The 288,358-nt window shown below is 45.3% G+C and overlaps 5 protein-coding genes across 19 annotated transcripts in view; 3 read left to right on the forward strand and 2 right to left on the reverse strand.

The window, feature by feature from the left end:
• The window catches only part of LOC144479607 (unconventional myosin-IXb-like), a 44,189-nt gene extending 26,860 nt beyond the window's left edge, over positions 1 to 17,329 (forward strand). Inside the window, exons 11-18 of the mRNA XM_078198516.1 lie at positions 1,646 to 1,774; positions 2,900 to 3,005; positions 6,318 to 6,449; positions 7,386 to 7,500; positions 12,241 to 12,288; positions 13,112 to 13,254; positions 16,091 to 16,218; positions 16,414 to 17,329. Of these exons, the coding sequence (XP_078054642.1) occupies positions 1,646 to 1,774; positions 2,900 to 3,005; positions 6,318 to 6,449; positions 7,386 to 7,500; positions 12,241 to 12,288; positions 13,112 to 13,254; positions 16,091 to 16,218; positions 16,414 to 16,901 (1,289 nt within the window). The 3' untranslated portion in view covers positions 16,902 to 17,329. The remainder of the gene's footprint in view (positions 1 to 1,645; positions 1,775 to 2,899; positions 3,006 to 6,317; positions 6,450 to 7,385; positions 7,501 to 12,240; positions 12,289 to 13,111; positions 13,255 to 16,090; positions 16,219 to 16,413) is intronic.
• A 2,054-nt stretch (positions 17,330 to 19,383) lies between these two features.
• fkbp8 (FKBP prolyl isomerase 8) lies at positions 19,384 to 42,268 on the reverse strand. Of its 6 annotated transcripts, none has more exons than XM_078198520.1 (9): positions 42,103 to 42,268; positions 37,056 to 37,414; positions 36,066 to 36,235; positions 35,890 to 35,978; positions 34,938 to 35,158; positions 31,607 to 31,779; positions 24,919 to 24,996; positions 21,341 to 21,472; positions 19,384 to 19,782 (listed from the first exon to the last, which is right to left on the reverse strand). In XM_078198520.1, exons 2-9 carry the CDS (start codon positions 37,399 to 37,401, stop codon positions 19,696 to 19,698), a joined length of 1,296 nt encoding a protein of 431 aa, XP_078054646.1. In that variant the 5' UTR covers positions 37,402 to 37,414; positions 42,103 to 42,268; the 3' UTR covers positions 19,384 to 19,695. The 6 variants fall into 6 exon arrangements, with proteins under 6 accessions (XP_078054646.1, XP_078054645.1, XP_078054649.1 ...); XM_078198519.1 differs by having other exon boundaries at positions 41,936 to 42,179; XM_078198523.1 differs by lacking the exon at positions 42,103 to 42,268 and adding an exon at positions 41,842 to 41,861.
• Positions 42,269 to 59,106: 16,838 nt separating this feature from the next.
• ell (elongation factor RNA polymerase II) lies at positions 59,107 to 209,700 on the forward strand. 2 transcript variants are annotated; one of them, XM_078198524.1, is made up of 12 exons: positions 59,107 to 59,253; positions 109,323 to 109,370; positions 150,937 to 151,058; positions 158,230 to 158,393; positions 167,134 to 167,384; positions 180,751 to 180,875; positions 192,492 to 192,585; positions 194,855 to 195,350; positions 200,422 to 200,488; positions 204,047 to 204,218; positions 205,061 to 205,105; positions 206,911 to 209,700. In XM_078198524.1, the coding sequence occupies exons 1-12, from the start codon at positions 59,119 to 59,121 to the stop codon at positions 207,025 to 207,027; spliced, it is 1,836 nt and encodes a 611-aa protein (XP_078054650.1). In that variant the 5' UTR covers positions 59,107 to 59,118; the 3' UTR covers positions 207,028 to 209,700. The 2 variants fall into 2 exon arrangements, with proteins under 2 accessions (XP_078054650.1, XP_078054651.1); XM_078198525.1 differs by lacking the exon at positions 150,937 to 151,058 and having other exon boundaries at positions 206,911 to 209,690.
• Positions 209,701 to 260,839: 51,139 nt separating this feature from the next.
• LOC144479610 (inositol-3-phosphate synthase 1-B-like) lies at positions 260,840 to 283,805 on the forward strand. 9 transcript variants are annotated; one of them, XM_078198531.1, is made up of 12 exons: positions 261,171 to 261,379; positions 266,963 to 267,181; positions 268,333 to 268,470; positions 272,111 to 272,272; positions 275,165 to 275,294; positions 276,228 to 276,421; positions 277,934 to 278,083; positions 278,279 to 278,494; positions 279,376 to 279,540; positions 280,652 to 280,765; positions 282,220 to 282,437; positions 282,948 to 283,805. In XM_078198531.1, the coding sequence occupies exons 3-12, from the start codon at positions 268,357 to 268,359 to the stop codon at positions 283,120 to 283,122; spliced, it is 1,638 nt and encodes a 545-aa protein (XP_078054657.1). In that variant the 5' UTR covers positions 261,171 to 261,379; positions 266,963 to 267,181; positions 268,333 to 268,356; the 3' UTR covers positions 283,123 to 283,805. The 9 variants fall into 9 exon arrangements, with proteins under 9 accessions (XP_078054652.1, XP_078054656.1, XP_078054660.1 ...); XM_078198529.1 differs by having other exon boundaries at positions 261,175 to 261,379; positions 266,963 to 267,851; XM_078198533.1 differs by lacking the exon at positions 266,963 to 267,181 and adding an exon at positions 267,774 to 267,851 and having other exon boundaries at positions 261,175 to 261,379.
• A 1,659-nt stretch (positions 283,806 to 285,464) lies between these two features.
• The window catches only part of ssbp4 (single stranded DNA binding protein 4), a 153,161-nt gene continuing 150,267 nt past the window's right edge, over positions 285,465 to 288,358 (reverse strand). The window contains exon 17 of the mRNA XM_078198546.1: positions 285,465 to 288,358. This exon is cut by the window's right edge and continues 31 nt beyond it. The gene's annotated coding sequence lies outside the window, so the exon portion shown is untranslated.

Below are 288,358 nucleotides of genomic sequence, written 5' to 3' on the forward strand. Positions count from 1 at the left end.
GTCTGTGGAGAGAGAAAAAGAGTTAACATGTCGAGTCTGTGCGACTTCTTCAAAGCCAGATAAACACAATGGCTACAAGAGCAGGTTAGAGGCTGGGAATCCTGTGAGAGTAACTTACCTCCTGAATCCTCAAAGCCTGTCCACCATCTACAAGGCACAAGTCAGGAGTGTGATGGAATTCATGGAATTCTCTCCACTTGCCTGAGTGGAGGCTGCAACAACACTCCCGAAGCTCAACACCATCCCGGACCAAGCAGCCCACTTGATTGGCACCACAACTACCATCTTCAACATCCACTCCCTCCACAACCAACGCACAGTGCCAGTTATGTGTGTACCATCTACAAGATGCACTGCAGGAACTCACCAAGGTTCCTGAGGCAGCATCTTCCAAACATACCACCACGACCTAGAAGGAGACGGGCAGCAGATACCTGCGAACTCCACCACCCGGACATTCTCCACCGAGTCACTCACCATCCTGACTTGGAAATATATCACCGTTCCTTCACTGTCCCTGGGTCAAAATCCTAGAACACCCTCCCTAACAGCACTGTGTATGTACCTACACCTCAGGGACTGCAGCGGTTCAAGACGGCAATTACCACCACCTTTTCAAGGGCAGTTAGGAATGGGCAATAAATACTGGTCTAGCCAGCGACTCTCACATCCCTTAAATGAAAAGGAAAATCTAACTCTGTGCTGAACCTGTCCTGGGAGTGTTTGATGGGGACAGTGTGGAGGGAGCTTTACTCTGTATCTAACCCTGTGCTGAACCTGTCCTGGGAGTGTTTGATGGGGACAGTGTAGAGGGAGCTTTACTCTGTATCTAACCCCGTGCGGCACCTGTCCTGGGAGTGTTTGATGGGGACGTTGTAGAAGGAACTTTACTCTGTATCTAACCCCGTGCTGTACCTGTCCTGGGAGTGTTTGATGGGGACAGTGTAGAGGGTGCTTTACTCTATATCTAACCCCGTGCTGTACCTGTCCTGGGAGTGTTTGATGGGGACAGTGTAGAGGGAGCTTTACTCTGTATCTAACCCCGTGCTGTACCTGTCCTGGGAGTGTTTGATGGGGACAGTGTAGAGGGAGCTTTACTCTGTATCTAACCCCGTGCTGTACCTGTCCTGGGAGTGTTTGATGGGGACAGTGTAGAGGGAGCTTTACTCTGTATCTAACCCCGTGCTGTACCTGTCCTGGGAGTGTTTGATGGGGACAGTGTAGAGGGAGCTTTACTCTGTATCTAACCCCGTGCTGTACCTGTCCTGGGAGTGTTTGATTGGGACAGTGTAGAGGGAGCTTTACTCTGTATCTAACCCCGTGCTGTACCTGTCCTGGGAGTGTTTGATGGGGACAGTGTAGAGGGAGCTTTACTCTGTATCTAAACCGGTGCTGTACCTGTCCTGGGAGTGTTTGATGGGGACAGTGTAAGAGGGAGCTTTACTCTGTATCTAACCCCGTGCAGTACCTGTCCTGGGAGCGTTTGATGGGGACAGTGTAGAGGGAGCTTTACTCTGTATGTAACCCCGTGCTGCACCTGTCCTGGGAGTGTTTGATGGGGACAGTGTAGAGGGTGCTTTATTCTGTATTGAAGCGTGCACACTGTGATCATGTGTTTGAAAAAGTTTGTCTCTCTGTGTTTCAGACCCTACGTCCGTTGATTTGGAGAAGTACCACATTCACGCCATCACCGGAGTGCTTAAGCAATGGCTCCGTGAACTCCCAATCCCGTTAATGACCTTTGCCCTGTACAGTGACTTCCTGCATGCAATTGGTGAGTGGCTGCAGTTTGGATTAGCTTTGTGTATTTCACATTTCTACGGTCTCAATGTTAGAATTGACAGAACCGGAGTAGGCCTTTCAGCCCATCAAGCTTGTGTCAATTTTAGTAAATCTGTCAAATTAATCTCACTCCCTTGCAAAGTTTGCCCTCCAAGTATTTATATCTTTTAAAAGTTTCTATCGAATTTGCTTCCACCGCCCTTTCAGGCAACGCCTTCCAGATCACAGCAACTCGCTGGGTAAAACTTCTCCTGCTCTCCCCCTCTGGTTCTCTTCGCTCTGTGTCCCTCTGGTTCTCTTCGCTCTGTGTCCCTCTGGTTCTCTTCGCTCTGTGTCCCTCTGGTTCTCTTCGCTCTGTGTCCCTCTGGTTCTCTTCGCTCTGTGTCCCTCTGGTTCTCTTCGCTCTGTGTCCCTCTGGTTCTCTTCGCTCTGTGTCCCTCTGGTTCTCTTCGCTCTGTGTCCCTCTGGTTCTCTTCGCTCTGTGTCCCTCTGGTTCTCTTCGCTCTGTGTCCCTCTGGTTCTCTTCGCTCTGTGTCCCTCTGGTTCTCTTCGCTCTGTGTCCCTCTGGTTCTCTTCGCTCTGTGTCCCTCTGGTTCTCTTCGCTCTGTGTCCCTCTGGTTCTCTTCGCTCTGTGTCCCTCTGGTTCTCTTCGCTCTGTGTCCCTCTGGTTCTCTTCGCTCTGTGTCCCTCTGGTTCTCTTCGCTCTGTGTCCCTCTGGTTCTCTTCGCTCTGTGTCCCTCTGGTTCTCTTCGCTCTGTGTCCCTCTGGTTACGAACCCTCCTGCCGCTGGGAGCGCTTTCAAGTAAATTTCCTCTGTCCCCTCGCCAAGGCCTTGACACCTTTCTGAATCTGTGAGTTATAAAAGTTTAGCGTGATGTTTTACTTTTGTTTTCTTTGCCTCTATTTATAAAAATCAGGATCCCGTCTGCCTTTTCTTTTAAACAATTTTTAAAATTTGTTGTGCTACCGTCTGTGTCTGTACACTCTGGTCTCCCTGTTCCTAAGTTCTCTTTAAGATGATATTGTTAGTTGATGTGACCTCTTCCTCATCCTTGCTAGCAAAATGTATCACTTCCCATTTCTACGCTGTGAAACTTTTTTTCCCTCTGTCCATCAGAACACCCAGGGAGACAGGAGCAGCTACAAGCGGTTTACAGCGTCCTGGATCAGCTGCCGGGCCACATTTACTGCACGTTAGAACGCCTCATCTTCCACTTAGTCAAGTAAGAGGAGCGCTGGAAGTGGAGTAACCATGGCGATGGACACATAATCCTGACGAAAGCCACCATTCAAACCTTAACACTCAGACCAGGGGCATCATCTCCTTGTGCTCTCACAGTGGAAAGAGCTGATGTAGAGTATGGGGGGGGGGTCATACCCCCTCCGTTGAAAGGGTTTAGGGCCACACTCTCAGTGGGGAAGGTTGGGGGCTGGGTTGGGGGGTGAGGTGGGGGCTCACATTTGGTGAGGGGCTAAGGGGTGGGATGGCGGGTCAGATTTTCGATGGGTAAGGAGGAGGGAGAGTTGATGCAATAAGCTGAGATTTTCCAAATGATCAACTCTACATCCGAGAAACTACTAAGGATCTGTCAATGGGAACACAAGCTCCTCTCGTCAGCCCACGTGTAGAGAATGACCCCAGGCTGTTTGCTGTTCATCCTCACTGGGACCCTGACCCAGTCTGTGAAGAAACCAGAGAGTTGGCTCCCTGACATTGGGTACCAGCTGTGCCAGGCTGTTTGACGATGAGTGGGCAATCTACCATCTGGTTTGGCAGCGAATTCATTTATTTAAACTGTTGATCATTTCATAATAACGGAAATATTTATTCACTGAGTTTTGTGCTGCTTTAGACAATTCGGGAACACCATTTCCCTGCATTACAATAGTGACTACACTTCAAACCCACTTTGCTAGCTTTGAGTCACTTTGGAACATTGAGGTTGTGAAACTCATGTGGAAATATGAGATTGAGTCATGAGAAAATGGACAGTCTGTGTACACTGCCCCAATCAGCCCAAACCCTTCCCATTCCTCCTTATTGGATAGAATCCCACTGGGTCAAATGTGACTACTTCCCATTCATTCCTGCACTCAGAATTTGAATGGGATAAATCTCATCCCATTGGACAGAATCTCAATAGATTATAATCAAACTCCAAATATTCCCATGATCAAAACTTCAATGGACAGAACCTTTGCCCAATTATCCTAAAGGAAACTCTTTTCCAATCACCCCTCTGTACAGTGGGACTGATTTTGTTTGTTTCCACAGCTGGAGAATCTCCAATCAGTTCCAATCAGATCTAATGTCACTTGCACTGTTACATTAGAATCCCTCAAGGATGGACTCTTGGTCCCTTCCTCTTTATCCCCCCATGTGTTGCCAGTCGGTGACATTATCCACAGCTCTGGGAACAGGTTCCTCATGTCCGTTCATGATATCCAAGACTTGCTGTCTCTCCCCCCCCCCCCCCCCCCCCCTCACCCCTTAGTCAACCCCTCTGCATCCTCTGTGTTGTCTGATATCTAGCCTTGGACAAGTTGCAAATTCTTCAGGCTAAACATTGTCTTTGGACCCTGCCACAACTTCAATCTCTTGACATTGATTTCATCTTCCTCCCCCCAGGCCACTGAGTCATGTTGACTCATCTGAGCGTCTGACCAGGATTTCCTTCGGCTGCTTCCGTAGTCCCATTCCGTTTCAGCTCCTCCTTACACTCATCTGTTCTTGAACCCTCACCTGCTTTTTTGTAAACTCCCAACGTGTGAATATTCTGGCCCAGCCTCCTACTTTCCACCCTCTGAAAACTTGAGCTCATCTAAATCTCTGCTGCCTGAATGCTGCGTTCCTCTGCCTCTGACCTTTTCCATAAGAGCTAGGAGCAGGAGGAGGCCATTCAGCCCCTCGAGCTGCTCCGCTATTCAATACAATCACAGCTGATCTCATCTCGGCCTCAACTCCACTTTCCTGCCCGTTCACCATCGCCCTTCAACCCCATTACTCATTAAAAATCTGTCCACCTCTTCCCTAAATTTACTCAAAGTTCCGGCTTCCACCGCGCTCTGAGGGAGTGAATGCCACAGACTGGTGCCACTTTGAGGGAAGTAATTTCTCCTCATCTCGGTTTTAAATCTGCCCCCCCCTTATTCTAAAACTGTGACCTCTTGTTCGAGATTGTCCCACAAGAGGAAACATCCTCTCCACGTCTACTTTGTCAATCCCCCTTATCATCTTATCCACCTCAATTAGATCTCCGCTCATTCTTCTGAACTCCAGGGAGTATCGGCCTAAACTGCCCAATCTCTCTTCGTAAGACAAACCTCTCATCTCTGGAGTCAACCTAGTGAACCTCCTCTGAACCGCCTCCGATGCAACTCCATCCCTCCTCAAGTAAGGAGACCAAAACTGTACACAGTATTCTAAATGCGGTCTCACTAATGCTTTGTACGGCAGCAGCAACACTTCACTGCTTTTATATTCCATTTCTTTAGCAATAAATGCCAAGATTCTATTTGCCTTCCTTATTACCCGCTGTACCTGCACACGAGCTTTCTGTGATTCATGCACAAGGACACCCAGATCCCTCTGCACTGAAGCACTCTGAAGTTTCTCTCCATTTAGATAATTGCCTTTGTATTTTTCCTACCAAAATGGATAACTTCACACTTATTCACGTTAAACTCCATCTGCCACATTTTGCCCCATTCACTTCACCTATCCTTATCCAGTTGTAAATATCTTATTCCATTGTCACAGCTTACTATCCCACTCATTTTAGTGTCTTCTGCAAATTGGCTATGGTACCTACTAACTCTGCATCTAAATCATTCATATAGATTGTGATTAGTTGGGGCCCGAGGACTGAACCTTGTAGCCCCCCTCCCCCCCCCCCCCCCAGTTACATCTTGCCAACCCAAGAAAGACCCATTTATCCTGACTCTGTTTTCTGTTAGTTAGCCAATCCTCTATCCAAGCTAATAACCATTGGTGACCATATCTTCAGGTAGTCTAAGATCTGGAATTTCCTCATTATACCTTTCTGCCTCTCTACATAAAGTGGAGATGCCGGCGTTGGACTGGGGTAAGCACAGTAAGAAGTCTCACAACACCAGGTTAAAGTCCAACAGGTTTATTTGGTAGCACAAGCTTTCGGGGTGTCACTCCAAAAGCTTTTGCTACCAAATAAACCTGTTGGACTTCAACCTGGTGTTGTGAGACTTCTTACTGTCTCTACATAAAACCATCTCTGACCAAGCTTTTGGCCACTCCTTCTTGATCTTGGTATCCATCTTGTTCTGCGTAGCTTCTGTGAAGTGCTTTGAGAGAACTTGTTTGTTGGAAGCACAAAATAAATGCAAGTTGTTGTACAAAATGTCAATGAGCCAAACATTTACCTAATTAGTCGCAATGGAACCAACTACTTCCTGTCACTTTAAGGAGCTGGGAACATGATTGTGAGCTCTCTGTTCCGGCTGGTGTTGTTGTGAAGTTGGGGTCTCTCCCCTCACCATGATTGTACTGTTGGTTTCAGAGTGGCTGTTTTGGAAGAGATGAATCGTATGTCTCCCAACGCTTTGGCGATTGTCTTTGCACCGTGCATTCTCCGTTCACCAGACAACTCGGATCCACTGACAAGTATGAAAGATGTCTCCAAGACAACCATGTGGGTTTTCATCTGATCTTATTCCACTGTGAAACTAATACTGTATTCAGAGAGAGAGAGAGAGAGAGAGAATACTGAGGTTCCCGGCACTGGTGTGTGTGCGCGCGTGCATGTGCTCGAGTCTGACACAGTCTATGGCAGTACTGAGAGAATGCTGCACTGCCAGAGGTGCCACCTTTCTGATGAGACTTTAAATCAAGGCTCCATCTGTTCCATTGTTACACTCCTGATAGCCAATGGTGAAGTAGAATCCAAAGCCAGTCTTTACTTGGGATAGGTTTATTCACAGTGTAAAACAATACCGGTATATATCTCCTGACGCTACTCTCTCCCTCTCAGTACATGTCTCTTTATATGTGCTTGAGTAACTATCGAATCAGTGCCCTCCACCTGTATGCACTTAACCTCAATTGATACAATTAACACCATGGCACTATTCAGCGCATTAACGTTCCCTTAGTGCCCTGGCTGATTTCTATCCCTCAACCAACATCTCTCAAACTGATTACGTGGCCGTTATCAAATTCCATGTTTGTGGAATCTTGCTGTGCGCAAATTGGCTACTGAATTTTCCACATAACAGTGACTACACTTTGGCTGTGTAGATATACGAGGCAGTTTTTATACACAGAGGGTGGTGGGTGCCTGGAACTCGTTGCCAGGGGAGGTAGTGGAAGCGGATACGGTAGTGACTTTTAAGGGGCGATTTGACAAATACATGAATAGGATGGGAATAGAGGGATATGGTCCCCGGAAGGGTAGGGGGTTTTAGTTCAGTCGGGCAGCATGGTCGGTGCAGGCTTGGAGGGCCGAAGGGCCTGTTCCTGTGCTGTAATTTTCTTTGTTCTTTAAATGTAAGTCCTGGCTTTCTGACTGGTACTTTGTGGGTTGATATGATTTGCTGTATTTGATAGTTTGTGTGTGTTTTGGTTACAGGTGTGTTGAGCTCCTGATCACGGAACAGATGCAGAAATACAAAATCAAAATGGATGGAATTGCTCAGTTGGAGACGGAGGAACAGCTTGCAGTTCGCCGCCTCTCCCTCCTCCGCGTAAGGCAGCAAAATCACATTTAATTTTTAAAATTTGTTCGCGGATGTGAACGTTACTGGGCCAGCATTTGTTGTCCATCCCAAGTTGCCCCTGACCTGAGTGCCTCGCTGGGTCTTTTCAGAGGGAGTTAAGGTCAACCACATTGCTGTGGATCTGGAGTTACACCGGGTAAGGACGGCAGATTTCCTTCCCTAAAGGACATTAGTGACCCAGATGGGTTTTTACAAAAATCGACAATGATTTCATGGTCGTCATTATATCTTTAATTCCAGATTTCTATTGAATTCAGATTTCACCATCTGCCGTGGTGGGATTTGAACCCGGGTCACCAGAGCATTTCCCCCGAATCTCTGGATTACTAGTCCAGTGATAATACCACTACACCACCACCTTAGTATAGAGGAACAGGACGGGGCCCTTCAGTTCCCTTGAGCCTGATGTCTGTGAAGTAAAGGAGGCCATTGAGCCCCCTTCAACCTGTTGTACATGAACCTGAGGAGGCCATTCAGCCCCTTTGAATCTGTTGTACCAGATAGATACTGTTCACTGCAGCCAAGAGCGAGAGTCCCAAAGGTTGTATTACCTACCTGGTGGGAAAGAATCCAGGTGTTGGGGTTAATGTGGGTACCTACTACACAAGTAGGAACAAAAAAGAGGTTCAGAGTATGAGTAGCTAGGGATCAAATCAAAACGCTGACCTAAAAATGTAATAATCTCTGGATTACTACCTGAGCCTCCAGTAAACTGGCTCAGGATGAATCAGATCCAAGAGTCGATGGCTCTAAGATCGGTGTGGGGGAAAGGGCTTTGATTCCTGGGGCACTGGCTCCAGTACTGGGGAAAGAACGTACAAAAATAGCAGGAGTAGGCCATTCAGCCCTTCCAATCCATTCCACAATTCAATAGGATCATGGCTAATCTTGTACATCTGCACCATTTCCTGCACTATCCCCGTATTACCCGATGTTTTTAACACATAGAAACCTATAGATTTAGTCTTAAACTTGCTTGATGACTGAGCGACCACTGTCCTCTGGCGCAGAGAATTCCAGAGATTCACAACCCTCTGAGTGAAGAAATTCCTCCTCATTTCAATCTTAAATGGAGGTCCAGAACATTGGGAAAATTGAAGAAATTAGCAAAGGATGTCTAAAAGCAGAATAAAGAGGGAAAAATCGCAGGATAGGAAAACTAGCAAGATATATAAAAACAGACTGTATAAGCTTCTACAATATATCAAAAGGAAAAGAGTAGCTAAAGTGAGTGAGAGAGGATGAGGCAGGAGAAATGATAACGGGAAAGTAGGAAACGGTTGAGACTTTGTCCCAAGTATTTTGTGTCTGAGAAAATGCTGGAAAATCTCAGCAGGTCTGACGGCATCTGTAGGGAGAGAATAGAGCAAATGTTTCGCGCCGAGATGACCCTTCGTCAGAACATCCGCAGTATTTTGCTTTCATTTTGTGTCTGACTTGCGTTAGAGGCATCTCAAGATTAGAAGAAATCACAAAACCAAAGGAAGTAAAATAATCACAATCATTAGAGAGAAAGCACCTGGATAACTCATGGGATAAAGGTTGACAATCCTCCCCGGAACTCATGGCTTTCCTCCCAGGGTCTTCAGAACCACACAGCGCAGAAGAGGCCCTTCGGCCCATTGAGTCTGCACCAACACACGAGAAACACCTGACCTCCTACCTAATCCCACTTGCCAGCACTCGGCCCATAGCCCTGAATGTTATGATGTGCCAAGTGCTCATCCAGGTACTTTTTAAAGGATGTGAGGCATCCCGCCTCCACCACCCTCCCAGGCAGCGCATTCCAGACCGTCACCACCCTCTGGGTAAAAAGGTTTTTCCTCACATCCCCACCTAAACCTCCTGCCCCTCGCCTTGAACCTATCTCCCCTCGTGACTGACCTTTCAACTAAGGGGAACAGCTGCTCCCTATCCACCCTGTCCATGACCCTCATAATCTTGGACACCTCGATCAGGTCGGCCCCTCAGCCTTCTCTGCTCCAACAAAAACAACCCAAGCCTATCCAACCTCTCTTCATAATTTAAGTGTTCCATCCCAGGCAGCATCCTGGTGAATCTCCTCTGCACCCCCTCCAGTGCAATCACACCCTTCCTATAATGTGGCGACCAGAACTGTATCTGTGTTACAAAGCAAATTACTGTGGATGCTGGAATCTGAAACCAAAAGAGAAAATGCTGGAAAATCTCAGCAGGTCTGGCAGCACCTCCTCCTTACAGATGCTGCCAGATCTGCTGAGATTTTCCAGCATTTTCTCTTTTGGCACTTTATCTGTGGCCTCACCAAAGTTCTATCCAACTCCAACATGATTTCCCTGCTTTTGTAATCTATGCCTCGATTGATAAAGGCAAGTGTCCCATATGCAATTTTCACCACCCTACTAACATGCCCTTCTGTCTTCAGAGATCTGTGGACAAACATGCCAAGGTCCCTTTGTTCCTCAAAACTTGCTAATATCATGGCGTTCATTGGAGTCTCTGGCTCCACCTGTAAATGGCCCCCATCATCACTAATGGCCTTACCTGGTTATCCTCTACCCATTGGTGTATTTATAGAATATCATGGAACTTTCCCTTTTACCAGCCAGAGCTTTCTCGTATCCCCTCTTTACTCTCCTAATTGCCACCTTCCAGGATTCAATAAAGTGCCATTTCATAGGATAAAAGCTCATGGTGTTGGGGTGGTCAGATGATTGGGTAATCAACAGGAAACAGATATTGGAGATAAATGGATCATTTTCAGGTTGGCAAACTGTAACTAGTGGCGAGCCACAGGGATCAGCGCTGGGGAATCAACTATTTCCAATCTACGTTATTGACTTGGATGAAGAGATCCATTATTGCAACCAAATTGGCCAGTGATATAAAGATGGCTCAAAGCTGGTTGCGAGGAGGATAGAGTCTACACAGGAATATAGATGGACAAGGTGAGTGGGCAAAATTTGGCAGATGGATTATAATGTAGTGAGGTGTCCACTTTGGTGGGAATAATGGAAAAGCAGATTATTAATTAAATGGCAAATGCTGCGATACAGGGGATCTGGGTGTCATTTTACATAAATTCATAAGATATAGGAGCAGAATTAGGCCATTTGGCCCATCGAGTCCCCTTCGCCATTCAATCATGGCTGATATGCTCCTCATCCCCATTTTCCTGCCTTCTCCCCATAACCCTTCAACCCATTACCAATTAAAAATCTGTCAAACTCCTCCTTAAATTTACTCACTGTCCCAGCATCCACTGCACTTTGGGGCAGCGAATTCCACAGATTCACAACCCTTTGGGAGAAGTACACAAATCCCAAAATGTTAGTATGCAGATAGAGCAAGTAATTAAGAAAGCAGATGGCTTGTTGTCCTTTATGGCATGGGAGATGGAGTATAAAAGTAGAGGTGTCTTACTACAACTGTACAGAGCGTTGGTGAGACTGTCTCTAGAATATTGTGTGCAGTTTCCATCTCCTGCATCAGATACCGAGAAGGCTGATTCCTGGGATGAAGGAGGTTTATCTCAGAAGGAAAGGTTGAGCAGGGAGTGGCATGGTGGCACAGTGGTTAGCACTGCTGCCTTACAGCTCCAGGGACCCGGGTTAGATTCTAGTCTCAGGTCACTGTCTGTGGAATTTGCACGTTCTCCCTGTGTCTGCATGGGTTTCCTCCGGGTGCTCCGGTTTCCTCGCACAGTCCAAAGATGTGCGGGTTAGAACATAGAACATTGCAGCGCAGTACAGGCCCTTCGGCCCTCGATGTTGCGCCAACCTGGGTTAGGTGGATTGGTCATGCTAAATTGACCCAAGTGTCGGGGGGATTTGCAGGGTAAATACGTGGGGTCGTGGAAGTAGGGCCTGGGTGCTATTGTGGTTGGTGCAGACTCGATGGGCCGAATGGCCTCCTTCTGCACTGTAGGGATTCTATGATTCTAGGTTGGGCCTCCACTTGTTGGAGGTGAGAAGAATGAGAGACAATCTGATTGAAACATGTAAGGTTCTGAGGAGGCAAGACAGAGCGGATGCTGAAAGCATGCTGCTCCTCATGGAGGGATCTGGATCTGGAAGATCAAGTTAAAAATAAAGGTTCTCACATTTAAGGGTCAGTGAAGGAGAAGCTTCTTTTAGTGTTTTGGTTTATCTTCCACAGAGAGCAGTGGTCATTGAATACATTTAAGGTTGACCTAGATAGGTTTCTGATCAGCAACTGGACTAAGGGCTTGGGATTCAAGCAGGAAACTGGTGTTAAGGTTGCAAATCAAATCAACTATGATCTTATTGAATGTTGGAGCCAGCTCAATGGGCTGAATGGCTTCCTCTGGTTAATAAGATCACTCAGGAGTGGGAGGCCATTCAGCCCATTGAACCTGTATCTCTAACAGAAGGATCTAGTGCTAAACAATTATTGTTTTTTGGACCTGAAGGAGTTTTTCTCCCTGGGGTTTTGTCACTTTGTAATTTGAGTTTGATTGGCTGACTGTCCTGGTCTGAATGGCAGCTGAACAGAAGATGCCAGTAACCAATAGCTGTGGGGAGTCAGGGTCAGCTGACTGGGAGGGGGCAGTGTCTTCTCCTGTGTCAACCCTCCTTTTTGGTGTGGGGTCGATTGAAGAATTTGCTCTGTTGATGTTTCTGTTCTGATCTTGTATTTGACGGTGATCTGATTGGGACAATGTTTGGTGCCTTCTCTCTCTCTCACTGTCTCACTCTCACTCTCCAGCTCTGGCCTCTTGAAGTTGGGTTCTCTGCTCCATACGATGGGGTGCTGGTAGGTACTGGGCTGGTTCGTTTGACCCTTTCTCCGCATGTTCTCTTTTCATTCCTTAGTTATCGCATGAAACCAACCCCTCCCGCACTCAACTCCATCACTAGCAACCGCCTGTTCACATTGCATGTGTTGTTGTGTTTGTCCCCTGCCCCCTCATAATGCTCGCTTCATCTGCAAACTCTCCGATTGGATTTTTCACTCCATGCCCCCCCCCCCCCGCCAGCTGTCCCATTGGTCTGGTGTTGCCAAGGCAACCTTCTGTCCCTTTGGCGTGGAAGCAAGTGGATATGAGATGCATTATTAATCGCTGCAAATGCCTACAATCTCAGCCAACATTTGGTAGTGAGAGTTGACAAATTGACTCACTAAAAGATGCAGCAAATCTCATGGCTGATGGTCTGGCTGAAGACTGCTCTCCAGTGATCTCGCCCCTCCCCAAATCCACCCCTCTCACTCCCACCTTCACCCTCGCCAGCTAGGAGCTGGCTACCCCTGTGGAGAGACAGAGCCAAGCTGTGGCCTGTGGGTGAGATCGTATATATTGAAAGTTGTAATAGTCAGTTCTACAATTCAAGCCTTCCCCTCGATCCACTCCCGAAGCCTCCTCCTGGGGTCAGGTTTTACAGACACACCTTTCTCCTGCTGGCCGTCACCCTGTCCACATGCACACGGGTGTCACTGGGTCAGGATTAAGAGCTGGATCCGGGGCTGAGATGTATCCCTCAGTCCCTATTGTCCCAAGGACCCAGATATCAGCCTGCCCAACGGAAGCATGGATCACAGAGATCAGGAGCCTTGATCATTTTCCCCCATCTCCTTTCAGAACAAAGGACCTCGTAGTCCAAAAGCCATTGAGGAGAAGCCCCAAAAGTTGGGAAGCCTGGATGAGGAAGAGCCTTCAGACACTGACATGGAACATGAAGAGGAAAGTTTGATCGAGCGAATCCAATCGATAAAGGAAGAGAGGTGAGTTAAGAACTGCATCATTTTGCGAGGCATTGGCTCTCACTGGAGTACGGGTTCCACACACATTGGCTCTCACTGGGGTACGGGTTCCACACACACTGACTCTCACTGGGGTACGGGTTCCACACACGCTGACTCTCACTGGGGTACGGGTTCCACACACACTGGCTCTCACTGGGGTACGGGTTCCACACACGCTGACTCTCACTGGGGTACGGGTTCCACACACGCTGAATCTCACTGGGGTACGGGTTCCACACACACTGACTCTCACTGGGGTACGGGTTCCACACACATTGGCTCTCACTGGGGTACGGGTCCCACACACAATGACTCTCACTGGGGTACGGGTTCCACACACATTGGCTCTCACTGGGGTACGGGTTCCACACACACTGACTCTCACTGGGGTACGGGTTCCACACACACTGACTCTCACTGGGGTACGGGTCCCACACACACTGACTCTCACTGGGGTACGGGTCCCACACACGCTGACTCTCACTGGGGTACGGGTCCCACACACACTGACTCTCACTGGGGTACGGGTTCCACACACGCTGACTCTCACTGGGGTACGGTCCCACACACGCTGACTCTCACTGGGGTACGGGTCCCACACACACTGACTCTCACTGGGGTACGGGTCCCACACACACTGACTCTCACTGGGGTACGGGTCCCACACACACTGACTCTCACTGGGGTACGGGTCCCACACACACTGACTCTCTCTGGGGTACGGGTCCCACACACACTGACTCTCTCTGGGGTACGGGTCCCACACACACTGACTCTCTCTGGGGTACGGGTCCCACACACACTGACTCTCTCTGGGGTACGGGTCCCACACACACTGACTCTCTCTGGGGTACGGGTCCCACACACACTGACTCTCTCTGGGGTACGGGTCCCACACACACTGACTCTCTCTGGGGTACGGGTCCCACACACACTGACTCTCACTGGGGTACGGGTCCCACACACACTGACTCTCACTGGGGTACGGGTCCCACACACACTGACTCTCACTGGGGTCTGGGTCCCACACACACTGACTCTCACTGGGGTCTGGGTCCCACACACACTGACTCTCACTGGGGTACGGGTCCCACACACACTGACTCTCACTGGGGTACGGGTCCCACACACACTGACTCTCACTGGGGTACGGGTCCCACACACACTGATTCTCATTGGGGTACGGGTCCCACACACACTGACTCTCACTGGGGTACGGGTCCCACACACACTGACTCTCACTGGGGTACGGGTCCCACACACACTGACTCTCACTGGGGTACGGGTCCCACACACACTGACTCTCACTGGGGTACGGGTCCCACACACACTGACTCTCTCTGGGGTACGGGTCCCACACACACTGACTCTCTCTGGGGTACGGGTCCCACACACACTGACTCTCTCTGGGGTACGGGTCCCACACACACTGACTCTCACTGGGGTACGGGTTCCACACACACTGACGGGTTGGTTAATAGAATAGAATCCCTACAGTGCAGAAGTAGGCCATTCGGCCCATTGAGTCTGCACCGACCACAGTCCCACCCAGGCCCCACTCCTGCAACCCCATACATTCATCCCGCTAATCCCACTGACACTAAGGGCCAATTTGGCATGGCCAATCAATATAATCCACACATTTTTGGACGATGGGTGGAAACCAGAGCACCCGGAGGAAACCCGTCATAGATGCATCATAGAAAGCACCCTTTCCGGATGTATCACAGCTTGGTACGGCTCCTGCTCTGACCAAGACCGCAAGAAACTACAAAAGGTCGTGAATGTAACCCAGTCCATCACGCAAACCAGCCTCCCATCCGTTGATTCCATCTACATTTTTCCCACATCTCAGCAAAGCAGCCAGCATAATTAAGGATCCCTCATACCCTGGACACTCTCTCTTCCATCTTCTTCTTTGGGGCAAGAGATCCAAAGTCTGAGGTTACCTACCAACCAACTGAAGAACAGTTTCTTCTCTGCTGCATCAAACTTTTGACTGGATCTACCTTCTATTAAGTTGACCTTTCTCTACACCCTAGCTGTGACTGTAACACTACATTCTGCACCCTCTCCTTTCCTTCTCTATGAACGGTATGCTTTGTCTGCATAGCGCGCAAGAATCAATACTTCTCACTGTATACTAATACATGCGACAATAATAAATCAAATCAAAAGCAGGTGCAATGGTTTAGCTCCAAAATACAATCGATTATCAAGATGGAAGTGAAGCGATGAACAACTTTGGTCAAATATCCAAATTATCTTTGTTGCTGTTTCTGTTTTTAGTAGCCCTTCTTATCAACAAAGGGATTGTAGATGAACAATAATTTCACAGCAGGCAGGAAATTGCTGAGATATATGATCAATGTTGAAGAATAAGGGGCAACTCGGGTGAGGGGTTTATGGTGATTAAAATAGTTGATAAGCAGGGAGAAAGTATCTACTCTGCTGTGGACAACCCAGAACGTGGCTGAATTTAACCTTCAAATGAGAGTTCTGCCAGTCAGTGGCGAGGTTGGAATCATCGTCTAGGACCATAGAATCCCCACAGTGCACAAGCAGGCAATTTGGCTCATCGATTCGGCAGACACTCTGTCCAAAACCGCACTACCCCTCTCACCCCGCACATTTACCTCACTAATTTCCATAACCTACACACCTTTGGTCACTAAGGGGCAATTTAGCGTCGTCAATCCACCTAACCTGCACATCTTTGGACACCAAGGGGCAACCTATCATGGCCAATCCACACACACTGCCTCTCACTGGGGTACGGGTTCCACACACACTGACTCTCTGCTCTCTCTTACAGGGATCAGCTGACACTTGAACTCCCGGAGTTGGAACAGAGAGGTTCTGATGAGGAAAACATGGACTCGGAGGCCTCTCTCAGTATGGAGAGTCTACTCGACGATCGGCCAGTGCAAGGGGAGGCCGGAGGTCAGTAAAAAGTAGGTTGCAACCTTGTATACTTACAAATCTCCAAGGTTCTTTTAGCTGTGTGTGTGTGTATGGAGTAGTTCAGTGTGATTTGTACATTAGACAGCGCAACCCATATCTTTGTACAAGCTGTGGTGAGATGGGTGTCAAACTCATTGGTGTAAATAAATGCTCTTTCTCTCTGTCTCCCTCCAGGTGCGGCAGTGTTCAAGTTCACAGGAAAGCTCCGACCTTTGCCTCAGTCTGTGCCCTCGCTCCAGCCTCCACCTGGCCTCACTGAGCAGCGAACTCCCCTGAATGAACCCGAGGCTCCGCCAGCTCGCCCATCTCTTGTACAACGACGTGCCTTTTCCATGCTTTCGAGCATCAAGTTACCTCGGCGCAATGCTGCACTGCCCACGCGAAACATCAAACTGCCCCCCGGCATGGTCAGCACCGTTGGCCGTATCTCTGCGGAAGCAGGCACTGCGGATGGACAGCGCCAGTTGCAGGTGCTGACTGTACGGCGACGCGAGCTGCCATCGCGACGATCTGACAACATTCGCTCCATGTTTATTGCTGCACCTGAACTCCAACTCTTGGCTCAGACTGACGATGTCAAACCAACTCCAGCAAAGGTCCAGCGCCGCTTTTCTGACCCATTGTCGGAGCTTCCTCTTGATGCTGATGCATCCGGCCTGTAACATTCCCCTTGCCTGTGGGAGCAAGCACTGGACTTTCCCAGGTTCATAGGCACACCTCACTCTTGTCATTCCCATCTTGACCTGCTGCCCAGTGCCCGGGTCAAGAGTGGGCGATTACCCAGACCACAACTGAGTGTTTGAGAGAGAATGAGTGATTGCTGGGCTGAGTGTATGAATGAATGGCCATGGGGGAGAGAGTGACTGCCTGGGCTGAGAGAACCTCACTTTGAACATTGTGTGTAATGTATTTTACAGTAAAGCTCTCAGCTACATGAGGGACTATCAGATCAGTTAAGACTGTGGGGCTCCTTCCCTGGGTGTTGAGAAGGTTATTCTCCTGTCTCTCTCCCCATGCCAGTGTGTAACCATTTCTCCAGTGGCAAACTACATTTTTTTAATATAAATAAATGCAATTGTTGTTTGTGTTGGCCACGTCTATTGGCCTGAGTACAAAACCCTGCAGCTTTAAACTGCTCCAATCCATTGGCCACCTTGTCAATGAGAGGCTTGACTTTTTATTCAAATATATAATTTTACACAGTGCACCTCTCCTCCACAGATATGAGAGAGGAAGTTTACTATGTATAAGTAATTTTAAGGTAATTTATGAAGCAGAGACAGTTATTTGATGCAATAATTAATTAGGTTGAAAAAGGTATAGAACATAGAACATAGAAAGTCACAGCACAAACAGGCCCTTCGGCCCACAAGTTGCGCCGATCACATCCCCACCTCTAGGCCTATCTATAGCCCTCAATCCCATTAAATCCCATGTACTCATCCAGAAGTCTCTTAAAAGACCCCAACGAGTTCGCCTCCACCACCACCGACGTCAGCCGATTCCACTCACCCACCACCCTCTGAGTGAAAAACTTACCCCTGACATCCCCCCTGTACCTACCCCCCAGCACCTTAAACCTGTGTCCTCTCGTAGCAACCATTTCAGCCCTTGGAAATAGCCTCTGAGAGTCCACCCTATCCAGACCCCTCAACATCTTGTAAACCTCTATCAGGTCACCTCTCATCCTTCGTCTCTCCAGGGAGAAGAGACCAAGCTCCCTCAACCTATCCTCATAAGGCATGCCCCCCAATCCAGGCAACATCCTTGTAAATCTCCTCTGCACCCTTTCAATGGCTTCAACATCTTTCCTGTAATGAGGAATATACCAGTTGAGCAAGCCCAGTTTGTACAGAGTTGATGGCAGCTTGTGATAGCAGCATTCTGCTCTCACGCCCTGTGTTCAGGAACTTTTCCCTGGTTTCTGCCTCAGTGACATGCCCCCTGGCCTGGGATCATCTGTAACAAACCCTGCTGAAGGTCCAGATCCTGACCTCTTCTGAACCCTTGACACAAGGCACCATCCTTCCAATTTAGGAATGTCCGCATGGAGGCCTGAACCAGGTGACCCTGACTTTCCAGGGACTGGTAGAATGATTCTCTGTTTGGCTAATCTCAGGAGTTCTACACCATACAGAAAATATCAGTTTATTAAAAGACCCCCCATTCCTTAAGTTAGTGTTTAGCTTGGTCGACCAAGTTTGGGGTTTGGTGTGCAGTTTTATCTCTGGGAGGTGACTTTTCTGTTTATTTAGTGCAAATATAGTGAAGCAGCCTGAACTTGAAGACCTGCAGTGACCAAAAGCTTAGACTGGGTGGACTTTAAGCAGCATCTTATCAGGTGCAAAGATCGAGGCAGAGAGATTGGGAGGGGAAGTTCCAGAGCTTAGAGCCTAGTCTCCCTCAGCATCAGCCTAGATTATACACTCAAGGCTGAAAGTGGAGCAAAGATGTTACAAGTATATTTGTCTGCAAGGAAGAGGGAATTCACAGCAGGCAATGAATGACTTGACAAGTTAACAGTCACAGGCTGATCATTTTTAGAAACACAATGAGCTGAAACATCACTGTTCTTCAAGGAGCCCACAGACCAATTACAGGAAGACACTTCTCTGATTTGGTGACAATTGGCCAAAGCTTTTGAGAGACTGTGCTGACAGGTTAATGTTCACAGGTGGATGAGCCAGTATACTGAATGGTCAAAACTCTCTCAAGCTGTGCTTAGACAACAGTCCTCTTGATTTGAGATTAGATCACTGTCCTCTCTGTCCCTCCATATAGGGGAACCTTTTACCTTTGATCAGGGGACAAGAGACCTCACATCTGGCCAGATTGAACTTGTGCACTGGCTAACCATTCGGGGCAATTAGGAGATGGGGAAAGACAGGCTGCTGCTTATGACAGCTGATGGAGTTCTGCTGCATGCTTGCATGTTGCTTCACACGCCTCCTAGCACAAGACAATCAGAGCAGCAAAAAACACACACAAAACATTCAAAAAATGTCCAAGTGTATTAGCCTTTGGCACAGCTTTGTAAAGATTCAGGTGGGAACAGCAGTGCACAGTGTGGTGCTGACCCATGTAGACCAAAATAGTACCAGATGTGATCTGTCTACTGAGTTAGTTGCAACCTCAGACACAGAATTCAATAGAAATATTTTTATTATAATTCTATAAACATTTGAGATAAATTTATCTTCACAGCAAGCTCCATGCCCCCAAGAAATAAATTAACATCAAATCAAAACAGAGTTATATCAACCAATCAGCAGCCAATACATGCTCCAAATGACTCATTTTTAATGGAATAGATTGGCTTGGTTCCTTTAAATTTATTTACAATACCTGAATAGGAGGCTCAATGTTCTGGAATGGGGGAAGAGAACATGTTCAAAAATATTTAGCTTATAATTACGGCCTGTCTCTAAGAGTTTCAGTATGGCCGCTCACCCACTGTTAGGTTCTTGCAGCAACGATGACAGACACTGCCACACCTCCAATCGCTGCCACTGTTGCTCCAAACAGCCACTTCCATGGAATCTTCTGGAAAAGCAGAGATGAGGACAACAGGTCACTCGCACCGAGACACAGAAATGACCCTTTCCTGATGGTCAATGTGTTACTTTATCCTCTTTCCAACCCCGAGCAAGAGGGGCCAAGCTCGTGCAACAGATCAGCTCGGGATCCGAATCAGACGGGGGATTAAAACTGTGCAGCATTGTAGTAAAAACTGCAATTCTCCATTCGGAAAGAAATGTAAAACATTGTGTCTGTTCCTCAAAGTTATGAATGTCAGTGGTGGGTGCCAGCATGGGGTTAGATACAGAGTAAAGCTCCCTCTACACTGTCCCCATCAAACACTCCCAGGACAGGTACAGCATGGGGTTAGATACAGAGTAAAGCTCCCTCTACACTGTCCCCATCAAACACTCCCAGGACAGGTACAGCACGGGGTTAGATACAGAGTAGAGTCACAGAGGTTTACAGCATGGAAACAGGCCCTTCAGCCCAACTTGTCCATGCCGCCCTTTTTTTTTTAAAACCCCTAAGCTCATCCCAATTGCCCGCATTTGGCCCATATCCCTCTATACCCATGTAACTGTCTAAATGCTTTTTAAAAGATAAAATTGTACCCGCCTCTACTACCTCTGGCAGCTTGTTCCAGACACTCACCACCCTCTGTGTGAAACAATTGCCCCTCTGGACACTTTTGTAAGTCTCCCCTCTCACCTTAAACCTATGCCCTCTAGTTTTAGACTCCCCTACCTTTGGGAAAAGATATTGACTATCTACCTTGTCTATGCCCCTCATTATTTTATAGACCTCTACAAGGTCACCCCTCAGCCTCCTACGCTCCAGAGAGAAAAGTCCCAGTCTATTCAGCCTCTCCTTATAACTCAATCCATCAAGTCTCAGTAGCATCCTAGTAAATCATTTCTGCACTCTTTCTAGTTTAATAATATCCTTTCTATAATAGGGTGACCAGAATTGCACACAGTATTCCAAGTGTAACCTTACCAATGTCTTGTACGACTTCAACAAGACGTCCCAACTCCTGTATTCAATGTTCTGACCGATGAAACCAAGCATGCCTTCTTCACCACTCTGTCCACCTGTGACTCCACTTTCAAGGAGCTATGAACATGTACCCGTAGATCTCTTTGTTCTGTAACTCTCCCCAATGCCCTACCATTAACTGAGTAAGTCCTGCCCTGGTTCAATCTACCAAAATGCATCACCTCGCATTTGTCTAAATTAAACTCCATCTGCCATTCGTCAGAGGGAGTAAAGCTCCCTCTACACTGTCGCCATCAAACACTCCCAGGACAGGTACAGCACGGGGTTAGATACAGAGTAAAGCTCCCTCTACACTGTCCCCCATCAAACACTCCCAGGACAGGTACAGCACGGGGTTAGATACAGAGTAAAGCTCCCTCTACACTGTCCCCATCAAACACTCCCAGGACAGGTACAGCACGGGGTTAGATACAGAGTAAAACTCCCTCTCCATCTCAGGTGAGCATTCCTATTGTGTGAAGATTTTTATGGGGACGCTACCTGTAACCTGTATGATTGGACAATATGTTTGTAATTCACATACCCATGGTGGTGGTGATGTGGAGGAGCGAAGGGGCACAGCCATGTTTCCGAGCATCTTCCGACACATGGCCTGTTCCATGCTCCGCTGCTCCGACTGTTTCCTCAGCAACTGGGTCAGCTCAGCTTGAATCGCCTGCAGATCGGGAGCAACAGCGACTGTTTAAAAAAAATCACAGAAAATTCCAAACAAAGCACGTGGCCAACCACAGTCAGAATGAATTCAGAAAGGGCAGATCCTACGTGCAGGGAACTGGTGATCTAGAGGATTGCGGGATCTCCAATATGCAGATTTCCCAAAGACATTGGTTAATGTTCAGGTGAAAGGCGGTTAGTTTAACTCTGATATGTTGATGCAGAGTTAGAGAATGGCTAATAACTGGAGGAAGATTTATTACAGTGCAGGTTTGGATACAAAACCGGCTCGGTCAAAGAAGACAGAGGGTAGCAGTGGAAGGGTGTGTTTCTGAATGGAGGGCTGTGACAAGTGGTGTTCCTCAGAGATCAGCGCTGGGACCTTTGCTGTTTGTAATATATATATAAATGATTTGGAGGAAAATGTAACTGGATTGATTAGTAAGTTTGCGGACGACACCAAGGTTGATGAATTTGCGGATAGCGATAAGGACCATCAGAGGATACAGCAGGATATAGATCAGTTGGAGACTTGGGCGGAGAGATGGCAGATGGAGTTTAATCCGGACAAATGTGAGGTAATGCATTTTGGAAGGTCTAATACAGATGGGAAATATACAGTAAATGGCAGAACCCTTAAGAGTATTGATAGAGGGATCTGGGTGTACAGGTACACAGGTCACTGAAAGTGGCAATGCAGGTGGAGAAGGTGATGACAAAGGCATACGGCATGCTTGCCTTCATTGGCCGGGGTATCGAGTTTAAAAATTGGCAAGTCATGTTGCAGCTTCATAGAACCTTAGGCCGCACTTGGAATAGTGTGTTCAATTCTGGTCGCCACACGACCAGAAGGATGTGGAGGCTTTGGAGAGGGTACAGAAAAGATTTACCAGGATGTTGCCTGGTATGGAGGGCATTAGCTATAAGGAGAGGTTGGAGAAACTTGGTTTGTTCTCACTGGAACGACAGAGGTTGAGGGGCGACCTGATAGAAGTCTACAAGATTATGAGGGGCATGGACAGAGTGGATAGTCAGAAGTTTTTTCCCAGGGTGGAAGAGTCAATTACTAGGGGGCATAGGTTTAAGGTGCGAGAGGCAAGGTTTAAAGGAGATGTACAAGGCAGATTTTTTTTTTTTACACAGAGGGTAGTGGGTGCCTGGAACTCGTTGTCGGGGAAGGTAGTGGAAGCGGATACGGTAGTGACTTTTAAGGGGCGTCTTGACAAATACATGAATAGGATGGGAATAGAGGGATATGGTCCCTGGAAGGGTAGGGGGTTTAGTTAAGTCGGCAGCATAGTCGGTGCAGGCTTGGAGGGCCGAAGGGCCTGTTCCTGTGCTGTAATTTTCTTTGTTCTTTGTTATTAGAAAGGGGGATATACGACCGTGGGGATCCCCCAGAGATTAGCACTGGGACCATGGCCATCTCAAACTCTAATATGATCTGGATTCAGAAACTTGCTCCAACCAGGAGGGATCAGAAGAGGCAGTGTAATTACATGATGCAACAACAACTTGCATTTATGTAGCATCTTTCACATGGTAAACCATCCTAAGGTGCTTTTAAGGAGACTTATCAAACAAAAACTGACATCGGGTCACATGAGAAGATATTGGGACAGGTGACTGAAGGTTTGGTCAAAGTGCATCTTAAACAGAGGGGGAGGGAATGCCTTGGTTTCATGCTCCAGTACTGAAGCCACAGCCACCAATAGGGGGGGTGATGAAAATCAGAGGGTAGAATTGGAAGAGCTGAGATATCTCTGTTTTCTACGGCTCTGGAGGAGGTTACAGAGGAAGGAAGGGGATAAATGGATTGGTTAGTGCAGATCAGCAAGCATTTGGGGGGAGAGGAGGGGATTGAACAGAACTTGGTGCAAGTTGGCTCATGGTGGAAGAGCTTTGGGTGACCAAGAGTTCACAGTTGAACTTGGGAAAGCAGCCAGCAATGAATTAGAACAGTTGAGTCGAGGCTTTCAGAAAGGGTTTGCGCTGCAGTTGAGGTAAGGGAGAAGTCGGGCAATGGGATGGAGGTGAGGCGAGGCAGTTCATGATAGCATAGATAGAAAGAAGCTCATCTCGGAGTCAAACTGGACACCATGGTTCTAGATGGTCTGCTTCAGCTTCAGACAGTTGCCAAGGAGAGGGATGGAGTTGGTGATTCGAGAATAGGTTTCAGGCGTGGCCTGAAGACAATGACTTTGGTCTTTCCAATAATTAATTGGAGGAAATTTCTCCTCATCCCGTGTTGGATGAGAGATGCAGTCTGCTGATTGGGAGAGAGTAGAGAGGTTGAGTAGAGGTTGTGGAGAGCTGGCAGTGAGACTGACACTGTTTTGGATGATATCAGCAAGACATGAATGTGAGGGGAACAGTGTCAGTGTGGCTCAGTGCTGTCACGTTTTTTACATTACGACGGCGACTAAACTTTAAAAACACTCGACTGCTGTAATAGAATCCCTATAGTGCAGAAGGAGGCCATTCAGCCCATCGAGTCTGCACTGACTCTCCAAAAGAGCATCTTACCCAGGCCCTCTCTTCCATCCTATCCCTGTAACCCGATAGAAGTCCACAAGATTATGAGGGGCATGGACAGAGTGGATAGTCAGAAGCTTTTTCCCAGGGTGGAAGAGTCAATTACTAGGGGGCACAGGTTTAAGGTGCAAGGGGCAAGGTTTAAAGGAGATGTACGAGGCAGGTTTTTTAAAAAAAAAACAGGATGGTGCGTGCCTGGAGCTCGTTGCCGGGGGAGGTAGTGGAACCAGATACGATAGTGACTTTTAAGGGGCGGCTTGACAAATACATGAATAGGTTGGGAATGGAAGGATATGGTTCCCGGAAGGGTAGGGGTTTTAGTTAAGTTGGGCAGCATGGTCGGTGCAGGCTTGGAGGGCCTGTAATTTTCTATTGTTCTTTGTTCTATGTATTTATCATGTCCAATCCACCTAACCTACATGTCATGTGGGAGGAAACCGGAGCACTCAGAGGAAAACCCACGCAGACATGGGGATAACGTGCAAACTCCACGCAGGCAGTGACCCGTGGTCAGAATTGAACCCAGGTCCCTGGCACTGTGAGGCAGCAGAGCTAACCACTGTGCCACCCTTTGTGACGTCCTGAAATCATAAAACGAGTCCTTTCCCCCTGAATCTAGACAAGGAGCTGCTCGGTGTTGGGCAACTGACAGAACAACAAATCAACCACTGGTGCTGCTAAAACAGACAGTCTGCCTGAAAGATACCCAGATAAATCAAACAGTCAACAATTATTTCCTATGTCTGGATAGATGCAGTCCAATACAGATCCCACAAACACACAGAGATACAGGCCAATACACACACACACAAATGAACCTTTGCCCTGTCTGTCTCAAAGCTGAGGTTCCAACTCAGCGACATACAACAGGAATCACAGCTGCCAAGGCACCATCTGCAAGCCTCCACTCACCTTGTTTAACGGTTCCAGTCTTGAAGCTTTCCGTAGGACAGGTATGGCCTCTGCGTATTCACCCTGTAGGGCCAAGACCTGGGAACAGGAAACAAAGGGGATCAGGGTACAGTCTCAAAGATCAAAGAAAATTACAGCACAGGAGCAGACCCATCGACCCTCCAATCCTGCACCGACCATGCTGCCCGACTGAACTAAAACCCCCTACCCTTCCGGGGACCATATCCCTCTATTCCCTTCCTATTCATGTATTTGTCCAGACACCTCTTAAAAGTCACTATTGTATCTGCTTCCACTCCCTCCCCCGGCAGCAAGTTCCAGGCACCCACCACCCTCTGTGTAAAAAATCTGCCTCGTACATCTCCTTTAAACCTTGCCCCTCACACCTTAAACCTGTGCCCCCTAGTAATTGACTCTTCCACCCTGGGAAAAAGCTTCTGACTATCCACTCTGTCTATGCCCTCATAATCTTGTAGACTTCTATCAGGTTGCCCCTCAACCTCCATCGTTCCAGTGAGAACAAACCAAGTTTCTCCAACCTCTCCTCATAGCTAATGCCCTCCATACCAGGCAACATCCTGGTAAATCTTTTCTGTACCCTCTCCAAAGCCTCCACATCCTTCTGGTAGTGTGGCGACCAGAATTGAACACTATATTCCAAGTGCGACCGAACTAAGGTTCTATGAAGCTGCAACATGACTTGCCAATTTTTAAACTCAATGCCCCAGCCAATGAAGACAAGCATGCCGTATGCCTCCTTGACTACCTTCTCCACCTGTATTGCCACTTTCAGTGACCTGTGTACCTGTACACCCAGATCCCTTTGCCTATCAATACTCTTAAGGGTTCTGCCATTTACTGTATATTTCCTATCTGTATTAGACCTTCCAAAATGCATTACCTCACATTTGTCCGGATTAAACTCCATCTGCCATCTCTCTGCCCAAGTCTCCAACGATCTATATCCTGCTGTATCCTCTGATGGTCCTTATCGCTATCCGCAAATCCACCAACCTTTGTGTCGTCCTCAAACTTACTCATCAATCCAGTTACATTTTACTCCAAATCATTTATATATATATATTACAAACAGCAACGGTCCCAGCACTGATCCCTGAGGAATGCCACTTGTCACAGTCCTCCATTCAGAAACGCACCCTTCCACTGCTACCCTCTGTCTTCTTTGACCGAGCCAGTTCTGTATCTACCTTGCCAGCTCACCTCTGGTCCCGTACGACTTCACCTTCTGCACCAGTCTGCCATGGGGGAACCTTGTCAAAGGCCTTACCGAAGTCCATGTAGACAACATCCACTGCCTTACCCTCAGTCATCTTTGTCACTTCTTCGAAAAACTCGATCAGGTTCGTGAGACATGACCTCCCCTTCACAAAACTATGCTGCCTCTCACGAATACATCCACTTATTTCCAAGTGGGAGTAAATCCTGTCTCGAAGAAACCTCTCCAATAATTCTCCGACCACTGCCGTAAGGCTCACCGGCCTGTAATTACCTGGATTATCCTTGCTATCCTTCTTAAACAAAGGAACAACATTGGCTATTTTCCAATCCTCTGGGACCTCCCCTCAACCTGCCAATTAAACGGGCAGTTTTGGGTAGATGAATGTCCAGTTCACAGGTGTAAACCCCAACAGCAAGTGTGGACCCCAAGAGGAAGACTGTGTTACCTTTCCTGCTTGAATAGCTTCCCAGGACAAGTATCCGAGCTGATGTGGAAGCAGATTCAATTACACACAACAACTCCGTAACATAAAGGGAGAGGAATGGGAAAATATAGACTTTGGTTTCCATCCTTCAAGACACACAAATCCCTCACTCATGGTAGTGGCAACAAAGCAAGGTCGGGTTACAGGATCAAACAGTGACAGATCCTTCAGCTCATTCTGGGTTTGAATGTCTGCAGTAATGTCACTGGGGGAGTTGGAGTCCCAGCAACATGGAAACCTCCAGTCGTCCTGTTCAGCTTCAACAGCAGAGACTCAATAAAGGAGATGCATGGTGAAAGTATCCTGGATAATTTAACCAGAACGCAAGCAGTGAAAGACTAACACACACACACGCACAGACAGAAGCACACACACACAAACACATGTGCATACATACATGTGCACGCACACGCACAGACAGAAGCACACACACAAACACGTGCATACATACATGTGCACGCACACACACAGTCTGACCTTCAGCAATCCCTCCTCTGCTGATTACTGTCATAATCACACACACACACACACACAACTAATTACATTCTGCCCTTTTTTTGTTATTCCATTCTACTTTCCCGTCTTCATTATTATAACGGAGAGTTCCTATGTAAACCTGTCACACTAATTACTCTTCCATCGGTACTGGCACAGTTACAATCTATCAATTACAGACATTATAAACCTGAACACGATCATTTAAAATGGAAAGGCTGACAATTTGTTTTGTTCTTTCATGCGATGTGGGTGTCGCTGGCCAACATTCATTGCCCGTTCCTAACTGCCCCTTTAGAAGGTGATGGTGAGCCGCCTTCTTGACCTGTTGTGGTGTAGGTACACCCGCAGTGCTCTTAGGGAGTTTCAGGATTTTGATCCAGCGACAGTGTCAATATAGTCAGGATGAAGAACCTCCGGGTGGTGGTGTTCCCAGCCATCTGCTACCCTTGTCCTTCTAGATAGTAGTGGGCGTGGGTTTGGGAGGTGCTGCCTAAGGAGCCTTGGTGAGTTCCTGCAGTGCATCTTGTAGATGGTACACACTGCTACCAATGTGCAACAGTGGTGGAGGGTGTGGATGGGGTAGCAATCAAGTGGCTGCTTTGTCTTGGATGGTGTTGAGTTTCTTGAGTGTTGTTGGTGTTGCACTCATCCAGGCAAGTGGGGAGTATTCCATCACACTCCTGACTTGTGCCTTGTAGATGGTGGACAGGCTTTGGGGAGTCAGGAGATGAATTACTTGCCTCAGTATTCCTAACCTCTGACCTGCTCTTGTAGCCAAATTATTTGTATGGCTGGTCCAGTTGAGTTTCTGGTCAATGATAACCCCCAGGATGTTGATAGTGCGGGATTCAGCGATGGTAATGCCATTGAATGTCAAGGGGAGATGGTTAGATTGTCTTTTGTCGAAGATGGTCATTGTCTGCACTTGTGTGGCTCTGATAATTACTTGCCACCAAACCTGGATATTGTCCAGGTCTATCTGCATTTGGAAATGGACTGCTTCAGTATTCGAGTCGTTGCGAATGGTGCTGAACATTGTGCAATCAGCAAACATTCCCACTTCTGACCTTAAGATGGAGGGAAGGTCATTGATGAAGCAGCTGGAGATGGTTGGGTCGAGGACACTGACCCTGAGGGACTCCTGCAGTGATGTCCTGGAGCTGAGATGATTGACCTTCAACCACCACAACCATCTTCCTTTGTGCCGGGTATGACTCCAACCAGCGGAGAGTTTCCCCATTGTTTCCAGTTTTGCTCGGGCTCCTTGATGCCACGCTCGGTCGAATGCGGCCTTGATGTCAAGGGCTGTCTGTCTCACCTCACCTCTGGAGTTCAGCTCTTTTGTCCATGTTTGAGCCACGGCTGTAATGAGGTCAGGAACTGAGTGACCCTGGCGAAACCCAAACAGAACGTCAGGGGGCAGGTTAGTTGTGAGTAAGTGCTACCTGATAGCACTGTTGAAGACACCTTCCATCACTTTATTGATGACTGAGAGTAGACTGATAAGGCAGTGATTGGTCGGGTTTGATTTGTGTACAGGACATATCTGGGCAATTTTCCACATTGCCGAGTAGATGGCAGTGCTGTAGCTGTACTGGAACAGCTTGGCTAGGGGCACGGCAAGTTCTGGAGCACAGGTCGTTCGTACCATTGCCAGAATATTGTCAGGGCCCCAGAATCTTTGCAGTATCCAGGGTGTTCATCTGTTTCTTGATTTCACACGGAGTGAATCGAATTGGCTGAAAACTGACATCCGAGATGCTGGGAACCACTGGAGGAGGCTGAGATGGATCATCCACTCGGCACTTCTGGCGGAAGATGGCTGCAAATGCTTCTGCCTTATCTTCTGCACCGTGCTGGGAATCCCATCATTGAGGGTGAGGTTTTTGTGAAGTGTTCTCCTCCTGTTAGTTGTTAATTGTCCACCATGCATGTGGAGAACAACAGAGCTTCGATCTGATCCATTGGTTGTGCGATCAATTAGCTCTGCCTATCACATGCTGCTTTTGCACGCAAGTAGTCCTGTGTTGTAGCTTCACTGAAACATGTCCAATCCTGTTCCTGGCACCCGCTCCTGCATTCTTTATTGAATCAAGATTGATCGCTTAGCTTGATGGTAATGGAGTGTGATGCATATACCAGGCCATGAGGTTACACACTGTGGTTAAACACAGTTCTGCTGCTGATGGCCTACTGGGTGTCATGAATGCCCAGTTTTGAGTTCCCAGATCTGTCCTGAAACTCTCTCATTTAGCACAGTAGCAATGCCAAACAATATGATGGAGAGTATCCTCTGTGAAATTGGGACTTCATCCCCACAAGTACTTTGCAGTAGTCATTCCTATCAATGCATCTCTGATAGATAGATTGGTGAGGATGAGGTCAAGTAGGATTTTCCCTCTTGGTTTCCTCACCACCTGCTGTAAACCAAGTCCAGCATATTTGACCTTCAGAACTTGACCAGCTTGGTCAGTAGCGGTGCTACTGAGCTATTCTTGGTGATGGACATTGAAGTCCCCACCCTGAGTATATTCTGCACCCACCACCCTCAGTGCTTCCTCTAAGTGATGTTTAACAGACACTGCCAGACCTGCTGAGTTATTCCGCATTTTCTGTTTTTATTTCAGATTTCCAGCATCCACAGTATTTTGCTCTCAGGATAAAGAAGTTTTTTTTAATTTATTTGTGGGATTATGGGCATCGCTGGCTGACCAGCATTTATTGCCCATCCCTAGTTGCCCTTGAGAAGGTGGTGATGAGCTGCCATCTTGAATCGCTGCAGTCCACGTGCTGTGGGTTGACCCACAATGCCATTAGGGATTTTGACCCAGTGACAGTAAAGGAACGGCGATATATTTCCAAGTCAGGATGGTGAGTGGCTTGGAGGGGAACTTGCGGGTGGTGGTGTTCCCATGTATCTGCTGCCCTTGTCCTTCTAGATGGAAGTGGTCGTGGATTTGGAAGGTGCTGCCTAAGGATCTTTGGTGAGTTGCTGCAGTGTATCTTGTAGATAGTACACACTGCTGCTACTGAGCGTCGGTGGTGGAGGGAGTGAGTGTTTGTAGATGTGGTGCCAATCAAGCGGGGCTGCTTTGTCCTGGATGGTGTCGAGCTTCGAGTGTTGTTGGAGCCGCACCCATCCAGGCAAGTGGAGAATATTCCATCACACTCCTGACTTGTGCCTTGTAGATGGTGGATAGGATTTGGGGAGTCAGGAGGTGAGTTACTCACTGCAGTATTCCGAGCCTCTGACCTGCTCTTGTGGCCACTGTGTTTATGTGGTGAGTCCAGTTGAGTTTCTGGTCAATGGTAACCCCAAGGATGTTGACAGTGGGGGATTCAGTGATGGTAACACCATTGAATGTCAAGGGACGGTGGTTAGATTGTCTCTTATTGGTGATGGCGATTGCCTGGCATTTGTGTGGTGCGAATGTCATTTATTATTTAATTGGCGAGAGATTGCCGAGCTCGGAGGTTCAGGGGGATCTGGGTGTTTTGTGCATGAATGACAAAATGCAAGAACAGCAAGTAATTAGAAAAGCTAATAGAATGTTATCATTTATTACGAGGGGAATTGAATAGAAAAGTAGGGAGGTTATGCTTCAATTATACAGGATATTGTGAGACTGCATCTGGAGTATTGTGTACACTATTGGTTTCCTTATTTATGGAAAAATGTAAATGCGTTAGAAGCAGTTCAGAGAAGGTTCACTAGACTAATACCAGGAATGGGTGGGCTATGAGGAAAGGTTAGGATGGTATCCACTGGAAGTTAGAAGAGTAAGAGGTGACTTGATTCAAACAAAGAAGCTGATGAAGGGCATTAACAGGATGGATGTGGAAAGGATGTTTCCTCTGGTCAGGGAATCTAGAATGGGGTGGGGGGGGGGGTCACTGTTTCAAAAGAAGGGGGCGCTCAGTAAAGACAAAGATGAGGAGAATTTCTTATCTCTGAAGAGGAGGAGAAGTTTTTGGAACTTTCTTCCTCAATGGGAGCAGAATCTTTAAATATTTTGAAAGTATGGGGAGATAGATTTCTGATAAACAAGGCGGTGAAAGGTTATGGGGGTGAAAGGTTATCGGGGGTCGGCAGGATGTGGGATTGAGGTTACAATCAGATCAGCCATGGTCTTCTTGGACGGTGAAGCAGGGCTCGAAGGGCTGAGTGGCCTACTCCTGCTCCTAATTCCTACGTTCATATGTCAGGATGTTGCCGGACTGGTCTGTGGGATGGATGTCGAATTTTGCCACAAGTTCCCGGATGTTTCTAAGGACTTTGCAGTGTGACTGGGCTGGGTTTTCCGTTCCCTGTTTACAGTGATTCATTTGATGCCAGATGATCAGTCTGATCCTATTCCTTTTTGACTTTTCTGTAAATTCCTTTAGTTTACCCGAGTGTAATACAAAGATATCGTTTAAGCAGGTCTATAATATTGAGATTCGGCTTCATTGGGGCCTGGGCCTACCTTCCCTTTCCGGAAGAGTGCCTTGACGTTGTTTGGTTGGTGCTGGAGGGCAGCATCTGAGGATTTGAGAGCTGCCTCAAAGTGTTCGAGTTTTAACTGAGCTGCTGCCAGGTTATTCAGACATTTCACCTTCACTTCCATCAGCTCCTCTTCCTCCGCGTCCGCAAAGTCCACTGCAAAATTCACATCAAATATCAGAGAGGGAGGGAGGGAGAGAGGGGAAGGGACAGCGGACCCCAGGAAAGAACCCTCCCCTGAGTAACACCTGGGGAAACAATGTAGAGAACAGTTAAGAAAGCAAACCAAACACTGGGTCACATAGCGGGGAGACTGTCCTACACACAGATATATTGCTGTGTTTTGTAACTGTGAAATTCTATGCAACAATAGTTCATACAGGAAGACAGCAGCACTGAGTGTGAGCTTAGTTTAAAGCTCTCAATTGTACTCCGAGTTTGCGATTAGCAGTTTTCCAGCAGGGTCGCTCCTGGGAATTCCCCTATCACTGATTTAGATTATACAATTGAGATCCCAGCTTTACCACTGACACATAGATTGATGGTTTAGTAAGCATTGGAGATCTGACCATAAAATCACAAAGAGACATTGAACGATTAAATGGAGGGGGCAAACTGTGCGGGTCCGCAGACAAGCACTAAATTATCTATTTGGGACCAAAAAGGGATTGAAACAAAGAACAAAAGGAAAGTACAGCACCGGAACAGGTCCTTCGGCCTTCCAAACCTGTGCTGATCACGATGCCCTAGCTAAACTAAAAAAAAACCTTTTGCCCGTACTCAGTCCATATCCCTCTATTCCCTCCCTATTCATGCACCCAACCAGATGCCTCTTAAATGTTGCTAATGTGCCTACTTCCACCACCTCCTCTGGCAGCGCGTTCCAGGCACCCAACACTCTCTGCACATCTCCCTTAAATTTTCCCCCTCTCACCTTAAACCTGTGCCCCTTTGTAATTGACACTTCCACCCGAGGGAAAAAGCCTCTGACTATCCACCCTGTCTGTGCCTCTCATCATTTTGTAGACCTCTATCAGGTCTCCCCTCAGCCTCCGTCTTTCCAGTGAAAACAATCCTAGTTTATTCAACCTCTCCTCAATAGCCGACACCCTCGAGACCCGACAACATCCTAGTGAACCTTCTTTGCACCCTCTCCAAAGCTTCCATGTCCTTCTGGTAGTGTGGTGACCAGAACTGCACACAATACTCCAAATAATTGACCCCAGTATTATTTATATCGCAAAAAGCTAGAAACAGGGGAGTTCCCAGAGATTTGGGAACCTCTCTGTACAGATCATTAAAATGTAATGGATGCTAACAATAATCCAAAAAGCTGGAGGAACGTCAGCTTTTATAACTGAAGAGCTGGGATATAGAGGGAAGTTCTTCAGTTATGCAAAGTTAGACCACAGCTGGAAACAGAAAACCTTGCATCTGTGTTCCTTGGTTCACCTACAATCAGTAAATGGGAAGAGTTTTTCCTTGTCTACTTTATCTAAGTCTTCCATTATATTGCACACTTCGATTAAATCACCCCTCAATCTACTTTGCTCCAAGGAGCTCAACCCAACTTCTCCAAACTAACCTTGGAGCCAAAATTCCTCATCCCTGGAACCATTCTGGTAAATCTCCTCTGCACCCTCTCGAGAACCCTCACCTCCTTCCTAAAGTGTGTTGACCAGAACCGGATGCAATACTCTAATTGGGAGGAAGTTCTCCAGTTGCACAAAGTTAGATCACAACTGGAGTAATTGTGTACGGTGCCCCCTTTTGGCTAAGATCAAGTGTAGTATGGTCGGCAGCCCATGGTCGGCCGCACTTGGTTGAGGTCATTAGGTTACACTGAAGCTTCATATGTTTCATATGAAGCAATTTTTAAAAGCGGCATCTCGGCCTTTTGGCTAAGATGCAAATGAGCTCAAGTCTTGGAGGAGGATCCTCCCCCTTCTCCAATCAGCTTGGCTCATGTAGATCAGGCCCAGGACAGGGTGGTTTGGTCGCTCGCCCTGTCTTGTCAGCCTGGATCGGAAATGTCTCAACTTGTTGAGTCTCTGAATTGGATTTGATTTGATTGAATTGGAAAAGTATTTTTAAAAATTGTGTACGGTGCCGGGCATCACATTTCAGAACGAAAAGATAGGCCGGGGGAGGACAGCATCGCAGATTCACAAGCACCTGATGTTCGGAACATCGGCATGAGGAGCAAAAGTAAACAAATTCAGACCTTTGAGCTGCTCCGTCATTCAATCAGATCATGGCTGATTTCTCCCTGGTCTCAAATCCACCTCCCCATCTGTTCCCCTCATCCCTTTTGTAAAAATTAAAAATATGTCTATCTCCTTCTTAAAACCATTCAATGATTCAGACTCCACCGCGCGATGGGGCGGCGAGTTCCACAAATTCACCACCCTCTGCGAGTAATAGTTCCTCCTCATCTCAATCTTAAATCTACCACCTCTCAACGTAAACCCGTGACCTCTTGTTCGAGATTGCCCCATAAGAGGAAACATTTAGACCATAAAACCGTAACACATAGGAGCAGAATTAGGCCACTCGGCCCATCGAGTCTGCTCCGCCATTCAATCATGGCTGATATTTTTCTCATCCCCATTCTCCTGCCTTTTCCCCATAACCCCGACCCCCTTATTAATAAAGAACCTATCTATCTCTGTCTTAAAGACACTCAATGACCCCGGCCTCCACAGCCTTCTGCGGCAAAGAGTTTCACAGATTCACCACTCTCTGGCTGAAGAAATTCCTCCTCATCTCTGTTTTAAAGGATCGTCCCTTTAGCCTGAGGCTGTGCCTTTGGTCTACGTTTACTTTATCAATCCTTTTTAAACTGTTCTAAGGCAGGAACTAAATTTGAATTCTCGAGAATGTGGAAGGTGAACAGTCAATTTGATTCAGTTTTTATGATCATGAAAGGATTAAATCAGATAGACAGTGTTTTCCGGTGTGGGGCAGTAGAGGCAAAAGGACAACAACCTAAAATCAGAGCCAAACTGTTCAGGAGAAAAGTTAGGAAACATTTCTTCACCCACAGGATTGTAGAAATGTGGAAATCTCTCTTCCACAAAAAGCTAACTCAACCAGAATTTTAACTTAGATTGATCAACGTTTACTAGACAAGGGTATTAAGAGATAAAGAGCCCAAGTGGATGGATAGAGTTAAAATGCACATTAGCCATGATCTCACAGAACAGTTGAACAGACTGGAGGGGCTGAGTGGCCTCCTCCTGTTCGTCACAATGGCCAGCATCTTTCATTGAGTACCATTCAAACAATCCCTGATGCGGTGAGGCTGAGCCTACCTTTGGAAGTGGCGTTTACCACATTGAGGGCAATATCGTAGGAGCTGATTGCAAAGACATATTCATTCCGCAAAAAGTAAAAGTTCCCTCGCTCTCGTTTCTTATTGGCCAGCAGCAATCTCTCTTTCCCTGATAGGAGTTCGATATCTGGGCCGTCACTCACAGAGAGGAGCTGAACCTCCAAGTGGACAGCGCTGCCCGGAGGGACAACAGGCTGGGAGCTAGAAAGAGGTGAGAAACAGCATTTAAATAAACACCCTTACACAACTCTCACTACGACATTCGATTCAATTCACAAAGTGCCAGACAGCATGTTTACCTTCATACACAGAGTCCTGTGGGAGCAGCGAATGGATTGAGATTCTCACTGGGACCTGGGTACAACCCAGCTTAGAACAATGAGTTCAAACCCTGTGAGCTATAACACTCCAAACTCCCGTGAGATTCAACACAACACCTCAAAGAGGTGACAAAATGTCAGGAGAGAGACTGGTGACAGATCCACTACAGCATTATCGAAAAGCTTTACTCTGTATCTAACCCTGTGCTGTACCTGTCCTGCAAGTGTTTGATGGGGACAGTGTAGAGGGAGCTTTACTCTGTATCTAACCCTGTGCTGTACCTGTCCTGGGAGTGTTTGATGGGGACAGTGTAGAGGGAGCTTTACTCTGTATCTAACCCCGTGCTGTGCCTGTCCTGGGAGTGTTTGTTATGGTAGTTGCTACCAAATAAACCTGTTGGACTTTAACCTGGTGTTGTGAGACTTCTTACTGTGTTTGATGGGGACAGTGTAGAGGGAGATTTACTCTGGGCCCCATGAAAGTCAGTAGATGGTGGGGTGGTGGAGGGGGAATTGAAGTGAAGAAACAGACCAGTGAAATCTTCTCAGTTTAAGGTATGGGGTTTGCTGTTTCTGAAGGCTCAGTTTTAACAAGGAGTTCTCTACACTCACCTGCCCAGGCTGCCATAGGCATACTTCGCATCAGAAATAATTATCGCCACTTCATCCTGGTCCATCAGCTGGATACAGAGATCTAATGCCTGCGGGGAGAGATAGAGAGACCCTGAAATGATGCTCCCATACAACCTGGCTCTGAACCAGAACCCGGCAGCTATGCCCACACCAACCTGGATAACATCACCATCCCCCACGGTAAAACAAAGACTGGGATCTTCCTCTACCTCCGTCCCATCCTCCAGCGTCACCTTCAGGTGTACCGTTACTGTCTGACCCTTCTGCGGCCTTTGTTCCTCATCCTGACCAGCTACCAGAACCTTCTTCTTCAGAAGCCCGTTCCCTGCAGGAAAGACATAAAATCTCCTGTTGCATTTGTACTGATCATTGTAAAAAAATAGACTGGACTCAACTGTGATGCCCTCCAGAGTCAAATATCCTGTGAACACAGTGTCTGTGTTTACATATTAACAATGAGAAACAGCAAGGCTTTTGCCCAGGGAGAGAAGGGGAACATTCGAATTTCAGCTGCGGATCCTCCAAAGGAAGACAAGCAGCAATGGGATTCAGACACTGAGATGGGTTCACTGCCACAGGCCAGGGGCCCTCACTGTCACTCAGACGGTGAGAAAGAACTAACACTAATGGAAGCACTTTATTAAATCACAGCAAACACAAAAGAGATTCCATGTTGACCAGAAACAATATCAGCCTGGATGACAACACCCTCAGCTTAATGCCTGAACCAAAAGATTGCACCTCTGACAATGCAGCACTCCCTCGGCCCCGACCCTCTGACAGTGCGGCGCTCCCTCAGTACTGACCCTCTGACAGTGCGGCACTCCCTCAGTACTGACCCTCTGACAGTGCGGCACTCCCTCAGTACTGACCCTCTGACAGTGCGGCACTCCCTCAGTACTGACCCTCTGACAGTGCGGCACTCCTTCAGTACTGACCCTCTGACAGTGCAGCACTCCCTCGGCCCCGACCCTCTGACAGTGCGACGCTCCCTCAGCACTGACCCTCTGACAGTGCGGCACTCCCTCAGTACTGACCCTCTGACAGTGCGGCGCTCCCTCAGTACTGACCCTCTGACAGTGCAGCGCTCCCTCAGTACTGATGTATTGTTTGATCTGTTAGAGCATGAAGGTAGTTAGCCGTACCCAGCACCTGTAGCCACTCATCATCTGGTTCCTGCGAACTGTCCAAGTTTCCTTTCTTGCTTGCGGCCTCTCCATTCACCTCCAATGCACCAGCCTCCAAACTTTCCTCAGCTACTCTCTCCAGTTCTTTGGTGAATCCAACGCATTCCAGAGAAGGGAGATCACTTGCGTCATCCTCATCTGTGTCACCATTCGTCATCTCAACATCTTCTCCACTGTCCAGGAGAGAAGCTTTTGTGTTGATTAGTTTCTTCCCTGGGGTCACGATGACATCTTGCTTATTCCCCAGTGTCTGTGGCCCTGCATCTCCAGCTGCACCCTGATTACCCGATACCAGCTCCTCCATTTTGGCTCAGAAACTGTGACAGAGAAAAGTAAATAAATGTGAGTATTATAACCAGCACAGAATCAATCAGATTCCATTGTTCTGATGGAAAATGATCCAGGTGTTCACACTCCAAGCTGCTGTCCAGTTATCCATTGCAACAGGTGATGAGGGACACACTGAGGAGAGCATCAATGTAAAAGCTGATGCTCCCACAGTCAAACAGGAGACCTGGTTCTCAAAGCATTCTTTCTGGTTGTATCCCAGCTTGGTATGGGGCTCCTGCTCTGCCCAAGACCGCAAGAAACTACAAAAGGTCATAAATGTAGCCCAATCCATCACGCAAACCAGCCTCCCATCCATTGACTCTGTCTACACTTCCTGCTGCCTCAGAAAAGCAGCCAGCATAATCAAGGACCCCACGCACCCCGGACATTCTCTCTTCCGCCTTCTTCCGTCGGGAAAAAGATACCAAAGTCAGAGGACACGTTCCAACCAGCTCAAAAACAGCTTCTTCCCTGCTGCCATTAGATTTTTGAATGGACCTACCTCACACTAAGTTGATCTTTCTCTGCACCCTAGCTATGACTGTAACACTACATTCGGCACTCTCTTCTTTACTTCTCTATGAATGGTATGCTTTGTCTGTATAGCACGCAAGGAACAATAGTTTTCACTGTATGTTAACACGTGACAATAATAAATCAAATGTGGATACCAAACCATATCTAGCAAAGATTTTCAGGAGAGGGGAAACAGTCAGAGAGTGGCTGCTCAGCTACTGCCCGGCTGATCCACTACAGGAGGCTCCTTGTCAACACCTGAGGCCACTTTCCAACACTGGAGGCCCCAAGTCTGAGTTACCTGGACACAAATTGTAAATCAGACAGATTCACTGCCAAGGATAGAAACAGTAACCGGGACACCCAGTGAGCCCACAGCGGAATTCATCACCTTTAAAGCCCTCTCCCTCCCTCACTCTGTCCCTCCCTCTCCCTCACTCTGTCCCTCCCTCTCCCTCACTCTGTCCCTCCCTCTCCCTCACTCTGTCCCTCCCTCTCCCTCCCTCTCCCCCTCCCTCCCTCTCCCCCTCCCTCTCCCTCCCTCTCCCTCACTCTGTCCCTCCCTCTCCCTCACTCTGTCTGTCCCTCCCTCTCCCTCACTCTGTCTGTCCCTCCCTCTCCCTCACTCTGTCTGTCCCTCCCTCTCCCTCACTCTGTCTGTCCCTCCCTCTCCCTCACTCTGTCTGTCCCTCCCTCTCCCTCACTCTGTCTGTCCCTCCCTCTCCCTCACTCTGTCTGTCCCTCCCTCTCCCTCACTCTGTCTGTCCCTCCCTCTCCCTCACTCTGTCTGTCCCTCCCTCTCCCTCACTCTGTCTGTCCCTCCCTCTCCCTCACTCTGTCTGTCCCTCCCTCTCCCTCACTCTGTCTGTCCCTCCCTCTCCCTCACTCTGTCTGTCCCTCCCTCTCCCTCACTCTGTCTGTCCCTCCCTCTCCCTCACTCTGTCTGTCCCTCCCTCTCCCTCACTCTGTCTGTCCCTCCCTCTCCCTCACTCTGTCTGTCCCTCCCTCTCCCTCACTCTGTCTGTCCCTCCCTCTCCCTCACTCTGTCTGTCCCTCCCTCTCCCTCACTCTGTCTGTCCCTCCCTCTCCCTCACTCTGTCTGTCCCTCCCTCTCCCTCACTCTGTCTGTCCCTCCCTCTCCCTCACTCTGTCTGTCCCTCCCTCTCCCTCACTCTGTCTGTCCCTCCCTCTCCCTCACTCTGTCTGTCCCTCCCTCTCCCTCACTCTGTCTGTCCCTCCCTCTCCCTCACTCTGTCTGTCCCTCCCTCTCCCTCACTCTGTCTGTCCCTCCCTCTCCCTCACTCTGTCTGTCCCTCCCTCTCCCTCACTCTGTCTGTCCCTCCCTCTCCCTCACTCTGTCTGTCCCTCCCTCTCCCTCACTCTGTCCCTCCCTCTCCCTCACTCTGTCCCTCCCTCTCCCTCACTCTGTCCCTCCCTCTCCCTCACTCTGTCCCTCCCTCTCCCTCACTCTGTCCCTCCCTCTCCCTCACTCTGTCCCTCCCTCTCCCTCACTCTGTCCCTCCCTCTCCCTCACTCTGTCCCTCCCTCTCCCTCACTCTGTCCCTCCCTCACTCTGTCCCTCCCTCTCCCTCACTCTGTCCCTCCCTCTCCCTCACTCTGTCCCTCACTCTGTCCCTCACTCCCTCTGTCCCTCACTCTCTCTCTCTCCCTCACTTCCTCTGTCCGTCTCTGCCTCCCTCCCTCTCTCTGTCCGTCTCTGCCTCCCTCCCTCTCTCTCTCTCTGTCCCCCCTCTGTCTCTCCCTCACACTCACACTCTCACCTTCTTCCTGATTTCCGCTACTCACAGAGGTCCCGCTCCGGGTCACTTCATTGGCCGTTGGCATCGGACTCCATCTGCTGATTGGCTGCTGAGAACGCCAATCACAACCACTTCCGCTTCCTCCGACTCCGCCTCCAAAATGTTACATTCAAAGTGACATCAACCAAGTAACAGCACCCACCCAGCTGGAACAGCACCCACCCAGCTCGAACAGCACCCACCCAGCTCCAACAGCACCCACCCAGCTCCAACAGCACCCACCCAGCTCCAACAGCACCCACCCAGCTCCAACAGCACCCACCCAGCTCCAACAGCACTCACCCAGCACCCACTCAGCTCCAACAGCACCCACTCAACACCAACAGCACCCACCCAGCTCCAGCAGCACCCACTCAACACCAACAGCACCCACTCAGCTCCAACAGCACCCACTCAACACCAACAGCACCCACCCAGCTCCAACAGCACCCACCCAGCTCCAGCAGCACCCACTCAACACCAACAGCACCCACTCAGCTCCAACAGCACCCACCCAGCACCCACTCAGCTCCAACAGCACCCACTCAACTCCAACAGCACCCACCCAGCACCAACAGCACCCACTCAGCTCCAACAGCACCCACTCAGCTCCAACAGCACCCACTCAGCACCAACAGCCCCACCAGCACCCACTCAGCACCAACAGCACCCACCCAGCACCCACTCAACTCCAACAGCACCCACCCAGCTCCAACAGCACCCACCCAGCACCCACTCAGCCCCAACAGCACCCACTCAGCCCCAACAGGACCCACCCAGAACCCACTCAGCTCCAACAGCACCCATCCAGCACCCACTCAGCTCCAACAGCACCCACCCAGCACCCACTCAGCTCCAACAGCACCCACCCAGAACCTACTCAGCTCCAACAGCACCCACCCAGAACTCACTCAGCTGCAACAGCACCCACCCAGCACCCACTCAGCTCCAACAGCACCCACCCAACTCCAACAGCACCCACCCAGCTCCAACAGCACCCACCCAGCTCCAACAGCACCCACCCAGCACCCACCCAGCTCCAACAGCACCCACTCAGCTCCGACAGCACCCACCCAGCTCCAACAGCACCACCCAGCTCCAACAGCAACCACCCAGCTCCAACAGCACCCACCCAAACCCATCCAGCACCCACCCAGCTCCAACAGCACCCACCCAGTTCCAACAGCACCCACCCAGCACCCACCCAGCACCAACAGCACCCACCCAGCTCCAACAGCACCCACCCAGCTCCAACAGCACCCACCCAGCTCCAACAGCACCCACCCAGCTCCAACAGCACCCACCCAGCACCCACCCAGCTCCAACAGCACCCACCCAGCTCCAACAGCACCCACCCAGAACCCACTCAGATCCAACAGCACCCACTCAAATCCACTCAGCACCCACTCAAATCCAACAGCACCCACTCAAATCCAACAGCACCCACCCAGCACCCACTCAAATCCACTCAGCAGCCACTGAAATCCAACAGCACCCACTCAAATCCAACAGCACCCACCCAGCACCCACTCAAATCCAATATCACCCACTCAAATCCACTCAGCACCCACTGAAATTCGACAGCACCCACTCAGCACCCATTTAATATCCAACAGCACCCACTCAAAATCCAACAGCACCCACTCAGCACCCATTCAAATCCAACAGCACCCATCCAATTCCAACAGCACCCACTCAAATCCAACAGCACCCACTCAAATCCAACAGCACCCACCTAAATCCAACAGCACCCATCCAAATCCAACAGCACCCACTCAAATCCAACAGCACCCACTCAAATCCAACAGCACCCACCCAAATCCAACAGCACCCATCCAATTCCAACAGCACCCACTCAAATCCAACAGCACCCACTCAAATCCAACAGCACCCACTCAAATCCTACAGCACCCACCCAAGTCCAACAGCACACACTCAAATCCAACACCAACTATCCAAATCCAACAGCACCCATCCAATTCCAACAGCACCCACTCAGATCCTCTACCACCCACTCAGATCCACTAGCACCCGTTCAAATGCCCAATCAGCTATTAGGGTAACACAGATACAAACATATCCTTCTAAATATGCAATACCCAATAAGAACCTGCAGCAAGCATCTCACCGCAGACACTGCAATTTCAGGCTCTTTAAGTCCCTGGTGTCCCTATTCGAGTCTGAGTGCAGTACCTGAATGGACTGAATTCATCCTTTGCTCTCGAGGTCCTGTCCATCTGAACCTTATGTTTGCCACTGAGAAATATTTTAACTCACATTGCAGGCTAAAGGTTATTGAGCTATTTACTAGGCGAAGATTAACTGAAGTGGCTTCCCTTGGCCAGCTTTACAGATTCTACCTTTGGAGTATTGTAGATGTTCCCTGAAGCACTGTCAACAAGAACTTTCAACAAGGTAGTTCATGCACTAGCTCAGCAGCTGCTTAAGCACTTGTGCTCTACCCATGCTCCCAGGAATAGCTCCCAGGCTTCCGTCACATGTAGTCACATGTCCACTTTTGTAGTCACATGATCACTTTTGTAGTCACATGATCACATTCTCACTTGAGCACTCAGTCTACAGAGTACATTCTCCAAGGTGGCTATAAAGTGGGTAAACGCTCCCCATTCAACTGCTGCCATCTAGAAGGTCAGGAGCAGCAGACACATGGGATCATCACCACCTGGATGTTCCCCTCCAAGTCACTCACCATCCTGACTTCGAAATATATCACCGTTCCTTCACTGTCACTGGGTCCAAATCCTGGAATTCCCTTCCTAACAGCACAATGGGTGTACCTACACCACAGGAACTGCAGTGTTTCAAGAAGGTGGCTCACCATCACCTTCCCAAGGGGCAGTTAGGGATGGGCAATAAATGCTGGCCTAACCGACGATACCCACAATCTGCTGAATAAATAGAATTACTCATTACAATGCCGGGGACATGAAACACACTCACCCAGGGCACACACAAACCCCTCACTGATGTCAACTTAGTACTTAGAGACAATGGCCGTGATGCGCGATTAATTCACTCGGGAGGCTAGGACGTACCCGGGAATAAAGGCTTTTATTCACAACAAGAATAGAGCATACTGCTTAACAATACTATCCCAGACTAAGGGCCACTAGGAAGTAGCAGTGACCTTTATACCCCTATAAGAAGGCGGAGCCAAATGGAGTGTACCACAGAACAATGCTAACAGGTGGAACACCCCAACCGTAACCCCAACAGTAACAAGAGTAACATATATACAAGTACCCATAGTGGTAACCATCTATGGTTCACCACATTCACCCCTCCTTTAAAAACAAAGGCCGGTGGGGTAAGGAGACAATACGAACTGTCCACATGTTCACAAGTTCAGCCGTATCGGGGGTCCGCACCGTCTCTGTGACCTCCGCAGCACTGGCTCCAGTGCCGGTTCTGGTGACCGTGGTGACGACCCTCTCTCCGAGGTGGTGTCCAGTGACTCCTCCAGTTCCTCACACACCTGTGGACCTCGAGGTGGCGACAATCTCCTGGACTCAGGCAAGCTGTACACGGGAGTAAGAGGATTAAGTGGAGGTCCCGATGCTGCCCGCGCCGTGTCAGGAGGGGAGAGAATGGGCAAAGGAATCCTAACCAGGGGTGCGGGAGTGACAGGGGTTTCCAGGTCCCCTGCAGGCGCCAGATCTCTGATAGAGACCGTGTCCTCTCGCCCGTCAGGATATGCCACATAGGCATATTGAGGGTTGGCGTGGAGGAGATGGACCTGTTCAACCAAAGGGTCGGACTTGCGGGCCCTAACATGCCGCCGCAGGAGGACAGGTCCTGAGTACGTCAACCAAGATGGCAGTGAGGTCCCAGAGGAAGACTTCCTGGGGAAGGTAAACATCCGCTCATGTGGGGTAGCGTTGGTTGCCGTACACAGGAGGGACCGGATTGAATGGAGCGCATCAGAAAGTACCTCTTGCCAACGGGAGACTGGAAGGCCCCTAGACCTTAACGCCAGTAAAACAGCCTTCCAGACTGTAGCGTTTTCTCTCTCGACCTGTCCGTTACCCCTGGGGTTGTAACTCGTAGTCCTACTTGAGGCAATTCCTTTAGAGAGCAGGTATTGCCTCAAGTCGTCGCTCATAAACGACAAACCCCTATCACGGAACAGCCATGGGGACCAAATTCGCACCTCAATATGCCAACATCTTCATGCACAGGTTCAAACAAGACTTCTTCACCGCACGGGACCTTCAACCGATGCTATACACTAGATACATCGATGACATTTTCTTCCTTTGGACTCATGGTGAACAATCACTGAAACAACTCTATGATGACATCAACAAGTTCCATCCCACCATCAGACTCACCATAGACTACTCTCCGGAATCGGTTGCATTCTTGGACACACGCATCTCCATTAAGGACGGTCACCTCAGCACCTCACTGTACCGCAAGCCCACGGATAACCTCACGATGCTCCACTTCTCCAGCTTCCACCGTAAACACGTTAAAGAAGCCATCCCCTACGGACATGCCCTCCGTATACACAGGATCTGCTTGGATGAGGAGGATTGCAACAGACACCTCCAGACGCTGAAAGATGCCCTCATAAGAACAGGATATGGCGCTCGACTCATTGATCAACAGTTCCAACGCGCCACAGCGAAAAACCGCACCGACCTCCTCAGAAGACAAACACGGGACATAGTGGACAGAGTACCCTTCGTTGTCCAGTACTTCCCCGGAGCGGAGAAGCTACGGCATCTCCTCCGGAGCCTTCAACATGTCATTGATGAAGACGAACATCTCGCCAAGGCCATCCCCACACCCCCACTTCTTGCCTTCAAACAACCGCACAACCTCAAACAGACCATTGTCCGCTGCAAACTACCCAGCCTTCAGGAGAACAGTGACCATGACACCACACAACCCTGCCACAGCAACCTCTGCAAGACGTGCCGGATCATCGACACAGATGCCATCATCTCACGTGAGAACACCATCCACCAGGTACACGGTACATACTCTTGCAACTCGGCCAACCTGATACGCTGCAAGAAAGGATGTTCCGAGGCATGGTACATTGGGGAAACTATGCAGACGCTGCGACAACGGATGAATGAACACCGCTCGACAATCACCAGGCAAGACTGTTCTCTTCCTGTTGGGGAGCACTTCAGCGGTCACGGGCATTCGGCCTCTGATATTCGGGTAAGCGTTCTCCAAGGCGGCCTTCGCGACACACGACGGCGCAGAGTCGCTGAGCAGAAACTGATAGCCAAGTTCCGCACACACGAGGACGGCCTCAACCGGGATATTGGGTTCATGGCACACTATTTGTAACCCCCACAGAGTTTCACTGTCTGTCTTGTCTGGAGACAATAACACATCTTTTTAGCCTGTCTTGATGCTCTCTCCACTCACATTGTTTTGTTTCTTAAAGACTTGATTAGTTGTAAGTATTCTCATTCCAACCATTATTCATGTAAATTGAGTTTGTGTCTTTATATGCTCTGTTTGTGAACAGAATTCCCACTCACCTGAAGAAGGGGCTTGCAGCTCCGAAAGCTTGTGTGGCTTTTGCTACCAAATAAACCTGTTGGACTTTAACCTGGTGTTGTTAAACTTCTTACATGTTCCACGCGACAGGGCATCTGAGGGCTCATTGAGCTTCCCCGGACGGTACATGATATCATAGTTGTAGGTGGAGAGTTCGATTCTCCACCTCAAGATTTTATCATTCTTAATTTTTCCCCTTAACGTGTTGTTGAACATGAAGGCCACGGACCGCTGGTCCGTGAGCAGGGTAAATCGTTTGCCAGCCAAATAATGGCGCCAATGCCGTACGGCCTCCACAATGGCCTGGGCCTCTTTTTCCACAGAGGAGTGCCGAATTTCGGGGCCTTGGAGGGTGCGAGAGAAAAAGGCGACGGGCCTGCCCGCCTGGTTAAGTGTGGCGGCCAGGGCGAAATCAGATGCATCACTCTCCACCTGAAAGGGGATGGACTCATCGACAGCGTGCATCGTGGCTTTCGCAATGTTGGCTTTTATCCCTTCAAAGGCTAGGTGAGCCTCTGCTGTCAGGGGAAAGGAGGTAGACTTTATGAGCGGACGGGCTTTGTCCGCGTAATTGGGAACCCACTGTGCATAATACGAGAAGAAGCCTAAGCATCTTCTCAGTGCTTTGATGCTAGTGGGTGGGGGAAGTTCAAGGAGGGGATGCATACGGTCTGGATCGGGGCCGATGACCCCGTTTTCCACCACGTATCCGAGGATTGCTAGGCGGTGCTTGTTAAATACGCACTTCTCCCTGTTATAGGTCAGGCTCAGGAGAGTCGCAGTGCGTAAAAACTTCTGGAGGTTGGCGTCGTGGTCCTGCTGGTCATGGCCGCAGATAGTGACGTTGTCCAGATACGGAAGGTAGCCCGTAGCCCGTTTTGGTCCACCATTCGGTCCATCTCACGCTGGAAGACCGAGACCCCATTAGTGACGCCAAAAGGGACTCTTAAGAAGTGGTAGAGACGGCCATCCGCCTCAAAGGCCATGTATTTTCGGTCCTCTGGGCGAATGGGGAGCTGGTGGTAGGCTGACTTCAAGTCGATGGTGGAAAACACCCGGTACTGCGCAATCTGGTTGACCATGTCAGATATGCGCGGGAGAGGGTACGCGTCCAGCTGCGTGTACCTATTAATGGTCTGACTATAGTCTATGACCATCCGGGGCTTGTCTCCAGTCTTGACCACCACGACTTGTGCTCTCCATGGGCTAGTGCTAGGTTGAATGACCCCTTCCCTGAGGAGCCGCTGAACCTCAGATCGAATAAAGATCCGATCCTCAGCACTGTAACGCCTGCTCTTAGTCGTGATGGGCTTGCAGCCTGGCACGAGATTTTCAAATAAGGAAGGCAGGGTAATTTTGAGTGTCGAGAGACTGCATGTGGAGCGCGCTGGACAATTTGGAGGCTACTGTTCTCCCACTGAAAGTGGAGGGAGTGGCCCATCGTACTGCAGGGTCACACTCTTCAGGTGGACCATAAAGTCTAGCCCCAGGAGTACCGGAGCGCAAAGGTGCGGTAACACGAGGAGCCTGAAGTTCTCGTAAACTGTGCCCCGCACCGTTAAGGTTACCACACAGCTCCCAAGAACAATAACAGATCGGGACCTCGACGCCATGGAGATTGTCTGCCTGACAGTTTGCACGCAGAGAGCGCACCGTTTCACTGTATCCGGATGGATGAAACTCTCCATGCTCCTGCTGTCAAACAGGCAATGTGTCAGACGCCCATTTACCTCTATGTCCATCATGGACTTGTCGAGTCTGTGAGGCTTGGCCTGGTCCAGGATGATTGACGCCACTGTTGGATCCTGAGTGTAACTGCAGGCAGCTGAGATAGTCGACGACGAGGACCCCTGCTGGTCTTCTGCGGCCGGTGTCGACCAAAATGGCTGCGCCCACGACTTGCACGTGGTCGATGATGTTGAAAGCGGTGGCACTCGCAGGTCGCACGTGGCTTGCGTCGTCGTCATAGGAAATGGCGGCACCCGTGAATCGCACGTGGCTGAAGACATCGACGAGGCCGGAGACGAGGAGATGGATCCTGGGGAGTCACACGCAGCACTGCTGGGCTTGGAAGGGGTCTTTGCTTGGCACACTTTTGCATAGTGCCCTTTCTTTCCACCGGCGGAGCAAAACACCGTCCTGGCCGGACATCTCTGACGAGGGTGCTTCGTCAATCCGCAGAAATAGCACCGTGGGCCTCCAGGAGCTGCCGCAGCCGTCAGGTCTGAAGTTGAGAGCATTATCGCGCAGTTCCGAGGAGCCGCCGGGTACAGTTGAGGCGGTGGCTGTACTTGCCACGCTGTTCCCACGTGGTCGGTGGGGTAGGTTTCAAGACTTCTGGAGGCCGTTTCCATTGCATCGGCCAATTCTACCGTCTTAGCCAGGTCCAAGTTACCTTGCTCTAGCAGCCGCAGGCGAATATAGGATGAGCCGATTCCCGCCACGAACGCATCACAAATCAGATCGTTGGTGTATTGAGTAGCCGACACCTCCTTGCAATTGCAGGCTCTGGCTAGCTGTTGAAGTTCGCGCAGGTACTGTCCCGTAGTTTCGCCGGGCTGCTGCCGTCGAGTGGCTAGTAGGTGACGAGCATGAATTTCGTTTGGCGGTTTATGGTACAGCTTCTTGAGTAATTCGATGGCCTCTTTGTACTCTTGGGAATCATGGATTGTTGCATACACAGTGTCGCTCACCCTTGCATGGAGGACCCGCAATCTGTCGGCGTCGGTCTGGACTGCTGTCGAGGCGTCGATGTAATCCTGGAAACACTTCAACCAATGGTCGAAAGTGTTCGACGCTCCCGCGGCACGCGGATCCAAGGTTAGCCGATCGGGTTTCAGCATCTGCTCCATTTTTCTTCGAACAAAATTTTCGGTATTTTGTTGTGAATAAAATTGATGCGCGATTAATTCACACGGGAGGCTAGGACGTACCCGGGAATAAAGGCTTTTATTCACAACAAGAATAGAGCATACTGCTTAACAATACTATCCCAGACTAAGGGCCACTAGGAAGTAGCAGTGACCTTTATACCCCTATAAGAAGGCGGAGCCAAACGGAGTGTACCACAGAACAATGCTAACAGGTGGAACACCCCAACCGTAACCCCAACAGTAACAAGAGTAACATATGTACAAGTACCCATAGTGGTAACCATCTATGGTTCACCACAGGCCGGAATTCTCCGACCTCGCTGGCAGCCGAGGTTCTCCTGTCCTGCCGCAGTGAGCGGAAATTTGCCTGAGCGCCAATTCTCTGTCCTCCCTGGTAGCGGCAGCGGGGCGAGAACGGCTGGAGAATTGTGGCCAACGTTTTTCTTTCAATTCACCAGAATTGTGAGGACTTCATATATTACATAAAACACCAACAAATCATAACTTGAGTAGATGAAGCGAAAGGTGATGAAGGTGTTCAGTAGCAGGGTGAGCAGATATAATTCAAACTATTTTCTTGTGTAGAGATGAAACACCAACAGAGACTGGATAAACACAATGATCTCTTAAAAGTTAATTTATTAGTGTCACAAGCAGACTGACATTAACACAGCAATTAAGTTACTGTGAAAGTCTCCTAGTCGTCACACTCCAGCGCCTGTTCGGGTACACTGAGGGAGAATTTATCATGGCCAGTGCACCCAACCAGCACGTCTTTTGGACTGTGGGAGGAAACTGGAGCACCCGGAGGAAACCCACACAGACATGGGGAGAACGTGCAGACTCCGCACAGACAGTGACCCAAGCCGGGAATTGAACCCAGGTCCCTGGCGCTGTGAGGCAGCAGTGCTAACCCACTGTGTCGCCCATCTGTTACTCTGCTGTAAATTCAGTGGACTTAACACCATTAATTTTCTGCTGTTTCTTCTTTGCAGAAATCTAGGAACCTTGTACTTCATAAGAACAGAAACATAAGAACCAAGAGCAGGAGGAGGCCAATCAGCTCCTTGATCCTGCTCCACCATTCAAAATGATCATGGCTGATTTCATCCCTGCCTCATCTCCACTTTCCTGCCTGCTCCCTTAACCCTTCATCCCACTGCGAATTAAAACCTATCCAACTCCTCCTTAAATGTGTTTGGTGTCCGGCGTCCATTGCACTCAGGGGTAGGGGGTTTTAGTTAAGTCGGGCAGCATGGTCGACACAGGCTTGGAGGGCCGAAGGGCCTGTTCCTGTGCTGTAATTTTCTTTGTTCTTTGTTCTAGTTTAGGCCTATACTCCCTGAGTGAAGTCATTCCTCCTCATTTCTCTTATAAATATGCCACCCCTTCGTCTAAAACTATGGCCTCCTGTTCTAGAATGTCCAACAAGGGTGGTTGGTCTTTGGCTGGCATAGACTCGATGGGCTGAAGGACCTTTTTCTGTCATAGGGGAGTCATCTCCCCCTATGACTCTAAGGGGAGATATCCACTCTGCGTCTGCTCTTTCAATCCCCTTTAGCATTAATTAGATCTCCTCTCATTCTTCTGAACTCCAGGGAGTATAGGCCTAAACTAGAACAAAGAACAAAGAAAATTACAGCACAGGAACAGGCCCTTCGACCCTCCAAGCCTGCACCGACCATGCTGCCCGACTGAACTAAAACCCCCTACCCTTCCAGGGACCATATCCCTCTATTCCTATCCTATTTATGTATTTGTCAAGACGCCCTTTAAAAGTCACTATCGTATCTGCTTCCACTACCTCCCCTGGCAGCGAGTTCCAGGCACACACTACCCTCTGTGTAAAAACCTGCCTCGTACCTCTCCTTTAAACCTTGCCCCTCGCACCTTAAACCTGTGACTATCCATTCTGTCCAAGCCCCTCATAATCTTGTAGACTTCTATCAGGTCACCCCTCAACCTCCGTCGTTCCAGTGAGAACAAACCAAGTTTCTCCAACCTCTCCTCATAGTTGATGCCCTCCATACCAGGCAACATCTTGGTAAATCTTTTCTGTACCCTCTCCAAAGCCTCCACATCCTTCTGGTAGTGTGGTGACCAGAATTGAACACTATAATCCAAGTGCGGCTATAAAGCTGCAACATGACTTGCCAATTTTTTAACTCAATGCCCTGGCCGATGAAGGCAAGCATGCCGTATGCCTTCTTGACTACCTTCTCCACCTACATTGCCTCTTTCAGTGACCTGTGTACCTGTACACCCAGATCCCTCTGCCTATCAATACTCTTAAGCTGCTCAATCTCTTTTCATAAGGTAAGTCCTTCATTTCTGGAATCATAGAGTCACAGAGGTTTACAGCATGGAAACAGGCCCTTCGGCCCAACTTGTCCATGCCGTCTTTTTTTTAAACCCCTAAGCTAATCCCAATTGCCCGCATTTGGCCCATATCCCTCTATACCCACCTTACCCATGTAACTGTCTAAATGCTTTTTAAAAGACAAAATTGTACCCGCCTCTACTACTACCTCTGGTAGCTTGTTCCAGACACTCACCACCCTCTGTGTGAAAAAAATTGCCCCTCTGGACACTTTTGTATCTCTCCCCTCTCACCTTAAACCTATGCCCTCTAGTTTTAGACTCCCCTACCTTTGAGAAAAAATATTGACTATCAAGCTGATCTATGCCCCTCATTATTTTATAGACCTCTATAAGATCACCCCTCAGCCTCCTACGCTCCAGAAAAAAAAGTCCCAGTCTATCCAGCCTCTCCTTATAACTCAATCCATCAAGTCCCGGTCGCATCCTAGTAAATCTTTTCTGCACTCTTTCTAGTTTAATAATATCCTTTCTATAATAGGGTGACCAGAACTGTACACAGTATTCCAAGTGTGGCCTTACCAATGTCTTGTACAACTTCAACAAGACGTCCCAACTCCTGTATTCAATGTTCTGACCAATGAAAGCAAGCATGTCTTCTTCACCACTCTGTCCACCTGTGACTCCACTTTCAAGGAGCTATGAACATGTACCCCTAGATCTCTTTGTTCTATAACTCTCCCCAGCGCCCTACCATTAACTGAGTAAGTCCTGCCCTGGTTCAATCTACCAAAATGCATCACTTTTCATTTATCTAAATTAAACTCCATCTGCCATTCGTCAGCCCACTGGCCCAATTGATCAAGATCTTTTTGCAATTGGAAATAACTTTCTTCACTGTCCACTATGCCATCAATCAGGTGTCATCTGCAAACTTACTAACCATGCCTCCTATATTTTCATCCAAATCATTAATATAAATGGCAAATAACAGTGGACCCAGCACTGATCCCTGAGGCACACCGCTGGTCACAGGCCTCCAGTTTGAAAAACAATCGTGGTCACAAGTCGTGGTGCACATCGGTACCAACGACAAAGGTAAGAGAAGGGACGGGGATTTAAAACAGGAATTTAGGGAGCTAGGATGGAAGCTGAGAGCCAAGACAAACCATGTTGTCATCTCTGGTTTGTTGCTGGTGCCACGTTCTAGCGAGTTGAGGAACAGGGAGAGAGTGCAGATAAACACGTGGCTGCAGGGATGGTGTAGGAGGGAGGGTTTCAGTTACGTGGATAATTGGAGCACATTCTGGGGAAGGTGGGATCTGTACAAATGGACGGTTTGCACCTGAACCAGAGGGGCACCAATATCCTGGGAGGGAAATTTGCTACGGCTCTTTGGGGGGGTTTAAACTAATTTGTCAGGGGGATGGGAAAACGAGCTGTAGTCCAGAAGCCAGTGTTGAGTGTAGTGAGGTACTGAGGAGGGTATCAAGGTCACAGGGGTGTACTGGCAGACAGGAAGGTGGGTTGAAGTGTGTCTACTTCAATGCAAAGAGCATCCGGAATAAGGTAGGTGAACTTGGAGCGTGGATTGGTACTTGGGACTACGATGTTGTGGCCATTACGGAGACATGGTTAGAACAGGGACAGGAATGGTTGTTGGAAGTTCTGGGGTATAGATATTTCAGGAAGAGCAGGGAAGATGGTAAAAGAGGTGGAGGAGTAGCATTGTTAATCAAGGATAGTTTAACGGCTGCAGAAAGGCACTTCGAGGGGGATCTGCACACTGAGGTAATATGGGCTGAAGTTAGAAATAGGAAAGGAGCGGTCACGTTGTTAGGAGTTTTCTACAGGCCCCCAAATAGTAATAGAGATGTGGAGGAAGAAATTGCTAAGCAGATTATGGATAGGTGTGGAGGTCACAGGGTAGTTGTCATGGGTGACTTTAACTTTCTAAATATTGATTGGAACCTTTATAGGTTGAATAGTTTGGATGGGGCAGTTTTTGTACAGTGTGTGCAGGAGGGTTTCCTGACTCAATATGTGGATAGGCCGACAAGAGGTGGAGCCACATTGGACTTGGTACTGGGTAATGAACCGGGCCAAATGTTAGATTTGTTTGTGGGAGAGCACTATGGAGATAGTGACCACAATTTGGTGTCCTTCATTATTGCAATGGAGAGGGATAGGGCCATACGGCAGGGCAAGGTTTATAATTGGGGGAGGGGTAATTATGATGCGATTAGACAAGAATTAGGAAACATAAGATGGGAACAGAAACTGTCAGGGAAAGGCACAAATGAAAAGTGGAGCTTGTTCAAAGAACAAATACTGCGTGTCCTTGATAGGTATGTCCCTGTCAGGCAGGGAGGAAATGGCCGAGTGAGAGAACCATGGTTCACAAAAGAGGTTGACTGTCTTGTCAAGAGGAAAAAGGAAGCGTATGTAAGGATGAGAAAACAAGGTTCAGTTGGGTCACTTGAGTGTTACAAGGTAGCAAGGAATGAGCTAAAAAAAGGGCTTAGGAGAGCTAGGAGGGGGCATGAGAAGTCCTTGGCAGGTCGGATCAAGGAAAACCCCAAGGCTTTTTACTCTTATGTGAGGAATAAAAGAATGACCAGGGTGAGGTTGGGGCCGGTCAAGGATAGTAGTGGGAACTTGTGCATGGAGTCAGAAGAGATAGGAGAGGTGATGAATGAATACTTTTCTTCAGTGTTCACCAAGGAGAGGGGCCATGTTTTTGAGGATGAGAGTGTGATACAGGCTGATAGGCTGGAGGAGATGGATGTTCTGAGGGAAGATGTATTAACAATTTTGAAAAACCTGAGGTTCGATAAGTCCCCTGGGCCAGATGGGATATATCCTAGGATTCTTTGGGAGGCAAGGGAAGTGATTGCAGAGCCTTTGACTTTGATCTTTGGGTCCTCACTGTCCACGGGGATAGTCATGATGTGGAGATGCCGGCGTTGGACTGGGGTAAACACACCAGGTTAAAGTCCAACAAGTTTATTTGGTAGCAAATACCATTAGCTTTCGGAGTGCTGCTCCTTCATCAGATGGAGTGGAAATCTGCTCTCAAACAGGGCACAGAGACACAAAATCAAGTTACAGAATCCTGATTAGAATGCAAATCTCTACAGCCAACCAGGTCTTAAAGATACAGACAATGTGAGTGGAGGGAGCATTAAGCACAGGTTAAAGAGATGTGTATTGTCTCCAGACAGGACAGCCAGCATGTCCAGGAGGCAGGCTGTGGGGGTTACTGATAGTGTGACATAAATCCAACATCCCGGTTTAGGCTGTCCTCATGTGTGCGGAACCTCACTATCAGTTTCTGCTCAGCGACTCTGCGCTGTCGTGTGTCGTGAAGGCCGCCTTGGAGAACGCTTACCTGAAGATCAGAGGCTGAATGCCGGTGACTGCTGAAGTGCTCCCCCACAGGAAGAGACCAGTCTTGCCTGGTGATTGTTGAGCGGGATTCATTCATCCGTTGTCGTAGCGTCTGCAAGGTTTCCCCAATGTACCATGCCTCGGGACATCCTTTCCTGCAGCGTATCAGGTAGACAACATTGGCCGAGTTGCAAGAGTAGGTACCATGTACCTGGTAGATGGTGTTCTCACGTGAGATGATGGCGGATACGTTCTCCAAGGCGGCCTTCACGACACACGACAGCGCAGAGTCGCTGAGCAGAAACTGATAGCCAAGTTCCGCACACATGAGGACGGCCTAAACCGGGATGTTGGATTTATGTCACATTATCAGTAACCCCCACAGTTTACCTCCTGGACTTGCGGGCTATCCTGTCTGGAGGCAATACACATCTCTTTAACCTGTGCTTAATGCTCCCTCCACCCACATTGTCTGTATCTTTAAGATCTGGTTGGCTTTAGGGATTCGCATTCTAATCAGTATTCTGTAACTTGATTTTGTGTTTCTGTGCCCTGTTTGAGAGCACATTTCCACTCCATCTGACGAAGGAGCAGCACTCCGAAAGCTAATGGTATTTGCTACCAAATAAACCTGTTGGACTTTAACCTGGTGTTGTTAAACTCTTACTGTGCTCATCCTATATTAACAGAGCTACCCCATCTCCTTTTCTTTTCTTCCTGTTCTCTGAAGTGTGAAGCACCCTGAATACTAAATTCCAGCAATGCCTCTGTAATGAGTATCAGATCAAACCTGCTTACTTCTATTTGTGTCATCAATTCATCTAACTTGCTATGAATGATTGGAGGTTTTGTAAACTGTGAAGAGGACAGTGTAGAACTTCAAAAGGACATAAACAATTTGGTGGAATGAGCAGAAAGGTGGCAGATAAAACTCAATGTGGAAAAGTGTGAGGTGATGCAGTTTAGAACCATAGAATTCTTACAGTGCAGAAGGAGGCCATTTGGCCCTTCAGGTCTGCACCAAATCTCCACCCAACACAAGCCCCCGCACATCTACCTATCCTACGCATGTTTTTGACACTAGGGGCAATTGACTATGGCCAATCCACCTAACCTGCACATCTTGGGAGGAAACCAGAGCACCTGGAGGAAACCTACACAGACATGGAGAGAACATGCAAACTCCACACAGTTAGTCACCTGAGGCCGGAATTGAACACAGGTCCCTGGCACTGTGAGGCAGCAGTGCTAACCACTATGCCACCATGCCATTATGGTTGGGAGAACATGGAGAAATGCGGACAATATAATATAAGGGTTAAAATTTTAAATGCTAGCAGGAGCAGAGGGCCCTGGTATATTCGTGCATATATCATTGAAGGTGGAGAGAACAGTTAATAAAACATACAGTATTCTGGGCTTTATTGATAGGGACATAGAGTACGAGAATAAGGAGGTTATGTTGAACTTATAGAAGACACTAGTTAGACCTGAGTTGGAATATAGTGTATAGTTATGGCTGCCACACTACAGGAAAATGTGAACGCATTGGAGAGACTGCAGAAGAGGTTCACAAAAATGGTTCCAAGGATGAGAAGCTTCAGTTATGAGGAGAGGTTGGAGAGGTTGGGATTATTATCCTTGGAAAGAAGAAGGCACAGTAAGAAGTCTCACAACACCAGGGGTTAAAGTCCAACAGGTTTATTTGGTAGCACGAGCTTTCGGAGTGCTGCTCCTTCATCGGGTGAGAAGACGGCTAAGAGGAGATTTGATAGAGATGTTCAAAATCATGAGGGAGCTGGACAGAGTAGACAGGGAGATACTGTTCTATGTTCCTGCTCGTTCTATGTTCTATGTTCCTGCTTGTAAAAGAATTGAGGACGAGAGGACACAGATTTAAAGGGATTCACAAAAGAAGCAAATGTGGTGAGGAAAAACTTTTTATCTCTGGAATGCACTGCTTAGAAATTCAGTGGATGTAGGTTCAATCAAAGCAGTCGAGAAGTCATTTGATGATTATTTGGATAGAAACAATGGGCAGGAGTACAGGGAAGAGGCAGAGAAATGGCACTAAATCATATTGCTCATTTAGAGAGCCAGCGCAGATACAATGGGCCAAACCTATTGACTCTGTCTACACTTCACGCTGTCTCAGAAAAGCAGCCAGCATAATCAAGGACCCCTCACACCCCGGACATTCTCTCTTCCACCTTCTGCCACAGGAAAAAGATACAAAAGTCTGAGGTCATGTGCCAAACAACTCAAGAACAGCTTCTTCCCTGCTGTCATCAGACTTTTGAATGGACCTATCATATATTAAGCTGAACTTTGTCTTCATCCTACCTGTAACTGCGACACTATATTCTGCACCCTATCCTTTCCTTCACCCCTATGTACTCTATAAATGGTACATTCTGTCTGCAAAGCGCGCAAGAAGGGGTGCAGGTTCAAGGTGAGAGGGGGAAAGTTTAAGGGTGATGTGGGGGGGAAAGTTTTTCACGTAGAGAGTGGTGAGTGCCTGGAACGCGCTGCCAGAGGAGGTGGTGGAAGCAGGAACATTAGCAACATTTAAGAGGAATCTGGAGGGGCACCTGAATAGGGAGGGAATAAAAGAATACAGACCGTGTTAAGGCAGAAGGTTTTTGTTTAGTTTAGTCAGGGCATCATGATCGACACAGGCTTGGAGGGCCGAAGGGTCTGTTCCTGTGCTGTACTTTTCTTTGTTCTTTGTAAGGAACAATACTTTCCACTGTATCCCAGTATAAGTGCCAATAATAAATCAAATCAAAAATGGATTGCTTCTGTACCGTAACAATTCTGTGATTCTGCTGCATTAATTCAGATTTTGTCTCTTCCAATTACCCCGATGTTGACCCCATTCACGGATGCACCTTTAAGCTTTTAGGTTCTGAACCTTCCTGTAACAATCTGGTTATCATCATTGGTATGGAATACATTTGTCAAGTTTACATGGATAGTTTTGATTCTAAATAAGGATATAGGAATTGATAAGACATGTATGCATGTGTGGGCATCTGCATGGCAGATGCAGTGTAATGTGGATAAATGTGAGGTTATCTGCTTTGGTAGCAATAATAGGAAGACAGATTATTACTTGAGTGGGTGTAAATTGAGAGAGGTGGATACTCAGCGAGACCTTGGTGTCCTCGTGCAACAGTCGCTGAAAGTAAGTGCGCAGGTACAGCAGGCAGTAAAGAAGGCAAATGGTATGTTGGCTTTCATAGCGAGAGGATTTGAGTATAGGGATAGGGACGTTTTACTGCAATTGTATAGGGTGTTGGTGAGGCCACATCTGGAGTATTGTGTGCCATTCCTTATCTGAGGAAGGATGTCCTTGCTATAGAGGGAGTACAGCAAAGGTTTACCAGGCTGAATCCCGGGATGGCAGGTCTGTCATATGAGGACAGACTAAGTCGGTTAGGATTATATTCACTGGAGTTGAGAAGAGTGAGAGGGAATCTCATAGAAACTTATAAAACTCTAACAGGGTTAGACAGGATAGATTCAGAAAGAATGTTCCAATGGTAGGGGTGTCCAGAACTAAGGGTCATAGTTTTAGGGGTAAACCTTTTAGAACTGAAGTGAGGGGAAATTTCTTCACTGGGAGGGTGGTGAATGTGTGGAATTCACTCGCACAGAATGTAGTTGAAGCCAAAACATTGTCTGATTTCAAGAAGAAATTAGATATAGCTCTTGGGACTAAAGGGATCAAGGAATATGGGAGGGAAGGGAGGGATCAGGATATTGAATTTGATGATCAGCCATGATCAAGATGAACGGCGGGGCAGTCTCAAAGGGCCGAATGGCCTACACCTATGTTTCTATGTATGATGAGAGAAGATTTTTGATGTAACCGTCTACATTAATCAACTTGTTTAATTATTTAAAGGATCGTTTTCAAACTTAACTGCAATGAACATGAGCCACCTTTAGATGGTAGTGTAGTAACATTTTGTTTCTGTTACAGATTACTCTCCCGGAACAGATTAACCCTCTCCGCATCGATGAGTTATTTAGCCTCCAGATTTTGAAAGTTTTCCTGGCAGGAGTGAAGCAGGAAGGTTCAGTAAGCTGCACAGAGTCAGTGCAGTCATTCTGATCCTGCAGAGTACAATGGAGTAAGAGGTTTAACAACACCAGGTTAAAGTCCAACAGGTTTATTTGGTAGCAAAAGCCACAGAAGCTTTCGGAGCTCCAAGCCCCTTCTTCAGGTGAGTGGGAGTTCTGTTCACAAACAGAGCATATAAAGACACAAACTCAATTTACATGAATAATGGTTGGAATGCGAATACTTACAACTAATCAAGTCTTTAAGAAACAAAACAACGTGAGTGGAGAGAGCATCAAGACAGGCTAAAAAGATGTGTATTGTCTCCAGACAAGACAGGTTGTAAGTTGACAGGTTGACAGTTGTAAGTATTCGCATTCCAACCATTATTCATGTAAATTGAGTCTGTGTCTTTATATGCTCTGTTTGTGAACAGAATTCCCACTCACCTGAAGAAGGGGCTTGGAGCTCCGAAAGCTTGTGTGGCTTTTGCTACCAAATAAACCTGTTGGACTTTAACCTGCTGTTGTTAAACTTCTTACTGTGTTTACCCCAGTCCAACGCCGGCATCTCCACATCATGAGTACAATGGATGCAGGGCCAAAACTGCAGTCATGTTTATTCCTGTTTGATTCGGTCCCCTCGCAATCTCATTTGCCACTTTGGAGGAGTTTGTGTTAATGTAGTGTTGTACTGTTGATTACTTTTTGCACTTTTGCATAAAATGCAAATGATTATAGTTTGCATCTGTGATAACCACGACAACGCACTGTCGATTAGCCATCACCTTCCAATAGTTGCAAACAATCTTTCTGAATAACTTGTTTATAATTGATAAGTTATTCTGGTTAATAACTGACGGTCACTATCTTGCACATTGACAACGAGTTTGTGTTCCAACCCCAGTTCCCTGTCCCCATAGTTGTTATGGGCGACCCTTGCTGTTGACAAGCAAGTGGTGAGTGTTAATTGGCCGTCACCATCTTTGTAGCAGGCTTTCTTGACTGGCGCCATCTTTGTAACAGGCATGGCTGTGCTTGATTGGCCGGCGCCATCTTTGTGACGGGCGAAAGCGTGGTGCGGTGATTGGCTGAGCGCCATCTTTGTTGCTGGCTCTGTGTTGGGGGGAGGCCGCGGTGCCCGGCTGTGAGTTGGGGGAGGGGGAAGCAGCGCGAGGCAAAATGGCGGCGCTGAAGGAGGAGCAGAGCTATGGGCTCTCCTGTGGCAAACTCAGCTCGGGCAGCAATGTCTCGGTTCTTCATGTCAAACTCACCGACAGCGCGTTGCGGGCGCTCGAGGCTTACCAGAATTGCAAGGTAGGGAGTTTTTAAAAAGTCAGTGTGTGTTTTTGTGGTGTGAGGGAGGAGGAGGGGGGAAAAGCGGGCCCCAGACCCACTGAGGTAAAGCCCGGGCTCTCAGCCACACCACCCGGGACTGTTACCATGGCAGCACCGGTGTATACCCCCTCCAAAATGCCCCAACACCCCGCTGAGGGGGGAGAAGAGAGATCGGGGGTGGTGGGGGGTGGTCTGTTTACTCCAGCCACTTCCTTCATGTGCCAACTAGAAATCACCCAAAGTATTCATCAGAAGAGTTAATAACTCTGAGCAGAAAATGTTGGATAAACTCAGCAGGCCTGGCAGAATCTGTGGAGAGAGTAACAGAGTTAACATTTCAGGTCAATGACGTTTTCGTCAGCTCAAACTACAATCATTCCCCATTTCACACATCTCAGAACCTGCAGCATTTAAAGGGATCTGACTCCAGGTTTGGTCACACTCGCCACTGACTAATTCGTGTTTGAACTTGTTGCCAATACAATAATTTCCACTAAAGATATTTCTATAACAATTTATTTAATTGTGTATTTGGTGCATCTTTTGCTTAAAGTTTAAATAAAGGTTAAATAGGGGAATTTCACAGCTTCATTGCAGTGTTAATGTAAGCCTTACTTGTGACTAATAAGCTTTCTTTATTACCTCCCTTGAATTTGTGTGGGGCTAGAAATTGACTTGAGTAAAATCAATCTGATGTTTCAGCTACCTTGTGAAAGGGGAGAGGTGTAAATAGGTTTAAAGCCTACAATTAACTATCACCTCAGGTATTTGAACTTTGTAACATTGCTTTCAGTGTAGTTGGAATATGCCTTTAATGTCCAATGGGATCGCTGCAGCAATGGACAACCCGTGAAAACTCAGGAATTTGCTTCTTTGCGGTGATCTTTTATCTGCTGTTTGGTATTTTAAATTTGGCTGATCTAATCTATGTGGACGAAACCTGAGGAGTGACCAAATAAATCGCTTTGAACAATGAGGAATTTGATAGGTTGGACATAGAAAGATTTGTCCACTTTTGGCAGAGACCAAAACTAGAGGTGATAAGCAAAAGATAGTCCCTAATAAATCAAATTGGAAATTCTGGAGAAACGTGTTTACCCACAGTAGTCACAACCACATTTTCACTGAGGTGAATTGCATGGATGCGTTTAAGGGAAACTAGATAAATATAAGGAAAAAAGGTGAAATACAGCAGCTGCTGGAAATCTGAAATAAAAACTGAAAAAGATGGAAAACCCAGGTCTGGCAGCACCCGTGAAGAGGGAAACGGAGTTAATGTTTAGGGTCTGTATGGCTCCTCTTCAGAAAGGAATAGAATGGTATGCTGATAGATAAGCTAAGGTGGGAGGAGGCTCAGGTGGAGCATCAGAGCTACCATCGACTTATTGGGTCAAATTGCCTATTTGTGTGCTAAAATTACTAAATTTAACATGATTACATAAAATGTTTCAGCACAGAAGATGACTACTTGGTCCAGTTTGTCCAAGCGCCATACAAGCCTTTCATCCACTTGTTTCTGGACATTTGTTACTGAAGAAATAAAAAATGACATGCCTTTAGAAAGTTTTTGAAATGGATCTGTAACAACTCCTCAGTGACACTCCTGTGGGAATCTTAAGGCTGTTAAATCTTGTTCATAAATGTGCTAAAGTTTAGTAAGGTCAGAAATCTGTTAGTGTTCTCCTCTGAATATATTTTTTGGGGTTTGAGATTGGCTCTCTGATGTAAACGGCCTGAGTCTGGGCTCAGTGGAGTGTAGAACTCCTAATGCATTCCACTCATTCAGTAAAGTTCTCACTGCTATTTAATCTGAAAGGTTTGTAGCAAAACTTTGGGCAGTGCTTGAGGAGTATTTTTTGTATTTACTGTAGATCCTGAAATAGAGTTAGGTTTTGTTCCTCCCTTTAAGGAGAAAGCAGATAAATAGGTGAAGAGGAAGTATGGACAAGGTATGAACGAGATTTGATTTCTTCTTGTCATATGTATTAGTATACAGTGAAAATTATTGTTTCTTGCGCGCCATAGAGACAAAGCATACTCTACATAGGGAAGGAAAAGAGAGAGTGCAGAATGTAGTGCTACAGTCATAGCTAGGATGTAGAGAAAGATCAACTTAATAGGTCCATTCAAAAGTCTGGCAGCAGGGAAGAAGCTGTTTTTGAGTTGGTTGGTACTTGTCCTCAGACTTTTGTATAGTTTTCCCGATGGAAGAATGTATGTCCAGGGTGTGTGGGGTCCTTGATTATGCTGGCTGTTTTCCGAGGCAGTGGGAAGTGTAGACAGTGTCAATGGATGGGAGGTTTGAGTGATGGACTAGGCTTCGTTCACAACCCTTTGTAGTTTTTTGTAGTCTTGGACAGAGCAGGAGCCAGACCAAGCTGTGATACAACCGGAAAGAATGCTTTCTATGGTGCATCTGTAGAAGTTGGTGAGAGTTGTAGCAGACATGCCAAATTTCCTTAGTCCCCTAAGAAAGTAGAGGAGTTGGTGGGCTTTCTTAAGTATACACCGCCTGCATGGAGGGAGCAGGACAGGTTGTTGGAATCGGGACACCTTAAAAACCTGAAGGTCTTGACCAAGCCTCAGACCTGGACTTCAGGCTCTGACGAAGAGTCATCTAGAGTCGAAATGTTTGCTCTATTCTCTCTCCACAGATGCTGTCAGACCTGCTGAGCTTTTACAGCATTTTTCTGTTTTTGTTGTGTTGAGTCGATCTCCCTGTTCATCCATGGTTTCATCCATGGTTTTTGTTTGGGAAACACGTGGATTTGATTCTTTGGCACACAGAAGCAAATCTGCATGAGCTAGTGGGATTAGTTTTGGTTTGCTCCATTAAAGAGTTAGCACTGATACAATGGGTTGAATGAACACAAGGTTGCTGAAAACTGGTACTCTAGCATTTTCTTTATCCCCTCCCCCCCGTAACACTAATTGTTATTGCATTCAAATGTTTGACAGTCAGTATTATCTTGAGGTCTCTTCCCAATTACTGCTTTGTTTAAACAAGCACTTAGTGAGGAGCTACACTTAAAACTTATTTGATTAATTATCAGGCAGTGAGAATGTGGAAACAGTGACCAAGGTGCAGTACTTCACTAGTTAAAGCTCTGCTACAACACTAACCTTTGGATTCTAACTAAGTAAATTTCCACATTCAGTCTCAGAAATGGTTCAATTTTGGTAATCAGGTGCTGTTACTGTTTGCATGGCCTTGTACTCCTGGTCACTTTCCATATACATAGGACTTATAAGCACTCCTATTCACGTAATTAAATTGTCACATCAGCATCTATTAGGATGCTGACCAGACGATGAGTTTAGTCTGGGTATATGTTCTGGAAGAAGTAGGTGAGTATGTAGTAGAAATGCCTCAGGATTCCTGTACCATGGGGACTACTGCAGGGTTTAGAATGTTGAATATAGAGTGTATTTCCAAGTGAGATTCCCTCACCCCAGAACATTCCTGTAAAATATTCTATGAAAACAGATCTTACCGGAAGGAGAACTTTTAATAGCAGCCTCCGACAGGGTTCCTGCCTTCAGCAGTTTATACGCAATCTATTCAAAAATTTACTGAGTTAGTCAATGTCAACAGGATTGCTGAAACTGACCTCACCATCTCTGGGCCATGGACCACGTAACTGGTATTCAGTAACAATAGTCTTTAGCTGGTACTTGTGGCACAAATATTACCTGTCACTTGTCAGATAAGTCTGGGCAACATCCAGTGTCTATTGTAGATTGGCATGGACTTCCATTATTGAAAGAATTGTGAATATAAATAAGGACTGGAATTGTCAATCATCAGCTTCATTCCTGATCTGATAATGGAGAGAATGTTATTGATGAAGCAGCTGGAGTTAGCTGGGTAGATATCTTTCTGTGGAATCTCTGCAGGACTGACCTAGGGTTGTTGTAATTGACCTCCAATAGTCATAAGTATATTCTTTGCGTTAGGCATGACTCCAGTCACTGGAAGAGTTTCACATTGACCCCCATGTTGCTGGGGCTCCATGGTGCCATAGTTATTTGAATGTAGCTTTGGTGTCTAAGCCAGCTCTTGTGTTGCGCCAGCTCTTGTGATGAGGCCTGGAGCTAAGTATTTCTGGTTGAATCCAAACTGAATATTGATGGGTTGCCTCTTGATGACACTGTTGATTATTCTATCATTTTACTGATGGATGAGAAAGGCTGATATAGCTGTAATTGGGTGAGATAGATTTATCCTGTTGTGCGTAGGATATATTTGGACAAATGTCTGCATTGTCGGATGGATAGCTGACATATCCTCTGAGATCCTTCCATCTTGTCCTGCTGGAGCGGCACGGTGGTTAGCACTGCTGCCTCACAGTGCCAGGGACCCGGGTTTGATTCACAGTTTGGGTCACTGTCTGTTTGGAGTTTGCACATTCTCCCCGTGTCTGCGTGGGTTTCCTCCGAGTGCTCCGGTTTCCTCCCCAGTCCGAAAGACGTGTTGGTTAGGTGCATTGGCCATGTTAAACTCTCCCTTGGTGTACCCGAACAGGCATTGGTGTGTGGCGACTAGGGAATTTTCACAGTAACATCATTGCAGTGTGAATATAAGCCTATTTGTGACAAATAAATAAACTTTTTATCTTTTTAAACTGAATAAAGCAGCAGTTGATGATACTTGCTATGTCTGAATGCTGTGGGAATTAAACTTGATCATGTAACTGAGCTTGCAAACTTCATTGCAGTACTGAGTGTGTTTTGCCATAAGAGAGGCAAGGTCCTTTGGCGTAAATGAGGCACTCATTGTCAGTTTGGGTGCAAGCTCAAGATCCTTCAATGAGTCCTTGATAAGATTCCTCCCTAAGCCAATTCCCCTCCCCGCACCACCTAAGAAGGTAACCCATCATTAATTTCTCTGCCTGTGTGGCAGATTGCTGCAGTGATATGGCTGCCATTTTGCTCACATCAGTCACCACTTAAATGGTTGAAATGTGGCAATGTGTGCTGCTCATTATATATGCAAGACTAGAAGATTATCTCTATGTATTTCTTGTAAAAGATGATAAATTGCATCAAAATTAATCTATGTAGGCTGATGTGGAGTCAGCATTGTATCCACACTTTCTGATTCATCAGTTTGATTGTGTTTTGAAACTGCACTGCAATGTATTTGTCTGTGAAGATAATTCTCTATTTTTTTTAATGCTTTCTGAAATACTGGGATGTGATTTGAGTTTTTTCCAAAGAACAGTACAGCACAGGAAACAGGCCCTTCGGCCCTCAAAGCCTGTGCCGCTCCTTGGTCCAACTAGACCAATCGTTTATATCCCTCCATTCCCAGGCTGCTCATGTGACTATCCAGGTAAGTTTTAAACGATGTCAGCGTGCCTGCCTCCACCACCCTACTTGGCAGCGCATTCCAGGCCCCCACCACCCTCTGTGTAAAAAAACGTCCCTCTGATATCTGAGTTATACTTCGCCCCTCTCACCTTGAGCCCGTGACCCCTCGTGATCGTCACCTCCGACCTGGAAAAAAGCTTCCCACTGTTCACCCTATCTATGCCCTTCATAAACTTGTACACCTCTATTAGATCTCCCCTCATTCTCCGTCTTTCCAAGGAGAACAACCTCAGTCTACCCAATCTCTCCTCATAGCTAAGACCCTCCATACCAGGCAACATCCTGGTAAACCTTCTCTGCACTCTCTCTAATGCCTCCACGTCCTTCTGGTAGTGCGGCGACCAGAACTGGACGCAGTACTCCAAATGTGGCCTAACCAGCGTTCTATACAGCTGCATCATCAGACTCCAGCTTTTATACTCTATACCCCGTCCTATAAAGGCAAGCATACCATATGCCTTCTTCACCACCTTCTCCACCTGTGTTGCCACCTTCAAGGATTTGTGGACTTGCACACCTAGGTCCCTCTGTGTTTCTATACTCCTGATGACTCTGCCATTTATTGTATAACTCCTCCCTACATTATTTCTTCCAAAATGCATCACTTCGCATTTATCCGGATTAAACTCCATCTGCCACCTCTCCGCCCAATTTTCCAGCCTATCTATATCCTGCTGTATTGCCCGACAATGCTCTTCGCTATCCGCTAGTCCAGCCATCTTCGTGTCATCCGCAAACTTGCTGATTACACCAGTTACACCTTCTTCCAAATCATTTATATATATCACAAATAGCAGAGGTCCCAGTACAGAGCCCTGCGGAACACCACTGGTCACAGACCTCCAGCTGGAAAAAGACCCTTCGACCACTACCCTCTGTCTCCTATGACCAAGCCAGTTCTCCACCCATCTAGCCACTTCTCCTTGTATCCCATGAGCCTTAACCTTTTTAACCAACCTGCCACGTGGGACTTTGTCAAATGCCTTACTGAAATCCATATAGACGACATCCACGGCCCTTCCTTCATCAACCGTTTTTGTCACTTCCTCAAAAAACTCCACCAAATTTGTAAGGCACGACCTCCCTCTTACAAAACCATGCTGTCTGTCACTAATGAGATTGTTCCGTTCTAAATGCACATACATCCTGTCTCTAAGAATCCTCTCCAACAACTTCCCTACCACGGACGTCAAGCTCACCGGCCTATAACTCCAATGTTTCCAATATAAAACCAATACTATAATTAAAACAGAGAGCGCTGGAAAGACTCGGGTCTAACTTTTCTTCAGAATCATATTTAACTTAACATTAACTCTTTTTTTCTCTCCCAGAGACCTGCTGAGTTTTCCAGCATTTTCCATAGAATTCCCACAGTGCAGAAAGAGGCTGTTCAGCCCATTGAGTCTCTGAAAAAGCATCCCATCCAGGCCTCCCCTCTGCCCTTTTTCCAAGCGTGCACATCTTTGGACTGTGGGAGGAAACTGGAGGAATCCCTCACAGCTACTGGGAGAATGCAAACTCTGCACAGTTATCAAAGGCCAGAATCGAACCCGGGTCCCTGGTGCTGTGAAGCAGCAATGCTTGTCGCCACGCAGAAAAATCTTCTGTTTTTATTTCAGATTTTCAGCATCTGCAGTGTTTTGCTTTTATTTTGGAAACAAATATTATATATCCCAAGGGAGTAGTGGACATAGTGTAACCTGTACTAATGTTTCCAGGTATTTATAGTTAATTTACTTGTTAGTTGTCATCTCCTGCAGTATTGCACGTGGAGGGTCGCGAGTAAGTGTAGTGAGGTAGAGATAGACTGTGATAGATAACTGGATCAACTCACACAAATGGAACTCAATCTGTATTTCAAAATTATACTGTCCTTATTTTTATATTTGCATTGTAAATTAAGTTAAAGTTTTAAAGTTTATTTATTAGTCACAAGTAGGCTTGCATTAACACTGCAATGAAGTTACTGTGAAAATCCCCTAGTCGCCACACTCCAGCGTCTGCTCAGGTATACTGAGGGAGAATTTATCATGGCCAATGCACCTAACCAGCACGTCTTTTGGAACTGTGGGAGGAAACCCAGGCAGACATGGGGAGAACGTGCTGACTCCGCACAGACAGTGACCCAAACCGGGAATCGAACCCGGGTCCCTGGCACTGTGAGGCAACAGTGCTAACCACCGTGCCACCCCATTCAGCAAAACTGTTGATGTAAGCTAGTCACACTGGAATTATATTCTTCAGCCCCTGTTGACATAACATGGCCTTCGCTGGAGATGAGAGATGCTTGCAGCATGGCAATTTGTGTAGATAGTTTATGATGTTGAATGTTTATTGGAAGTGTATGCAGGGAGCAAGATTTTTGATATGTCATATAGATATCTATAGATCCATAATAACAATAGATATAGCCCATGGTCTTACATAGACACTTGTCCTTTATACATTACCAGCTGTGCTAACATTACTTGACTTCTGATGCTGTGGTTTTGATGATGGTGGTTGGCCATGTATTATCTGCTTGAGGTGGAGATGCTGGGGTGGGCACAGTAAGAAGTCTCACAACACCAGGTTACAGTCCAGCAGGTTTTTTTTTAGAATAATCCAAATTAACCTGGTGTTGTGAGGCTTCTTGCTTTATCTGCTTGAGGTTTTTTTGATGTCACAAGTTACGAGCAGAGATTTGTGAGCTCCTGCCATTGGTCAGCATTACGAATCTTCACAACAATAACATTTTTATCCAAAAGAGAAACGCTGGAAAATCTCAGCAGGTCTGACAACATCTGTAAGGAGAGAAAAGAGCTGACATTTCGAGTCCAGACGACCCTTTGTCAAAATAACATTTGTATGACGCCTTTAATATAGTAAAACCTTCCAAGATACTTCATAGCACTGTTCTCAAACAAAGACTGACACTGAGCTATTATAAAATGTGACCAAAAGCTTGATTAAAGAGTTAGGTTTTGAGAAGTGGTTTAAAGGAGGAGAGAGTAAAGAGGTTTAGGAATAGAATTCCAGAGATTAGAGCCCAGACACCTGAAGGCATGGCTATCAATGGTGGAGCATTGGAAATCAAGGATGCACAGGAGGCCAGAACTGGAGAACTTCAGAGATTTAGAACATAGAACATTACAGCGCAGTACAGGCCCTTCGGCCCTCAATGTTGCGCCGACCAGTGGAACCAATCTAAAGCCCCTCTAATCTACACTATTTCAATATCAATATTTGGAGGATTGAAGGTCAGATAATTCAACATAGGGAGGGGTGAGCCATGGAGAAATTTGAAAATAAAGATGAGCAGTTTTTAAAATCAAGGTGTTGCTGAAGCAGAAGCCAGTGTGGAGAACTGAGTCCATGGGTGATGAATGAATAGGAATTGATGTGTAAGTTAGAATATAGGCAGCAGAGTTTACAACCTTAAGCTTGCCGCCAAATTGGGACTGGTTAGTTCAGCCCAGCCCGGATGGATAGGAGTAAGCTATAAGAATCCTGTCCGAAAAAATAAAATCTTACAGCAACAAAAAGATGCCATTCAGCCTGTCATTGCCTATGTCTATGCCACTCTTTGAAAGACTGGTTCAATTAGTCTAATTCCTCTGCTCTTTTTTTTCCTAGCTTTGCATTGAATGTAGAAAGAGCTTAATCTAGATCCCAGTAGCTGCAGCATTAGTTTGTCAAGGCTCTCAAAATAGAGACATTTGTTCAGGTGCAGTAAGCCATATGAGGTTGAAGCCATGATATTGGGTACAGTAATCAAAGCTCTGTCCTGCATTTAACCACGCTAAAACTTGGACATGCTTGTGACTTGACTTTGTGCCATTTCCAAAGCAACTCTGAACAGAATAAATGATTGAAAGGATAAGTTTTAAAAAGATTGTTTTGAAACATAGTTTATTGTAATATTTTGCAGGTGGAATCATAGAATGGCTACAGGACAAAAAGAGGCCATTCGGCCCATCATATCCCTGGCAGCTTTCTGCAAGTGTTTCAAGTCCCACTCCCCATACCTTTCTCCATAGTCCAACATTTGTTTTCTCTTCACATGCTTATCTAATTCCATTTTCAAAGGCACGATTGAATCTGTCTCCATCACACGCTCGAGTAGTACGTTCCAGATCCTAACCAGTTGCTGTGTAAAGAGTTTCTCCTCATGGTGCCATTGAATTTTTTGCCATTCACCATAGGCCAAGGGACCTGCGGTTCTTGATCTTTCTGCCAATGGGAACAGTTTCTCTCTATCTGCACTGTCTAGATTCCTCATGACTTTAAACAGATCATAGAATCGTACAATGCAGAAGAGAGCCTTTGGCCCATCGAGTCTGGACTGACACGCGAGAAACTAATCCCAACTAATCACATTTACCAGCACTTGACCCATACCCTTGAATGTTATGATGTGCCAAGTGCTGTCCAAGTACTTTTTAAAGGATGTGAGGCAACTCGCCTCCATCACCCTCCCAGGCAGCGCATTCCAGACCATCACCACCCTCTGGGTAAAAAGGTTTTTCCTCACATCCCCCAAAACCTCCTGCCCCTCACTTTGAACCTATGTCCCCTCGTGACTGACCCTTCAACTAAGGAGAACAACTGCTCCCTATCCACCCTGTCCATGTCCCTCATAATCTTGTACACCTCAATCAGGTCACCTCTCAGCCTTCTCTGCTCCAACAAAAACAACCAAAGCCTATCCAATCTCTCTTCATAATTTAAATGTTCCATCCTGGCGAATCTCTCTGCACCTGCTCCATTGCAATCACATCCTTCCTATAATGTGGCGACCAGAACTGTGCACACTATTCTAGTTGTGGCCTCATCAAAGTTCTGTACAACTCCAAGATAATTCCCTGCTTTTGTAATGTGATTGATAAAGGCAAATATCCCATATGCCTTTTTCACCACCCCACTAACATGCCCTTCTGTCTTCAGACAAACACGCCAAAACTTCCTAGTGTTATGCCCTTCATTGAATATTTTCTTGTTAAATTACTGCTTCTGAAGAGTATAACCGCACACTTTTTAGGGTTAAATTCCATCTGCCACTTACCTGCCCTTTGACCATTCTGTCTATATCTTCTTGTAGCCCGAGACACTCCACCTCACTGTTAACCACCCGGCCAGTCATCTTGTCATCTGCAAACTTACTAATCCAAACCACACCCCAAAGCAGCCTTCTGTCATCACCCTCTGTCTCCTACAACTGAGCCAATTTTGAATCCACTTATCAAATTACCCTGTAGCCAATGTGCATTTGCCCTTACAAGTCTCCCATGTGGGACCTTGTCAATGGCTTTGCTGAAATCCATTTAAACTACATCAACTGCACTACCCTCATCTAAAAACCCCTCTCAAATCTCCTCTCAGCCTTCAGCCCAAGGAGAACAGCCCCAACTACCCATGTGGCTGAATCATAGAATCCCTACAGTGCAGAAAGAGGCCATTCGGCCCATCGAGTCTGTACTGACAACAATCCCACGTAGGCCCTATCCTCGTAACCCCATATATTTACCCCGCTAATCCTTCTAACCTACGCATCCTGGGACATTAAGGGGCAATTTAGTATGGCCAATCCACCTAATCCGCACATCTTTGGACTGAGGGAGGAAACCGGAGCATCCGGAGGAAACCCACGAAATCACGGGGAGAATGTGCAAACTCCACACAGACAGTGACCCAAGCCGGGAATCGAACCCAGGCCCCTGCAGCTGTGAGGCAGCAGTGCTAACCACTGTGCCACCGTGCCGCTGCTGTGTGGCTGAAGCCCCAGCTACCCATGTGGCTGAAGCCCCTCATTCCTGAAACCATTATCTTAAATCTTTTCTTTGCCCTCTCTAAATCCCATTGGATTTTTTTCTCTCTAATTTTCCTTTGCTCAGATATTTCCCCAAAGGCCTCATGACTTGTGCAGAGAGACTTTGTATGTGAGACTGAGCAAGGTTTGGGCGGTATGTACTCATTCTTCTCTGATCACACCACTGAGGTTATGGCTAAATAACCTTATTCTGCCCCGACCAGCCCCAGAGGGTCTATTATAGCCTGATACTGGATCCAATTTGTCACTTGGCACAGCTGACTGAATTGTGCAATGCAGGGTTTTTAACTCTCATGTTTGCAATGCTCCTCATGTTCAGAATGTCTCAGATGAATTTTATAGAGAAAAGTGGAGAAAGATAACCGAGAAACCAAAGTTTAAGGTTTGGAGTTTGGTGGAACGAGGTGAGATTTGAGGAGTGAGTTCCAGGCTGCTAGAGGCTACTTGTGGAGGGTAGGGAATGGGGAGCTAGGAATGAAATGGAAAAGATCTGGGGGTGCATGTTTGAAGGACTTTGTTGCAGTAGGTTAGAGTAAGACTGGGGTGGGATTTGAAAATGAAGGTAATTCACTAGGCCACTCCTGCGTACATATTTGAAGGAGGGGATTAGTAAATGGTGAAAAGCTATAATCTGTGTTTTGGTGAGATTCGTTCTATCTTCCCTCCTGTGAATTATATCATCTTAACACCAAGGTCAAAGCTCGTTCTCCACCAGCCTAATCCTATCGGCATCATACACTGTGCTTTCTATCTCCATTTTTCCCTTGTATTGGATTATCTTGTCTTTTTGCATCCATGATCGATTCATCTCAATTCCTACAATGTTGTCACAATACTCTTTTCTAATCCATCTGTTTAGTAAGGATTTCTAACTTTTACACAGGCTTACATTTATATAGCATTTTTAACGTTGGGAAACATCAAAAGGCATTTCATGGAAGTGATTATCCAACAAAACTTGACATGGAGTGACATGATATTTGGACAGATGATTAAAGGGGTAAGTTATAAGGAGCATTTTAATAAATGAGAGAGAGTCGGAGAGGCTTAGGGAGGGAATTTCACAGTTTACGGTCTGGCAGCTGAATGCTCTGATGGGGAGATGCCGGCGTTGGACTGGGGTAAACACAGTAAGAAGTCTCTCAACATCAGGTTACACTGGCGAGCATTCAGCTCGCCCGTATACATCAGCAAGAACAGGGATGATGGCTGAAAGGGTATGGTTTCTGCCTTACAGATTGTGATATGTAGAGAGTCGATGAACAGCATCGACCTCTTTCCAGATCCAGTTTACACACCCTGTTTCTCTTACTGAGATTCCAAAGATCATCCATCAGCTTGTACCTCACCTGATTGTCAATCAAAACAACGATTTGCATTTGTATAGCATCTTGTGTAGGAAAAAGACCTAAATGCCTCACAGGTGTAATGACACTGTTTTTACATGTTAATGTAATAAAAGAGCCTCATCCTGTCAATGTCAGTGCCATAAGATATAGGAGCAGAAATAGGCCATTCAGCCCACACATGTAGTTACTGTAGTGATGAGCAATAGGATTCTGGATATGTTTTTATAAACACAAACCTGTGGTAAAGGGGGTCTTACTCCTGGCCTGATTCATTCAACTCAGTAGACAGATCACATCTGGTACTATTTTGGTCTACATGGGTCAGCACCACACTGTGCACTGCTGTTCCCACCTGAATCTTTACAAAGCTGTGCCAAAGGCTAATACACTTGGACATTTTTTGAATGTTTTGTGTGTGTTTTTTGCTGCTCTGATTGTCTTGTGCTAGGAGGCGTGTGAAGCAACATGCAAGCATGCAGCAGAACTCCATCAGCTGTCATAAGCAGCAGCCTGTCTTTCCCCATCTCCTAATTGCCCCGAATGGTTAGCCAGTGCACAAGTTCAATCTGGCCAGATGTGAGGTCTCTTGTCCCCTGATCAAAGGTAAAAGGTTCCCCTATATGGAGGGACAGAGAGGACAGTGATCTAATCTCAAATCAAGAGGACTGTTGTCTAAGCACAGCTTGAGAGAGTTTTGACCATTCAGTATACTGGCTCATCCACCTGTGAACATTAACCTGTCAGCACAGTCTCTCAAAAGCTTTGGCCAATTGTCACCAAATCAGAGAAGTGTCTCCCTGTAATTGGTCTGTGGGCTCCTTGAAGAACAGTGATGTTTCAGCTCATTGTGTTTCTAAAAATGATCAGCCTGTGACTGTTAACTTGTCAAGTCATTCATTGCCTGCTGTGAATTCCCTCTTCCTTGCAGACAAATATACTTGTAACATCTTTGCTCCACTTTCAGCCTTGAGTGTATAATCTAGGCTGATGCTGAGGGAGACTAGGCTCTAAACTCTGGAATTTCCCCTCTCAATCTCTCTGCCTCGATCTTTGCATCTGGTAAAATGCTGTTTAAAGTCTACCAGTTTGATCACCTGTCTTAATATCTCCTTTCATGGTTCATTGCCTTACATTTTAAACAAAATTTCACAATGTAAGATAAGGCAAAGAGAATCCAAAGAGCTTCTAAAATACATAAAGGGCAAAAGAGTAACAAGGGAGAGAGTAGGGCCTCTTAAGGATCAACAAGCTAATCTATGTGCGGATCCACAAGAGATGGGTGAGATCCTAAATGAATATTTCTCATCAGTATTTACTGTTGAGAAAAGCATGGATGTTAGGGAACTTGGGGAATTAAATATTGATGTCTTGAGTGTACATATTACAGAGAAAGAGGTGCTGGAAGTCTTAAAGCGCATCAAGGTAGATAAATCCCCGGGACCTGATGAGGTATATCCCAAGACGTTGCGGGAGGCTAGGGAGGAAATTGCGGGTCCCCTAGCTGAGATATTTGAATCATCAATAGTCACGGGTGAGGTGCCTGAAGATTGGAGAGTGGCAAATGTTGTGCCTTTGTTTAAAAAGGGCTGCAGGGGAAAGCCTGGGAACTGCAGGCCAGTTAGCCTCACATCTGTGGTGGGTAAATTGTTCGAAGGTATTTTGAGAGACAGGATCTACAGGCATTTAGAGATGCAAGGACTGATTAGGGACAGTCAACATGGCTTTGTGAGTGGAAAATCATGTCTCTCAAATTTGATTGAGTTTTTTGAAGGGGTAGATGAGGGCAGTGCAGTTGATGTTGTCTACATGGACTTTAGCAAGGTCTTTGACAAGGTACTGCATGGTAGGTTGTTGCATAAAGTTAAATCTCTCGGGATCCAGGGTGAGGTATCTAAATGGATACAAAATTGGCTTCTTGACAGAATGTGGAGATGCCGGCGTTGGCTCACCTGAAGAAGGGGCTCAGAGCCTCGAAAGCTTGTGTGGCTTTTGCTACCAAATAAACCTGTTGGACTTTAACCTGGTGTTGTTAAACTTCTTACTGTTCTTGACAGAAGCCAGAAGGTGGTTATAGAGAGTTGTTTTTCAAACTGGAGGCCTGTGAGCGGTGTGCCTCAGGGATCAGTGCTGGGCCCACTGTTATTTGTCATTTATATTAATGATTTGGCTGAGAATATAAGGGGCATGGTTAGTAAGTTTGCAGATGACACCAAGATTGGTGGCATGGTGGACAGTGAGGAAGGTTATCTCCAATTGCAGCGGGATCTTGATTAATTGGGCCAGTGGGCTGGCGAATGGCAGATGGAGTTTAATTTAGACAAATGTGAGGTAATGCATTTTGGCAGATTGAACCAGGGCAGGACTTACTCAGTTAACGGTAGGGCGTTGGGGAGAGTTACAGAACAAAGAGATCTATGGGTACATGTTCATAGCTCCTTGAAAGTGGAGTCACAGGTGGACAGAGTGGTGAAGAAGGCATTTGGCATGCTTGGTTTCATCAGTCAGAACATAGAAACATAGAAACCCTACAGTGCAGAAGGAGGCCATTCGGCCCATCGAGTCTGCACCGACCACAATCCCACCCAGGCCCAACCCCCACACATTTTACCCGCTAATCCCTCTAACCTCCACATCCCAGGACTCTAAGGGACAATTTTTAACCTGGCCAATCAACCTAACCCGCACATCTTTGGACTGTGGGAGGAAACCGGAGCACCCGGAGGAAACCCACGCAGACACGAGGAGAATGTGCAAACTCCACACAGACAGTGACCCGAGCCGGGAATTGAACCCGGGACCCTGGAGCTGTGAAGCAGCAGTGCTAACCACTGTGCTACCGTGCCGCCCCTCCATTGAATGTTGGGACGTCTTGTTGAAGTTGTACAAGACATTGGTAAGGCCACACTGGGAATACTGTGTGCAATTCTGGTCACCCTATTATAGAAAGGATATTATTAAACTAGAAAGAGTGCAGAAAAGATTTACTAGGATACTACCGGGACTTGATGGATTGAGTTATAAGGAGAGGCTGAATAGACTGGGACTTTTTTCTCTGGAGCGTAGGAGGCTGAGGGTTGATCTTATAGAGGTCTATAAAATAATGAGGGGCATAGATCAACTAGATAGTCAATATCTTTTCCCAAAGGTAGGGGAGTCTAAAACTAGAGGGCATAGGTTTAAGGTGAGAGGGGAGGGATACAAAAGTGTCCAGAGGGGCAATTTTTTCTCAGAGGGTGGTGAGTGTCTGGAACAAGCTGCCAGAGGTCGTAGTAGAGGCAGGTACAATTTTATCTTTTAAAAAGCATTTAGATAGTTACATGGGTAAGATGGGTATAGAGGGATATGGGCCAAATGCGGGCAATTGGGATTAGTTTAGGGGTTATAAAAAAAAAATAAGGGCGGCATGGATAAGTTGGGCCGAAGGGCCTGTTTCCACGCTGTAAACCTCTGTGACTCTGTTATGAAAGAATTTGAAAGTTGTTGGGTGCTGCATTGTTAGAGGCATGGTCTATCAGTTGGGACTTTACACTGCACTCTGTGTTCAGGTGGATGTTAAAGGTCCCATGGCACTATTCTGACAAGAGCAGGAAGTTCTCCCAATTTCCTGAGTAGCATTTCGGTCTCATCGCGCTTACCAAAAAAGAACAGATTAACTGGTCTTTCCTGTTTGTGGCATGCTATTATGAGGAAAATGGATGCCGTTTTTGTCCACGTAAGTCACCTCAAAATAAATTTGTTATATTTGAAGTACAGGGACCTGGGATATATCTGCATAAATCAGTGAAGGTGGCAGGGCATGTTGAGAAAGTAGTTGAAAAGGCATATAAGCTTTATGTATGAGGTGTACTATGCAAAAGCAAGGGTGTCATGATGAACCTTTATGGAATACTGGTTTGCCTTAACTGGATTATTGTGTCTAACTCTGGACATTGCACTTTGGGAAGGACAGGAAAGCTTTAGGGAGAGTCTGGAAAAGATGTGCAAGAATGGTTCTGAGGGTGAGGGACTTCAGTTATATAGTTAGCATGGAGAAGCTTTAGTTATTTTCCTCAGAGGAGAGAAGATTTGAGAGAAGATTTGATAGAGATACTCAAAATCATGAGAGGATCCAGACAGAGTCGATGGCGACATGGAGGTTTTTTTTCCAGGAAATGGTTAAGGCTTGCTGATGGTCATTGGCAGTTTGTTGAATAAAATTTGCAGCTGCTGCAACATTTATTGTAAATCATAATTTTTTTCCTTTCTTTCCACTTCCTCCATCCCTCCCATTCCATCCACAAGAGTCCAAAGATGTGCGGGTTAGGTTGATTGGCTATGCTAAAAATTGCCCTTAGTTTCCTGAGATGCGTAGATTAGAGGGATTAGTGGATGGATATGGGGGTAGGGCCTGGGTGGGATTGTGGTCGGTGCAGACTCGATGGGCCGAATGGCCTCTTTCTGTACTGTAGGGTTTCTATGATTCTATGAGATTCCATGTGCTGGAATGTTGCTTGAGCCACTGGGTGGCCAGGGATAATGCCCATCCCATCTCTGCTTTCTTGTCCCGCCCTTATGTGGTGGTATATCTAAGTTCAGAAGCCTGTGGCACAGTGGCACGGCTGCTTGCAAGATAGCAAGTGGCTGGAACTTGCTTAATCCAAGGAGGTGTTGGTCATGTTGATGGTATAGCACTCTGAGAGAGGCCCGGACTTCGATGTCCCAGTGGTTGGATAGTTCTTAATGAAGTCTGAACTGCCCCCAGAAATTAATTTTCCCATTGTTTGGTTTCTGGGCCATGCAAAGGTTTCAACGCATGTTTTAAAATTCAAGCTACTTCACTTACTTGCTCGAAATAAGAAACATAAATCTGCACACACTATGATCCTCAAACTTGGTCTTGTATGAAATAAATGGCGTCTAATGGATATTGCTGGCCTTTGCTTTGGAAATAGTACAGGCTGATGCAGACAGAATCTTCTTGAAGTCTGATTAAAAATCTAGGTGGCACTGTGGTTAGCACTGCTGTCTCACAGTGCCAGGGACCCGGGTTTGATTCCTGGCTTGGGTCACTTTGCGCGGAGAGTCTGCATGTTCTCTCTGAGCCTGTGTGGGTTTCCTCCGGGTGCTCCGGTTTCTTTCCACAGTCTGAAAGATGTGCTGGTTAGGTGCATTGGCCGTGCTAAATTCTCCCTTAGTGTACCCAAATTGACACCCAAGTGTGGCGACTGGGGGATTTTCACAGTAATCCCATTGCAGTGTTAATGTAAGCCTACTTGTGACACTGATAAATAAACTTAAAACCTAACCATGCTTGACTCAAGCTAAAGACTAATTTAAGAAGCAAACAAATTCAGCAGATAAAATGATTTGTAATTTTTGACCATTATACCTATACCATATGGACTGCAGTGGATCAAGATGGCGGCTCACCACCACCACCTCAAGGGCAACAAATGCTGACCTAGTCACAGGTCCCGTTAAGGAATTTTCAAAAAGTTAAAATAACAAGATCTCTTGATTAGGTTTTATGTAACACACCTTTGCAGTCGTGGAACTCTGTCTCGCTGAATGAAACAGCTCAGAAAGAGGCAACTCGTTCATTGTGCCTGTGCTGCCTTTTTGAAGAAAAAATTAGTCCTACTCCCTTACCCTGCAAATATTTCTTGTTTATATATTTATCCAATTCCCTTTGAAAGTTATTATTAAATCTGCTTTGACCATCCTTTCAGGCAGTGCGTTCCAGATCATCATCATATGCTGTGTACAGAAATTTCTACCAGTATTTATCTGATTGAACCAGGTTGCAGAAAGCTAGGCCTGCCTCTCGTATGGCTACAAGATATGTCAATCAAGACAGAGCAGAATAAGGGGTGCTCAGATTCCATGGTTGACCGGTAGTGATACCCTTAGCTTTCCTTTTATGCAAACGTGGTTTCCCACTGAATGCTGAATTACCAGATCAAATAATCTAACCAGCTTCCCACAGACATTATGGCTCCATTCTCAGCTTGCGGGCTTGAGAGAAATAACAGCTTACATTTTAGCACTAACAAGTTAGAAAATTACATCTATCTACAATGTTATAATTTGAAACATGACGGGTTTGCCGTGTTACATCAGGCTCTATTACCCCACTGCTGCATGCTGGCACACTTGGAGTGAAGTATAGGCTAGCACGAATCCTGAATGCTCTATTTACAGGGCTACAGTGGATTACAAAGGATAGACAACACAGAAGTAGGCCATTCAGCCACCCACTCTATGCTTCACTCAAGCTTCACCCTGGATTTCTACCAGAGAAACTCGCAATTCCCTTCTCCCCCATGCATGTCTAACCTCCCCTTGAATGCATCTATATCATTTGTTTCAACCACTGTGTGGCAGGAAGTTCCACGTTCTCATCACTGGGTAAAGAAGTTGCCCAAATTGCTAGTAGCAGGCACTAATATAAAAGTAAAATATTGTGGGTGTTCGAAATCTGAAATAAGACCTGAAAATGCTGGAAAGAATCAGCAGGTCTGGCAATCTGTGGAGAGAAGAATCTAACTCTGTTTCTCTCTTCACAGATGCTGCCAGACCTGCTGAGTCTTGCCAACATTTTCTGTTTCTATTAATAGTAGTAGACTTGTGTTCAGCTTTTAAGAACTCTCCATCTCAGAGATTTCTTATGGGTGCCATTGCCCTTCTTCCAAGTTTTCTGCCTTCCTGTAGGTGCTTTCCCACCCTGAGATGCTTCCACGGCCTTCCCAAAGTACGTGTTATGAAGCGAGTATCTGTACAGGCAACTCCACAGGTGACCTCAATCTTGTTCTCGAGAAATGTTCACATGCGCACTTTAAAACAGAGGGGGGAATCACAAGTTACCATTGGCGTCTCTATCTTAATCATCTTGTTACCCCCCGGTGACACCTAAAGATGTTGATGACACACAGCTCTGCATCATCTCTCTTGACCCTTCCAGTGCCTTTGTGTTGTCAAACTTGTCTGATACCCGGCTTTGATGGGTTGCAATCTCCTCCAGCCAAACATTGGTAAGATAGAAGAGCCGCCTTTTTGCTCCATGACAAATTTGGCACAGATTCCACATAGGTGTCCATGAACTCCCACATTCTGCAGCCGCCACACATCATCTGCCCTGCTATCTTCCTAGTGTTTAATTCATTAATTGTTTTACTGATTACACTTTAATGTCTCTAGTTCTGCCTGTGCTTATATTCATAGAATCCCAGCAGTGCAGAAGGAGGCCATTCGGCCCATCGAGCCTGCACCGAGAACAATCCCACCCAGGCACTAGTCCCATAACCCCATGTATTTACCGTACTAATCCGCCTGATACTAAAGGGCAATTTAGCACAGCCAATTAACCTGACCACATCTTTTGGACTGTGGGAGGAAACTGGAGCACCCGGAGGAAACCCATGCAGACACGGGGAGAAAGTGCAAACTCCACACAGACAGTCACCCGAGGCCGGAATTGAACCCAGGTCCCTGGCGCTGTGAGGCAGCAGCGCTAACCACTGCGCCACCATGCCGGCCGTATTTTTATTCTTATTTCAATAAATGTTCTACTTACCCCGATTGAGATTCTCCAGTTGAGATAAATAGGAAATACTCACCAACCAATCTAATAAGCTTTACCGCTGTTAGTGAACCAAAACCAAAATAACCAAAGTTTTGAAAGATAAATGAGAAAAAAGTACTCAGCAACCAATCAACTACCTGTTTTCTTGTGACGTTACTTGATTTTGTTTTCCTCCGTGTAGTCAGTATTTTTTTGTTGAAATATACTTGATTCAAATAAAGTCTGAAATATGCATTACAAAACATTTCAAATTGTTATAACAGTCAGGTGCAATGATATTTACATTTTCTCCAAGAATCAAGTTGCACTCAGGTATTTCAGTTCTGTAATGGGAACATTACAGATAAATATTTTCATTACAGAGAATAAAATTCTTTACAAACCATATACATCGGTCATGTTGCACTCTGAGGTGCCTCAATACATTTGCATAGATTTAGGATTAAGCGCACAGTCTGAGGGGTTTTAACTGGTTACCAGCTGCTCAGTGTACATTGGTTGAAAGGCCTTACACAGTGCCCTTACCCCATTCTAACTTGGTGGCAGCTGCCTCAAGCTTGAGTGCGTCCCTCAGCACAAAGCCCTGGACCTTGGAATGTGCCAGTCTGCAACACTTGTTCGAGGACATTTCTTTGCACTGGAAGATCACCAAGTTTCAGGCAGCCCTAGGAGCATCTTTCATTCTCCAGCAGCAGCTGACGTTTGTCCCGGAGTGCGTCCCAGGGAACAACGTCTCAGAGCTGCTCGGGATGACCATCGACAAACATCACCGCATTTCTTTCCAGACGTCCTTTGCGAAGAAAGGCATACTTCACAAGGAGGTGTGCGAGTGTCTCTTTTCCCCCTTCCCAAATACAACTCAGCCGGTAAGCCGTCACTTCCGGGAGTTTTACTCACCTCAAACGGCTTGACGGCTTTAGTCAGCTCATCCAGAGATAGCAATTTGTCCAGGCTCTCTCACTCACTGTTGTCTAAGACTTCTGTGATAGACAGCAGGAAGGACTGAGATGCCATGCTGTCCGTTGACTTCTGGTCATACAGTCCGATTTGCTGATCCTCAGAATGTCAAACTGCGATGACTTTACTGACCCATCTTCTTCCTTCAGGCTGCTGAGCACAGAGCTCTCTCTGTGTGCACCTTTTGGAAGAAGAAACACGCCAAGTTTCATCCTGCTCTTTGGAGCGGACCCTGGACTGGAAGATGACCTTGGAGGCCTCCAAGGCAAAGAGAAAGGCTTGCTGGCTCTTACCTCCTGGAGATCCACCTTCACATCAACTGCAGCTGGAGCAGATTCTGCATGCTTTTCTGGAGTCAGGACATTTCCCCCAGCTCTTTCTCGCCTCCTGGATACCTTTAAGTATGAATAACCTCTTAATGTACCCTTTGCTTCCCACCAGAGCGATGGAGAGTCCGAAGGGTTTCATGATTCTCCAACCTTTGTGATAATCCCTTTTGAGTTCCTCGAGGTTCTCTGGCGTCAACAGTTTTACATTCAGTTTTTATGTCCCCCTGCCCACCCTTTGGTTATCTTGTCGGTGACAGTTGACTAATCGGAGGAGTGGTTAGAGAAGAACACTGGCTTGTCATCGGTGGACCTGACCGTCAACGCGCAGGACACAAACAGGACACGCAATTGATCGGAGTGTAGGACAGGCATGTGCCTGTGAAAAGGAAGGACAGGCATGGCAGGATTCGGGAACCATGGAAGACCGGGTAATTGCGAGTCTAGTCAAAAAAGATGCATACATAAGGTCCAGGCAACTTAAAACAGATGAAGCACTTGAAAAATACAGGGAAAGTAGAAAAGAACTCAAACAGGGAGTTAGGAAGGCAAAAAGGGGTCATGAAGTGTCCTTGGTAGGCAGGATTAAGGAGAATCCTGCCTATCAAGGCAGGCATTTTATACATATCTTGGGAACAAGAGAGTAGCTTGAGAAAGAGTTGGTCCATTCAAAGACAAAGGAGGGAAATTATGCATAGAACCAAAGGAAGTGGGTGAGATCCTTAATGAGTACTTTGCATCGATATTCACAAAGGAGCGGGACACATTGGATTGATGGTGTCTCGGAGAGGTATGTAAGCCCTCTAGAGCAAGTCACCATTACGAGGGAGGAAGTGTTAGGCATATTAAAAAGCATTAAGGTTGACAAATCCCCAGGGCCAGATTTCCTCTTAAAATTGTTGTTGGTCACAGTTATTCAGCGTGCTTCATTATCTGCTCCCTCATCTTGCATTGAATGTTCCTCTTGTGATCAGGATGGGGATGTGTCGTCTGATGTGCTGGGGTCTCCACCTTTGATTCAGAAGCTTTGTCTTTTTTGGCAGCATCTTGTGCTGTGATGTTGTTAAGGACACGTGAACCTCCATTGTGATTACTTTTTTTTGTTCTGCCACTGATGATTTGAGCATACCCACTGCCCCATTTTGGGCAGGCTTTGTAAAGATGGCCAGCCTCCCCAAACAGGATGTAGCATTTGCTTCCTTGGTTGCATGTCCCTTCTGCATGCAGTTTCTGCAAAAGGTGGCTCTGCAGTTGGCAACAACATGTAGAGTTTTGCTGCAGGTGCGACATACCCATTGCTGCCCTGCATAGAAAAGGTAGCCTCGACTTCCTCCAAGGGTGAAACTGGAAGGGGTGGGGGGGGGGGGGGGGGGGGGGGGGCTGTTGAGGGATGACTCCCATTTGAATCCGTTATCAAGGCCACTTTTACCTGGCGTTTGCTTGTTCAAATTCCAAAACTAACTTTCACTTCAGTGCTGTTCCCATTCAGCTCGACGTACCTGACAAGGAACATGAGCATGTCCACCACAGTGATGTGGGGATTGTACATATGGAATGTAACTAGCAGTTCCGCTGCGACAGTAGAGTGAACAGAAGTTCCACAGTCAGGATGGAGAAGAGCCCTGGTCTCTTTTTTCCTTGAAGGCCTTCAGAAGCTTGATGCATCCTGCAATGCATTTCAAGGCCACATCAAAATACCCATCGCTGGGGAAGTCTTGCAAGCAGATGATGTCTGCTGCATCAATCCTGTAGCACTTGGAACAGCACCTGCTTCATGAGGTAGGTTCGATCCACAGGCGAGTCTCCTCCCAATGTCTTCGCTGTTACTCAGACAGTGTTCTGCACCCCTTGGCCTGGAAAGGCAGCTGCAGCCATAGCTCCGACACTGAGCCGTGTTCTGCTGGCGTTGGGTTCAAGCCAGAAACTTGATGAAGATCGCAGCCAGTCTTTAAAAAAATGTTTTACTCCATTCTTGAAGTTAAAAAGCCATTGCGTAGAGTGGACCAGCCAAAGCCAAATCCATCTCCTTGTTTGCTGCAGAAACCAAATTCAAAGTAAATCCAATTCATGGTCCCCACGAGAGACGCACCAGATCCAACACTAGATTTTAGCCAAATGGCCAAGAAGTGCAGCCAGTCTGCTTGGGGTATTGTTCTTTAGATTCTGGTAGCCCTGTACTGCCCCAAGCAAGTGGTTATTCCATATCTGTTAATCTGTACATGCTGTTCACCAGTGCTCACCCCTGAGCTCTTCACGCGCATATGTATTTTCAATTAGGAGTCCTTGGGTTACTCATCTGGATTGATCTGACTCAGTACAGGCTTGGGATCAAACATAGAACATTCTGGTCTGTACAGCTACTCAGAGTTAGAGATGCTGAACCATTGTTGGTGTTTTTAATGCTTGGAATGCAAACTGCTAGAAAAGCCTGCTTGAAGTGGCCTTGGGTTGAATTTTACAGGCAGTCTAACACCCTGCTGCTGCAAAGCCAGTGCTACCACAGGCCAGTGCAATCAATCGAATGTTGCATTGCCACTGGATACAATCCAACAGGAAAGGTTTGGCTTTGGGCTATTCAAAAATAGAACTGAGAGATTTCTAGAGCCAAGCAATGAAATTTACTCTTCCCTTACCCACCAATGTTTGTCTTGTTCTGTTGGAAAGTGAAGGAGTACTCTATAAACATGGTGTTGGGTAGGGGGGCTTACTTATAAAAATAACCTTCAATCCATTTTAAGCCTAGGTAACTTGAGTGTGCTCTTAATGTCTCAGGATATCAGGATTATTAGATCTGATAGAAAAACAGAAAGTACTGGAAAATCTCAGCAGGTCTGACAGCATCTATGGAGAGAAAAACACAGCTCATGTGACTCTTCAAGAGGTTCAGGTTAAATGATATCCTGGTTGACTAGACACCAAAGGGTTTGTCAGAAGAAGCTACAGGATTGGGGTTACCTGTCTTAATTTCTTTGTGTCTTTAATCTTCTTACCTAACAGTCCTCTCTGGCCATGCTCTAGTTTCACAGAATACAGTTGCTCTCCAGTACCCAGTGCAGGTGGGTTTCATTATATGAAAAAACTGACTGTAATTGATAGGTAACTAACTGCCATAATCATAGATTCTTACAGCACAGAAGGAGGTCATTCGATCCATCATGCCTATGCTGGCTCTTTGAGTTATCTAATTAGTTCTACTGTCTGTTTTTTTTCCCTATAACCCTACACATTCAACTATTTATCCAATTCCTTTTTGGAAGATACTATTGAATCTGTTTCCACCACCCTTTTAGGCACTGCATTCAGTAGGGATGGTTAATTGAAGCACAGCAATGTTCTGAGTCTGTGCACTGTTCTGCTGAACAATATTGTGAACTGAGGGGGATGGTGATAGACTCCAAAAGGACATAAGCGTCTGGTGGAATGGATCTCACAGAAGGCAAAATTTAATGCAGCGAAATGTGAGGTGATTCATTTTAGTAGGAAGGAGGAAAGGCAATGTAAAATAAAGGATTTATTTCAATTCAAACACTTAAGGCATAAAGGATCCTGGCTTTATAAACAGAGGGAAAGAGCATAAAAGCAAGGAGATTATGATGAACCTTTATAAAACAGTGCTTCTGCCTCGACTGGAATGGTGCAGCCAATTCTGAACACCATGCGATGTGCAGACATTGAAAATAATCTGGAACAGATTTGTGAGAGCGCTTCAGGGGATAAGAGACTTAATTTACATGAATCGGTCGGCGAAAGTGGATCTGTCCTCCTTCGAGAAGAGGAGATTGAGAGGAGAAATTTTTATTCTTTCATGAGGCGTGGGCATCACTGGCGAGGCCAACATTTATGTTGCCCATTCCCAATTGCCCTTAAGGTGATGGTGCCACCAGGTCGCCTTGAACTGCTATAGTGAAGGTCAACAGCGTCATTAGGGAGGTTTTTGACTCATTGACTATGATTCTGACAGTGAAGAAATGGCGATATAATTCAAAGTTACGATGTTGCGTGGTTTGAAGGGGAATTTGCAGGTTGTGGTATCCCATGCATCTGCTGTACTTGTCCTTCGAGGTGGTAAAGGTTTCCGGTTTGGAAGATGTTGTCGAAGGAGCCTTGGTGAGTTGTTGCAGTGCATCCTATAGATGGTACACACAGCTGTCACTGTATGTTGGTGATGGAGTGAGTGTTGAAGATGATGGATGGTGTGCAACCTAGCAGGCTACTTTGCCCTTGATGGTGATGAACATCTTGAGTGTTGTTGGAGTTGCACTCATCCAGGTAAGTGGAGAGTACTCCATCACATTCTGGACAGACTTTAGGGATTCAGGAGGTGTGTTACTCGCTGCAGAATCCGCAGCTTTTGACTTGCTCTTGTAGCCACAGTATTTATATGGTTGATCCAATTCAGTTTCTGGCCAGTGATGACCCCCCCACCCAGGGTGTTGATAGTGGGGGATTTAGCGATGGTAATGCCATTGAGCGGCAAGGGATGATGATTGGATTATCTATTGTTAGAGATAGTCATTGCCTAGCACTTGTGTGACGAATGTTACTTGCTACTTGTCAGCCCACATCTGGATATTGTCCAAGTCTTTCTGCATAGGCAGGGAACGCTATTATCTATTGTAACCATTTCACAATTCTAGCAGAGTTTTCCTCATTTCCTGATTAGTGATCCTTCACCCAAGACCAAAAAAAAGAGCACATTAACTGATCATTTAGCGCCTTGCTGATCATGTGATCATCCTTGGTGGTTAGGTTTGATTTGAGATGGCACCGGTGTTGAGGATGATTGTGGAGGAGGTGTTGTTGCCTATCCTTACTGATTGTGGTCTGTGAGTTAGGAAGTTCAGGATCCGGTTGCAGAAGGAGCCTGATGTGGATGTGTTTTCCAGCAAATCAATTGCTATTGATTTCTTTTGGCTCTTCAATATTGCAGCCCGTGTTCTTGATGCCAATCATAGAGCCCCAACATCTACACGGATCAGAGATCATACCTTGGATCTTCTGGTCCTTAATTCTTTGAAGCTTCACTAAACTAATTAATCATTTTTGACACGAGACCGGGTAGCCAGTGTTGGTAGGGTACTTGTATAGTTTAACAGTGTGGAGCCTTTTCCTGTTCTTATCCAACATTCACACTTGCTTCCAGCTGGAAACAATTGGTAGTGAGAATCTTGACTGATGCTGTTTTTCCTTCGTATTCAAGGGGCCTCTTGGAACATGTTCTACATCTGTTCTGGCTGCCGTCCACTAACTTTCTGAGGCACGTTAAGGAACAAAGCTCGCAATTCCTCATCTGTGTTCCCCTGTGCTCAGCATTAGCCCATTTGGGACACAAGAAATGCTCCTTTATTGGTTTCAGGTGTACCCTACTGACGCTCATTTTTAAGCGATGAAAGAATTGTGTTGTGTGTAATGCAATGCAGGATGAGAATTTCTTCATGGATAGCCTGGAGCAGGCATGATGAACCCACTGATGTGACAGAGGGTTTTGTATGTTCAAAATTTGAGGATGGGAGGAAGCTATTCAGCCCCTCCTGCATCGGTTCCATAATTCCCAGTGCTATTGCCGAAAAACAATCCAGCTGCGTTTGATATTTTCAGTTGAACACAGTTGCAACAGTTTTTTGGGAAGGGAGTTGCAGAAGTAACTTGGAACTTTATTTTTGGTGATCCCTGCAGGCTCTTAATGATTTAATTCAAGCTCAGTACCTTGTGCTTGTATCACCATCCAGTCTCAACAGCCTGCAACTCCCAGGCTGTACCTCGAACCCTTTGGTACATCTTGCCTTTATCTCACTCCATCATCAATGATGGAACCTTCAGCTGTGTCTGCCCTGCGCTTATAGAATTCAACTCTCCTGGTTTGCACCTTGTGGTTACTATGCAAATTTATAAACCCATTAATTACAGTAACTATTTTACAAAATACAGACTGTGATACTGAAGGATCTAACACTCTTCTATTAAAGGAAGTCTATACCACTGCAATGGCTCACTCGAAAATTCACAAACTTCTCAGCAGCCACAGATGGGCAATAAATGCAATCTTCCCATCGGTGCCCAGATCAATTGTTAATTTTAAATCTGAGATTAATGTATTTTTGTTATCTAAAAGTATTGAGGGGCGCGGGGCAAAAATGAGAATATGAAGTTAGGTTGCAGATTTCATTAAATGGCAGAACAGGCTTGAGTCTTTACATGACTCCTTTTGTTCCTGAGTACCTAATGAGCGTGGAACTCGGTTACACAAACAGTGTCATTACCCAGGAGGCCATCAAGGAGCAGTCACATTTTAGCTGTCTAGTGATTTTGCTCTGAGGCTATAAACAGTACAGTGCTGGGCAGAACAGGCTCCAAGTGTCTAAATGAAACGTGTGCAGAATCCTATACAATAGCTAATGCCATCTGGCTCAGTGACAGCACAGTAGCTCATTTCAATTGTGCTGATTGTATTGTGTTAACAGCTACCCACCCCACTTCACAATACAGCTGTAATATTGCAATTGTTCCCAATTTAGAGCAATGGGGGGGGGGGGGGGGGTGTGTGTGTGTGTGCACATTGTAACGCTGTGCCTGAACGTTCAGTCTCAGTTTGGAGAAAAACTCAGTTTGTGTAATGTTGCAGAAATTAGTGTTGCATGTGTGTGTCTGTGTTCATGTATATGTTTATCTCTGCCTCTCCAGAATAGGGAGTGTCTTACTCCTTTATCTGTCCTGTTACTGCCTCTTTGGAGAGGGATTTATTTGTCAAGTTTTTGAACAGTGAGATCTCACATTTAGGTGACATCCTCGGGATAAAATGTAGTGTGCAATTCTGAAGGAAATCTTTCGACACTGAATCATGGGCTGTGACAGATCATAACTAGTGTTCCAGAAAGGTCTGTATATTTGTAAATTTCTTTGTCGATTTGAGTCTAACTGGATTTTTTTTTTAAATTCTAAAACTGACAAATTTATTAAAGATAAACAAACAGCTTGGCTTCATTGAGGAAACAGGCCCCAAATAATTTTTTTTATTGGTGCGCCATGGACATCTTGTGATGGTCTGGTCAATTTGCATGTCATGATGTGGAGATGCTGGCGTTGGACTGGGGTAAACACAGTAAGAAGTCTAACAACATCAGGTTAAAGTCCAACAGGTTTATTTGGTAGCAAAAGCCACTAGCTTTCGGAACAGGCTGTCCCTTCGTCAGGTGGGTGGGAGTTCTGATCACAAACAGGGCACAAAGACACTAACTCAATTTACATGAATAATGATTGGAATGTGAGTCTTTACAGCTAATCAAGTCTTAAAGGTACAGACAATGTGAGTGGAGGGAGCATTAAGCGCAGGTTAAAGAGATGTGTATTGTCTCTAGACAGGACAGCTAGTGAGATTTTGCACATCCAGGCAAGTTGTGGGGGTTACAGATAGCGTGACATGAACCCAATATCCTGGCTGAGGCCGTCCTCATGTGTGCGGAACCTGGCTATGTTCAGCGACTCTGCTCAGTCTCTGCTCAGCGACTCTGCGCTGTCATGTGTTGTGAAGGCCGCCTTGGAGAACACTTACCCGGAGATCAGAGGCTGAAAGCCCGTGACCGCTGAAGTGCTCCCCCACAGGAAAAGAACAGTCTGTTCAGTCAATTTGAATGTGCCATGCTATCCCAGAATCACAGCGACACAATTCATGTGCCAGGTCGTGTTAGTCTGGTGGGGCGATCAGCATCTGATGGCAGCAGTATTAGATTGGTACAGTTGAGGCCAGTGTGTGTTGTGTAGGATCAGGGAGTGAGGTGTGTGCATCAGGGAGATAAATTCTCCAAATCAGGAAAGGAGAACTGAGTTGGTTTAATGTCAGTTAAACACTCTTCCTAGCACAAGAATAAAATACTGCAGATGCTGGCAATCTGAAATAAAAACAAATGCCAGATATAATCAGGTCTGGCAGCATCTGTGGAGAGAAAATCCATGTTAACATTTCTGGTCTCTAACCTTGCGTCAGAATACCTTGGTAACACCTTTGTCTCTGAGTGTAGAGGTTTGTAAAGTTTAGTCCCTACAGGCTAGAGTTTCTGTACCTCACTCAGGCTGATGGTTCAGTGCAGTACTGACAGATTGTTGCTCTTGGGGTGATAACTTCAAGTGAGGCCTCATTTGGCTTCTCGGTGATTTGGGTGAATTTTAGAGATCCTGTACAGTAAGCCCTCGCTATAAGTGGTGGTTGTGTCCCTGAAAATCACCACCTTCTTAGTGGATCAGCTTTATGTAATAGCAAAATACTGCAGATGCTGGAATCCGAAACAAAACCAAAAGCTGGAAAACTCAGCAGGTCTGGCAGCATCCATAGGGAGAGAAAACTGAGTTAACTTTTTGAGTTTGCGTGACCCTTAAGAACGGAAGAGGAAGAGAAATGTGATTTTATATATAGGACAGGGGTGGAACTGTGATTAGTGCGAGCTTGGAGGGATTGCAACAAAGATGTAGCAAAACATAAGAATAAGTGACAGATGGCCCAGTGGAGGAGAGAGGGTTTTTGCATAGGAACAAAAGAATGTTTGGGATAAGGAGGAAGAGGGTAGGTAAGGAAACGGTAGGTCCACTAAAGTTCAGTGGAGGGAATTTGTGTGTGGAGCCAGATGAGGTGGGTGAGGTCCTTTAATGAGTACTTTGCATCAGTATTCACAAAAGAGAAGGATATGGTGAGTGTAGAAAGGAGGATGTTGACATTCTAGGACATGTTGAGATAAAAAGGGAGAAGATATTGGAGATTTTGAAAAACATTAAGGTGGACAAATCCCCAGGGCCAGTTAGAGTCTCCCAGAATACTGAGAGAGGTGAGGTACCAGTGGATTGGAGAGGAGCTAACATTGTTCCTCTGTTTAAGAAGGGCAGAAGAGACAATCCGGGAAATGACAGGCCTGAGAGCCTTACATCAGTGGTGGGGAAATTATTGGAGAAAATTCTTAGGGACAGGATGTACTCACATCTGGAAGAGAATAGGCTTATTAGTGATAGTCAGCATGGTTTTGTGAAGGGGAGGTTGTGTGTATCAAACTCAATTGAGTTCTTTGAGGAAGTGACCAGAAAAATTGACCAGGGCAGGGTAGTGGGTGTTGTATACATGGACTTTAGTAAAGCCTTCGATAAAGTTCCTCATGGCTGATGCAGAATGTGAAGTCAAATGGGATCCGAGGTGAGCTGGTAAGATGGATATAAATAAAACTGGCTTGGGCATAGAATGATGTGGAGATGCTGACATTGGACTGGGGTAAGCACAGTAAGAAGTCTCACAACACCAGGTTAAAGTCCAAGCAGGTTTATTTGGCAGCACAAGCCTTCGGAGTCTCCGGCTCCTTCAGGTAAGTGAAGAGATGTGTTCACAAACAGGGCATATACAGACACAAACTCAATTTACAAGATAATGGTTGGAATGCAAGTCTTTACAGGTAATCAAGTCTTAAAGGTACAGACAATGTGCGTGGAGAGAGGGCCAAGCACAGGTTAAAGAGGTGTGTATTGTCTCCAGCCAGGACAGTTAGTGAGATTTTGCAAGCCCAGGCAAGTCATGGGGGTTACAGATAGTGTGACATGAACCCAAGATCCCGGTTGAGGCCGTCCTCGTGTGCGGAACTTGGCTATCAGTTCTGTGTTGTCGTGTGTCATGAAGGCCGCCTTGGAGAACGCTTGCCCAAAGATCAGAGGCTGAATGCCCGTGACTGCTGAAGTGTTTTCCAACTGAAAGGGAACACTCCTGCCTGGTGATTGTCGAGCGGTGTTCATTCATCCGTTGTCATAGCGTCTGCATGGTCTCCCAATGTACCATGCCTCAGGGCATCCTTTCCTGCAGCGTATCAGGTAGACAACATTGGCCGAGTAGCAAGAGTATGTACCGTGTACCTGGTGGATGGTGTTCTCACGTGAGATGATGGCATCCATGTCGATGATCCGGCACATCTTGCAGAGGTTGCTGTGGCAGGGTTGTGTGGTGTCGTGGTCACTGTTCTCCTGAAGGCTGGGTAGTTTGCTGCGGACAATGGTCTGTTTGAGATTGTGCGGTTGTTTGAAGGCAAGAAGTGGGGGTGTGGGGATGGCCTTGGCGAGATGTTCGTCTTCATCGATGACATGTTGAAGGCTCTGGAGAAGATGTCGTAGCTTCTCCGCTCCGGGGAAGTACTGGATGACGAAGGGTACTCTGTCTGCCGTGTCCCATGTTTGTCTTCTGAGGAGACGGTGTGGTTTTTCGCTGTGGCATGTTGGAACTGTCGATCGATGAGTCGAGCGCCATGTCCTATTCTAATGAGGGCGTCTTTCAGTGTCTGTTGTGATCCTGCTCCTCTGAGCAGATCTTGTGTATACAGAGGGCTTGTCCGTAGGGGATGGCTTCTTTAACGTATTTAGGGTGGAAGCTGGAGAAGTGGAGCATCGTGAGGTTATCCGTGGGCTTGCGGTACAGTGAGGTGCTGAGATGACCGCCCTTGATGGAGATGCGTGTGTCCAAGAATGCAGCCGATTCCAGAGAGTAGTCCATGGTGAGTCTCATGGTGGGATGGTACTTGTTGATGTCAGCATATAGTTGTTTCAGTGATTGTTCACTATGAGTCCAAAGGAAGAAAATGTCATCGATGTATCTAGTGTATAGCATCGGTTGAAGGTCCTGTGTGGTGAAGAGGCCTTGTTCGAACCTGTGCATAAAGATGTTGGCATATTGAGGTGCGAATTTGGTCCCCATGGCTATTCCGTGTGTCTGGATGAAGAACTGGTTGTTGAAGGTGAAGACATTGTGGTCCAGGATGAAGTGGATGAATTGTAGAATTGCATCTGGAGATTGGCAGTTGTCAGTGTTGAGTACTGAGGCAGTTGCAGCAATGCCGTCGTCGTGGGGGATGCTGGTGTAGAGTGCCGAGCCATCCATTGTGACGAGGAGTGCTCTTGGTTCAACTGCTCCATGTGTGCTGAGTTTCTGTAGGAAGTCCATAATGTCGCAACAGAAGCTGGGGGTTCTTTGTACAATGGGTTTCAGGAACCCCTCAATGTAGCTGGAGAGGTTCTCACACAGGGTCCCATTGCCTGATACGATGGATGGCCAGGTGTGTTGGCCTTGTGTATCTTCGGGAGGCAGTAGAGATCTCCCTCTTATTGGGCATGGAAAGCAGAGAGTAGCAGTGGAAGGGTACTTTTCTAACTGGAGGTCTGACAAGTGGTTCCACAAGGATCAGTGCTGGGACCCCTGTTGTTTGTAACATATATAAATGATTTGGAGGAAAATGTAGTTAGTCTGAATTTGCAGATGATACAAGAATTGGGGGAGTAGCAGATAGTGAGGAGGATTATCAGAGGATACAGCAGGATATAAATCGACTGGAGACCTGGGCCGATAGATGGCAGATGGAACTTAATCCGGACAAATGTGAGGTGATGCAATTTGGAATGTCTACTGCAGAAGGAAAGTTTACAGTAAATGGTCGAGCCCTTAGAAATATTAGCACACAGAGGGATCTAGGCATGCAGATCCACAGTTCCCTGAAGGTGGCAACTCAGGTGGACAAGGTGGTCAAGAAGGCATATGGCATCCTGCCCTTCATCGGTCGGGGCGTTGAGTATAGGAATTGGAAAATCATGTTGCAGTTGTATAAGACTTTGGTTAGGCTACATTTGGAGTATTGTGAATAATTCTGGTTGCCAGACTACCGGAAGGATGTTGATGCATTGGAAAGGGTGCAGAAGAAATTTGCCAGGATTTTGCCTGGTTTGGAGGATATGGACTATGAAGAAAGGTTGAACAAACTTGGATTGTTTTCATTGGAGTGATGAAAGATGAAGGGGGACCTGATAGAGGTTTACAAGATTATGGCAGGCTTGGATAGAGTGGTCAGAGTCTTTTTCCCAGGGTCGAAGGGTCAATTACTCGAGGGCATAGGTTGAGAGTGAGTGGGGGAAAGTTTAAAAGAGATGTAAGGGGCAGGTTTTTCACACACAGGATGGTGAATGCCTGGAATGCGTTGCTGGAGGAGGTGGTGGAAGCAGATTCTATAACATTCAAGAGGCATCTGGATAGATACATGAATAGTCAGGGAATAGAGGGATATGGACCACGTAGAATCAAGAAAATATTAGATTAGAGAGGCATCTGTGTCGGCACAGACTTGGTGGGCTGAAGGGCCTGTTCCTGTGCTGCACTGTGCTTTGTTCTTCGTATATTAAAAAAAATGGATGAGAAAGGTCACAGTCTAAAGTTGTTGAACTCAATGTTGAGTCCTGAGGGCTGCAACATGTCTAATCTGAAGGTGAGGTGATTTCAAGAAGGAATTCTTGGGGCTAAGGGGATATGGGGGGGAGAAGGCAGGATCGGGGCACTGAATTTGATCAGCCATGATCATAATGAATGGCAGAGCAGGCTCAAAGGGCCGAATGGCCTACTCCTATTTTCTATGCATGTTTCTCCAGTTTATGTTGGGTTTCACTGGAGCATTGCAGCAGGCCAAGGAAGAACGTGGGTATGAGAGCAAGTGTGTGCTGATTGGTTGGTAAGTGGACTCTGGTTGAGGCATTGACTGTTGAGTGCCCGGCGAGCTCGGTCGGTGGAGCATGAGACTCTTAATCTCAGGGTCGTGGGTTCGAGCCCCACGTTGGAAGTTATTGTTTAGGGCGGCATGATGGCATAGTGGTTAGCACTGCTGTCTCACAGTGCCAGGTTCCTGGGTTTCGTTCTGGCCTTAGGTCATTGTCTGTGCGGAGTTTGCACATTCTCCCCATGTTTGCGTGGGTTTCCTCCGGGTGCTCTGGTTTCCTCCCACAGTCCAAAGATGTGCAGGTTAGGTGGATTGGCCACGCTAAATTGCCCCTTAATGTCCCAAGATGTTTAAGTTAGGAAGATTAGTGGAGTAAATATGTGGGGTTGCAAGGTTAGGGCCTGGGTGGGATGCTCCGTTGGAGAGTTGGTGCCAACTCGATGGGCTGAATGGCCTCCTGCAGTTCCTTAAAAGTGGAAACACAGGTGGCTAAGGTGACTAAGAAGGCATTTGGCATGCTTGCCTTCACCAGCCGGGGCATTGAGTACAAGAGTTGGTAAATCATGTTGCATATAAAACCTTGGTTAGTCCGCATTTGAAGTATTGCGTGCAGTTCTGGCCACCACACTACCAGAAGGACATGGAAGCTTTGGAGAGATTTCAAAAAAGGTTCACCAGGATTTGCCTGGCCTCAAGGGTGTTGGCTATGAGGAGAGTTGAATAAACTAGGATTGTTTTCACTGGAAAGATGGAGGCTGAGGTGACACCTGGTCTACAAAGTTGAGAGGCATACACAAGGGTGGACAGTCAGAGGCTTTTTCCAAGGTGGAAGTGTCAATTACAAAGGGGGGCACAGGTTCAAGGTGAGAGGGGGAAAGTTTAAGGGAGATATGCAGAGACTGGTGGGTGCCTGGGATGTGCTGTCAGAGGAGGTGATGGAAGGAGGCCCATTGGCAACATTTAAGAAGCATCTAGATGGGCACATGAAAAGGGAGGGAATAGTGATACGGACTGAGTAAGGGCAGAAGATGTTTTCTAGTTTAGCTAGGGCATCATGATCGGCACAGGCTTGGAGGGCCTTTCCTGTGCTGTACTTTGTTCTCTGCACCATAGGGATTTTATAAGTTGCCATGGAGAATGCACAGTTGATGGTGACTGACAGTTAACAGTTGAGCATTGTTTGAAATTTAAACCAGGGTGGTAAACCCTGATTGGTCATGGCCAATGCTCTTGAGGAAAGAGTCAGCAAATGGCTATCAGTTATTTTGCTTAGCTGAGAATGTATGCACATGCACCCTGTGAATTAACACACCACTCGACAAACCAACCCACACTGCCAGCCCGACTGATAAATTGGTTGTCAGTGTGCTAAGAATTATGCTGATTGATCGGTACTCTTATCATAGAGTATAAAGCTGTTGTTTTCCTGACATTGGTATTCTTGCGATTGTCCTGATAAATGCAAAACGAAAAGCTTCTACAGAATGTCTTTTCATCAATACTTGAGTGACGAGTTGACGTGGAGTGATTAAGAAACCCTGTCCTGAGACCAAATAATTCAGCCTGAAAATGTAATTCTTCGGATGTGGGTGTCACTGGCAAGGCTGGTATTTATTATCCACCTGTAGCTGCCCTGAAAGTGGTGATGGACCTCCTTGAGCTGTTGCTGTCAAGTTTGACACAACTGAGTTATTTTCTAGGCTATTTCAAAGGCCAGTTAAGAGTCAACTGATAATGTGGAATGAAGTTGGGAAGTTAATGGCCAGAGACTTTTTACACTAGCTACTTTCAAAGCTTTTAATTACTACTTTTGAAGTGGTCACTGAAATTCTCAGAGATTTGCACTCCTGTTATTGTTTAGATTATTAGTCCAGTAACATAACCATTACACTGCTGTCCTCATAGATTTTAAACGTGAGGGTGCTATAATCCTTCTTCTTGCTGTCTGCAGTGCGAGAGGTGAATAGCTTTATATTGTAAATAAGTTAAATGTTTTATGCAAAGAGATGATTTTAATAAGGCAGTGGGCTATCTAAATCATTGTTTTAAGATCTGAAAATGTGCAAATGATAATCAGCCGTGGGGCTAGCTCTGACTAAAGTCTTGTTGTATGATGGATTATCCGTGGTAAAGGAGTCAGATTACAGGGATATGGTGGAGAGGGGGGCCTGGGCGGGATACTCTTTCGGAGAGTGGGTGCAGACTCGATGGGCCTGATGACCTCTATCTGCACTGTAGGGATTCTATGGTTCTATGACCTTCCAAATATTACTGGCTCAAACCCCAAGCCATACATGTCAAATTTGAGAGTTGTGCTGGTGGCTAATCTCAGCTCTGCATTGTACTTGAAATGAAGATTTAAAATCAGACATTTCATTGGACAGCTTTTAAAATTAATCTCTGGTACAGAATGTCGCTCCGGAAGATAGTTTGCATCATTACAGCCGTGACAGGTGAGATTGATGATGGAATGGCAGATAAAAGCATGAAACCATTGTTGATTGTCATAACCCATCTGGTTCACTAATGTTGTTAGTGTATCTTGACCATACTGTTTTTTACTCTTGGGCGATAGTAGGGGAATTGGTGGAAGGATTTGTGAGCTGATTATCAGCCTGTTGAGCCACATTGAACGCTCCATCTATGGCCAACAAGTCCTGGTGTTTGACTCGAACCTGGAGCTTCTGGTCTAGCGGTAGGAGTGCTAACACTACGCCATGAGGCCTCCTCGTTCATACTTGACCTCATCCACAAGGACTGCACAGTCCTTGTGGAGACAAAGACCTGTCTTCTCATTAAGGATACCCTCCATCGTGTGGTGTAGCACTATCAATGTGCTAATTGGGATAGATTTTGAACAGATCTAGCAACTGAAGACTGGGCTTCCATGAGGCACTGTGGGCCATCAGCAGCAGCAGAATTGTCCTCAACCACTATCTGTAACCTCATGGCCCAACACATCCCCCACTCTACCATTACCACCAAGCCAGGGGATCAACCGTGGCTCAATGAAGAGTGTTGAAGGGCATAATTAAACAACTCACTGGAGGAGGAGGCTCTACAAATATCCCTAACCTCAAAGATGGGAGAGCCCAGCACACCAAAGACTGAAGCAGTCGCAAAAGCCTTCAGCCAGAAGTGCCGAGTGGATGATTCTCCTCCAGAGACCCCCAGCATCACAAATGTCAGTCTTCAAACAATTCGATTCTCTCCATGTGATATCAAAAAATAGCTGAAGGCACTGGATGCTGCAAAGGCTATGGGCCCAGACAATATTCCGGCAGTCATACGGAAGTCTTGTACTCCAGAATTTGCTGCGCCTCTACCCAAAATGTACCAGTACAGCTACAGCACTGGCATCCACCCGGCAATGTGGAAAATTGCCCAGGTAGGTGACGTACATAAGAAACAGGACAAACCAAGCCAGCCAATTGCTGTCCCATTAATCTTCCCACGATCATCAGTAAAGTGACGGAAGGAGGTCGTCGATAGTGCTATCAAGCGACACTTGAGCAATAACCAGCTCACGGGCGGTCAATTTGAGTTCCGCCAGGGTTACTCAGTCTTAGACCTCATTATAACCTGGTTTAAATATGGACAAGCTGAATTCCTAAACTGAGGTGAGTGTGTCTGGCCTTGACGTCAAGTCTGAGTTTGTCCGAATATGGCATAAAGGAGCCGTAGCAAAACTGGATTCAATGAGGATCAGAAGTTGGTTGGAGTCATACCCGGCACAAAGGAAAGCTGGTTGTGGTGGTTGGAGGTCAATCATCTCAACTCCAGGACATCACTGCAGGAGTTCCTCAGGGTCAGTGTCCGAGACCCAACCATCTTCAACTACTTTATCAATGATCTTCCTTCCATCATAAGGTCAGGGAGTGGGGATGTTTGCTAATGGCTGCATAATGTTCAGCACCATTTGTGACTCGTCAGATACTGAAGCAGTCCATGTTCAAATGCAATAAGTCCTGGACAATATTCAATTTTGGGCTGACAAGTAGAATCATAGAATCCCTACAGTACAGAAGGAGGCCATTTGGCCCATCGAGTCTGCACCGATCACAATCCCACCCAGGTCCTATTCCCGTAACCCCCCACATTTACTCTGCTAATCCCCCTGGCACTAGGGTCAATTTAGCATGGCCAATCAACCTAACCTGCACATCTTTGGAGTGTGAGAAAACCCATGCAGACATGGGCAGAAAGTGCAAATTCCACACAGACAGTGACCCAAGGCTGGAATTGAACCTCGGTCCCTGGCGCTGTGAGGCAAGTGACATTTGTGCCGTACAAGTGCCAGTCATTGAACATCAAGAGACGATCTAACCATCGTCCCTTGACATTCAATGGTATGGCAATCGCTGATTCTCCCACTATCAACATCCTGGTGGTTACCATTGACCAGAAACTGAACTGAACTAACCACCTAAATACTGTGGCTACAAGAGCAGGTTAAGGGCTAGGAATCCTGAAGCAAGTAACTCACCCCTACTCCCCAAAACCTGTCCATAATCTACAAGGCGCAAGTCAGGCGTGTGATGGAATACTCTCCGCTCGCCTGGATGAGTGCAGCTCAAAGAACACTCAAGGAGCTCGCCACCATCCAGGACTAAAGAACCTACTTGACTGCTACCCCTTCCACAAACATTCAATCCCTCCACCACTGACAAACAATGGCAGCAGTGTCTACCATTTGCAAGATGCACTGCAGGAACTCGAGGTTCTTCAGGCAGACCTTTCCATTCTAACGATCAGTACCACATAGAAGAACAAGGGTAGCAGATACCTGGGAACACTATCAGCACTCACTCACCACCCTGACTTGGAAATATATTGCCTGCTGTTCCTTTGCTGTCACTAGATCCTGGAGCTCCCTCCCTAAGAGCACTCTGGGTGCACCTGGATCTCAAGTGACTGCAGCAGACTGGGGAGGGGCAATAAATGCTGGCCGAGCCAGTGACCCCCATTTCTCACAAATGAATTTTTAATTATGTCCCAGCTAGGATAGTATTTAGCTTGGAGGGTAATTGGAAGTAATGGTATTCTCCTCACCATGTCCTTGGAGGTGGAGCAAGTGGAATTGTTGGAGTAAGCTCAGCAAGACCGTTTCAAAATATGGTTGTGAATGGTATCAGTTGAGATTAAGTACTTAGAGGTGGAGGGTATTGATTCGCATTGCGACTTGAGCACATATAAAATGACACTTGTGCAAAATTGAGTTAAGTCAGGAGGTATTTGCATGTATTAGTTCTCTCTGTTAATAAATCCATTTGAAGTAAGGACAGGCTCCTATTTCTTTCTTCACCAGCTGGCTATCAGGAAAACAATACAAGGTAACATTGACCATAGCAGTATAGATTCCCGCTCCCCCACTTGATCCTCGCTCCTGCTCCCCCCCCTCTGCCCTCGCTCCCGCTCCCCCCCCCCCTCTGCCCTCGCTCCCGCTCCCCCCCTCTGCCCTCGCTCCCGCTCTCTCCCCCCCCCCCCTCTGCCCTCGCTCCCGCTCCCCCCCCCCTCTGCCCTCGCTCCCGCTCCCCCCCCCTCTGCCCTCGCTCCCGCTCCCCCCGTCTCGCTCCCGCTCCCCCCGGTCTCGCCCTCGCTCCCCCACCCCCTCTCGCCCTTGCTCCCGCTCCCCCCTCTCTCGCCCTTGCTCCCGCTCCCCCCTCTCTCGCCCTCGCTCCCGCTCCCCCCTCTCGCTCCCGCTCCCCCCTCTCTCGCCCTTGCTCCCGCTCCCCCCTCTCCCCCCTCTCGCTCCCGCTCCCCCCTCTCTCGCCCTTGCTCCCGCTCCCCCCTCTCTCGCCTTTGCTCCCGCTCCCCCCTCTCGCTCCCGCTCCCCCCTCTCTCGCCCTTGCTCCCGCTCCCCCCTCTCGCCCTTGCTCCCGCTCCCCCCTCTCGCTCCCGCTCCCCCCTCTCTCGCCCTCTCTCGCCCTCGCTCCCCCCTCTCTCGCCCTCGCTCCCCCCTCTCTCGCCCTCGCTCCCCCCTCTCTCGCCCTCGCTCCCCCCTCTCTCGCCCTCGCTCCCCCCTCTCTCGCCCTCGCTCCCCCCTCTCTCGCCCTCGCTCCCCCCTCTCTCGCCCTCGCTCCCCCCTCTCTCGCCCTCGCTCCCCCCTCTCTCGCCCTCGCTCCCCCCTCTCTCGCCCTCGCTCCCCCCTCTCTCGCCCTCGCTCCCCCCTCTCTCGCCCTCGCTCCCCCCTCTCTCGCCCTCGCTCCCCCCTCTCTCGCCCTCGCTCCCCCCTCTCTCGCCCTCGCTCCCCCCTCTCTCGCCCTCGCTCCCCCCTCTCTCGCCCTCGCTCCCCCCTCTCTCGCCCTCGCTCCCCCCTCTCTCGCCCTCGCTCCCCCCTCTCTCGCCCTCGCTCCCCCCTCTCTCGCCCTCGCTCCCCCCTCTCTCGCCCTCGCTCCCCCCTCTCTCGCCCTCGCTCCCCCCTCTCTCGCCCTCGCTCCCCCCTCTCTCGCCCTCGCTCCCCCCTCTCTCGCCCTCGCTCCCCCCTCTCTCGCCCTCGCTCCCCCCTCTCTCGCCCTCGCTCCCCCCTCTCTCGCCCTCGCTCCCCCCTCTCTCGCCCTCGCTCCCCCCTCTCTCGCCCTCGCTCCCCCCTCTCTCGCCCTCGCTCCCCCCTCTCTCGCCCTCGCTCCCCCCTCTCTCGCCCTCGCTCCCCCCTCTCTCGCCCTCGCTCCCCCCTCTCTCGCCCTCGCTCCCCCCTCTCTCGCCCTCGCTCCCCCCTCTCTCGCCCTCGCTCCCCCCTCTCTCGCCCTCGCTCCCCCCTCTCTCGCCCTCGCTCCCCCCTCTCTCGCCCTCGCTCCCCCCTCTCTCGCCCTCGCTCCCCCCTCTCTCGCCCTCGCTCCCCCCTCTCTCGCCCTCGCTCCCCCCTCTCTCGCCCTCGCTCCCCCCTCTCTCGCCCTCGCTCCCCCCTCTCTCGCCCTCGCTCAAATCTCTTTCGTCTGTCTAAGCCTGGAGCACAGAGGCCAATTATAGCATGGGAACTGATGATAGCAAACTCAGCGTAAAATGGGACTCTGGCCTACGTGGCTTAGCCCTAATCTGACACAGCTCTTCAATATCTCTAGACGTCATAAGACTCTCAGTTCCTTTTCCAGTGTGTTTTTTCTTTGGTTTTCATCATCTCTTCCTGTGATGACTCTTTAAGGTGACTCATGTACTGTATTGTGTGTTTTTGCTTTCTTCCTACAGTTCTTGTTAGGTTTTCATGGCTACGTAAATGTGCTCCACTCCTTCATCTCACTGTCTTGTATTTCACAGGCAGCTCAGCTACTGACACCTTGTACTACAGTATTCATTTTGTAACTGACAATGATACCTTTGAAGGATTCCCCAATGTGTACAGTGCTAACTGGTCTGTAAGTCTGTTGCAGCAAATAATGTGATATCTTACTGGAGTTGTCAAACAGTGCTGCTGTTGAGTCGAATCCCCCACTCACAACATCTCTGTTGTATAATTGTTGTCTATATACTCAGCTTGTTTTAGAAGAAAAGCTTTCGTAATTTTAATAAATGTGAAACAGGGGGGCTAATTTACAGAATGGTTAAAGTGCAGAGGAGGGCCATTCCCATCTAAGTTGGCGCAGTGGTTAACACTGCTGCATCACAGCGCCAGGGACCCGGGTTCGATTCCCGGCTTGGGTCACTGTCTGTGTGGAGTTTGCCTGTTCTCCCCATGTTAGCGTGGGTTTCCTCCGGGTGCTCCAGCTTCCTCCCACAGTCCAAAGATGTGTGGGTTAGGTGGATTGGCCATGCTAAATTGTCCCTTCGTGTCAGGGGGACTAGCTTGGGTAAACGCATGGGGTTATGGGGACAGGGCCTCGGTGGGGTTGTGGTCGGTGCAGATTCGATGGGCTGAATGGCCTCCTTCTGCACTGTAGGATTCTATCCAACCCATCCAGTTTGCACTGCTCTCTAAATGAGCAGTTCACCTAATGCCCTATCTTCTCCCTGAAACCCTGCACATTCACTCGTTTCAGTTAATTCCTTTTTGAATGCCTCCATTGATCCTACTGGTGCCTTGATCAGCAGTCTAGGTTATTAGAAATGTCATTTCTTTTGGTTGACTATTCCAAGCCTCTGCCTGGTTGACAACATTCTTACTCAGTGGGAGATTTGATAGATGTGTATAAAATTATGAAGGGGAAAAATAGAGTGAATGCAAGCAGGCTTTTTCCACTGAGGCTAGGGGAGAAAAAAACTGGAGGACATGGGTTAAGGGTGAAGGGGGAAAAGTTTAAAGGGAATATTAGGGGGGGGCTTCTTCACACAGAGAGTGGTGGCAGTGTGGAATGAGCTGCCAGATGAAGTGGTGAATGCGGGCTCACTCTTAACATTTAAGAAAAACTTGGACAGGTACATGGATGAGAGGGGTGTGGAGGGATATGGTCCAGGTGCAGGTCAGTGGGGCTAGGCAGAAAATGGTTCAGCACAGCCAAGAAGGGCCAAAAGGCCTGTTTCTGTGCTGTAATGTTCTATGGTTCTACTCCTTGACTATCGATTTGATTAAAACTGAGTAATCCAGGTGAAGGCCCAAAATTCCTTGTGCAGGACAGCATCATCATGTTTGCAAAGAAGTCAAATTAAATCAGGAAGTGGTTTGATTACACCATAGAAAGAGATATAATATCTGCAGTTTGAATAAGAAAGTGTGATGAGACATGACAATAAAAGAAAATGGAAGCTTGTTTCCCCTGTTACTGATTTAGATTTATTCCTGCAAAATTTCTCATCCTGTCATCCTCTCCTAAGGTTCTGATTTGTACAGGTTTCATGGACACTAGGTACTGTTTAGTATCTTGAGCAAATAAATTTCACATTTGAACATAGCTGTCTATCACCAATCATTGTCTGTCAATAGATGGTTTTTATCTGATGTCGCTTCTGTGAAATGCTTTGAGACTTTTTCTTGAGGTTAAATGTTAAAAATAGTTTTGTGTTGCATTAGATGACCTCAACAAAGTTAACACACGCACCATAGTTGATCTTCCTTAACTATGGGGAGAAAATTTGACTGGAGGTTTCCCACTAACTCTCAATGGTCCCTGCTGCAAAATATGAATGCTTGATCATTGATCAAGGATGGGATTGGGTGTATGATGCGCTCCACAATCCATGGCTGCTGTGTGTCGAATGCTCACTTGGTTAGGAGTAGAGTTGTGATTGTGGAATTCATATCCCATCAAGGAGCCAATATCTTTGAGGCAGAATAAAATCAGGGAGATTGGCAACAAAAATATGAAGCTCATTGGTACATGATAATGTATTTGTATATTTTTTTCCACTGCTCTCTTGAATATGCAACACTTTTGACTTGTATTACAAGTCACTCCAAAGCTTTAATGTATGTTCCAGTTTGTGAATTAATCTTGGTTATCAGACACGATGGATCAGTTTAAACATGTAGTTCATGCAAGCTAGGGCTCGTCGTAACTTCCTGACTCTCTGCTCCGTCTCTCATACCGTACCATGTTGTTGCTGAGCGAGCCTGGCTCCAACAGCTCGATTTCCATCCGAAATACAAAATGACAATTGCAGGAAGAATTTCTTATCACAGCCTTTATTTTTTTTGTTGGGGTGGGGGTTGTTCCTGTATTAGTTTAAGAAATACCACACAGATGAACACTGCAAGTGTCTGTTTGGTTTGAGTAAATGGCTGTTCGAATGGAATAAGAGACCTGCTGGTTTTTTGGATGTTATCACCGAATATTAATCGAGTATTTTCATACCTTCAGTTAGACCAGACAGCAGCACAGATGGTCAGAACTTGTCTGTTGCTGCTTTCCCCAGTTGAGTATTTCAGTTTCATTTATAGATTTTTAGAGCATTTTCAGAGGGGGTTGTTTATAACTGACATTTCTGTTAGGGTTTCGATTTTTACAAAAATAGCTAGGGTATAAATTACTGTTGAAACAGATAGTTTTAAGGAGTTACCGAATACATGGTGTCTCAGTGGTCTAACTTGTGAGGGCATGATGTTGAAGCAAATATTTTTATTTCTAATCCCAATTGTATTAGATGAAGAGTTTACACTCCTCTTAGTGACTAGGGTCATATTGGTGACTTAAACTTTGGGCAGGGAACCCCCCTGCCCCAACACCATTCCTTATTGTAGTACACTTGTAGTAGGGGGTGTTATCACACCTGAACCTGTTCCTGTTCCCTTTATTCCTACACATGCACTTTCCAACAGGAACCTCTGGATGGTGATCAGGTGGGGAATCCCAAACTGATTAGTGAATTATAGAATGATACAGCACAGAAGGAGGCCATTCAGCCACACCTACATACTCTTGCTGGTTTTTTGACAGAGCTATCTAGTTAGTCCCACTCTCTTTTTCCCACTTGCCCTATAAAATGTTCCCCTTTCACTATATATATTCAGTTTCCTTGAGAAAGTTACTATTGAATCTGCTTTACCTCCCTTTCAAACAGTCTATTTCAGGTCATCATGACTGACTGCAGAAAATAAATTCTCCTTGTTACCCTTTGTTATATCATCCCTTAGGGTAGATAAAGGGTAACCAGTGGATGTAGTATACTAGGGTTTCAAATAGGCATTTCATAAAATGGCCATAGATAAAATACAAAAGATAGGGTTCTTGGAGGTGGAGTGGGTGGGTGGGGCTCATAACATGCAAGGAAGGTTGGTTAATGAACAGATTGGGGCATCATTAGACTGGCAGGCTGTAACTAGTGGAGTACCACAAGGATTGGTACAGGAACCTCATTACAGCTTGTAATAATGATGTAGACGAAACCGTGAGTTGTATCCAAGATTATATATAATACAAAGCTAAGTGGGAATAGAAACTGTAACGTGGACACAGCTGCAAAGAGAGACAGAGTGCTTCAGTGAGATGTAGGGAAGTGTGAGATTATTCAGTTTGGTAAATAAGCAGAATATTTTTAAAGTTTTGAATGTTAGACTTTCAAACAACTTTGCATTTAACTGAGCTCTGCAGGGAGCACAGTCACCAAAAAATTCAGAAACTGGAACAAACCAAAACAAAATTCACCAACAGCCATAATTTCTTTGAGGAATGTAGTGACGAATGTAAATCTTCAGGGCCTAGCACTTTAAGTGAGCACCGATCAGATCTCTCCGTGCAAAGCTTATTTTTCAACAAGCAAGTATGATACTCAAGTTGTATCAAATGCCAAATTCAGACCCTTAATGCAAACATTTCTCACATCGAAGATTTGCCAAGGAAATTGCAACTCAATAGGTTTAAGGAATAAAATGCAATTTTTTTTCAAGAAAGCATTCCACACAGTCTGCACAAACAAATCACAAAGTTTAACAAATTGGTTCAACATCATTTAGCCAAACAATAAGCTACAAGGAGTCATTTGGTAGTACAGAACTTGAGCATTGCTGCAAAAAAAATGTCAAAGCTTTTTGCCTTGCACTTATCAGGACAGTTCGTAAGAATACCAATATAATGGAAAAGCAATATATGTTACATAAGAAAAGAGTGCTGATTTGTTGGCAAGTGGATAAAGGTCGTGGCCTTGGAGAATGCACCAGTTGTTGGTGGCTGACAATTAATTGCCAAGCATTGTTTGAAATTTAAACCATGTAGCTTGACCCTGATTGGCCAAGGCATTGCTCTGAGTCATGAGCCATTGAATGGCTGTCACTTACTTTGTTTAGCTGAAACAGGTGGAATGAGTGTACATGTTCTTTCTGTTTGCAAAGAACAGGGCCGTGTGTATTAATATATTTAACTTACAGGACATGCAAATGAACCGCATTGCAAGCCCAACTATACATCCCAAAGACTGGCGGATTGTATCAAACAGAATATCCTAGCTGCTGGTTGCAAAAGCAAGTTACCCAATACCCAACCAGCCTGTGCTTGCAAAACTCAAAACAATGTCCAACATTAGCTGTAATTCCATGATTCGACAACATTTACTAAATAATCTTCAGTGTGCTAAAAAAAATTGTGCTGATAACCAATTTAAGATTGTTTTCCACTTATATTGGTATTTTTATGAAGTGCACTGATGAGTGCAAGATGAAAAGCTTCAACATGTCCCTTCGTTAACGATGTTCGGAAGAAGACTTCTCCTTATTCGACAGAACTGCAATGTCATTGGATCACATTTACAATCTTCTACTGATGTGTCTTAACTCTTATCAAGGCGCAGTTACTATTTCAAACAAATAAATGGTGCTATTATGGGATTTCCATTGTCACCAATCATTGCTAGTATCTTTATGGAAGAGTTCAAACTTGCAGCACTTTGATCAGCTAGTCTTAAAGCTACACTCTGGCTTTGCTGTGTCAATGACACTTTTGTCATTTGGCAACATGATATGAGAGAACTTCATAGTTTCTTACCGCACCTTAACAATCAACATTTGAATATTAATTTAGCCATGGAGATGGAACAAAACTTTACATACCATTTCTCGATTAGCCTGATAGTGGCACACCATTATATGAAGCCTATTGTAAGCCCACTCATACTGACAAGTACCTGAACTACCAATCTTTCTGTCATCCTTCTAATTGGTTTCCTACACCCTCATTAGAAGAGCCTACTCCAGTGACAAAAAAAGCCTACAAAAGCATCGCCATATTAAGTTTGCTTTTCAACTCAATGAATTATTTTCACAGAAGATCAACACATGCCCACCAGTTACTTTCTCTATGACTACATCTACTCAGACAAGTGTCAACCTCCTGTACATCAGTTCCATCTCACAGAATACAACTTATACTCAAGTCAGTGGATATAAAAGTTTGACACACGTCATCTAAAATGCCATCTTACGATAGACCAGGAATTTGCAGCATACCATGCAATTGTGGACTTGCCTACATTGTGGAAACAGCCAGCAGCGTATATGCTAAACCCAAGCAACATCGAACCTACTTCAAACTGTGAATGAGACAAGTCAACTACTGTCAAACCTGTTCAACTTAACTAAGCTCTAATCTTACCTCACCTCTCTCATATTGGCATACAAGACTAGTCATAGAGTTATGACGATCTACCAACAATGTATCACCCACGCAAGATAGTGACCTTTCTCATCAGTGACATCTGGCTACCCTTCCTCAAGAAACACACTATCCATTCCACACAGTCAGCAGCAAGAATGTTAACGTGTACTGACCAATCAGCAACAAGAATGTTAAATATACTGATTTAATACAAATGCAATAGTCTAACCAATCAGTAGTAACATCCTGCCCATATTTCCATCTTCCACTATATGTAACTGTCTCTCACTTGAATTTTGACCGAGCGAAGGAATGGTGATATATTTCCACATCAGGATGGTAAATGACTTGGAGGGGAACTTGGTGGTCTTCCCATGCGTCTACTGTCCTTGTCCTTCTTGATGGTACAGATCATGGGTTTGGAAGGTGGTGAGTTCCTGCAATGCATCTTGTAGGTCATGCACGCGATTGCCACCGTTTGTCGGTGGTGGAGAGTGTGAATGTTTGTGCATGGGGTGTCAATCAAACGGGCTGCTTTGTCCTGGGTGGTGTCAAGCTTCTTGAGAGTTGTTGGAGCTGCACTCATCCAAGCAAGTAGCGAGTATTCCACCACACTCCTGACTTGTGCCTGATAGATTGATAGTGAACAGATTTCAGGTAATCAGGAGGTGAATTACTCACTGCAGGATTCCCAGCCTCTGACCTGCTCTTGTATCCACAGTATTTATGTGGCTAGTTTAGTTCAATTGCTGGTCAATGATAACCCCAATGTTATTAGTGGAGAATTCAGCTACGGTAATGCCATTGACATGGGGTGTTGGCTTGAACCTCTCTGGTTGATGAAGGCCATTGCCTAGCACTTGTGTGGCATGAATGTTACTTGCTACTTGCCAGCCCAAGCCTGGATATTGTCCAGTTATTGTTGCATTTGGACATTGACTGTTCCAGTATCTGAGTCGCCGCAAAGGGGGCCTGGCAGCATCTATGGCGAGAAACTGAGTTAACGTTTCAGGTCTAAATGACCCTTCTACACAATTTGAAGAAAGGTAGAAATGTACAGAATTATAGAGTTGGAAAGGGAGGAAGAGGGGCAGAATCGAAGAACAGGGCTAGGTTGATCCCAGGGTGATTTTGACAAATATATAATGGACATGAGACTAAAGGGAGTATTAATGGTACTATCTAAGAGAGTGCTAATAGTGAAAAAGGTAATTTTGCAAATGTACCACTTTCTTGACTTTGTTGAGAATTAAGAAGTTCCCAGCACCACATCTATGGCTGGGTACAACGCTCTTCCTCAGCCTCCTCTAACCAGCCCTGCTTGTAACAGCTGCAGGTTTCTTCCTGCCATTGCTAAGGAAAGGTCCTCACTGTACCCACCATCGGTAAATCTGGAAGTTGACATTGTTCTTTGTAAATGCATCCTATGCATTTTCTGGCTCCTCCAAATTTCCATTTCTGCATTGGCCCTTTATATAGTGGACCTCAGACCATGTCATGTGGGTGTACATCACACTTGCTGCATAACTTGGAGACTTTAATCCCAGAAATCTCAATTTATTGCTGTAATTAATTTGAAATTGCAGAGTACAACCTTCTGACTATTACTTCCAGGTATGAAATCATGCATGCATATTCCTAACCCCAGCCCCTGACCCTGGCTCTGATTGTTGGGGGAGACTAAAACTAGGGATTTAAATCCAATCGCAAATTCAGCATTGGCCCATTGGGAAAGCTATAAAGACACGTGAGGAAGAAAGAATGGGAAGGACGCCCTTCGGGAGCATCGACCTGTTGAATAGAATGGCTTGTTTCTGTGCTGTAAAATTCAGTGTAATGTTCCTATTTTAAACATTGCATCAAACTCCCATCCCGGCTAATCCAAGGCATTGATGCCAATTGTGGAATCTGTACACCAATCTAGCTGGAACAGAGCAATGTTTGAACTGGAACCATTAGTGGTTCATAGCTCAATAACTAAGCTATCTGGGGAGCTTCAAATTTGCCAAGTTAATCTCATTGCCGTTACAGTCATTTGTAGTGGCTAGTTTTCAGTTGAAACTGCTGGTAGTAGGATTTGAGTCTACTGCGAGGTGCAAGAGGCATGTAATAAACCTTTGGTGAGTGATATTCCTCTTCAATTATGCTACAATGAATTGCTACGCATCTTGTTACACACCCTGACTGGTTCCAGGTCATTATTCCCCAAATAAGAGTGAGTATATGAGGGTGACATTTGTTATTGACCATGGAGAGCTAAGTTGCAGCAACTTCCATTTAGGTGTTTTGGAGAATGCAGCTGCATTCAAACAGTGTTGGAATGGCAACTTGCACAGCATTGTTGGCCCATTGGAGCAGGCCCTAAGGGCCTAGTGGACTACTCCTAATTCATATGTTCACTCCTACCCATGAGGCATTTTCCCTCAGGGCAATCTTTCCATGCTTCCACAGTTAGTTTTTATTGAAAACATTCCCTCTATCCTGTTCCATCTCATAAAAGAGGCATGGATCAGTTCCCAGTCAGGAGTGATCAGGTGAGGAACCTTCCAGTAGCTTTGAAAGAATTGATCTGGAGAAACCATTTCCAGTGGCTGGAAGGCGGGTAACCAGAGGTGCCAGATTTAAGGTAGTTATTAAAAGAACCAGGGGAGATGGGAAATATTTTTACACAGTGAGTTGTGAACTGGAAGGTGCTACCTGAAAGGGTGGTAGAAGCATATTCGATAGGAACTTTCAAAAGAGAATTGGATAAATACTTGAAAAAGAAAGAAAACTAGCAGTGTATGTGTAATGAGCAGGGGAATGGGACTATTTGGTTAGCTCTTTTGGCCCTATATGCCTGAGCCAATTGTTTGAATGGTCTCTTTCTGTGCTGTAGGATTCTATATATACTGTCCAACCCGATAATCTGTGTGCCAGTATTATCGGCTGGCTGATTCTGTTTTCGCTTTGTGTGCACAGATGCATGATGGTTAGTGATCAGGAATGGGAGCCCCCGCTGATCCATCTGTCACAATGGTGCAGCTTCACTAAGAACAACTATAGCATCTCAATTGCTTCCTAGCTTAGTATAGGCTAGGAATTAAACAGAGGTCTTCTGGTATGGTAGGTACTTAGTGCTGCCATACACTATGTTAGTGCCCTGTTTAGAAGTTGATGCCTCCCATCATGTGTTGTAAGTTATTGTATATTTCGTATGGAAATGTTTAACTCTGCTTCCATTCTCTTTTAGAGCAAACTGTCCTGCCAGCCTGGGATTCGCTTTGAAGGAAACCAAGGGGTAAGTCTTTGGAATCTTGCAATTTGTATTTTTGTTTGGATCTTTGGAGCAATTTCTTTTTGCACGGTTCTTTGTTGCAGTACCCACGAGGCCAGTATATCCTTCCTGAGGTGCAGTGCCCAGAATTGAAGATACCCCATCGCTCCATACAACTGAAGCATCACTTCCCCCACTTTGTATTACAGCTGCTTTGGGATAAAGGCTAATATGGCATTAGCATTTTGAATTATTTTTGTGCTGGAATCTTCTGGCAGGAGTTGCTGCTTACTAGTTAGGAGCAGAAGCTTTTGGCAGGTTTACATTTCCTGAGTGAGGGTCAGTTTGCTGCTCAGCACCCTATGCCACCCTGTCTGAAATCAGTTAACAGAGAACATGACCCTGATCCATAAAGTTGACTTTATGGATCAACTTAGTACAGCGTGCTTGCTTATGATGAAATACTGAGGGGTTACTGCATTGTTGCAGCTTCTGTATTCTGTTGGTTCAGGTGACTGCTGCAGATTCCTTGCCATAATTTGAAGAGCAAAATAAAATTCTCCTATTGTCCGGCCAATGTTGCTCATTGCAGTGCTGTTTGAGGGAACTTCCTGTTTGCCAAATACCTGTGTTTGACCCAATTGCCACTACATTTCAAAGAAATTAATTATAGATGAGGTGTTTGGTGATATTTAAGTAATGTGATAAGGCACTAAATAAATGCAAGTTTGTCTGAAGGTGCTAGCTGTGGCTCATTACTAACATTCCTACCTTTGACTGAGAAGGTACTCACCAGAGAGACTCCAGCTGACAATTGGGTAGGTGGTGTTGGAGTAGTAATGTCACTAGTCTTGTGATCTAGAAGCCCAGATTAAAGCTCTAGGAACACGGGTTCAGATCCCACCATAACAGCTGGTGAAATTTAAATTTCGTTAATATGGAATTGATAGCTAGTTTGAGTAATGGTGACCGCAGCTTTCATCAGTTGTTGTAAAAATCCACCTGGTTCACTAATGTCCTTTAGGGAAGGAAATCTGCTGTCCTTACCTGGTCTGGCCTACATGTGATTGCACAGCAATATGATTAACTGCTTTCAGAAATAGCCTTTCAAACTACTCAGTTCAAGGGCATTTAGAAAGGGGCAATCTGGCCTTGCCAGCGACATGCACATCCCGTAAAATAATTGATTAAGAAAAGGGTTAATAAAAAGCATCATACTAATAGTCTATGGGATATAATGCAGTACGGAGGGAATGGTGCAATGGATGCCATTTTTCAGGTGAGACATTAAACCAGGGCCACACAGGCCCTTTGAGGTTGACATAAAACATCACGTGCCACTATTTGAAGAGGAGTAGAGTTTTTCCAATATCCTGGAGCCAATATTTATCCCCCAACCAACATTGCTTAAAAAAGGATGATCTGAATGTTGATGAAACAAGCATTTTTACCAGGGGTCATCAACTGGCTTACCATGAATATTGTTTTTATGTCTTTCCCCTAACTGGATACAAAATGAGCTCAGTGGCAGGAGGCAAAGGGTTTCTGGAAGTTTCTGTGACTGGAAGGCTGGTTCTATTGGGGTTCTGCAGGGTTCAAGACTAGGTCCCCTGCTTTTTATGGTATATATTATTGATTTGGATGTAAATGTATCCAGGTTGATCATGAAGTTTGAAAATGCTACAAAAATTGGCTGTCCTGTAGATAGATAACAAAGAGGCTTGCTATAGACAGCAGGAAGATCTCAGGAGGGCAGAAAATAGGCAAATGGAATTCAACCCAGAGAAGTGTGAGGTGATGCTTTTGGGGAGGTCGGACAGGGCAAAGAATGATACAATAAATAGGATAAGGAGTAGATGAAGTGAGAGACCTTGGGAGTTAATGTCCACAGATCCCTGAAGGTAGAAGGACAGGTTAATAAGATGGTTAAAAAGGCATTTGCAATCCTTTTATTTATTTGCCAAGGTTATGCTGGAACTATATAAAACATTAGTTAGGCTTCAACTTGAGTGCTGTTCTGGTCAGCTCATTACCGAAAGGATGTAATTGCATTAGAGAGGGTACAGAGGAGATTTAGAAGGATGTTGCCAGGACTGGAAAATGAGGAAAGATTGGACAGACTGGGGTTGTTCTCCTTGGAACAGAGGAGGCTGAGGGGAAATTTGTGGCCTGGAGAGAGAGACTGCATGCAAAGGGCCTAATTACTTTAACAGAGAGGTTAGTGATTAGGGAGCATGGATTTAAAGTGATTGGTGGACATATGAGAGGACAGATGAGTTTTTCCATCCCTCCTGAGGGTTGTAGGGGCCTGGAAGTCTCTGCCTGACAGGGTAGTAGAGGTAGAAACCCATTTAAAAGTTGTCTTATTATGCACCTTAAATTCCGTAATTTCCAAGATTACAGACCAAATGCTGGAAAATGGGATTAAGCTTGGAAGCTTGTCTTTCTACCAGCGCAGGTGCGATGGGCCAAGTGGCCTCTTTTGGTGCCATAAACATTCTGTGATTCTAACCCAGCGATGCTGTGAAAATTCATAGGCGCCTGTCTGAGCTCCGCTATCTCAGTACAAACCATGGTTGGAACATGTATTCATCCTGATGGTATGCAGAAGCTGCATCTGTAAGCCATCAACAAATCCCTTCCCAGGGGGAATCATCCCAGAGAGAGAGTCCCTAATGTCTCCTTAAAAATTTGCCGAACTTGTGGTATTGTACTTTACATCAAGCGATTATGGGTTGACAGTTGATATTCCAAAACATTTTCATAGTAAAAACACCCCCAGCAGCAAGTGAGATCAAATTGGTAAGAAATCCATTCTTGCTTTTTCCAGCCAACCTCATCCTCCCCATCCTCCAGTTACACCTACCAAATTAGAAATGCTGATTTAAATTGTCAGACTTGCTCCTTATGTAGTGACTTTCCCAACTGTTTGTGCATGTGTTTATACATGTTTTTTTCAGCAAGTTACTTATCCACCATCTGGTTCTTCTCTTTTCCTCCCCGACAACCTCCCCACCCCTCCCTTTTTCCTCCATCACTGTGCCAGGTTTGACAATGTGCTTGACAATGTTTCCCGTTACTAGCTCTTGCTAGCCTCTGGTAATTTAAAATGTGTACTCAAAAAACTGTGACTAAGAATTGGGAAAGGTGAATTTGGAATCAATTGCAATTGTGTGGTGATGGAGCGGCTCTGAGTCAGATTGATTTGCCACAGCACCATGGAGATATGTGCGTAATAAGTACATGCCAGTGGCCCTGCACTGATTGGAACAGATGGACTGGCCAGGGTTTCTGTTCTTTTATTAAAATCCTATCAGGCTTTTTTATAGAAATCTGAAACTTGAACATAATGCTATTCATAGATTGAAACAAGTGCCTTTTCTGGTCTTCATAAGGGTATAGCTCTCAGTTTTGATGTATGAGTCAGCAGCATTAACCCTTTTTACTACTGAAAGATTTTGTAAATTCTACACTTGACAGTGCAAATGTGACTCGCTGTGCAGTGTCATTCACAGCTTGTCTTTTTTCTTTCAAGTTAATTGTTAAATCGACAGGCAGCCATATTGCATAACTATATGGAATGGAGCATTTTATGCAAGATTAGTTGACCATGGTTCGAGACCATGGCTCATTCACCTCCTAACTCCCTTCGCCCACTTTCACCCCCAATCCCTGAATATCACGGCATGGTGGCACAGTGGTTAGCATTGCTGCCTCACAGCGCCAGGGACCCGGATGTGATTTCCGGTTTGGGTGACTGTGTACAGTTTGCACGTTCGCCCCGTGTCTGCATGGGTTTCCTCTGGGTGCTCCGGTTTCCTCCCATAGTCCGAAAGACATGCCGGTCAGGTGCATTGGGCCATGTTAAATTCTCCCTCAGTGTACCCGAACGAACAGGCGCTGGGAGTGTGGCGGCTAGGGGATTTTCACAGTAACTTCATTGCATTGTTAATGTAAGCCTATTTGTGACACTAATATATAAACTTTAAACTTTAACTTTAAAACTTTTAGCTACACAGATCAGAGTGCCCTCAGGTTTGTTTAGGTGGACCCATCCTGGGTCCCTGCTCCAGATCACCATCCAGTAACTCCTGCTACATATTGCACATGTATGGATGCTGTCTGAAGTCAGAATAGGCCTTGCCTGCATTATTGTTTGAGGCTGAATTTCCTGCATTGCTCACCATTGTGGCTTACAAATAGTTACTTTGGTGACTCTTCCTGAAGTCAGTACCTTCAGGAAAGATGAACATTGGTCCAACGTAAATGCTGAACTCATCCAGCAAATCAAAGCGCTAAAGGCAATATATCCAAACTGATCTGTCTTTTAGCTCCCAATTTCCCACAGCTACTTCCATTGGAAAATTAACATTAGAAACAGGCTGATTAAAGAATGATACTTCTATACAGCATTGTATTGCATCCCTTAGAAATGTCCTGAGTGCTTCATACAATTAATTATTATGAAGTGTAATGAGCTAGTACATAGGCGAATACCACAATCATGTTGCATGCAGCGAGATACCAGAAATAACAATGCAATGAGTGAGCAGTTGGTTTTGATGATGTTCAAGGGAAGAATGTTGGCAGGACTCTGGAAGAATAACTTGCTTCTCTCTGTAAACTACCATGATGCCTTCCATGTCTTACTAAACTGTTAGAACAATGGTTTGTTTTTTATTCACTCGTGGGACATGGTCGTCGCTGGATGGCCAGCGTTTATTATCCACCCCTAGTTGCCCAAAAGCAGTTGAGAGTCGACCACATTGCTGTGAATCTGGAGTCACATTTGAATTTTTGAACAAAAGAACAAAGAAAGTTACAGCACAGGAACAGGCCCTTTGGCCCTCCAAGCCTGCACCGACCATGCTACCCAACTGAACTAAAACCCCCTACCCTTCCAGGAACTGTATCGCTCCAGTCCCATCCTATTCATGCATTTGTCAAGATGCCCCTTAAAAGTCGCTATCGTATCTGCTTCGCTACCTCCCCCGGCAGCGAGTTCCAGGCACCCACTACCCTCTTGTGTAAAAACACCTGCCTCGTACATTTCTTTTAAACCTTGTCCCTCGCACCTTAAACCTGTGCCCCCTAGTAATTGACTCTTCCACCCTGGGAAAAAGCTTCTGACTATCCACTCTGTCTAAACCCCTCATAATCTTGTAGACTTCTATCAGGTCTCCTCTCAACCTCCGTCGTTCCAGTGAGAACAAACCAAGTTTCTCCAACCTCTCCTCATAGTTAATGCCCCCCATACCAGGCAACATCCTGGTAAGTCTTTTCTGTACCCTCTCCAAAGCCTCCACATCCTCTGGTAGTGTGGCGACCAGAATTGAACACTATATTCCAAGTGCGGCCTAACTAAGGTTTTATAAAGCTGCAACTTAACTTACCAATTTTTAAACTCAGTGCCCCGACTGACGAAGGCAAGTATGCCATATGCCATCTTGACTACCTTCTCCACCTGCATTGCCACTTTCAGTGACCTGTGTACCTGTACACCCAGATCCCTTTGCCTATCATAGCTAGGGTGTAGAGAAAATCAACTTAATGCGAGGTAGGTCCATTCAAAAGTTTGATGGCAGCAGGGAGGAAGCTGTCCTTGAGTTGGTTGGTACGTGTCCTCAGACTTTTGTATCTTTTTCCCGACGCAATAAGGTAGAAGAGATAATATCCGGGGTGTGTGGAGTCCTTAATTATGCTGGCTGCTTCTCCGAGGCAGCGGGAAGTGTAGAGAGTGTCAATGGGTGGGAGGCCAGACCAGGTAAGGACGGTAGATTTCCTTCCCTAAAGGACATTAGTGAACCAGATGGGGTTTTCCGATAATAGTTTCATGGTCATTCGTAGATTCATAATTCCAGATTTTTAAAAATTGAATTCAAATTCCACTAACTGCCATGGCGGAATTCGAACCTGGGTCCCCATAACCTTAGCTGAGTTTCTGGATTAACGATCTAGCGATAATACTACTGGGCCGTCACCTCCCCGAGGTGAGGTAAACCAAAGTCCTTGGTTTACTGACTTATCCAAAGCTTGGTTTTAACTGATGCAACATTCTTTCAATCTTTGGATTCTAATGTGCGAGTCCTGCCTCCTAAAGCAAAATAATGCACTCTTCATTCAAGAGATCTCTGATGCATGGTGGTAGAGTGAGGCCCAAAATAAATAAAGATGCTGTGACAAGATAGTAGTGTGCCTATGCTTCGATCCTCTGCAGTATGGTGATGGTGCTCCCATAATGGTGTTAGGTTGGGATTTCCAGGATATAGATCCATTTGTGATGACGGGACAGTGAGACATGTCCAAGTTAGGATGGTGTGTGATTTGGTGTTCCTACATCTGAGAAGGCTCTTAGCCTTCTGTATCCGCTTATGGTCTTCTCAGTTGTGCAAATTGCAAGGGAAGAAAGAGTTGTTGATGTAACTTTGAGTTTTTGCAGTGCATCATACATATTGCAGCTGCAATGCAAGGCTGGTGGAGGGAGTGGATATTCAGTTTAGTAGTGGGGGGTCCATTAAGCACACAGTTTTGTGGTGATGATGTTGAGCTTCTTGAGTGTTTTTCTGCCTGCAATCCAGGTAAGTGCAAGCGTTTTATCAACCTCCTGAAATGAACTTTGTAGATAATGGCAAGACTTGTGGGATCAGAAGGTAAACTACTTAGAGCAAGGTACCAGCTCAGTTGTATGTGGCTTTCTCTTATACGACTTTGGCATTACCTGGCATTTCCATGGCATAAATGGAACCTGCCACTTGCTGGATTGTCTGTAAACTTGAATGTTATCCAGTTCCTGTTGGGAGGATGGCATAAACTGCTTCATTTTCAAAGCATTTGTGAATGCAACTGAATACTGTAGGACCATCAGCAAACTCCTGACCTTAAGTTGGAGGGAAGGTAAAACAGGTGAAGATGGTTGGGCGAAGGATGCTTCCTTGAGGAGTTGGCCTCTTAACCGCAGCCATCTTTCTTGTGTTGGATATGGCACCACCCCATTGGAGCATTTTCCTTTTGACCTTCGTTGATCCCAGATTTGCTCTGGCTCTTTATTCATTTAAAAGCTCTCTTAATGTCAAAGGCAACAACTCTCATCTCTACTCTGGAATTTAGCTTTTGTGTGCCATCAAAGCTTTGAGTGCAAGTAGATCAACATTCTGTTTTGACATGTGCTGTATTCCTGAGCAATGTTGTTCTCTGTCTATATCTATTTTCCTGTTTAGTGGGTCCTTTTGCTGCAGTTGTTAAGGTGTTAAAAGAGAAAAAAGAACAGTAACACAATAATTTGTATCAGGAAGTCTGTGAAAAGTCCACTGGCTGATGCATTTGATGTTTTCACTGACCTGAGGCCTGACGTAATCTTTGGCCTTCCCTGAGTAGCACTGCTCTATTTTGGAGAGGAGTTAGAGAAAACAATTCAGTTTTTACATTACCATCCAATTTCTTGTTTGCAAACCACTTGAATTGTGTGTGTGGTTGTGTGGATTACGCATCATAACATCACCATGTAATTCCAATTTCAGTAATTTACAGACTGACTTCAGAAGCTAAGATTTAATTTAGTCTCCTTTACCCAATCTTTCTAAGGTCAGATGGCAATGTGGAAAAATGCGATCATGTCATTAGCTTTAGACTAGTAATGCAGAAGAGCAAGAAACAATCTAAAGTAGAAGATCTAAATTTGAAGAGGGCTAATTCCAATGGGATGAGGAAGGATCTTGCCAACTTGTGAAAAGGAACCAAAGACAGACAGGAAAAAATGTAACGGAACAATGATCTTTCAGGAAGAGATGCTTCAGGTACAGGCTAGATACATTCCAACAAGGGTGAAAGGTAGGGGAACTAAAGCCAGAGCTCCAAGGATGACGAGGGAACTAGAGAATATCTTGAAACAAAAAAAGGTAAATGATGCGTTTTTGAGAGCTGTCTCACAGACTAGTCAGGCAGCCACCTGACATTAGTCATACATGCGGTGTCATACCTTACAGACAATGGCTTTAGGCGTCACCATCCTGGGATATGTCTTATCCCGCTGACAGGACAGACCTACAAGAGGCGGCAGCACATTGGTATACAGTCGGGTGGAAGTTGCCCTGAGTGTCCTCAACATTGACTTAGGACCCCATGATATTTCATGGTATCAGGGAAAATATGGGCATGGAAACCTCCTGATTACCACCTACCATTCCCACTCGGCTAATGAATCAGTATTCCTCCCTGTTAAACACCACTTTAGAGGAAGCACTGAGGGTGGCTTGGGCACAGAGTGTACTCTGGGTAGAGAATTTCAATATCCATCACCAAGAGTGGGGAGGTGATGGCCTCGTCGTATTATCGCTAGACTATTAATCCAGAAACTCAGCTAATGTTCTGGAGACCTGGGTTTGAATATCACCACGCCAGATGGTGGAATTTGAATTCAATAAAAAATATCTGGAATTAAAAATCTACTGATGACCATGAAACCATTGTCGATTGTCAGAAAAATCCGTCTGGTTCACTAACGTCCTTTAGGGAAGGAAATCTGCCGTCCTTACCTGGTCTGTCCTACGTGTGACTCCAGAGCCACAGCAATGTGGTTGACTCCCAACTGCCCTCTAGGGATGGACAATAAATGCTGGCCATCCAGCGACGCTCATGTCCCATGAATTAAAAAAAAGAGAGTAGCTCAGTCGCTGACCAAGCTGGCCAAGTTCTGAAGGTCAAATATGCTGGACTTGGTTTACAGCAGGTGGTGAGGAAACCATCAAGAGGGAAAATCCTACTTGACCTCATCCTCACCAATCTATCTATCAGAGATGCATTGATAGGAATGACTACTGCAAAGTACTTGTGGGGATGAAGTCCCAATTTCACAGAGGATACTCTCCATCATATTGTTTGGCATTGCTACTGTGCTAAATGAGAGAGTTTCAGGACAGATCTGGGAATTCAAAACTGGGCATTCATGACACCCAGTAGGCCATCAGCAGCAGAACTGTGTTTAACCACAGTGTGTAACCTCATGGCCTGGTATATGCATCACACTCCATTACCATCAAGCTAAGCGATCAATCTTGATTCAATAAAGAATGCAGGAGCGCATGCCAGGAACAGGATTGGACATGTTTCAAAATGAGGTTTCACCAGGCTAATCTACTGTGAAATGCATTAGTCATGGTATCATAGCACACAGAGACCATTCAGCCCAGAAACAATATTCGGGCTTGGGCTGAACTGTGGCAAGTAACATTCATGCCACACAAGTACCAGTCAATGACCATCTCCAACAAGAGAAAATCTAACCATCACTCTTTGACATTCAATGGTATTATTGTTGAATCCCCCACTATCAACATCCTGGGGGTTACCATTGACCAAAAACTGAACTGAACTAGCCATATGAGTACTGTGGCTATAAGAGCAGGTCAGAGGCTAGGACTCCTGTGCTGAGTAATTCACCACCTGACCCACCAAAGCCACCCATCTACAGGGCATAAACAAGCAGTGTGATAGAATACTCTCTGTGCCTGGATAAGTGCGGCTCCAGCAACACATGAATTTTTACACCATCCAGGACAAAGCAGCCTGCTTGATTGACACCAGTTCTAACCTCTGAAGATACTGACTCTGGCTCAGGCTCCAATCGTTCCTTTTAGGTACCTCGCAAAGTTCAGAAAGTGACAATATGGTTTTGCTCTATTCAATTTTAATAGCCATTCCTGTCAGCCCCTCTCCAACCACGAGGAAGTCGCAGCAGCCAAACACTATGGGCAGCAGAAAGCACAGACTCAGAAATCCAGCTCCTCTGATGGTTCAGCAGGTTTATCCACTCTGAAATGGATAAACATCCAGTCTCTCCACCACCAACACAGTGTGTACCATCTACAAAATGCCCTGCAGGAGCTCCCCACTTAACATCTTCAAACCCACAACCACTAGCATCTAGGAGGATAAGGCCAACAGATGCATCAGAACACCAACACGAGTTACCCTCCACGTCCCATACCATCCTTACTTGAAACTATATCACCGTCCCTTCACTGTCTCTAGGTCAAAATCCTGGAACTTCCTGCCTAAGAGCACTGTGGATGTATTGCCATTGCATTGCCAAAATTGTACTGCCATTGCATGGGCTGCAGCGGTTCAAGAAGTCAGCTCACTACAACCTTCTCGAGGGCAATTAAGGATGGGCAATAAATGCTGGCCTAGTCAGTCATGCCCACATCCCATGAATAAAAAAAACTCCATGCCATTCTCTGTGGAGTGATCCAGTCTATCTTATTTCCCTGCTCTATCCCAGAAAGTTTATTTCAAGTGCCTATCCAATTTCCTCCTGAAATCAATCTTAGTCTTCACTTCCATCACCTTGTAGGAAGCGAGTTCCAGGTCTTTTGCCATCCATTGCGTAAAAACATTCTCCCTCACATCCCCTGTATCAGTATCTATTGTCCAAAACCTTAAGTCTATGTCCCCTAGTCTTTGTATGATCCGTTAATGGGAACAGCTTTCCTTTGACAACCATATATAAACCTTTAATTGTGCTCTAATATTCTTGTACATCTCTATTAAATCTCCATTCAAACTGCTTTGCTTCAAGAACAACCCCAACTACACCAACCTAACCTTGTTATTAAAACCCTCATTACTCGGACCATTCTGGTAAGCCTCCTCTGCACCCTCTCAGGGGTTCTCGCATCTTTCCTAAAGTGTGGTGACCACAACTGTGTGCGCACGAGTCCCCAGGTACCCTGACTCTGTGCGTTCTTTAGAACTTGTTATTAAGTCTTTGTTGCCTCTCCTTATCCCTTATGCTAAAATACATCACTTCAGACTTCTCTGTAATAAATTCAATTTGTTACTTGTCTAGCCTATCCATGTCTTGTTGCAGTCAATTGGTATCATTCCCACACCTCCAAGAGTGATATCGCCAACAAATGCTGGCATATTACTCTGTATTCCAATATCTAAGTCATATACCAAAAGAAAGTCAACAGAGAAAATGCTGGAAAATCTCAGCAGGTCTGGCAACGTCTGTAAGAAGAGAAAACAGCTGACATTTTGAGTCTAGATGACCTTTTGTCAAAGTTTAAAAAGCATAGAAAGTGGGAGATATTTATACTGAGGGTGAGGGAATGAAAGATGAGTCATGGCCACAAAAACAACGGGAAAGGCTGCTAATGGCAGTTCATAGAGAGAATAGAAGGTGTGAATGGCCAAACGGCAGAGAAGCTGAATTGGATGAAGATGTGGGGGGAGGGGAGAGATGGATGGGAGAGGTAAAATTGAGAAAAGTGGGGAAACGGGAAGCAAAGGGGGAGAAAAGGTAAGGAAAGGGGGATAAAATAAGGGGAAAGAGTGAGGTGGACGGTGAAGAAAAATAAAAGATAATAGACAACACCAAAACAAAGCAGTGGTCTTAGCACTGACCCTTTGGGAACACCACTATTCTCTCCTTAAGCCATCCTTTTATTCAAGCTGACACTGACCCTTTATTCATGAGCTTTTTACGGGTGTCACATCAAACGCTTACTTAAGATTCATTAGACAAGATCCGAAAGATCTGCTGCATTCCCCTCATCAACATACTCTGTTACTTCAAAAACTTCAGTTTTATTAGGCAAATGTAATCAGCCTTTTCACAAATTTGTGCTGGATCTCTAGTAAACGCAAACATTGCAAAGTGCCTGTTAATTTGTTCCTTGAGTATTGTTTCTAAAACCTTACCCACCACTACTGTTGAATTGACTAGCCTGTAGTTACAAGGAATATCTTGCACCCTTTCTTGAACAAGGTTATCATATTTGCTACCTTCCACTCCTTTGGCAGCTACACCATATCTAGAGAAGTTTTGAAGATCATGATAAACCCATCCTCTTTCTTCCCCACTTCTGTTATTAACCTGGCGTGTACACCATATGGGCCACGTGACTTATCCAAGTCAAACTGGGCCATCCATTACCTGCTATCCACAGATGGTAGCATCATCCAATGCGAGTTACTAGCCAGTGATCAGAAGCAAAGAACTTTGGCAAATATTTCTCTGTCCCAGCCCAGTGACACTGAGGCAAGTTGTGCTGTCCTCACTTGGTTAAGATCAGCTAACTCAGCAGAGACCATGGGTTGAAGCTGTGCCCTGATCTCTTCAGTTCAGAGTGGATAAACCTGCTGAACCATCAGAGGAGCTGGATTTCTGAGTCTGTGCTTTCTGCTGCCCATAGTGTTTGACTGCTGCGACTTCCTCGTGGTTGGAGAGGGGCTGACAGGAATGGCTATTAAAATTGAGTAGAGCAAAACCCAGATTGTCACTTTGCGAGGTACCTGAAAGGAATGATTGGAGCCTGAGCCAGAGTTAGCATCTTCAGGGATGAGGAGAGGGAAACTGGCTCAAAAATGATGAGTCCTTTTTGTTAACTCTGTTTAATGCTGATTGATGTAAGTGCAAAATAATTTAGTACTGTGGCACAATTAATTTCAATGTTATCTAGACCTTTTTTAGTGTGAGATTTTTTTCGATATTTAAATATGTGCACCCACTGCTGTTCTAGGAAAGCTAAAGCAGATTATTCAGTTCTTCTTTGAATCAGACTTAACTGCTGTGGGATTTGCAGGACTGTGAGATTTGTAGGACTGCAGCATTTGCCATTATTTATTATCTATTGATCTGGTTGTCACTGCTCGTGTTGTCCAAGTTTTGGCTTCACTGATCATATTCTTGGTCTGCCTCTGTATGTTAACATTTTGCTCTGCTAATCATCACAGGCAGACTTGGCTTCTCAACCATTTGTGCTCAACAGTTTCTGCTGTCTTGCCTCCTGACATGCCTAAAGCAGACGAAGGGCCACCCAGACTCGAAGTGTTGGCTCTCTTCTCTCTCTCTCCACAGATGCTGTCAGACCTGCTGAGATTTTCCAGCATTTTCTGTTTTTCTTGCAGATTCCAGCATCCGCATTATTTTGCTTTTATACCTATAGCAGTGCTATGGTCTCTGTTTTCATTTAGCGGTCTGTCATCTGTCCTGTTGAACCTGTCTTTCAGCTAGTTATCTGGGAGTTTCCTGGGCACTGCTGTAAGCAAACTGGATCTAAAAATAGTGCCTCACTTCTTCCATGTTTTGAATGCTTTTGTTTTATCAACTATAAAGATATTGAATACATTGGAAAAAGTCAGCGTATTGGAGATGATCATATAATGAAACCTCCAGGAACATGTCTTACCATAGTTGGCAGCCATAAGTTAGAGGGAATCCTAAATTGTGCATTCCCTTACCTGCTTCTGATAACATAGTTTGTGGAATTCATCCCTTTGTACTGAAGATGCTTTAATGACAGGAGAATGATTTGCAAAGATCATCAATTCAGTTAAAACAAAATTGCTGCGAATGCTGGAATCTGAAACCAAAAGGGAAAATGCTGGAAAATCTCAGCAGGTCTGGCAGCATCTGTAAGGAGAGAAAAGAACTGACGTTTCGAGTCCAGATGACCCTTTGTCACAGCTGGATCACCAACCCAGCCAGAGCTTTAAGCAGTTAAGCTATTGGACTGGAAATACCTGCCTCTAGGCCAATCTAGATGAAAGCCTTTGCAACTTGATGGGGTGGTAAGATAAGGGGCTAATAAGAATGAGGGACTTAAAGAAATTAGTATCAATAGAGGAAAAATATTAAAGAAGTTTAAGGGACTAAAAGTCACCCAGGGCCTATATCCTTGGATTCTATAAGAGGTAGATGCAGATATGGTGATTTCACTGGTTATCGTAGTATTAGGGTGTTGAGGACTGAAAAAGTTAATATGTGGGACTGGAGAAACAGTACCACCCACATGATGTAAGAAAGAGGCACATAACTAAGAGTTGAGAAGGGGAAAGCCCATGGCATCGATTGAGTAACATCGGGAATCTTGTATATTTGTACATGGTTATGTTCATCCAATGAACCTGTTATTGTTCAGACATCTGTCTCACAATTGTTCCTTAGCCAGTTAAAACCAACATGGAAAACGGTGGCAGTTGTAAAGGACCCCAAAATCTCTCCAAACCAATTATAAAAGTATTTGCAAGTCGGGCCTGAAAAATGGTGGTAAAACTAAAGACTTCAGTAAGATAGTTGAAAATCTCCAAAAGAGCTCCATAGAAGACGTGACAGAGAGAAGAAAAATGAACTGTTCAGCTTACTAAGGGCTGTGTAGCACATGGTAAGCCTGTTTGAAAAAATTCTAATCCAGCAACAGACAATCGAGGAAGGGTGGGCAAACCTTGAAAAGGGCTCAAAATCTTTAAATTAATGGCGGAGTAGGTGGGCAGCACTGGGCAAATTCTATTTTTAGCAAGCGCAGGTTTCGATTCACCCCACAGTCTGGGCCCAAGATCGGTGCCATTACATGTGGTGACTGCAGGACAGCAATTGGAAAAAATAGCTGGCAACGGTTATCCTGACTTGAAACCTTGGCTCTATTCTCTCTCCACAGATGCTGTCAGACCTGCTGAGATTTTCCAGCATTTTCTGTTTTTGATTCTTTTTATGTTCAATTCCTCTTGTAATAAAAGATTGCCATTAAACCATGCCAGCACTGTAACACCAAAGAGGCCCCGGATGCAGACAATATCATTCATACACTGCAGAGTGCTATCACTGTAAATTTTTGGACACTTTGGAAAGATGTGCAGGTCAAAAACCTCTTGATACACGGGAAAAAGAGAAATCTTTGCACACAATCTCAGCCAAAAGAGGAACAGCACTGTTTCCTAGGTGAGATCAAAGACTCCAGATGAAGATTCTGGAATGTGTATATTTGGGTCAATGGACATGTTACTCATTTCAAATTGGATCCAGGAGCAAGTGTAAAATTTATTCTGACAAAGAACCAACCGGCTAGGAAAACAATGCCTGAAAGCGTCTACAATCCAGTAAAAAGGCCCAGAAGGGATCAAGCTGCATGTGAGGGGAGTTTGAAAGCAATGCTCCAACACAAGAACAAACCGATACAGGAAACATTATTTGTGCTTCACAACCAGGAATATTCTCTCCTGAGTTTAAAAGCTTGTGTTGACTTCAATCACATTGAAAAATCGAGCAAATCAACCAGCAAGGAAGGATCTGGGTCTGACCACAAAAAGGGGTTTTCCTGGGCAATGGCAGCCTAGTATAGGATAATGCGGAGGGAAGATGCTAAACCTGTCCGTCTTTTCACACGTAGAAAGATACAGCATCCATTCATAAAACAGGTCCAACTGCAGCTTAACAAGATGACTTAAGATGGGGGGCCATCTCTCCCATCACTAAGTAAGCAGAATGATAAAATGTGTTCTGGTGATGTGTTAAACGGCACGGGGAGTAATTTGACCGGGGTGCACAGATACAATTTATTCACCATTTTGAAGTCGTATGTTGTTTTGTTTTTTTCCTATTTTCCAATTCCAATATTCATCTTGGCATCAAAGTGTAAACTTGTCATCCTGTAACTCTCCTGTTCTGTCAGTGGGTGACCCTGTGGTGCCTCCACCGGATGCAAGGTGTAATTACTGCATGAAAAGTTTACATAGATTATATTTCCATAATAAGAATTGACACAGGAACATATAAATAATTGACAGGTAGTGCAAACAGATACAAGATTTTTAATATATTATGTATTGAGAATGTTTTTCTGTAATGGAATAGCGAACTCTGCTCAATAGCTCTACTGATCAATGTATTGTTGACATCTGACACCCGTTAGAGAATTGATTCTCATTAGTGCTATGTAGACCTCATGATTATTTTGGTGTTGAAATATTCTTCATTGCTCAGCAGGTTTTGGTAACTAACCATGGAAACTTTTTTTTCATTTGATAGTGATCACATAGCATGCTGCAAAAGGTCTGGCCATCATTTTTGTTTGAACTTAACAATACAGGGCAAAAGGTTTTGTCATGTGAAATGCCTTCCTTTGCGTTCTGATTGCTCCTTTCATGTATTTGTTTCTAATTGTAAACTATTGCACGGAAGTCTAGGAAGTCCAAGCACAGTGGTGAGCACTGCTACCTCAGTGCCAGGGACCCAGGTTCAATTCCGGCCTTGGGTCACTGTCTGTGTGGAGTTTGCACGTTCTCCCCGTGTCTGCGTGGGTTTCCTCCGGGTGCTCTGGTTTCCTCCCACAGTCCAAAGGTGTGCAGGTTAGGTTGATTGGCCATGCTCAATTGACTCTAGTGTCAGGGGGATTAGTAAATGTTTGGGATTACGGGAATAGGGTCTGGGTGGAATTGTGGTCGGTACAGACTCGATGGGCCGAATGGCCTCCTTCTGTACTGTAGGTATTCAATAATTCTAGTCATAATTAGAGCAGCCATACTAACATTCCCACTTACTAAAAGTCGCCTGATCAACACGGACTCACTTCCTTACTGGTTAATATGTGCACCCTGAAATCTGGGACATCTTGCTGATTTTACTTTGCCCGCGGAGATTAACAAACTAAATTAATTTAATTTATTGAACAATCCCAATGAAAGAAACCAATGTATAAAATTTAATCTTTGATAACTTTCACTTTAACAATCAAATGAAAATGAACATAAATAAATATGAATAAACAGGCAAATCACTGTCGTTATAAATTACACATTAAATAGCAAATAGAGCAAAGATAAATCTCCTAGATTTACTGGACTGTCCACTCAGCATATGTGGCAACAATTTCAGCCACAAAGTCCTTCAAAGCTGTGATCTTCGTCAGGAAGAATTGCAGCTCCTTTCCTTCACAGATTTAGGTACCAATTCTCATTAGAGAACAGCCCCCATTAAACTGAGTTCCACAGCTGCAATTTTCAACAAAATGGCCCACTTTTCCAGAACCTTTTCAGCTTGGCTTCCTCACGGTCTGAGCTGTGTCGATCAATCAGAATAACCTTTATCTGCAACTCCCTTGTGTTCACTTACTTCAAATTAACAGAACTAACAGCAGCACCCTTGTATTTTCCTATACCCAGTTCTGGATGTAGCCTTTGAATTCCCCTTTTCCAACTGTGCCACACCTTATTCTTCTCCCCCACAAACCTAGTCATGTGGCCCTCTTTGCATCACCCCAGGGTCCCATGGGCCTCTTTACATGTCCTTTTGGAGGTTGTCAGTGGTCCACTTTGCACCAATCAAGGCCATTGCCAACACATCCACAAGAGCAGCAGCCAGTCCTCCATACAGAGCGCCTGCTTGGCCCTCATGCCTCCTACCAAACCCTGGACAACACATCCAAGAGCACCCAAGGAAAAAGTACCCACAAACCAAAATCGGGTCCAGCAGCAGCCCCACAGCCTCCATCACATTGTATTTAATTTTCATGTAGAATGCATACCATTTACACGTGGTGTTTTGAAATCTTGCAATATCATATTTAAGATTGCTTTTGAAAAGTTTCTAGAATGTTCTGTAGCAGAATGGTCTTTATGAGATTAAATGTTAAACATAACATTATTTATTTTTGCTTTCTACTGGTTTGCGGTTCCTTTCAGGTATCTTGTCCCTCCTGAGTAAGTCTCTCTCAGAGGAGAGAGTCATTTTGCCATTGCTGGTTTGTAAAAACACAGATTCCGTCTAATTCGAAGTAGGTTCATAGTTTCCTATGATATTTAAACCTGAGTTTAACAATTAGATATTCTCAGTTTCATTCCCAGGTTTGTGTACCATTTGCTAATGGAGAAATAATGGGAATGCCTCAGTATCCCAAGGTTGTAAAGGGGAAAATCAGCTACATCCAGCTTATGAGCCTTGATCAGTAGGCACCATTTTGGAAAATGTAGGAGGGCAGCACTAATGTCAGCAGAGTACTGTTTCACATACTGACAAATGTTCCCAAAATATAAGTATTGAGTTGAAACATGTGGAAGAAATGCAATTTGGAATTAGGAAAAAAAAGTTGCAATTTAGAAAAAATAACAGTTCTGCAGTGATATTTGGAAATGTATTGACTAATAAATGAAAGTCAACATGGATTTGTTCGAAGTGAATCATATTTGACAAAAATGTTTGGGTTCTCTGATGAAGTAATAGGGATAAGGTTGATGTCGGAGTGTGGCGATGCGTACATACATTTTCAAAAATGTAGGAGTGTGGCTGAGGCATACATTTTCAAAAGGCATTTGACAATGATAGACATAATAGGCTTGTTAGCAAAATTAAAGCCATGGGATTAATGGGATATTGGTAGCATGGATACAAAATTGGCCTAGGGAGAATAGTGTTTCAGACTAGAGAGAAGTATGGGGCAGCATGGTGGCACAGTGGTTAGCACTGCTGCTTCTCATTTCCAGGGACCTGGGTTTGATTCCCGGCTTGGGTCACTGTCTGTGTGGAGTTTGCATGTTCTCCCTGTGTCTGCATGGGGTTCCTCCGGGTGCTCCGGTTTCCTCCCACAGTCTGAAAGATGTGCCGGTTAGGTGCATTGGCCGTGCTAAATTCTCCCTCAGTGTACCTGAACAGGTGCAGGAGTGTGGCGACTAGAGGATTTTCACAGTAACTTCATTGCAGTGTGAATGTAAGCTTACTTGTGACTAATAAATAAACTTCACTTTACTTTGCTTTTTTATGTCCCTTTTAGCACCTTGCAGCAGGTAATTAAGAAGGCAAATGGAATTTTGTCCTTTATTGCGAGAGGGATGGAGTTTAAAAACAGCGAGGTTATGTTGCAGCTGTATAAGGTGCTGGTGAGGCCACACCTGGAATACTGTGTACAGTTTTGGTCTCCTTACTTGAGAAAGGATACACTGGCACTGGAGGGGGTGCAGAGGAGATTCATTAGGTTGTTTCCAGAGTCGAGAGGGTTGGCTTATGAGGAGAGACTAAGTAGACTGGGGCTATATTCATTGGAATTCAGAAGAATGAGGGGAGATCTTATAGAAACATATAAGATTATGAAGGGAATAGATAAGATAGAAGCAGGGAAGTTGTTTCCACTGGCGGGTGAAACTAGAACTAGGGGGCATAGTCTCAAAATAAGGGGAAGCAGATTTAGGACTGAGTTGAGGGGAAACTTTTTCACACAAAGGGTTGTGAATCTGTGGACTTCCCTGCCCAGTGAAGCAGTTGAGGCTACCTCATTGAATGAATGTTTTTAGGGCAAGGATAGATACATTTTTAAACAGTAAAGAAATCGAGGGTTATGGTGAGCGGGCGGGAACTGAGTCCACGAAAAGATCAGCCATGATCTTATTGAATGGCGGAGCAGGCTCGAGGGGCCAGATGGTCTACTGCTGCTTCTAGTTCTTATGTTCTTATGGGACCATGAATTGGATTCAATTTGAATTGTTTTTTGGGGCAAGCAACGAGATGGATTAGGGTTTTGCCCCACCCACTCTGCGCATTGACTTTGTAACTCTGAGAAAGGAATACAGTTTTAAGCAAAACGTATTTTCCTTTACATTGCAGATTGCTATGTGCAGTCAGTACTAACACTTGCTGCCATCCCCAAAATAGTTCTTCAGACGCAGCTGTCCTGTAAACCTCAGCCCAATGACTATTCAAAGTGTGCATATATCTTCAAGGTGAGAATTGGCAAGCTATTCAGTTATAAAATGCACCGCAATTTTATATCCTGAGAAAAACAATCAAGTCGTGCTGATAATTTGCATCACAAATGTATGCAAAGAAGGCTGGAGAAAGGTCATCGACCTGAAATGTTAATGCTGTTTCTGTATTCAACCCCTTTGGTCGCAACAGTGTTAGTTTAAAAAGCACCACATCCCTTTTCTCAGCCCAAATGTATTTATGTTTAAAAAGAAGCCAATTTCACCGAGCTTTCTTACGTTAAAGAGTGAGTTTATTAGTTACTAAATTGCAAGAAGAAAATACTAAAACAACACATACAAAGATGAGAAATGAATTCAAAAATAAAAAAATATACAAATCAGCCTTTGGCTTGATCATGAGAAGTAGATGGTGAAATATTGTGGCAATTAAGCTGGGTGATTCCGATAGCTCTGACTTTGACAACTGAGCAGTAGTTGGTTTGGAAATTCTTGCCTCTGCAGGCTAGCTGAAAGGAGCTGTCCTGTTTTCCTTTTCAACTGTGAATTTGCTGACTTGCTTCCAGCAATCCGAGAGGAAGAGGTTTTTTTACCTTGCAAGTGAAGGATGCCTGGTGAATGTTCTTCAGCTGTAACCTTCACAGCCCACACCAGCACAGTAAAACTCGAACACCAGAGTAGCACACAGACTGGTCTCTCTCAACTCGCATCATGCCCACAGTCTGGAATATAATTCAAAGGAGATGGTTTCTGCTGAGATGGTAATCAGCTTCCATTATCTCACAGGAAATTACAGTTCTTGTGTTGCATCTTTTTTTTTGAAGTGTCTGTCTGGAATAAGGTGTGGCGTTCCGTGGTCCCTGTCGGGACCGAGTATAATCCACACAAGAACTTTCCAGATGGTCACTGAATTGAATTGATTTGATTTATTATTATCACATGTATTGAGATACAGTGAAAAGTATTGTTTCTTGTAAGTTATACAGACAAAACACACCGTTCATAGAGTACATCGGGGAGAAGGAAAGGATAGGGTGCAGAATGTAGTAGGATGAGGAGAACAGCTTAATATATAACAGGACAATTTAAAAGTCTGATGGCAGCAGGGAAGAAGCTGTTCTTGAATCAGTTGGTACGTGTTTTCAGACTTTAGTATCTTTTTCCCGACAGAAGAAGGTGGAAGAGAGTATGTCCGGGGTGCGTGGGATCCTTGATTGTGCTGACTGCTTTCCCGAGGCAGCGGGAAGTGTAGATGGAGTCAATGAATTACATTCTCAGCCATCTTTGGCTTGTGATATCCTTTTTTAAAACACATGTCTTACTTAAAAATTAAATATGTCCATAAGTAATTCAGGGCTATGATTCGTTGTCATGACAATATAAAGAGTAAGAGAGTAACGAGAGTGAGCGTTGGTCCCTCAGAGGAATTAATAATAGGAAACAAGGAAACGGCAGAGACGTTGAACAAATATTTTATAGCTGTCTTCACAGTAGAAGACACAAAACATTCCAACAAAGTAGAAAATCAAGAGGCGAAAGGGAGGGAGGAACTTAAAACAATCACAATCACTGAAGGAAAAGCAATAGGAAAACTAATGGGATTAAAGGCTGACAAGTTCCCTGCACCCTACAGGAAGTGAGATAGTGCAGAGATAGTGAATGCGTTGGTTATAATCTTCCAAAATTCCTGAGATTCTGGAAAGAACAGATTGGAAAACTGCAAATATAACTCCTCTGTTCAAGAAAGTGGGGAGACAAAGCAAGGAACTATCGTCTAACACTTATCATTGGGAAAGTGCTAGAATCCATTATTAAGGAAGTTGTAGCATGTAGAAAATCATAATACAGTCAATCAGAGGTTTGTGAAAGGGAAATTTGTTTGGCAAATTTATTAGAGTTCTCTGAGGATGTAACAAGCAGGGTGGATAAAAAAGGATCTTTTGGATTTCCAAAATTCATTCAATAAATTGCTACATGAAAGACTACGACAGAAGATAACAGCTCATGGAATCAAGGGTATTTACGATCTATATTAATGTCTTGGATAAAGGCTCATGTCTGTATTGTAGCCAAATGTGCTGAAGATACAAAGATAGTTAGGAAAGCAAGTTGTGAGGCGAGAGACTTAAAAAAAAATTCTTTCATGGTATGTGGCTGTTGCTGGCACGGTCAACATTTATTGCCCATCTTGAATTGCCTTGATCTGAGTGACTTGGTAGGGCAGCTAAGAGTCCACCACAATGCTGTGGGTCTGGAGTCTCAAGTAGGCCAGATCAGGTAAAGATGGCAGATTTCCTTCCCCGTAGAACATTAGTGAACCAGATGAGTTTTTACAACAACATGGTCACCATTACCGAGACTAGCTTTCAACTAGAGATTTATTTTACTCATTGAATTTAAATTGAACCTTGTCCCCAACCTGGGTCTCTGGATTCCAGTCCGTTGACATTGCCATAATGCCACTCTTTCTCTGAGAATGTTGAAGTGCAGATGGATCTGGACATCCTTGTACATCAATTGCAAAGAGTTAGCATGCAGACACAGCAAGTAATTAGGAAGGCAAATTGAATAAAAGCAGAAAATGTTGGAAAAATTCAGCAGGTGTGGCAGCATCTGTGGAGAGTCCTCCTGACTCTTCAGAGTTGGGTTTTTCCAGCATTTTCTGTTTTTCTTTCAGGTTTCCAGTATCTGTGCGATTTTACTTCTATTTTGAGGCCGATGGAATGCTGGCCTTTATTGTAAAGGGTGGAGTATAAAACTAGGTAAGTCTTGCTGCAGTTGTACAGGGCATTAGTGAGACCACACCTGGAGCACTGTGTGGAGTTTACACCGTGACTGGAATCATAGCTTCATGTGGCCCCAGCTTAATGCAATGGATTAAATCTTCAGTATGCCTGTATTTTAAAAAGCGGAAAAATGACCTCCAATTCGGAAACAATAGTTGGCTTTGCCCATTCCGAAAATATGAATCTCAAAATCCCCCTTTCAACATTTGCATGTACGAGGGTCCCCAGGAGACCGATTAATGCATGGTTTTGGGAGGTTAATTGAATTACATTTGACCAAGTGTTTAACTGTGTTTACCAGAAAAACCAAAGCGGTTAGCTGTATTTTTTTGAGCTGTGTGATTTGCATATTTCGAAACAGTCATGCGTTTCCTACTTCAACACATGTACAATTAATAGTCTTATTTATTTCTATTTCGGGACACCGACTCTTGCTGAGGTACTGGTTCTATGGATGCCAGCCACACACACACACTCCAGTCCTGTGGGAGTGAATAGTCACCGCAAGATCACAGGCCAACCTAATCTTGTTCTCACAGGACAGGACATCCCTGCACACACTTTGTAGCAAGGTCACTGGATAGTTCCCAAACTCAGTGTCACTTCTCTTTTATCCAGTGGGGATCCCATGCTATGCTTCTTTTCCTCTTGTGCCTGGCATAACAAGCAAACTGATTGTAGCACCCCTACTAAGATCAGTGAGTTTGGTATCAATTGGGAATCACACCTGCAATGTTTTGGCTTCTGTTGCTCAGATACCTGGCTGAGCAATCAAGCTACAGTGGGGATACAATCAGCATTTAAGCATTTTCCCTTAAATGTTCTGTTTATTCAGCTGTAATGCTGGATTTGAAACTTTACTGCTAGAGTTAGTTAAAGGAACGGAAGTTTCATCGGCGTGTGGTAAATTCAGGGAAAATGTGCCCATTATAGTCTTTATGATGAATTGTTAAACAATCTGCTGCTTCAGAAAGTACCGTTAGTGTAGCTTGTTTTAACAAGAAGTCAAACTGGGTTTGGACTATCCTAATTTTATCTCTCCCATCTTCTGAAGGTGCTAGCATCCTTCATGCCAGGTATGTTCTCCTCTATTGTTAACTTTTGTTGTCAGGCCCATCGATTTACCATCATTATTAAAGTTGGCCATTTCTTGCGTACTTAGAGCTATCTGTTGTACATTCTAACATGGCTATGGAGCCCAAGTGCAGACCTGTAAGGCATTCCACTTTGTGGGGTAGGATAAATTGCCTTATTTTGTTTGGATTTTCCAGTCGTTCCAGCTTGACTTTTGTCTTTAGCTGCCCGTGTTTTTTGCTGCTGGAGTGGCTTTTGCTACCAAATAAACCTGCTGGACTTTAACCTGGTGTTGTGAGACTTCTTGCTAGAAACACCGCCATTACTTGAGATTGTTCCCCAGCTGGTTTGTTCCTTTTCTCCTCTGTGGTGGACGTGCCACATTTCCTGAGGTTTGTGCCCGCACTTTGGCAAATCAGACCACAAGGCTGTGCTCCTGCTCCCAGCTTATAAGCAGAAACTGAAGCAGGAGAATCCATCAAAGAGAATCGTGCAATATTGATCCGAGGAATCAGATGATCATCTACGGGGCTGCTTGGAGTTAGTGGACTGGTCAGTATTTAAAAACTCTGCGACCAACCTGAATGAGTATGCCACTACAGTAACTGACTTCATCAGTAAGTGTGTACTGTGTGCCAAAGAAGCAAATCCGTGTCTTCTCCAACTGGAAACCATGGATGAACAGGGATATCCACTGCTTGCTGAAGTCCAGGTCTGAGGCATTCAAGTCAGGCGACACTGACCTATACAAGAAAGCCAGATACGATCTATGGAGATCCATCAAAGATGCCAAAAGACAGTACCGGATCAAGCTAGAGTCCCAGGCTAGCCACACCAACCCTTGCCAACTATAGCATGGTCTGCAAGACATAACAGGCTACAAGATAAAGGCATGTAAAATCGCCGGCTCCAACACACCTCACCCTGATGAGCTCAATGCATTCTACGCCCGTTTTGAGCAAGAGGTCAGCGAGAGCATGCCCTCCACCCTGGAAGCACTGGACGAACCTGTATCTGGGGGTCACCATTGCAGATGTCAGAGCAGCTTTCTTGAAGATCAACCCACGGAAAGCGACTGGCCCGGATGGGATACCGGATGAGCACTCAGATCCTGCGCAGATCAGCTGGCGGGGGTATTCACAGACATCTTCAACCTCTCTGTACAACAATCTGAGGTCCCTATCTGCTTCAAGAAGATGACCATCATCCCGGTACCGAAGAAAAACCAAGCAAAGTGCCTTAATGACTATTGGCCAGTGGCTCTGACATCCATCATTATGAAGTGCTTCAAAAGGTTAGTCATGACACGAATAAATTCCAGCCTACTGGACTACCTGGATCCACTACAGTTTGCCTACTGCCGCAACAGGTCCACAGCAGACGCTATTTCCCTGGCCCTGCACTCAACCCTGGAACACCTAGATAACAAGGACACCTATGTCAGACTCCTATTTATTGACTACAGCTCAGCCTTCAACACTATTATTCTCACGAAACCCATTTCCAAACTCCATGGCATGGGCCTCGGCACCTCCCTCTGCAACTGAATCCTGAACTTCCTAGCTCACAGACTACAATCAGTAAGGATAGGCAACAGCACCTCCTCCACGATAATCCTCAACACCAGTGCCCCACAAGGCTGTGTTCTCAGCCTCTTACTATACTCCTTGTACACCTATGACTGTGCGGCCAAATTCCCCTCCAATTCGATATTCGAGTTTGCTGACGACACCACCATAGTGGGTCGGATCTCAAACAATGACGAGACAGAGTACAGGAATGAGATAGAGAATCTGGTGAACTAGTGCGGCAACAATAACCTCTCCCTCAATGTCAAAAAAACGAAGGAGATTGTCATCGACACAGGAAGCGTAAAGGAGAACATGCCCCTGTCTACATCAACGGGGACGAAGTAGAAAGAGTTGAGAGCTTCAGGTTTTTAGGTGTCCAGATCACCAGCAACCTGTCCTGGTCCCCCCATGCCGACACTTAAGAAAGCCCACCAACGCCTCTACTTTCTCAGAAAACTAAGGAAATTTGGCATGTCAGCTATTTCCACTTAGTAAGGAAGTTAAAACTAGAGGACACAGCCTCAAAATAAAGGGGGGTCGGTTTAAGACAGAGTTGAGGAGGAACTTCTTCTCCCAGAGGGTGGTGAATCTCTGGAATTCTCTGCCCACTGAGGTGGTGGAGGCTACCTCGCTGAATATGTTTAAAGCGCAGATGGATGGATTCCTGATCGGTAAGGGAATTAAGGGTTATGGGGATCAGGCGGGTAAGTGGTACTGATCCACGTCAGATCAGCCATGATCTTATTGAATGGCGGGGCAGGCTCGAGGGGCTAGATGGCCTACTCCTGCTCCTATTTGTTATGTTCTTATGACTCTCACCAACGTTTACAGATGCACCATAGAAAGCATTCTTTCTGGTTGTATCACAGCTTGGTATGGCCCCTGCTCTGCCCAAGACCGCAAGAAACTACAAAAGGTCGTGAATATAGCCCAGTCCATCACGCAAACCAGCTTCCCATCCATTGACTCTGTCTACACTTCCTGCTGCCTCGGCAAAGCAGCCAGCATAATTAAGGACCCCATGCACCCCGGACATTCTCTCTTCCACCTTCTTCCTTCGGGAAAAAGATACAAAAGTCTGACGTCACGTACCAATCGACTCAAGAACAGCTTCTTCCTTGCTGCTGTCAGACTTTTGAATGGACTTATCTTGCATTAAGTTGATCTTTCTCTACACCCTAGCTATGACTGTAACACTACATTCTGCACTCTCTCCTTTCCTTCTCTATGAACAGTATGTTTTGTCTGTATAGTGCGCAAGAAACAATACTTTTCACTATGTTAATACATGTGACAATAATAAATCAAATAATTCAAATCAAAATCAAAGCAGGTTTACCTTCAAGGGTTTCTTGAACCTTAATCTTGGCCAACTTCAGGTGGTACACAAGGCATGTTTGCTCCATCTGAACTGGGGTCTGATGATGAATACAAGAATTCAGACATTTCTGCACTTTGAAATATCCTAGTGTTGGGCACTTGGTCCTCTTATTTGATGCCCATGTTCAAACGCATCCCATGTGGAACCTGTCCAACTGTTTAATATGTCTGGAGTAGGTAGTCCAAAGCATAAAGGGGTGTAAATATTACCACAGCTTTGTAAACAAGTTTTGTTGCCATATAATAATATAAAAGCAAAATAAAATGTGGATGCTGGAATCTGAAAGATAAACAGAAAATGCTAGAAAATCTCATTAGGCCTGACAGCATCTGTGGAGAGAGAATAGAGCCAACGTTTTGAGTCTGGATGGCTTTCCAAAATGCAAGACCTCACACTTATTGAAATCCATTTGCCAGTCCTCGGCCCACTTTAATCTGAAACTACCATTACTGCTTGCTTGTGATGCTTCACCTTATTGAATAGGGGCAGTCGTTTCACATATTATGCCTTTGGGAGAAGAATGACCAATGGATTGTGCATTATGTACTCTGACTGGTGGTGAATCTAACTATGCATAGCTGGAAAATGAAGCATTCAGTATAATTTTATAATTTATAATTGGTGTATGATGGTTTCATCATTATTTATATGGTCCTCATTTCACATTGTTTACTGATCATCGACCCTTAACTGTTATTTTTGAGTCGTATAAAGGCATACTGTTGTTAGCTGCTAGCCGATTGCAAAGATGGTCGCTGATCTTATCAGCACACTCCTGTGATATAAAGTATCCTCAGTCAGAGTACCATGGTAATGCAGATGCATTATCACACTTGCCTTTACCTATTGAGCTGATGCCATCAACTAGTTTTGCTAATACTCTTTATTTTTCACTCGTGGATCATTTGTCTGTGACAGCTTCTCAAGTTCAAGGACATACCAGAAATGGTCCCGTGATGGGGAAGGTGATGAATATGGTATTGAAAGGGACGATCAGTGGAATACATCATAGGCATCCTGATTTGAAGCCATATGTGTCAAGAAAACTTGGGTTGACTGCCCAAGCTGTATTTCACAACCTCAGAAATGAAATCTAACCCAAGATTCACCTTTCTCAACACAGAAATTAAAAAATGTAACTTATATATCTTGTTCCCAACAACATTTATGAGTACTGTTCCCTTGGGAAAGAAAGTTTTGAAATCAACTCAAAAACACATATTTGTAGTTGGATATTGAACCATGTTTGGGTCAGGTATGCTATATACATCTTCTAGATAATACCTTGCAACTAAGAGACCCACTATGGCAACTGTCCCTGAGACTGATTTGTAACTGCACAATATTTCCTCTTACAGTGGAGGTTCAGTTTGTCCCTTCTAGGGGTGCTGAATGTCACAGAACTGGAGCCACCCTCTTGTATCTCTCCAAAAAGCCTCCTTGATGTGTGAGGGTGATGAATATTGGTAGAGAATTTGAACACGAAGGGTGAATGCTATTGGTGAGCCTATTCCATTCCCCTCCTGATTTTTGTGAATGTACTTTTCCAAGAACAGTTATTAGATGACATCAGGAGATGCTAAGGCACCTTGCAGTGCCCTTGATTGAGATCATTTCATCAATGGAGGCTGAGGGAGATTTGATTGAGATGTACAAAATTGTGAGGGGCTTGGATAGAGTGGGTGGGAATGGCCTATTTAGTAGAGGTGTCAGTAACTAGGGGGCATAGATTTAGAGTGATAGGTAGGTTTCGCTGGGAGATGAGGAAAGATATCTTTTCACGCTGAGAGCTGTCGAGGATGGAGCTCACTGCCTGAATGGATGATAAGGCAGAAGCCATCAAATCATTTAAAAAGTAACCTTGAGGTGCCCAGGGCTATGGACCAAATGTTGGAAAGTGGGATTAGACTGGGTGACCCATTTTTTGACTAGGCGCAGATAGTGGGCTTAATGGCCTCATTCTGTGCTGTAAACGTCCTATAATTCTATGGTTATGCCAACAACCCCTAGGTTATATGGCTCCATTGTGTGTTAATATTACCAGCTGAACCAGCAAGGAAGTCAGGGCCTGAAACAAAAGCAGAAAATGCTGGAAAATCTCAGCATCTATATAGAAAAAAACAGAGCTAACATTTCAAATCTGGATAACTCTGAAGAAGAAATATTAGCTCTGTTCACTCCACAGATACGGTCAGACCTCAAATTTTCCAGTATTTTCAGTTTTTGAATCAGGGGCACTACAAGTTCAAAATTGCCTAACTTTTAAATCCTAAATTTAAAATTTTGCCCTTTCATGTCCCTTACAGGAAAACCTGTGTCTTCCACACCGTACAGCGTGCTCTGTTCTTCATACCCAATCCATGTAATACCCTGAAGAGAAGTTCCCTCATTTTTGTCAAGCAAGGGTATTCAGGGTTGCAGAGTCAAATCAATTTGATGGAGTTAAGATACAGATCAACTATGGTGTAATTGAATGGTGGAACAGGCTCAGGGAGCTAGATTACCCTTCCCTTGTTCCTCTGTTCCCTAAATATAATGGAGTTAGAAAATGAACTGATATTTAATTCTAGAACGGTAATGCATTCTAGACTTTGACAAACAATTACCCATTAACTCAGTGGGTTTATCCTCATGTCCTCTGTTTTAACAAATGAAGTTAAATGCAATGTTTTTTCAAAGCATAAACCACTTCAGGCAGGTTCCAGCGATAGATTGGAGAAGCTGGGTCTGTACATACAGAGAAGGAGGTTGAGAGGAGATCTGATAAATGTGCTCAAAATCATGAAGGATCTGGAGAGCTGTTTGGAGAAACCATTCCAATTGCCAGAAGGGTCAAGAACCACAGCATACTGATTTAAGGTGATTGGCAACAAAAAAATGACATGAAAAGCTTTTTTAGGCAGAGAGTGATTAGGATCAGGAATATGCTACCTGAGAGTGTGGTGGAGGCACATTCATACAGAGTTTTCATGGAAGGGCAATTGAACCATTGTCTGAAGGGGAAGAAATTGCGGGGCTAAAGGGAAAAGGCAGGAGAGTGGGACTAGTTGAGTTGCTATTGCAGAGCGTTGGCACAGATATGACAGGCTGAATAGCCTCCTCCTGTCGTATAACCATTCTATGATTCAATGATTTGTATATTATAAGAAACATTTTGTTTTCTGTTTTTCTTTGCCTGCATGCAGTGAATGAAGTGTTAATAGGTTTGCAGAAGCTCTTAGATTCTTTCTTACTTTCTGAACCTGGAAACGTGACAAAAATAATTTGTTTGCTTCTTACAGTAAGCTCCTGGCTCATAGTGACTTCCCTTCCCCCTTCCACTTTCTGGGAAAAAGTATAACTTATCAAACAAAGGGTGATGCCTGGAAATGGTGTTGAGTAAATGCCAATGCTTTTGTTTTGTGATTGTGTACTGGGTTTATACAAAGTTTAATTTTTGGAAGTCACTGCTAAAACATTTATTTGTTAAGGGCATTCGAGGTTCTGCACCAAGCTTTTGCAGTTCCCTTTTCTCCATTTCCTTCAGTCACGTGAGATGCTATTTGTTCTCAGTTTACAGCAGGGTGTTTGTTTTGGCTCAGTTTGTAGTATACTTATCTCTGAATCAGAAGGTGGTAGGCGTAAGCCCTGCTCCAGAGACTAGAGCACAAAATCTAGGCTGACACTTGCTGTGCCAGTGCTGAAGGGGTGCTGCACTGTCAGAGGTGCCATTTTTCAGATGAAATGTTAAACCATCTGCCTTTTCAGGTGGATGTAAAAGATCCTCTGGACTATTCAAAAAAGTGCAGGCACCGCTTTCTTTGTCCAAGGCCAATATTTACCCCAAAACCCACGTCACTGAAACAAAGTGAGAGGTATAGATCAGGTGGATTCTCTGAGGCTTTTTCCCAGGGCTGAAATGGCTGCTATGAGAGGACACAGGTTTAAGGTGCTGGGGAGTAGGTACAGAGGAGATGTCGGGGTAAGTTTTTCACTCAGAGGGTGGTGAGTGAGTGGAATCGGCTGCTGTCAGTGGTGGTGGAGGCAAACTCGATAGGGTCTTTTAAGAGACTTCTGGATGAGTACATGGGACTTAATAGGATTGAGGGTTATAGGTAAGCCTATATATAAGCCTAGGTAGGTAGGGACATGACCGGCGCAACTTGTGGGCCGAAGGGCCTGTTTGTGCTGTATTTTTCTATGTTCTAAATGATCTGGCTTCAATGCTGTTGTGGGAGCTTGCTGTGTAAATTGACTGCTTTGTTGTCAATGTTACAACAGTGACTACACTTCAAATCTGTTTCATAAAATTAGGAGAAGGCTATTCAGCCCTGCTCTGCCATTCAATAAGATCATGCTGATCCTCTATCTCAATGCCATATTCCTGCTTTCTCTCCATGCCCCTTGATGCCATTTAAATCTAAAAAATGATCGATTAGGGAATATAAAGACTGACAAATCCCCAGGGCCTGATGGAATCTATCCAAGGCTGCTCAAGGAGACGAGAGATGAAATCGCTGGGCCTCTGACACAAATCTTTGTCTTGTCACTGGACACAGGTGAGGTCCCAGAGGATTGGAGGATAGCTAATGTGGTCCTGTTATTTAAGAAGGGTAGGAAGGATAACCCGGGAAATTATAGGCCGGTGAGCTTGACGTCTGTGGTAGGGAAGTTGTTGGAGAGGATTCTTAGAGATAGGATGTATGCGCATTTAGAAAGGAATAAACTCATTAACGATAGTCAGCATGGTTTTGTGAGAGGGAGGTCATGCCTCACTAACCTGGTGGAGTTTTTTGAAGAAGTGACTAGAATGATCGACGAGGGAAGGGCCGTGGATGTCGTCTATATGGACTTTAGTCAAGCATTTGACAAAGTCCCTCATGGTAGGTTGGTGCAAAAGGTTGGATCTCATGGGATAAAGGGGGAGGTGGCTGGATGGGTGGAGAACTGGCTTGGTCACAGAAGACAGAGGGTGGTAGTGGAAGGGTCTTTTTCCGGCTGGATGCCTGTGACTAGTGGTGTTCCGCAGGGCTCTGTATTGGGACATCTGCTGTTTGTGATTTATATAAACGATCTGGAAGAAGGTGTAACTGGGGTGATCAGTAAGTTTGCGGACGACACGAAAATGGCAGGACTTGCAGATAGTGAGGAACATTGTCAGAGGCTACAGAAGGATATGGATAGGCTGGAAATTTGGGCAAAGAAATGGCAGATGGAGTTCAATCCAGATAAATGCGAAGTGAGGCATTTTGGTAGAACTAACATAGGGGGGAGCTATACGATAAATGGCAGAACCATAAAGGGTGTAGATACGCAGAGGGACCTGGGTGTGCAAGTCCACAGATCCTTGAAGGTGACGTCACACGTGGCGAAGGTAGTGAATAAGGCATATGGCATGCTTGCCTTTATAGGACGGGGCATAGAGTATAAAAGTTGGGGTCTGATGTTGCAGTTGTATAGAACGTTGGTTCGGCCGCTGCGCCCAGTTCTGGTCGCCACACTACCAGAAGGACGTGGAGGCTTTAGAGAGAGTGCAGAGGAGGTTTACCAGGATGTTGCCTGGTATGGAAGGGCTTAGTTATGAGGAGAGATTGGGTAAACTGGGGTTGTTCTCACTGGAAAGACGGAGGATGAGGGGTGATCTAATAGAGGTGTATAAAATTATGAAAGGCATAGATAGGGTGAATGGTGGGAAGCTTTTTCCCAGGTCGGTGGTGACGTTCACGAGGGGTCATAGGTTCAAGGTGAGGCGGGGGTGGGGAGGTTTAACGTGGATATCAGAAGGACGTATTTTACACAGAGGGTGGTGGAGGCCTGGAATGCGCTGCCGGGCAAAGTGGTGGAGGCGGACACACTGGGAACGTTTAAGACTTATCTAGATAGCCACATGAACGGAGTGGGAATGGAGGGATACAAAAGAATGGTCTAGTTTGGACCAGGGAGCGGCGCGGGCTTCGAGGGCCGAAGGGCCTGTTCCTATGCTGTATTGTTCTTTGTTCTATCTCTTTCTTGGGTAAGTTCAGTGACGTGGCCTCCACAGCCTTCTGTGGTAGAGAATGCTGCAGGTTCACTACCCTTTGAGTGAAGAAACTTTTCCTCAATCTCAGTCCTAAATGGTCTACTCTGTATTCTGAAGCTGTCCCTCCTGGTTCTAGATTCCCCAACTAGGGTAGATTCCCCAAAATTCATTTGCTGTCAATGTTCAATGTGGGGGCGTGGCGGCACAGTGGTTTGCACTGCTGCCTCACAGTACCAGGGACCCGGGTTCAATTCTGGCCTCGGGTCACTGTCTGTGTGGAGTTTGCACATTCTCCCCGTGTCTGCGTGGGTTTCCTCCCACAGTCCAAAGATGTGTGGGTTAGGTTGATTGGCCATGCTAAATTGCCCCTCAGTGTCAGGGGGATTAGGAGGGTAAATATGTGGGGTTCCGGGAATAGGACCTGGGTGGGATTGTTGTTGGTGCAGGCTTGATCGGCCAAATGGCGGCCTCCTGCCCTGTAGATTCTATGAAATGGTGGAAATGCTCAGCAGACGAGAAAAAATCCACGTAGAGAGAAGCAGAGTTAATGTGTAAGCTCGCTAGCCTTTCAGATACAGTAGATATAGAATGCAACAAGTTTTAGGCAAGTGCAGAAGCAGGGCTGAGGAAAAAAAGCAAAAGAAAAGTTCTGTGATAGTGTTGAAGGCAGGAGTGAGAATGAAAGGAATTGCATTTACATTGTTGCTTTTACAAAAGAACGGTCTAGTTTGGACCAGGGATCGGCGCACTTTACATCCAATGAAGTACTTTCAAAGTGTAAAAGCTAAAAGCAAAATACTGTGGATGCTGGAATCTGAAACAAAAACTGAAAATGCTGGAAAATCTCAGCAGGTCTGATAGCATCTGTGGAGAGGGAATAGAGCCAAAGTTTTGAGTCAAGATAACCCTTCGTCAGTGTTATAGTTTTTGTTGTAAGGAGTGATTAAGTGGTGCAAAGCAAAAGTTGGGTGGTAATGATCAAGTCAAAAGAGAAAAGTTGGTCTAGAGGAACTGTAAATGGAAACAGTTGAAATATTTCCAGCGACTTCTGCAAAAAATTGGGAGCAGTGGTATTATTGAAGCCAGTATTAAATTTAGAAGGCTGCCCAAGTTGGTTCTCATGACAATGTCTCTCTCTTCATCTGTCAGTCTCTATTCCTCTGTCTTGCTATCTGATACTGTGCGCGCTTTTTGGATCTCATAGGACTGGCCAGCATACCAAAAACAGATTTATCGTTGCAAGTTGTGAGAACTTATGCACAAATTGACGTCACATTTACTTGCGCAAGAGTGGTTGCATGTGACAGGCTCAGAAAGGTTAGAGAGATGTGGATCAGGCACTCTATAAAATTCATTTTCATGTTGTCCAACTGTACGTCTAACTTATGAAAATATTCAGCTTAGTGTAACCACATGTTCTGCCAGAATCAGAGCTGCAGCTGTAGTGGGTGGTTGGAGGTCTCTTTAGTTATGTTTCTGTTAAATGTTTGTATAACTCACTGAAAATTCTGGAGAGGATTGGCTCCAGGGGATATAATTTACAATATTATCAAGAGTTGATCATTTTGTCTGATGTAAGTTTTTATTTAAAATTGTGTCCATTACTCCTTCTTTTCCTCCCTCTCTCATTCCTACAGGCAATGCTGACTTGCACCGTTTTAGTGACTCTTCCTAGATAGCCTCTTGGGATTGAGGAGGACTTGTTTCTATTTTGGTTCGATGAGTTCTGAAATGGATGTTAAGTCCAATTTGTGATCAGTAGACTGTGCCACATAGGGAGCAGATGGGTGCTTGAAGGGTAGATAAATGAATTTGGAGGTTTGTGCGTTCTCTCTGGCGCCTTGCCTTCACCTCTATTGCCGATAGAGGTGTCTTCTCAAGGGAATCTTCTCTGTTTCGGTTGGCCACGAGCCAGGGGCTGCCATGAGTCAACAAGGATGTTTGATCTGATCAGGGATGCTTGGAGAATATCTCTAAAGCGTTTCCACTGTCCTCCTGAGAGTCTCCTGGCAAGTTCCAAATCGAGCTGCTTTGGGAATCTGGTGTCAGCAGAGCTGGTTTTGAATGATTGATGCCTCGATGCTGGACATGTTGCTTTGCAAGAGGATGCTGCTGTTTGGAGATTCTTTCTTGCTTCTGTATTTGGAGGATCTGGAATCTGGTGGTACTGAGATGTGTCAACTTGGACAACCTAGTGTGAATATAGGCAATGTGTGTCATCATTACACATTAAATCCATACCCAGTATGCACACTCGCTTTCCAACTCTTAATAGCGATCAGGAGCGCTGATCTCTGGAAGATATTTGTTTCTCAAATGCAGGGTGCTGAAGAAGTATGATATTTTCCTCTCATCTGGCTGAGATCTTAGCACACACCAAGGATAGAAGCTGGGATCTTCTGATTTTTAGCTAAATACTGCACCAGCAGCTGTTGGCTTTAGTTACTGGGCATTAAACAAGCTCCTGGCATCCCTTCTACTCCCGTTGTCCTAGCTAGGATGGGAGAGCCTTCAGTTTCTCTTGAAATCCCTCCACCAGCCTTTTTCATTTTTAAACACTGCCTCAAACACAGTATCTTTAAGCGTGTTTCTAATTGGCACGCCCAGTCTCTCACTTCACTGCTCAACAGACATTCTTCTTAAGCCTACTTTGAAGAATTTCTGTACGTGAAAAATGCTGTTATAATTAGGTATTAGCAGTTAAATGGTGTTTGGCATGTGCAGTATTTTGTGTGGTGTTTCTGTCCAATGTTCTAAACACTGTCCCACAGGAATCTCAAACCAGACATGCGCTGGGTTATGGTTGCACTGTTTGCGTCACATGCATTAATTTTAGTAACAAAGAAACTAGAAGCAGGAGGAGGCCATTCAGCCATTCGAGCCTGCTCCGCCATTCATTATGATCATGGCTGATCAGCAAATTCAATATCCTGATCCCACTTTCCTCCTCCACCACCCCCCCACACCCCCCAACATATCCTTTGACCCCCCGCCCCCCACATATCCTTTGATCCCTTTAGCCCCAAGAGCCATATCTAATTTATTTTTAGTAGAAACACTTATTCATCATACAGGTAAATCGTACTTGTACAAGTACTTAACAAACATCTTCTAGCATCCTGTTTCTAAGGAGCCTGTCACTCATTTGTTATTCACTAATCAGAAATTAGTCATATCTAGATTCCCAAACTATCACATGGGTATTTGACTGATGGGTTGCACAGCATTGGTTGTCCAATACTAGATCTCTACACTCTTCCAATTCTGGCCTCTTTCGCATTCCCAATTTTAATCCCCTTTTTGTTGGTGGCCATGCCTTCAGCTGCCTAGGCCACAAGTTCTTGGTTTCCTCCAGGTGCTCCAGTTTCCCCCCACAGTCCAAAGATGTGCGGGTTAGGTTGATCGGCCATTCTAAATTGACCCTAGTGTCAGGGGGATTAGTAGGGTAAATATGAGGGGTTACGGGAAGAGGGCCTAGGTGGGATTGTGGTTGGTGCAGTCTCAATGGGCCAAATGGCCTCCTCCTGCACTGTAGGGATTCTATGATTTTATAAATCCCTCCCTAAACCCCTCTACCTCTCTCTATTCTACTTTAAAAACTTCTTTTAAGAAAGCCCAGTGATTCTGGGTACTGTGTTGTACAGTGTTTGTGGAAGCTTTGATAAACTTGGTGTTTTCAAGAGATCTCTGCAATAAAGAAGCCTGCAGGCAAACTACATTTGTAATGTATGATGAAGCAGCCTGCAGTTCTTTACATTGCCTTAAGTTGTACACAGACCTAGAGCTGCTGATGCCGCATCTTTGAAATTATTCTGAGAATTAAAAAAATTAAAACCTGTCATTCACACTCTGCAAACCTTCAGTCATCTACCCTAATAACTCCTTGTGTTGCTTGGTGTCAAATTTTGTTTGATCATCACTCTTTGAAGAGCCTTATGATCATTTACAACATTAAAGATGCTATGTAAATGCAAAGTATTGTTTAGAAGCACTAACCACTTCTGTTGAAACTACACCATAGCGTAGTAACCTGCCGACAGTGTTGCAGGTTTATTTTCAAAAGTACATTCTGTTACACCCATTAGTTCAAACTCTCCTGGAGTTCTGGAGAGCTCGGTGTTGCAGCAATGCCGCATGATATTTATATTAATCAAGGGCAAGATATTTTCCCTGCTGATCTGCCTACCCCCCTCATTTGCTCCAATAAGCAAGTTATTATTCATCACAATCCATTTTTCAAGCTTTTCTTGTGAGCCAGCAGTTTAAATGCTGCCCAGAAGATACATTAACAATGAAAATGGAGATTCCCGTTGAGTGGCATTCTTTGTTTGGAAATTGCAACTCAATCTCAAGGGGAGCAAACTGTGTGCACATCATGACTGAACAAGAGTGCCTACACACACGGTCACTAACTCTGCTGGATGCCACTGGGCATTGCACCAACACCGCCACTCAAACTCTTGTCTTGAAGTGTCTCCCTGTCTGCTTGTTAAGACGGTAATTGTGCTTTTTGCCAATGTTCTTAAAGGCTTGTCAGTGCATTCACAATTATATGGCCATAGATGAAGCAGCTTCACAACCACATCCTTCCACCAGTTTGTTTGCGAGAACCAACAAAACAAGATAACAAAAGCAAAAGGTATTGTGGACGCTGGAATGCCGAATGAAAAACATTGTAGGCTGAAAATGCTCAACAGATCTCATAGGAGATCTACAATGCACCAGTCAGGAGTGGAATGAAATTCTCTCCACTTGCCTGGATGAACACTCAAAGCTTGACACCATCCAGGACAAAGCAGCCCGTTTGATTGTTGCCCCTTCCACAGACGTTCAATCCCTCCACCACTGACGAACACTTGGCAGCCATGTGCACTGCAGGGACACTCCAAAGTTCCTTAGGCAGCACCTTCCAAACCCTTGACCACCATGGCACCGGAGCGAGGTGACTTCTTGCAAGCTATGCCCAGCATACCCTCTAATTCTCTTTTACACTCGTTCTATGCTCTTAAAACTCTATTCTAACTCTTTTAAAACTACATTCTGCATCCTCTCCTTTCCTTCTCTATACAATCCCTACAGTACAGAAGGAGGCCATTTGGCCCATCGAGTTTGTACTGACCACTATCCCACCAGGCCCTGTTCCCGTAACCCTGCACATTTATCCTGCTTGGGATCAATTTAGCATGGCCAATCGACCTAACGCACACCTCCGGAGAACCCGGTGGAAACCCACGCAGACACGGTAAAGCGCAAACTCCAAACTAACAGTGACCTGAGGCCGGAATTGAACCTGGGTCCCTGGCGCTTTGAGGCAGCAGTGCTAACCACTGTGCTTTGTACAGAAAAAAACTTTTCACTGTATACTAATACATGTGACAATAAATCAAATCAAAAATCACTACCATCCAGAAGGGCAATGGCAGCAGATTCCTGGGAACACCACCTGGAAGCTCCTCCCCCAAGCCACTCACCAACTTGACTTGGAAATATATCACCGTTCCTTCACTGTTGCTGTGTCAAAATCCTGGAACTTACTCCCTAACAGCACTGTAGATGTACCTACCCCTCCGGGACTGCAGCAGTTCAAGACGGCAGCTCACCACCATCATCTTGAGGGCAACTGGGAATGGGTAATAAATGCTGGTCTAGCCAGTGATGCCCACATCTCATAAATGAATTTTACGAAAGGATTGCAGAGGATATATTGCATACAAACAGGCCATTTAGTCCATGCCAGAATTTATGGTACTCTTGAGCTGCCCTCTATCTTTCCTCTTCTAAATCTATCATCATGACCATCTACTTCCCCTTCTCCCTTATGTGCTTTTCTAACTTCCTCTTAAATACTCCTCTTTGCCTCAATCACTCCCTGTGATAACGGGTTCCACATTCTCACCATCCTTTGCGTAAAGAAGGTTGTTCTGAATTCCCTATTGGATTTCTTGCTGATTCTCTTGATTCTTTTTTTTCGTTCGTGGGACGTTAACGTCGCTGGCTGGGCCAGTATTTATTGCCCATCCCTCGGGCAGTTGAGAGTCAACCACATTGCTGTGGGTCTGGAGTCACATGTAGGCCAGACCCGGTAAAGACAGCAGACTTCCTTCCCTCAAGGGCATTAGTGAACCAAATGGGTTTTTATGACAATCGACAGTGGTTTCATGGTTATCATTAAACTCTAAATTCCAGATTTTCATTGAATTCAGATTTCACCACCTGCTGTGGTAGGATTCGAACCCATGTCCCAGACCATTACCCTGGGTCTTTGGTTTACTAGTCCAGCAACAATACCACTACTCCCCCGTCTAATATATTGATGACTTCTAGTTATGCTCTTCCCCAGAAGAGGAAACATCCTGTTCTGGGTCTATTCTATCAAAACCTTATACAATACCTTGATGAGGTCACCCCTTCAGCCTTTTTTAAATAAAAAAATGTCACGAGCGCAGCTGATGTTATAGAAACTACAAGCAGGAGTAGGCCATTCAGCCTTTCGCATCTGCTCCGCCATTCACCTTGATCATGGCTGATCATATTCAATATCCTGGTACCCCCTTCCTCCCATTTCCCTTATTTGCGAGGATATCCCAATCTGGGACACTGGTTTGTGGTGGTATATAATATTTTGTTTACAAGAATGGTGTGAAGAGTCATGTGCGAGACCCACTGAGAACAGTAACCAGCTAGTCATTGTATGACACTTGTCAAATACTATTTATTACAGTACAGAAAAAGTCACACGTATACGAACACAACTATAATGATCTGAGACAGTTCTGTATAAGAAACTACTAAACATACCCACACAGTTTAAGTAGAAATTAACCTTTTGATCCAAAATACATGGTAGCACAGTGGTTAGCACTGCTGCTTCACAGCTCCAGGGACCTGGGTTCAATTTCCGGCTTGGGTCACTGTCTGTGTGGAATTTGCACATTCTCCTCGTGTCTGCGTAGGTTTCCTCCAGGTGCTCCGGTTTCCTCCCACAGTCCAAAGATGTGCGGGTTAGGTTGATTGGCCTGGTTAAAAATTGCCCCTTAGAGTCCTGAGATGCGTAGGTTAGAGGGATTAGCGGGTAAATATGTGGGAGTAGGGCCTGGGTGGGATTGTGGTTGGTGCAGACTCGATGGGCCGAATGGCCGCCTCCTGCACTGTAGGATTTCTATGATTTCTACGAGATTTGAATTTTTTCAGGACTTCCCTCTTCCTAAACAACATCCAATTCAATTAATCTATAAGTAAAGACCAGCTTATAGTTACCACGCTGTATACAATTGAAGAGTTATTCTGGGGAAGGTTTCTTCATGGTACAGCAAAGATATAGCTTTAACCAGCTCAACGAAGGTTTCTGTACTTTTGCTTCTGGTCTGCTAGCTAGAACCAGCTTACAAGCTGCTAAATGGAAAACCTGCCCCTCAGGCTGCTAGATGGAAACTGCCTCTATGCTTGCTAATTATACTCCTTTGGTGAGCGGCACGGTGGCATAGTTGTCAGCATTGCTGCCTCATAGCACTATGGACCCATGTTCAATTCCGGCCTTGGGTGACTGTGTGGAGTTTGCATGTTCTCTCCGAGGGTTTCCTTCCAATGCTCTGGTTTCCTCCCACAGTCCAAAGATTTACAGCTTAGGTGGATTGGCCAAGCTAAATTGCCCCTTGGTGTTCCAAGATGTGTAGGTTGGGAGGATTAGCGGGGTAAATATGTAGGGTTACAGAGGTAGGGCCTGGGTAAGACTAAAAAAAATGGTGGGTTGGTGCAGATTCAATGGGCTGAATGGCCTCCTTCCGCACTGTAAGGGTGCTATGGTTCGTTCTGTGTATTGGCTGTATGTCCCCTCAACTTCTACAGTTCTAACATATGCCTTTCCTGGATGGTGCAATTGTCTGCCCAAAATGCTTCCTATTAGAGGAGCGATGTATTCTTCTGGTCTGTCTGCACTAACAATCTCGTTTTTGGCATTCTCATCTGGTGAAATACCTTTTGAAGTGCTGGTGGCTTTTGACCTCCTGACAAAGACCCAGCCTGTCACTCCTTTCCTGAAATGTTATACTTATGTATTTTAAGTATCAACTTTGTAAATCTTCTCTGCATCCTTTCTATTGCTTTAATATCCTTTTCTCAATACATGCCAACCACAACTGTATGCAGTATTTCAAGTGAGGTCTCACCAAGGTTCAGTACAAGTTTAGCATAACTTCCCTACTTTTTGATTCTATCCCTCTGGGAATAAAACCCAATACTTGTGTTCTTTTTGGCCTTGCTAACCTTTGGCACATCTTTTAGAGATTGATGCATTTGTACTGAAATCCCTTTGTTCCTTTACCTCACCCAGACTTGGACGTTCCAAATAATAAGTGACCTCTCTATTCTTCCTACCACAGTGCACTATCTCACAATTATCTCTGTTGAACTGATAAGCAAGCAGTCATCGTCTGCAGTATTAACTCTGTTTCTCCGTCCACAGCTGCTGCTAAACCTTCTGAGTGCTCATCAGTTTCTGAAATTAATTTGTTATTTCGCCTTTGTTTTATCCCTACTGGTGTTGGTGAGACTCCGATTACGAGCTGGTTGAAGTGAGGGTGAAACCTGCATTGATCTCCTTGTGATTCTGATGAGGGCCAGTGCTGGAACACTGAATATCATTGCTAGAGAAGCCCTTGGCTTCTAGTTCCGCAGCAGGACTATACACCTGTCTAGCTGCTGTGACCACTGCAGTACTCGGAGCTTTCTCATCAGTAACATCATGATTCTGTCAGTGCCTCAGCTGTCAGCGATCGCACTGAACCTTCATCCTCTCATGCAATTGTTCAAGTAAAACATATAACATGCATAATACATTAATGGGTGCCTTATTTGCCAGGCCACTTTGCACAGCAAGATCCAAGAAGTAACAGTGGGACGAATTACCAATTTGTGTGTTTCTGGTTGAGGGAAGAACGTTGGCCTGGATACCACAAGAACTCTCTGCTGTTCTTGGTATAGTGCCGCGGGATTTTGTCTGTGTCCAAACAGGGAAGTTGAGTCTCATCTGATAGCATCTCAGACAATGCACAATTTTTCAGTCTGGGAAGGGGTGAGCTTAGAATAGGCCCTGGAGTGAAACTTCAGCCTTTGTCCTCCTGATGGAGACAGAAGTTCTATCAACTGAACTGAGGCTGACACTTTTTACATTGTTCCCAATGGGCTATGAGTTTTTTAAACAACTTTTTAATCTGGTTCCTATTTGTGCCCTATAGGGGGTTAAACTCTGTTGAATGTCTCTGGAGCATGTTGGATTTTGTTTTGAAAAGCTGACATTTTCTTTTCTTTCCAACAGCGGATCACCATTCCAAGGCCAGATTGCCCAAATGAAGTGCGGACATTCACATTTTACCTTTGTAATGTCGGCAGGGACAATCCCCAGTGCAGCTTTGACTGTATTCAACAGTATCAATCTCGGTAAGATTTAGCTTCTGCCATTGTTCCTGGGAGAGCATTTCATACCTTGCCTCAAATATACAGCACGAAACAGGCCTTTTGGCCCAACTGGGCTATGATGGTGTTTATGCCGCCTGTTTTGCTTCGTCTCACTCAATCAACCTATCCCCCTGTTCCTTTCTCCCTCGTGTATATCTAGCTTTCCCTTAAATGCAGCAATGGCATTCACCTTATCCACTCCATGCCATTTCCAAATTCTCAGCTCTGGGCAAAGAGGCTTTTCCTGAATTTCTTATTGGATTTATTAGCGACTATCTTATGTTTATGGCCCCTAGTTTTGGGCTCCACTGCAAGTAGACTCCTCTCCACATATATCATATCAAATCCCCTTCATATTTTTCGACCTTTTCAGGTCATCTTTCAGTCTTCTCTTTTCAAAAAAGAATCCCAGCATGTTCAGTGTGTCCTGATAGTTATAATTAGTTATAGTAATTCATGTAAATCGTCTTTGCATCTTCTCTAATGTCTCAATATTCTTTTTGTAATTTGGAGACCAGAGCTGTGTTTTGGGATGTTTGATTTGTTCTAATTCATGTTGTCACTTTAAACACTGGAGTACACAGACATCAGTTGCAACACCGGTAGAATCAGGTCTTTAATGAGCTCAAATTACATGATCCACTCTCTGAAATGGCCACTCAGTTCAAAACAATTATGATTGGGCAACAAAATGCTTGTCTTGCCATTAATCATGATGTGGATACTGTTTAAATGTAGCTTTAAATGTAGCTCTTTAAATGTAGCTGTAAAGATTCGCATTCTAATCATTATTCTGTAACTTGATTTTGTGTCTCTGTATGCCCTGTTTGAGAGCAGATATCCACTCCCTCTGACGAAGGAGCAGCGCTCCGAAAGCTAATGGCATTTGCTACCAAATAAACCTGTTGGACTTTAACCTGGTGTTGTTAAAACTCTTACTGTGTTTTCCATTAATCCCCACACCTTGAAATTATCATTGTGGATCTCCCCTATCCCCCCTCCTCGGCATTGACAGCCTTCCTAAAGTAAGGTATCCAAAACCTGATACAATAATCAATGAGTCACAAAGGTTTGGCATTATTTCTGCCTTTGTACAATATACGCTATTTATTAAAATCAGGATTCCATAGCCTGCCTATTTATTGCTTAATCAATTTGTTAATCTTTTAAAAATTAGCGTATCTGAATAACAAGTCACACTATTCCTTAAAGCCAAATCATTTCATGTACTCACTTCCTTTTTCTTTCTCCCAAAATCGATTGGTTCATATTCTGTAAAATTAAACTTCACCTGACATCAGCTAAATCGAGTCGGTCTTTCTCTTGAAATTGCCTACAACCCTGTTCACAGTTCAATTCTTTTTGTGTTGACTGTAATTTTTAATATTGTGCATTTTTATCCAAGTTCAAATATTTAGTAACACTGATCTCTTGGGGGCACTGCTATTGAAATCCCTCCGGTCTAAAAACATTCATTAATCACTGCTCTTTTTTCTGAATTTTAATTAACTTCCTACCCATGCTATAACTCTTCATTTAACACTGTGTCCCTTAATTTTGATCTTCTCAAATATCTTATACATAGAATCTATGGAATTTTGCTTATATTCATACTCCTTCGCCATTCTAAAAAATCAAACTGGGATTAACCACACTGCAAAAGTAAAAGGTAGAGCACAACATCCCTGGATCTTGTGTTTCGCCAAACAGCCTGTCAGCACCCACATCTGGAAAGTGACAATGAGCTTCCAGGACCTGTGGAATTGTCACTCCAGCATGCCTACTCGGTTGACCATAATGGAAGCTGCTTGCTTGTCCAGCCCTGGTGATCTTGTCCATGCCTGTATGTGGCTGCCTGATCTGTAGTGGGCAGTTTATTTTGAGAAGCGGTTATATTACTGCAGTGCAATGCCTTTTGCAGCAGAGCAATGAACTGAGTGTATCTTAAAGCACTCGCCTAGTTTAATTTCACATTCACCATTGTAAGAAATGTTACAGATAATGTTTAATAGGACTTTAAATCAGCGATTTTTTTGCAATCTTTGCTTTGTTTTGAAAGGAGAATATGGTAAGTGTCGAGAAATTGGGTGTTTTTTGGGAGGTTGTGGAGGAGAAGAGACGAGGATGGAATCAGTTCTGTCACCTCCGAAATCCTCTTAAACATTTCGACTGACTGCAATGCTGAGACCTGAGCATTCCACTGGATGGGGTTCTTTAAAGGAAGGAAAATGACCTGGGTTAGAGAAACTTCTATTGTGCAGCACGTTGGGATATGAATCATATTTTTCCCACTGGGGCAGTTATGTAAATCACTACTGCTTTGAAGGGCAACAATGCTTGTGGGGTATGAGAGCTGAGACATGAAGCTGCCCCGTCAGTTGATAACCCCATATGCCAACAACATTCAGATTTTAACATTCGCAGACGATTGCACTGGCTGCTGTGTCTTGTAATTATGATCTGTAATGTATAGGCAGGAACTAAAAATATTTTCCTCTTGGGAAGGGAAGGGAATCTGCTGTCATGCTGTATTTTCTTTAAGTGATTTAATATTTGTGCAGTCAGAGTTGAGAATTCACAAGCTGATGTTTTTGTGTACTCGCACTCTGGTCAAAAACTCATGAGCAAATTGAGAACTGAAAGTCCAAACACAGGTCCGCACAATTTCTTACTTTGACAAACTATTCCCCTCTGTTCACTGCCTCAGAAAGCTGTGTTAACCAGACACCAGCCATCTTTATTCATTATGTAATAGATGCACTGGGCCTGATATTGTCACAAGGCTACTAGTGACACTACTGATAACTCAGCTTTTATTTCACTATGTAGGTGGAACCCACTGAAGGATTTTAAAGGTGATGTATAAATAAGAACATAAGAAATAGGAGCAGGAGTAGGCCATCTAGCCCCTCGAGCCTGCCCCGCCATTCAGTAAGATCATGGCTGATCTGAAGTGGATCAGTTCCACTTACCCACCTGATCCCTGTAACCCCTAATTCCCTTACCGATCAGGAATCCATCTATCCGTGATTTAAACATATTCAATGAGGTAGCCTCCACCACTTCAGTGGGCAGAGAATTCCAGAGATTCACCACCCTCTGAGAGAAGAAGTTCCTCCTCAATTCTGTCCTAAACTGACCCCCCTTTATTTTGAGGCTGTGTCCTCTAGTTCTAGTTTCCTTTCTAAGTGGAAAGAATCTCTCCACCTCTACCCTATCCAGCCCCTTCATTATCTTATAGGTCTCTATAAGATCCCCCCTCAGCCTTCTAAATTCCAACGAATACAAACCCAATCTGCTCAGTCTCTCCTCATAATCAACACCCCTCATCTCTGGTATCAACCTGGTGAACCTTCTCTGCACTCCCTCCAAGGCCAATATATCCTTCTGCAAATAAGGGGACCAATACTGCACACAGTATTCCAGCTGCGGCCTCACCAATGCCCTGTACAGATGCAGCAAGACATCTCTGCTTTTATATTCTATCCCCCTTACGATATAGGCCAACATCCCATTTGCCTTCTTGATCACCTGTTGCACCTGCAGACTGGGTTTTTGCGTCTCATGCACAAGGACCACCAGGTCCCTCTGCACAGCAGCATGTTGTAATTTCTTTCCATTTAGATAATAATCCAATTTGCTATTATTTCTTCCAAAGTGAATAACCTCGCATTTGTTAACGTTATACTCCATCTGCCAGATCCTCGCCCACTCACTCAGCCTGTCCAAATCTCTCTGCAGACCTTCTACGCCCTCCACACGATTCACTTTTCCACTTATCTTTGTGTCGTCTGCAAACTTTGTTACCCTGCACTCAGTCCCCTCCTCCAGATCATCTATATAAATGGTAAATAGTTGAGGCCCCAGTACCGATCCCTGTGGCACGCCACTAGTTACCATCCGCCAACCAGAAAAGCACCCATTTATTCCGACTCTCTGCTTCCTGTAGGATAGCCAATCCCCAATCCACGCTAACACCCTACCCCCAACTCCGTGTGACCCAATCTTCTTCAGCAATCTTTTGTGAGGCACCTTATCAAACGCCTTTTGGAAATCTAAAAACACTGCATCCACCGGTTCCCCTCCATCAACCGCACTAGTCACATCTTCATAAAAATCCAACAAGTTCGTCAAGCATGACTTACCCATCATGAATCCATGCTGCGTCTGCTTAATCGAACCATTCTTATCCAGATGGCCTGCTATTTCTTCTTTAATGATGGATTCCAGCATTTTCCCAACTACAGACGTTAAGCTAACCGGCCTGTAGTTACCCGCCTTTTGTCTATTTCCTTTTTTAAACAGCGGCGTAACATTAGCCGTTTTCCAATCCGCCGGCACTACCCCAGAATCCAACGAATTTTGATAAATAATCACTAACGCATCCGCTATTACCTCTGACATTTCTTTCAGTACCCTGGGGTGCATTCCATCTGGGCCCGGGGACTTGTCCACCTTCGGTCCCGTTAGTCTACCAAGCACTGCCTCCCTGGTAACATTAATTGTATTGAGTACCTCTCCTCCTACCAACCCTCTATCGTCAATATTCGGTAAACTATTTGTGCCTTCCACCGTGAAGACCGACACAAAAAACTTATTTAAAGTTTCAGCCATTTCCTCATTTCCCACTATTAAATCCCCCCTCTCGTCCTCCAAGGGTCCAACATTCACTCTTGCCACTCTATTCCTTTTTATATATTTGTAAAAGCTTTTACTATCATTTTTTATATTTAGAGCTAGCCTAGCTTCATAATCTATCTTTCCTTTCTTTATCGCTTTCTTAGTCGTTCTTTGTTGTTTCTTAAAGTTTTCCCAATCTTCCGATTCTCCACTATTTTTGGCCACTCTGTACACATCGGCCTTTAATTGAATACTCTCCTTAATTTCCTTCGTTATCCACGGCTGGTTATCCCTTTTCTTACACCCCTTCTTCATCACCGGAATATATTGTTGCTGAGTACTGAAAAGGATCTCCTTAAAAATCCTCCACTGTTCCTCAGCTGTCCTACCTACCAGTCTGCTCTCCCAGTCCACCTAAGCCAATTCAGCCCTCATCCTAACTTTCTCAAAGCGTTTTACAAATGGTAATTAAAGACTGGTTAATGACTGATTAACCAGTTTCTGACAAGGTTGGTTGAGGGAAGAATGTTCGTTGGCCTGGATACAAAGACACCCTACTCCCTTTTGAATATTACCATGGAATCTTTAGCAGGCAGTTGGGGCCTTGATTTAATGTCTCATCCATAGGAGAGCACCCTGTAATGCAGCACTCATCCCTGCAAGGACTGTTAGTCTATGAACTAAAGTAAAGTTCATTTATTAGTCACAAGTAAGGCTTACATTAACGCTGCAATGAAGTTACTGTGACATTTCCCTAGTCGCAAACTCCAGCGCCTGTTCGGGTCAATGCACCTAACTAGCACGTCTTTCAGACAGTGGGAGGAAACCAGAGCTCCCGGAGAAAACCCACTCCCAGCGCCTGTTCGGGTACACTGAAGGAGAATTTAGCATGGCCCAATGCACCTGACCAGCATGTCTTTCGGACTATGGGAGGAAACCGGAGCACCCGGAGGAAACCCACACGGATAGAGGGAGAAAGTGCAAACGCCACACAGACAGTGACCCAAACTGGGAATCGAACCTGGTGCTGAGAGACAGCAGTGCTAACCACTGTGCCACACCTCACCATGGAGAAACTCATCATGGAGTAAGACTATAACTCAAAACCCACTTGTTCAGAACTGGGAATGCTACTAACATTGTCAAACTGGTGTTTTATGTTTGCCGAGACACAAAAGGGTTTCATTTTCTTTTTGATATTGGGATTATCCTCAACAGATCACTAATTAATCAATTCCTTCATTGAATTGTACATTTGAAATGAACCTGTGTCCATTTCAAATATACAAGAACCCACCGTATGAGTACAGCTGCTTGGTTAGTCCTGTTTCTTTGGTATGTCCACCTTGATGCCTCCCTGATCAACTACTGAAGTAGTATGAACGCCACATGGAATAGACTCTGGATAGGGTCTGACAATGAGTTAAAGAACCATAAAATGACAGCTGCAGGTTTAAGCCAATAATTCCCCACAATGATTCTGCAATAATAAGTGCTGCATGATTTTGGAGAGGGAGAAGTCAGCAAGTGTTGAGAAATTGTGTAGCCTTCAAGGTGAAAGAGTCGAGATAGAATAGTCAGCCTTTGTCAGCTGTATGTGATCTTCTAATCAATATTAAGAGAATTTGTCTGGCCCAGAGGAATTGAGTGGCCTGACTTTTCTTTGCCTATAGCTCTTAGCAGAATTACTCCATCCATGGGCCGCATGATGTGGAATGTATAGAGAGGTTCTGTGATTCTCCTTGTTCTCCAGTAACAGACACTGTTAAGTTACTGCAAATAGAACTATTTATTGCAGATTTATTTCATTTGCTCCCTTCCTGTGGGGATTGTCAGTCCTCAGTTTGCCAATTGTCCATACTGTGTTCCGGAAGGAATTATGGTCACAGTTTTGCTATGGCATGTTGAGTCAATTGGGGTCATGGCCTTTCACGAGCAAGTTGGTTGGTACCACAACCCTGTATCATCCTCCTTTCTGGGTTTCTTTCAAGGCCCCCCTACTCCCAACCGGCAATGTTCTTCCTCCTATCTCATTTCAAAGTGGGTCCAGAAGGGCTCTAATTCCACTCTCTGAAATCTCACCCAATAAATGGCCCAGGTATTGACTTGTGCTGTGGACCACTTCCACAACGGTCTGCAATAACTCACCCAAGGGATGCTGTGCAAGCTCATTAAGTGATGTCATTCGCATCTACCATACCTGCGGCTTCTGGCAGGAGGCACCAGGTTGCAATCGGTGCAGGACAGCTGATCCAGGGATCTTTGTTCAGCACTGTTGGCACTGATTATAGTGCCATCCGCTGTCACCTAACTGGAGACTAACACAGCGTGTGGTTGGCATCAAGTTTTGCTCCATCTGTTCTCCGTGGGATGGGTACCCTCTGGATAAATTCAGTGAGGGCTTTCGTGTTGATTTCTTACAGGCCACATAATGTAATGATTCAGTGTGCCCAAGTGAAGGTTTCCCTGCGTGTTTACTTTTCCTATTTAGAACTCTTTCTAATTGTGTGTCTTTACGTTCATTTTCTGGCAGCCTTGGCAGTGTGCAGCTAGATTGTCTCGGGGGCATACAGGATAAAATTACTGTGTGCGCCACTGATGACTCGTACCAGATGACCAGGGAACGTATGACTCAAGCAGAGGAGGAAACCCGAAGTCGTGGAGCGATAGTTATTAAACCCGGAGGTCGATACAGAGGTATGAAAATCCTGGGCATGCTAGCAGCGATCTATTCAAAGGCTCTGGTGCTGACCTGTTGGTTAGTTTTATTGCTGGCTACTCTTTATTATAATTTTCCCATCACACTTCACAAGGGCAAAGTGTGGGAGGGCAAAGTGTGGGAGCACTAAGTCAGATGAGTCAGTACAGTGCTGCAATCTTATTGCGGTGTGGAATTCGCTTTCGGAAGTCGGATCAAAAACTGATGAGACACAGGTTTCTCCGCAAACCTCCTTTATGGCATCGGAGGAGAGATCGCTGGACCATGCGCATCAAGCATGGGTTCGTGAGTCTCTGTCTGGCTTACAAAACAGTTTTCAGTTATACACGATGGAGATACATCCACATACTTCTGTTAGCCAATAAGGGCATAGCTATTGTTACATTTTGATTAGATTACTTTCAAGAACAAAAGGCGATAGCCGCGTAAGGACAAGGCTATTAAAGTTTCTGATTAGATTACTTTCAAGAACAAAAGGCCAATCGATAAGGCCCTGCCCTCCGAAGCCGGAACCACAATGACCTATTAGCAGTTTCTTTAACGTGATCATTAGTTTCGGTGAGTCTTGTCGCCCTCGCCTCAGGCCCTTTCCATAACCAGTTTATCCCTCAACTGATTCCTCGTTACGCATCCCAATTTTAACCCTTTCCTCTTCTCAATCTACCTTATACACATTCTCAGCAGGTGATGACAGCATAACTTGATTTTACATGTTTCGCCTCTTATTAAACTGGCTACTGCAGGAAGAATAAAACTTGGACGTAGGAGGTAGCACTTTGCCAAATTTAAGTTGAGGTACACTAAGGAAAGTTTAAGGAAAAAATTAACTTTGTATTTAATTCCTTCCACATTGCTGAGAGTGTTTGATGGGTAGAGTGTAGCAGGAGCTATACTCAGTATCAAACCGATACAGTACTCGCCCTAAGAATGTTTGGTACTGACGCAGGATTCTTGAAATGGAAAATATATATTTTCATCATTAAGATCACTCACCTTAATGAGCACAATTTCCTTCAGTGACTGCTAGTTAACATTTAAATGCCAGATTTACTTTTGTGGATTAGAACATAGAACAGTACAGCACAGAACAGGCCCTTCGGCCCACGATGTTGTGTCGAGCTTTGTCTGAAACCCAGATCAAGCTATTTCCTCCCTATCATCCCGAAGTACTCCATGTGCCTATCCAATAGCTTCTTAAATGTTCCTAAAGTTTCTGACTCCACTATCCCCGCAGGCAGTCCATTCCACACCCCAACCACTCTCTGCGTAAAGAACCTACCTCGGACATCCTTCCTATATCTCCCACCATGAACCCTATAGTTATGCCCCCTAGTTACTGCTCCATTCACCCGAGGAAATAGTCTTGGAACATTCACTCTCTCTATCCCCCTCATCATCTTATAAACCTCTATCAAGTCTCCTCTCAACCTCCTCCGCTCCAAAGAGAAAAGCCCAAGTTCCCTCAACCTTTCCTCATAAGACCTACCCTCCAAACCAGGCAGCATCCTGGTAAATCTCCTTTGCACTCTTTCCAGTGTCTCCACATCCTTCTTGTAGTGAGGTGACCAGAACTGCACGCAATATTCCAAATGTGGTCTCACCAAGGTCCTGTACAGTTGCAGCATAACCCCACGGCTCTTAAACTCAAACCCCCTGTTAATGAACGCCAACACACTATAGGCCTTCTTCACGGCTCTATCCACTTGAGTGGCAACCTTCAGAGATCTATGGATATGAACCCCAAGATCTCTCTGTTCCTCCACGTTCTTCAGAACCCTACCTTTGACCCTGTAATCCACGTTTAAATTAGTCCTACCAAAATGAATCGCCTCGCTGCAGGGAATCTGTAAATGAAGGGTGAATTCTCATTTCCCAGTGCTGGTTCTATGGTGTTCCAATCCGCACTCCCATGATATGCACTTCCCAATGCTGATTCATAACTATATCTTCACCACACAAATACAAATGATTTTCAATTAAGTGAAACAGATTTTGACAACTTTTCAATGCTTGTGAACTACCTGGACTTTCCAAATAGTTTATTATAACAGATAACCAACAAACTCTGTGTTGTCATGATCTGCAGTTAAAATCTCAGAATTGTTGTGGTGCAGAAGGAGGCCATTTGGCCCATTGTATTTCTGCTGGTCCTCCAAAATAGAGTCATGAATTAGTGCTATTCCCCTGTCTTTTCCACACATCCCTGCACATTGTTTCTGTTCAAGTAATCCTCTAATGCCCCCTTGAACGCCTCAACTGAACCTGCCTCCACCACACTTCCAGGCAGCGCATTCCAGACCCAAACTACTTTTTTCTCACGTCACATTTGCTTCTTTGGCAAATCACTTTAACTCTATGTCCTCTTGTTCTTGATTCTTTTACAAATGGGAACAGTTTCTCCCTATCTACTCTTCAGTTCCCTCATGATTTTGAACATCTCTATGAAATCTCTTAACCTTCTTCTCTCCAAGGGGAACAGTCCCAACCTCTCCAACCTATCCTCATAACTGAAGTTTCGAATGACTGGAACCATCCTTATCAACCTCCTCTGCACACTGTCCAATGTGTTCACATTCTATTAGTGTAGTGCTCAGAACTGTACACAATATTCCAGCTGAGGTCTAACCAGTGTGTTGTATAAATTCAGCATAACCTCTTTGTTCTTCCACTCTATTCCCAGATTAATAAAGCCCAGGATACTATATTTTATAACTTGTCCAGCCACCGCCAATGATCTATACACATGTACATCCTTTATTTCTGCACTCCATTAAGAATTTTACCCCTTGTTTTATATTGCTTATATATTGTATTTTCTTCCTGCGGAAATGCATCATCTCATACTGAATCTGCCAACTCTACCAATCTGTTTATATCCTTTTGAAGTTCTACATTGTCCTCTTCACAGTCTATAATACTTCCAAATTTTGTGTCATTTACTTTGCCAACCGTGCTGTTGGCGCCTTCAAATCAGTAAATTTTATTGTTAAAGAGAAAAGGTTTTAACGCACTTTTCAGTTAAAATTAAAATGATAGTGGTGAAGAGTTCCTTGTTGTGGGACTGAGGGCTGCACAGGAGGGGCTGCTGCTGTGTCCGGGTGTGGGAGGGTGCTGTCTGTCGTCACTCCTATGTTACATATCTGATAGGCCAGACTCCATGTGTCATTCTTATCCCATTCTCATTCCTCCCTTTTGTCAGATGCTGGGCAGATGCAGAGCTGGGGAATCTTGCAGCAGTTTCCAAGGATTGTCAGAAAGTTGATCTTTGCTGCTGGCTCAGGGTATGCCAGTGCTTCAGTATTTCCTCTTGCGCACAAGGCAGCTACACATGTTTGGCATTAAAGCGCTTGAGCAAAGTGGAAATTTGGAGCTTCCTTTTAAAGTGGAAAACTTATCGACTTCAAACAAAAGAGAGCTTTGATTAATTATTTTTCATTATCCCTATTAATTTCTCTTAAAGTTCATAAACTGAGAGAACTGGTGACTTTCTGGGATCATTAAGCTATTGAGCCTGAGTGTGAAGTAGTTGAATTAATATATACAGACATTGGATGAACATTGCTAATGATCATATCTATTAATATAACTCCTGCATTAATGGTATCCAAATAAATCAGTGATTGAGTTTACAATCTATATGCTTCCAAAATACTCCCATGTGGTGCTGGGTGGCCTCCTTGAACTGCTGGTAGTGTGTTTGATATAACTGAGTGGTTAGCTAACAGGAAACAGAGTAGGCATAAATGGGTAATTTATGGGTTGTCAAATGGAGTGCCTCAGGGGTCAGTGCTGAGACCTCAACTGTTTACAATTTTATCAACAACTTGGGTGAAGGGAGGGTTTCTAAATTTGCTGATGACACAAAGGTAGGTAGGAAAATAAATTGTGAAGAGGGCATAAAGAGTCTGCAAAGGGATATAGATGCATTACTTGAGTGGGCAAAAAATGTGGCAGATGGAGTATAATATGGAAAATGTGAACTTGTCCACTTTAGCAGGAAGAATAGAAAGACAGCATATTATTTAAATGGAGAGAGATTGCAGAACTCCGAGGTACAGAGGGATCTGGATGTCCTTGGTGCTTGAATCACAAAAGGTTGTAGGTGCAGCAAGTGATTAGGAAGGAAATGAAATGTTGTTGCTTATTGCAAGAGAAATGGAATATAAAAATACAGAAGTTTTGCTACAATTGTACAGGATGTTGGTGAGAGTTCTGTGTGCAGTTTTGGTCTCCTGATTTAAGAAGTTGTTCGGAGAAGATTCACTCGACTGATCCCTGGGTTGGAGGGTTACTTTTGTGAGGAATGTTTAGACAGGCTGGGCCTGTATCCATTGGAGTTCAGAAGATTGAGAGATGATCTTATTGAGACATAAAATTCTCAGGTGACTTGACAGGGTAGATGCTGAGGATGATGTTTCCCCTTGTGGGAGAAACTAGAAGGTAGGGGACACAGTTTGAAAATAAGAGATCTCCCGTTTTAAGACCGACATAGAATCCCTACAGTGCTGAAGGTGGCCATTCGGCTCATTGAGCTTGCATCGACAACAATCCTATCCAGGCCCTATCCCCATAACTCCTCATATTTACCCTGCTAATCCCCCTGAAATTAAGGGTCAATTTAGCATGGCCAATCAACCTAACCCACACATCTTTGGACTGTGGGAGGAAACCGGAGCACCCGGAGGAAACCCACACAGACACAGGGAGAACATGCAAACAGGCCGGAATTGAACCCAGGTCCCTGGCGCTGTGAGGCGGCAGTGCTGACCACTGTGCCGCCATGCCGTATGGTCTCCGAAAATCTCAAATTTGATCTCATAGAATCCTACAGTGCAGGAGGAGGCCATTCGGTCCATCGAGTCCACAACGCCCACAATCCCATGCGGGCCCTATCCCCATAGCCCCATGCATTTACCCTAGCTAGCCTTCCTGACACTAAGGGGCAATTTAGCATCGCCAACCCACCTAGCCCACACATCTTTGGACTGTGAGAGGAAACCAGAGCACCCAGAGGAAATGCACACAGACACGGGGAGAATGTGCAAACTCCACACAGACAGTGACCCAAGCCGGGATTCAAATCCGGGACCCTGGCACTGTGAGTCAGCAGTGCTAACCATCGTGTCACCGTGCCACCCGGATCTCCTGTCTGCCAAGTTAGTTGATGTCCTCAGTGCCCAACATAAGGAGTGGAATAATCAGCCAGGCTTCCAGCTTGAGGATCATTTCCAGTGAGCTTCACTGTAGAGTGGCTGTGTGGTTAATGGTGGATGGCCTTGGCTATGAGGAAGTCACAGTTTATCCTGCCAAAATCTTGTGAAGGGCCAAATCCCACTGCGAGTCAGAGAGAAGACTGATTGCTGCCTCAGTGTAAAACTGTGTAATGGTGCACTTGTTTCAGCACAGCTAGCAGAGACGCACACTGAAGCTTGTAGGGGGTGGTGTACAGTATCCGCGAGTGGCAGGTTCTGATGAGCTTTGCTTTAGTGATTTAACTTCTTTCAAACTCCTTAGTGCGTGTTGCAGCCTTTAACACCTTCCCACTCGTGTGACTCGATGTGTAAATAGATCCGACTGTTTACAACAACAGATCAAAATGTTCTCTCACTGTTAATGAATTGGCTCAATGTTGAGTGACATTTGGAGGATGAGCTGTGACAGTCTGTTACACACAACAGTGGAGATCCACATCTCATTATAATTTACACTGATGTTAAACACTCCTCTTGCTAAAAGTAAATACCAAGACACACAGGATCACCAGTGCTGACCCCATGGACTCGATTTGGGTGCCCAAGCTTTTTTATTCTTAAGGTGCATGGGTAGTTCCAACAACAGCTGCTCCCATTTATATAGCACCTTCAACATTTGAAAGCATCCCAAGGCATTTCACAGAAGTGCTATTAAACAAAATGTGTCACTGAGCTACAGAAGGAAATATTAGGATAGGTGACCAAAAGCTTGGTCGAAGACATTGGTTTTATGAAGTGCCTTAAAGGAGGAAAAAGGTAGAATGGCAGAGAGATTTAGGGACGGAATTCCAGAGCTTAAGACATTGGTGGCTGGAGACATGGCCAACCATGGTGGAGCGATTAAAATTGGGGATACTCGAGGCCCGAATTAGGGAAGTATAGAGAGCTGCGAGGGTTGCAGCAGTGGAGAGGTTACCAATATCGAAACACGGCAATGGAAGGATTTGGACATAAGGATGAAAGTATCAAAATCAATGCATTGCCTGACTGGGAGCCAATGTGGGTCATTGAGCACAAAGTGATAGGTGAATTGGACTTGGTGTGAGTTAGGATACTGGCGGTAGAGTTTTGTATGAGCTGAACTTTATAAGAGGTGGGGACCAGGCAGGGGAATTTGAGTCTGGAGGTAACAAAGGCATGGATGGATGGATTTCTGATGGAAATGAGCTGAGACGAGGATTGGCAGTTAGTTTCCATGTTAACTTTAAATCAAGGTGTTGCTCTAAAAGATCTTGGTGTTGTGATGGAAAAGTTGCCACCAATGATTTGTTACCATTAGACAGTCCTGCAACAGATTCTGCGGCCTTCACAGAGCTTCCGTTCATTAGTTTTGTGAAAAATGGAGCAATTCCTTCCTATCTTAAGGCAAACTGCGAGAGACAATCATGGTCTGTGAAGTAGTGCAGATGCTGAAATCTGAAACAAAATGCTGGAAAATCTCAGCAGGTCTGGCAGCATCTGTGGAGAAAGAATAGAGTCATTGTTTTGAGCCTGGATGACCCTTCGGCAGAACTTGGCTGGAAAATGCTGGAAGGTGTGTGCGCGTGTTGTGACGTTAGTGTACCTTTAAGAAATAATTTTTTAAATCATGATTTCTGCAGCTCTCTCAGCTTTAGTGATGTCATTGTTGCCGGCTTGACTGGAGATGTCTTTTTATTGGCCCTCAAGTGGCTTTAATGGAAGTTGTTTGATTTTACTTTGGGTTTTTTTAAATCACTGTTGTTAGAAGAAAAAAATACTGGTTTGGCTGGTCAGGTGACAGAAGTTCTTTCATTTTCTGAGCTGCAGGTTTGTGTTTTAGGGAGTTTTTAGAAGGGACAGCCAGTTGAAAAGAAGTATTTTCTCTCTCTCCTGACTTATTTTGGAAATTCTGCTGGTTATCTGAAAGCAAGATCTTGCCTTCTTGCAGTAAAGATTCTGTGGTTAGCTTGACCAGAGAGTCTTGGTTGTAGCTTGAACAAAACTTCCTGAGTTTCATTTTGGTAATTAAAGACATTTCTCTTGGAGAATAAACCTTGGAGCCTTTTTAAAGTGAGGGTAATAAGTGTTTATGAAAGAAAGATCTCGTTTGACTTTTTCAGATTTTTGGTATTTGGCTTCAGCGCACAAGTTTTGAAATGTCTTCCGAGAGATTTATGGATAAACTGAAAACTTATGAGATCAAAGGGAAAATAGTGATTGGCTGAATTGGAACGAAATATTCAGAATCCTTGTCGTGCTTCCTCCCACTTCTCTTTTTTCCTCGTTTATCTGCTTGATCAATCACCATCTGATACATTGTGCCATTCACATTCTTTGCCAACGCTCAAAGCCTGTGGGCAATGAGTTGATATAGGTGAGGAGAGAGCGAAAATAACCTTAGCTGACATCCATTTATGCTTCTCAGCAGAGCTGACTGGATGTGGAAACTGATGAGCAGGACTAGATGCTGCAAGAGCAGACTCTCTGTTCTAAACACGGTTGCTGTTGGTGAAATAAAAACGGTGGATGAGTATTTGGAATAATTCAGATCTAGTTTTTCACAAGTCACAAAGACAAGAGGTCAGATTTAAAGATATTCAGCAACTTGACCACTGACCATGACAACCATCGCGTAATAAAGCAGACAATTTCCACTTGGGCTGTTTCTCAACTTCTCTTCCTATTGCAAGTTGACACATCTCCCACATACTGCACTCTGCCAGTACCGTGACTCAGCATTCCCAGTCTAACCAGTACGTCAAACCAAAATCTTCCTATACCCTTGATCTTTGGAACTGGGGTTAAAGGAAAAAGTTTTGACATGGCTCTGGTGTTTTTAATTTCAGTCAAATCTTGGATCTTTTTAGCTTTTGTTTCCTCCTTTCTTCACCCAGCAGTGTGGAATCCTGAATACACAGGAACTCAGGAATTGTTGGATTAATGAGGTTCGTGGTCCATCATCCAATCACATGATACAACAGCAATGGAGTTGTTGACTAATTATAGGGAAGTAATTATTGTAAACAGACCCAGGCATGAGATGAGGAAACCCTAAGTGGTGTTGGGTTCTGGGAATCCTAGGTCCAAAGTCATCCATTCCTCCCTAGCACAGTAAACTCACCACATGTCTCAAATTGCTCGTATTGTCTGTGTTTCTGCACCAGGTGAGCTCTTGCCCTGACAGTCTTCTCCACTCCACTTGTGTTCTAGTGCTGCTAAGGATCAGAGTGGCAGGGCGATAATTTCATCGCCAATCTAAGTAAATCGTGCAGTGTGGTTGATGCTAGCCCACCATGTAACATTCATGTTGATATTTGTCCTGTTGAGCTATGGTACTGACTCTTTAATGGGTAGAGTTTAGTTTGGTTGCACGCAGCAGGTTTGTCGACACAAAAGGCTAACATAGGTTAATGTTTCTGGTGTAAAGCTGCTGTTTAGGGGTCTGGTGCGGTTCTTGCTTGCTGTCTGCCTTCCTCCTTTCATTTGGTTTCTCTTCTACTTTCAGCTAAAAGGGTGCTCCGTAAACCGGCCCCTGGGATCCCTGATGCTGTGCCCCAAAGGAGGCGACCGACACCAGTGAACCTGGCAAATACAATGAAGAAGTATGTCAGCAATGTTTCCCACCTGCCCTATCGAGACCGTGTCATCCACCTACTGGCTCTGAAGCCTTACAAGAAACCAGAGTTAATTCTTCGATTGCAGAAGGATGGAATCACCCAGCAGGATAAGGACTCGTTGGAAAATCTCCTGCACCAGGTAGCAAGCTCAGAAAATAAACTAACATAAGCAGGACTGAGGGGTCCGATAGGAGAGAGACTATTAATTTACTCCACGTACCAGATTTAAACACAGCCAGATGACCAGTTGTGCCCTGGCTGCAGTGTCCTATCAAGTCTTGTTCAATTGAAACCTCACAGAGAAACCACAGCATGGCTAGTGTTGAGAATGTCACACTGCAGAGCATTGAAAGGCTCTCTCTCTCAAACTTAGAGTTGGGGCAGATTAGAGGGAGCTTTTCACTGCATCCAAACTCCACTGCACTTTGTCATTTGATGATTCTTGGTATCAAACAGGAGGAGGCCTTCAGGCATGTCCCATCACTTTGAATGAGATACTTGATTAACCACACTCCACTGCTCTCTCCCTTGTATTATTTTCTTAAGAATTTATCCAATTCCCTTTCAAATGTTACTGTTGAATCTGTTTCCATCACCCTTGTAGATCGCACATTCCTGATCATAACTGTTTTTTTTAAAAAAATCTCTCTATCTCACGTTTAGTTCTTTTGCAATTTCTGTAAGTCTGTGTTCACTAATTACTGACCCTTCTGCTACTTGTGACAGATTCACCTTAATTTCTTTTATCAAAACACTTGATTATTTTGAGCTCCTTTATTAAATCTCTGTGGGGTAGCACAGCAGAGCGTGGTACACAGCAATTGAGCACAAGTTGAGGAATGCGATGTGGTGGTGGAGCGCAAGGCCCAGAGCGTGGAGCAGCAGTTGAACGCGAGTCCAAACTCGAATGTAGTCGTATTTGGGGGTAGTACAGTTAGGAGAATAGTTACTGTTGTCTGTAGTCAGGACCATGATTCTCAAGGGCTGTGTTGCCTGCCAGGTACCAGGGACATCTGCTCTGAGCTGGAGAGGAACTTGCAATGAGAGAGGGAGGATCCAGTGATTGTGTTCCATGTGTTCCAGTGACAAAGGTCGATCGAGGAAGGGGTTCTGTGTAGGCGGTTGGAGGAGTTAGGCACTAAATTGAAGAACAGAACCTCCCCCCTCTGGATTATTATCTGAGCCACGTGCAAATTGGCAAAGGGTACAAAAAATGAGAGATGAGTACGTGGCTGAAAGACTGATGTGGGAGAAATGGGTATCGGGTCGTTGGACATTGGCATCAGTACTGGGGGAAAATGGGGGCTGTAACGCTGGGACAGCTTACATCTGAACCATGCTGGGACCAGTGTGGGACAGCTGAACCATGCTGGGACAGCTTACATCTGAACCATGCTGGGACCAGTGTTCTTGCGGACGATATAACTGTATAAGTAGAGGGGCCTCCAAACTAAAGGAGGTGAGGGTTCAGTTGCTTGGAAAATTAGGAAGTCAAAGTAAAAGATAGGAGTGCAGATTAGTGATTTGTCTGGGTGTCAACTGAAAACTACAGGTGGGGACAGACCATATGACATTATATTACACCAAGAACTCATACAAGAGCCCTAACTAGGAGGGGAGAGAGTTCCAAGAACAGAAGGTTTAAAAACTCAGGGCTATATGAGGGAGCAGTGGCACAGGATAATGAGGAGGAACTTGACTGTTACAGACCGGGGCAGGAAACGTAAACAAAAATATGTAGCACAAAGCAAATCCAGATTTTAATTGTAAAAAAATCAATCTAAATGTTCTTTATCTGAATGCACGAAACATTTGCAACAAGATAGATGAGTTGAAAGCACAGATTAAAACGACTGAGTATGATGTATTAGCTATTACAGAAACGTGGTTACAGGGTGACCAGGACTGGGTGCTCAACATTCCGGCGTATGCAAGTTCCAAAAGAACAGGCCAAAGGGGAAAGGAGGTGGGGTAGCGTTGTTAATAAAGGAAAGTTTCAGAGCAGTGCTGAGTCTTAATATAAAGGCAGTGGATAGTGATGTAGAATCGGTTTGGGTTGAAGTAATGAATAGCAGGGGAAGGAAGGCAAGAGTGGGAGTCGTCTATAGACCCCCAAAATGTGATCCCTCAAGAAGTCAGAGCATAAATGAGAAAATAACATTTTGAAATGTTTGAAAGGAACTGCAATTATCATGGGAGTTTTTAATCTGCATATTGATTGGACAAAACAAATTAGCAGGGGGTGGCGTAGAAGAAGAATTTATGGAGTGCATCAGTGATTGCTTTTTAGAGCAGTACGTCGTGGAACCTACCCACTCAAGGACAATGGATGAAGTTATGCATGGAGCCATAGGAAGTGGGTGAGATCCTTAATGAGTACTTTGTATCGGTATTCACCAAGGAGATGGACGTGACGGATGTTGAGGTCAGGGATGGGTGTGTGAACACTCTAGACAATATCAATATATCGAAGGAGGAAGTGTTGGGTATCCTAAATTGCATTAAGGTAGACAAGTCCCCAGGGCCAAATGGGATCTATCCCAGGTTACTGAGAGAGGCAAAGGAAGAAATAGCTGGGGCCTTAAGAGATATCTTTACATCTTCTTTGACCACAGGCGAGGTTCCAGAGGACTGAAGAATAGCCAATGTTGTCCCCTTCTTTAAGAAAAGCAGGGATAATCCAGCAAATTATAGGCCGGTGAACCTGACATCTGTGGTGGGGAAGCTCTTGAAAAAGATAATGAGGGATAGGATATATGCACATTTGGAAAAAAATGGGCAAGTTAGTGACAGACAGCATGGTTTTGTACGGGGAAGGTCATGTTTCGCCAACTTGATTGAGTTTTTTGAAGAGATGACAAAGAAAATTGATGACGGAAGGGCTGTGGATGCAGTTCATATGGACTTTAGTAAGGCGTTTGACAAGGTCCCACATGGTAGACTGATACAAAAACTAAGATTTCATGGGATTCGGGTGGGCTGGCTAGATGGATACAGAGTAAGAGTTTTAACAACACCAGGTTAAAGTCCAACAGGTTTATTTGGTAGCAAATACCATTAACTTTCGGAGCGCTGCTCCTTCGTCAGATGGAGTGGAAATCTGCTGGAGAGCAGTGTGTTGATGAAGGTAGGGCAGTTGATGTCATATACATGGATCTTAGTAAGGCATTTGATAAGGTCCCCCATGGTCGGCTTATGATGAAAGTGAGGAGGTGTGGGATAGAGGGAAAGTTGGCCAATTGGATAGGTAACTGGCTGTCTGATCGAAGACAGAGGGTGGTGGTGGATGGAAAATTTTCGGATTGGAGGCAGGTTGCTAGCGGAGTGCCACAGGGATCAGTGCTTGGTCCTCTGCTCTTTGTGATTTTTATTAATGACTTCGAGGAGGGGGCTGAAGGGTGGATCAGTAAATTTGCTGATACCAAGATTGGTGGAGTAATGGATGAGGTGGAGGGCTGTTGTAGGCTGCAAAGAGACATAGATAGGATGCAAAGCTGGGCTGCAAAATGGCAAATGGAGTTTAACCCTGATAAATGTGAGGTGATTCATTTTGGTAGGACTAATTTAAATGTGGATTACAGGGTCAAAGGTAAGGTTCTGAAGATTGTGGAGGAACAGAGAGATCTTGGGGTCCATATCCACAGATCTCTGAAGGTTGCCACTCAAGTGGATAGAGCTGTGAAGAAGGCCTACAGTGTGTTAGCTTTTATTAATAGGGGGTTTGAGTTTAAGAGCCGTGGGGTTATGCTGTACAGGACCTTGGTGAGACCACATTTGGAATATTGTGTGCAGTTCTGGTCACCTCACTATAAGAAGGATGTGGAAGCACTGGAAAGAGTGCAGAGGAGATTTACCAGGATGCTGCCTGGTTTGGAGGGTAGGTCTTATGAGGAAAGGTTGAGGGAGCTGGGGCTGTTCTCTCTGGAGCGGAGGAGGCTGAGGGGAGACTTAATAGAGGTTTATAAAATGATGAAGGGGATAGATAGAGTGAACGTTCAAAGACTATTTCCTCGGGTGGATGGAGCTATTACAAGGGGGCATAACTATAGGGTTCGTGGTGGGAGATATAGGAAGGATATCAGAGGTAGGTTCTTTCCGCAGAGAGTGGTTGGGGTATGGAATGGACTGCCTGCAGTGATAGTGGAGTCAGACACTTTAGGAACATTTAAGCGGTTATTGGATAGGCACATGGAGCACACCAGGATGATAGGGAGTGGGATAGCTTGATCTTGGTTTCAGATAAAGCTCGGCACAACATCGTGGGCCGAAGGGCCTGTTCTGTGCTGTACTGTTCTATGTTCTATGTAAGATTCATCAGGAAGTTGCCGGGTCTCGAGGCCGTTGGCGATAAGAAGAGGTTGAATAAACTAGGACTGCTTTCACTGGAAAGATGGAGGCTGAGGGGAGACCTGATGGAGGTCTACAAAATTGAGGCATAGACGGTGAATAGTCAGGGCTTTTTCCAAGGGTGGAACTGTCAATTACAAGGGGCCGCAGGTTCAAGATGAGAGGGGAAGTTTAAGAGAGATGTGCGGGGGGCGTTTTTCCACACAGGAAGTGGTGGGTGCCTGGAGCACACTGCCAGAGGAGGTGGTGAAAGCAGGCTCATTGGCAACATTTGAGAAGCATCTGGATTGGGTACGTGAAGATTTGATTTATTATTGTCACATATATTAATATACAGTGAAAAGTATTGCTTCTTGCGCGTTGTACAGACAAAGCATACCGTACATAGAGAAGGAAAGGAGAGAGTGCAGAATGTAGTATTACAGTCATAGTTAAGACGTAGAGAAAGGTCAACTTAATACGAAGTAGGCTCATTCAAAGGTCTGATGGCAGCAGGGAAGAAGCTGTTCTTGAGTCGGTTGGTAGGTGACCTCAGACTTTTGTATCTTTTTCCTGACAGAAGAAGATAGAAGAGATTATGTCCGGGGTGTGTAGTGTCCTTGATTATGCTGGCTGCTTTTCCGAGGCAGCAGGAAGTGTAGACAAGATTCAATGGATGGGAGGCTGGTTTGCGTGATGGACTGGGCTTCGTTCATGACCCTTTGTAGTTCCTTGCGGTTTTGGTCCGAGCTGGAGCCATACCAAGCTGTGATACAGCCTGAAAGAATGCTTTCTACGGTGCATCTGTGAAAGTTGGTGAGAGTTGTAGCGGACATGTCAAATTTCCTTAGCCTCCTGAAAAAGTGGTGGCGTGGGTGGGCTTTCTTAACTATAGCGTCGGCGTGGAGGGACCAGGATAGGTTGGTGATCTGGACACCTACAAACTTGATGCTCTCGACCATTTTCACTTTGTCGCCTTTGATGTAGGCAGTAAGTAGCATGTCCTCCATTGTGCTTCCTGAAGTCAATGACTATCTCCTTCGTTTTGTTGACATTGAGGGGGAGATTATTGTCATTGCATCAGTTCACCAGATTCTCTATCTCTTTCCTGTACTTCCCCTCATCATTGTTTGAGATCTGACCCACTACAGTGGTGCCATTAGCAAACTTGAAATTGAGTTGGAGGGGAATTTGACCACACACTCATAGGTGTGTAAGGAGTATAATAAGCGGCTGAGGACACAGTCTTGTGGGGCACCGGTGTTGATGATGATCATGGAGGAGGTGTTGTTGCCTATCCTTACTGATGTGGTCTGTGGGTTAGGAAGCCGAGAATGCAGTCGCAGAGGGTGGAGCCGAACCCCAGGCCACGGCGTTTGGAGAGGAGTTTCATAGGAATAATGGTGTTTAAGGCTGAGCTGTAGTCAATAGGAGTCAGACATAAGTGTCTTTGTTATCCAGGGTTGAGGCCAGGGAGATGGCGTCTGCTGTGGACCTGTTGCGGCGATAGGCAAACTGTAGTGGATCCAGGCAATCTGGGAGGCCGGAATTGGTGCCATGACTAACCTTTCAAAGCACTTCATAATGAAGGATGTCAGAGTCACTGGATGATAGTCATCAAGGCACACTGCCTGGCTTTTTCCTTTGGTACAAGGATAATGGTCGTCGTCTTGAAGCAGATAGGGACCTCAGATTGGTGTAAAGAGAGGTTACTACGAATACCCCCGACAGCTGGTCTCCGCAGGATCTGAGTGCTCGTCCGGGTACCCCACCTGGGCCAGTCGCTTTCCGTGGGTTGACTTTCGAGAAGACTAGGGAGGAAATCGAGGGATACTATCTGAGTCAGGGCAGAAGATTTTTTATTTAGTTTAGTTAGGACATCATGATCAGCACGGGCTTGGAGGGCCGAAGGGCCTGTTCCTGTGCTGTACTGTACTGTTCTTTGTTCCATCTGGGAACAGGCTGTTTTAGATTTGGTTTTGTGGGGGCAGTGACTACAATATGATAGAATTCCAAATACAGTTTGATGATGAATGCCATAGGTCCATAACCAGTGCCTTCAACTTAAATAAGGGCAATTATAATAGTATGAGGGAGAAGTTGTCTAAGGTGAACTGGGTAAACAAGCCAAGATACAGGTTAGTGGTGAGCAATGGCTGATAAAATTAAAGTTTATTAGTCACAAGTAGGCTTACATTAACACTGCAATTAAGTTACTGAGAAAGTCCCCTAGTCGCCACACTCCGGCACCTGTTTGGGTACACTGAGGGAGAATTTAGCACAGCCAATGCACCCTAACCAGCACATTTCTCGGACTGTGGGAGGAAACCGAAACACCCAGAGGAAACCCACGCAGACATGGGGAGAACGTACAGACTCTGCACAGACAGTGACCCAAGCCGGGGATTGAACCTGGGTCCCTGGCGCTGTGAGGGAGCAGTGCAAGCCACTGTGCTGCCCTTGATATTCAAACAGCTGGTCCAAAATGCTCAGCAGGAGTTTATAACAATCAAAAGGAGGGATTCCACGAGAAAGAGGCAAAATCCATGGTTAACACAGGAGGTCAGGGATAATGTTCAATGGAAAAGCAGGATATACAAAGTGGTAACGGATAGTGGTAGACCAGAGGACTGGGAAGGTTTTAGGATGCAGCAGCAAAAGACTAAAAAGCTAATAAGGGAGAAAATAAATTTTGAGAGAAAACTTCCGTGCAATATAGAAACAAACTGTAAGAGTTTATATGGATATATAAATAGGACACGGGCAGCTAAGGTAAATGTGGGACCTCTTTGATAGAGGTAGGTGAATTGATAACAGCAAACAAAGAAATGGTAGATATCCTCAATGAATTTTTTGCATCCATCTTCATCGTGGAAGACATTGCGAATATCTCGAAGATATCAGATGGACTGATTACAAATAACATGGTAAAACTTACAAAAATCCCAATCACAAGGGATAGAGTATTAGAGAAATTCAAGGGGTTAAAGGTGGACAAGTCGCCAGGACCTGATGAACTGCACCGTAGGGTTTTAATGGAAGTGGCTACAGAGATAGTGTGCCCATTGGTTGAAATTTTTCGTAACTTGCTAAATTCCAGGAGAGTACCAGAAGATTGGAAAACAGCCAATGTGACCCCCTATTCAAAAAGGGAGAAAGGCAGAAGGCAGGAAGGCCCGTATAGTTTAATATCTACTATTGGCAAGACATTAGAATCAATAATCAAAGAGGAAATAGCTAATCATTTCGGAAAGCTGCAGGTGAATGAAGTGCAGAGGGATCGACATGTTCTAGTGTGAGCATGCAGGTCCCAAAAGTAATTAAGAAGGCAGCAGCATTTTGGCTTTTATTGCAAAGGGGTTAGAGTTTAAAAATAGGGAGGTTTTGTTACAATTGTACAGGGTGTTGGTGAGGCCTCATCTGGAATATAGTGTCACAGTTTTGGTCCCCTTAGCTAAAAAAAATGATTAAGTAACATTGGAGGTGGTCCCAAGGAGATTCACCAGATTAATTCCTGGGATGAGAAGGTTATCCTATCAAGGGAGACTAAATAGTTTGGGTCTGTATTCCTTTGAGTTTAGAAGAGTGAGGGGTGACCTTATGAAAACATATCGGATCCTGAGGTGGCTTGGCAGGGAGATGTTTCACTGGTGGGAGAGTCTTGAACAAGGGGATATAGCTACAAGATGAAGCACTGGTTATTTCAGACTGAGGTGCGTAGAAATTTCTTCTTGCAGAGGGTGCTGAATGTCTGGAATTCTCTGTCCCAAGGGTAATGGAGGCTGGATCGTTAATTAGAAGTATTTTAGGGGGGGGGGGGGGTAGATAAATATTTGAACAAGGAATAGAGGGCTATGGGGAAATGGCACAGAAAAGGAGTTGAGGCTGGTAGAAAGCAGCCATGATCATATTGAATGGTGGGGCAGGCTTGAAAGACCTGGTGGCCTACTCCTGCTTCTGTTTCGTGTGTTCACCTCTGGACAAGACTTGACCTGGTGTTTCCAAACTTAGCTGGGTAGGTGGAAATGAAACAAAGTAGTGTGCAAAAGGGATATCATCCTGTTGAGGGTGATTGGTCATTTGAAGTAAGTGACATAGAACATAGAACAGTACAGGCCCTTCGGCCCACGATGTTGTGCCGAGCTTTGTCCGAAACCAAGATCAAGCTATCCCACTCCCTATCATCCTGGTGTGCTCCATGTGCCTATCCAATAACCGCTTGAAAGTTCCTAAAGTGTCCAACTCCACTATCACAGCAGGCAGTCCATTCCACACCCCAACCACTCTGAGTAAAGAACCTACCTCGGACATCCCTCCTATATCTCCCACCATGAACCTTATAGTTATGCCCCCTAGTAACAGCTACATCCACCCGAGGAAATGGTCTCTGAACGTCCACTCTATCTATCCCCCTCATCATCTTATAAACCTCTATTAAGTCTCCCCTCAGCCTCCTCCGCTCCAGAGAGAACAGCCCTAGCTCCCTCAACCTTTCCTCATAAGATCTACTCTCCAAACCAGGCAGCATCCTAGTAAATCTCCTCTGCACTCTCTCCAATGCTTCCACATCCTCCTTATAGTGAAGTGACCAGAACTGTACACAATATTCCAAATGTGGTCTCACCAAGGTCCTGTACAGTTGCAGCATAACCCCACGGCTCTTAAACTCAAACCCCTGTTAATAAACGCTAACACACTATAGGCCTCCTTCACAGCTCTATCCACTTGAGTGGCAACCTTCAGAGATCTGTGGATGTGAACCCCAAGATCTCTCTGTTCCTCCACATTCCTCAGAACCCTGCCGTTGACCCTGTAATCTGCATTCAAATTTGTCCTACCAAAATGAATCACCTCGCACTTATCAGGGTTAAACTCCATCTGCCATTTTTCGGCCCAGCTCTGCATCCTATCAATGTCTCTTTGCAGCCTACAACAGCCCTCCACCTCATCCATTACTCCACCAATCTTGGTGTCATCAACAAATTTACTGATCCACCCTTCAGCCCCCTCCTCCAAGTCATTGATAAAAATCACAAATAGCAGAGGACCCAGCACTGATCCCTGTGGTACTCCACTGGTAATTGGTCTCCAGTCTGAAAATTTTCCACCCACAACCACCCTCTGTCTTCTATGAGATAGCCAGTTACTTATCCAATTGGCCAAATTTCCCTCTATCCCACACCTCCTGGAATTGTTATAGCTCTAGCTTTGACTGGAATTGTTATAGCTCTAGCTCGTTAGAGGGGTCAGTTTTTGTTCAAAGCGTGCAGGAAGGTTTTTTGACTCAGTATGTAGACAGGCCAACTAGAGGTGAGGCTATATTGGATCTGGTGCTGGGAAATGAGCCAGACCAGGTGCTAGACTTGGAAGTTGGTGTGCATTTTGGTGATAGTGACCACAATTCGGTTACGTTCACCTTAGTGATGGAAAGGGATAGGCATGAACCTCGGGCCAGTGGTTTTAGCTGGGGGAAGGGTAATTATGAGGCTATTAGGAGAGAATTAGGAAACATAGGTTGGACTAGGAGATTACAGGGACTGGGAACGTCCGACATGTGGAGTTTTTTCAAGGAGCAGCTACTGCGAGTCTGTGATAGGTATGTCCCTGTCAGGCAAGGAGGAATTGGTAGGGCTAGGGAACCGTGGTGCACCAAAAAAGTTTCTTTGTTGGTTAAAAAGAAAAAGGAGGCTTATGTTCGGATGAGACGTGAGCACTCGGGTAGTGCACTAGAAAGCTTTAGATTGGCTAAGAGGGAGTTGAAGAGCGAGCTTAGAAGGGCTAAAAGGGGACATGAGAAGACTTTGGCGGATAGGGTTAAAGAGAATCCTAAGGCGTTCTATAGGTATGTCAAGAACAGAAGGTTGGTTAGGGCAAGTTTAGGGCCAGTTATAGATGGCAGAGGGAAGTTATGTGTGGAACCGGAGGAGATTGGTGAAGCATTGAACCAATATTTCTCTTCGGTGTTCACGCAAGGGGACATGAATATAGCTGAGGAGGACACTGGGTTGCAGGGGAGTAGAATAGACAGTATTACAGTTGATAAGGAGGATGTGCAGGATATTCTGGAGGGTCTGAAAATAGATAAATCCCCTGGTCCGGATGGGATTTATCCAAGGATTCTCTGGGAGGCAAGAGAAGTGATTGCAGAGCCTCTGGCTCTGATCTTCAGGTCGTCGTTGGCCTCTGGTATAGTACCAGAAGATTGGAGGTTAGCGAATGTTGTCCCATTGTTTAAGAAGGGGAACAGAGACTTCCCCGGGAATTATAGACCGGTGAGTCTCACTTCTGTTGTCGGCAAGATGTTGGAAAAAATTATAAGGGATAGGATTTATAGTTATTTGGAGAGTAATGAATTGATAGGTGATAGTCAGCATGGTTTTGTGGCAGGTAGGTCGTGCCTTACTAACCTTATTGAGTTTTTTGAGAAAGTGACCAAGGAGGTGGATGGGGGCAAGGCAGTGGACGTGGTATATATGGATTTTAGTAAGGCGTTTGATAAGGTTCACCATGGTAGGCTTCTGCAGAAAATGCAGATGTATGGGATTGGGGGTGATCTAGGAAATTGGATCAGGAATTGGCTAGCGGATAGGAAACAGAGGGTGGTGGTTGATAGTAAATATTCATCATGGAGTGCGGTTACAAGTGGTGTACCTCAGGGATCTGTTTTGGGGCCACTGCTGTTTGTAATATTTATTAATGATCTGGATGAGGGTATAGTTGGGTGGATTAGCAAATTTGCTGATGACACCAAAGTCGGTGGTGTGGTAGACAGTGAGGAAGGGTGTCGTAGTTTGCAGGAAGACTTAGACAGGTTGCAAAGTTGGGCCGAGAGGTGGCGGATGGAGTTTAATGCGGAGAAGTGTGAGGTAATTCACTTTGGTAGGAATAACAGATGTGTTGAGTATAGGGCTAACGGGAGGACTTTGAATAGTGTGGAGGAGCAGAGGGATCTAGGTGTATGTGTGCATAGATCCCTGAAAGTTGGGAATCAAGTAGATAAGGTTGTTAAGAAGGCATATGGTGTCTTGGCGTTTATTGGTAGGGGGATTGAATTTAGGAGTCGTAGCGTTATGTTGCAACTGTACACAACTCTGGTGCGGCCGCACTTGGAGTACTGTGTGCAGTTCTGGTCCCCACATTACAGGAAGGATGTGGAGGCTTTGGAGAGGGTGCAGAGGAGGTTTACCAGGATGTTGCCTGGTATGGAGGGGAGATCCTATGAGGAGAGGCTGAGGGATTTGGGATTGTTTTCGCTGGAAAGGCGGCGGCTAAGAGGGGATCTTATTGAAACATATAAGATGATTAGAGGTTTAGATAGGGTGGATAGTGATAGCCTTTTTCCTCTGATGGAGAAATCCAGCACGAGGGGGCATGGCTTTAAATTGAGGGGGGGTAGTTATAGAACCGATGTCAGGGGTAGGTTCTTTACCCAGAGGGTGGTGAGGGATTGGAATGCCCTGCCAGCATCAGTAGTAAATGCGCCTAGTTTGGGGGCGTTTAAGAGATCCGTAGATAGGTTCATGGACGAAAAGAAATTGGTTTAGGTTGGAGGGTCACAGTTTTTTTTTTTTTAACTGGTCGGTGCAACATCGTGGGCCGAAGGGCCTGTTCTGCGCTGTAATGTTCTATGTTCTATGTTCTATGTTCCTTCCTTACTCCATGAGCTGACCATGGGGAACCTTATCAAACGCCTTACTAAAATCCATGTATACAACATCAACTGCTCTACCTTCATCGACACACTTAGTTACCTCCTCAAAGAATTCAATCAAATTTGTGAGGCAAAATGACTTAGTATTCGTTAGGAACTTTAAATTTTGTCCGCCTGGCCTCCCTGGGAAAATCATAAAAACGGTTCCCGGTGTCCCATCTGATTGATCTCCGAGGAGGAAAAGTAAGGAAACATGGAGACCACAAGGAAAAGAGAAACGAACATAATACAAACAGAGCAGGATGCTATACCTGTCCTCTACATTGTCTCCATCAAACACTCCCCCGGCAGGTACAGAATTAGTCAAATCCCCTGCCTCCCAACATTAAATCTGGTGCTGATAGAGTTGGTCACTTCAGGTAAAATATTAAGTACATGTTGAGCTGGATGTTAAAGATTCCACAGTTTGGAGAGATGCAGGGAATTGTTTCTCTGCCAAGGCAACATTCTTCCCTCATCCAATATCTCCATTGATCTCTCTGCTATTCAAGGCATGTTGTGTGTAATTTGGATCCAACAGTAGTGACTTCACGTTAAACCAGTTTGTTGTACTTGGAAATGTTTGTGCTGTTTCTCAGCAACTTGATAATGTGCGATGATCTTGTGCCAATTGATGTCTGTAAGGTATGCATAAAAGGAGGGAGAGAGGGGCATGCCCAATAAGGTCAGGGCTTGGTGCTGGGGATTCAGAGTGAGCAAGTTTATGGATTTTACAAGGGCCCTCGCTGATTGTTTAACAAGCAACTGGCCTTGTAACCCTGGTGGCTTAGGATGTCTCCTCTTCTGGTGTTCCTCGATTCTGTTGTTAACCCACCAAAGTGATTTATCAATTGGGTCAAGGGATTTGGAGATAGGGCAGGAGGGTAGACTTGGTGGAACGAGGCGGCACGGTAGCACAGTGGTTAGCACAACTGCCTCACAGCTCCAGGGACCTGGGTTCGATTCCCGGCTTGGGTCACTGTTTGTGTGGAGTCTGCATGTTCCCCCGTATGTGCATGTGTTTCCTTCAGGTGCTCCGGTTTCCTCCCACAGTCGAAAGACGTGCTGGTTAGGGTGCACTGACCGTGCTAAATTCTCCCTCAACGTAGCGGACAGGCGCCAGAGTGTGGCAACTAGGGGATTTTCACAGTAACTTCATTGCAGTGTTAATGTAAGCCTACTTGTGACAATAAACTTAAAGATGTCTAACCTCACCCAATGATAGTCCCAACTTCACCTACCATCCTTCCACCATGTCCCTCAGTAATTTGCCTCTGCAGAAACACATTCATTGTATCTTAGCACTGCCTGCTTTAATGTCTTACCTTGATAACTTATTCTTCACTTTCCTTTGGGTGAAAATGTTCACCTGACTATACTGTTTACTCCTAACAATGTTCTCTGGAGTTTGACCTCCCACACCACAATGAACAGTTTACCTTCTAATTTGGAGCCTGCACTAATGAGTTGTATCCTGGATGTGTTGCAGGTGGCTAACCTGAATGTAAAGGATGGTACCTTTACGCTGAAAGACTTTGCATACAAGGAGATCCAGAGAGATTGGCCTGGATACTCAGACGGTGACCAACAGTTACTGAAGAGAGTTCTTGTTCGGTAAGTTACATTTACGGGGAGGGGGTTAAAAAGTGGTTAAAATGGATATAGAGGTATAAATGAAGCCCAGCTGAGAGTTTGAGTTGACCAGAGTTTTGTCAAAAGAATGGATATTGAAAATGTTTTCCCAGGTAGAGAGAAAATTACTATTGTGTCAACACCCGACCAGGCTAAGGCTGATAAATAGCAAATAACGTTTGCACTGCACTAATATCTGGCAAAACATTTGAAAGTATAAATAACAACCTTTCTTTGACAGCAACCTGTATTTATTTCACGCTTATGACATAGTAAAACATCGTGAACATTTTTTACTTTATTCATGCAATGTAAATGTTGCAAACAAGGCCAGCTTTTATTGCCCATCGCTAATTGCCATTGAGAAGTTGTAGTGAGCCACCTCCTTGAACTGGTGTAGTCCGTGCGGTGTAGGAACATGCATTGTGCTTTTTTTGGTAATGGTTTGATACAAAGTTTCGAAGTCATTACCATTACCCAGCATCAACTTCCTGGGAGTCGTCATTAACCACAATCGTCAGTGGCTTTATGTGACTACTACAGGTCAGAGGCTGGGTATTCTTTTGCGAGTGACTCTCCAAAATGCCTTGACCACCTAAAAGGCACATATCAGGAGTGTAATGGCCTGCATGGGTGTAGCCCACCAACATTCAAGAACCTCAACATCTTTTAGAACAAAGGTATCAGCACCCCATCCACTGGCTTAATCATTCATTCCATTCACCACCAATGCATATACTATCTAGAGAACCATTACATCAAGCTGCCAAAGCTTCTTTAGCAACACCTCCCGGAACCCGCCCACCTGGAAGGACAAAAATACGAGAAACAAATCTATGTTACTCTCCGAGCCAAAAGTTGGAATCCATTGGTGGTCTCAATTAGAATCAATCAGTTTAGGCCTTTGGAGCTTTGAACCTTGAATCTTGCTGGAAAATAAGTAATACTTAGAGACACAATGATCCACTTTGGTAAAGAAAATCCTCAACTTCAAGTTCTTCTGGCAAGTTATTGTAATTTATGTTAATTTAAGATTAAGAAAGGAATCCTTGATTTTCTACAGGCCGGTGAGCCTTGCGGCAGTAGTGGGGAAATTATTGGATTCTTTGAGACAGGATTTACTCCCATTTGGAAATAAATGAACGTATTAGCGAGAGGCAACATAGTTTTGTGAAGGGGAGGTCGTGTCCCACTAACTTGATCAGGTTTTTCGAGGAAGTGCCAAAGATGATTGATGAGGGTAGGGCAGTGGATGTTGTCTACATGGACTTCGGTAAGGCCTTTGACAAGGTCCCTCATGGCAGACTGGTGCAGAAGGTGAAGTCGCATGGGATCAGAGGTGGGCTGGCAAGGTGAATACAGAACTGGCTCGGTCATAGAAGGCAGAGAGTAGCAGTGGAAGGGTGCGTTTCTGAATGGAGGGCTGAGACAAGTGACGTTCCTCAGGGATCAGTGCTGGGACCTTTGCTGTTTGTAATATATGTAAATGATCTGGAGGAAAATGTAACTGGTTTGATTAGTATGTTTGCGGACGACACAAAATTTGTGGATAGCGATGAGGACCATCAGAGGATACAGCAGGATATAGATTGGTTGGAGACTTGGGGGTGGAGAAATGGCAAATGGAGTTTAATCCGGACAAATGTGAGGTAATGCATTTTGGAAGGTCTAATACAGATAGGAAATATACAGTAAATGACAGAACCCTTAGGAGTATTGATAGGCAAAGGGATCTGGGTGTACAGGTACACAGGTCAATGAAAGTTGCAACGCAGGTGGAGGAGGTAGTCAAGGAGGCATATGGCATGCTTGCCTTCATCAGCCAGGACATTGAGCTTAAAAATTGGCAAGTCCTGTTGCAGCTTTATAGAACCTTAGTTAAGCCGCACTTGGAATATAGTGTTCAATTCTGGTTGCCACACTACCAGAAGGATGTGGAGGCTTTGGAGAGGGTACAGAAAAGATTTACCAGGATGTTGTCTGGTATGGAGGGCATTAGCTATGAGGAGAGGTTGGAGAAACTTGGTTTGTTCTCACTGGAACGACAGAGGTTGAGGGGCGACCTGATAGAAGTCTACAAGATTATGAGGGGCATGGACAGAGTGGATAGTCAGAAGCTTTTTCACAGGGTGGAAGAGTCAATTACTCGGGGGCATAGGTTTAAGGTACGAGGGGCAAGGTTTAAAGGAGATGTACGAGGCAAGTTTTATTTTGCACAGAGGGTGGTGGGTACCTCGAACCCGTTGCCGGGGGAGGTAGTGGAAGCAGATATGATGGTGACAAACACATGAATAGGATGGGAATAGAGGGATATGATCCCCGGAAGGGTTGGGGATTTGAGTTCAGTCGGGCAGCATGGTCGGTGCAGGCTTGGAGGGCCAAAGGGACTGTTCCTGTGCTGTAATTTTAGTTAGATTAATAGAGATGTGGAAACAGATAAGTAACAACAACACTCAATAGTGAAAATCAAATACTTACCTGTAGTTATCAAGTGTTTTGTGTATGACCCTAGTGATATCGACATCTTTCTGACGATAACGATGTGTACAAGAGATGCCCTGGCATTAGTAGTACACTCTGGGCATTCCCTGGCAAGAGTGCTGGAATGTAAAATCAGTGGTATAATCTGAACAATGTTTATTGACCAAAATAATACTGTAAGAAAAGCAACAGGTACAGAAAAATATGGAAGAGCAAATTTTCCAATTGTGATCTTTCAGTTCCTGGATTTGGTCTCGAGGGGTAACATTCAGGAGACCCTGTTCCCTCACTGACCTCTGTTGATGAGGTGTCCAGCTACATGCTGGAATACAGGAACAGAAGCTGCCTGTTCAGACACTCAAACCAGTCCTGCCTTCCAGTTAGATTGTGCACTTCGACTCCATTTGCTTGCCTTGTTTTCCTAATCCTAAAGACCTTTGCCCTACATAAATACATCAATGCCAGTTTTAAACTTTCCAACTGACCTCCAGCCTCAACAACTTTTTTCAGGAAGAGTTCGAGATTTTCACTAGCCTTTCTATGAAGAAATTCTTCTAAGCATTACTCCTGAATGGCCTGGCTTTAATTTTAAAGTTACGCACCCTTGTTATAAAGCGCGCACACACACACACACAACCCCCCCGGATATAAACCTAGTCTATGAATTTGGGCCACATAATTTAACACTTTTAGCCCAGATATTATTCTGATGAATCCGCACTGCACTGTCTTCATGGCCAGTAAAGCACCCTCAAGGCAGCACAGTGGTTAGCACTGCTGCCTCACAGCACCAGGTAGCTGGGTTCAATTCCGACCTCGGACAACTATCTGTGTGGAGTTTGCACATTCTCCCCGTGTCTGCGTGGGTTTCCTCCGGGCGCTCCGGTTTCCTCCCACCGTCACAAAGATGTGCGGGTGAGGTTGATTGGTCCTTCGTGTCAGAGAGGTTAGCAGGGTAAATATGTGGGGTTATGGGGATAGGCCCTGGGGTGGGATTATTGTCGGTACAGGCTGAATGGGCTGAATGGCCTCTTTCTGCACTGTAGGGATGCTAAGGTGTGTTGCCCAGTGGGAGTAAGGCACATGAGCTGATCCTGGGAAAGGAATGATCAACGCAATGCTGCATAGACTGGGGGCGGAAGCAGACGACAGCAGCACAAATGCAGGGAAAGTATGTGAGTGGGAAGCAATCCTCCATGTTTGAACAACTCCTTTCCCACTTGATTCTTTCATCCCTGTATCAATGTTCCCTTTGTGTTGTTCGCTTTCAGGTAGGACAAATGTCGGGGTGTCTAATTTTCCAGCACGGTCCTGACATTACTCATGACTCTTGTAAGCTTCAATCCACATTTATCTCCTTGTTTTCGCCACCCCATTTAGCCAGCATTCTGATCGATTGAAATAGGATTTCAGATTCAGCACTGTGGGCTTTGTATGTATGCTGTGCTCTGCTGTATTCTGTGCCAATTGATTACTGTCCTCCAGGTTGGAAATGTAAGGCTTTGTCTGACCTGGGAGACTTGACAGCTTTGCACTTGTTCTTTCTGACAACAGAATGCATGGCTGTCACAGGAGTGTTAAACTTCACACTGACTCCTACAGTGGCTGCAATTTCAGTTATTTGAGAGCTGACAGTTTTCCAACTTCCAAAGTATCTGCTGCATAATATCAACAAATTGCTGCAAATTTCAAACTTTGTCACACAATCCATACCCTGATTAAAGTGACTATAGTTACATAGTTACCCTGCTGAAAAGCAGTGATTCTGTAGTTACACAGTGAGTGATCCTTACCCTGCTGAATAAACAGTGTCTCTGTACAGTTACACAGTGAGTGATCCCCCCTTACCCTGCTGAAAAGCAGTGATTCTGTACAGTTACACAGTGAGTGATCCTTACCCTGCTGAATAAACAGTGTCTCTGTACAGTTACACAGTGAGTGATCCTTACCCTGCTGAATAAACAGTGTCTCTGTACAGTTACACAGTGAGTGATCCTTACCCTGCTGAATAAACAGTGTCTCTGTACAGTTACACAGTGAGTGATCCCCCCTTACCCTGCTGAAAAGCAGTGATTCTGTACAGTTACACAGTGAGTGATCCCCCCCTTACCCTGCTGAAAAGCAGTGATTCTGTAGTTACACAGTGAGTGATCCTTACCCTGAATAAACAGTGACTCTGTACAGTTACACAGTGAATGATCCTTACCCTGAATAAACAGTGACTCTGTACAGTTACACAGTGAGTGATCCTTACCCTGCTGAATAAACAGTGACTCTGTACAGTTACACAGTGAGTGATCCTTACCCTGAATAAACAGTGACTCTGTACAGTTACACAGTGAGTGATCCTTACCCTGCTGAATAAACAGTGACTCTGTACAGTTACACAGTGAGTGATCCTTACCCTGAATAAACAGTGACTCTGTACAGTTACACAGTGAGTGATCCTTACCCTGCTGAATAAACAGTGACTCTGTACAGTTACACAGTGAGTGATCCTTACCCTGAATAAACAGTGACTCTGTACAGTTACACAGTGAGTGATCCTTACCCTGAATAAACAGTAACTCTGCACAAATACAATAGAAAGCCTCATAGTTTTAGAAAAAATATGGAATGGTGCTTTCCAGTTTTTGTAAAGTGAAGGCTCTTATTCTGTGGAAGCCTCCTTTTTAAGTATTCAGTAATTCATTAGCTTTAATATTCTGTTGTATTGATAACTGTTAAACTCAGGCAAGAATGCAACATCATTCTAGCCATGTCTTGGTGCTGTTCCACATACATGACCCTGCAGTATCTAAAGGGTTAAATGTTTGTTACAGTCTACTCCCTCAACAGGACTTCCTCGATCTGAACCACATTTTCTCATGAGCTGTGCTACCAGCTCTGCAGCAGCCAGATCTATAAATAGTCACAGGAAAGGATGGGTTCAACTGAGTAAACAGCATGTGGTTCCCTGCAATCAGCCAGGCATCAGAAAAGAAAATGCCACCTAAAATTCTTCTAACTGCTATGGCATTTATCTGATGGGCACCAAGGAGCCGAGGACATTGCTACTGTGTCGAGAGAGGTCCACAGGGAGGCTATAACTTGTTGCATTCTCCCAGAGAGCGTGTTTGATATGGACCTTGGGTTCTACATTAATTGCTTCCTTTTCAAACAGAATTGGATGAAAATAGTTGCAGAAGGGATTGTATGTTGCAAGACAAATGTTGACATATCCAGAGAGAGACATGCCCAATCAAACCTTTGTGTTGTAGTTTAAGGGAGTATTGCCTTTAAATGCCATTATTTAAAGATTAATTGAGGAGGTGGCCTGATAGAAGTTTCAGTTGATGTAGGGTTCAATAGATGATATTTCCACTTGCAAGGGAACCAGAACTAAAAGCCATTAAAAACAAGATATCCAAGAGAAACCTCCCTACCCACAACGATAAGCATGATGTGGCGATGCCGGCGTTGGACTGGGGTGGGCACAGTAAGAGGTCTCACAACACCAGGTTAAAGTCCAAAAGGTTTATTTGGTAGCACGAGCTTTCGGAGCGCTGCTCCTTCATCAGGTGGGTGAAGAGTTGGGTTCACAAACAGGGCATGCCCTGTTTGTGAACCCAAGTCTTCACTCACCCGATGAAGGAGCAGCGCTCTGAAAACTCGTGCTACCAAATAAACCTGTTGGGCTTTAACCTGGTGTTGTGAGACTTCTCACAGTGATAAGAATAGGGACTCACCATTACATGGCGTAGTCGAAGTGAATAGCATGCACTTATGAGCGAACTAGATAAACACATGAGGAAGAAAGGGAAATAAAGGATACACTGTTAGAGTTAAACGAGGATGTGGAGCATAACCAGCATGGATCTGTTAGCCAAATAGTCTGTTTCTGTGAACTCCATATAATATACTTTGTAACCGTTAGCTTGATTTAAGATTAGGATGTGCTGGAGATAGATTTTTGATTGACGAGAGTTGAGGGTTGTTTCGGGAGCAGACACAGAAAGTGATGTTGAGGCCATAGCCACAGATCTTATTGCTCAGGGGGCTGATCGGCCGACTCCTAATTCTTGTGTTTTTGTATTTGATGCTCTGAGGAGGTTTTCCCCAGAAAGCTCATATTGTGATCCTAGCTGTTAATACAGGACAAGTCGGATCCCAGAGTGAAAGTTGGCTTGATAGACCTGAGCTTTTATCTTTTTTAGAACCATGGAGGAAAGTTACTGAACAGATTCACAGGAGTCTGCTGATGAACTTTTAACACAAAAAATAAAGCATTTATTTAGTAAGAGAAATGAACTGTATTACACCAGATGAAAAGGTTGGAAAGATCCCAATACAAACACAAGAAAATGATTAAATATTCACTATTCCTTCACCTATCTCTTTACAGACACTAGCAAATTTGGAGAGATAAAAGGATTCACCATATCTACTCTTAATATTCAGGATAAGTATGCAATACATGTGAACCAACTGGCAGACTGTGGACACACCAAAGTAAATGGCCAAAGGAGATGCTGGGATTCGATTCACATCTTCAGGGCTGAGATTGATAGGTTTTTGTTTGTTAAGGATATACATCAACAGATAAATAATATTAAGGTGCAGAACAATGTTTATCTTCCAGTGCAGTTGTGAAATCATCCTCAAATGCTGTGACAAGTGGTGTTCCTCAGGGATCAGTGCTGGGACCTTTGCTGGTTGTAATATATATAAATGATTTGGAGGAAAATGTAACTGGATTGATTAGTAAGTTTTGCGGACGACACAAAGGTTGGCGGATTTGCGGATAGCGATGAGGACCATCAGAGGATACAGCAGGATATAGATCAGTTGGAGACTTGGGCGGAGAGATGGCAGATGGAGTTTAATCCGAACAAATGTGAGGGAATGCATTTTGGAAGGTCTAATACAGATAGGAAATATACAGTAAATGGCAGAACCATTAAGAGTATTGATAGGCAAAGGGATCTGGGTTTACAGGTACACAGGTCACTGAAAGTGGCAATGCAGGTGGAGAAGGTAGTCAAGAAGGCATACGGCATGCTTGCCTTCATCGGCCGGAGTATTGAATTTAAAAATTGGCAAGTCATGTTGCAGCTTTATAGAACCTTAGTTAGGCCACACTTGGAATATAGTGTTCAATTCTGGTCGCCACACTACCAGAAGGATGTGGGGGCTTTGGAGAGGGTACAGAAAAGATTTACCAGGATGTTGCCTGGTATGGAGGGCATTAGCTATGAGGAGAGGTTGGAGAAACTTGGTTTGTTCTCACTGGAGCAACGGAGGTTGAGGGGAGACCTGATAGAAGTCTACAAGATTATGAGAGGCATGGACAGAGTGGATAGTCAGAAGCTTTTTCCCAGGGTGGAAGAGACAATTACTAGGGGGCATAGTTGTAAGGTGTGAGGGGCACGGTTTAAAGGAGATGTACGAGGCAGATTTTTTACACAGAGGGTGGTGGGTGCCTGGAACTCACTGCCGGGGGAGGTAGTGGAAGCAGATACGGTAGTGACTTTTAAGGGGCGTCTTGACAAGTACATGAATGAGATGGGAATAGAGGGATATGGTCCCCGGAAGGGTAGGGGGTTTTAGTTAAGTCGGGCAGCATGGTCGGTGCAGGCTTGGAGGGCCGAAGAGCCTGTTCCTGTGCTATAATTTTCTTCTTTTTTCTTAAGCTGAGACTTTCGGTGACTGTTCAGGTGGATGTATCAAATCCTGTGACGCTGCTCAAAGCAGGGCAGGGGAGTTCTCCTGATGCTCTTACCACCTTGACCAACATCAGCCCCAAATTTTATGACAAATTTATGACATCCATACAATTCTCACAATACAAATGATCATGATCACAACCTTTACAGCAACTGAAATTCAAGCACATTAGTACATATGTGTTGTTATGTTTGTTTCGCAGGGGGACTCCCCTGAATCTTTTATCTGTGCTTTTTGTGGGATGTTGCTGAATGGCTGCTGTTCACTGAAATACCTGTCACTGCATTTGAAAATAATTCACTCTATAAAATAGTTTGGTACAGCAGAAAAGGCGGTTCTAAATTCCGGGGTTAGTACTCCTCAAGAGGACAAAGTCACTCATATTCAGTCAGAAGCTTATTACTTATGACCCTGTTTATCAAATATGCAGGTGTAGAGTTTTTAAAGCTGGATTGAGGTGTGAGCCAGAGACCATGGGTGTTGTGATGTTAGAATTAAGACAGGGGCAGCTCTCCTGTGCAGATCGGTTCTGAATAGTCATCAACAGTGTTAGTAAACTCACTTTTTAGTTGCTAATATTCCATGTTTGGTTACCTGAGATTTTACTTGTCAATGTCCCACATCTTGCTTACTTCCTGGGTTTGAGTGCATTGGTGAGAAAACCACAAAGAACCAGCATGCTTAAATGCATTAAAACGCACCCATTCAATTCACACACACAACTTGCTCCAACCACTACTATCCACTGACAGATCTGTAACCACCGGCACCTCACCCAATGTTGAAGAGCTCAAAGTTCTGCCCTTGGACAATCTGGCAATTTGGAAACAATGTTTGTTTAATGTCCCATAGAATCATAGAATCCTACATTGCAGAAAGAGGCCATTCGGCCCATCGAGTCTGCAGCGACCACAATCCCACCCAGGCCCCATCCCCATAACTCCATGCATTTACCCTAGCATGGCCAATCCACCTAACCCGCACATCTTTGGATTGTGGGAGGAAACCCACGCAGACATGGGGAGAACGTGCAACTCCGCACTGACAGTGACCCGAGCTGGGAACTGAACCCGGGTCCCTGGCGCTGAGACACAGCAATGCATGTCACCGTGCTGCCCCAAGATGCTTCACAGGATCATTAACCAATAGAATTTGACAAAGTCAGATAACGAGATGTCAGAACAGGTAACCAAGAGGTAGACTTGATCAAGGAGATATAGCTTTAGGATCTGTTTAAAGAAGGGCAGAGAGGTTTAAGGAATGAAATTCTCTCCTGCTAGTGTCTTCAAAACCTATGAAAACCCTTAAAACATTAGTCATGGCACATATCATGTCATGCCATCAAGGTTAGTCATCGCACTGCATGGGCAGCACATTCGCACTGCTGCTTCACAGTGCTAGGGACCTGGGTTCGATTCCTGGCTTGGATCGCTGTCTGTGTGGAATTTTCACGTTCTCCCAGTGTCTGGGTGGGTTTCCTCCGACGTGCTGGTTAGGCGCATTGACCCGAACAGGCGCCGGACTGTGACGACTAGGGGAATTTCACAGTAACTTCATTGCAGTGCTAATGTAAGCCTTACTTGTGACTAATAAGTAAACTTCACTTCAACTCCGACCTCCCAGATTGCCTGGATCCACTACAGTTCACCTATCGCCCCAACAGGTCCACAGCAGACGCCATCTCCCTGGCCCTACAATCAACCCTGGAACACCCGGATAACAAAGACACTTACGTCAGACTCCTACTTATCAACTACAGCTCTGCATTCAACACCATTATTCCTACAAAACTCATCTCCAAACTCCGTGGCCAAGGGCTTGGCTCCTGCCTCTGCAACTGGATCCTAGACTGCAATCAGTAAGGATAGGCAACGCCCCGCCCCCCACCCCCGACGATCATCCTCAACACCAGTGCCCCACGAGGTTGTGTCCTCAGCTCCTTACTATACTCCTTTTACACCTGTGTGGCCAAGTTCTGCTCCAACTCGATTTTCAGGTTTGTTGATGACACCACCGTAGTGGGTCAGACCTCAAACAATGATGAGACAGAGTACAGGAAAGAGATAGAGAATCTGGTGAATTGGTGCAAAGTTATTCATCTCTCCCACAATGTCAGTAAAACGAAGGAGATAGTCATCGACTTCAGGAGGCGCAGAGGTGAAAATGCCCCCGTCTACATCAAAGGCGATGAAGTGGAAATGGTCAATAGCTCCTAGTTTCTAGGTGTCCAGATCACCACCAACCTGTCCTCGTCCGTCCACGCTGACGCTATAGTTAAGAAAGCTCACCTACTTTCTCAGGAGGCTAAGGAAATTCGACATGTTTGCTACGACTCTCACCAATATTTACACCATCGAAAGCATTCTTTCCGGATGTATCACATCTTGGTATGGGCTCCTGCTCTGACCAAGACCGCAAGAAACTAAAAAGGATTGTGAATGTAGCCCAGTCCATCACACAAGCCAGTCTCCCATCCATTGACTCCATCTGCATTTCCCGCTGCTTCAGAAAAGCAGCCAGCATAACCAAGGACCCCACGCAGCCCGGACATTCTCTTCCCCCACCTTCTTCCGTCAGAAAAAAGATACAAAAGTTTGAGGTCATGTATCAACCGACTCAAAAAACATCATCTTCCCTACTGCCATCAGACCTTTGAATGGAACTACCTTATATTAATTGATCTTTCTCTATGACTCCCTCGCTATGACTGTGACACTACATTCTGCACCCTCTCTTTCCCTTCTCTCCGATGTGCCCTATGAACAATATGCTTTGTCTGTATAGCGCGCTAGAAACAATACTTTTCACTGTATGCTAATACATGTCACAATAAATCAAATCAAAGTCCAGACAGCTGATATCATGATTGCCAGTGACAGAGAGGTAGAAACAGCGAGTGCACAACTCGCCAGAATTGGAGGACTGCATCGGCCTCTGAGGTTGTGGGCTAGAGGGGGTTGCAGAGATGGGAAAAGGAGCAAGGCATGGGGGGATTTGAAAGTAAGGATGAAAAACACAAAACAACTTGTGGACACTATGGAAATTTAATGTGTGTCGCATTACAGCAGATCGTGATGTCTCCGCAAAGCTTAAAATAGTGGGCTGGGTTATTTCAATTTATTGCCTGTGTGCTCAGACAGAAATGGAACTGGAACAAGGAATGCACTGAGCACCGTGACGGGTCTGACCAGGGTCCCAGCAGCGTGTTGGGGGGACACGTTTGATCCCAGTTGGCAGTTCTGACTTTTCTGTCGGCTGTGGTTTACCAACTCTCTAGTATGGTTAGTTGAGAAAGGTGCACCAGGATAATTTAGCGATGTGTATCTGTGCCACCTTCCTCTGTGCAAGCCTCTCACTCCTGCCTCTGACCCAGCCTTCTCTCACTTTTGGATGTTAATTCTGTTTCCATAGGAAATCCTGTCAGCCGTACAATGCCAGTGGGGGCTCTGGGGAGACGCCTTCATCAAGTCCAAAGGAGAGCGCAAATTCAGCCTCTCCACCACAGGTATGACACCCACAGCAAGGTGCTGCTTAGTAAATTGTCCGCCTGAGTTTCTGTCTCTGTGACTCTAGTATTTTGGCCGTGTTGCCTTTCAGGCTGTGTGACGCACCACACTGGAGTGTCTGTGACAGTAGCCCCACCTGGTGGTTGTTGACGTGATTACAGCCAAAAATCATAGAATCCCTACAGTACAGAAGGAGGCCATTCGTCCCATCAAGTCTGTATGACAACAATCCCACCCAGGCCCTATTCCTGTAACCCCACACATTTACCCTGCTAATCCCCCTGACACTAGGGTCAATTTAGCATGGCCAATCAACCTAACCTGCACATCAGGTTCGATTCCCGGGTTAGGTCACTGTCTGTGTGGAGGTTGCACATTCTCCCCGTGTCTGCGTGGGTTTCCTCCGGGTGCTCTGGTTTCCTCCCACAGTCCAAAGATGCGCGGGTTATGTGGATTGGCCATGCTAAATTGCCCCTTGGTGTCGGGGGGGCTGCATGGAGCTGTGGGGATGGGGCCTGGGTGGAATTGTAGTCGGTGCGGATTGGGATTGTGGTCGATGGGCTGAATGGCCTCCTGCTGCACTGTGGGATTCTATGATTCTATCTTTGGAGTGTGGGAGGAAATCAGAGCACCCGGAGGAAACCCACACAGACACGGGGAGAACGTGCAAACACTGCACAGATGATGACCCGAGGCTGGAAGTGAGCCTGGGTCCCTGGTGCTGTGAGGCAGCAGTGCGAACTGCCGTGCCGCCCATTTACGACTAGTCAGGAAATAAGAGTTATTTAAGCTAGTCTTCATGTGGCAACGTCCCAATGTTAGCCGGGTGAGCTTACTAATCCCACTAAAAGATATCCTTGGGTCATGTCTTCGAGTGAGGCTCAAACACAAACCCTTCCAACTTTAATGACGGGGCTCTTACTGAATTAGTTTTGTCACTGGTGTCAGCTTTATGGAAATAGTAAAAGGCTTTCCTCCTGTGCACAAGGGGATAGTTTGTTCGCAAATGTGCTGCTTTGTTTGCTGTCAGTGAATTAATATTGATACCGTACATAACAGTGAATTTCAGTGCCCATTGGTGAATTACTGCTTCAGGGCGGATGGATAACTGAGGGAATGCCGCATTGACCATCACCAATCGTGTTGCAGCAGAATTATAAGAGCAGGAGGAATAGGAGTGGAGGATCTTGCGGCCCCTCGTGCCTGCTCTACCATTTGTTAAGATCAAGGCTGATCCAACTCACGGCTACCCCAACTCTACCACCTGATCCTCATTTTTACAAAGCATTCGTGGGGATGTGGGGTCGCTGACTAGGCCAGCATTTTATTGCCTATCCCTAATTGCCCCTGAGAAAGTGAAGATGAGCTGCCTTCTGTAATTGCTGGAGTCCATGTGGTGTAGATACACCCACAGTGCTGTTAGTGAGACTAACTGGATTGCACTTTGGAAGAGCCAGTGCATGCTTGACAGTGTGAATAGCTGCCTCCTGTGCTGTGCTATTCTGATGCTATCCACTAGTTCCCCAATCTGTGCTACTAGCTTGGTACATTGGGGAAACCATGCAGACGCTACGACAACGGATGAATGAACACCGCTCGACAATCACCAGGCAAGACTGTTCTCTTCCTGTGGGGGAGCACTTCAGCAGTCACGGGCATTCAGCCTTGGATCTTCAGGTAAGCGTTCTCCAAGGCGACCTTCACGACACACGACAGCGCAGAGTCGCTGAGCAGGAACTGATAGTCAAGTTCCGCGCACATGAGGACGGCCTAAACCGGGATGTTGGATTTATGTCACATTATCAGTAACCCCCACAGCTTGCCTCCTGGGCTTGCAGAATCTCACGAGCTGTTCTGTCTGGAGACGATACACATCTCTTTAACCTGTGTTTAATGTTCCCTCCACCCACATTGTCTGTACCTTTAAGACCTGGCTGGCTGTAGGATTCGCATTCTAATCAGTATTCTGCAACTTGATTTTGTGTCTGTTTGCACTGTTTGAGAGCACATTTCCACTCCATCTGATGAAGGAGCAGTGCTCCGAAAGCCTATGGTATTTGCTACCAAATAAACCTGTTGGACTTTAACCTGGTGTTGTGAGACTTCTTACTGTGTTCACCCCAGTCCAACGCCAGCATCTCCACATCCTTCAGGTAGCACAGTTACTGTGGAAATAAAGTAATATGTGTCATGAACAGTTTCTGATATAGTCTTATCAGTTAAGGCTGTGCTTGCACTGAAATAACTTGAAGTGTTTCCTCTTTCTAGAAACGATCATTGCCCACCGATTTTATTGATCCATTGGCCAATAAGAAGCCAAGGATATCTCTTTTGACCAGTCGGGTTCCACCGACTTTAAATGGCAGGATAAATCCCTCCAATGGGAAAGAGGCAGGAGCTCCCTCTATCCAGTCGACTGCCCCCGATTCGGTGAGCTCCACTTCCACCTTGCCGGCGCTCGTGGAGATTCCGCGACCACACAACCTCCCTTCGGAAGTCAGCAGCAATTCAAGTCACAATGGCCGGGACTGCGAAAGCCAGGAGGTCCCAGAGCGAACTGTCTGCCCGCCCCCCTCGCATTTTCCTCATCCGAGCGCACCTTCACTCCACGTGAAGTCAAAGAAAAAGCCTAAAAAGCATAAGGACAAGGAGCGAGCGAGGGAGAAGCAGGGCAGCGAGGAAGGGTGCGGAGAGCGAGTAAAAGTCTGTGATTTCCTTCAGAGTTGCAGGGAGCAGAAGAAAACTGCTCCACAGAAAGCTGCAGGTGGGTGTTCATAGAATCGTAGAAATATACAGCATGAAAAGAGGCCATTAGACCCATCGTGTTCATGCCGGCAGATATGAAGCCATCCAGCCTAATCCCACTTTCCTGCTCTTGGTCTTCAGAATATTTAAAAAGCACTAGGATATTGCCGTAACCCTGTAGGTTACAGCAATATCCTAGTGCTTTTTAAATACTCTGAAGATTTCTGCCTCTATTCTCCTTTTCAAGCAATGAATTCCAAATTCTCAGTACTTGCTGTGTGGAAGAATTTCCCTCTAAACCTCCTACCTCTTAGTTTAAATCTGTGCTGCCTGGTTATGGACTCTTTAATCAAAGAAAATAGGGCCTTCCTATCTATAGACCCTTCATAATTTTACACATTTCATTTCGGTCTCCCCTCAGCCTCCTTTGTTCCAAAGAAGACAGCCTCTGCCCATCCAATCATTCCTCATCCCTAAAATTCCAGTCCCAGAAGCGGTCTTGTTAAATCCCCTCTCTATCCTTTCTCGTGCAAACATATATTTTGTCCCCATTGTGTGGTGACCAGAACAGTACATGGTACTCCAGCCATGGCCTAACCAGTATTTTACACAGTTCCAGCATAACCTCTGAACTCTTATATTCTAAGCTTCAGCTAATAAAGGCAAGTTTCCAGTATCCCTCTTAACCACCCTATCTACTGTTGCAGCCACATTTCGGGATTTGTGTGGCAGTGCACTCTCAAAGTGAATCTGTTCTTCTACATCTCTCAGTCTGACTGTTCCCTTCCCCTTTGGCCTTTCCCAAATGCATTACTCACACACCTCCAGACTGAAATCCACTTACCACTTTCCACCGACCTGACTAGATCACTGATATCTTCCTACACTTCAGTTTTCTTATTCATCATGAGCTGCACAGATGATTTTTGTGTCATTTGCAAACTTCTTAATCGACAATCAAATCCAAGCATTTATGTATATCACAAAAAGCAAGGACCGAGTCCTGCAGAAACACCACTAGACATTGCTTTCCAGTCACACAAGCATCCATAGACTATTATCCTTTGCATCCTGCCTCACAGTTGTGAATCCAAATTGCCGTTTTGCCTTGGATTCCATGGGCTTTTACTTTTGTGACCAGTTTGCCATATCAAAAGCTTGTTAAAATTTCTATAGACAACACCTTCATCAACCCTTCTCATTACCTCTTCAAAAAATTCATCCATGTTAGCCAGACACGAGCTTCCTTAATAAATCCCTGCTGACTGATTTTGATTAATCCTTTTCTTTCTAAATGAAGGTTTATCATGTCCCTCAGAATTTTTTCCAACACTGAGGTTAGGATGACTGGCCTCTAATTACTCTTTTTTTTAAACAATGGTAGGAGTTTGACATCCTCCAGTCCTGTCAACCTGTAACCAAAGAGGATTGGAAAATGGTCAAAGCCTTTGATCCTAGGATGAATTTCATCTGGGCCTGGGGATTTATCCACTTTCAAAGATGTCAAATGCCTAAATATGTCCTCTCTTGCATGCTAAATTCATCTCTTATTTCATACTCCTCCCTGTTGTGTTGTCCTTTGCTTTTGTGAAAACGGGCATAAAGTATTCATTTAAGAACCATACCCACATCCTTTCCCCCCCCCCCCACCCGTCCTCCACACACAGGTACACACGTTACCCTCCTGATCCATAATATATGTTAATCATTTGTCAATTAAATATTAAGGTTCATTAATGTAAATTATTATGGTATGGTTAAAAGAAAATAGTATGAGTATTAATTGTCTTTGAGCATAAATAAATAGGGGATAGCAGGGGACAAGACTGAACAAGTCAATAAATTCCCTCAATAATGAAAAGCTCAGTGCTTTGGTTTTAGCTTCACCAACCGGCTTGGATCCTGTTAACAATAAAACTCTACTCCTTCTTTAGTTATTCTCTTGCTTTATATCAATTTATTTTGAAAAAAGGTTTCCCCTTCATTTTACTTTACAAGATTTTTTGGCTCTTCCTTTGCTTGCCTCATTTCCTGAATATTACCTTTGCACTTTTTATATTTCTGTAGATTTTCTGCAATATGCACCTCTCGCTCTCTGTCATAAACTTCCCTTATTTTCTTTATCCTCTCCTTTAAGCTCTTTGACATCCATGGGGCACTGGATTTGTTAGTAACACATTTTTCTTTAAAGAGCCATCCTTGTTCTGAACCCTTACCAGCTCCTCTTTCAATGCCTCCCACTGTTCTGACACATTTAATAAGTTATTTCCAATACGTTTCAGCTAAATCACATCTTGGCTTCATAAAATTAGCTTTTTCCCGATTGAGTTATTCCATTTATATCCTTGTCCTGACACATAACCAGGCTAAATCAAAATGAATGATTGCCACTTCCATCAAGGTGCTTTCCAATTGACTCTCATTGCATCTACCTTTCATTCCCTAAAACTAAGCCCAGAATTACCCCTTCTCTTGTTGGACATGCAGCATGCTGATTGAAAAGAGATTCTCCTGAATGCGTTATAAGAATTCTGTTCCCTCCTCACTTCAAGTTAATGCCCAGTTAATATTATGATACTTGAAATTCTCCCTTCTTAAAGCCATTTCTTTTCATATTGAAGAGATTTTTCTACTTATTTGCTCCCCCAGGTCGCCCAGGTGCCAATCTATTGAACACACAGGAGCACGATTGCCCCTCCTTTAGTTCTCAATTCACCCCATATGGCCCCATTTAAAGATCATTGCACCACATTATCCTTCCTCGCAGCTATAATTGTTTCGATATTGTGATCCCTCTTTTTTGTATTTTGTCTGAAAACCTTGCAACCAGAAATAAACAGTGGACATTCCTTCCCTTCTTGCAAAACAATCTCAGTAACAGCTATAAAATCAGACTCCCAAGTGTCAATCTGTGCTTTCAGCTTGTATTTTATTTCACACACACTAACTCAGAGGTACGGATCCCTCACACACTGACTCTCACTGGGGTACGGATCCCTCACACATTGACTCTCACTGGGGTACGGATCCCTCACACACTGACTCTCACTGGGGTACGGATCCCTCGCACACTGACTCTCACTGGGGTACGGGTTCCACACACACTGACTCTCACTGGGGTGCGGGTTCCACACACACTGACTCTCACTGGGGTGCGAGTTCCACACACACTGACTCTCACTGGGGTACGGATCCCTCACACATTGACTCTCACTGGGGTACGGATCCCTCGCACACTGACTGTCGCTGGGGGTATGGGTTCCACACACACTAACTCTCTCTGGGGTACGGATCCCACACACACTGACTCTCACTGGGGTACGGGTTCCACACACACTGACTCTCACTGGGGGTACGGGTTCCACACACACTGACTCTCACTGGGGTGCGGGTTCCACACGCACTGACTCTCACTGGGGTGCGGGTTCCACACACACTGACTCTCACTGGGGTGCGGGTTCCACACACACTGACTCTCACTGGGGTACGGATCCCTCACACACTGACTCTCACTGGGGTACGGATCCCTCGCACACTGACTGTCGCTGGGGTATGGGTTCCACACACACTAACTCTCTCTGGGGTACGGATCCCACACACACTGACTCTCACTGGGGTACGGGTTCCACACACACTGACTCTCACTGGGGGTACGGGTTCCACACACACTGACTCTCACTGGGGTGCGGGTTCCACACGCACTGACTCTCACTGGGGTGCGGGTTCCACACACACTGACTCTCACTGGGGTGCGGGTTCCACACACACTGACTCTCACTGGGGTGCGGGTTCCACACACACTGACTGTCACTGGGGTACGGGTTCCACACACACTGACTCTCACTGGGATACAGGTTCCACACACACTGACTCTCACTGGGATACAGGTTCCACACACACTGATTCCTCTTGTTTTCTCACCCCTGTATACCTCTCCTTATTCTGAGCTATGTATTGCCAGAATTTCTGCATTTATATCCAGTGTCCAGCATTTTCTCTGACTGTAATCCTGGATGCTGCCAGAAATTGTGCCTTGGAACCATCAACTTTGCAGCAATGCTGTGAATCCACCAGAGGGGGGTGCTTGCAGCATTTTGCGTGTCTCTGAAACTCTCCAATTGGTGCAGTGAAGCCGGCTTTGTGAATGGCTGCAGTGCCTACTCACTCTGCTGGTGAATGTGAGTGTAACGGTGTGCTGCACACTTCACCAGTGGGCTTCTTACAGACTTCAACTCTTCTCCCCCACCCCACCTCGCTTCACTCCAACCCAGCCACCCAACACAGACTGCTGACTCTCTCTCTCCACATCGCTGCGCAGATTGCACTGCACCATCCCATTGCAGCTGCAGTCTTCCCCCTCACACCAAACATAGAATCCCTGCAGTGCAGAATGAGGCTATTCAGCCCATTGAGCCTGCACCAACAACAATCCCACCCAAGCCTGACACCAATAAACCCTTGTATTTACCCTGCTAATCCCCCTGATACTAAGAGCAATTTTAGCATGGCCAATGGACCTAACCTGCACACTTTTGGGCTGTGGGAGGAAACCGGAGCACCCGGAGGAAACCCACGCAGACACGGAGAACGTACAAAATCCACACAGACAGTGACTGAGGCCAGAATCGAACCCAGGTCCCTGGCGCTGTGAGGCAGCAGTGCTAACCACAGTGCCACCATGCCCCCCTGCGTATAAAAAGATTAATGGCAAGGTTTGCACAACACTGAACAGAACAGCATAGTCACACCTTTATCTGTAGACTGCTTGCCTAATTCCACAGCTCAGTGAACTCAGCTGCAATAAAGCAGCCTGACATTTACATTGCAAACAGCAACTCTCAGTCCCTTTACAGACAGGGATGTGGTGCAAGGGGGGCTCTTGGACACGGGCCGTGTGGGGGAATGGCCGTACTGTTGGATGAGAGACCGCTGGAGGTGTGGTGCTGTTGGACACGGGGCAAATGTGGAAGGTTCGGGGTCTAAAGAGCTGGGTGAAGTGGTGCTGCTCTGTTTGGAGATTTCATGCCTCGGTTTGTGACATTTTGGGTTCCTCTCCCTTTGTTTTAATCATCAGTTTTGTTTCCTTGTAGGTTTGAACGGGATGTGTAACAGTTCTACTGTTCCAACATCGACATCGGGTGTGCCTGACTATTTACAGTAAGTACAGACTCTGTTGCAGCCTGTGGCTGGCCCTTGTACTCAGGTGTTTCTTTTCAGTCTCTCGATACCGTAATGTGCTGAATCCATGTTCAGCTGTACTCTGACAAGGGTCTATTCTTCATAAGCTAGCGAGTCTTTCTTTCTTAAATTCTTTTATGGGATGTGGGAATCACCAGCAAGGGAAATATTTGTTGCTCGTCCCTAATTGCTTTTGAACTGAGTGGATGCTGGCCCATTTGAGAGGGCATTTTAAGAGTCAACCACATTGCTGTGGGTCTGGAGTCACATGTAGGCCGGACCGGGTAAGTTCATCATAAAATAAAAGCAAAATACTGCAGATGCTGGAATCTGAAACAAAAACAGAAAATGCTGGAAAATCTCAGCTGGTCTGACAACCTCTGTGGGGAGAAAATAGACCTTCTGACTTTAACCTGGTGTTGTTAAAACTCTGACTGGGAGACAATGGAGCCAAGGTTTCAAGTCTGGGTAACCCTTCCAGATCAAGGAAGTAAGATCATCATAAGGTCACCAATGAAATGGATGAGTTTTTACAACAGATGATAGTTTCATGGTCACTATTACTGAGATTAGCTTAAAATTCTTGAGTTTATTAATTGAATTTAAATTCCGCCAGCTGCCGTGGTGGGATTTGAAACCTTGTCTCCAGATATTAGCCGGGACCTTGGGATTACTGCTATGTTACCACCACTTCCCCCCCCCCCCCAATGATTTCCAGTATTCACTGTATTGTAGAGTATCCAGATAATGTGTACAGACATGTTCACACTCGTAGGTCAGTGTGATCACCTGTGGGAGCCCAGGCTAATAGTTATTGGTCTTCCTAGCCAAAGCTGCTGATTGTCAAGCTCAAACCAGCGACTGAGCAGCGTCTGGAAGTGGAAACGGAAATCTGTATTTGCTGGCCAAATACAATCCACTGTACTATCGCAGGGTCAGCACTGAGTGAGTGCCGCACTGTCAGAGGGCCGTACTGAGGGAGTGCTGCACTGTCAGAGGGTCAGTGCTGAGGGAGTGCCGCACTGTCAGAGGGTCAGTACTGAGGGAGTGCTGCACTGTCAGAGGGTCAGTACTGAGGGAGTGCTGCACTGTCAGAGGGTCAGTACTGAGGGAGTGCCGCACTGTCAGAGGATCAGTACTGAGGGAGTGCCGCACTGTCAGAGGATCAGTGCTGAGGGAGTGCCGCATTGTCAGAGGGTCAGTACTGAGGGAGTGCTGCACTGTCAGAGGGTCAGTGCTGAGGGAGTGCTGCACTGTCAGAGGGTCAGTACTGAGGGAGTGCCGCACTGTCAGAGGGTCAGTACTGAGGGAGTGCCGCACTGTCAGAGGGTCAGCACTGAGGAAGTGCTGCACTGTCAGAGGCCCGGTACTGAGGGAGTGCCGCACTGTCAGAGGGTCAGTACTGAGGGAGTGCCGCACCGTCAGAGGGTCAGTACTGAGGGAGTGCTGCACTGTCAGAGGGTCAGTGCTGAGGGAGTGCCGCACTGTCAGAGGCCCGGTACTGAGGGAGTGCCGCACCGTCAGAGGGTCAGTACTGAGGGAGTGCTGCACTGTCAGAGGGTCAGTGCTGAGGGAGTGCCGCACTGTCAGAGGCCCGGTACTGAGGGAGTGCCGCACTGTCAGAGGCCCGGTACTGAGGGAGTGCTGCACTGTCAGAGGGTCGGTACTGAGGGAGCGCTGCACTGTCAGAGGGTCAGTACTGAGGGAGCGCTGCACTGTCAGAGGGTCAGTACTGAGGGAGTGCCGCACTGCCAGAGGGTCAGTACTGAGGGGGTGCTGCACTGTCAGAGGGTCAGTACTGAGGGAGTGCTGCACTGTCAGAGGCCCGGTACTGAGGGAGTGCTGCACTGTCAGAGGGTCGGTACTGAGGGAGCGCTGCACTGTCAGAGGGTCAGTACTGAGGGGGTGCTGCACTGTCAGAGGGTCAGTACTGAGGGAGCGCTGCACTGTCAGAGGGTCAGTACTGAGGGAGTGCTGCACTGTCAGAGGCCCGGTACTGAGGGAGTGCTGCACTGTCAGAGGGTCGGTACTGAGGGAGCGCTGCACTGTCAGAGGGTCAGTACTGAGGGAGTGCCGCACTGTCAGAGGGTCAGTACTGAGGGAGTGCTGCACTGTCAGAGGGTCAGTACTGAGGGAGTGCTGCACTGTCAGAGGGTCAGTACTGAGGGAGTGCCGCACTGTCAGAGGATCAGTACTGAGGGAGTGCCGCACTGTCAGAGGATCAGTGCTGAGGGAGTGCCGCATTGTCAGAGGGTCAGTACTGAGGGAGTGCTGCACTGTCAGAGGGTCAGTGCTGAGGGAGTGCTGCACTGTCAGAGGGTCAGTACTGAGGGAGTGCCGCACTGTCAGAGGGTCAGTACTGAGGGAGTGCCGCACTGTCAGAGGGTCAGCACTGAGGAAGTGCTGCACTGTCAGAGGCCCGGTACTGAGGGAGTGCCGCACTGTCAGAGGGTCAGTACTGAGGGAGTGCCGCACCGTCAGAGGGTCAGTACTGAGGGAGTGCTGCACTGTCAGAGGGTCAGTGCTGAGGGAGTGCCGCACTGTCAGAGGCCCGGTACTGAGGGAGTGCCGCACCGTCAGAGGGTCAGTACTGAGGGAGTGCTGCACTGTCAGAGGGTCAGTGCTGAGGGAGTGCCGCACTGTCAGAGGCCCGGTACTGAGGGAGTGCCGCACTGTCAGAGGCCCGGTACTGAGGGAGTGCTGCACTGTCAGAGGGTCGGTACTGAGGGAGCGCTGCACTGTCAGAGGGTCAGTACTGAGGGAGCGCTGCACTGTCAGAGGGTCAGTACTGAGGGAGTGCCGCACTGCCAGAGGGTCAGTACTGAGGGGGTGCTGCACTGTCAGAGGGTCAGTACTGAGGGAGTGCTGCACTGTCAGAGGCCCGGTACTGAGGGAGTGCTGCACTGTCAGAGGGTCGGTACTGAGGGAGCGCTGCACTGTCAGAGGGTCAGTACTGAGGGGGTGCTGCACTGTCAGAGGGTCAGTACTGAGGGAGCGCTGCACTGTCAGAGGGTCAGTACTGAGGGAGTGCTGCACTGTCAGAGGCCCGGTACTGAGGGAGTGCTGCACTGTCAGAGGGTCAGTACTGAGGGAGTGCCGCACTGCCAGAGGGTCAGTACTGAGGGGGTGCTGCACTGTCAGAGGGTCAGTACTGAGGGAGTGCTGCACTGTCATGGGGTCAGTACTGAGGGGGTGCTGCACTGTCATGGGGTCAGTACTGAGGGGGTGCTGCATTGCTGTAATTTCCATCCTTCAGATGTGAGAATAATGTCCAGTGCCACCTGTCAATTCAGGGGAATGGTAAAGATCCCACTGTGCTGCTGGGAGGGTGTCCAATATTCCTCTCCCTCAAGCTACACAACCAGAAACACATTCCCTCTCATTTGCTGTTGCATTTCTCTGTAAAATTTCTGTGTTTGCATTAAAGAAGCCCAGCGTTGTATGTGTAACACTAAAAGATGTGATAATACCCTGGTACTACTTGTCTCTTTCTGGCTCCATGTGTGAAGTGTTATCTGGTGTGGTTTCCTCCCTCAGCAAATATGCAGCAATTGCATCGCAGGAACAGAGACAGGGTTACAAAACTGATTTCAATGCAGAGTACAGTGAGTACCGGGACCTGCACTCCAGGATAGAGGGCATTACCAGGCGGTTCACACAGCTTGACGCTGAGCTGAAACAGCTCTCGCCCGGATCTGCAGAATACAAGGTATGAGGATAATTACTTCAGTCTCAGAAAATAATTACACACAGCCCTCCCACCTGCCTCTCCCACACACAGCCCTCCCACCTGCCTCTCCCACACACAGCCCTCCCACCTGCCTCTCCCACACACAGCCAGTCAATGACAGGACAGCGAATCCCAGTGCATTTTATAAACATTACTCGGGTGTTTCAGAGAAGCATCTCATTTCCCTGTTCAATTTTTTCTTCATCCCCTCCTGTGTGTGGGGACCCAGGTGCTGTTTGAACCCATGTAGTAAAAGTTTGGTTTGAGGCCCAGTTTGCTCAGCATGCGAAGGTTGAGGGCCAGTTAGGCAGCCCCTCAGCTCTGTCTCATCGTGATTCGGTCAAACAGTGCTTGTGGAAATATTTTTTCTGAGAGCTTAATGGAAAGATTTGTTTTATATAACCTGACTATCACCCTTATAGTAAGAAGTTTAACAACACCAGGTTAAAGTCCAACAGGTTTATTTGGTAGCAAAAGCCACACAAGCTTTCGGAGCCCCAAACCCCTTCTTCAGGTGACTCACCTGAAGAAGGGGCTTGGGGCTCCGAAAGCTTGTGTGGCTTTTGCTACCAAATAAACCTGTTGGACTTTAACCTGGTGTTGTTAAACTTCTTACTGTGTTTACCCCAGTCCAACGCCGGCATCTCCACATCATATCACCCTTATAACCAGAGCAAGTGTTCTACACTCAAAGTGGGCCAACTTCCACTTGTTTACATGATGCTGAGAGATGCTTATTAGGTTTAGATTGTATTTCTGTAAAGTCTGTTGCCACTCTCTCTCTGACCCTTTACCCATGCATCTTGTTCTTGTTCCCACAGAGTACTCATGACCAGATATTACAAGAATATCGAAAAATTAAGAAGGTAAGTGTCATGCAGAAGTGGATGCAGAAATTGCTGCTGCTCCCAGTATTCCCACTGGAAGAGTAATGGTGAAACGGAATTAGACTCTGGTGGAGGGGGCAACCCTGGAAAGGCCAAACCCCTGGTAATTGCTGTAAGAAGTCTCACAACACCAGGTTAAAGTCCAACAGGTTTATGTGGTAGCAAAAGCTTTCAGAGTGTCACTCCTTCAGGTGCGTGAAGAGTTGTGTTCACAAACAGGGCATATATAGACACAAACTCAATTTTCAAGATAATGGTTGAAATGCGAGTCTTTACAGGTAATCAAGTCTTAAAGGTACAGACAATGTGAGTGGAGAGAGGGTTAAGTACAGGTTAAAGAGATGTGTATTGTCTCCAGCCAGGACAGTTGGTGAGATTTTGTAAGCCCAGGCAAGTCGTGGGGGTTACAGATAGTGTGACATGAACCCAAGATCCCGGTTGAGGCTGTCCTCGTGTGCGGAACTTGGCTATCAGTCTCTGCTCAGCGACTCTGCGTTGTCGTGTGTCGTGAAGGCCGCCTTGGAGAACGCTTACCCGAAGATCAGAGGCTGAATGCCCGTGACTGCTGAAGTGTTCCCCGATAGGAAGAGAACAGTCTTGCCTGGTGATTGTCAAGCGGTGTTCATTCATCCGTTGTCGTAGTGTCTGCATGGTTTCCCCAATGTACCATGCCTCGGGACATCCTTTCCTGCAGCGTATCAGGTAGACAACGTTAGCCGAGTCGCAAGAGTATGTACCATGTACCTGGTGGATGGTGTTCTCATGTGAGACGATGGCATCCGTGTCAATGATCCGGCATGTCTTGCAGAGGTTGCTGTGGCAGGGTTGTGTGGAGTCGTGGGCACTGTTCTCCTGAAGGCTGGGTAGTTTGCTGCGGACAATGGTCTGTTTGAGGTTGTGCAGTTGTTTGAAGGCAAGAAGTGGGGGTGTGGGGATGGCCTTGGCGAGATGTTTGTCTTCATTAATGACATGTTGAAGGCTCCGGAGAAATGTTGTAGCTTCTCCGCTCCAGGGAAATACTGGACGACGAAGGGTACTCTGTCCACCGTGTCCCGTGTTTGGCTTCTAAGGAGGTTGGTGCAGTTTTTCGCTGTGGCGCGTCGGAACTGTCGATCGATGAGTCGAGCGCCGTATCCTGTTCTTATGAGGGCATCTTTCAGCGTCTGTAGGTGTCTGTTACAATCCTCCTCATCTGAGCAGATCCTGAGCAGGTGGGACAAGGCTAGCAGGATGCAGACGGCTGGTGGCAGTGTGTCGGAGCAGGGTGAGTAACACAGAGGTGTAAAGAATGTAAGCAGCGGGTGCAGCGAAGACCTTGTGTTTGGTGCAGTGTAGTTGATTCCAGTCGAACATCAGCAGCAGTGTGTTGGGAATTTGGGACAGAGCGCATCAGCTGTGTGCTGCCCCCTCCCCATCCATTCGTCTCTCTAAGGCAACACCTCTAACTCAATACAACCCATTTATTGAGCAGTAGCTGGGCAGTGGGTGTGGTCTGTCACTGGCCTCACCAACTAAGTCATTAAACATCTAATGAATCAATTATTTTTGGGAGATACAACCATTTGAGTTTACAGCATAGAACAAAGCCGTTCAGCCTTTCCTGTCTATACTTGCTCTTTGCTGGAGCTGTCTAAAACTAATCCCACTGCCCTGCCCTCTCCCGATAGCCTCGTACAAATCCTGCTTCAATGTTATATTTGAAACTGTCAGGCACAGAAGTTGTGAGAGTGTGATGTGGGGTCTGAATTTAATTTAATTTAATGATGTATTTTTTTTTTATGCAGACAAATCCCAATTACAGCCAGGAGAAATATCGCTGTGAATATCTGCACAACAAACTGGCTCACATTAAGAAATTGATAGCAGAATATGACCAGAAGCAGCTGCAAACCTGGCATTAGCATGGCTATTTAACCAGCGAAAGAGAGAGAGAGATACGGCAAGCAATTGCATCTAGTTGTTTCCAGCTTCTCCTGTGTGTGTTTCACAAGAGGAGGAAAACTGCATCGACTGAGACCAGCGCTAACTTTAATTGGAGAAACTTGTGGGGACAGGAGGGGGGAATCCCTGTCAGTAACTGTCTAGTGAGGAGAGTTTAGTGTTCTAAAGGACAAAGGCTTTAAAAAAAATGGAAGCTGTACCCAGGACTTCTGTTCATTGTGTCCCCAGACTTACTGTCTCCTCCTCATCCCCAGACTCTGCAAATTTGTTCATTATGTGCCCCTCATCTGACTCTTCAAACTCTTCCTTTTGGGAGCGATATTTTTGCTGCTGTTGCCTTTGTCTGCCTTCTTCACTGTGCAAGATATGGTCCAAGTATTATATGTAACTCTGCCACCCAAAGAGACTAGTTTGAGGGGTTGGCATCTGTTTATTTGAGCGCTTTCTGCCCTGGTTGTTTGGCATTAAGTGCCCACTTTCCTCATAAAGTATTTAAAATGTCTGTCCAGAAACTGCAGTGGTTGCAATAACTGGGGCTCCGAGGGCAGTTACTTTCCGCTGACTCACTGGGTTGCAGGTACAAGCTGCAGCATCCAGTGAACCTTCTTTGAAGCCAGCCAGGCACCTGCTAATGGCCATGCGACATCTGCTTTTCAGGCTGTTACCTACTAATAACCTGAAGCTCAGATCCCACCTACCAACTCCAAGAAAGAGGTGTTTGAACTTACTAGAGATGTTATTTACTGTGATCAATGCAACTGGGCAAGTCCCACAATGAAATGGCGTCTTCTCCCAACAGGCCGGGTAAACTAATGAACCAATGTCAGTGCTCAGCGCTGTCACCCCCACCTCAAACCGGGCAGGAGTGAATGGAATCACGAATAAGTGATTATATTATTTTATATAATGAATAATGTTTTGGAGATAGAGAGATCCAGATTCTGTCAAAACTTGTCTCATACTGTCCTGGCTGCAGTGCATCAGGATTTCATCACTGCCCATGAGGGTCACTCTTGTGCCAATCTCCCACAAGGGCCTCAGTTATGCCTTGATGCTGTGGTCCTGAAACTCCCAGTGTTTGTATATTCCATTCTTCACTGCCCTCCCTATCCTTTCCACCTAAAAGGCTGAGACAACTGCTTATGTCATTAACCTTTACCTAAGGTGGTCTTGCCTCCCTTTTCCTCCAAGCTCAGAGGTTGAACTACAAGCTCCCTCATCACCTGCTGTAGACAGCTAAGGGCTGCTGATACCACATCATCATCGGCGTTGTGCGATGCTGATTCCCAAATTGTGGCTCCTGCCCCATTCCCTGACAAAGTCATCTCTTTATCCTGATTTGCACTTGCTGTGCAACTTGTCTTCCAGACTCCAATTGAGCGATGCATCTGTCCCTCTAGTAGTGCTTCTTGCATTGAGCTATTGAGATGAGATGTTAATCTGAACAGTCTAAGGAAAGACAATTGTATTTTAATCTTCTACAAAGCACATTCAAAAATCTGACTGATGCAGTTTACTCAGGTTAAAACATAAAGGAATGTGCATGGTCCCATTGAATCCTCATCAGTCCTCACGCTCTCGATTCGTGTTATGATCCTTTTATTCCTAAATTAGTCCAGCTCTGTGAGATGCGCAAAGAGAATAATTTAAAATGTACACTAGATAACCAACAGTATCTTACTGCTCTACTGAAGACAAAGTAAAGACATTTCATTGAATGTTTTCAGATTTGAAAATCTAATCTACAAATCAAATGCTTTCTCCCATCTGATCCTTGCATTTTCAGTTGTTTTGTGATTTATGTTTCTCACCGAGCCCCAGATTCATTCACACACGACAGTAATCGCAGAGTGACTGGTATTCACTTGTGGATTTTCAGGAGCTCCCGTGTATCACTGTTATCAGCCCAGCAATGAAATGTGCCAATATTGTCCTTTACCTTGGAGTGGGTCTTTGCTGGGGGGGGGGGGGTCACGGATGTGGCAACATTATTTTATTCAGTATTAACAGGACTTCATTCAGTAGCCTGACATCATTAGTTTCTGTTTGATATTTGATTCATTAATTTACTCTGAAAAGGTTGGGGTGAAATTGCAACAGATTTGATTTTTTTGTGCGTTGTGGAGACTGAGTCAGGCATTCTCTGTTGTAACCGCCAGGAAGCAGATATCAGCTGGATCCCAATCTCCAGTCTACACTCCCCACAGTTCTGAATGGGTCCCTTTGTTTTCTAACTTCCTCGCTGACCTACCTCTGAGGAGCGATTCCACTGCATTCACTGCCCCTTCCGAGCTGGGACTGTGGGAGACCTGCTGTAATCATTGTCTTTGGAATGTGAGGAGAGAAGCTCTCAGCAGGTTATGGGCTGTCGAGGGCAGAATTGGGTAACCTGCCGCTGGGAGTCTAATGGAATCTTCCAATCCTGTCTTGCACAATCCTTTGTATACCTTTAATTTATTTATAAGTAAAGATTCTTTGAAGTTTGAACTGTTAATTGTTTTCCCAGCACACTGGTTCAAGGACTCAGTCTGCATCTGGGAGGTGGAGGCAAAAGATTTGAATTTTATTTTTTTCTGTCAGTGAATGTTATCTCTCTCCCATTAAACAGCGACATTGGTAAAGGGTCGGCCTACACCAGCCTATTCTGTACAGGATTATATATTAAGGTTGAAATTGGAGTTAAAGAATGTGGGCCCAGTTGCCAGTCAGAATTATGTTTGCCAGATACAGAACTACACGCTTTATAAAACACTCGTTCCTCAGTTTATGGCATCCCAGGGATCTGAGCACTTTTTAAAGCTGGATTAACATTGCACTAGAGCTGTGTTCCAAACCAGGAACTAACTGATTGCAGAATCATAGTGTGACTGCTTGACAGCAGTGGTGATTGAAGAACCAACCCTTGTCTTCGTTTAAACAATTGGCACCCAGAGGGAAAGACCAAATTTGGTATTTTGTCTTGCAATGGATGTTGGTACAGCTCGTGGCCAGTGTGTCCAATGATGGCACTATGTGGCTGTGAGAATCGGGGTTAGTGTATTGTTTCTACCTCACCATACACCACATTTGGAATGGAGTTTTTGACAGCGCAGTACTTGACTTGATCCTGGCTCTGGGCATCAGTGAACACGAGGAAAAGTTAAATAAACCCGACACCTGCCCCATTTCACCTAATGATGACAGCGGATTGGAGCAAACACCAGCACTGGCTTGCCCAATGCTATTGGGAAATTTATATCAGGTCTCGATTACTTTTAATTTAACCTTTACTGTTACCTGGAATTTGAGTTCTGTTTGGCCACAGGCATAGCATAACTGAATACAGACATTCTGAATCCTGTATCCCAAGTATTAAAAACGTACTTGGCTTAATCACTTGAGGGTAAAGCGGTGACACAGTCCATCATTAGTCTAGGTCTGCGAGATACTCATTTGTAACAGAAAGCAGCATTGATTGAATCGAAGATAATGTTGCTACAATGTATGTACATCTCCTCGCAGCTATCTCATGTCTCTGGCCCCTCGCAACCCAGTCTCTGGCCCATTTCCCTCCAAGTCAGTAGCTTGTGGGTTTTTAAGTCCCACTCTAAGACTTAAATAGGTAATCTAGGCTGACACTGGAGCAGGACTGAGAGGGTACCACATTCCTGAGGGTTGGATCAGGTGAGATGGAAAACCCAGGTGGTCCTTATGGACATCAACAATCCAATCATCTCTCTCCAAAGCCAGATTAACAAATCATCTCAACTGTTTTGAAGACTTTGCGATTGGCAAATGGCTGTTGTGCATACTGCAACGTGCTTCAGTGTCGTTCACTGTTTGGGATGTGTCTGAAACTTGTGTTAAGCTGCTGTTTGAATGTGTTATGCCCCTATCCAAGTTCAGTGATACCAGAGGATCAGAATCCCTCCTACTGTACATCTCTCTGGGTAAAGGCTTCCCCACGTGACCTCCATCATGCCTTTGCCACCTGCCAAGGAATGAGTGGAGAGCACAGGGTGCGATAGATGGTTCATGTGTTTTCACTTACTCCCCTTCCTCGGTTGGAAGTTTCTGTTCACACCAAAGATTGTGTGTAGTTTCTTGTGGTGCTTTGTGTACATTGCAACCTTGGGATTGGCAAGAGGAGTGTTGGGGGCATGGAGCGGGCAGGTCCCTATCGGACAGAAAGAAATAGGAAAACCATTTGGGTAAGGGCTTGAAGGACAAAGCTTGTCTTCCCTTTGAGGTGGTCCTGTTCTGTTCTATTGCATTTTTTCCGGTTTGTTTAGATATCCAGAATTCACAGTTTTGCTCTTCCACCCCAGTGTTTCAGCCAGATTTCTCCTTTGTGACTTATTTAATGAGCCAGGAGATGAAGCAGTGAGTCTGTCCTCTGTTACCTTGCTATCCTCTCTGCTAACCCTGTGCATAGTGTTACAATACCAGTCTCACCCAGCTCTCAGAACATATTTCTGAATTAAAAAACAAAAACTTAAAATTTTTGAACCTTCTGGAGTTTAAATAAAACTATTTTTTTGAGAACAGATGTCAGATAAAAATGTTTCTACACTCTTAATATTTTTGAGTGAATGTAGCTAAGGAAGTGATCACGGAGTTGTATATACCGAGGAATACAAGCTAGGATGATTGTTGAACTACAGAATATTTAATGATTATATGTATAAATATTAGCACTTGTTGTGTCTTTATTTCCTGACTGTCTTGTGTGTTGAGTGACAAACAGCAGGAACTGTTATCCAGAAACCCGTAGCTTCTGCAACCCTGAAACCTGAGGTTCTGTTAACCTTAAACCTTGTCTTACAAATATTATCAATTTCAATTTTTCAGTTGATCCCCAGCCTGGTGAGAGAGACCAGATTTCCACCACCCTTTATGTGAAGATTCATAAACAGTCTAGCTGTAATTTTAAGGTTCTGCTCCCTTGTCCTGGACTCCCCCCATCAGAGGGAATAGTTTCCCTTCCTTGACTTTATCAACTTCTTTAATCATCTTAAATGCCCTCAATTAGATCAACCTTTAATATCCTATGCTCAAGGGAATGTAAGCTTAGTATGTGCAACCAATTTATTTTAGCCCCGGTATCATCCCAATAAATCCTTGACTTTCGATGGCATCACCATCACTGAACCCCCACTATCAACATCCTGGGGGTTACCATTGACCAGCAATTGAACTGGACTAGCCATATAAATACGGTGACTACAAGAGCAGGTAAGAGGCTGGAAATTCTGTAGCGGGTAACGCACCTGACTCCCAAAGCCTGTCCACCATTTACGAGGCACAAGTCAGGAGTGTGATGGAATACTCTCCACTTGCCTGGGTGAATGCAGCACCAATAACACTCGAGCAGCTCGACACCATCCAGGACAAAGCCACCTGCTTGATTGGCAGCCCAACAACAAACATTCAATCTCTCCACCACCAAAGAACAGTGATAGCCATGTGTACCATCTACAAGATGCACTGCAGGAACTAACCAAGGCTCCGTAGGCAGCACCTTTCAAACCCACAACCACTACCATCTAGAAGGACAATGAGCTCATCATCACCTGGAAGTTTCCTCCAGCTTACTCATCATTCTGACTTTGACATATATCGTCGTTCCCTCGCTAATGCTGGGTCAAAATCCTGAAACTCCTCCCTAACAGCACTGTGGGTGTACCTACACCACATGGACAGTAGCAATTCAAGAAGGCAGCTCACCACCACCACCTCAAGGGGCAATAATTTTTAGAGGCAGTGCACAAACGTTCACCAAATTAATTCTTGAGCCCTGATGAAGGGTTATCCAGACTTGAAAAGTTGGCTTCATTCTCGCCCCACAGATGCTGTCAGACCTGCTGAGATTTTCCAGCATTTTTTTGTTTTTGTTTCAGATTCCAACATCTGCAGTATTTTGTTTTTAATTCCTGGGATGGAGAGATTATCCTGCGAGGAAAGATTAAATAGACTAGGCCTTTATTCTCTGGAGTTTAGAAGAATGAGGTAATCTCATTCAAACATAAAATTCTTACGCTTGGCAAGATAGATGCAAGAAGCAGTGGGGGGTTGGCAGAGGAATATTGCACTTAATCCCCTATGATCCATCTGGGGTGGGAGGGGGGGGGAATCAGAACGTTCCCTATCCAGGAACCCCCCCACAAAACATGCAGTTTGAAATGCCTGTTGTGTAAGGGAGCTGGCTTAGTAATTATATTCCCCATGGAGATACCATCTGATGATTCTTCATCCCTTTGACATGTTACAGCCCACTGACTGGGCGACACAGTGGTTAGCACTGCCGCCTCACAGCACCAGGGACCTGAGTTTGATTCCCAGCTTGGGTGACTGTGCAGTTTGCATATTCTCCCCATGTCTGCGTGGGTTTCCTCCGGGTGCTCCGGTTTCCTCCCACAATCCAAAGATGTGCGGGTTAGGTGGATTGGCCATGCTAAATTGCCCCTCCGTGTCAGGGGGAGTAGCTAGGGTAAATGGGGATAGGGCCTGAGTGGGATTGTGGTCAGTGTAGACGAGATGGGCCGCATGGCCTCCTTCTGCACTGTATGATTCTATGATCTATGACTTCAGGATGGGGGCGGAGATGTTAACGTTTTGGATAGCTATTAAACTCAGATAAACTATGGTGCTTTCGAAAAAATATTCAAGGAATGGATTACAAGGTGAAACTGCAACTTGGTGAAAGTTCTGCAATGTCAGTCTACTTAAAATGGTTTATGCCCTTCAGGGGAACTTGTGTGCTATAACTGCCACACCCTCTGCCAGTGGTTGATGGTACCATTGCCCTCATCAACTTCATAGATTTGAATTTGAGTTGTGATTTGCTTTAATTCAATGCCAGCTTACAAAAGTGAAATGATCCAGAAGTTAATGTCAGTAGAATGGAAGCTGCAACATGCTTTTGCTCTTTTGGGATGTTCACAAAACAAAAAATTTCTTATAAGAAATGCAAAAGCTGACAGTTTAAGGAGAGTCATGGTGCTCTCCTTAAGGAGAAGATGGCTTTGTAGATAGATCTTAGGAATAAAAAAGGGGCAGCCACATTGTTAGGTGTTTATTATCGATAGTCAATGGGAAATTAAGGAGCAAGTATGCGCACAACTTGAAGAAGTGTGTAAAACCAATAACAGGGCAATGAGGTGATTTCAACTTTCCCAACATTAACTGGAACATACATAATGTTAAGGGCTTGGATGGAGTCTTGAAATATGAACAGGAGAACTTTTTAAGTCAATATGTAGAGGATCCAACAAGGGAAGGAGCTGTGCTGGATCTAATTTTGGGGAATGAAGCCGGACAGGTGGTGGAGGGGGAAGCATTTTAGTGATAGCGATCACAGTATGGTACAATTTAAGCTTGTTATGGACAAAGAAATAGACACGTTGCAAAAAAAAAGGTTTTAGATTGGGGAGAGTAGAATTTAGTAAAATGATGCAGGATCTGGCCAAGGTAGATTGGGAACAGTTACTTGTGGGGAAATCTACAGATTTCAAAAAGGAAATGGAGAGGTTATAGGCCCAACATGTTCCCTCTACGGTGATAGGAAGGAATAACAAGCCCAGAGAACCATGGATGACCAGAGATATTCAGGATACAATGAGAAGGAAAACAGGCTTTTGGCAAGTAGAAAGGTGCAAATGAGCAGAGGCATTAGTGAAGTGGAGAAAGTGGAGCGTGGAGCTTAAAAATGCCATTAGGAAAGCAAAGGGGGGGATATGAGAAAGCTCTGCCTGGTAAAAGGGAAAATCCCAAGATATCAATGGGAAGAGGATAACCAAGGAAAGAATAAGGCCCATTAGGGACCAAGGGGACAACCTGTAGATGGAGCCAGAGAATACTGGTGGATTATTGAATGAATACTTCACATCCGTCTTCACCCAAGAGAATGATGAAGGTATGGAATTCGGAGAGAGACCGAGTTCTTGAGCAAATTGACATGGGGAGTGACAAGGTATTGGAGGTGCTGGCAGGCTTAAAAGTGGATAAATCTCCTTGTCTGGCTGAGTTGTGTCCCAGGCTGCTGTGGGAAGCAAGGCAGAGGATTGCAGAGGCTCTGACCCAAATTTTCAATTCCTCTCTGGCTACGGGGGAGATCACAGTAAGAAGTCTAACAACACCAGGTTAAAGTCTAACAGGTTTATTTGGCAGCAAATGCCACTAGCTTTCAGAGCACTGCCCCTTAGGTGGAGTGAGAGATGTGCTCACAAACAGGGCATACGCAGACACAAACTCAATTTACAGAATAATGATTGGAATGCTAATACAGCTAATCAAGTCTTAAAGGGACAGACAATGTGAGTGGAGAGAGCATTAAGCACAGGTTAAAGAGATGTGTATTGTCTCCAGACAGGACAGTTAGTGAGATTTTGCAAGTCCAGGCAAGTTGTGGGGGGTTACAGATAGTGTGACATGAACCCAAGATCCCGGTTGAGGCTGTCCTCATGTGTGCGGAACTTGGCTATCAGTTTCTGCTCAGCGATCCTGTGGTGTTGTGTGTCGTGAAGGCCGCCTTGGAGAACGCTTACCCGAAGATCAGAGGCTGAATGCCTGTGACTGTTGAAGTGCTCTTCAACAGGAAGAGAACAGTCTTGCCTGGTGATGGTCGAGCTGGTGATTGGTGGTGACCGCTCGACAATCACCAGGCAAGACTGTCTGTGTGGAGTTTGCACATTCTCCTCGTGTCTGCGTGGGTTTCCTCCATGTGCTCCGGTTTCCTCCCACAGTCCAAAGATGTGCGGGTTAGGTTGATTGGCCAGGTTAAAAATTGCCCCTTAGAGTCCTGAGATGCGTAGGTTAGAGGGATTAGCGGGTAAATATGTGGGGGTAGGGCCTGGGTGGGATTGTGGTCGGTGCAGACTCGATGGGCCGAATGGCCTCCTTCTGCTCTGTAGGGTTTCTATGATTTCTATGACTTGATTAGCTGTACTAGCATTGATTAGCTTGATTAGCATTCCAATCATTATTCTGTAAATTGAGTTTGTGTCTCTGTATGCCCTGTTTGTGAGCACATCTCTCACTCCACCTGACGAAGGGGCAGTGCTCCAAAAGTTAGTGGCATTTACTAGCAAATAAACCTGTTGGACTTTAACTTGGTGTTGTTAGACTTCTTACTATGTTTATCCCAGTCCAACGCCGGCATCTCCACATTACGGGGGAGATGCCAGACGACTGGAGAACAGCTAATGTGGTTCCGCTACTTAAGAAGGGTTGTAGAGATAAGCCAGGGAACTACAGACCAGTGAGTCTCACGTCAGTGGTAGCAAAATTATTGAGGATGGATTTTCTCCTTCAGAAGTATTTCCACTTGGAGAGGCAAAGCTTGATCAGGGAGTCAGCATAGCTTCATCAGAGGGAGATCATGTCTCTCAAAATTGAATTTTTTGAGGAGCTGACCAGGTGTGTAGATGAGGGTGGTGCAGCTGATGTCGTTTATATGGATTTCAGCAAAGCCTTTGACAAGGTCCCACATGGGAGACTTGTAAAGAAGGTAAATTCACATGGGATACAGGGTGATCTGATAAAGTGGATTCAAAATTGGCTCAGTTGTAGAAGACAGAGGGCGATGACAGAAGGCTGCTTTAGTGACTGGAAGCCAGTGTCCAGTGGTGTACCACAGGGATCTGTGTTGGGCCCCCTATTATTCGTCATTTAAATCAATGACATAAATGACTATGTGGGGGATAGGATTAGTAAGTTTGAGGATGGCATAATGATTGGCTGGGTGATTAACAGTGAGGTGGAGTGTCTAAGGCTATAGGAAGATATAGATGGAATGGTCAAATGAGCAGATAAGTGGCAGATGGAATTTAACCCTGAAAAATGTGAGATGATACACTTTGGAATGAATAATTTGACAAGGAAATATTCAATGAATGACATGACACTAGAAAGTTCTGTGGAACAAAGTTACCACGGCATGTTTGTCCCACAGATCTCTCAAGGCAGAAGGGCATGTTAGTAGAGTGGTGAAAAAGGCATATCTGGACAGGGACTAAGAGCGTGGTCAAAAAGGAAGGTTTCAAGGAGTATCTTACAGCAGGAGAAAGATAGCAGAGAGATTTTGGGAATTTCAGAACTTGGGGACTAAGTAACTGAAGGTACAGCCGTCCATAGTAACACGATGAGAGATAAGCAAGAAGCCAAAGTTGGAAGGATACAGATTTTTTGGGTTATGAGGCTGGAGGGGATTATAGAGATTGGGAGGGAGTAGGTCATTTGAAAATGAGAATCAGAATTTTAAAATTGAAGCCTTGCCAGACTGGCAACCAAAGCAATCGAACACGAATGAATGGTTCTTGGTGTAAGTTAGGAAGTAGAAAGCAGAGTTTACAAAGTGCAAGTTGGGAAGCCAGCTAGAAGTACATTGGAATAGTCAAAGGCAGAATGAGCAGAAGCATGAAGGAAGCTTTCAGCAACAGATGAATTGAGACAGAGGCATAGACAATGTTACAGAAGTGAAAATAGGTGGCCTTGATGATGGAACATCTAACAACTGAGATTTCTCCCAGGGTCATATTGGATTCTGGAGTTGTGAATCAGAAACGTACAGCGCAAGAAGTAGCTATTTGACTCAACGTGTGTTCCAGCCAATAACAATCAGACAGCCTCGTCCACTTTCCAGCTTTTTGACCTGAGGTTACAACATATCCAGTAGTGTTTAGATTTGATTTGGGTTTTCACCTCAATCACCCTTTCAGGCAGAGAGTTCCAGGTCCTTTTGTTTTCCTTCTATCAATTACTTTAAATTTATGCCTCTTGGTGTTGACCCCATTGCTCACAGAAATAGCTCCTGCCTATCCATTCCACCTCTCAATTTTATACACCTCAATTGAATCATAGTATCGCTCCAGTGCAGGAGGCCATTCAACCCATCAAGTCTACATCGACAACAATCCCACCCAGATCCTATCTCCTTACCCTGCTAGTCCCCCTGACACTGAGCGACAATTTAGCATAGCCAATCAACCTAACCTGCAAATCTTTGGACACTAAGGGGCAATTTAGCATGGCCAGTCCATTTAACCTCACACCTTTGGAGTGTGGGAGGAAACCGGAGCACCCGGAGGAAACCCACGCAGACACAGAGAGAATGTGCAGACTCCACACAGACAGTGACCTGAGGCTGGAATTGAACCCGGGTCCCTGGCACCTCTTTTGTTCTAAAGAAAAAAACCCCAGAATATTCAATCTTCCCTCAGCTAAAGCTCTAGTAAATCTCTTTGCCCTGTCCAGTGCAATCACTGTGGCCTAACTAGTGTTTCATACAATTCTAGCAATACTTGCTTGCTCTTTCATCCAGTGCTTCAGTCGAGTTTCTGACTACACTCAATGTGAGACAAGCAGACGGCATCCTGATCCTGCACTGGAGAAATACAAGCGTTCCATCAAAGCCTGTACAAAGTGACAGTGCAAGATGGATACGGACAGCCCAGCGTTGTTTCAAAATCAGCAGGTCGATAACCAAGCAAATTAACACTGGAAAGATCTGGAAAATTCCTCTTGAATCTTTTGAGAATTGAATTCTCATTTGAGGAGATCACACTCACCCAGGTTTACATCACGTGAAGCAGGTTTATCAATAATACACACAATTCACTCAGACTCTCATTCACTCAGACTCTCATTCAGATTCACTCAAACTGTCACTCTTACAGTCACTCTCAATCTCACTTTCACAGACTCTCACAGATTCTCACTCTCACAGATACTCTCACTCTCACAGACTCTCACTCTCAGACTTTCACAGACTCACTCTCAGACTCTCATTCTCACAGACTCTCACTCTCTCAGACTCACTCTCACAGGCTCTCTCACTCTCTCACAGGCTCTCTCACTCTCTCACAGACTCTCTCACAGACACTCAGACTCTCATTCTCTCAGACTCTCATTCTCACAGACTCTCTCTCACAGATTCTCACTCTCAGACTTTCTCACTCACAGACTCTCACTCTCACAGACACTCTCTCACAGACTCTCACTCTCACAGACTCTCACTCTCACAGACTCTCACTCTCACAGACTCTCACTCTCACAGACTCTCTCTCACAGACTCACTCACAGACTCTCACTCACAGACTCTCACTCACAGACTCTCACTCACACTCTCTCACAGACTCTCTCTCACAGACTTTCTCACTCACAGACTCACTCTCACAGACTCTCACTCTCTCAGACTCTCTCACAGACTCTCTCACGCTCTCTCTCACAGACTCTCTCACGCTCTCTCTCACAGACTCTCTCACAGACTCTCACTCACAGACTCTCTCACACTCTCTCAGACTTTCTCACTCAGACTCTCACTCTCACAGACTCTCTCTCACAGACTCTCTCACACTCTCTCAGACTTTCTCACTCAGACTCTCACTCTCACAGACTCTCTCTCACAGACTCTCTCTCACTCACAGACTCTCACTCACAGACTCTCTCACTCATCTCCACATCTCAAGTTTTGTACAGCTCCTACATAATCTCCTTGATTTTATAATCTATGCCATGACTGATAAAGACAAATGTTTGTATGCCTTCTTAACTGCCCTATTCACCTGTCCTGCTGCCTTCAGGGTTCTGTGGACAAGCACCTCATATCCCTTTGTTACTCTGAGCTTCCTAGTGTCCTGCCGTTCATTGAATACTTTCTTGTCTTGTTAGTCTTTCCAAAATGCATCACCTCGCACTTTTCAGGTTAAATTACATCTGCCACTGCTCTGCCCAACTTATCCATTTTTCCTGCAGCCTCAGACCTTCTTCCTCACTGTTAACCATCTCACCAATCTCTGTGTAATCCACAAACTTACTTGCAGTCCCCCCACATTCTCACCTGTGTTGTTTATGTATATCACCGACAATAATGGACACAGCACTGATCCCCTGGGCTTGGGGGGGGGGGGCGGGGAGCGGGTTGTGCCCCCTGTGGGCCATGGATTTTGCTATTTTGCCATCACTTAGTTTCTCTTCTGTCTGATTCTCTATCACAGAATAAAACCTTCCTTTTGCTCGCTGGGAGAGAGGACACGGGAATCTTTCCCACCGGATATCCTGTGTGTTGGATTGAAGATTTATGATGTTTCAAAGTTAACTGCAGATTTTGTCAAGGAGCTCAAGATATTTGCGTTTATTTATATCTGTGTTACGCTCTGAATGGAGCTGATCCGTAAACAAGGGATGGGATCTGGTGCTTAGTTGTTTTGGAAATAATGCGGGCACCTGATGCTGCTTAGAATTCAGATCCCAGGGCACGTATTTTCTGGTACTTTTCCACAATGATATGATTCAGCTTCCTAAATACAGACCAGGATTTTACATTGCTTGGGGCGCAGCACCCGATCTGGAAGCATGTGGAATTCTGCAAAAAGACATTGGGCAGGTGACCCATTACACATTCGTGCAATGTTTCAGTCCGCAGGCATTCATGAGACGGAGAAGCTCACAACCAGGCAGACAATTTAGACCATTAAGGGGCCATTTGGATGCAATTTTATATTGCCCGTTTGCTTTCATGGTTGGCGATCCAGGGTGGGATGAAATGTCTGGGCTGAAATAAACTTTGAGAAGGTGTCTGGGGCTGAGGTTTGTGTTTGAACGTGCTGCCTAGACCCTCTTTGCATAGTTTTCCCATCACAATGAATTTTGTACAGGTCCGCAGCGGCTGTACTCCAGAAGAAGCACATTAGAAGCTCCAGCCCACACCCCCTGCGGTCTCAGTTCCAACCCGCACCATCTGCGCTCTAGGCTTCTTCCCACCCTCCCCGGCAGTGCTGAGCCTTTTCCAGCCAGTGTTACGAACTGGTTGTCAGTTCATTGTTCAGCTGGTGTGAAGTCACATTCCGGGCTGGATTGCAGCCAGGCGCACGTTTTGATCCCACTTCCAGGCCCGCCAAGCGCCCACCCGATGGACGGAAAATCCAGGTTTGAAGATTACACAAAGACCAGCTTTTGATTTGATTTATTATTGTCACATGTATTAACATACAGTGAAAAGTATTGTTTCTTGCGTGCTATGCAGACAAAACATACCGTTCATAGAGAAGAAAACGAGAGGGTGCAGAATGTAGTGTTACAGTCATAGCTAGGGTGTAGAGAAAGATCAACTTAATGCGAGGTACGTCCATTCAAAAGTCTGACAGGAGCAGAGAAGAAGCTGTTCTTGAGTCGGTTGTGACGTGACTTCGTTTTGGTGGAAGAGAGAATGTCCGGGGTGCGTGGGGTGCTTAATTATGCTGGTTGCTTTGCCGAGGCAGCGGGAAGTGTGGACAGAGTCAATGGATGGGAGGCTGGTTTGCATGATGGATTGGGCTACATTCACGACCTTTTGTAGTTCCTTGTGGTCTTGGGCAGAGCAGGAGCCGTACCAAGCTGTGATACAACCAGAAAGAATGCTTTCTATGGTGCATCTGTAAAAGTTGGTGAGAATCGTAGCTGACATGCCAAATTTCCTTAGTCTTCTGAGAAAGTAGAGGCGTTGGTGGGGCTTTCTTAACTATAGTGTCGGCATGGGGGGGACCAGGACAGGTTGTTGGTGATCTGGACATCTAAAAACTTGAAGCTCTCAACCCTTTCTACTTCGTCCCCGTTGATGTAGACAGGGGCATGTTCTCCTTTATGTTCATGAAGCATATTCAGCTTCAACTGAAAGTTGGGAAAATGGCTTCATCTTTTGGATTTTTTCACAGCTTCTGCCCTAATGCAACTAAGTCTGTCCCATCACCCCGGCAACTGCAACATTCTAGCTGCTCTGCAGAACATTCATTTCATGGTCTTTTAAATTATTTCAGGGCCTTGTCTCCCTGCAACCTCCCCAACCCAGCTATACAGACCCCTCCCCCCGCACACATACACACTCTCTCCCTCTCTCTTCCTCTTGTCCTCCCCCCATCACTGTGACGTGCTGCATGAATTATAATGTAAGGTGCTTGGCAGAGTAAGAGTTAATCTGGGACTGGAGAGTGGCATCGTCCACAATGTGATGTATGTAGTCACATGGTCAGAGAACAGTCTGGAAGATCACTGTGAGCAGCTGGGACCATAATAAATAAACGGTAAATAGTTAAAGCCTCACAATAAAGGTATTTCTGTTTAAGATCTCATCAATGAGCCACCAGCACTGCAACACAAAGAGCCTGGCTTTCATATATAACAATGGCTGTTCCTTCAATCCTTTCAGGTGGATTCACAGTCCATGGGGCTCTGGACTCCCCTACCCCAGGATCTGAAGGCTGATCCTCACCTCTCGTAAAAACTCCCTCCACCCCCACACACTCACTCTCCACCCCTCCCACCCCTCATGCACACTCTCTTCCTCACCACCTTTCCCACACTCTCCCCCACCCCTCACATGCACTTTCTCTTTCCCCAACCTCGCACACACTCACTCTCCCCCCCCCCCCACACACACTCTCTCTTCCCACCCCACCCCCACCACTTTATGGGGCAAACATATTTTTGGGTTTTCAGTCTTTAAGGGACTAATTTGCTGAAGTTTATGATTACCCTTTGTTGTGTTTTATTATCTTTCTTCTACATTAATAAATATTCTTTATTGTAGTTCAATGAAAGACAGGCTGAGATTTCACTGTTTCCACAAACATTTCTTGTTAATATCCAAAAGAAGAACACGCTGCGGGAAGCCAGTGTTTCAGGTTGGAACACTGAACATAAGATGAACAGGGTTTAGGAACACACCACAAGCCACACGTGTAATGTCATTTCCATGGGCTTGTGTCAGGGAAGTGTTGCCTCCTCCTCTGTTATTGGCTCAGACAAGAGATTGACATGTGAATTCTGGAAGTGATTTCAAAGTAGTTCAGTCTCTGATTGGCTGTGGGAGACTTGCTCATCATTTTGGGCCCCCCTGTTGTTTGGGGGGCACTGTGTCCGTGTGGGGGCACTGTGTCCGTGTGGGGGCACTGTGTCCGTGTGGGGGCACTGTGTCCGTGTGGGGGCACTGTGTCCGTGTGGGGGCACTGTGTCCGTGTGGGGGCACTGTGTCCGTGTGGGGGCACTGTGTCCGTGTGGGGGCACTGTGTCCGTGTGGGGGCACTGTGTCCGTGTGGGGGCACTGTGTCCGTGTGGGGGCACTGTGTCCGTGTGGGGGCACTGTGACCGTGTGGGGGCACTGTGTCCGTGTGGGGGCACTGTGTCCGTGTGGGGGCACTGTGTCCGTGTGGGGGCACTGTGTCCGTGTGGGGGCACTGTGTCCGATTGGGGGCACTGTGTCCGTGTGGGGGCACTGTGTCCGTGTGGGGGCACTGTGTCCGTGTGGGGGCACTGTGTCCGTGTGGGGGCACTGTGTCCGTGTGGGGGCACTGTGTCCGTGTGGGGGCACTGTGTCCGTGTGGGGGCACTGTGTCCGTGTGGGGGCACTGTGTCCGTGTGGGGGCACTGTGTCCGTGTGGGGGCACTGTGTCCGTGTGGGGGCACTGTGTCCGTGTGGGGGCACTGTGTCCGTGTGGGGGCACTGTGTCCGATTGGGGGCACTGTGTCCGTGTGGGGGCACTGTGTCCGTGTGGGGGCACTGTGTCCGTGTGGGGGCACTGTGTCCGTGTGGGGGCACTGTGTCCGTGTGGGGGCACTGTGTCCGTGTGGGGGCACTGTGTCCGTGTGGGGGCACTGTGTCCGTGTGGGGGCACTGTGTCCGTGTGGGGGCACTGTGTCCGATTGGGGGCACTGTGTCCGTGTGGGGGCACTGTGTCCGTGTGGGGGCACTGTGTCCGTGTGGGGGCACTGTGTCCGTGTGGGGGCACTGTGTCCGTGTGGGGGCACTGTGTCCGTGTGGGGGCACTGTGTCCGTGTGGGGGCACTGTGTCCGTGTGGGGGCACTGTGTCCGAGTGGGGGCACTGTGTCCGAGTGGGGGCACTGTGTCCGAGTGGGGGCACTGTGTCCGTGTGGGGGCACTGTGTCCGTGTGGGGGCACTGTGTCCGTGTGGGGGCACTGTGTCCGTGTGGGGGCACTGTGTCCGTGTGGGGGCACTGTGTCCGTGTGGGGGCACTGTGTCCGTGTGGGGGCACTGTGTCCGTGTGGGGGCACTGTGTCCGTGTGGGGGCACTGTGTCCGTGTGGGGGCACTGTGTCCGTGTGGGGGCACTGTGTCCGTGTGGGGGCACTGTGTCCGTGTGGGGGCACTGTGTCCGTGTGGGGGCACTGTGTCCGTGTGGGGGCACTGTGTCCGTGTGGGGGCACTGTGTCCGTGTGGGGGCACTGTGTCCGTGTGGGGGCACTGTGTCCGTGTGGGGGCACTGTGTCCGTGTGGGGGCACTGTGTCCGTGTGGGGGCACTGTGTCCGTGTGGGGGCACTGTGTCCGTGTGGGGGCACTGTGTCCGTGTGGGGGCACTGTGTCCGTGTGGGGGCACTGTGTCCGTGTGGGGGCACTGTGTCCGTGTGGGGGCACTGTGTCCGTGTGGGGGCACTGTGTCCGATTGGGGGCACTGTGTCCGTGTGGGGGCACTGTGTCCGTGTGGGGGCACTGTGTCCGTGTGGGGGCACTGTGTCCGTGTGGGGGCACTGTGTCCGTGTGGGGGCACTGTGTCCGTGTGGGGGCACTGTGTCCGTGTGGGGGCACTGTGTCCGTGTGGGGGCACTGTGTCCGTGTGGGGGCACTGTGTCCGTGTGGGGGCACTGTGTCCGTGTGGGGGCACTGTGTCCGTGTGGGGGCACTGTGTCCGTGTGGGGGCACTGTGTCCGTGTGGGGGCACTGTGTCCGTGTGGGGGCACTGTGTCCGTGTGGGGGCACTGTGTCCGTGTGGGGGCACTGTGTCCGTGTGGGGGCACTGTGTCCGTGTGGGGGCACTGTGTCCGTGTGGGGGCACTGTGTCCGTGTGGGGGCACTGTGTCCGATTGGGGGCACTGTGTCCGTGTGGGGGCACTGTGTCCGTGTGGGGGCACTGTGTCCGTGTGGGGGCACTGTGTCCGTGTGGGGGCACTGTGTCCGTGTGGGGGCACTGTGTCCGTGTGGGGGCACTGTGTCCGTGTGGGGGCACTGTGTCCGTGTGGGGGCACTGTGTCCGTGCACGACGTGTTTCATTGTAAATCCATCCTGACTCAGTCCCTAACTCTCTCCAGCTGGCCACAAATTCATCCCTGCTTCAAAGGAGTTTCAAAAAAATCTCTGAACCAATCTGCTGCCCACTCCTCATGTACAGAAAATCATTTCAGTATCCATTACCAAGCAGAGACAGGAAAATGGGCAGCAATAAAAACAGAAAATGCTAGATAAACTCAGCAGCTCTGGCAGCATCTGTGGGGAGGAACAGAGTTAACATTTTGGGTCTAAATGATCCTTTGGCAGAACTGAAGCAGGGTAGAAATGTACAGAATTATATCGTGGGAAAGGGCGCAGAGGAGGTGGAGCAGAATAGAACAGGGATCAGTCTGGGCAAAGGAGATATTGACAAATTTATCCTGGACATAAGACAAAAGGCAGTGTTAATGGTGCCAATCAGGGATGGAGAGTGTTCATGGTGGCAAAAGATGCAATAGCAGAATGTCATAGAAAGTGGGAGATATTTAAACTGTAGGGCACTTTCTCTGCCTTTTCGCTTTGACAAACGGTTATCTGGACTCGAAACGTCAGCTCTTTTCTCTCCTTACAGATGCTGCCAAACCTGCTGAGATTTTCCAGCATTTTCTCTTTTGGTTTCAGAATGTGTTAATGGGAGCAATGAATGAGAATTAGACATTCTTTGCTGGATCTCCACTCAGTTCTGGAAATATAGTCAGAAATGCAGCACACAACACTGACCCTCGCACCCATTCCAGTGGATACAAGTTTCTGTGGCTGTCCTTATTACTGACAGTTTTCTCCACCAAACCCAACTCTGGGACACTTGTTCCACACGTATCAGCTCCTGTTCCCTCCTAATACTGGAACAAAGTGTCCATTCTTCAAGTGTGAATCTAGAGAATGAGTGCTATCCGAGGAAAGCATAATTCCAGAGCCTGACATGTTCAAATCTGCTGTCCATCTGCAATACACTTTGAATCTTGGATGATTTCCTCCCTGCAACTCAAACAGTGAGAGCAAAAGATCATAATTTAAGAACAACAAGAAAGACCATACAGAGCCTCAAGCCTGCTCTGTCATTGATAACGATCCTCTACCTGAACTTCATTTTTCTATCTGTCCTCGTATCGAAAAAAATCTATCAAACTCTGTCTTAAATATACAACTGAAAATCCACAGCCTCTGGGGTAAAACGGTTCATAACCTTCTTGAGTAGAGAAAATTCTCCTCCTATCAAACTGAAATAGTTGTCCCATTAATGGAGCCTCTGTCTCTGTGCTTGCCTCTCCAGCTAGGGGGAGAACCCTCGCAACATTCACCCTGGCAAGCTTCTCTGTGAGAATACCTCTCATCCTTCCAAACTTCAGAGTAATGGCCCATTCTACTCAACTCCTCCTCAATCAACCATCTCATCCCAGGAATCAATCTAGTGAACTTTTGTCAAGTTTTTGTCAAGCTTCAAGCTTTTAGGTATCCATCATCAACAGATCACCAACAACCTGTCCTGATTCCCCCACTTACCAACCAACTCAAGAAAGGGTCGAGAGCTTCAAGTTTTTAGGTGTCCAGATCACCAACAACCTGTTCTGGTCCCCCCATGCTGACACTATAGTTAAGAAAGCCTACCAATGCCTCTACTTTCTCAGAAGACTAAGGAAATTTGGCATGTCAGCTACGACTCTCACCAACTTTTACAGATGCACCATAGAAAGCATTCTTTCTGGTTGTATCACAGTTTGGTATGGCTCCTGCTCTGCCCAAGACCGCAAGAAACTACAAAATGTGAATGTAGCCCAATCCATCACGCAAACCAACCTCCCATCCATTGACTCTGTCTACACTTCCCGCTGCCTTGGCAAAGCAGCCAGCATAATTAAGGACTCCATGTACCCCGGACATTCTCTCTTCCACCTTCTTCCTTCGGGAAAAAGATACAAAAGTCTGAGGTCACGTACCAAACGACTCAAGGACAGCTTCTTCCCTGCTGCTGTCAGACTTTTGAATGGACTTACCTTGCATTAAGATGATCTTTCTCTACATCCTAGCTATGTTTGTAACACTACATTCTGCACTCTCTTGTTTCCTTCTCTATGAATGGTATGCTTTGTCTGTATCGCGCGCAAGAAACAATACTTTTCACTGTATGTTAATACATGTGACAATAATAAATCAAATCAAATCGAATCAAAATCACACCTCAATATCCTTCCTTGGGTACAGAGATCAAAGCTGTACACAGTATTCCAGGTGTGACCTCTCCAAAACTCTGCACAATTACAGCAGACTTCCTTATTCGTGTTCTCCAACCTCCTTGCAACAAAGACCAACAAACCATTTGCCTTCCTTATTGCTTGTTGCATCTGCCTTTTAACCTCATGTCTCTTGTACGAGGACACCCAAATCCCTCTGAACACCAGCATTTAATAATTTCTCACCATTCAAAAATTATGGGCTCGATCTTACCTGCCGTTCACGCCACGCTCCCACAGCAGTGAAGTTTGGAGAATTTGGCAGCCAACCAAATCTCCGTTCACTGCAGCGGGATGGGAAAATCCTGCCGGCGTGAATGGTGGTAAGATTCCGGCCATTCTGTTCTTTTTCCATTCTTTCCATCAAAGTGAATAACCTGGCAAGGGTCCTAATTATATTTCATCTTTTTACCTACTCACTTAACTTATCAATGTTCCTTTGTAGTCTCGATGGCCGGAATTTTCTGGCTATTCCCATCAGCGGGATCTTATGGCCATTCCCGCCACCAGCCATGAAACATGCACTGGAGGCATGGAAAATCCAGCCCAATGTATCCATCTCACTTTTCCACTAACGTTGTATGGTCAGAAAACTTGGATACATTTCACTCAGTTCCTTCGCCTGACTCATTAATTTAGGTTGGAAATGGCTGAGGCCCCAGCACTGATTCTAGTAACAGCCTGCCAACCTCAAAGTCACCCGTTATTCCTACTCAGTTTTCTGTTTGTTAACTAATTCTCTGCCCATGTTAATGTGTTATCTCCAACCCCATGAGCCCTTATCTTGTGCAGTAAACTTTGGTGTGACAACTTATTGAATGCCTTCTTGAAAATCCAAATACACTACATCCAATGGTCCTCCTTTAGCTATCATACTAATTACAGCCTCATCAAACTCTGATAAATTGTAATATTTCTGAAAAGAGAGGCATGTTGCCAAAGCTTTCCATCTTGCACTCATTAGGATAAACACAAAAATGCCAAATTTCAAATGATCACAATCAATATAACAAGAAAAAAGAGGGGCTGATTGATTAGTAAGTCAATTTTAATTGGCTGAGACATTACCATGGAGAAAGCAATGGGGAATTATAGGCTCCCCATGTTTCTGGGTAATTCATAAAATATGCAAGGCTTGAACATATTCCTTTTGTTTGCAGAGGTCCCAGGTATGAATGTGTGTTACTTCTAGCTAGCGTGAATGAGCCATGTTACATTCATACATGCATACATTCAGACACAGGGACCCATTCACTGCAAACAAAAGGAATATGTTCAAGCCTTGGGCCTTTCTGAATTACTCTGAAGCATGGGAACTCTATAGTTTCCCATGACTTTCTCCATCGTAATACCTTGGTCATCTAGAGTCAACTGGCCAACCAATCAGCACCTCTTTCCTTCTGCAGTCTAAATTGTTGTGATTGTTTGAAATTTGGTATTCTTGTGTTTGTCCTGATGAGTGTAAAATGGAAAACTGCAGCAACATGAATCTCTTTTCAGCAATATTCAAGTTCTTTACTGCCAATTGGCTGTCTAATAAACTTGTCAACACGGGTTTTTTTCCACAAATTCTCTTTTCTGCTTTTCAATTAGAATGAAAATTTCCCAGTTTACGTTGCTAAGCTCCTCACCATCTCATAATGATCAGAGCAGCTGGAAGGATATAGAGACCATATTTCCCTCCATGGTCAATGGTACTGGTGTGGAAGAGGTGATGAAGGCTACTAGAACCAAGGGGCACAACCTCAGGCTAAAGGGACGATCCTTTAAAACAGAGATGAGGAGGAATTTCTTCAGCCAGAGGGTGGTGAATCTGTGGAACTCTTTGCCGCAGAAGACTGTGGAGGCCAGGTCATTGAGTGTCTTTAAGACAGAGATAGATAGGTTCTTGATTAATAAGGGGATCAGGGATTATGGGGAAAAGGCAGGAGAATGGGGATGAGAAAAATATCAGCCATGATTGAATGACAGAGCAGACTCGATGGGCCGAGTGGCCTAATTCTGCTTCTATGTTTTATGGTCTTATGTCCTTTCTCATTGAATTGCAACAGCAGATTGCCATGGCTACCCAGTATTATTGGATGATTTCAAATACCAAAAGAACATTGATTGCAGCCGTGTGGCTTATTGCAGTTTGTAGAAGTTGGTTATGCATAAATTATCTGTTAACACCACAAAAACGGGGAATTAAACTAGTGGGCTCTCTGAACATGCAATTGTTAGCTGGTTTTCCTATTGCGACGATAGTGTTCCAAAGCTCCACTGTCATTCATACGCCTGACACCAGTTTCCCAAAACAACCGCTCTTCTCGGAACTCAGTCACAGCATAAATACTACAGGAAATTGCCGCCAGCTCATGGGAGTTCTTGGGTTGTGATTGGCTGAAATGGAGAAGGTTCATTTGTAAAGGGACTGAAACATTGAGAAGCTTAGGAGCACATTGGTAAAGAGGGTCAACAAACCTCCAGACAACTCAGCTAACCCGCATGTGGCTGTGTCTGCAGTTTGCACATTGGACCCACCAGCCATTTCCCATCAAACCAGAGTGAAAGCAAATCATTCTTGTTCCCAAGGGACTGCTGAAGAAGAAGTGAGACATTTTTCTAGTAATTCACTGGCTGCAAAGCACTTTTGGACATTTAGCCTTATCCTGATTAACGGTTAAGTGGGGCTGAGATTATGAATGGCACTAGATCCTTCTTTCACCTTCAGAGCAGGAAGAGAGAAAATTGAGGATGTAGCTTTTCTTTAACAATGCAAGTTGAGCTTTTCATTTCTCAAGCTAGAGTGATCTTAATTTCCCTGTCTCAAATCTTCCATATGTTTGCATTTTCCGTCTAATCTTTTCTATGATAAATCCTCATGTGCACATTTATAATAGAACATAGAACATAGAACATAGAACATTACAGCGCAGAACAGGCCCTTCGGCCCACGATGTTGCACCGACCAGTTAAAAAAAAACTGTGACCCTCCAACCTAAACCAATTTCTTTTCGTCCATGAACCTATCTACGGATCTCTTAAACGCCCCCAAACTAGGCGCATTTACTACTGATGCTGGCAGGGCATTCCAATCCCTCACCACCCTCTGGGTAAAGAACCTACCCCTGACATCGGTTCTATAACTACCCCCCCTCAATTTAAAGCCATGCCCCCTCGTGCTGGATTTCTCCATCAGAGGAAAAAGGCTATCACTATCCACCCTATCTAAACCTCTAATCATCTTATATGTTTCAATAAGATCCCCTCTTAGCCGCCGCCTTTCCAGCGAAAACAATCCCAAATCCCTCAGCCTCTAATGGAACCTGTCTTTTATAAGCTATCATGCTGCCACCTCTGGCAAGAGACTGTAATTACAGTGCGACAAGTTTACATAAGCAAATTCCATTGTAAGGTTTTTAAATTCGTCCTAGAATGTGAGTGTGATCGCATAGTCAGCATTGATTGCCCATTCCAATCAACTTTTGAGAAGTTGGTGGTAAACCATTGTAGCCCTTAGTCATTGTGGTTTGGAGTGGCTTGCTAGGCTACTTCAGTTAATAGTACATTGAGTCTGAGGTCATGTAGACTAAACCAAATGAGGGCAGCAGATGTCTTCCCTGAAAGGACATTAATGAAACTCGAACGAGGGGGCATGGCATCAAAATAAGGGGGAGCAGATTGAGGACTGAGTTGAGGAGGAACTTCTTCACCCAAAGGTTTGTGAATCAGTGGAATTCCCTGCCCAGTGAAGCAGTTGAGGCTACCTCACTGAATGTTTTTAAGGCAAGGATAGATAAAATTTTTAAACAGTAAAGGAATTAAGGGTTATGGTGAGCGGGCGGGTAAGTGGAGCTGAGTCCACGAAGACATCAGCCATGATCTTATTGAATGGCGGAGCAGGCTCGAGGGGCCAGATGGCCTATTCCTGCTCCTAGTTCTCATGTTCTCATGAAGCAGATGAGTTTTTATGACAATCCAATAGTTGCACGGTCTCTGTTACTGAAACTAGCTTTTTTATTCCAGATTTATTTTATTTGATTTGATTTATTATTGTCACATGTATTAACGTGCAGTGAAAAGTATTGTTTCTTGCGCGCTATACAGACAAAGCATATCGTTCATAGAGAAGGAAAGGAGAGGTGGCAGAATGTAGTCTTACAGTCGTAACTAGGCTGTAGAGGAAGATCAGCTTAATGCAAGGTAAGTTCATTCAAAAGTCTGATGGCAGCAGGGAAGAAGCTGTTTTTGAGTCGGTTGGTATGTGACCTCAGACTTTTGTATCTTTTTCCCGTTGGAAGAAGGTGGAAGAGAGAATGTCCAGGGTGTGAGGGGTCCTTAATTATGCTGGCTGCTTTGCTGAGGCAGCGGGAAGTGTAGACAGAGTCAATGATTGGGAGGCTGATTTGCGTGATGGATTGGGCTTCATTCACAACCCTAGAGGATAGATAAATTTTTGAACAGTAAAGGAATTAAGGGTTATGGTGAGCGGGGCGGGTAAGTGGAGCTGAATCCACAAAAAGATCAGCCATGATCTTATTGAATGGCGGAGCAGGCTCGAGGGGCCAGATGGCCTACTCCTGCTCCTAGTTCTTATGTTCTTTCTTGCAGTCTTGGACAGGGCAGGAGCCAAACCAAGCTCTGATACATCTGGAAAGAATGCTTTCTATGGTGCATCTATAAATGTTGGTGAGAGGTGTGGTGGATATGCCGAATTTCCTTAGCTTCCTGAGAAAATAGAGGCATTGGTGGACATTCTTAACTATAGCGTTGGCATGGAGGGACCAGCACAGGTCGTTGGTGATCTGAACACCTTGAAGCCTGAAGCTCTCGACCATTTCCATTCCATCCCCGTTGATGTAGACAGAGACATGTCCTCCACTACGCTTTATGAAGTCAATGACTATTTCCTTCTTTGTACTGACATTGAGGGAGAGATTATTGCCGTTGTACCAATCCACCAGATTCTCTATCTCTTTCCTGCACTCCGTCTCGTCATTGTTTGAGATCAGACCCATTACAGTGGTGTCATCAACAAACTTGAAAATTGAGTTGGAAGGGAATTTGGCCACGCACACTTGGTGTATAAGGAGTATATGTGGGGACTGAGGACACAGCCTTGAGAGGCACCGATGTTGAGGATAAACACGGAGAAGGTGTCTTTGCGTCTACTTACTGATTGAAGTCTGTGGGCTAGGAAGTCTGGGATCCAGTTACAGAGGGAGGAGATGAGCTCTAGGCCACAGAGTTTGGAGATGAGTTTCATAGGAATAATGGTGTTGAAGGCTGAGCTGTAGTCAATAAATAGGAGTCTGACATAAGTGTCTTCGTTATCCAAGTGTTCCAGGGTTGAACTGAATATAGATTCTACAAATGTCTGGTAGAACGTCTCTGGAACATTGGTCCAGAAACCTAACCATGATGCTGCTATATCTGAAAAATAATGAAGTCTTTCTCTTTGTTTTTGGTATATTGCCAGTACCACAGAGGACTTGGGAGCATGAATAGACTATTCAGCCCTTCGAACCTGTTCCAGCATTCAATCAGATCATGTTCCATCAGTGGTCTCAGCTCCACTTTGCTGTCTGTCCCGTAACCCTGGATTCCCACATCAATACATTTCAATCGTCATGAAAAGGGAAGGGGGGGAAAAGAGTCGTGGAGGAGAAGGGGAGGTAATACATAGAATTAATCTTAGAAATGATTGTGGGGAGTGGGTTAACAGGACTATGCATGTGCTTATCTCTGGTATAAAGACTTGTTTACTCTTGTCGTACTGATAACACTATTGCTTACTCAGCTACTTAAAGTATTTTCATCAAATTGCGGTCAGGTTTTAATGCTTCAGTCTCTTGTAGCAAGGTCAGAGAATGTTGGCTAACGCAGGGGTCAGTGATATAATGATGATTCTAATGTTTACACTTTGCAAGCTTAGTGCACTTCATGACACTTACCCTTCTCCTAATTAATATTTAATTGACCCTGCAAACAGAGATATAGTTATCAACAGTCTCAAATCTGGACATTATCTTTGCCCTGAAAAGAGAGTTCTGGAAGAAGAGGGAGGTAAAGGACACTGGGGAATTTCAAACTCTCTGATCACAAGAGGAAAAAGGCTTTTCAACCCATCCACCGGGAGTTCCTATAGTTCATCAAAGTTTATTCTGGTGTTTTTTCCCCAATCCCAGGAGTCCATTCCTGGTATAGGTGACTTTTTGTGATTGGTCCAAAATGACCAGAAAGGATGCTTTCTATGGTGCATCTGTAAAAGTTGGTGAGAGTCGTAGCGAACTCTCCAATAATTCAGCTCAACTCTGGGACACCTAGATAACGAAGACACTTATGTCAGACTCCTATTTATTGACTACAGCTCAGCCTTCAACATCATTATTCCTACAAAACTCATCTCCAAACTCCCTGGCCTACGGCTTGGCTCCTCCCACTGCAACTGGATCCTAGACTTCCTAACCCACAGACAGCAATAAATAAGGATAGGCAACAACACCTTCTCCATGATCATCCTCCACACCGGTGCCCCACAAGGCTGTGTTCTCAGCCCCTTACTATACTTCTTATACACCTACAACTGTATGGCCAAATTCACCCCCAACTCGATTTTCAAGCTTGCTCATGACACCATCATAGTGGGTTGGATCTCAGACAAAGATGAGATGGAGTACAGGAATGAGACAGAGAATCTGGTGAACGGGTGTGATGACAATAATCTCTCGCTCAATGTCAGCAAAATGAAGGAGATTGTCACCGACTTCAGGAAGAATAGTGGAAGACATACCCCTGTCTACATCAAGGTGGAAATGGTCCAGAGCTTCAGGTTGCTGGGTCTCCAGATCACCAACAACCTGTCCTGGTCCCCCCATGCCAACGCTATAGTTAAGAAAGGCCACAACAACAACTCTACTTTCTCAGGAAGCTAAGGAAATTTGGCATGTCCGCTACGACTCGCACCAACATTTACAGATGCACCATAGAAAGCATTCTTTCCAGTTATACCACAGGTTGGTATAGCTCCTGCTCTGACCAAGACCGCAAGAAACTACAAAGGGTCGTGAACGAATCCCAGTCCATCATTCAAACCAGCCTCCATCTATTGACACCACCTACACTCCCCGCTGCCTCGGAGAAGTAGCCAGCACAATCAAAGACCCCACACACCCCGGGCATACTCCCTTCCACCTTCTTCCATCAGGAAAAAGACAAAAAAGTCTGAGGTCACTTACCAACCAACTCAAGAAAGAGTCGAGAGCTTCAAGTTTTTAGGTGTCCAGATCACCAACAACCTGTCCTGGTCCCCCCCACACCGACACTATAGTTAAGAAAGCCCCACCACCGCCTCTACTTTCTCAGAAGACTAAGGAAATTTGGCATGTCAGCTACGACTCTCACCAACCTTTACAGATGCACCAGAGAAAGCATTCTTTTTGGTTGTATCACAGCTTGGAATGGCTCCTGCTCTGCCCAAGACCGCAAGGAACTACAAAAGGTCGTGAATGTAGCCCAATCCATCACGCAAACCAGCCTCCCATCCATCGACTCTGTCTACACTTCCCGCTGCCTCGGCAAAGCAGCCAGCATAATTAAGGACCCCACGCACCCCGGACATTCTCTCTTCCACTTTCTCCTGTCGGGAAAAAGATACAAAAGTCTGAAGTCACGTACCAACCGACTCAAGAACAGTTTCTTCCCTGCTGCTGTCAGACTTTTGAATGGACTTACCTTGCATTAAGTTGATCTTTCTCTACACCCTAGTTATGACTAACACTACATTCTGCACTCTCTCGTTTCCTTCTCCATGAACGGTATGTTTTATCTGTACAGCGCGCAAGAAACAATACTTTCCACTGTGTACTAATACATGTGACAATAATAAATCAAATCAAAAAAATCAATCAATTGTGTGTGTGCAGCCATAGAGGTCTGCACATGCACAACAGCTCTCTCTGCTGCTTGATCAAACTGGCTGGTGAGTTAAGCCCCGTCAACTGCCTCCAGTGGCTAGAAACAGTCTAGCCCCTTTTTTCATGCACCAAGTGCATAAGATTGGGAGTAAAGACTCGCCCAAAAAACGGATTTTAAACTCTCCCGTTTTCACACTAGTTGGACACTTAGAATTTTTCTCATAAAATTGCCCCCACTGTGTGTGTGTGTGTGTTTCCAGAATTGGGCACAGTTTAAGGAGTAAGGAATTTAAGCCCCCAATCCTCCTCCTTCCATGTACTGACTGATCTTGTTACTTTTCAAAGCAAAAACTGCTCAGTATCTGTTGAGAATTTGTCTAATCTCCTCGCCATGGGTTTCTGCTTCCTATCTCTAACCCCCTTCAGCCCCACAATTCTGCCATGTTGTACACTCTCTAACTCTGTACCTTATTCAACCTCTCTCCTTTCATTGGCATCTGAGCCTTCAATCAATTTGGCAGCCTAAATCTCTTCCAATGTTGCTTTCTTACATTTTCTGAGCCTGTTCGTCTCTGATATTGAGCACCCAGTAGTCCGACAGTGTGGTGCTCTTACAGTACTGCACCTCCAACAATGTAACGCTTCCTCTACATTGTTCCTTCGACATTACAGCTCCCTCTTGGTACTACCCCTCCAATAGTGAAGCACTAAATGCACTGGAGTATCAGCCTAGAGTATGTGATCATATGGGGCTTCAACCCACAACTTTGTGACTGAGATTGCTACCACTGAGAGAAGACCAGCAAAACCTAAAAATATAGATATAACAAAAAAAAACACTGAAATAAAAACAAAATAATGTTGGAACATGCAACAGGTTATCGTTTGAGTAAAAGACCATTTTGTAAAGAGACTGGGGTGGAAGCCTACAGCCAAAACTAAAATGTAGCAAGTTCAGTGAGTGCAGTCTCCAGCGATGTTACATATGAAAGCTTCATCTTTTCAACCAATTTTGAAGAGATAACCCTTCACTTCATATATGTACAAAAGGAGCCTTTCCAACTGTTTCACATACTTGAGTATATTACAAAGCACTTTGATGTTGGCAGGAAGTGTGAGAGTAAGAAAAGATAGCGAGGAGGATAACAATTACAAGCTTTTAAGAGCTTTGGCAAAGGGATATCCGGACTCGAAACGTCAGCTCTTTTCTCTCCATACAGATGCTGCCAGACCTGCTGAGATTTTCCAGCATTTCCTCTTTTGATAACAATTACAAGTATTGATGAGTGCCCAACTACCAGAACAGTGTGTGCTGTTCAACCGAAATTGAGTGTTGCTCGTAGAGGGAGGGTATTGCCGTAGACCTGTCCAACAATCAGTTCCTGATCTGCACCCTATCAAGTGGGGAGGAGCCAAGTCGAGACTGTGACCTGTCACTGCCCTTCGGGTAGGGCCTGAGGGTAGAAGGACAATTACATACAGACATCGGGCATTCTCTATTACTCACTTCAGAAAAGTCAGCGAGAACAAAGAACAAAGAAAATTACAGCACAGGAACAGGCCCTTCGGCCCTCCAAGCCTGCACCGATCATGCTGCCCGATTGAACTAAAACCCCCTACCCTTCCGGGGACCATATCCCTCTATTCCCATCCTCTTCATGTATTTGTCAAGACACCCCTTAAAAGTCACTATCGTCAGGAAGGATATACCAAAATAAAATTCACTTTTAAAAATGGGCTGGACTTTGCTGTCAACAATAATAATGGCATTTGTGTCAACACTCACTTAATAAAACTGACAGCAACTTCTGACATCCACACATGTGCATCTATATGTGGAATCCAGAAGCTACTGTCTAGGATACCCACCACCTCCAATGGAACCTGCACAGAAATCAAGGTCATGATGTGAACTTGGGCTAATTATCACTATTCTTGCTCTAAAGACAAGAATGGAAAGTTATGGCTTCAGAAGTAACTAAGGGCAATATCTCAACAAAAAATGGCAGTGACAGTTCCAGCGTACAAAACGGAGTGTTTCCTGCCAACGCCACCGGTGGGCTTTGGGGCAGGGTTTTATGCTTTTATTCACAATCATTTCTATGCCCATGAGTTTCACACTGCTCTAGCGTCGTGTTCCCTCTGATTCGCCCATCCCACAATGACTTAACTGCTGCAAGCACTGGGGAACTCCCTATAAATGGCCCCCCAGCACTCTGCAGCACCAATGACTGTAGGAGATGGCAGGCGAGAAGGCAGCGAGAAGGGACACCCTACCCCACTCCAGGTGTAAGCTTCCCAGCAGGGTTGCCTGGAATGCAGTGGCAGCCCTGATCAGTGCGAGCAAGCTCCAGAAGAGACGGGCAGCAGTGTCAGAAGATGAATAATTTTCTTTGCTCAGCCAGGGTAAGTGAACCACCCCCAATCTCCCATTGGACCCTCTCGCATTCCCCTCACACCCCCAACTCTTTCTCTCACTCAGCCTCCTTGGCCTTTGCCAACACCAGGCACCAGATTCTGCCTCCCTCCCACAATCACCATACTTCCCCAATAGCCGCCATGCTCCTCACACTCCAGCTCCCACCCAAACCCCACGCCTGCCTCACCTCACCACCATCTTAAACGTCAACACTCCCACCTACATTCTTCCACTCTGTATCATTGCAGGACAAAGTTAACCACAACAGGTGTCAGCAGGCACAGCCAACTGGAGTCATGCCCAAACTCTAAACCCTCCTGCGTTTTGAGGAGCGAACCCTTGACCTGTCCGGGGAGGAGGAAGAACGTGCCTGCACTGCTGGTGAAGTGGGGGCAGCAGAGAAACATGAGAATCCGCAGCACACATGCTGTCATTCCTCAACTCTCAAGTGAATAATCAATGTTCCCCCGTATCCCCGGTAATACACTGATGTCATCTCCCTTATCTCACAGGCCGACCAGCGGAATAGGCTGGACAATCCTCATGCCCCCTGGACCCACCGAACTCCAGCAGCTGGGAGGGGGAATTTCTCTGACCACACCATTGAAGAGGCATCACAGCTGTCACCTGCACCCGGCACAGATCTTCACACCTCGGTGGGTCCAATAAGTAGACGGGCTCCTGGGTCACTCCGCAAGGGGATGCCTGACAATGCATCTCAGGCAAAAGGGCATGGAAGTCAGCAGGCTGCTCAACCTCAGCTGTGGATCCTGAGGATATACCTAGACGTAGTGGGAGGGTCAGGAAGATTAAGAAACCATGGGGATTGGTGGGTATGGGTGAATATAGACACTAGTGTAATAGGTCACTATTTTGTCTTGAATGTTTTGGCAATAAATTTCACTTTGTTCACCCACGGAGCCTCCACCCTGTCTGTTCATGCCACCAAGCTTGGAGGAACCACTGTGCTCACCAGCGCCTCATCCATGTGGAGTGTGAGAATGACAATGCTACGTCCCTCCCATCCTCTTGCCAGCCCCCATTAAGGAAGGGCACTGCCACAGCTGCGATATGGACAGGAACCCAGGACGGAGAACACGGAAAGCGCTGCCTGCAAACCAGCCTTCACAACCCCTTTAAAGCAAGGGGTGCCCCGACATGAAAGAAAACACTGCTGAACTTATCTATGTCCCCCGAGTCCATTCTGGTGCCCTCAGAGCAGTGTACACTGCGGAGGGTGCTGGATGCCTGAGTGCTCATCTCCGAAATCCCCTCCCTGGAAGTGAAGGCGCCAGGTTCATGGTTATGTAAATGGCGCTGGCGTGATGTCATGCTGGCAGCCACCGAGGGGGGGGGGGGGGGGAAGTCCTGGACAGAGTGCTCATTAATGACATGCTTCCTGCGGTCCTGTGGTGTGTTTCATGCCACTCCATCGGCAAGGGGCCAGTAAGATTGGAACTCGGAAACACGCTGGCGTGAATTGCGCTCTCTGAATTGTGAGCACGCATCGCCATTCCTACAGATGGAGAGCACGGCCTCAAAATCACTCCTTAAGATTTTAAAGACATACAAAATTATTGTTGCTGCAGAACAACGACCCTGGCCCTGGAAAGTTTTACAATCGTAGAGTCTCATTTATTCAGAAGAAAATTCAGGTTGAGATTTCAAAACATAGAACAGTACAGCACAGAACAGGCCCTTCGGCCCACGATGTTGTGCCGAGCTTTATCTGAAACCAAGACCAAGCTATCCCACTCCCTATCATCCTGGTGTGCTCCATGTGCCTATCCAATAACCGCTTAAATGTTCCTAAAGTGTCTGACTCCACTATCACTGCAGGCAGTCCATTCCACACCCCAACCACTCTCTGCGTAAAGAACCTACCTCTGATATCCTTCCTATATCTCCCACCACGAACCCTATAGTTATGCCCCCTTGTAATAGCTCCATCCACCCGAGGAAATAGCCTTTGAACGTTCACTCTATCTATCCCCTTCATCATTTTATAAACCTCTATCAAGTCTCCCCTCAACCTCCTCCGCTCCAGAGAGAACAGCCCTGGCTCCCTCAACCTTTCCTTATAAGACCTACCCTCCAAACCAGGCAGCATCCTGGTAAATCTCCTCTGCACTCTTTCCAGCTCTTCCACATCCTTCTTATAGTGAGGTGACCAGAACTGCACACAATATTCCAAATGTGGTCTCACCAAGGTCCTGTACAGTTGCAGCATAACCCCACGGCTCTTAAACTCCAACCCCCTGTTAATAAAAGCTAACACACTATAGGCCTTCTTCACAGCTCTATCCACTTGAGTGGCAACATACATTTTTTAATGTTTTTTATTTAATACTTCTCCCTTCATCACATCTACATCCCTTTACTTTTCTTTGTGTACATGATTTATTTAAATTTTATATTTCTCATTCCATTTTTACTCCTGGTTTTGCAGACTGCATGTCTCAGTGAGGATACTTCAGTGTGATTGGTTGGAGAGCCTTCATACTGCTATTCCTGCCCACAGATAGGACAATTCCTTGTAGATCCAGCTAAATTCTAACAGTTCCCAGCTATGGGAAAACTGCACTGACAAGCACATTCAAGGCCTATAGGAAACTAGATGTGAGGTGATTATGCTGTGCCTTTGTGGATCCCAGCAAAATCCAGCTCGAATATTTGCACCTGCTCCTAAGCAGTTTGCCTACCGCTGCAACAGGTCCACAGCAGATTCCATTTTCCTAGCCCTGCACTCAACCCTGGAACACCTAGGTGACAAGGACACCTATGTCAGACTCCTATTTATTGACTGCAGCTCAGCCTTCAACACCATTATTCCCACGAAACTCATCTCCAAACTCCGTGGGCTGGGCCTCAGCACCTCCCTCTGCGACTGAATCCTGAACTTCCGAACCCACAGACCACAATCAGTAAGGACAGGCAACAACACCTCCTCCATGATCATCCTCAACACCTGTGCCCCACAAGGCTGTGTTCTCAGCCCCTTACTATACTCCTTATACACCTATGACTGTTTGGCCAAATTCCCCTCCAATTCGATTTTCAAGATTGCTGACGACATCACCGTAGTGGGTCGGATCTCAAACAATGACGAGACAGAGTACAGGAATGAGATAGAGAATCTGGTGAACTGGTGCGGCAACAATAACCTCTCCCTGAATGTCAACAAAACGAAGGAGATTGTCATTGACTTCAGGAAGTGTAAAGGAGAACATGCCCCTGTCTACATCAATGGGGACAAAGTAGAAAGGGTCGAGAGCTTCAAGTTTTTAGGTGTCCAGATCACCAACAACCTGTCCTGGTCTGCCCATGCCGACACTATAGTTAAGAAAGCCCGCCAATGCCTCTACTTTCTCAGAAGACTAAGGAAATTTGGCATGTCAGCTACGACTCTCACCAACTTTTACAGATGCACCATAGAAAGCATTCTTTCTGATTGTATCACAGCTTGGTATGGGGCTCCTGCTCTGCCCAAGGCCGCAAGCAACTATAAAAGGTCATGAATGTAGCCCAATCCATCACGCAAACCAGCCTCCCATCCATTGACTCTGTCTACACTTCCCGCTGCCTTGGAAAAGCAGCCAGCATAATTAAGGACCCCACGCACACCGGACATTCTCTCTTCCACCTTCTTGCTTCGGGAAAAAGATACAAAAGTCTGAGGTCATGTACCAACCAACTCAAGAGCAGCTTCTTCCCTGCTGCTGTCAGACTTTGGAATGGACTTACCTTGCATTAAGTTGATCTTTCTCTACACCCCATCTATGACTGTAACACTACATTCTGCACTCTCTCGTTTCCTTCTCTATGAACGGTATGTTTTGTCTGTACAGCGCGCAAGAAACAATACTTTTCACTGTATGTTAATACATGTGACAATAATAAATCAAATCTAATCAAATCCTTAAAAGTAACCTCTAACCAAGCTCACTATCTCAAGCGGCTCGATGTTAATTTTTGTTTGATGGTGCTTCTGCAAAACACCTTGAGATATTTTATTACATCAAAGATGTTGTACAAATGCAAGTTTTCATTTAAATCTTTCGCAGTTTATCAAATAGACTTTCTTGAGTGGGCGCAAAATATGTGTCTCAGCTCATAGTCAAATGACGTAAGTAAAAGCGGGGAACAAAGAAAGTAAATATCCTGACTGATATCTGTTGTAACTCTTCAAACATCTCTGAGTTACTGAAGTATGGTTGTTTTAACAATCATTGGGAAATGCCTCCACTCTTACCAAACTGCTTGTTTGTTAACAATATTCTCGAAGCTTCCACAGCTTGTGGAGGTCAGGAGATATCATGATGCAGCTCAGCTCTCTCCCATCCTCTAACAAAAGTCAGGTGATGCGCTTTACTCCAATGCCCCATTTAATTGGTTGGACTCAGCTGTTTTCCAGGTTGAATTATTCTAAATATTGAGGATGAGCACAGAGCTGGAATATCTCCAGGGAAACCTACTCTGAAGTCACGCCAAGCCTCCCTTAGGACATGCATGCTCTTCAGATAAGGAAAGGCAATGCCCTGGAAAGCACTCCAACAATCCCTCCAAATTATGGGACTAGCCTTGATGTTGGGTTAGCCGGTATAAGTTAGCCAGTGCAGCAATGCAAACAATATTCTTCACAACAACCATAGGTCTGGAGTTCAAATTCCAGCATAGCTAAAGTTATGAAACTGAGTTCAACAAGTCTCATACTTTCTGGGCTAGCACCAGCAAACAACCGTGAAAGCTGCTAGAACTTTCTACCAGCACTTGGTCTGTCCTGTTCTAGCCAATCCCACACAATTGTTGATGTCCACAGGGTAACTAGGAATAGGCAATATATACTGCATTATAAAATGTCAACACCCCAAAAACAAACAATATTAATTATGAGGCTAAAATATTTATTATTTAAGCACTGTATTAGAATCATACAATACAAAGAAATATGCTTTTGAAATTGCTGTCCAATTAATCTCTGCCCTAGCTCCATGAATCTGAAAGCTTTCTCCTTCAAGCTTTTATCCAATTCCCTTTTGAAATTTATGATTGAGTCTGCTTCCACCCAACCTTTCAGGCAGCGCCTTCCAGATTAAAACCATTATTGTGTTAAAAGATTCTCCTTATTTCAACTCTTGCTTGCCAATTGTCTTAGATCTGTGTCCCCTTGTTCCCAACTTTCCTGCCAGTGGTAAGGGATAGTAAGAGATAAAATTGGTCCTCTTGAAGATCAGAGTGATCGGCTATGTATGGAACCAAAAGAAATGGGGGAGATATTAAATGGGTTTTTTGCATCGGTATTTATTAAGGAAACTGGCATGGAGTCTATGGAAATAAGGCAAACAAGTAGGGAGGTCATGGAACCTATACAGATTAAAGGGGAGGTGCTTGCTGTCTTGAGGCAAATCAGAGTAGATAAATCCCCAGGACCGGACAGGGTATTCCCACGGACCTTGAAGGAGACTAATGTTGAAATTGCAGGGGCCCTGGCAGATATATTTAAAATGTCGGTATCCACGGGTGAGGTGCTGGATGATTGGAGGATAGCTCATGTTGTTCCGTTGTTTAAAAAAGGCTCAAAAAGTAATGCGGGAAATTATAGGCCGGTAAGTTTGACATCAGTAGTAGGTAAATTATTGGAAGGAATACTAAGAGATAGGATCTACAAATATTTGGATAGACAGGGACTTATTAGGGAGAGTCAACATGGCTTTGTGCGTGGGAGGTCATGTTTAACCAATCTATTAGAGTTTTTCGAGGAGGTTACCAGGAAAGTGGATGAAGGGAAGGCAGTGGATGTTGTCTACATGGACTTCAGTAAGGCCTTTGACAAGGTCCCGCATGGGAGGTTAGTTAGGAAGGTTCAGTCGCTAGGTATACATGGAGAGGTAGTAAATTGGATTAGACATTGGCTCAATGAAAGAACAGTAAGAAGTCTCACAACACCAGGTTAAAGTCCAACAGGTTTATTTGGTAGCAAATACCATAAGCTTTCGGAGCAATGCTCCTTCGTCAGATGGAGTGGTCTCTGTTCTCAAACAGGGCACAGACACAGAAATCAAATTACAGAATACTGATTAGAATGCAAATCTCTACAGCCAGCCAGGTCTTAAATGTACAGACAATGTGGGTGGAGGGAGCATTCAACACAGGTTAAAGAGATGTGTATTGTCTCCAGACAGAACAGCTTGTGAAATTGTGCAAGCCCAGGAGGCAAGCTGTGGGGGTTACTGATAATGTGACATAAATCCAACATCCCAGTTTAGACCGTCCTCATGTGTGCGGAACTTGGCTATCAGTTTCTGCTCAGTGACTCTGCGCTGTCGTCACATTTAAGACCTGGCTGGCTGTAGAGATTTGCATTCTAATCAGTATTCTGTAATTTTATTTCTGTGTCTGTGCCCTGTTTGAGAACAGAGACCACTCCATCTGACGAAGGAGCATTGCTCTGAATGCTTATGGTATTTGCTACCAAATAAACCTGTTGGACTTTAACCTGGTGTTGTGAGACTTCTTACTGTGCTTACCCCAGTCCAACGCCGGCATCTCCACATCAATGGAAGAAGCCAGAGAGTGATAGTGGAGGATTGCTTCTCTGAGTGGAGGCCTGTGACGAGTGGTGTGCCACAGGGATCAGTGCTGGGTCCATTGTTGTTTGTCATCTATATCAATGATCTGGATGATAATGTGGTAAATTGGATCAGCAAATTTGCTGATGATACAAAGATTGGAGGTGTAGTGGACAGTGAGGAAGGTTTTCAAAGCTTAGAGAGGGATTTGGACCAGCTAGAAAAATGGGCTGAAAAATGGCAGATGGGGTTTAATGCAGACAAGTGTGAGGTAATGCACTTTGGAAGGACAAACCAAGGTAGAACATACAAGGTAAATGGAAGGACACTGAAGAGTGCAGTGGAACAGAGGGATCTGGGAATACAGATACATAATTCCCTAAAAGTGACGTCACAGGCAGATAAGGTCGTAAAGAGTGCTTTTGGTACATTGGCCTTTATAAATCAAAGTATTGAGTATAGGAGTTGGAATGTTATGGTGAGGTTGTATAAGACATTGGGTGAGGCCGAATTTAGAGTATTGTGTGCAGTTTTGGTCACCTAATTACAGGAAGGATATTAATAAGGTTGAAAGAGTGCAGAGAAGGTTTACAAGGATGTTGCTGGGACTTGAGAAACTGAGTTACAGAGAAAGGTTGAATAAGTTAGGACCTTATTCCCTGGAGCGTAGAAGAATGAGGGGAGATTTGATAGAGGTATATAAAATTATGATGGGTATAAATAGAGTGAATGCAAGCAGGCTTTTTCCACTGAGGCTAGGGGAGAAAAAAACTAGAGAACATGGGTTAAGGGGGAAAAGTTTAAAGGGAATATTAGGGGGGGGCTTCTTCACACAGAGAGTGGTGGGAGTGTGGAATGAGCTGCCAGATGAAGTGGTGAATGCGGGCTCACTTTTAACATTTAAGAAAAACTTGGATAGGTACATGGATGAGAGGGGTGTGGAGGGATATGGTCCAGGTGCAGGTCAGTGGGACTCGGCAGAAAAATGGTTCGGCACTGCCAAGAAGGGCCAAAAGGCCTGTTTCTGTGCTGTAATGTTCTGTGGTTCTATGGTAACAGTTTTGCCTTATCTACACAATCAAAACTCTTCAAAATTTTGAACACCTCTATTAAATCTCCATTCACCTTCTCTGCTTCAAGAAGAACAATCTCAGCTTCCCCACTCTCTCCACACTAACTGAAGTCTCTCATCGCCGGTATCAGTCTTGTAAATTTCTCCTGCACCCTCTTCAAAACTCGCCATCTTTCTTAAAGCGTGGGGCCCAGAAATGAACAAACTATTCCAGTTGAGGCCAAACCAGTGATTTATAAAACATTAACTTCCTTCTTTATGTTGTCTTACGGCATGGAGCTGAATGAACAACAAATTGTATAAAGTGCACCTAACATAATAAAATGTCCCAATGTTCATCTCAGGTCCAGCAGAAAACAAAATAAGGCACAAAGTCACATAAGGCAATATTAGGGAAGATGACCAAAAGCTTGATCAAAGAAGTAGGTTTTAAAGAGTGGGCAAGATTTGTCCGTGGCGTGTTATATGGCAGCAGGAGGTTGCACGCCACTTGCTCCCACTGTCAATGGGGTTTCTCTTTGAATGCGTTCTTCACCGCTGGGAATCCCGCGGTGGGGTGTGCCATTGGGGGGGACTGTAAGATCCCGCTGACGTAAATGGTAGCAAGGTTTCGGCAAGTGTCTTTGTTATGATCCTTGTAGATATTGATAACATTTAAAAAGTGATGAATTTCCCATGACCCCAATGAGAAAAGAAATTGATGGACAAGATTTCACTTTTTAAGAATTTTACTCACTTTTGTAACAAACTAAAATCAACATGGATTAAGCATAAACAGGTAACTGATACATCAATCTAAAGAGAAAGGTATGTTTTGCATTACATCTTACTCCAAACCGTGCACTAATGGAACAGTGTCAAAAGTCACTCCCAGCTTTCCAGTGGAGGTTCACCTCTCCCCACCATGTCAAATCAAAACTTACTTCAGCAATTGTCCCATTCTGCCCGAGTTTTCCGAATCCGATTATTATCACCAGCGAGGCACAATTCAACCAACCACTTCCCATTCCTTAAATCTTTAAGAATTCCCCTGTTCCTTTCTGAACCTTTCTTTTGAACAGAAGTTAAATTGTAAAAGAATGCTATCTGATCTTTAACACCAACAGATTTCCCTGCTTTTCCACAGCTACTGCTCTGTCCCTCCATCTCAGCAGCGGCCTCTCTTCTATAAGCTCCTTTCAGAGGTGCTGTAAGGGCCACTGGACATCTCAGTGAGTTTCTATTTGAATTTCTTTCCCCATGGCAACCTGAGATCACTTGGGCATTTCTTATAACTTGTGTTTATCATGAATTCACCTCTGCCCTTATAAGAAGTATCTGTTTTACTTCAGTTAACGGGACATTTTAAAGCATAATCATCTTGTAAATTTCATTGTTCATGACAGTCTTAATGGAAGAAAGCAAAGTCGAGAAGTTTAGGAAGGGAATTCCAGGCTTGAGGATCAAGGCAGCTGAAGGTACAGCTGCCAATGGTGGAGCAATGTAAATCTGGGTTGCTATTGTGGCCAGAATTTGATTGTCAATTTCTTGCAGGCTTGTGGGTTTGGAGGAGAGTACGGAAATAGGGACGGTGAGGCCATGGACGGATTTAAAAACAGGTATGAACATTTTCAAATCAAACCATTACTCAACCAGGATCTAGTATAGGCTGATGAGCACAGGGACGAAGGGTGAATGGGATGTGGTGCAAGTTAGGGTACGATCATTGGGGTTTTGACAGCCTTAAACTTTCAGAGATTGGAACATAGAAAGGCCAGCCAGGATACATTAGAAAAGTTTAAAGGTAACAAGATACAGATGAGGCTTTCAGCAGCAGATGAGGTGATGCACGGTGAACTCAGGTAACATTACACGGGTGAAAATATGCAGTATTATTGGTGGCATGGATCTCTAGTTGAAAGCTCATCTTGGGGTCAAATATGACATCATGATTATGAACAATCTCAGACAGTTGCCAGGGAGGGGGATGGAGTTGGTCAGTGGGAAGCGGAATTTGTAGCAGAAACTAAATGCAACAGCTTTGATATTCCCAGTATTTCATTGGAAAATATTTCTGCTCATCCAATATTGAATATTAGACAAGCGGTTTGACAATTTTGAGACACTGGAGAAGTTGTGAGTGGGGTTGTTGAGGAAAGGTTGGGTGTTGTTACGGAGGTGTGTTGATATCAAATATTAAATTTTAATTTAATCAACTGGGTACACATATGGAATTTTTTTGCAAAATGCAATTTCAACAGGTGAAACAAAGACACTGACTTAAGCTAGTTGCCAGAGGTCACTTGACATTTCTTCAACTGCAAGTTGGTCAAGCTTCTGGAAGCTTCCAAATGGATTACAAATGGACAGGCCTGGACATTTCTCCTGGGGAATTTCACATCGGCTAATGTTAAGGTTTACTCCAAGAACAAAAAAGCAGACTTCTTGATTCCAAGCCTGGTCCAATAACTAAAGAGAGTTATTGAAAATGGTTATGCACCATGATGTGCTAAAAAACGACGATTACCCTCTATTGCCTTTGTAGCCATCTGGTGGATTCGATATCGTTTCCATGAGCAGACCTTTAATTGCCATCCATGTTGTATCAATGGGCACTCATCATGTGATCGAAACTGCTCACCACATTTTAATATGCTTTTTTTTACCATAGCTTGTTTTTGGCAGATTATAAGAACGGCAGGACACAAAGCTTCTTGCCTCTTCTGTCCCTCTCTCCAACTGAACTAGGTTTGGATCCTGTTTGCTTATATCACACTGTGGGCACAAGACAGAGAAATTCTAAAGGCTGCTTTGATTTCCATAACAGTGTCTCCGAAAAGAAGAAACAACAGCTCCAGTTTTAAACTTCACCTCAGCCAAGAACCGAAGCTTCTGATTTGCAACAACCAGACCAGCTAGCCATGTACAACCAGTGAACTCTTTTTAACTTCGTCTTTTCTCATTGAATCTTAATTTGGCCAAAGTTAACCACCTTTACTTTGTAACTTGGAATTTTGCATGCTTGAATGGCGACAGTCACAATGTGTTTTTATCTCATTAATATTTTTAATTTCTTTACCTGGATGGGTTTTTAGCATAATGCAAACTAATCCCTTAGTTGTTTAAAGTCAAGAAAACCTATCTGCGTATGTTGCAGCGAGTACAGAAGCTGTTAAGTACATAAACTGAGTTGGCACATTCGTCCTTTTAAATGTTTAAAAAATCTGTTACAATCAACTGAAGAATGGGAAGACGGGGGGTGGGTGTGTCCTCCCACCCCTCCTCACCTCAGTGTGGACAATTTTCAGATGGAGTTACAGATGAGAAATAGGAGGGGCCAAGGATAGATCCTTCTGGAACACCAGAAGTAATGGTGCAGGAGTAAGATAAGATAAGAATGGAACCAGGTGAATGCAGGCCCATTCAACTGGATAACAACGGAAAGGAGGATGGTGCGATCAACAGTGGTTAGCACTGCTGCCTCACGGCACCAGGGACCTGGGTTCGATTCCTGGCTTGGGTCACTGTCTCTGTGGAGTCTGCACGTTCTCCTCGTGTCTGGGTGGGTTTCCTCAGGGTGTTCCAGTTTCCTCCCGCAATCCCAGGGTGTGTAGATTAGGTGGATTATCTAAGCTAAATTGTTCAGAGTGTCCCAAGATGTGTAGGTTAGGTGGATTAGCGAAGTAAAGATGTGGAGAGTGGGCCTGGGTAAGATGCTCTGTCAGAGTCAGTACAGACTTGATGGACTGAATGGCTTACTTCTGCAAAGAACAAAGAAAATTACAACACAGGAACAGGCCCTTCGGCCCTCCAAGCCTGCACCAACCATGCTGTCCGACTGAACTAAAACCCCCTACCCTTCCGGGGACCATATCCCTTTATTCCCATCCTATTCATGTATGTCAAGACGCCCCTTAAAAGTCACTATTGTATCTGCTTCCACTACCTCCCCCGGCAGCGAGTTCCAGTCACCCACCACCCTCTGTGTAAAAACCTGCCTCGTACATCTCCTTTAAACCTTGCCCTTCGCACCTTAAACTTATGCCCCCTAGTAATTGACCCTTCCATCCTGGGAAAAAACTTCTGACTATCCACCCTGTCCATGCCCCTCATAATCTTGTAGACTTCGATCAGGTCACCCCTCAACCTCCGTCGTTCCAGTGAGAACAAACCAAGTTTCTCCAACCTCTCCTCATAGCTAATGCCCTCCGTACCAGGCAACATCCTGGTAAATCTTTTCTGTACCCTCTCCAAAGCCTCCACATGCTTGTGGTAGTGTGGTAATCAGAATTGAACACAATATTCCAAATGCGGCTTACTAAGGTTCTATAAAGCTGTAACATGGAGGGCAATTTTTAAACTCAATGCTCCGGCCGATGAAGGCAAGCATGCCGTATGCCTTCTTGACTACCTTCTCCACCTGCATTACCACTTTCAGTGACCTGTGTACCTGTACACCCAGATCCCTCTGCCTATCAATACTCTTAATGGTTCTGCCATTTACTGTGTATTTCCTATCTTTATTAGATCTTCTAAAATGCATTACCTCACATTTGTCTGGATTAAACTCCATCTGCCATCTCTCCGCCCAAGTCTCCACCGATCTATATCCTGCTGTACCCTCTGATGGTTCTCATCATTACCCACAAATCCATCAATCTTTGTGTTGTCTGCAAACTTACTAATCAAACCAGTTACATTTTCCTCCAAATCATTTACATGGATTAGCGAAGTAAAGTATATATTACAAACAGCAAAGGTCCCAGCACTGATTCCTGAGGAACGCCACTTGTCACAGCCCTCCATTCAGAAACACACCCTTCCACTGCTACCCTCTGCCTTCTATGACCGAGCCAGTATCCATCTTGCCAGCTCACCTCTGATCCCATGCGACTTCACCTTCTGTCATGTATCAGTCTGCCATGAGGGACCTCGTCAAAGGCCTTACTGAAGTCCATGTAGACAACATCCACTGCCCTACCCTCATCAATCATCTTCGTCATTCCTCGAAAAACTCGATCAAGTTTGTGAGACACAACCTCCCCTTCACAAAACCATGTTGTCTCTCACTAATACATCCACTTATTTCCAAGTGGGAGTAAATCCTGTCTCAAAGAATCCTCTCCAATAATTTCCCTACCACTGCAGTAAGGCTCACCAGCCTGTAATTACCTGGATTATCCTTGCTACCCTCCTTAAACAAAAGAACAGCATTGGCTATTCTCCAATCCTCTGGGACCTCCCCTGTAGCCAGTGAGGATACAAAGATTTCTCTCAAGGCCCCAGCAATTTCCTCCTTTGCCTCTCTCAGTATTCTGGGGTATATCCCATCAGGCCCTGGGGACTTGTCAACTTAATGTTTCTCAAGAACCCCAATACCTCCTCCTTTTTGATCTCAACATGACTCAAACTATTTACACACCCTTCCCCAGATTCATCATCCATCAAGTCCTTCTCTTTGGTGAATATTGACGCAAAATACTCATTTAATACCTCGCCCATTTCCTCTGGCTCCTCGCATCGATTCCCTGCCATGTCCTTGAGTGGGCCAACCCTCTCCCTGGCTACGCTCTTGCTCTTTATATATATATATATAAAAAGCCTTGGGATTTTCCTTAATCCTGCTGGCCAATGACTTTTCGTGACCCCTTTTAGCCCTCCTTACTCCTTGCTTAAATTTCTTTCTACTTTCCTTGTATTCCACACTTGCTTCGTGTGTTCCCAGCCTCCTAACCTTGACAAATGCTTCCTTTTTCTCTTTAACTAGGCTCACAATATCTCTCATTATCCAAGGTTCCTGAAACTTGCTGAATTCCTACTCTCTGGTTCCCCTTCAGTTAATTCACCTTTGCTTTGGTTTCCACCCCCCTGCCAAACTAGTTTAAATGTCGGGATTCTATGATTCTAAGACATAAAGAATGAAGAGGCACGGTGCACTTCACATATGCACTCAATGGGCAATTATGAGGAACCGATTACAGCAAATAAAGAAATGATTAATGAACAAAGTAATTTTGAAGCGCAGGGTTGGGCTATTTGTTCAGAAGGACAACTACCCAAACAGAGAACAAGGGTAACATACATGCCAAAAGGGGACAAAATGTGGAGGGATGCCACTATCCTGGGAAAAGTAGGAAAGGCCACTGGTAAATATAAACATTGGTTATTGGCTACTGCACAGACAGGTCCCAGAGCGGAACCCTGACTCAATAGATCATAATCTTTATTGTTTGTTTAGAGACATGGATGAACAGAGTCACGGGACTGCTGATAAACTTTTAACAAAGGAATAAAACATTTATTAAACAAGAAACAATTAATTATAATACACTACTTCACTCCCACTACACCTTCACAGATACACACAGATATATAGGGATTAAACAAGCTGCAAAATATTTTACACTCAAATGTTCTCCCCAATTTAGCACCTTCACTTGAGGAGTACACTTATCTTTATCCATCAGTACCTTAAAGCTTACTAAATTGTGGTCACTGTTCCCAAACTGCTCCCCTACTAAAACTTCGACTACCTGGCCGGGCTCATTCCCCAGTACCAGATCCAGTACGGCTCCTTCCTTAGTTGGACTATCTAGATACTGTTTCAAGAAGTCCTCCAGGTTGCTCCTTACAAATGCTGCCCCATCCATGCCCCTAGCACTGAGTCCCAGTCAATATAGGGGAAGTTAAAATCTCCCACCACAACAACCCTGTTACTTTTACATCTTGCCAAAATCTGCCTACATATCTGTTCCTCCAACTCTCGCTGGCAGTTGGACGGCCTATAGTAAATCCTCAAAATTATGACTACACCCTTCCTATTCCTGAGCTCTACCCATATTGGCTCGCTGAGTGAGCCCTCCGAGGTGTCCTCCCGCAGTACAGCTGTGATATTCTCCTTAACCAGTAGTGCAACTCCCCCACCCCTTTTACACACCGCTCTATCCCACCTGAAACATCTGTATCCTGGAATGTTAAGCTCCCAATCCTGTCCTTCCCTCAACCAATTCTCTGTCATAGCAACAACATTATAGTTCCAAGTACTAATCCAAGCTCTAAGTTCATCTGCCTTTCCTGTTACACTTCTCACACTGAAACACTTGCACTTCAGTCCACCAGACTCTCTTTGATCAACAACCACACCCTGCCTGCTGCTTCTCTGAGTCTGTGTGGGTTAGGTTGATTGGCCAAGCTAAATTGACCCTGATGTCAGGGGGATTAGCAGGATAAATGTGTGGGGTTACGGAAATAGGGCCTGGTTGGGATTGTGGTTGGTATAGACTCAATGGGCCGAATGGCCTCCAACTGTACTGTAGAGATTCTATGATTCTATTCTAAGATGTCACCCAATTCAGCTTGTCCCCCAAATGCTTGTCACACTGTGAGCCAGCTGGTCTCACTGGAACTCTGACTTCCACACAAGGGTTTCCAAACTCTACTTTCGAAGAACACACATTTGAAATCTTCCCCCACACACAGCCTTCTCTCAAATGTCTTCACCAAGGATCCACATCCAGGATTTCAAACTCTCTTTTCAGTATTCCTCTGTCCTGGATTGCCACATGCATTCAAGCTTTCACGCAAGCTCTCAGGTACCCAGCCATACCAACAGAACACCGTTGCGTTATAGGCTTTATTAAAGTATCACCAACCTTAGGATTCCTTCACTTGTCTGGCCCCTCGCTAGCTGATTTTTCCAGGTCTGCACCTTTCAGCGCTGTCTTTAACTGGAATCCTCTCTCTGACCCTTTCTTTAACTTCAGTGAACAGTACCTTAATAGAGTCACAGAGGTTTACAGTATGGAAACAGGCACTTCGGCCCAACTTGTCCATGCCACTCTTTTTTTTTAAACCCCTAAGCTAATCCCAATTGCCCACATTTGGCCCATATCCCTCTATACCCATCTTACCCATGTAACTGTCTAAATGCTTTTTAAAAGACAAAATTGTACCTGCCTCTACTACTACCTCTGGCAGCTTGTTCCAGACACCCACCACCCTTTATGTGAAAACATTGCCCCTCTGGACACTTTTGTATCTCTCCCCTCTCACCTTAAACCTATGCCCTCTAGTTTTAGACTCCCCTACCTTTGGGAAAAGATATTGACTATCTAGCTGATCTTTGCCCCTCATTATTTTATAGACCTCTATAAGATCACCCCTCAGCCTCCTACGCTCCAGAGAAAAAAGTCCCAGTCTATCCAGTCTCTCCTTATAACTCAATCCATCAAGTCCCAGTAGCATCCTAGTAAATCTTTTCTGCACTCTTTCTAGTTTAGTAATATCCTTTCTATAATAGGGTGACCAGAATTGCACACAGTATTCCAAGTGTGGCCTTACCAATGTCTTGTACAATTTCAACAAGACATTCCAACTCCTGTATTCAATGTTCTGACCGATGAAACCAAGCATGCCGAATGCCTTCTTCACCACTCTGTCCACCTGTGACTCCACTTTCAAGGAGCTATGAACATGTACCCCTAGATCTCTTTGTTCTGTAACTCTCCCCAATGCCCTACCATTAACTGAGTAAGTCCTGCCCTGGTTCAATCTACCAAAATGCATCACCTCGTATTTGTCTAAATTAAACTCCATCTGCCATTTGTCAGCCCACTGGCCCAAATGATCAAGATTCCGTTGCAATTGGAGATAACTTTCTTCACTGTCCACTATGCCACCAATCTTACTAACCATGCCCCCTATATTCTCATCCAAATCATTAATATAAATGACAAATAACAGTGGACCCAGCACTGATCCCTGAGGCACACCGCTGGTTACAGGCCTCCAGTCTGAAAAACAACTCTCTACTATACCCTCTGGCTTCTGTTAAGAAGCTCCGAAAGCTTGTGTGGCTTTTGCTACCAAATAAACCTGTTGGACTTTAACCTGGTGTTGTTAAACTTCTTTCTGTGAAGAAGCCAATTTTGTATCCATTTAGATACCTCACCCTGAATCCTGTGAGATTTAACCTTATGCAACAACCTACCATGCGGTACCTTGTCAAAGGCGTTGCTAAAGTTCATGTAGACAACATCAACTGCACTGCCCTCATCTACCTTCTTGGTTACCCCTTCAAAAAACTGAATCAAATTTGTGAGACATGATTTTCCACTCACAAAGCCATGCTGACTGTCCCTAATCAGTCCTTGCGTCTCTAAATGCCTGTAGATCCTGTCTCTCAAAATATCTTCCAACAATTTACCCACCACAGATGTGAGGCTCACTGGCCTGTAGTTCCCAGGCTTTTCCCTGCAGCCCTTTTTAAACAAAGGCACAACATTTGCCACCCTCCAATCTTCAGGCACCTCACCCGTGACTATCTATGATTCAAATATCTCGGCTAGGGGACACTCAATTTCCTCTCTAACCTTCCACAATGTCCTGGGATGCACTTCATTAGGTCCTGGGGAGTTATCTATCTTGAGGCGCTTTAAGACTTCCAGCATCTCCTTCTCTGTAATATGTACACTCCTCAAGACATCACTATTTATTTCCCCAAGTTCCTAACATCCATGCTTTTTTCAGTAAATACTGATGAGAAATATTCATTTAGGATCTCACCCATCTCTTGTGGATCCGCACATAGATGACCTTGTTGATCCTTAAGAGGCCCTACTCTCTCCCTTGTTACTCTTTTGCCCTTTATGTATTTGTAGAAGCTCTGATTAATCAGATTCCTTTGATTCAGTCTTACATAGAAACATATGAAACTACAGCACAAAACAGGCCCTTTGGCCCCACAAGTTGTGCCGAACATATCCTTACCTTTTAGGCCTACCTATAACCCTCCATCCTATTAAGTCCCATGTACTCTTCCAGGAGTTTCTTAAAAGACCCTATTGAGTTCGCTTCCACCACCACTGACGGCAGCCGATTCCACTCGCCCACCACCCTCTGTGTGAAAAGCTTCCCCCTAGTTTGCAGGAAGACTTAGACAGGTTGCAAAGTTGGGCCGAGAGGTGGCGGATGGAGTTTAATGCGGAGAAGTGTGAGGTAATTCACTTTGGTAGGAATAACAGATGTGTTGAGTATAGGGCTAACGGGAGGACTTTGAATAGTGTGGAGGAGCAGAGGGATCTAGGTGTATGTGTGCATAGATCCCTGAAAGTTGGGAATCAAGTAGATAAGGTTGTTAAGAAGGCATATGGTGTCTTGGCGTTTATTGGTAGGGGGATTGAATTTAGGAGTCGTAGCGTTATGTTGCAACTGTACACAACTCTGGTGCGGCCGCACTTGGAGTACTGTGTGCAGTTCTGGTCCCCACATTACAGGAAGGATGTGGAGGCTTTGGAGAGGGTGCAGAGGAGGTTTACCAGGATGTTGCCTGGTATGGAGGGGAGATCCTATGAGGAGAGGCTGAGGGATTTGGGATTGTTTTCGCTGGAAAGGCGGCGGCTAAGAGGGGATCTTATTGAAACATATAAGATGATTAGAGGTTTAGATAGGGTGGATAGTGATAGCCTTTTTCCTCTGATGGAGAAATCCAGCACGAGGGGGCATGGCTTTAAATTGAGGGGGGGTAGTTATAGAACCGATGTCAGGGGTAGGTTCTTTACCCAGAGGGTGGTGAGGGATTGGAATGCCCTGCCAGCATCAGTAGTAAATGCGCCTAGTTTGGGGGCGTTTAAGAGATCCGTAGATAGGTTCATGGACGAAAAGAAATTGGTTTAGGTTGGAGGGTCACAGTTTTTTTTTTTAACTGGTCGGTGCAACATCGTGGGCCGAAGGGCCTGTTCTGCGCTGTAATGTTCTATGTTCTATGTTCTATGTTCTAACATTTCCCCTGTACCTACCCCCCAGCACCTTAAACCTGTGTCCTCTCGTAGCAGCCATTTCCACCCTGGGAAAAAGCCTCTGAGAATCCACCCGATCTATGCCTCTCAACATCTTATATACCTCTATTAGGTTTCCTCTCATCCTACGTCTCTCCAAGGAGAAAAGACCGAGCTCCCTCAGCCTATCCTCATAAGGCATGCCACTCAATCCGGGCAACATCCTTGTAAATCTTCTCGGGGCTTCTCTTTTCATTTCCTGGTTTCTAGAACTGTCTGTTCTTTAGCTTCTGGGATGTGTTTTAAAGATTTGCAACACAAAAAGAAGCCATTTGACCCATCGTGTCTGAGACGGACATCGAGCACCTATCTATTCAAATCCCATTTCCAGCACTTGGTCCGTAGCCTTGAATGCAATGGTGTTTCAAATACTCATTTAAATGCTTCTTAAATGTCGTAAAGATTCCTGCATCCGTCACTCTTTCGGGCAGTGAGTTCCAGATTCCCACCACCCTCTGGGTGAAAAAGTTTTTCCTAAAATCCCCTCTAAATTTCCTGCCCCTTACCTTAAATCAATGCGCCCTGGCTATTGACCCCTGTACCAAAGGGAAAAGGTCCTTTCTATTGACCTTATCAATGTCTCTCATAATTTGTACACCTTTCAGCCCCTTACTCCACTGTCCACCCTCTCTGCTGGTAATTTCTGTGAGAGCTGCTTTCTTCTCAGATACCTGGTTCCAACTGAACCACAAGAGTTTATACTTTTCAGTGTGGGGCCTGGTTGCTAGGCAGCAGCTTAGTTTTTACTTCTAAAACTGTTTTTACGTCGTAAACCTTTAATCACAATGCAGGCACAGTTTAAAATAAAACCAAAAGCCACAACATGTAGGCACCTTTGTTTAACATGAGCAAACTGAAGTTTTAACCCTTCTCAACACATAACTACAGAAGCTAATACCCACAATGCAAATTATTTAAACCAGCCCTATTGTTAACAATGACAGTTGTTTCATGGTCACCATTAGACTTTTGATTCCAGATATTTTTTGAATTCAGATTTCACCAGTTGCCATTGTGAGTTTCAAGCCTGGGCCCCTGGGACATTACCCTGGGCTGTGTAGTCCAGCAACAAAACCACTACACCACCGTCTCCCCATAAATATGTTAAAGCCCTGAGTTCAATAAACTGGCTTTGATTCTCAATAGGAATTAGGAGCAGAAGTAGCCAAATTCAGCCTTTCGAGCCTTCTCCGCCATTCAATCAGATCATGGCTGATCTCTCCCAGTCTCAAATCTACCTCCCCACCTCTTCCCCATATCCCTCTTTTATTAGAAATATGTCTATCTCCCTCTTGAAATCATTCAATGATACAGACTCCACTGCATTATGGGGCAGCAAGTTCCACAAATTCACCAGAAGTGGGTGAGAAGCTGATTAATTTATTTGAATTCATTAAAATTGTGTTTTGCATGTGTTCAGCAAGCCGGGCGCTCAATCATTCAGGCCCACTTGCCTTTATGGCCTCGTTGGAAGAGGTTCTCTCCGATGAGGAAATCACCTGCTCCCCATGAACGGAGAACAGTTCTGTTGGACTCGCCGGTGGAACCAGAGGCCATTGAGGCCCCCCCCAAGGTGACCAGGTGCAAGGCGGAGATGCCACTTAGGCTGTGTCAGCCTGGCATCTGGGTAATGCCCACCAGGCATACCAGGGGGCGGGGCCCGTGGGAGGGAATTCCAAGGGGGCAGGGCCAATGGGGGCCGTGCCAGGGGCGGAGCCAATGGGGCACGGGCCAATGGGGGGAGGGGGGCCCGCTGTCACTCTGCATGCAAGCGGTGGGAGAGGAATGGGGCCCGCTGCCACTCTGCATGCGATTGGTGGAGAAGGGAACGGAGGCCGCGACCGGGCAGCAGGGGTTGCATCTCGGGCCGTGGGCCCCCATGATTGCGGGGGGGTGGGGGAGGCAGCTAATTGAGGCTGCCTGCAGTAGCAGGGGCCTGACAGCTCTTTCTCTCTGTCTGTCAGATCCCTGCTACTGTTAATGTGCATGTGCAGCATCAGAAGTCTGCACACGCACAATACCTCCCTCTCAGGCTGTCTGGCAGGTTAGAACATAGGTCATTGCTCAAGAAGGGAAGTTTGTTCAAGAAGGGAAGTAGAGACAACCCTGGTAATTATAGACCGGTGAGCCTTACTTCTGTTGTGGGCAAAGTTTTGGAAAGGATTATAAGAGATAGGATTTATAATCATCTAGAAAGGAATAATTTGATTAGGGATAGTCAGCACGGTTTTGTGAAGGGTAGGTCGTGCCTCACAAACCTTATTGAGTTCTTTGAGAAGGTGACCAAAGAGGTGGATGAGGGTAAAGCAGTTGATGTGGTGTATATGGATTTCAGTAAAGCGTTTGATAAGGTTCCCCACGGTAAGCTATTGCAGAAGATACGGAGGCATGGGATTGAGGGTGATTTAGCGGTTTGGATCAGGAATTGGCTAGCTGTAAGAAGACAGAGGGTGGTGGTTGATGCGAAATGTTCATCCTGGAGTTCAGTTACTAGTGGTGAACCGCAAGGATCTGTTTTGGGGCCACTGCTGTTTGTCATTTTTATAAATGACCTGGATGAGGGCGTAGAAGGATGGGTTAGTAAATTTGCGGATGACACTAAAGTCGGTGGAGTTGTGGACAGTGCGGAAGGTTGTTCCAGGTTAGAGGGACATAGATAAGCTGCAGAGCTGGGCTGAGAGGTGGCAAATGGAGTTCAATGCGGAAAAGTGTGAGGTGATTCACTTTGGAAGGAGTAACAGGATTACAGAATACTGGGCTAATGGTAAGATACTTGGTCGTGTGGATGAACAGAGAGATCTCGGTGTCCATGTGCATAGATCCCTGAAAGTTGGCAACCAGGTTGATAGGGTTGTTAAGAAGGCGTACGGAGTGTTAGCTTTTATTGGTAGAGGGATTGAGTTTCAGTGCTAGGAGGTCATGTTGCAGTTGTACAAAACTCTGGTGCGGCCGCACTTGGAGTATTGCGTACAGTTCTGGTCGTCGCATTATAGGAAGGATGTGGAAGCATTGGAAAGGGTCCAGAGGAGATTTACTAGGATGTTGCCTGGTATGGTGGGAAGGTCTTATGAGGAAAGGCTGAGGGACTTGAAGTTGTTTTCGTTAGAGAGAAGAAGGTTAAGAGGTGACTTAATAGAGGCATACAAGATGATCAGAGGATTAGATAGGGTGGATAGTGAGAGCCTTTTTCCTCGGATGGTGATGGCTAGCACGAGGGGACATAGCTTTAAATTGAGGGGTGATAGATATAGGACAGATGTCTGAGGTAGTTCTTTACTCAGAGAGTAGTAAGGGTGTGGAATGCCCCGCCTGCAGCAGTAGTGGACTTGCCAACATTAAGGGCATTTAAATGGTCATTGGATAAACATATGGACGATATTGGAATAGTGAAGGTTAGATGGGCTTTAGATTGGTTTCACTGGTCGGCGCAACATCGAGGGCCGAAGGGTCTGTACTGCGCTGTAATGTTCTATGTTGTCCAAGCTAACTCAGCAGAGAAGGTATCCCATTTAGGGAACACAGACAGGTTTTTTTAAATGAAATGAGATACTAGAAATTATAAACCTTCCTGAAGGGGCTTGACAGGACAGATGCTGAGAGGATGTTTCCTCAAGTATTGGAGATCTAGAATGAGGAGGCAAAGTTTCAGAATAACCAGTTAAGTTGGAGATGTGGAGGAATATTTGGAATTCTCTTCTCCGCAATGCTGTTTTTAAAGTTAAAAATTTTAAAGTTTATTTATTTGCGTCACAAGTAAGTTTACATTAACACTGCAATGAAGTTACTGTAAAAATCCCCCAGTTGCCACACTCCAGCACCTTTTCGGGCCACTCACCTGATGAAGGAGCAGCGCTCCGAAAGCTCATGCTACCAAATAAACCTGTTGGACTTTAACCTGGTGTTGTGAGACTTCTTACTGTGCCCACCCCAGTCCAACGCCGGCATCTCCACATCACAGGTACACTGAAGGAGAATTTAGCATGGCCAATGCACCTAAACAGCACATCTTTCGGACGTTGAGGGCAGCACGGTGGCACAGTGGCTAGCACTCCTGCCTCACAGCGCCAGGGACCCAGGTTCAATTCCCGGCTTGGGTCACTGTCTGTGTGGAGTTTGCACATTCTCCTCCTGTCTGCGTGGGTTTCCTCCCACAGTCTGAAAGATGTGCAGGTTAGGTGTATTGACCCAAACAGGTGTCGGAGTGTGGCGACTAAGGGAATTTCATAGTAACTTCATTGCAGTGTTAATGTAAGCCTTACTTGTGACTAATAAAATTAACTTTAACTCAAGGGGACATATAATCTATTCCTACTTGTCCTTATGCAATGTATTACACATTGATGCCATTGTGTTGTGGTCATGGAAAGCAAATAGTGGAAACTTACAGTATTTCCAGAATGTTCTGTTTTTTCCTTTGCATCTCCAAATTTGTCATTGGCTCGTTATAAAGTAAATACCTCAGATAAACCTAAATGTTTAACAAGTTTTACAAGGCTTTGCTGGATCAGATTGCAAGCTTCGAGGTCGGCCTTGGAAAAATACAACGATGCTCCTGCAATAAAGGATTGTTTACTTGGCAGAGCAGGAAGGTGGAAGGTCACTGTCCCTTTAAATGGTTGACCTATCTATAGTGTTCCTGGTTGTCGGTACACTTCTTTGCAGTAATCCGTTCTGTTCCGTATGACGATGGCCCCGCCTTTAAATGGCCCCACCTTTGGCCTCACAGCGCTGATTGGTCCAGCGGTAACCACGGTGACGAGTGTCGGCGCCTCTTTATGAAGGCGAGTGAGGCGGTGAGCGCGCAGTCAGTCAGGCGGCTGAGGAAATCTGACGGACAGGCAACACAAAGAGCCGGTAATAACCCAGCGAGAGGGGGAGATTCCCTCTCAGACGGGACACTCTGGAGCAGCAGGATGCGAGCGCGGCGGCGGCCGCCGCCGCTTGGCCGCGATGGCGACGCTCCGGTGCGGGCGTTTCCCGAACGGCAACGTGGAGCCAGGCTGTCAGTGCGCGGCCGGCGGGCGCGCTCACCTGGGGCGCAGAGTGCGCAGGCGCGGTGGAACGCGCCCCATGGCGGCGGCGAGTGCGCAGGCGCAGAGCGCTGAGGCCGGAGCCTCCTGACAGTTAACGGCTCCGGTAATTCAAACAGGAGCCTGCGCCGAGCTCAGCACCGGGAGCGGGGGGGGGGGGGGGGGGGTGAACACCGAGCTCATGATCGGCAAAGTGCGCTTTGATCAATATCTGGTGGCTGTTAAAAGTGCTGAAGAGATACAAATCCTTGCTTTTCTCGAAGGGTAAGATGGGGGGGGGGGGGAGGGGTTGTATATTCCCCAGAGTTTCCAAAGGTTGAGGTATTTGAAACTTTAAGGGGTTTGCTGGGTTCAAATCCCGCCATCCACAGAGGAGATACCGCGCAGAAACTGGCCCTTTGGTCCAAGCTGCTCTCCACTCTTCGTCATTCCTTTCTCCCTCGTGTTTATGCAGCTCCCTCAGTATCTCTGTCATTCACCTCAACCTCTCCTGGGTGTTAGACATTCTCACTACTCTCTGGATAAAGATGTTGTTCCTGAGTTCTCTAGATTTTATAGTCTTTAGTTCTGGACTCCCTCTGCAATGTAGAGTACGTGTAGAGATGTTTCTACTCTATCAAACCCCTTCATAATTTTAAAGGCCTCTCATCAGATCTCGCCTCCACTATATCTCTCTTCTACAGAACTCCAGCGTGTTCATCCTTCCTGGATTATTCCAACTCAAGTTCTGGTGTCATCCTTGTAAATCTTTGCACTGTCTCCAGTGTCACAGTCTCCTTTTTGTAACCTGGAGATGTGACCTATTCACTCTGGTAGCTGCACATTCTCACCGTGCTGCCTGGCAAAGTTTCTCCTGAATTCCCGATTTGATTTCTTGGTGACTACATTGCATTGACTGCCTCTAGTTTTAAGGGGGAAGGAGAGAGATAATGAAATCTGATATTGTTCTTCATAATATGGCCAGACAAATGAAACAAAAGCAGAAGATGCTGGAAAACTCAGCAGGGTCTGGCAATATATGTAGAGAGAGAAATAGAATTAATGTGTTGAGTCAGTGTGACTCTTGCTGAAGAGCCACATTGACTCAAAACATTAATTCTATTTCTCTCTCTCTACAGATGTTGCCAGGCTGGTGAGTTTTTCTAGCATTTTCTGCTTTGTTTCAGATTTCCAGTATCACAGTATTTTGCCATTATTTGGATGACATTGGCATTTGTGAGGTTATATCCATTAATATGCTAACAACTGGTGTTTTGGTGATTGGAAATGTCATTTATTTTTTTGGAGCACAAGGTGTCTGTGTTGTGCAACCTCAACATTTTTGAAAGATAATTGCACTACACCCATGAAGATTTGAGTTTCAGAACTTATCCCTAAATCAGGAAATGGAAGGGAAGAACTCAGAAATATTACAATCACCAGGAAGTGGTATTGGGAAAATTGTTGGGTCTGCGGGCTAACAAATCCCCTGTTCCGGATGGACTTCACCCTGAGATCTTGAAAGAAATGGCAAATGAGATAGTTGGTGCAGTGACTTTAATTTTCCAAAATTTCTCTAGATTTGGGGAAGGTTCCATTAGATTGGAAGATAAGAAATGTAACATCCTTATTCAAAAAGGGAGGGAGACAAAATCAGGAAACTATAGGTCAGTTAGGAAAAATGTTAGAAGCCATTATTAAAGATGTTCTAGTCGAACTCTTGGATAAGCTTAAGGTAATTGGGCAGAATTAACATGGTTTTGTGAAAGGGAATGTTTAACCAATTTATTGCAGTTCTTTGAAGGAGTCACATGTGCTGTGGCTTAAGAGGAACCAGCGGATGTACTGTACTTGGATTTCCAGAAAACATTTGATAAGATGCCCCATCAAAGGTTATTGTGTAATATTAACATGGATTGAACATTGTCTAACAGGAAAGAGTTGGCATGAACGGGTCTTTTTCTGGTTGGCAGGATGTAACAGGGATCAGTGCTAGGGTCTCGCCTTTTTACAATTTGTATAAATTACTTGGGTGAAGGGACCAAATGTATGGTTGCTAAATTTACTGATGACAAATATAGGTAAGAAAGTAAATTGCTAAGAACTAGGAGTAGGCCATCTGGCCCCTTGAGCCTGCTCCGCCATTCAATAAGATCGTGGCTGATCTTTTTGTGGACTCAGCTCCACTTACCCGCCCGCTCACCATGACCCTTAATTCCTTTACTGTTCAAAAATTTATCTATCCTTGCCTTAAAAACATTCAATGGGGTAGCCTCAACTGCTTCACTGGGCAGGGAATGCCACAGATTCATAATCCTTTTGGGTTAAGAAGCTCCTCTTCGACTCAGTCCTAAGAGGATGTAAATAGACCGCAAAAGGGCATTGATAGATTAAGTGAATGGGCAGAAATCTGGCAAATAGAGTCTGACGTAGACAAATGTGAAATTGTCCATGTAGGAAGAATAAAAGAAGCTTATTATCTAACTGAAAGATTACAGAGCTATGCAGTGCAAAAGTTCTGGGTGTCATTGTGCATGAGTCAAAGGGTTAGTATTGAGGTACAGCAAATAATTAGGAAAGCTAATTGGGGCGGCACGGTAGCACAGTGGTTAGCTCCAGGGACCTGGGTTCGATTCCCGGCTTGGGTCACTGTCTGTGTGGAGTTTGCACATTCTCCTCGTGTCTGCGTGGGTTTCCTCCGGGTGCTCCGGTTTCCTCCCACAGTCCAAAGATGTGCGGGTTAGGTTGATTGGCCATGCTAAAATTGCCCTTAGTGTCCTGAGATGTGTAGGTTAGAGGGATTAGTGGGTAAATATGTAGGGATATGGGGGTAGGGCCTGGGTGGGATTGTGGTCGGTGCGGACTCGATGGGCCGAATGGCCTCTAGGGATTCTAGGGATTCTATGATATCTATGAATGTTATCATTTATTGTGAGGGGATTTGAATACAAAAGTAGGGAGGTTATGCTTCGGCTGTGTGGCATTGGTGAGACCACATCTGGAGTATTATGTACAGTATTGGCCTCCTTTATTGAAGGAAAGATGTCAGAAGCAATTCAGAGAAAGTTAACTTGACTAGTACCAGGAATGGGTGGATTGTCTTGAGGGAAGGTTGGTGAGGTTAGGTTTGTATCAACGTACGAGTAAGAGGTGACTTGATTAAAATCTTTAAGACCCTGAGGGGTATTGTCTGTGGGGAGGATGTTTCCTCTTATCAGAGAATCTAGAACTAGGGGTCCCTGCTTAAAAATAAGGGGTCACTTATTTAAGACGTATGAGGAGAAATCTTTTCTTGAGGGTTAAGTGTCTCTGGAACTCTCTTCCACCTGAGTCTTTGAATATTTTAAAGACAGAGCTAGATAGATTATTTGATTAAATAATCAAGAAACTTATCCGGGGTAGGCAGGAATGTGGGGTTGAGGTTTATCAGATCGGCCATATTGTTTTTGAATGGTGAAGCAGGCTCGAGGGGCTGAGTGGCCTCCAACCACACTTAATTCCTATAAGAACATAAGAAATAGGAGCAGGCGTAGGCCATCTAGCCCCTCAAGCCTGCCCCGCCATTCAATAAGATCATGGCTGATCTGAAGTGAATCAGTTCCACTTACCCGCCTGCTCCCCATAACCCTTAATTCCCCTATCGATCAGAAATCCATCTATCCGTGACTTAAACATATTCAACGAGGAAGCCTCCACCACTTCAGTGGGCAGAGATTCACCACCCTCTGAGAGAAGAAGTTCCTCCTCAACTCTGTCCTAAACTGACCCCCCTTTATTTTGAGGCTGTGCCCTCTAGTTCCGGTTTCCTTTCTAAGTGGAAAGAATCTCTCCACTTCTACCCTATCCAGCCCCTTCATTATCTTATATGTCTCTATAAGATCACCCCTCAGCCTTCTAAACTCCAACGAGTACAAACCTAATCTGCTCAATCTCTCCTCATAATCTACACCCATCATCTCCGGTATCAACCTGGTGAACCTTCTCTGCACTCCCTCCAAGGCCAATGTATCCTTTCGCAAGTAAGGGGACTAAAACTGCACACAGTATTCCAGCTGCGGCCTCACCAATGCCTTGTACAGATGCAGCAAGACTTCTCTGCTTTTATATTCTATCCCCCTTGTGATAAATGCCAACATCCCATTTGCCTTCTTGATCACCTGTTGTACTTGCAGACTGAGTTTTTGCGACTCATGCACAAGGACCCCCAGGTCCCTTTGCACAGTAGCATGTTGTAATTTTTTTCCATTTAAATAATCCAATTTGCTATTATTTCTTCCGAAGTGAATAACCTCGCATTTGCCAACGTTATACTCCATCTGCCAGATCCTCGCCCACTCACTCAGCCTGTCCAAATCTCTCTGCAGACCTTCCGCTTCCTCCACGCAATTCACTTTTCCACTTATCTTCGTGTCGTCAGCAAACTTTGTTACCCTACACTCAGTCCCCTCCTCCAGATCATCTATGTAAATAGTTGAGGCCCCAGTACCGATCCCTGCGGCATGCCACTAGTTACCATCTGCCAACCAGAAAAACACCCATTTATTCCAACTCTCTGCTTCCTGTTGCATAGCCAATCCCCAATCCACGCTAACACCCTACCCCCAACTCCGTGTGCCCCAATCTTCTGCAGCAACCTTTTGTGAGGCACCTTATCGAACGCCTTTTGGAAATCCAAAACCACCACATCTACCGGTTCCCCTCCGTCAACCGCACTAGTCACATCTTCATAAAAATCCAGTAAGTTCGTCAAACACGACTTTCCTCTCATGAATCCATGCTGCGTCTGCTTGATCGAACCATTCTTATCCAGATGGCCTGCTATTTCTTCTTTAATGATGGATTCCAGCATTTTCCCAACTACAGACGTTAAGCTAACCGGCCTGTAGTTACCCGCCTTTTGTCTACTTCCTTTTTTAAACAGCGGCGTAACTGTAGCCATTTTCCAATCAGCTGGCACTCCCCCAGAGTCCAGTGAATTTTGATAAATAACCACTAATGCATCCGCTATTACCTCTGACATTTCTTTCAGTACCCTGGGATGCATTCCATCCGGGCCCGGGGACTTGTCCACCTTCAGTCCCGTTCATCTACCAAGCACTGCCTCTCTAGTAACAATAATTGTATTGAGTACCTCTCCTTCTACCAACACTCGATCGTTAATATTCGGTAAACTATTTGTCTTCCACCGTGAAGACCGACACAAAAAACCTATTTAAAGTCTCAGCCATTTCCTCGTTTTCCACTATTAAATCCCCCCCTTTCGTCCTCCAAGGGTTCAACATTCACTCTAGCCATTCTGTTCCTTTTTATGTATGCTGTCTTCAGGATCAAGTATGTAGCATGTTGTTTGATCCTGAAGACAGCTATTATGGTGGCTTGAGTTGTTGCTCTGAAGACTGGGAGATCATTAATCAATATTTTGTTGCTGTTTGGTGTTTACTCAGTGGACCATTCAAAGGCTGCTATCTTCCTCACCATGTCAGCTATAATTTTAACTAGTGGAACAGGATTTGGGTGCTGAATAGTTCACCTGAGTTGCAGCTATAGGAATTCCTAAAATGTAAAATATTTTTCATCTGACCCACCCCAAAAATAATTAGTGTTTAGATTGTGCTTTTCATAACCTTGTGACATGCAGAAGTACTTTACCAAGAATACTTTTTGAATTGCTGTCACTAATGTCGGAATTGTAGCAGCCAAATTTTGTCCCATGATCCCTTTGGATCCTTTCTCCCTGGAGATTATTCCTCATTATTCTGCTGAACAATTTTCTAACATCAATCCTTTTTCATACACCTGTTAGTATTTTGTGATTATTGGGATTTCAAATATTATGCTCATGCTAAAGTTGATTCTTACTCTCTGCAGTGTTATGAGGAAATGTCCACCTCCTGTCAGTCGAGACTAGTTACTCATGAACCTGTGGTTGAATATGGGTGCAAACTGTCAACGTTGTATTTGTGTCAACACAAACAGAAAATGCTGGAAAATCTCAACAGGTTTGACCGCATCTGTGGAGAGAATAGAGCCAACGTTTCAGTCTGGATGACCTTTTTCTGTTTACAAGATACTATATAACTTGAACAGGTGCCTTACTGCATAGATTCTGTCAACATTTTATAGATTTGCTGGATCTTGTTCCAGTAAGAACCTTGTGACTGCAATGGCTTAAGCAGCATGACTGAGTAACTTTTTTCTCCCTCATACATTTGCATCATATGAAATGTCAGCAAACTGCATAACTTAAGTTTTTAATCTTGAATTCATTGGATGGGCGCTGCCATATGCTTGTGTGCTTAGTGTAGGGAACTGTAAAATAAGTACATGAGCATAAGAAAACTGGATTGTTGAGCTAAGAACTTTTTAAATCTTTGCGATCTTTAGTGTGTCTCTTTGTATTTACATTGCACAATGGTCTTGGTGCCATCTATGCAGAGCTTTACAGGTGTCTAGATAAGCATAGTTGCACAAGTGTTGCTTCATATACCACACAGCCCTGAGATGCTGTCTGAGGAGAACAGTAGCACGTTAACACAATTAAGATGTGTAAAACAATCTGTGTGCTGTTTCAAACTGGGTTAAACTAAAGATCTCATTTGGACTTTGGATGGACTTTTCTGCTTGTGTGCACACAAGTCTACAATAAAACTGAATCTCATTTTTAAAATGACTGGTGCAGAGACATGGCTCCAGGGATGAAGGAGCAGAAAATTTGAATGGCCTGAGCAAGGAGTGACAAGCATGAGTAAAATGAAAGGTCTGGAAAACATTTTCTTTATTTCTCTCTCTCTAACAAGTCTTACACTGCTACATTCTTAAGTTAGTGGACAAGCAGGTTACCAGGTTGCAGATCTCCTATACTGCTCTTTAGCCAGCTGCTTGGAAACAAAATTCAGGGCAAGTCTAATTTTAGCTCTAAATCTGGAGCCTTCTGATTGCAGTGGCTGATAATCTTGCATGTTTGAGCCGAGGACTTGTATTAAATGCTTGAAAAGCAACAGGGGCTCTATACTCAGCTGATAGGATACCACTAAAATTCCTATTTTGCATGACATTCACTTGTTTATGACTACTTTTCAGCAATATTTAATAACTTAAAAGGAGCTGATCCCAGAATGAACCTTAAACTAGCAAACTGGGTGGTGTTGATGCCACATGCCAGTTTCTGCTGTTAAATGTTGTTTTGCCCCTTCCTTTGCTCTTCCCCAAAACCCTCTAAACTGCATCTTTCTTTTTAGGTGCCCCCCTCCACACAGTTCAGGATGGCTGAGAAGTTTACTATTGAGAGCCCAGATGTGACTTACACCAGGGATTGCATTGAGGCAGTATATTCCTACCAGACTACACGTGTCTATGAAGAGAATGGATCAGTTAAGGTAAAGCGTCTTTTTCTGACTAATTGCTGTTGTTAATAGTGCCAGAAAGGTAAGCAGCATGACTGTGGGTCTATTGTATGCAAAATTTAGTTAGTAATAAAAGTTTTAGTTGTGGAAATTCATAATACTGTTACCAAGGTGATGGAGCATACTCTGATACTGGGAAGTAGCAATAATTTGTAAGAGAGCCAGATTCCATCTCCTGCGCAGACACAATAACAGCCCAAAGCACAATGTGATGGGACTTGGCTGTATGGGGCTTGAAGGGCTCTATGATCAAACAATTAAATCTCCACTCGGGTCAATTAATTTCCAGGTAGTATTTGCTTTTTGACTTCTGCAGTAAAATTGGACCGTTTAATCATGTATATGTATATTGCCCATTTTTCTCTTCCTTGCCTAAATGAAAACAAACCCAAAGGTTTTTGTCCTTTTGTCCAATCCGTGCTCCATCCATCCAAATCCTGTCTGAATTTGAAATTTTCCTGGCAACCTTTTTTCTTGCTCATTTCCTTTTTAGTTTTCTCATGCTGTAGAGGATGGTGGTGGTCTTGCTGTGAACATAAACAGCAGGGGTTGGAGATATGAGACACCCTATAATTTTTACTAATTTCCTGCTAAGCTAAGTTTCCTACTCCTGAATGTGTCCAGCAATCTTTCTGGTAGGCACACATCTTGGATGCTGGATGAAAATTGAATGAAGCTCCATTGTAGTCCTCCAAAATTGAATATCCTGACTGCTTATCAATGCAATTTGAGCATTAAACATCCTCACTTGGGTGAGGAATTGGAAAGCTACAATCTGGAACTGTGTCCCATTAAAAGCAGGGGAAAAAATACACGTATTAAAGTTATTTGGATGAAAATTTATCCTTTTTTGCAACAAAACGTTTATTGCCTACATAGGAAACTAGGTTAGACCCATGTTAGATGGGGATGGAGGAGCTACGTTGTGCAAAAACATTGCCACATTGATATTAAACAATATTATCACTTGTATAAAACACCTAAAACCAGACTAAGAATACATGAAGAATGTGCCATGGATATATCTGTTTGTCTCTTCATATCACTGCCAATGCTGGTATTAGTTTGAGGATCAGATACACTTTTCTTTTTCAGTGTGATCCTGGTGATCTCAAGTGGAGGAATTGTCTGGAAATCCACTGTGTTACTTGTGGGTGAGGGCATTAAGTATTACTATGCTAGAGATTTGAACTTGCAGTGTGCTGTTTTGGAGCAGAATCCTACAGCATAGGAGGAGGTGATTTGCCACATCATATCTGTCAACTTTTTGAAAGAAGCATCCAATAAGCCCTTCTCTCATAGCCCTGTAATTTCCTTCCTCTTAAAGAAATGGCTAATGGCTGCTCGTCATTATGAAGTAGGTTTTTGATCACCGTCATTGAAGATTTGAACAGAGGCCAAATCGAGCATGGACAAAAATATATTGAAGAATTTATTGATCCAGCTCCATTTATCTGGGAATGATTGTGGGGAAGGGATTTTTATTGTACAGTCTTTGTGCAGATGTTAAAATCTTAATGTCCTAATGTTTGCACTGTCTGTAAACAGACCTGCAACCCCTGTGGTCTTTAACCCTCTAAATTATGTGAGGGGAGTAGCCGACCATAAGAATTGACCATGATCTTCTATCATGGTGTTGCACAGGTTTCCCACCTCACACTCCTATCTGCTCAAGGTGGAGAGTGCGGTGCTATTAAACTTTTGGTGTGTTACAGATCACTCAGCATCTGAGTTGCATGTTGTAATCTGGAACTATGCATAGTGGTGATAGAAGCTCCAACTTTATTTCCATCATATGGCTGACCAGGAATCTCTCCCACTCACACTGCCTGCTATTGGCATGTGTTGGAAGGATTTGCAGATGAATGATCAACCTGTTTGGCTGAATTATGTATGTTCCTTCCTTGGTCATCAAGTCTTGGGGTAGGCATCAACCTGGAGCTTCTAACTGAGGCAAGACCACCACCCACTGTGCCGCAAGACCTCCAAACTGTTGGTATTTGGTTAAAATTGAAAGTTGAGTTTATCACCAGTTAATTGCAGAAAATCAATATAATGCTTGACATGATGGTGTAATTATTCTGAAAATAATAGTCCAAGATGTTGGTGTGCAGTTTGGATATTTTTTAACTGAAATGTTGGACAAACTGGATGTTTTTGCGCCACTGAATCCTTCCATTGGTAAATGTAAATATACACTGGCAAAAATGGGAATTAAAATATCCTAACACTGCTGTTTGCTTCAGGCCAGTTTCTTTGAAGAATGCCTGAAATCAAAGCAGTTCTTTCCCTTTTGGGAACATATAATTAGTCATCCAAGTAGTGCCTCATTGGATGCCTTTTATTTGCTTTGATGGCATGTCAAGCCTGTTTGAACTAAACCCTGTGTGTTTAATGGGCATCTGCAGATTGGGTTGTTTAGTACATTGGGCCTGAGGAAGTTGTGTATATGAAATTACTCCCCTTTGGGAAGTGGCAGGATCGCTTCCTCCCAAAACATACATTGTCTTGCTTTCTATCTCACTTTCCCCATAAAAACACAAATTCTTGATCAGTGTTTTATTTTAAATTTCAGTCTGTTGGCCTATCGAGTAAAGCTGAAAGAAGATTTTTGCAGCGTGAAGAAAGACTGAGCTCTGCATCCTTTGCATGAGTATTCAGCTGTACTGAAACTACTTTTAGTGATTTGGTGTCTTGTATCCATTCAATATAGGAATGGACAACAGTGAAAAGCCACTTGGAGCAGCTTAGGTGTTTTTATGCCAGTGTTTCTTTGCATAATGGCTCTGCAACAAACCAAACGGTGGTTCAGTGTTCTATTTTTCCTTTTGCGTATGGCTGGTTTAACTTTATTAAGCACATGTCCTGTTGTGGTTAATGCTGCTTGTGACATTTCTAGGTAAAGTAAAGCAATTCGATCCCGAACGTTAAGGTGACAGGATCATAAACCCGTGTCTGACTATGTTATGGTAGCAATGGGTGAGATTTTTTCTGCAATATTTCTAGTTTTTAAGCATTATTAGGGAGTGGCCTTATCAGATGACTGTGCATTAATGGAGCAATTACTTGATTGCACTGACTTTCCACCTTCGAAAAAGTGTGCAGTGTGGGTAATGTTGGATGGGCTTGGTAGGGGCTCTAATTTACATCATTTAGCTTTGTTCTTTGGGGTCCTCTTGCATTGTGCATATATAATAACTGGGATTGTTTATTTATCATTTGATCGTCTCCTTCCCTGAAGATGTGGGATGAGGGTTTTTTGCATCCTTTCAATGCACCTTTAGTGTAATGTTATCTGGAATTCCCTTTGACATTTTTTTGTTTACAATACTGCTTGGGTTTGTTATGCCCTCCATGGTATTGTATGTACCTTTCAACTGAGGTTGCACTTTCACTGTTGCTCAGCTGAGCAGATTGTGCAAGCTTCATGCATTTAGTTGCTGTATAAACTTTGTTGAGCCTTCTCGAGTTGAACTGTCTCCAGGAGGAGCAAAAGTTAACTCTGAATTCTAATCCAAGGCCGATTGGCAAGTTTTTGTTTCACCCCTGGTGATGCCTTGAGCTAAATTGTTTGGATTTGTTTTAACCAATCTTTGTGTTGGGCTCTAACTAGGTGAAACCGTGTTCTACCAAATTCACCTTTCGCACTGCGAGGAAGGTGCCAAAACTTGGTGTGATGCTAGTTGGATGGGGTGGTAACAATGGAACAACGGTTACTGCAGCAGTTCTGGCCAACAGTTTGGGACTTTCCTGGATGACCAAAACAGGAGTGAAGGTTGGTTGTTTCTTAGACCAGTTGATTTTACTGCTTGTTCATCCAAGAATTTAGAGGGATGGAAAATATTGGGAGAATCTAAATACATTGAAATGTCTCTTAGAGTAAAGCTCCTGAGATGCTAAACTAGTAAGCAGCAAAAGACTGAGCAGACTGTAGTTGTGTTCCTACATAATTTTCTGACACAACAGGTGGCATTGGGAAATCTGGGTTACTTAATTCCGTTCCAGATAGATGGTGTATATTACATAAGGATTAGGAGTAGGCCATCTGGCCCCTTGAGCCTGCTCCGCCATTCAATAAGATCATGACTGATCTTTTTTTGGACTCAGCTCTACTTACCCGCCTGCTCACCATAACCCTTAATTCCTTTTACTGTTCAAAAATGTATCTATCCTTGCCTTAAAAACATTCAATGAGGTAGCCTCAACTGCTTCACTGGGCAGGGAATTCCGCAGATTCACAACCCTTAGGGTGAAGAAGTTCATCTTCAACTCGGTCCTAAATCTGCTCCCCCTTATTTTGAGGCTATGCCCTCTAGTTCTAGTTTTACATGCCAGTGGAAACAACTTCCCTGCTTCTATCTTATCTATCCCCTTTATAAGATCTCCCCTCATTCTTCTGCATTCCAATGAGTATAGCTCCAGTCTACTCAATCTCTCCTCATAAGCCAACCGTCTCAACTCCGGAATCAACCTAGTGAATCTCCTCTGCTCCCCCTCCAGTACCAGTATATCCAGGAGACCAAAACTGAACACAGTCCACCAGGTGTGACCTCACTAGCACCTTTATACAGCTGCAACATAACCTGTTTTTAAACTCCGTTCCTCTAGCAATAAAGGACAAAATTCCATTTGTCGTCTTAATTACCTGCTAACCAACTTTTTGTGATTCCTGCACAAGGACACCCAGGTCCCTCTGCACAGCAGCATGCTGCAATTTTTTGCCATTTAAATAATAGTCCATTTTGCTGTTATTCCTACCAAAATGGATGACCTCATGTTTATCAACATTGTACTCCATCTGCCAGACCCTCGCCCACTCACTTGGACTATCTATACCCCTTTGCAGACTTTCAGCGTCTTCAGCACACTTTGCTCTGCCACTCATCTTCGTGCCATCTGAGGATTTTGACACACTACACTTGATCCCCAACTCCAAATCATCTATGTAAATCGTAAACAATTATGGTCCCAACACTGATCCCTGAGGCATACCACTAGTCACTGATTGCCAACCAGAAAAACACCCTTTTAACCCCCACTCTTTGCTTTCTGTTAACCAATCCTCTAACCATGCTGATACATTACCCGTAACACCGTGCACCTTTATCTTATGTAGCAGCCTTTGGTGCGGCACCTTGTCAAATGCCTTCTGGAAATTCAGATACACCACACCTACAGGTTCCCCATTGTCCACTGTGTACGTAATGTTCTCAAAGAATTCCACCAAATTAATCAAACATGAACCCATGCTGCGACTTCCCAATGGGACAATTTGTATCCAGATGTCTTGCTATTTCTTCCTTGATAGATTCAAGCATTTTCCCTACTACATAAGTTAAGCTAACTGCCCTATAGTTACCCGCCTTTTGTCTACCTCCTTTTTAAAAAACATTTGCTGTTTTCCAATCTGCAGGAAGCACCCTAGAATCCAGTGAATTTTGGTAAATTACCACTAGTGCATTTGCTATTTCCTCTGCCCATCTCCCTGGGATGCATTCCATCAGGGCCAGGAGACTTGTCTACCTTTAGCCCCATTAGCTTGCCCAACACTACCTCTTTAGTGATAGTTTCTAGGTCCTCACCTGCCATAGCCTCCTTGTTATCCATTTTTGGCATGTTATTTGTGACTTCCATTGTGAAGACCGACACAAAATACCTGTTCAATGCCTCAGCCATTTCCTAACTTCCATTTATTACATCCCTTTTCTCATCCTCTAAAGGACCAATGTTTACTTTAACCACTCTTTTTCGTTTTATATATCGTAGCAACCTTTTTCTATCTGTTTTTATATTCTGAGCTAGTTTACTCTCATCCATCTTACTTTTCTTTATAGCTTTGAGGCCATTTGGCCCATCGACTCTGTACCACCTCTCTGACAGAATGTCATACCCAGGCCCTTTCCTCAACTCTATCCACGTAACCCCAGACATTTACCATGGTTAATCCATCTAACCTACACATTTTGGGACACTAAGGGGCAATTTAGCATGGCCAATCCACCTAACCTGCACACCTTTGGAGTGTGGGAGAAAACCAGAGCACCTGGGGAGAATGGCAAACTGTACACAGTCATCCGATGCCGTAATTGAACCTGGGTCTTTGACGCTGAGGCAGTGATGCCACTGTGCTGTCCTGCCACCTTTGTTGTACAGGGCTTTAGTAAGTTTGAGACCACAACTGGAATATTGTGTGCAGTTTTGATCCCTATAAAGGAAGGATGTTTTTGGATTGGAAGCAGCATACAAAGGTTCCCTTGGTTGGTTCCTGGGTTGAGGATCGTCCCTTGATGAGACATGGTGTTTATAAGAATAATGATTGTGACACAAGGTTCTGAAATGGATTGACAGATTTTGATTTCAAGAGCTAACATGTTAAAGAATCTCCAAAAAAAGGTTGAATGTCTAACCCTACTCTATTTATGATCTAAAAATTCAGTTTAAATGTTATACTACATTGTCTTTGCAATATGCCAAATGTAACCTCTAAATTTCTACTCATTTCTTTCCTCCAAGAGTGGGAGGAAGGAAGTTGGGCAAGTGGATTTTTCTGTATTGCAAGTACTATACAACTACTGCTGCCCCTCCCTAAACACTCCTCTGTCTCAATAATTGTGTAGATGATGCATGTTTTAACTTTTCATTTTCCCCTTACCCTCCAAACATGTAGGTTGCTAATTACTATGGATCCTTGTTTCAAGCCTCCACTGTGTGCCTTGGGACTGGTCCTGCTGGTGACGTTTATGTGCCCTTCAAGGATCTACTGCCCACAGTGAATCCAAATGACATCGTGTTTGATGGTAGGTACCATGCTGCATTATCCAAAATCATTGGATCTGATGGCTTTTTCAGGGATGACATATATCAGGTAAAAGAACTGGAGTGACCTACTTGAATCTATAACTTTTAGTTTTATTCTGCCAAGGAGCGGCACGGTAGCACAGTGGTTAGCACTGCTGCTTCACAGCTCCAGGATCCCGGGTTCGATTCCCGGCTCGGGTCACTGTCTGTGTGGAGTTTGCACATTCTCCTCGTGTCTGCGTGGGTTTCCTCCGGGTGCTCCGGTTTCCTCCCACAGTCCAAAGATGTGCGGGTTAGGTTGATTGGCCAGGTTAAAAATTGTCCCTTAGAGTCCTGGGATGCGTAGGTTAGAGGGATTAGTGGGTAAAATATGTGGGGGGAGGGCCTGGGTGGGATTGTGGTCGGTGCAGACTCGATGGGCCGAATGGCCTCCTTCTGCACTGTAGGGTTTCTATGTTTCTAAGTCTGAACCAGAAATCACAAACTGATATGCTGCCTACATGGACTCCTCTTTATCTAGCAGACATGGTTAGCTCACCACAAATGATATCGGTGACCTTGTGATGCACTCTGCTTGGTGGTAGATGCCTGTCAATTTCTGGTCATGGGGCTGATCCAGGGCTTGTACTTGAATTTGTATTGACAACTGTCCAGTACTGAGGAAGTGCTGTGTTGGGAGAGGTGTTTTTCAGGTCAGACACTACATGAGGCCCCATTTGTGTGTTTAGATGGACAGATGTAAAATGGGGACTATTAGAACAATAAGTTCTTCCACAATTATATCTCTACCAAAACCTGAATCTTCCGTTATAATTCACTGCTAAATTTGTCTAAATTACAACATTTTGGGAACAATTCTTAGGCTCCCCAGCTGTTATATATCTGCATCTTTTTTCCTTATTGAATTTTAAGTTTGAGACTTTGTTTTTCAGGATGGGATATCTCCTCTATGAACCTCTCAGATGCCATGGTGCGAGCTCAGGTCCTTGACTGGCAGCTTCAGGAACAGCTGAAGCCTCACATGAAGAAATTTCACCCTCGACCCTCTGTTTACATTCCAGAATTCATTGCAGCTAATCAGGAGGACAGGGCAGATAATGTAATCCCCGGTTCTAAAAAGGAGCAGGTACAGAAACGTTTGATGCTGGGTCAAATGGCTCATCCTCTGAGCTGCATTGTTCCCGGGATTATTTTGGGCACTTTAATTGGGGAAGAGTAAGGAATCATTTGCCATGCACCCTAGTTTTGTTTTTCAAAGAAGTATTCTCTCTTGAATAGTAATCTCATACAGAAGATGGGGTGTTGGCTATTCTCTAGACCAGGGTGCCATTTGGTGCTGTACATGACCTGGATGGGAAAGCTCAGCCATGCTTCTGGCGTGCACATGGGATACAGGTAATTTGATATATAGTGGCTTCAAAATTGGCTCAGTTGTAGGAGACAGAGGGTGATGACAGAAGGCTGCTTTAGTGACTGGAAGCCAGTGGCGTACCACAGGGATCTGTGTTGAGGCCCCTTTTTATTCATTTATGTAAATGACATTGACTATGTGGGGGTAGGATTAGTAAGTTTGCAGATGACACCAGGATTGGCCAGGTGGCAAACAGTGAGGTGGAATGTCTTGGGCTACAAGAAGATATAGATGGAATGGGCAGATAAGTGGTAGATGGAATTTAACCCTGAAAAGTGAGAGATGATGCATTTTGGAAGGAGTCATTTGATAAGGAAGTATTCAATGAATGGTAGGACACTAGGAAGTTCTGTGAAACAAAGGGACCTTTGCGTGTTTGTCCACAGATCTCAAGGTGGAAGGGAATGTTAGTAGAATGGTGAAAAAGGCATCTGGAACATCAATCGAGGCATGGATTACAAAAGCAAGGAAGTCATGTTGGAGTTGTGTAGAACTTTGGTAAGGCCACAGAGTACTGTGTAGTTCGGGTTGCCACATTATAGGAAGGAGGTGATTGCACTGGAAGGGGTGCAGAGGAGATTCACCAGAATGCTGCCTGGGATGGAACATTTCAGTTATGATGAGAGGTTGGATAGGCTTGGGTTGTTTCCGTTGGAGCAGAGAAGGCTGAAGGGCGACCTGATCGAGGTGTACAAGATTGAGGAACATGGACAGAGTGAATAAGGAGCAGCTGTTCCCCTTAGTTAAAGGGTTAGTCATGAGGGGCAGTTTTAGGGGGGGGGATGTGAGGAAAGCCTTTTCTACCCAGAGGGTGGTGATGGTCTGGAATGCACTGCCTTTGGGGAGTGGTAGAAGCAGGATGCCTCACTGCCTTTAAAAAGTACCTGGATGAGCACTTGGCATGACATAACACTCAAGGTTACAGGCCAAGTGCTGGCAGATGGGATTAGGTAGGAGTTCAGGTGTCATTAATGTGTTGGTGAAGACTCGATGGGCTGAAGGGCCTCCTTCTGCACTGTATGATTCTCTCTATTACCCCCCCCCCCCCCCAAACAACCCACCCTGCTGGATTCTTGGAGAGGAGAACTTGCCCCCTCCCCCCCCCCCCCCCCCCCAACAACCCACCCTGCTGGATTCTTGGAGAGGAGAACTTGTAATAAGAACTGCTCTTCAAAAGTTTTGGTTAAAAGAAAAATGCCTTCAGCAGAATTTGTATTTGTCTTCCAGGTGGAGCAAATTAGAAAGGACATTAGGGACTTCAAAGCAAAGAGCGGAGTCAACAAAGTGATTGTCTTATGGACAGCAAATACTGAGCGCTTCTGTGATGTCATTCCCGGTGTCAACAACACAGCGGAAAATCTCATGAAGGCGATTGAGGTAAAATGTACCACATCTTTAGAACAGTTCTCAAATAGACAAATTATTAAATGGGCTACGTGTGTCCGAATGAGAAACAGATTTAAAGTTCCTTGGCACCCAACTGCTTCTGGAACCTGCAAAGTGCAGTTGTTAGATTATCCTGCTGTTTGAAATATTAATTTATCTTCACCTAGATTTAATTCTCCATTGCAGTGTGGAAGGGAGATATCTCCATCGTCCATGTTTGCTGTGGCTAGCATTTTGGAGGGCTGTGCTTATATCAACGGATCTCCACAGAATACCTTTGTACCAGGAGTTGTTGATCTTGCTATAAAACACAAGGTGTTTATTGGTGGTGATGACTTCAAATCTGGCCAGACTAAGATAAAATCTGTCCTTGTGGACTTCCTCGTCAGTGCTGGGTTAAAGGTGAGAAACTCTTCGATGTGATCTACTATCTTGTTGATACACATTTCCATTCTGGAATTCAGTATTTGTCGAGATTCTATGGAATTACACAACTATCTTCAGGAGGTGTTACGTCTGACCTCTGGTTTGCACTGAATTGACTGATCATTAGTATGCAGCAGTTTGGAGTATTAAACAGAATTACATATTTCTCTTGTCTGGCCTGGAGCAATTGGCAAGTTTTTGTTTGCTATCCAGTGACTGTGTGCATGCACTAGCGGTCAGGGAAGGCAGGATATGGCTTGGCCATGATGCAATTGGGAAGGTATCCGTGGCTTACAGAACTGCTCCTCTTTAAAATGCAAGCAAAGGTGGCTGGGAATGTAACCAATCCAGATATTACTGATTGGCAATATAATTCTATTTCACAGTGCAATCTTGGCTGCTGGAAATAGATGATTTAAACCCTGCTTATTACAGAGCATGCTTTAAAAACACATTTTTATTTGTGCTTCTGATTTCAGAAGCACCCAATACAAGGCTGTCATTACAAGATTGTATTTGATCCCAGGGTTTAATTGAGTTGTAGTGGAATTATTTTAAGGACGTTGGGAACTTAAGTTTCAAATTAAATTGCCCATTGCTTCACTTGTATACCTCTATGGTGTGACGTCTAATGTGTAATTCCAATTATTAAGCCATGGCATGCTGCTAAATATAGTAGATGGCTCTCAGCCAGTTTTTAGACTGACTTGGTTGCTAGCCAGTTTGTGCCGTTCAGATTGCAACAGTTGATTTTTGTCAAGACAAAAGTCCCAGAGAATTTGTGGTAGCAATTTCAGGATGGAGATTAAAAGCTGACTGGTTAACTTGACAGTGCTTTGCATATTCTTCCTCTCCAGACTGTCTCGATTGTCAGTTACAATCACTTGGGTAACAACGATGGGAAGAATCTGTCTGCTCCAGAGCAGTTTCGATCAAAGGAGATTTCAAAGAGTAATGTTGTGGATGACATGGTTCAATCCAATCCCATTTTATACAAGCCATCCGAGAAACCAGATCATTGTGTAAGTACTGGGGGGAGGGGATGCCTTTCTTTTCTTTCCTGTGCCCTTCCCTATACCAATTGTGGTTCACTTCTGACTTACTATGATGATGTATGTAGTCTGTCCATCTGCATTCTGGGTTGAAAATTTTATGAAGTGTTTAATGGTTGATTTGCTATGTAAAAGAATCTTTAATAGAAGATTTTTATTTCCATTTGGGTTTATAGTGTGTTGGTCTCTCCTTTTTTTCCCCTGCCTTGCACTTGTCACAGTGCTGTGTATCCTGAGTTCTTTGGGTGTAGGCTATTATTTCCTGTGGTCCAGGGATACTTCAGTCTGCATCCTGGACTAAGAAGCAATGAGTCTGCCACTGTTCCTGATCACTATCTTCACCCCAGAAATTTGCCTGTCAGGATGGGTGAGGGCAAGGTCATGTGTGGCTGTTGTGTCCTACTTAGTCCAAGATCTTGATGTTCATTGAATAAGACGTAGGAGCAAAAGTAGGCCATTCGGCCCATTGGGTCTTCTCTGCCATTCTGAGAGACCATAACTGACCTGATATGGTGATCCTTGAATCTACTAAGCTTGCATGTGATTAATGGTCACTTGAGCAAGGAAAGGGCCACTGCTACTCATGAACTGCTTGAGGTAATAAATATAAATTCTTCTGTAATTTCCAACATCTCTTTAAATATAAAATAAATTTCCTAAATGCCTTGGATGATGGTGGATGCAGAGAGAATGTTTCCCCTTTATGGGGAAGAGCATAAATAGAGGCCATAAAATAATCCATTCGGGAATTTGGAGGAAGCCTTTCTTTACTTTAAGAATAGCGAATGTGGAACTCGCTGCTATGCTGAAGTGAGTCGGGGAAAGATGGGTGAGCACGTGAAGGGGAAAGGAAATAGGGGATTATGATAGATAGATTTAGATGAAGGGGGAAGGTTTGAATGGAGCAGAAACACAAGCATGAACTGGTTGGCCTGACTGGATACACGGCATACAGGCCAATGACCCGCCAGGTAGAATCGCAGCAGGCTGGAAGTTTGTGGAGAAATGAGCTGTGGTGGGCTGAACATCCCTTTCTTTCTTTTGCTTTTTCTGAGATTCTGTGAATTTGTACTTTCCTTAGGTTGTAATTAAGTATGTTCCGTATGTTGGAGATAGCAAACGTGCGATGGATGAGTATACATCAGAAATTATGATGGGTGGCACTAACACCATTGTTCTCCATAACACCTGTGAGGTATGTGCCAAGTTTCAGTACCTTTTTTGTGGGACAAATATTTGGTGTTACTGTGGGTTCAGAGCAAGATTGGTGTATATTAAGGGAATAGAAATGAGAATGAAAAGTATTGGCAATACTTTCTATACCTCCAGAGATTACAAGATGCTGAGTTGTTTTTGTATATCATTACAATTGCATTCTCTTCAGTAAGTACATTCTATTAGCTAACATCCCAAAATGTAATATTGTTCTTGAACAGAAGATAATGGGAGCAGTTTCAAACTGAATCATAGGAGGTGGTCAGTTAGTCCATTGTGATTTGCTGTTGCACTATAGGCTAATCTCCCACTCCTGCCCACCACTCCTCACTTCAATAACTAGAGGAAAATCTCCATGATTTCCCCTGAAAACTGTTACTAATTTTAATACTTGGATTTCTCTCTCTTGTTTCAATAGTCCCAATTAAGTTCATCTCTTGCTGCACCTTTTCTATTGCTCTTGTTTGTGCCTCTGGTGGAAGGATCTAGTACTGTATTTATTTGAATTGATAGAACATCAGTGTCGTATTTTTAGTGAGAGGTCTAGGCTGAATTGTCTCTAACGTGTGTCTCAAAACTCATTCTCTCATTTATTACTGTTCTTGTATGTCTTGCATCAACCTACCTACGCCCACTGCACTCACCTATGCTGTCACTTTTGCATGGCTTCTGATTTAGTATCAGCTACAAATCTCTATCGTGTGGCTGTGTTCAGTCCTTTTTATAATGGAGACAGAGATTCCAGTACAGGTCCTTGGGGAAAATACCTCTGCCCATTCAACCAATCCAGAAAACCAGCCTATAGCTTTCTGGCCCTGTCCTTGTGACTGTAGTAGATTTTCTTTAGCTTGTGCATTACTTAAGTTTAAATATCACATCCTAAATGTCACATGCACTGGGTTGATTTTATATATTGAGTTCCTCCCCCCTCATTCTCAGTTAGTGAAGCTGACCATACTATGTTCCTGATCATTGTTGTGCTCTGAAACTTAATCCACAATTGACATAAATGAGGACCTAATCTGTCCAAATTGGACAGAAAGTAGAAATTTATGTATTAGTCACAAGTAAGGCTTGCATTAACACTGCAATGAAGTTACTGTGAAATCCCCCTAATCGCCACACTCCGGCACCTGTTTGGGTCAATGTACCTAACCAGCACGTCTTTCCGACTGTGGGAGGAAACCCACACAGACATGGGGAGAATGTGCAAACTCCACACAGTGACCCGAGGCTGGAATTGAACCCAGGTCCCTGGTGCTGTGAGGCAGCAGTATAAATGATCCTACAGTAATGCATATGCTTTGAGTACGCAATCGGTGAACCCTGTTTCTTTAACTTGGTGACTCATCTTGTTGCTTTTCATTCTGAGGAATATTATTCTGAAACTATTGAATACCTGCTAAAGTCTTAATGTTCATACCTCCTATTTAGGATTCCTTGTTGGCTAGTCCTCTTATTCTGGACCTCGTGATCCTGACTGAACTCTGCCAAAGGATAACATTCAAAACCGAATTGGATCCAGAATTCCAAACATTCCACAGTGTTCTCTCAGTCCTTAGCTACCTCTGCAAAGCTCCATTGGTGCCAGACGGAAGTCCTGTCATTAACTCTCTCTTCAGGCAAAGGACCTGCATTGAAAATATTCTCAGGTGTGTGTTTGAAAAATCTTGTTATTGCTTCAGTGAAGCTTGTAGAGGGAGAATTTCTAAGGGAATTGAAGAATGGATTGTTGAATTCAAGGTATGAGGTATGTTGACACATAAGAACATAACTAGGCACAGGCCATCTGGCCCCTCGAGCCTGCTCCACCATTCAATAAGATCATGGCTGATCTTTTCGTGAACTCAGCTCCACTTACCCGCCCGCTCACCATAACCCTTAATTCCTTTACTGTTCAAAAATCAATCTATCTTTGCCTTAAAAACATTTAATGAGGTAGCTTCAACTGCTTCACCCATGAAGGCCTTGTTGGTAAGAGAGATCCAGGAAAGGAGCAAGCAAGAATGTGATTGATCTAGCTGGCTCCCTGGCAAGAAGCAATCACGGGTTACAGAGGGGTGGAAATTATCCCTCACTTGTGCCTGCTTGTCTTTGGTAACAAATCAAGCATGTTGTGAATTGACTGGTCACCTGTTACAATGATGTGTTTTCTCTTTTAGAGCTTGTCTGGCCCTTCCTCCTCAGAACCACATGTTCCTGGAACACAAGATGCAAAGGAGTTTTATAACTACCCACTCTGCAACTCAATCTATACCTCACAAAGCTGGAAAACTCAACAATATCCTCCACAAGAACCATATTTTAAATGGTCACACCAATGGATATGTTAATTAAATTTTCAAACATACTGCTTGAAGTGTGGTCAATGGTGTAGTAATTTAACTGAAGTTCTCCAGGTCATCCTAGTTTTTTTTTCTAGAGTTCTTTAAGCTATTGTGATACATCTGTTTTAATCATCTCTCAAACACTAGAATATTCAAGTTCAGTCCTGTTTGCCACATTCTAGCCTCTGGGTGCTGTCGATGACTTTAATATGTAGTTTTGCAACAGTTGAAACTTTAAGGATGCTTCAGTGAAATATTTTTATGTTGGACGTCTTGGTGATGTGGTTATAAGTGAACAATTTACTGCCAACATGAGCACAATCCTGAGGTGTAACTAGATGCTAAGTACTTGAATAAAATCTTTCAACATAAAGTATCCATTGTGATTTTCTTTTCTGGTGATTTCACCATTGTTGGTGCTGTAAATAATCTCTTCCCTGAGGAAGCATGTTCTTGGCAGTTTCTGTGTAATCTCCTGGAGTTGGATTTACAAATTCTTGTTCAGAAGGTAGTTGTGTATTTGGTCCTCCAGTATCCTTTTTGGTGCTGCTCTTGGCTCTGTCTCCTTTTAAATAAGATCAAGCTTGCATTTTATATTGTACCTTTCAGTATTGTGACATCCCAAAGTGCTTTTCATTAAATATTGTTGTAGTTAATGTGCGATAGTAAAATGGGGCAATCAATTGTACTCACAGCAAGATCTAACTTTTTTTCTTGTATCCTACTCTGGCATCTTTTGTAGTCTCCCTTGCATCACCCCACCATTGGCAGCTGTGCCTTAAACCAGCTGGATCCACCTTTCTGACATTTCCTACCTAAACCACTCTGCTTTTCACCCTTGCCAAGATTTCCACATGTGGCATTAATCTGTCAAAGGCCACAGACATTTATAATTACAGCAGCTGTAGATTCTTTGTTTAGCTGGAAATAAAAACAGATATTTGAGGCTATACTTAGCCACTACCATAGAAAGCAATACCAACTTGCTGGCATCCTAGAGCAAGAATCTTGTGAGCTCCTTGAAATCTAGCTCACAAGCCCTGAATAACATATTTGTGGAAAAAAAATGATTTTTGTATTTTTCAAGGTCTGAGTTTAGATTACCAATTTTAGTGGCATTTAACTTCTGATTAACCAACTCATTAATCTGGACTGGTTTTGAAGATTATTGGGCAAGGTGGTACAAGCCTGCAATTGCTGGGACAATGGTGGGTGTATTGAAATCTGGTGTGGTGTTTGAAGCCATGACTTTCTAGTGCGGAGGTGAGTGTACTAATCAGGACAGGGGAGTTTTTCTGGTGTCAAAACGTGGGCCATTATGAACTTTGGAAGGCTGGAGCCCCATATCCAGATCACAATGAATTTTATCTCCCATCTTGGAGTGGGTAGAGCAATACATTGTAAACTTTCAACAACGGCTCATAGAAGTACCTTTTAATTCCCTTGCTCCGATCAAACATGCCTTGTTTTTGACCCACTCCAAGTGTTTGGTGTCCCCCTTGAACAGTTCCTGCCTCCATTGAGTGTATGTGATCCTCAATGGCCATTACCCTGGGGTAATAGCTGATCATTCCCTCCATCTGAGGGCAATACCTGGCATTCCCTTCCCTGCCAAATGGAATGGACTGGGTGAAATATTAAAGGGTGTGGGGAATAAGCAGGAGTGGGACGAGATTGGGTGGAATATTAAGGAGTCTGGGGAGTGAGCAGAAGCGTAGGAATCATTGGATACCAGGAGCAAGTCTAAAAATCCACTGGCAGGGTTGGGTAGTATGAACTGCCTGTTTTGTTGAAAGATAGCAATATCAAAGGATAAAAAAATACAAAAACGGTCCATGGCATTTATTGATACAGTTTAATATGCAACTGACCATCTAAAGAATCTTTACAATATATAAAGAACATACAGGTGACAATATATATACTACACAGAACGACTATAGCAAACCATGGCCCATAGGACTGGGATCAGCAAACTGCCTGTGGCAGGAGCCAACTTGTGTGTTCAATACTGTCATGATTTAACATGAGGTTTTAATGGAATTTGCCATCCATTGGCAGATAGTGGAAATATGGGGCTGTACAGAGTCATAACAGATATTTAAAAAAATATATCTAATAAAACATGAGGCTCAGAGCTGAGGTCTTTCTAGGTGTCAAGTGGTACATTTTGTATTTTATAATAACCATGACATGAATTCATTTTAAAAGGCTATCTGACTCGTGCTGCAATATTCTCTTTCCCCTTCCCTCATCCAAAACAGAACTCTGGGGTACGAGATAATGGGGTAGACCTAGATAGAGGCAGGTAGTGATTGCGAAGAGTCACAGCATGGTTTTTGGGGAGAGAGGGGGGGGGGGGGTGCGGGGGCAGGGGCAGTGTAGAGTAGTGAGAATTCCAGGCTGCTTTAAACCACCCTCTGCTTCAGCTTCAATGTTGAGTGAAGCTGTTCTACATGGGTCCAGCAATCACAGCATAGCAGCTTGATGATCTCTTCGGGTCAGTACTACACACCGGAGTGTGTTCACTTGCTAATCCCTTTCTCCACACACTCATGGCATTATCAGTGCAATGCTCCCTTAGCACCATGACTTTACCTGATAAGGCAGTGCTGAAATACCATGGCAACATGTGCTCCGGTTGGAGGAGAGCATGAGGCAGGCCTTTCCAAGACAAAGCGTTAGAACTTGAGGAATAGACAATCAAAAAAAGCAGTCAATTCCACTGAGGGGAGCTTGAAACTAAAATCTGAATTTCCAGAGGAGAAAGACATCACAGTTATGGAATCTGGAAGAATGTGAGAGCATGTGCACAGGATAGAGAGCTGGAGCATGCAGGAGAAGCAAGAGAGAACCATTTGTCAGACTAGATGACAACACTAAGGTCAAGGAATCAACGATCAGCTCCCGATCCATACCGCTCTGGAAAATTAGTGAAAATCCTTAATAAATATTGTGAAGGCCACACAGCCATGAGAGCCAGGGAATCAGAGGAAGATTTGACTTCCATTAGACATCAACCCACCGGGAGTGTCTTACATGGAATAATCTGAAGAAGAAAATTTTGCTTATGCTGGGAAACTTCTTTTTTACTTGGACAAAAGAGACCATTGAGTCACAGCCGGCTAGGAACATTCAACAGTTCCCAATCTTCCATTACTTCATCCAATTGCTTCCTTCAACTTCTCAACCCAGATGCTATTCTATGCATGACTGGTCTAAAATTAACCTTTTCCTGTGCCTTATTGAAATAACATTCTGAATTTCCATTTTGCCTACAATTTAAAGTCCTGTACAACCCCCCACAATAATCTCCTTCCATGGTTGAAAGGCCAACTTTCCCCTTGCTGTGGACATGTTCCACTGGATTTGCGATATTAACTGATATCCTTTGGATGAGAAGTCAGGCTGATGCGCATCTCTCTATCCTGGTGTCTTTGCTTATTGTTAAAGATTCCAAAGAACACACTGGAAAAGACTCTCATTGTCCTGTCCAACATTATCAACTCAACCAATATCAGCATATTACATCCCCTGCTGCTTGCAAGATGTTGTCCTGCAAAGGAACTAAGTGTGAGGACACCATTTGTGAAGCAGGTGTGATACTGAGGTCAAGTTCTTCTCAAAAACATGAAATTAGGCAGCAGGTCAGTCAATGTCACAGTGACCTGAGAAAATATATCCCCCCCCGCCCCCCGCCCCCCGAATGTCCCACAGAACAGAATCCACCAACTGAATGGCAGAACCTTTAACAGAAAACAGGACTTATGATTACAATATTTACAAGGAAGCTTTGAGTACCTGCAGTGGGGCTGGTAGAAGCAAGTTGGTGGTCTGGTAAACAGTCCCTTATTGACATCTCTCTCACATATGGAGCTATCCTCAACAGACAAGTCTGGTGATTCTCTGGAAAGCTTTGATCCATAAGATTTCAGGATACATCTTTGGACTGATCTCAGCACAGAACAGGGAATGCACCTGAGTGCCTCAGCCATGTGTTGTGATGAATTCACCAAGCGGTCCAGAGAAGTTCAGTGGTTTGCAGGTGGGGACAGTTTATGAGGATCCCTTTTCAGGTACAATGGGGGCCCTTGGGGCTTCAAGTCATGAACCCATGATGATCTACAGTTTTCTCAATCTTCATTACCAAATATCAAAACACACACACAAGCTTGGATTAAATTTACAGCAAACCCCCGGTTTTGTGGTTGGGAGTTAAGATCAGAGCAGAGTGAATCAGTGGCAGAAAACATTGATCGTGGGGAGTTGAGGAGTGAAGTTTTCTGCAAGAAACTTCTGCAAGAAGTTTTCTGCAAGTGACTAAACTCGAAAGCTTGCTCGGCCACCCAGGGAAAGGGTAAAACCATTGCAAAAAGTGGTTTTCACACCAAAAGGCAGCCAAATACTCCGTTTCCTGAAATTCTCGGTGAAAACACTTTTTTGCCAAAAGAATCCCGCGCCCATTGTGACAAGTTTAATCCTTTCTATAAGGGGAAACACATGGGTAGGGAGAGGAGAGAGAGTAAGCAAGAAGACAGCAGGATTTTGGAAATGCCAACTGCTTATATACAGGGGGAACCATGTGGCACTCATCCAATGTTCAAATACCAAGCCCATGCCCTGTTAAGAGAAGAGTTCTGCTTTCAATGGGTGGGTTACCAAGAGATTACACTAGCTGAGGGGTTCTGCCCAACAATGCCACATCACAGGCCTCAGAGCTGGAGGGATAACTCAGATCATTAGACGTTACAAGGAGCCCTCCACCACTTCACCTCACTTCAAAGTTCACCAGAGGTTAACTGGAATCAGTCAACAAAAGGATAGTGTTTGCTAAAACACACCGCTTAGAAACAGAAATACTCAGACAGTGCACTTACTCGAGCCTGCTCCAGGCTCACGCCTCGAGTTTGTTTCTGTTTTCTGAATGCACGATACTTTTCATACAAAAAACATGTCTTAAAACAGTAAAATGTCTTTGATCACTCTGTTATCCCCTCCTCCCTTGTGCCCCGCCCCATCCTTCCCATTGTGGAAAAGTGATCACTTCAGGTCCTCCAGCAGGCTTCCAATTTCCACGGGCAGTTACATAACTTCCGAGGTTTCACGTCAGCATTGGAGCAGCACTCTTCCGCTCAGGTAATTGTCCATTAAATATTATCAATTCCGAATGGGATTGGCTTCCCAGGAATACTTCTCATTTCCAGCAGGGTTCCATGAGGGTCGGATGAGGGGATTTGAAGGGTTCA

Source organism: Mustelus asterias, chromosome 26 (assembly GCF_964213995.1).
Source record: "Mustelus asterias chromosome 26, sMusAst1.hap1.1, whole genome shotgun sequence".
In the NCBI taxonomy this organism is placed as follows: Eukaryota; Metazoa; Chordata; class Chondrichthyes; order Carcharhiniformes; family Triakidae; genus Mustelus; species Mustelus asterias.

Excerpts from the sequence above, each read along its gene's own strand:
- ell (XM_078198524.1), top strand. The coding sequence starts at position 59,119 with ATGGCGGCGCTGAAGGAGGAGCAGAGCTATGGGCTCTCCTGTGGCAAA. Across the intron at positions 167,385-180,750 it reads TGGAAAATCTCCTGCACCAG|GTGGCTAACCTGAATGTAAA; the intron begins GTAGCAAGCTCA and ends GATGTGTTGCAG. Across the intron at positions 204,219-205,060 it reads CCGGATCTGCAGAATACAAG|AGTACTCATGACCAGATATT; the intron begins GTATGAGGATAA and ends TTGTTCCCACAG.
- LOC144479610 (XM_078198526.1), top strand. The coding sequence starts at position 268,357 with ATGGCTGAGAAGTTTACTATTGAGAGCCCAGATGTGACTTACACCAGG. Across the intron at positions 278,495-279,375 it reads TCGTCAGTGCTGGGTTAAAG|ACTGTCTCGATTGTCAGTTA; the intron begins GTGAGAAACTCT and ends CTTCCTCTCCAG. Across the intron at positions 280,766-282,219 it reads TTCTCCATAACACCTGTGAG|GATTCCTTGTTGGCTAGTCC; the intron begins GTATGTGCCAAG and ends CCTCCTATTTAG.
- fkbp8 (XM_078198520.1), bottom strand. The coding sequence starts at position 37,401 with ATGGAGGAGCTGGTATCGGGTAATCAGGGTGCAGCTGGAGATGCAGGG. Across the intron at positions 35,979-36,065 it reads GGGATGGTGATGTTATCCAG|GCATTAGATCTCTGTATCCA; the intron begins GTTGGTGTGGGC and ends CTCTCCCCGCAG. Across the intron at positions 31,780-34,937 it reads GGTAAACGCCACTTCCAAAG|TGGACTTTGCGGACGCGGAG; the intron begins GTAGGCTCAGCC and ends TGAATTTTGCAG.